The following is a 235,226-nucleotide window of genomic DNA, read 5'->3' as shown; positions in this document are numbered from 1 at the left end:
GACCAGCAAACAAGGACCTTTCTGTTCTGAGCAGCTGCGTTACCACCACCCCAAAAGTAGGCGGATTGGCTGCTTCCTGTAAATGTACATCAACAACACACCTTTGCCAGGCTGGGCCGGAGATTCCTGTGGTCAGACACTCCCAGCTGTGCTTGGGGTCAAGCCCTCTAATTCTTGGACCAAGAATTTTGGTTGTCTCCGCTTGGTGCAGAGATCAAGATCCAGACACATCAGTCTGATCTTGCTACCGCAACAGTAGTAGATAGCAATTGCTGCTCAAACTCTAGACCAACACCATCTGACCCAGTCCAAGTTGTGGGTCAAGACAGCCCATCAGAGGTCATGTTGGAGGTGGCATTTTGGAGGAGGGGGGAGCAGAGTTCACTAAGGTGTGTGTGCCTGGCGTGCCACATTGACCTAGTCGGAGGGAGACTGGAGATACTCTCTGGGGGACATTCCGCTTGAGACTGCTCGGGGTCAAATCGCACACAGTAAGCCAAGGCAGCTCTCAGAGCTGGAATGCTCTGGCAAGCTGCCTGTTGCTGGCCAGCCAGACTTAACAGCCATCTCCGTATCTGGAACAGCAACCGGTTGTGTCTCCATTTGAGCAGGGTGGAGTGCTTGCCTGTGATGTGGGCAGTATTCTGGAATAGGAGCGGATGGGTAGTGACTGCTTTTCCTGGCAGTTCTAATAGTCTAATTTCCTACTCTGCCAAGCAAGTGATACCTGAACCAAGCCCTGTCTATTTGATCCAGGTAAATACTCTCCAATCTGATACACCAGAGTGGCTAAATTGGGTTTCATTCCCATTTATAGTTTCTGGCTGTTTGCAGAGCCTCCCTGCACGAAAGGCCAGCAGCATTTGCACCAGAGTAGACTAGCCATCCAAGTAATTTCATTTCTACTTAGGAACAATTGCATTGAAGCTTATTGAGGAATTGTATTTGATTCTTTAAGGCAAATATGCAGATCATTCTTTAAGTTGGCATACCCCGGGTCCTATGCTTAGCTGGTCCCATGCCTTATTCCAGACAGGATTTGTCTTTTCAATCCGTTATTGGCCTATTTCCTGTACTCTTGTCATTTCTCTTAGGATTGCACTGTTGCAAAACATGCCATAGAATTTGAGAAGTATTTTAATTATCTCCAGAAACAGATTTAAGATTTGTCTCCTCAATGTTGCTTTAAAACCTAAACACCAAAAGCGTGTAGTGTTTCAGATCTGAATTATGCAAAGAGGCTTCATATCTAGCATAGACACCCCAGCTTCCCCATCAGCAATTCCTTAAAAAGAAAGGCCATTTCCTAGCCTTTCATAATAAGCTCTATCCAGGAGTGAAATTCGACTTGTTCTATCCGGTGTGGGTGAACCGGTAGCAGCAGCAGCGGGAGGCTCCGCCCACCCACCCTATGTCATCACGTCCCGTTTTTGACACTCTGTGCATGTGTGTGCTCAGATTTGCAAACCAGTAGTGAAGATAAGTTGATTTCATCCCTGAGTCTGTACTCAAGAAAATACATGCGTAAGTTGAGTTCAGAAGGTATTAAAAGCATCTGTGAATGCTCATGTGCTCCTGGATATGTGCCCTTGTATCAGGGCTTATCAGATTCCCTGCCTCGTCTGGCTTTCAATTTTTTCTAGTTTCTCTTAATTTTAGAAGAAGACAGAGAAAGCATGCAGAACATGCCTGGATTCTTTAATCTCATTAAAATAGTTCTGCTCTGGGACATTTGACCAGAAAGTGAGACTTTAAATGAAGATCACAACACACTCCAAGCTCAATTGCCTCGCCACAGTGGGTTTGGGGGTGGGGGGAGGTGGGTTTCTCTCGATTACTTTTTCTTTTATAGCCCCTGGCTTGATCTGGGCCATTCTTGAACGCAGTTTTTCTTTGCATGTTTTATTTCCAGCACCAAATTATTTTGCTTGCTTTATTTCCCATACCAGATTTGGCCCTCGTCTGTTCAGTTTTCATATAATTATTGTGCTGAGGAGACGCAGTAAAGTCCTGGGTCCCTCTGCATAATTTCTTTCCAATGCTCCCATTGGATTGGAAATAATAAAAAGAAAATGGAGTTGTTTCTTGTCCTTTTTTTTTGTCCTTTGCTACTGATACAATCCTGTGTCCCAAAAACTTTTGCCAACCAGAAAAATTGATCAGCACATTCAAACACATGTCAGTGACCATTATACTGACCAATGGTAGATAAATTAAGACAGGTTCTACCCATTTTTATTAATCAGCAACTTTGTTACATAAGTATGGCACAGATATACAGTATTATGTAGAAGTCATTCAAAGATCTCACTTATTAGAGTAACAGTATGTATGAATACAGCAACAATCCAAACTTATGGGGGAGGAGGGGGTAATTGGCAGCCTACAAAGAAATATGAGACATTTAACCCTCTAAAGCACCAGCCTCCAGCATCATCTTTATTTACAATGATTCCTCTGGGCCTCATAGGCCTCCTTAGAAAATACAAGGGGTGGGTTACTGCAGCCCATTGTTTTGTTAAAAGGCTGCTATCTGGCCAGAGAAAAGGCTAGCTAAAAGCTACTTATTTATTTTGCAATATTTGTAAATCACTCTAATCTCCGACACTCTGGGAATTGTAGGAGTATCATGGGAGCTGGAGGAATTAACAATCAGCAATTTTATAGAGTTGCCTTCTGGTAATGGGCTGTTTGTGCTTGCTATAATAGCCACTTGGGGAAAAGTCAAGTCCACCCACTCTTCTCCCACTCACGGCAACCTGTGGTGTGAGTTCCTGTGATGCCCTCACAAAACTCAAGCCTGGCTCTGACTCAAATAGGTTGGAGATCCCTGATATCAATTATGGGCTGGTCAGTTGGACATTCTGAAGCAGCAGAGGAGCTTGCTGGGCTGTGACTCTCCATCTCTCCTGATGGTTTAATACGACCTCCCTCAAAGGCCTTCCTCTGACTGCAAGCTCATTCTCACAAATTTAAGCCCACATTGATTCTTGAGCATTGCTGGATCCTTTGCAAGATTCAGTGGCACAGACCTAAATCTGTGCCAGCAGCTGATTTATTTTTTCTGGGCATTGAACATTGGTAACCATATTTAGATTTCACATTCTGAATATTCCCTCACTGCAGCCCTCCTGAAGTAGAGAGGGGGAGAGCAGAAATGGGTTAACACAGAGTCAGTCATTTGGTTCAAAGCAAGAATCATTTTTAAAATGGCAGAATGTTTCTAGGTGTTTTCATATCAGAACTGCAGTAATCTAAGGAATAACCTGGTCATTGTTGATTTCATAATACAGTTATTGAGTTTATTTGCTGCACATTTCAAGATAGAAACTTGAAAAATCTGATCCGGCCAATTCTGGCTTGGGCATCATGCCCATTCTCCTCTGCAGTGATCTTATCGTGACTCATGCACCTCTTTACCAGGAAATAATGTTTTAGCTAAATTCAGCCCTTTTGGGATTTTGAAAACATTTAATACTGAAAAGTAGTATTGAAGCCGTATCACAAATGGCTATGAAATAAGTATCCTCCGGAGCGATATGTTTCATTCATTCTTCATTTCTTAAATCCTCAGTTTAATTCAGTTTAGTTGGAATGAGAGTTTGGATGTTTGCCCTCTATTAAAGGAATCATTGTAATCCGTTCCAGTGTATTTCATTTCTCCCTGTTTGTTGCGTGATAAATTTCCATTTCTTGCTCATCTGTTGTATATATAATCCTCACTTGTCTTTTCATGGTTGCATTTCTCTTGGGAAAACATGTACATTTTCCAACAATTTAAAATGTGGTGCTTTCTTTCCGAGAAAAATTAAGTATTCTTCCCTGTCCAAATATACATATAGTGTCGTAGGAATTGCTTTTTGAAGCATGAAAGTTGGATGGAAGTTGCCTCACCATCCCAAGAACAGTCTAGGTCAGTGTTTCTCAACCTTGGCAACTTGAAGATGTGTGGACTTTAACTTCCAGAATTCTGGGAGTTGAAATCCACATATTTTCTATCTGACAAGGTTAAAAACACTGGTGTAAGTGTTCTTTGCAGAAGTACCAGGCACATAGGAACTCTTGAAGAGACTTTTCTGCCTGATCAGCCTGCCACACATTCCAAATTTTATGGGATAATAACATCTTGTCTTCCACTACTTGTGGGCTTTTGTCCTCAGAAAATATATAAAGGCGGAACAACTGTATGATATCTCTTGATTAGTAAGGTTGGGACGTATCTGGAAACAGGCAAAGGTGTGACATAGTGTGAAGTTAATGACACTAAAAGCCTCACAAACTCGTACTTCTATAACAAGAATTTTGATCTTTGAACACCTCAATAAGAATCAGAGCAGCATCAAACACTTTTGGGAAGCCATTGAGACAGCCATTTTGAGTCTGAAATGAGGTGTTTCAACTCAAATTCAGACTAGAAACCGTTTACATACTCTAATGCCTTAAAATGGTGAATCAAAGGAGTAAGGTAAATGTGAGTCTGTATATTACCAAGAAAAAGCAAGAAGTTTGGAAGTGAAGGAGAAATGTCTGAAGAAGAGAGAGAATTTATTGAGATTATGGTGCATATGAAAATGTAGGGAAGGAGCATATTGAGCAAGTGAAGATTTGAGGTGCCTTTTTTTTTACACAGCAACATGAAAAATGGCATTAAATTAATAGATGAGGACTTTATGTCATATAATGAATATGAACTCTATGTTCTTCCATGCCCTTTCTGTTCCATGTAAGCCTCAAATATGGTTGCCTTCTTGCCTCTGCACTCCATTAAACCATGAAGGTTCTTTTCAGCTTCCACTCTGTTAAATCTATCCTGCAGATTGCAATCAATTTCTCTTTTGCTTTTCCTGTTCCCCATGTTTCAGTTATTTCTGCTTCCCTTATGCCTGTCTGGTCCATCTAGCAGAGATATTTAATCTTCAGAGCGAAGATCACATAAATTACTTGATACAAATGATGACAAGGAGAAAAAAAATCAAAGGAGATGAGGAGACTAAGAAAATAGAATCAGTCTCATATTGCAGAGTTAGCATAGCGCTGAGCTGCAAGATGGAGGTCTGTAGTTGTACATACAAGATATTTCATGAAAAATGACTCTCCCCATGAATTGCGAGCTGGTGAGAAAATTTGCTGAAGAAGCTTACTAAGAATGTAATCACTGTTGGTCACACAAATAAATATTGAACTTATATTATATTCACAGCTAAAATAATCTGTACAAAAGTGTTGAAGTTGCTTTCCAGAAACTCCTGGAGTTTCTCCATGAAAAAACCAGGAAAGATATATGTGTTTTCCAGGAAGAGGTCTCATTTTTTAAAGTCTATTTGAGATGAACAGTGTGATGACCCTTTTCTCCATTCCATACACAAAGTATTTCTTCAGTGTGACAGCAACTTCTATACCTTCTGTTCTATAGCATCTTACCACTGCTTCTTATCAAAGTACATGAAATGGATTTCTCCCTCTACCCAACAGAAGATTGGCCTTCATACTGCTTGAGGCTGAACATTTTGGCTCCTTATGTGTGTAATATCATTTATTAGTTAATTGTGAGGATTATGAGATTCAGTTTCTACAGGTACACTACTGGAATAGAATCAGTTCCCCTGTCCATTCAGATAATCCTGAGCTTGATAACCAATTAGAGGTAATTCTTAATTCAGTCATTTAGCAATCATTTGAAGTTATGAGAGAAACTCCATAAACCACTTAACCCGTATTTGAAGTTATGATGTCTGATCAAACAGTAACCTACTTGGGGGTTGAGGGATGGTGGTAAATCAAGAACTACATGTATTCAATCTGGGACAAGGCAATTTCTTCACCATATGTAACTTTGTTCAGACCACCTTCCCACTCTTAATGGTTTTTTTAAAGTCCAAGTTGAGCGACCTGTTATTGAGTGTCAAAATTGTCTATATCAGCTGAGAGAGAGAAAAAGAGGCACTGTTTTTCAAATTTCACTTGTCTCCTATTCATGAAATGGAATTTCACATCCAGAATGTCAATACTTGAACCATTTTGGACAGCACTTCAAAATAGTTCAATTTCCACTCTATTTTGGACTTCCGGTGAGAACACGGTGAGCTAAACTTCCCCAGAGTGAGGATGGTACAGATTGGTGGGCAAAGAGTGAATCATGCTGAAATCTCTCCGGAGAAAGGAGGGATTGTGAGATCACCTACATGTATTCTGGGCAGCTGTTTCTTGCAAGTGAACTGCATGTTTTTGAAGTTGGAGTTGAGGGATTCCAAATAATGTCACAGTTATAATGTAACCTATATGAACAAAAAGCTTGGCCAAGATTAATTTCATATTTTTTTGAGATTACCTTTTTACTGTCTATGAAGAACTCTGAAGAAACTTCTTGGATGAGAAGTGAAACATCTTCAAGGAAAAACAAAGTAAAATTGCCTTTTTAAAAAGTACCTACCCTGTTTCCCTGAAAATAAGACTTCCCCGTATAATAAGCCCAATCAGGCTTTTGAGCGCATGTGCTAAAATAAGCCCTCCCCTGAAAATAAGCCTTCCCCGAAAATATTGCAACACAGCAGCAGCCATGAGGTGACCACACTCACTGCCTCCTGCACCTCAAAAATAATAAGACCTCCCTGAAAATAAGGCCAAGCGCTTATTTCAGGGGTCAAAAGAAAATAAGACCCTGTCTTATTTTCAAGGAAACACTGTACATGTTTATTGCTTTTCAAATATTAAGAAACTTCAGAACAGCAAGAATTATGGCATTCACTGGGTGACTTTCCTTCAACCCTTTATGAAAGAAGTTTAAGGAGGAGATTAAGAATTTAGAAAAATTCTTTTTGGAGGGAATAAATGGCAAAAGGTTGATTAGAGTATTGTCTTTTTTAATGATGTAAATGGACTGAAAGTCTCTATGAAATTGAAATAAGATTTTGGAATTAATTATAAGAAGCTTTCCTATACAAAATCGCTGGTGTTTTGAATTCTGGAAAAAAATGATAGGATGGGACCTTGAATGTTGGACACTAAAGGGAACTTGGGGGAACTAAAGGTTACAATTAAAGGAAATGTCCACTTAAACTTGGCTTACTAGTACAGAATGGAGCAAAACACTTTTAACATTGGACATACTGAAGGATATTTGTGAACAGGATGTCTGCCTAAAATGTCTAGATAAACTGTGTGTAAAATGATTTTTTGGAAGACGAACAGGTTCTACTAGATAAGTCTAATATTGATTTCAACATGGATTTAAAAATGACAGATAACAAGAATAATCTGGAAAAAATATGATATTTTTGGTATACAAATGAAACCAGCTGATGTCTTAATAATGAGAAGGGACATATAAATAACAAACAGAAGAGGGGCTTGGATAACTTTCCTATATTAGATTTACAAAAGAGACCTTGAAGTTTTGAAGGATTTTATGAGATGAGACAAAGGAAAATAAATTCTTGGACATATTTGAAGAGATTAAAGAACAACATTGTGAAACATAAGGAGAATAAATATAAAGTTGGTTTATTTGGTCAAGGTTAAAAATCATTTCTATTTTTTACATCTTTATTTTTTTAGTTTGTATTAGCTTTTATCTTTTGAATTGTAACATTTAATAAATTTATTACAATTTCCCCCTCCATTTTCACACCTAAATTGAAGCCAACCTTAATTTTTTCCCCACTTCTGTTGGTCTTGAATCCCAGAAAGCCCCATGAGCCAATCAGTTCTCTCTCCAGTTGAGACTTGAGATGATGAGAATCATTGCCTGAATTGCCCAGTTCTCAGAGAAATTAAAAATCTCCTGACCCTCCCTACTTCACCCAAAATAGATTACCACCACCCCAGTAACATTTTTAAAGGAATTGTTCCAGAGGAGGAGCCACACCATTGTGAAAACTCTGTTTCAGCTAACATACACTTCTGCTAGTTGTGAATTTAAAAGAATTGTGTATCAGCATATTTGGGACCAGGTTCTTTTCCCAAGGAGTGGAACCTCTGATGGGGCATTAGAGTAAAAAGGGATTGGCCTCTGCTAAGCTGTTCCCATCTCCCACTGCACCCCACATCCACTTCTGAAGGAGAGCATGTTTCTCTGCCTCCCCCCCCTCGGTTTCCTTGGATTCATTATGAAATAAGATGAGCTCCATCACCAAGAAGGCCAGACAGATTAGCATATTTCTGGTTGCTTGTTAATCCACTGCAGGATTACCAATGAAGTGAGCACTCCAACTGAGCTCCGTTGTAAGAGAAAAGGCAAGCTTGCTTTGGGGAGGGGGAGATTCTAGTTATAGTACAACTCCACTGTGGTGCTGGAGATCAATGGGGCCGTTGAGTCTTGGCTTTCCTGGGGGCAGGCATAAATCACTCCCATCCATTCCTCTTCTTTCCTTGACATGAGCCTGAGAGGTGCCCTCCCGCTTCCAACGTGCCTGATGTATTGCAAGCTCCTGCCTATAGCTAGGCTTCATTTGTTTCCTGGATGAACACTGCAGTGGGGCTGCTGAGGGAGGCAGGTGCCACTTTGCTATGATCAACTCTTTCTGCCCGACTTCTCCCTTATAGGCACATTGGCTTGCCTCACTCCTACTGGGAGATCTGTAGGTATTCCCTTTGGATTTGAGGTATTACTCCTTCCACCCATCTCTACCATTCTCTGCTTAGCACTATCCTCTGCTACCCTGAGCCAGTCTAATGTTGCTGCTTCTGAAGCAATATACTTCCCTGCTCCACACAGGTGGGCAGACAAACAGACCAGCTGTGGGCTGCTTCCATGCTTTCTCAGCTGGTCTTTGTCATTTCGAACTCGCATCAAAAAAGTGGATGGCACAAGAATCTCTGCCTATGATTTCTCTCATTCAACCATGAATATCATTATGTGGTTCAAAAAGCCTTTATAGCAATAGCAGTTAGACTTATATACCGCTTCATAGGGCTTTCAGCCCTCTCTAAGCGGTTTACAGAGTCAGCATATTGCCCCCACAGTCTGGGTCCTCATTTCACCCACCTCGGAAGGATGGAAGGCTGAGTCAACCTTGAGCCGGTGAGATTAGAACCGCTGAACTGCAGATAACAGTCAGCTGAAGTGGCCTGCAGTACTGCACCCTAACCACTGCGCCACCTCGGCTCTTTCATTGGCAGGGTCAAAAAAACTATAAAATGTGGTACAAAATGGCACCTTTTGTTTCTCTTGGGAGAGGCTTGTGATTCTTCCCTGAGCAAGTGATCCCCAAATAATATTTTACGCTCCCTATTAGCCATCATGGTTCATTACACATTACTAACTCCATAGTTAATAATATTGTTGCACTTCCCTAATCTCTTAATATTTAAACTAATAGCATGGCCCAACTGGTGCCTTCTTACAGGAGGACTCATAGGTGCTTTTTCTGCATCCTTTGGTCTGACTTGAATTCTTGGATCTGGAGGTACTTGCATCCATGGCAGGATGAAGCTCTTCTGCATCAGAGGTAAGGTGGGTATGCATGCTTGGGCCTACTGGCATGCTGCATGCCATATGCCTTTGGGGCAAAGGGGGCATATGGGGCTGAAAAGAATGATACGTCTTGAGATGGCTGGGAATGTCTTCAGATGAACCAGCTCCTGAGATAAAAGCTTGTCAGCAGATCGTGCTGGCTGAGGTAGTTTTTCTGGGCTGTGTTACTCACACCCCTTTTGCCAGCAAGGCAAGAGCATGGCCCTCTTTGCCTTTGAACTATTCTCTTAGCTGGACACGAGAAAGACTGCAGTGTCCCCCATCAGGTCATTTCAGTCCCACATTTGACCATAGTTGCCAAGCTGAATAAATAGAGAAAGCAGACCAGTCAAGCTGGACTGTGTAATGGAAGGCAAAGTAGTGATAGTCACAGTATGGCCAACCAGTCCGTATGTGGTGCCGCTGTCTGTGAAAATCCTGGACAAATGGCCGGGGGGGGAAGAGGGTCTTGAAAGAATCTTGTCTGCAGAGTCTGGCTGCTTGGATTCTTCCATAGCTCACGTTGGGTTGCTTTGAGCCATGAGAAGATCTAGATCCAGGTTCCTTGGGAATTCCAGCTGCTTCTGGAATATTTGCCTTAGACAAAGTTGCTGCTCAGTCTCCGTTGTGCTTCCTCATCCCACTCTATCTTGGCCCCATACTCATCACCTACAAACAAGGCAGAAGAAGAAAGGAAAGCTATTAGCCCAGCTGGCAATGCCCAGGGGCAGCATATACTATCTCCAGGCCGTGGGACACAGTTTAGCTTCCGACCATAGCTAAGGCTTTCTGTAGTGTTTATACCTGTGTGGCATCCATGCAGCCAAATGCGATGTCCCTCATACTGGCACTGACAGCGAAGGGCATTGTTGGAAAAGTCGGACTCTGCTACCTCGTGCTTAGGGTTCACTATAACCTGGCAAAAAAAAGTGGGTGGGGGAGGGGAAAAGATAGCTAGTAGTTCAGGTTGCTTGCTCTCTTCTCATCTTCTCTGTGCCCCTTCCCAGTTTTAGTTTGTTTTTTTTAAATCCATGACAAAGCAACTGACAACAAGGGCCAAATTTATGCCTTTATGCTAATATGCCTCTGTGCTCAGACCAAGTCAAGATTCCTTCCCAGACTTACCTGGAATATGTAACTTCCAGGGGGCACATCAGTGATATCTATCCACTGGCAGTCAATATCATGTCTGTATGTGTCCCAGCAGCCTACACTGACACCCTGCTCTCCAAAATTAGCACAGGCAAAACGCCGCTGCATTCCTATATGGAAGAGAATAGACTAAGTGGGAGAGTGTAGGCCTTGCCTCACTCACAATAGACGTCTGGTGTACATATGTAGCATTTGGTTCTAACTTTGTTACTGTTCACTTTTGTGTCTCATGAACTTTCTCTTACCTTCTGGGCAGTTGGTGTCCTCCAGACAGAAACTGGCCTTGTGTCCCTCAGCCACTTTGGATCCATTGAGTGTCAGTAAGTCATAGTGTGTGAAAACTTCAATGCTGTGGAAATGTCTGTGGGATGATGAAAATGAGGAATCAGAAGGTCAGGACAAAACTATAGCTTGGAAGAAACGGGCTTGTCTAGGCAATAGCCAAACAGTCCTTCCTGCTACTTGTGGCCACGAAAAGCAAAGATCTGCTGAGCCATGAAACAAAGCAAAGTAGACGAATTAAGTGGGGCTTTTGGCTCAGTTGCTATTATAGCTCTTCATCCGTGCTCAACCATAATGATAGCTTGAGCATAAACATTGCTATTTTCCCAGATGCAACAAACTGAGCTCTCACCATGAAAGAGCTGGCTAGGGTGGATATCTTTCAGTGGGACACGGGAGCTTTAACTTACAGGAAGATGAAAAGGCTAGGTTTAGAAAAGGAAAAGTCTGGACGTGTTTATTTTTAAATGAATAAACAAAAATACCAAACAGGGATTAACAATTTCAGTCTCAGGTTGCACACATGCATTGGATAGCAATAGCACTTTCCTATGACAAAGAAGCACATATTACTGGCCGTGGTGTGTCAAGAACTGCCCATTACCTGTGGCATTCATGCCATATCCATGCATGACGGCCAATTTTGGGAAGGAAGTCAGCCCGGCCCAGGTTGTGGATCTGAGAGGAGAAGCGCAGCAGGCGTCGATACCCCTCTGGCCAGTTCATACGATCAGCAGAGGCAGAAAGGCAGCCTTCCTCATGGGCACAATACAGCATGTTCAATGGGCGGTCCTCAAGATAAGCTGTCTCCTCTACCAGCTGGGCATTCATTACTAGATCTGGAGCATCTAAGAAGACAAGTCGGGCATGAAGCCTTAAATCCATACAGTGAGAATTCTAGGCCCATAATGTTAGGCAGGTGATATCTCAGTCCAGCTACACCACATTCTCCAGATTTGTCCATCATATTATATCCCAAAGATGCTTTTTCAAAAGGTAACTGGACTTTCTGGTTTTTCTTTAAAGACGTTTCATTTCTCATCCAAGAAGCTTCTTCCCTACCATCCAGTCAAGACGTTTCCTTTCTCATCCAAGAAGAAGCTTCTTGGATGAGAAGCGAAATGCCTTCAAAGAAAAAAACAAGGAGGTCCAGTTACCTTTTGAAAAAAGCACCTTTGGGGCAACCTGGATAGCAATAGCAATAGCAGTTAGACTTATATACCGCTTCATAGGGCTTTCAGCCCTCTCTAAGCGGTTTACAGAGTCAGCATATCGCCCCCAACAACAATCCGGGTCCTCATTTTACCCACCTCGGAAGGATGGAAGGCTGAGTCAACCTTGAGCCTGGTGAGATTTGAACAGCCGAACTGCAGAACTGCAGTCAGCTGAAGTAGCCTGCAGTGCTGCATTTAACCACTGTGCCACCTCAGCTCCCTGACAATCTCCATAAACACCATACTATATATTTTGCACTCTCTCAACATTTCTTTCTTCAACCTCAATATAACAATCGATCGATCGATCAGCCTTTGCCCTGGGCAAAAAGGTGCCTGTCATAACTGCTCTGATGCGTAAGAGAGCTGCTCTACTACACCTGATCTTACTGCCTTAGCTTTAAACACTCCCAGGCCTGGTCAGACCATTCCTTTTCCCACTTACTCTGGGCGCAGGTGACTCCTGCAACAAAACGGCCTCCTCCATTTGGGCAATGCACGGGTCCATGGTGCTCACATTGAAGGATAGACAGTTCTGTACCTTTACAGCGCACACCACTCAACACCACCTCAGACGCATCTGTATTCCCCTGCCAGTACCATGTTTCCTGGAATAGGAACAAAGGAGCAGGAACCAAGTAAATAGCTCTGGATTTGAAATCCTTGTCTTGGGGCTTCCTTTAAGCCCTTGCCCAAGTGTGATTAACTTGAAAGCTTGGAACATCGGTTACCATATTTGCACCTGAGTAAGCAAGCCAGCATTGTGCTGGTACACTCAGTACTTAACATTGTGAGTCAATAATGCAGGCAATCACTTACCTGGAGAGCATGGCTTGCAAAGCCCAGCCCCATCTGTCGACAAACAACCATGGCCTCCTTGAGTCCCCAGTGTTCCCCACACACAGCACCCCAGCGGAAGGCACTTCCTTTGGGCACCAGTATTTCTACAATGCCTTCTTCTGAAGTGCGCCCACCAGCCAGACGGATCTGAATGGATGAAAACTGGCTTAATAGAATGGAATAATTGTGATGTAACGAGATGCATGTTACAGGTGAATCCAAAGCATCCTTAAGAGTTTTTGAAAATTTGGATACATGTTTCCTTATGCATAATGCATAATGGATTGTATGAAGGCCATTCATATTTGTCAAGTGGCAGTGGCTCTTGTTTTTCAGCCTGCCAAGTTGTGGTACCAGTGGTGGGTTTCAATTTTTTTTAGAACCTCTTCTGTAGGTGAGGCCTGCTTTGTGGGAGTGGCCTGCCAGCCATGTGACTGGGTGGGCATGGCCAACTTGTGAAATATGGTGAAATTCACGTAACAACGCTCTTGCTTAGCAATCAAAATGTTGGCTCAGAAACTCTGGCATTTGAAGCACGCAAGTCTTAAAAGCTGTCAAGTTGCACCCCTAATCCTTTAGAAAAAAAAACCAGGGATGTTCAAACTTGACAGCTTTAAGACTTGTGGACTTCAACTCCCAGAATTCCTCCTCCAGTCATGTTGGCTCAGGATCTCTGGCATTTGAAGCACGCAAGTCTTAAAGCTGTCAAGTTACAAGACCATTGCACCCCTAACCCTTTAGAAAAAAAAACCCAGGGGTGTTCAAACTTGACAGCTTTAAGACTTGTGGACTTCAACTCCCAGAATTCCTCCCCTCGCTCTTCATCTTGATGATGTGTGGACGGGCGGGGGGAGGGAGCTGGAACCAGTTCTAAATGGCACTGTAGATTTGTGGAACTTCTTCTATAGAAGAGGTTAGAACTGGCAGGAACCCACCCCTGTGTGGTAGCCTATATATACCCCATATCCAAGTAAGACATGGTCTCAAGAGCTCTTTATCCATTCCAAACATAGTTTACTCTTTCTTAGGTCAGCTATACTTTCTCTTTTGAGGTGTTTAGCAAAAGTAGCCCTTCTCCTTGTATTATTCATTTCTCTCCCGGTTTTTTTTTTAGCCAAAGAACAGGATCTTACTTGACGTCGGACATCAGTTTGGGGCACATTACAGCGGACGGCAACATCATTGTCATGCCGGCATCCTGTCTGAGCTGCTTTTTGGGACCTGCAGTCCATCAGGGATCGTTCATGTCCCCTGCACCGCACTCTTGTTAAATGGATGGGACCTAGTCCTGTAACATGAATTATTCTTGATAGGAGTTGTGCGTCATACACACTATGCCCCAAATTCTTCCCCACCTCCACAATTATCAGTCTGATTCATTCTCACTAGAGAGACATGGATCTTCCTAGTCCCCATTCTTTTTCTTTCGCCCCACAACTCAGTCTTCTCCAAATTCATCCTCTTCTTCCCATTCCTGAAATTTATCTCTGGTATTGCAGAACCCTTTCTGGATTTTACTTGCTTCTGAGAAACTCCATGAAATGTTTCTTAGGAGTAACTTATCCAGAATCTTCCTTCTCCTTCCATATTTGTCAAGGATTCAAGTTTCCTACTTTGAGCCTTAGGACACCCACCCACCCCCTCACTTTATGATTCCCCTTCCACTCACCTTGGCCCAACTGTGCTCCTGAAAGAGCTTCTCGTGCAGTGCCGTAACCTAACTGCCGACACACCACACTGGCAGCAGGTAGATTCCAGCCTTCATCACACACAGTGCCCCACTGGTTACCAATTAGCACTTCCACACGCCCTTCGCCTATGTGTGCACCTGCACGGAGACGCACCTGGGGTTCCTGCCGGAATGGAGACAGAGATTAGGGACTAACAAATAGAAGGAGTGGTATTTATGAAAGATGGACTTTTGTTCTCAGTCAACAGCAAAGAGTGAAACCAGTGGGCTTCCATCTAAGGTTTTTAACTTGCAGTTCTCCTCTTTCATTCTTAACATTTTAAGGTTTTTAACTTGCAGTTCTCCTCTTTCATTCTTCACATTTTATGAAAGTTCTAAGGCTACCCAGATATCTTCCTGTAACTCATTGGTCTTTCAACTGCCATTCTAGGATGGAGCAACTATATTGGATCGATTCAATGAAGCACTATAAACCCTTGGAGTGAAATCATCCTATACAATACAATAGCAGAGTTGGAAGGGACCTTGGAGGTCTTCTAGTCCAACCCCCTGCCTAGGCAGGAAACCCTATACCGTTTCAGACAAATAGCTATCGAACATCTTCTTAAAGACTTCCAGTGTTGGGGCATTCACAACTTCTGGAGGCAAGATGTTCCACTGATTAATTGTTCTAATTGTCAGGAAATTTCTCCTCAGTTCTAAGTTGCTTCTCTCCTTGATTAGTTTCCACCCATTGCTTCTTGTTCTACCCTCAGGTGCCTTGGAGAATAGTTGACTCCCTCTTCTTTGTGGCAACCCCTGAGATACTAGAACACTGCTATCATGTCTCCCCTAGTCCCTCTTTCTATTAAACTAGACATACCCAGTTCCTGCAACTGTTCTTCATATGTTTTAGTCTCCAGTCCCCTAGAATTAGACTGGGCCTTGCCCTAGTAGAACCTACGGTTTCACTATGATCAGTGCTCTTCACTGTGAATATTTTGAGCCTACCTGTCAAGATATGATAAGATGAGACTCTTATTAATATTCTTTGGGAAATGGTCTTCTTTTTACCTGCTTAGGCTTGCTATGGCTGGTTAGCTTGGCTTTCTTGGGCTGGAATTCAGGACCAGCTATACAGCTGACCAAGGCATGCATACCACGTGGGCAGGCACTTTGATTCTGAGCTTTTGGAAGCTCGTGTAGTTTGCATTCACCCAAGTGAACCTCAGTGCCCAGGCATTTAATTTGATGGATCCAAAAGGTATTCTTCTTGCTCAGGCTTTTTAGGCTGCAAAATAAGGGAAAGAAAAGATTACTGCCTTTTGTCAGATAATAATCCCTCTGGCCATCCTCCAGAAGGCTTTTTCCATGGCTGAATTGAAGTGTTATCCACCCATCCTTGAGTTCGCAGAAAACTGTACCAGCGTGAAATTTGCTGTCCCCACTTACTATCCTGTTTCTATTGCCTTTGTTTCAAGTCACTGGAGTCACCTGACTTTGCTCCAAGGTGACAAAGTCTAACAAAATTTATACGGCTTGAGTCAGTCCTTCATCAGTGTCAGCATAAGGAAGAAACTAATGTAACTGACACATGACTTCAACCTGTCCCATTCATGGCTGGTAAAGAAAGGATGGCAGCATTATTGAAACACAGCAGAAAAGGGCCAAGTAAGCGCCATTGTTAGGCACAAATGAGGAAAGGCATTGAAATTTAGTGAATTAACTGCTTAAAGGCCCAGGAAGCAATCATGAAAAAAAAAAATACTAGAGGCTCCAGAATCTCCTTTTCCCAAATATTGACTAATGCAAGGTAATAAAAAAAAATGAGCCAACTCCTTACCTTGACCTTGGATCCTTTAGTTTCTGATTCCAGAGTTTCCTGAAAGATTAGATGATCGAATATAAATGCGCTTTGGCAGGAGCATTAAAAATTCCATTGCAGAAGCAGTGGATACATAACTCAGATTCTTCACTGTGCGTTGACAATTTTTTGTTGACTGTTTTTAGGCTGTTTTTTTTTTTAAAGAACTCGCCCTGAACTCTCATTTCCATGAATTACCAAGTAGGCTGAAGTTATAGTCCTTCGTATTCTCATTTGTTCTTTTAGGAAAGGTGACAGCACTATCCGCAGCAACTAAATTACCTAAAGCCCCTGCCACTCCTGAGCCAGTATCTGCACAAATGTTCCCATAAATAAACTGCAGAGCTATGGATATCATCCTAGAAAAAAGAGAGTACTTGAAGATGATGGAGACCAGAGCTTTAAGTACATCTTTACTGATGTGGTCAAGAAAAAAAAATGTGTCCACAGATCCTGTTGGCATTCAGAGAACGCGCTCATCTTCCTCTGCCACTGCCCCATCAAACATGGCTGTGTATGGGATCTAACTTTGGGAGGACACACCAAGTTAGGATGGTCTAGACCAGGGTCCCCAAACTTGGCAACTTTAAGACTTGTGGACTTCAACTCCCAGAAATCTCCAGCCAGCTATGCTATGCTGGCTGGAGAATTCTGGGAGTTGAAGTCCACAAGTCTTAAAGTTGCCAAGTTTGAAGATCCCTGGTCTAGAACAGTGTTTTTCAACCTTGGTGACTTTAAGTCCTGTGGACTTCAACTCCCAGAATTCCCCAGCCAGCTGTGCTGGCTGGGGGATTCTAGGAGTTGAAGTCCACAGGACTTAAAGTCGCCAAGGTTGAGAAACATTGTTCTAGATGTTGACCCTGGGGTGCTAGTCCCCACGGAATTGATGTACAAGCCAGAGCCAGAAAGGGCAGGTTCTGCTCAATCCCTGAGAAGCGCAGCCTTCACTGTATAATTACCCCACTGCGGTTTGGCTGAACCCCATGGTGAAACGGCCCTGGCATCCACAACTGCTTATTGCAGGACTGTATTTAGAAAGAGAATGGTGGGTGGAGTGTAGAAGATGGACAGAAGGAAACAAGCGCCTGGAACAACCGGTGTGTGGGGAGAAAAAGAACCCACAAAATCACAGGGATTGGACAGGCCTCTTCTTGAGAAACAAAAGGAAATTTTTTAGACGAGACAAACAGAAACACCCCCGTTTTCTGTACTAAAGAATCGCCTGATGCTTATACTGCGCCTTATGTTGCCATTAAAAGGAGGACCCTCCGTTTTATGCCTATCTCTTTCTTCATCGCAAATATAACATTGTACATGTCGCCGTTTGTGCTTCTCACTCGTACCTGTAGAATCTTGTGGCCACCTGTCCATCATAGGGGAATCCCAGCATCCCACACAGGACACGAGTATTGTTTCGAGTCCAGCCAGCATCGCACACCTGACGCCAGCGCCCCTGGAGCTTCACTTCTACCGCACCTTCTGTGACCGGGGAACTTAATTTGGCCCGGGCCAGTATCGGCTTGATCCGTACCTCTTCTACCTTTGATCCCTACCCAAGAGAAAGAATGGACATTACTCTGCTTTGGGATTTGCTGTTAATGAAAAGTGAAATAAATCATCGAATGCACATGCTCAGCCACGGCGCAGGGGACAAAACTAGCTGATCTTCATTTCACCGCATGATTACATTTCTATGGCCATTGATCTCAGCAGGACTGCCAAATGTGCGCACATAGGATTTGCTCCAAATTATCATTATAGAAAGGAAACAACCCCAGTCTCTCATCAGGTCCTCACCTGCAGCTGGATATGTGAAGCAGCAGAATTGAGTCGACGGGGCCCTGTGCACACCACGCCACTATCTTCATTGTGGTTACAATCAGTTACTCCCCAACCATTGGAGGCACATTCAACCAGGGAGCTTTCAGTACCTGAGCAGCGCATGTTGTCCAGCCAGATGGGACCTGTAGATACATAAGATCAGAAGTAGAAGCCCTGGTCGCTCTTCTCAATGTTTCATTTTCCCCAGCCTGATCTCACACTGCCTTTCCTCGGAAAAGCCATACTATTCCCTGTTTATACTTATCGGCTTTGCCCGTCTTTCAATTCAAACATCACTTGTAATGGATCATTTCGAGAAATCAAGCAAATATTGTTACATCAGAACCAATCATTTTATTTCTATATCACCCAAAAGAACTTCTTGCTAAATACATATTTGGTGAGGCATAGGAGAAGTGTAGGAAAATGGGAAACATCTGGATAGAGATCAGACTAGAGCAGTCTTCCCCAACTATGGTAAATACCCTCCAGGTGGAATACAATCCCCATCATTCCCCATCAGAACAGCTAATAACATTTGCATTCCAGTATATCTGAAGAGCATACATTGAGGAAGGCTGGATTGGTGGACAAAAAAGCCCAGAGAATGTGGGAAATCTGGTTTCATAAATTCTCATCCTAAATACAAATGTATTTAATTTAATTTACATTAATTTAAGATGAGCACACTATGGCCAACATGTTACTTTTTTATTAGACTTTGTCCCTGTCTTCTTTTGGCAATGTTTGCCACTTACAGATTTTCACCTGAAGTTGAAGTAAGCATAGCCCAAAGTACCCACAGTATTGTAAGAGCCAACTTGTTATACAGAACTGTTTTGCTATTTCTTGCTGAAAGAGAAGAATTATTGTGTAATGTGTGGGATGCAATCTCCCCTGTCTTTCAATTAATGGTGGATTTGAGCCAAGGAAAAGTAAAATCTTGCTGGTTAACATAATCCCAGGACTTAGAACAGGAAAATACGTAGCCCACTTACTTGAAAACTACTTAAAAATTTAGACCAATAATTTGAATTCTTTCATACCAAAATACCATCTTTATTAGTGAGTTTCCAGCTCTTGCACTGAAAATGGGTATCGCAATTCAGGTCCAAGCATTAAAAAGTAGTTGAGATCAACCACACTCTCCATCCTTTCCCGTCCTTACCATCTCCTGAGCCATATTTGGCGCTGTGAGCCCAGTTTATGGCCTGATCATAGCCCAGCTCTCTGCAGGCCACATTTGCCACATGGATGTTGAAGTCATCATCACACACTGTGCCCCACTGTCCTTTGTACAGCACCTCCAGCCGCCCTTCACCTGCTTGACTCCTGGGCCCCATCAAGCGCAGCTTAATTTTGGGATGGTTTGCCCAGCTAGGTACTTGAAGACATAGGAGGAGGAAGGTAAGAAGATACCCCTGCAGAGGGAGCATCTCTGGTCCAGTTCTGATGGAGAGCCCTGGGAGGCAAGGAAAATTGATAAAGGAGCATGGAAAAAGAAAGGGTCAGTGGCACTTCTTATCAGAGGATTCCTCTTTTTTAAAATGGACAAGACAATTTATAGCAACAATATAAAAATAACCAGGAGGAAATGTGTTTTTTTTTAAAAAAAAAAATCAGGAGTAGCAAATAATCATGCATTGTAAATTATTCATTAAGCACTTAGCAATGTGGACTCATTTTAAGATGCCCCCCCTCCTCCCAGAAGGAGAATGACAATGGGGGAAGCAGGCATTGATGAGCCTGCCAAAGGCAGAGCACAGCAGCCCAACCACCCACCAGAGCAGGATGGGGCCTCGCCATCTCCTCCAATATCCTGCCACATCAGTAGAGTGAAATGATTGGTTGCTTTTCTATATTTGTGACCAGGATTTTGAGAGGCTGCAGGGGACGTCCGATTCCTATCTGAACACACGGATGCCTTTCCATGCAAAGCACAGCAGACGCAAGTCCATCCCCATCTCACTGTGCCCATTGATCTCAATCTAACATACTTCACTGAGGGCTTTGAATTATCCATTCCACTTTGCTTTGGACTGGGCTAAAGGACAAATTGGGCTTCTTCCCCTATATTCAGTTCCAGAGGAGCTCCAGGGGAAGTCAGAGGTATAGAGTATTTTATCAGCAATTAGCAGCCTTTTTTAACGGGTTTTTTTTGGGGGGGGGGGTGTATCTATTTCACGATTCTAGCCCATCTTCAACTTTTGATTCAGTCCTTCCAAGTGAAAGAAATTGTGTGAAAGCAGACGCCCCCACTCCCCAACTCCACCTCCCTGCACCCCAGACAGCAGCATCCCGAGTCGGTCTTGTAGGCTCGTCAGCCAGTTACTCACGTGCAGTCTCTGAACGTGGGGAAGAGATGCTCTCAGGAGCCCGACAACTTCTTGTCAGCAGCTGGACCTCCGGGGGAGGGGGAGGCTGGTCGCCCGCTACAAAAACCTCTGGCTGACAAGAGACCCTGGCGAAGAAAGCGGCCGGCGCAAGTTTTGCCAGCGTCCCGTCTCGTCCCACCCTTTTTATCCGCGGCATCCGCCCTTCGGCTCTGGCTCCAGCACGGATCTGGGCAGGGCGGGCGAGCGCCTCACAGTACCCGAAAGGACGCCTCCCCCAGAGAGGTGAAAAAAAGGTGCTTTTGGATCTTCCCGGGCAGGTTCTCCCCCGCCCCCCATCATGTCCCAAAGGACCCACAGAACCTCAACAATAAAGCTATCCTATTATATCTCGTGTGTGTGTGTATGTGTGTGTGTTTCAGGCGTCTTCACCTGTTGGGTTTCTGCAGTACTTAAAAACGTTAGCAGCAGGAAGGGCAAAGTGGCATTTTGCAAGAGGAAAAAAGGGTAGGAGCAACGTGGGTAAGGAGGGACGAGTCACGTTTCAAGGATGGGAGATTTGCAGGATGCAGGTGCCCCCCGATGGGTGTCCCTCAAATCTAGGATCTCATGGACTGATCAGGCCATCAGAAATACAAAATGGATTTTTGTGAAAGACTATTTGCAAGGTTAGAAGATGAAGAGATGGCCCTCCAAGAGGCAGCTACCAGATCTAAACTGCCGAAATCTAGATCATCACCAGAGGACATGAAGCACTAGGGAAGAGGTTTCTGTACCTCTTTGCTGCCACCTAGGGGTCATCTGGATCCTTACATCTCTGATTTGGTACCTCTTTGCTGCCACCTAGGGGTAATCTGGATCCTTACATCTGTGATTTGGTGGACCCAGTGAAGTGGTTCTTTTCAGTGACCCTCCTGCACCCAAAGAATATCTAGCGCTTCGCATTATGGTTTGAAAAAAGCTTCACTTTCATCTCCAACTGCAACTCAATAAGGGAGGGTGAAATTTGTTTTTGAAAAACCTGTGGGAATGTCTTGTTCCTCTATGGTCTTCTCTATGGCTATAGTCCTTAGTTTGCAGTCGTTACCTGTAGTTGTCCGTTCCCACCATCACCATCACCACCACCTGCTTTTCTGGTAACTTACAAGGTTGTGCAATATTCAGCCTGTTTGTTACATTATTGCTCTCTGGATAAATTCATTGTCATCGAATTCATGTAAACACAGCTATACTTTTTCTCCTCAACAAAGAAAGAGTTCTGTCATCTGTCACTGATTTTTCTTTTCAAATTATATCTTGCTCCGTAACTGAGGAAGTCTCGCAACTAACACACAATAGATACATTTGAAATAGGCGTGAAATCTTATCGATTTGTTTTTGGTTGATCCTGAACATCGAATGTGCAGACTCTGTAGCATAGCAATGATAGTTGTATTTCTGGGGAAACTGGAGATTGGTCACTAGGTAGCTAAGAGCCACTAAATAAAGGATCTGAGAACACTGCGACTCTTCGTTTAGTTCTTGCTTGCAACTTTCTTCTTTATGTTGTTGCTCAGCATGAACAAGTCATCTTCAACAATAATAAAAATTAATCACAATCTCCACTGAAAATAATAAATAATATGAATAATTCTTGAAAAGAATGATTATTCCGCAGAAAGGAGTGGCTATCATTTCAACCATGGTTTGCACTTCTCAACCAAAACCAGCCAAGATAATCCATGGTGTCTCTTCTGTATTTGTTCAGGTTGAAGCTTGTTTCCTTTTAAATGCATTGAGAAAAACTTGAAGAAAGAAAAATGTAGACAGCTCTGTCATCTCCAATCCAGGCAGAGCCTGTTTTGCCTTAAATAGAACCTATTTAGGATAAGAAGAGGCCATCATTCAAATATTTTAGCCCCCATATTCATTCAGCCTTACCCAGAAAGGCCAGTTCAAGGAATTACATGAGTTAGGGTTAGGGTTAGGGTTAGGCTTTTAGATTGCCTACCATTTAGTGCAGGGGTGTCAAACTCGCATTGTGATGGTGGTATCTCGTGATGTATTGGGACTTTTTGCCCCTTCATTAAACCGTGAGTGGACATGGCCAGTGCATGACGCATGCAGCCCGCGGGCTGCGAGTTTGACAACCCTGCTTTAGTGTGTGTACTGCTGGTACCATCATTTCCAATGGTACCAACAGGAAAGAGCTCTGAAATAGATGTCAAGGCAAAACAAGCAACCCAACAATTTTTTTTGGCAGGCTTACTGAGATAAAGTCATCAGCAACCATCAGGATATTTTGGTTGTGTTTGGGTTAGTATCATGGCCAATCATTGGATATTTCCATGTTGTTACTGAGATGTCACAAATGCATCCTAGCGTTAAGCAGAGCTTTTTTAATGCTTTGCTAACATAAACTGATTTGCCTATGATGACTGGAATTCTCCTTAATTGGTATATTAAAAAATATCTATCCCACCCACAGCAAATATGCCTCTGGAAAATATGGTTAATTTCCCCCAATCTTCAGTTTCTTGGGGATGGTAGTATTATTGAGTGCAACAAATATTTTTAACGTGCTAAGAATATGTGTGGTTCAGTAGCAACATGGAAACTTTGGATGCAGAATATTCCAAGTTCGGTTTCTATAATAATTTGTAGGCATATTCAAGTCTCTTCTCAAATACTCAGAGAGCTATTCTCAGTTAATGTTAACCCTGGGCAAATGTGTCCTGTAAACATGGATACATTTAAGTTCTTTTTGCATTGAGGGATTTTCTAGTTATCCTGCTGAGTGAAGCCCTAAATGTCAGGTCAGATGTTTTGTTTTAATGGCATTGCTGCCTATTCTCTCAAGGCTCTCTCTCTTTTTAGGATCGGAAATGATCAGCCTGTAGCCACTCTGCAGCCCTCAACCTGCAACCTGCCAGATGAGTCAGTCTTGCTCCACATTCCTTGACCTGGAGTTCATCCCACAGCTGCCTGTAATCCAGTTCCACCTTTGCTGTGATTTGTTGGACTGCTGACTCCTCCAAGTAGCAACACATTCACAGCACCTCCTGGACACCTGCTACTGGCTCACATTCTGTGGCCTCATCCTGGCAGTAGCTGCTCCCTCCCCACTGCCCAGTGGAGCAACGAGCAGTAAACAGGAAGCTTGTTGCCTTGGCTGTAGCCCGCATCCCAGGCAAAAATGTGCTAGTGGCAACTGCCTGTTTGCTTAGAAATTAAAGAGTAGGTTGCTGACATGAAGAGCTGGACAGTGGGAGGGAAGCCTCAAAATAGCCCTGAGCTCATCATTCTGGCAAGTCCTTTTCTCTCTTTTTTCAGGGAAAGACCCATCTGGGACGAATAATTTTTGACCAGTCCCAAACTGTGCCTTCCAATTCGAGCTCCCACAAACAGAGTTAGCCCCACCTATCTGCAGGGCCCAGCTGAGGGAAGATGCCTTACAGGATGAACCCAGGGAATGTCTGGACTTCTTTCCTGGTGAAGTCTCGGGGAGGGGGGGCTTCTCTTGCCAAGCCAGAGCCCGGCCACACAGCGCTCTCTCTCTGCTTCTCTCCCCAGTACATGGCTCATGAATAAATGATGTCAGGGGACTTAGCAATTGCCAAAGTACCAGATTTTTCCAAATATATTGCTAGGACCCAGAGCAGGCAAATTATGAACGAAGGGGCAGACTGAATCATGAGAAGAGCTGTTACCTTCCCAAGAACCCTGGAAGGGCGACTTGTTTTCAGGCCACAATGTCAACTCTGGAGAGATTTGCCGGGGCAAACCAGCGCATGGAGATTTGTAAATATTATGGCTCCCTGTCCTGATCGAACTGAGCCAGCACATTTCTTATAATCAAAGGCCCAACCTCTAGGTGTGATTTGAAGCATGGAAAAAATAGAGCAGATTAATCAAGTTTGAAATGACACTTTAATGTACTGTAACTGCTTTCACTTCATCACTTATTTATCCAAATAAAATTTGTTTAACACAACCTTATCCAAATTGGCATCTTTCAAATGGGACTGCAGTCCCCAGAATGCCTGTGCTGAGTTAACGCAATTAAGTTAGTAACTTAGTTATAGTTAAATCTGGAAAAAAACCGAGGAATGCAAACAGTATCCATTGCTTTGTAATTCAAGGAATTCAAAGCTCAATTCTCTCTCTGTCCCCAAAAACCTATGAGACAAGTTACACTAAGTGAAACTAACTGGTCCAATGTTACATTGAGAGCTTTGACAGTAATTTTAGATTTGATCCATAGTCTTTCAAGTCTTGGCCATATTTTTCCTGATCTTATGTACAAAAAGTTAGATTTTTTTGAATAAATAAGGGGAATAATATAAATAAAGGAAGATGTTTATTTGGGAATATTTAAAAAAATCTAAAATTATAAATACTTTAGTTTACTTGTGCATACAATTAATTTCAGAGACAGGGAAAAAATGCCAAAAGAAGGTTATATTCAATGTTACAAGAAGACATGTTTAAATAGCATTTTTCCCTTAGAATGATTGAGGGGAATTTGGCCACTGCTGAGTTAAATTGCTCTCCATCAATCCTTGAGTTTCTACCATAAATCCATATATATAATGTAATGCAGGCTAGGCAATAGTGATGGCTGACTCCTCCAGCTTTGCCGTCCTCCTTTTCAATATGCCATCACACAGGAAAAACATCTGCCACCCAGGGCCTTGCAGCAGAAATTGGCTGGGTCCAGCACCAGGATTTTGCCAGACGGCATCATCTGTTGCTCCCTCCCAAGCTCCATTCTGTCATCATAAAATCGGAAAAAAACCAAACCAAATATCAGAAATGGAGTCAAGTTGTTGGCAGTGGTTATAAGGGAATATCACATTTATTTGAAATTTATCTCCCACTTTTTTCCTTTTTTTTTTTTTACATAGTAATAGTTCCTTTGTGTTCTGGAAGCAAATGCAGAAAGGAGAAAGATGGAGGGCCACATTTCACTCTTCCTATTTCAGTCTGTTGCACTATTTCATGTTATATTATTTGGGCATTAGCAACATATCAAGCAGGCTTCATGTTTTGTGTCCAGGGAGCCTTGGCCATGAGCCAGCAGAAAAGAGATGCACGTGCATCAATCTGGATAATAAACTGTTTCTTTGGATGTTATTCTACTATTCACCTTCCTTTGTGTCCATGTCGTAACTGGAGAATTGTAAAAAACACATCTTGAGGAGGACTTAAACCTGCCTCACTGGTGGACTGGGGAACAAGATGAAGGCAACATGGTATGGATGAGTGAGAATGGTGATTGTCAAGGAATGACTATCAAGTACAAGTAGGGACAGAAATAATTTCTCGGTTCAGGAGTATTTGCTGTACATAAAAAGACATCCTTTTCTGAAAAAATGGAAGGTTCTTTTTCATGTCCTGGAGTTCCATGCATATCTCATAGTACCTTGTTTTTTAACTAAACATATTTGGTTGGGTGGGGGGAGGCAACTAGAAATAAGAATTATGGTGCAGCAGCAGGAAACTGGGGAGGGGGCTGAGGTTAATCTTTTTCCCCATGTGGATGCCTTATTCCAAATTCCTCTCCCCCGTGCTATTTGTTTGGGGAAACATCAATCCCTGTGATACTTTCACCATGCCCTACTTTTGTCCCTTCTTAGAGCCAAGAGCCCAGAGATAAGGCCTGGATGGGAGTTGTGGGTGGGAGTGGGAATCATCTGTAGCCTGTCCCCAGATCACTTTCACCCAGAGATGGGGTGGGAGTTTGATATCAATTTACTCACATCATGACTTTTTGGACTTTGTTAAGAGCTGGTATCAACATACTGTACATTTTAGTAGTGTACTCTAAAACAATATTGGTTGTGACTAAATGGTCGCCAAGAACAGACCTGCACCAAGTATCATAAAGAAACAGGGTGGGCTTCAAGTATATGGCTCAGATCAGCAACTTGGTTTCAGTATCAGAACTGAATCCCTCATCTTCCCCTACAACAGTGGTTCCCAAACTTGGCAACTTTAAGACTTGTGGACTTCAACTCCCAGAATTCTCTGGGAGCTGGCTGGAGAATTCTGGGAGTTGAAGTCCACAAGTCTTAAAGTTGCCAAGTTTGGGAACCACTGCCCTACAAAAAAGATGACATTCTGCTTTCTCTCAGGTGTCCTGGTTGAGAATATGAGGGAGCCACTTGCAAACTCATTGCTATGCCCAAGCCTTCCCTGGGAGTTATGTTGAGACCCTTCCCACTTCTGCATTCAAGAAAGGCCTCCAGATCTTCCATAATCAACCCCCTCCTTTTCAACCAGTTCCCTTCCCTCTAAGACAGTGGTTCCCAAACTTGGCAACTTTAAGACTTGTGGACTTCAACTCCCAGAATTCTCTGGGAGCTGGCTGGAGAATTCTGGGAGTTGACGTCCACAAGTCTTAAAGTTGCCAAGTTTGGGAACCACTGCTCTAAGATACTCTGAGTCATGATTTTTAACTCTTTTCCTTTGTTTTCCTTTTTGTTGTTAACTGTCTTGAAGTCTCCTAGGGATAAAGGTATTAATCACATAAATAAATAATAAATTCCTATCAACATTCTCTCTTGTTTCTTAGAAGAAGCGCATCAGCATTAATCTAACATTAACAGGTAGGACAGAATGGGAAAAATGTCTCTAATTTGGTCAAGAGGAATATCAAAGCATTACGAAGAAAATAAATTTTGCTTCCTCCCCAACCCTCAAAACAGGCCAGGTTTGCGGTTTTGATTCCATTCATCAAGAGTGGGCATGCCTGTACCAATGCCCATGAAAAAGAAATGCCTTTCTTTCCAAGTAACCTATGGAGGAGTTATGCCACCCCACTGACTTGGTCCACTTAATTTTTCAGGCAGGGATATAAACGAGACTCTTTCCTCCCCACATGGCTTTTGGTCAAATGGGCGACCTGGCTGCAGCATCCCTCACCTCACGGATCGCCAGGGTGGATTCGGCTGCGCTCCCCAGCTAGAACCTCCAAACAAGCTCAGGCGCTCGCATGGAGGACCTATTGGGAGGATCAAGAGATCCTCCTGCTTAACGAGATTTTGCCGTCTGCCTTTCCCTGGCTCAATTATGCCTCGCATAGCGACATCCCTCGGGCATTTCAGGGGAGAAAGGACGGCCCCTGGACGGTCCTCCGATCGGAAACGTCGAGCCAAAGGGTTTTTTTTGTCCTTCTAGGCAGGCGGGAGACGCCGACAGGGGCGAAGCTGCTCTTCCTTCTCTCGAGCACCAGTTTGTAGCCTCTCTCCGTTCTTCTGCGCGGTCCCCGACAGCCCCGCGGCCCTTTCTGCCCGCAGGGGCGGGAGGCTGCCCAGAAGCGATCGCCTGGACCCAGGGCCATTCGCCCGGCCGACGTGGCAGCGCGGAGAGGAGCAGGCGCTCCTCCGCCTTCCGAGCAGCGCCAGGCCCAGGGCGAGCACGTGTCAGCCCCTCGGCTCGGGATGCATCCTGTGGTTAAGCCTGGGGAGCAGCTCAGGCGGCGCTAAAAACAGCTCAGGCGGGAGCTATTCTCAGCCCGTCAATATTTATATAGCTGTCTCAGGTGCAGCACCTCGCTCCAGGGAAGCTTTTATTTAAGGGCTGGTGGGAGTTCCAGCGGCGGGGGCGACGGGCCCAAGCGTCACCCGGCGGAAGTGGCTTCGAGGCCGAGCCCAAGCGTGGGAGCCCCTTGTTCGACCGCCGCAGCAGCGAGGGAAAGTGAGGGGGCAAAAGTGGGCCGCTTGCGCAGGCGACGAAGGGGAAGTCGGCAGAGGCTGAGAGGCGCGATGGGGGCCGAGAGAGCCCCAGGGCCAGAAGCCAAGAAGGGGCTCATAGCCAACCGCTCTTTCTCACCCCGCTCTCTAAAGCGGCCTTTTTAAGGCAGCGTTTCTCAGACGTGCCAACTTTTAAGAAGTGTGGACTTCAACTCCCATAATTCCCCAACCACCCGTTTCAGAAAGGATGTGTTAAAATGTGCTGCCTGGGAGGGGGATGGCCTTTCGGATTAGTAGCCCAGTCCTCTGGGAATGTGTCCAGTTCCCCTTGAACACAATACTATGTTGTATTTGTGCTAATAAATAAATAAAGGGAGACTAGTATAGATCTATTTCAAGCTCTCATCAGCTAGCCATACCCTTACTGGGAATCGAACCTGTGCTGTATTGCATCTTAGGCAGACGTCTTAGCCATTAAGCCACAGAGTTCGACTCCTTATCAGCCAGGCCAGGGTGAAAGGTATCTATTAGAGTTACAACCCCGTATGCCCAAATATGGGAGGAAGAATCATTTATCAGCACAAATACAACAAATGTAACAAAAAGGCAACAGTAAAAATATTGGGTTTCTGTCTGGATGGTCTCTTGTGACCAGCCGAAGGACAGAGAATGGAAGTAGGGATCTTCCTCCCATATTTGGGCATACCGGGGGTTGTAACTCTAATAGATATATATACTATATATTATCTATATTGTGCTACACCAGGGGTCCCCAAACTTGGCAACTTGAAGACTTGTGGGCTTCAACTCCCAGAATTCTCCAGCCATCTGGCTGAAGAATTCTGGGAATTGAAGTCCGCAAGTCTTAAAGTTGCCAAATTTGAAGACCTCTGTTCTACGTAAAGGAGGCCTTTCATTTATTGGTTATGGACTTCCTGCATTTATTTTTAAGGCATGATCCTGCTTTCTAAATTATGATTGAGCATTAAAAAAACCTTATTATATATTAATTCCTGCATATATTCCTCTAATCTGCTAAATCTGTAAACCGCTTAGAGGCTGCTGTAAAGCACTGTGAAGCAGTATATAAATCTAAGTGTTATTGCTAATCTGACTTTTCTTTTGCATCCTTTCTGGCAGCCAGTTGGGCTGCTGTTTGATTGGCAGTGTGAGAGGTAGCTTGGAAAGTGTTCTCTTCCATTAGAAACCACACCCTATCTCAAAGTAATATCGTAATTTTCCAGCACTTTTCATTAGTGTAAAGGCTGCAGTTTCACCCTCCTTTTTGTCAGAGATTATGGCTCCAGTTCCTCCCTCCAGAATAATCATTTTCTTCCTAACAGAAGCTGTGAGTAAGAAAACTTTTAACCCTTTGAGCCCCTGTTTCATATTTCTCCCGGAAATGCTGCATAAGAGTCCATCTGTATTCATAACCATCTACCCATGAAGCATTTCTGGATAATGTTAAAACGTTTATGTGCTAACCCTGTGACTCTCCTCTGCTGCCATCACTGCAATCAGAGGAGGTCAAACACATGAGGAAACCTTAAACCTGAAGCAGAATGCCAGGACAGGCTCTTGAGAATGCAAGAAACCTGGCAGATAACAATATGGATAATCTCTGGTGTGTAGAGTAAACGAACTGGTGCTGCTTTTTATTTTTATTCATTGCCACTGACGAAAGAGACAGCCCCCGCTCCCCCAAATGGCACCTGCAAATAACTCTCAAGAAATACACAAAGGGATGAAAAACCAGGGAAAGCCTGCTGTTTCAACCAGCTGGAATTCTGGCTGCACTCATGAAACTCACTTAAATTGGTGAATTCGTTTTATACGTTGGCACAATATATAAACTACCCAAAGTGGCTGGATTTACACAGGATGTTAAGCCGCAAGGAAGCCTAACCAGTGTTAAAAATTTGCCAGCTTTTACATGATGTGCAAATGCAGTTATTTAAAGCTTTAACAGACCTGGTTAAGCACGTTGAACAAACACAGCAGCGAGTTCCATCACCCAGTCTGATTTGGAAGGGAAGGCTCAGGGACATAATTGCTGCTGTCAGCTACCCTCTTAAGCAGCTTTTTCAGAAAACAGCATGGCCTTTTTGTTTCTAAAGGGAGGGAAAACTCCTGCAGTGTGCTCTTCGCATTGCTGCCTTTTCCAGCCTTTCCAGCAGTCAGCTAAGAAGTGTCTGCAAATGCAGTTTAACAAAAGGATATGCAACAAACCATATGACATCAAAATAGCAACACAGTGAGAGAAATATAACATATATTTGCCTCAGGATGCTTGATGCAAATAGAAAGTTCCATGGTTTATGTCAGTGGTTCCCAAACTTGGCAACTTTAAGACTTGTGGACTTCAACTCCCAGAATTCTCCAGCCAGCTCTGCAGAGCTGGCTGGAGAATTCTGGGAGTTGAAGTCCACAAGTCTTAAAGTTGCCAAGTTTGGGAACCACTGGTTTATGTGATTACAGCATCTCTCCCTCTCCTGGGATGCCAATGGCTGGTAGGGCAAAATGAAACACCTTAATAAGGCACTTAGGTCTGTCTCCATGTCTGGATGAAACTGACTTGCACAGGCCTGTTCTAGTCCTCTCTTATGCCAGCGCTATTTATAGCAAGGGCAGCGAGAGGGATCATAGCTCAAAAACAAAGTTGATTCAGCTCTTGATATCTCTAAGATAAAAGGATCAAGTCAAAGATAATGAAAAAGATGTTCTGTGCCAGAAACCCTAGAGAATTATTTCCAGAAGAAGTGGAAGATGACACTTAAACCTGGTGTATATTTCCTTGGTATATTAAGATTTTCATCTTCATGGGCTGACACTGAAGGCAAAAGGAAAATATATTTAGAGAATGAACTCAGAGATTGCTGTGCTTTATAAATCCTGACTCAGGATTTATCATACTCTGCACTAACCAGTTATGTAATTACTAAGCCATCATTAGTTAACTCATGGCTTAGCAGTGTATGTAAACACATATTTTCTGGGAAACATGGGAAATTATTTCCCCATAATTTTAACCTAAGACTGTCTACTGTCAACCTCACCCCATTCCTAAGAGGTCTGTAAAGGGCATGCATAAGCGCACCAGTGTGCCTACCGTCCCTGTCCCACTGTCTCCATTCATGTTCATATTTGTTTATACTTATACCGGTTATCTTTTACATGTTTGACAAACTAAATAAATAAAAAATATATACTGAAAACTGGATTTTGCACCGACTATTATTATTATAAATGTTTCCATTATTAGCATTTTCTGTTTGTGGAAAGGGGGTGATGAGAGATGTTTTAGCTTCAGGCTAGGCCAAATCCCACATGTCCATCATTACCGTGTTGCAAGCTAGATGCTATGGACATAGCACTGTCAGATACTACCAGTAGTACCAAAATAGCTGTGCAAAATATTAACATGACGCCAACAAATGAAAAATACCGCTGCCTTAGTAAGGCTATGGAACTGCATTAGAATAGGGCTACTTTGCCCTTGGCTCTTTAAAAACCCCTAAATTTAAGCAGCAATGCTTCCCTCTTGTGGCCATCTTTGGTCTAGCCAAGAAAGGAGTTGCACAGACTGTGGTCTATTGGGTTATGATGAAATACAGTAAGTTGTGTGAAGCAGTGACGAGCTTTCAGGCTGAATGACCTTAAAAGATGTGCCATATAAATTGTGTGAATCCATCCACTTTCAGTTTATTCAGTTAACTGTGGTTAAATTAATCATGACTTAGCAGAAAAATGAAGCCCAGTTTTTGATTTTTTCCATTGTGCTGTTTGTTCTGGGTTCAATTCAGTTCTGAGAATTTCCTCTGCTAAAGCACCCACTCTAGGACCAGATACCACACAAGATGATTCCCATGGGATGCAATATAAAATGGGGCCCTTTGCAATCTTCATATAAATGAATATTTACAAACTCACATTACTATGAACCATCAAGAAAAGCTAATTGTTCCTGTACGCAGATTCCTGTAACTGCAGCTACTGCGATGTACAGCAGTGGTTTCCAAACTTAGCAACTTTAAGACTTGTGGACTTCAACTCCCAGAATTCTCCAGCCAGCTCTGCTGGCTGGAGAATTCTGGGAGTTGAAGTCCACAAGTCTTAAAGTTGCTAAGTTTGGAAACCACTGATGTACAGGATGGTGGGGGAAACTTAGATTTAACAAGGCAATATTCCCAATGTGAACCAGCAGTGGCGATAACATAGGGAGTAGTTGCCCTGGGTTGCATTACAATCAAGACCGGATATTTGGGGTTGACAATGTTGTGGAAGTAGAAGGCTCTATTATTTTATGTAACATGCTTCCTGTTTCCTAAGAATAAAGCTGGCGTTTCATCATTTCGTATGATGTCTCAGGAATTATGTGACTTTACATAACAAACAATCTTGTCAGCCTTTGACAGTTTTCTTTTCCTTGGGAAAACCTACCAGCTATTGCCGCATACAATTTCAATTTATGTCAGTCGATGTTTGTGCCACTTCCTAAGGAAGCCACATCGAGATGAATGGCTGTTGCTCATAAATTGCAGTTTATTTATTTATTTTATTTATTTATTAGACTTATATACCGCTTCATAGGGCTTTCAGCCCTCTCTAAGCGGTTTACAAATATTTTAGTAAATTGAGTCAGCAACTTGCCCCCACAGTCCGGGTTTAGGTTTAGGTTTAGGTTTATTAGCATTTGTAGGCCGCCCTTTTCCCTGAGGGGACTCAGGGCGGCTCACACAAAACCGGGAAGGGGGAATACAAACATTAAGATGACAACATATAGTAAAATAATAGACAACATACATTCATCATTCGGGCGGGGTAACTATCCTTATCCCCAGGCCTGACGGGCGAGCCAGTTCTTCAAGGCTGTGCGGAAGGCTTGGACGGTGGAGAGGGTACGAATCTCCACGGGGAGCTCGTTCCAAAGGGTCGGGGCTACTGCTGAGAAGGCCCTCCTCCTTGTAGTTGCCAGCCGACACTGGCTGGCCGATGGAATGCGGAGGAGGCCTAGTCTATGGGATCTTATAGGGTCCTCATTTCATCCACCTCGGAAGGATGGAAGGCTGAGTCGACCATGAGCCGGTGGGATTTGAACCACTGAACTGCAGATCACAGTCAGCTAAAGTGGCCTGCAGTACTGCACCCTAACCACTGCGCCACCTCGGCTCTTATAAGTTGAGAAAGAGTAGCGTGAAACCAATGGGCAACCCCACAACCAGCATTGTCTGTGCTTGCTTTGAATCCAGCAGCCAGTGGCTGACGTGCTCCCATAAAACAAGAGAAACTTTACAGTATTACAAAAGACGATTGGGGAAAGGAAAGTGTTTTTCAAACTCTTTATTAATCTCTGGATATTTTCTAGTAGGCAGTGATTTTATCCTGAGTTCTTCATATGATATTCATTCATCACATACAGGGAGGGGAGCGACTGACATTCCTCATTGGGTCAACACATTTTGCTTGCAATCCATGTGTAAAACTGAGGTTGGGTCTTAAATTTAAACTGATTTATTCCCACCAATTTCAATGGAATGGAAAGTATCCTGGCTCCCATGCTTTGTGACTGAGATTAGTTGGTGCAGAAAATCCAAGCGAGGCCGACTCAGCAAGGGCAGCTGGCTTCTGGCCACTTCCTGACTGGATTTGCAGTCAGATTGCAGAGAGGTGTTTGCAAGCAGCTGCTCTTTGCTAGTGAGAAATATGGCGCTCTGGGACGCTGGCTCGGTCAGGCATATCTGGCTTTGGATGGGGAGCACAAGGTTAGACGACATGAATGGCAGCAGACTCTCCTTAACCCTCTGCTGAGGCGGTTTTGTAACAACCTGGCCTTGGTTTTGATCCTCTGGAAAGCATGACTCATCATCTACGCTATAAACTGGTTCTCAGGAGCAGCATTTCAGAATGGCTGCATTTTCACAGGTCAAGAAGCAAAAAGCAAGATAAATAGCACAGCTGGGAGTTTTGGAAGAAAAGAAATTGCTAAAGAGCAGTCCAAGACAATCTGAACTAAACGAACCTCAGTATAATTGGCTCATTCAGCCGGAGAGAAAAGCTACCCCGTGGGCTCTCCTTCCCGCATGGCTCTAGGCATCTCTCTAAGTATAGGAGAACTATAGCAGTGTGCATCCCTTCAGTCATCCAAAGAAGATGAATAGGTTGTGGAAGAAGATAGAGCAGTGTTTCTCAACGTTGGCAACTTGAAGATGTCCGGACTTCAACTCCCAGAATTCCCCAGCCAGCAAATGCTGGCTGGGGAATTCTGGGAGTTGAAGTCCGGACATCTTCAAGTTGCCAACGTTGAGAAACACTGAGATAGAGGGACAAACTCCTGGTTAAATAATACAACATAGAAAGCATGTTAGTTGATTATAAAGTCGAAACAGATTTGCCAGGAAAGCTCAGCCATTGTGCTTTTTACAGCACGTTTTTGTGTCCCACATGAAACAGCAGTGGCTCTTACTTACTTAGTGACCATGTAACTGCAGGAGAAATGTATCATAGTGGCAGATTGAGTAATTTGTGATGAAAAAAATATGAGAGGACGCTAGTAAAGCAGCCCCCAAACGCTAAAGATAAGAGAGTTCGTTTCAAAGGCTTGGATTGGAGAATGCCCAGATTTCTCTCTTTTTGAGCCAATGCAGTAAATCATCCTATTGGCTCACAGATGCTTGAAATCCTCCAAGGCTACTCTAGCAGCATTGCGTCCCACTGCTCCCATCACACCTCCTCCTAGGAAGAAAAGTCAGGCATTGAAGGTAGAAAGCGGCTTGACTACAACAGAAAGTAAAATGCCAGCACTCTTAGAAATATTTGTGATTGGCAGGCAGGCCTGAACAAATGACCCCCCAACTCTTTCAGCCCAATTAGCAGCCCCTTCCAGGACTATATTGCAGAAATCAAGCTTCTGATAATGACACTATGGACAAACATCTTTTATATCTTTTTTTTTAATTGCAGCCTTGCATATACCACTCACTCTGCCCCTCCCACACATCGTGACCCGTCAAAACCGACTAAACCGCGCCCGATTAAACCGCGTCGCTGACATCATCAACAGGGCGACAACAGCCAGCGCGGAGAAAGAAGGGCGCTTTAAATAGCGCTTTGAAAGCAAGCCGATTCAACTTAAGGTAAGGGTTAGGTTAAGGGTTAGGGTTAGGGTTAGGATTAGGATTAGGGTTAGGTTTAGGGTTAGGTTAAGGGTTAGGGTTAGGTTTAGGTTTAGGTTTAGGGTTAGGTTAAGGGTTAGGGTTAGGTTTAGGATTAGGTTTAGGGGGGTTAGGTTTAGGTTTAGGGGTTAATTTTAGGTTTAGGGTTTACAGCGTGCTTCTGTCTCCGCGCTGTTGTCGCCCTGTTGATGACATCAGCGACACGGTTTAATCGGGCGCGGTTTAGTCGAGCGCGGTTTTGTGGTGGAACCCCCAGACATACCAGGATGAGCACCGCTTCCACAGAGGTATAGGCCTTGGATTGGAGACTGGTAACTGGAGTAAGCTGGCACTGGACGGGCAAAATATAACTGATCCAAAGACATGGCTCCATGGAATATATTCTGAAAGTCAGAGGCAGTATCAGACATTGCTGAAGAGACAGGGGGTCTTATCCTTGTTCATTTCCCAGCGTAGAGATTCTACACATTCAGATTCTAAGAATAGCACATAGAATAGATTTCCAAGACCATTTTATAGTCAAAGGCAGAAAGTATATATATAAAAAAATCCTTATGGTAATTTGTAAGAGGGTGGGTGGGTGGGTTGGACAAAGTTACTGTGTCAGAATCAAGCTATATAGTCTCCTAAATTGATGGGAGGTGATTTTCAAGAAATACATACCCCACCAGGTAGACCAAAGATCTGCTCAAGGTCTGGAGGTGTTAAAACGTCTATGCCAATGATGGATGCCTTGAACCCAGGTGCATAGGCTTCAACACTGTCAAATACTACAGAGAGAGAAGACATCTGGTAGGAGTAAAACAGAACTTCCCAACATTAATCTCTGGAATGTCCAGGTTGTACTGAAGAACTTCTAATCTTTAATCTTGGAATCTCCTCCCAGTTACTGTTGAAGACACTTAAATAGTTGGGTCCATGGTCTGATATAGTATGAGACAGTCTTCTCATTGGCCGAATAGCATAAAATCCTTGTTTCTGGTTCAAGGCAAATCAATCATTATTTATCAAGGTGGCCCCCCAACAGCTACCTTTTAGACGGGTTGGAATGCAAACCTTCAAGAACATAAAGCTAGGGATGCTCTGTGATTAAATCACCCCTCAGTTGCTGCTAGGCTCCTGTTCATCCCAAGAACTTCCCTGTTCATCATCAGGAAATGCACATGGCTGTTCTCAGAGGTTATCTCTGTGTACTGAAACAGCAACTGAGAGCAATAAATCCTTCTAAAAGAGTAAGGGAATTAACATTTTGTCAAGGATATAGTGAGAAGGCATGCATGAGTAGAAAAGGAGAGATACTCTTCCAAATGGAAGATGCTCCTTAGGTAAATGCAAGACTTGCCCTTTATACCAAGATTACTCCCATGCCAGTGTTTAGCCATTGGCTGTACCTCGATTGGCATAGTCCTCACGGTCACGGGGGTCCCACTGTTTTTCTTCGGCAAGCAAATAGGGGGTGTATTGAGTAAAAAGTGAAATCACATGGCAGCCTGGGGGAGCCAGGGTAGGATCCAAGACCGATGGAATGCACATCTCAATCATGGGCCTAAACAAGAAGGAAGAAGGCAACCTGTGACTCTTATTGAGTGTTTTTTTTAAATTGTTGTAGTTGTTTGTCCGTTGTTTTTCCTCCTGTGTGTATCCCCCCCCCCTTACTTTGGTTTGTGAGCCGCCCTGAGTCCCTCTGGGAATAGGGCAGCATAGAAATGCAATAAATCAAATCAAATCAAATCAAATTATCCCCAGAGTCACTGGCTGATAGTTCTCTTTCTGTGGCTGCTCGGATTATGCCTTGGTTTTATACTAACACGCTGGACTTGCCTTAATACAGTCCTGCCAGCAGCTTCTAACAGGAGGGAACTAAATGAGGTACTTGGCCCCAAGCCAAGGAGATAGCCCAAGCCTTGAGACAAATCTTTTGAGAAGACCTAAAGTCTACTGAAGGATAACGTGACAGGACAAAGTCCTACTTGTTTCATAATATATACTGACTCCGCAAAAACTCACGGAAAACAATACACATAAATCCAGAGGTGAACAAGTAGCAGCACTCCAGTTCTTGCAGAATGTCAACTTCCAGCATCATCTTTAATCAAACTGGTTGGGGGTGCTGGGAATTGAAATTCAGCAACATAGGGAGAAAAAAAATCACCCATTCCTAGCAAATACTAGAAGCAATTTCAGCTCTTCTGACCAATAGAAGAGGAAACCAGAAGGAAATTGGACAGATGGCAGATAAAACAGTCAAGAGCTGGTCAAGAGCTCCACCCACCTTTTTTTTGGTTCTGGGTCCCATTTGCTCTTCTCACAAAACCAAGAAAATACAAATTTGAAAAAGGCAGTTTTCATTATCGGTAATAGATATCATCTTATCTGGAGTATATGATTTCCAGCATAAGGCCTAATATTCCAATTTTATTTATTATGGGATTGAAATAGTATACGATAACCGAACAATGCAATTCTACATACAATTTATTTGGGAGTTGGCCTCAGTAATTTCATGAACTTAATTCTAGTGCGTAAACAAGCATATAATTGGGCTGTTAATTTCCTTTCTACACAAAGCACAGATTGAGTGTCAAGGTGAATTATTATTCTGGATTTTAAATGGTATTGTGCACTTAAAACTGTTGAATAAATGATAATACCGAGAGATGGAAAAAACAGGAAACACCAGCAAACTCTTTGTTGTTGCAAAGAGATGGCACTGGAAGATCAAACCAGCAATGCAGAATGTGCATCTAAATTAGAATTTCTGCACTACATTCATAACAGGAACAAAAGCCTGACAGATGTTGCAGTGCCTAAAATAGCTAATGAAACTGTGTAGATGCATATGAAATTCACAGTCATATAACTTACCAGAAAAGAATCTGACAATATTTGTTTTTCTACAAAATGAGCTTCCTCTCATTAGACCTGGATTAGAGCATGATAAGGGTTTTAGATTAGACACTCTGGAGAGGTGAAATCTGTGTTAACAGTTTAAAATCTGTGCTCTCAAGTGTAGGAAAATAGTAAGTTTAACTGCAGGGCACTTCCAGGCTGATTATTAGAAAGGCTACCTAAAAGGATAGCTGGGAGCAGGTCCAACCATAAGTTTTAAATATGTATTAAGTAATAGTAGCATATATTAGCATATATAATTTCATATATTTGAATTGAGTTGACTTCATTCTCTTCTGTAGCCATTATCGTTACTTGACAGGATAGGAAAAGGTAGATTATAAAGTTGTCTCCCTCAAAGCTAAGAGGACCTCAGTTTACATGATTCTCAATCACCATTCTTTGCCATGTTGGCTGGGAATTATAGGAACTGAAATCTAACATAACTGGAAATATCCGGGGGGGGGGGGTTGTTTCTCCATCCCTAACTCTATTGAAACCACTCAGAATTGCTGATCATACCTTCTCGAGGGCCTCCCATTGCAAGCATCTTCAAAGGCCTGTTGCAAGGCATGAGTGTTTTCACAATTGAGATGGATGGAGCATTGATGGTGAGGCAAGGGGTCATTGCTGGTAGTGTTTGAGACTGCCAAAAAATTGGGCAACCGATCCACAGCCACTGAGGATACGGGCAGTAAAAGTTGATGTTATAAACAACACTAGGCAATGCAATAAATTTCAGTTCTCCAGATATTTAATACAACATTCAGGAATTTACTCACAACACAAATTCACAACAGAACATAGATAGATAAGTCATTTATTGCAGATAAAATAGAACACCTACCTACTGCAACAGAAATCAAGTCCTACGTAATTTCCCTTTTAGGATTTAAATTCTAGGCCTTTTGGTCCTACCTTTTCAATTCTACAAAACTTTTGCTGCTTTCTTCTCTCCTTTGAGATTGGGACATTTGATCAGTGTTTACAAACTGTTCTGTCTAGCTTGAAAGCCATTGGTTCCCACTTTGTCAACATTGTTCTTTAAATCACCAGCCCCTAAAGTTGTGGGGTTGGATTAAAAATAGACTTCCAATTATCTGAGAAATTGAGTTGGAAGAACAAAAGATTATCCTTTTTTTTTTGCTTTTTCTATTCTTCATGTGTTTTTTGTACTAGCCAGCCTGAAGAACAGAAATTTGTTATCCGTTCTGTAAGGTTTCAGTTGGCCCTATTAAATGTACCCAGGAGATAGGGAGAAATCTGCCTGTTGATCATGGAAATTATTGTACCACTAAAACTTTTACATGGAAGCTTCTCACCTATTCACTGCCTTACAGTCCTCACCATTGATCTTGGTGACTGGAGAACGTGTGTCAAACTGTGAGATTCTTTGTACAAACTCCAAGGGCAGATGCTCCTAGAAAGAAGAAACAGGTGCTTGGTTTTGAAGCAAATTGGAAAATAGTTTGGAGTTTAACTGCCCAAACTCACTTTTCTCATTTTTCATACAGTATATTTCTATTATATGAAGAATGCATATATGATTGGCACTCACAGCCACTCACCCCCTTTGTGCATGCAGTTGCCAAGAATTCAGATTTAGATAGATACAGTATGACAATTGTCCTAATGGTAGCAGTTGATCAAGGGGCATGATAAAGTGCCATATCACGTACTTTCGTTTCGTTTCGTTTTGTTTCATTTCGTTTATTGGATTTATATGCTGCCCTTCTCCCAAAAGATTCAGGGCGGCATACAACATAAAAAAAAAGTTCCTGTACTTTCTATGTACAGGAAAATTATTTAAGATATACTGTATTTTTTGGAGTATACGACACACCAGAGTATAAGACGCACCAAGGTTTTGAAGAGGCAAATTAAAAAAGTTTTTGCACTCTGCAGAACTCCCCAAAACAGCCCGTTTTTCATGAAAACGCCCCCCCCCTTTTAAAGGGCACGAATAGCCTTTTAGGAGGCTTGTAAAGTGCTCCTGGGAGGGGTGCCTGTCCCAAAATGAGCAAAAAACACCCTGTTTTTTGCAAAAACTGGCCCCTTTCTGTAAAAAAAGGGGGGGGCATGCATAGCCTTTAGGAGGCTTATAGAGTGATCCTGGGGGCTGAGGGGGGGCAAAATTGAGCAAAAAACAGCCTGTTTTTCACTCATTTCTGCCCTCCCCAGCCCCCAGGAGCTCTCTGAGAGCCTCCTAAAGACTATCCACAGCCATTTTGGTGAAGGGGGTAGGGTTTCGGGAGGCAAAAAAATGCTGTATTCAGTGTATAAGATGCACCCAGATTTTCAGCATCTTTTTTGAGGGAAAAAGATGCATCTTTAGTGAATTAAAAACACTAAAGAGGATCTCAGTTAATACTGACACCTCAGATAGGGCAGTTCATTACCGAGAGCCGAGGTGGCGCAGTGGTTAAATGCAGCACTGCAGGCTACTTCAGCTGACTGCAGTTCTGCAGTTCGGCTGTTCAAATCTCACCGGCTCAGGGTTGACTCAGCCTTCTATCCTTCCAAGGTGGGTAAAATGAGGACCCGGATTGTTGTTGGGGGCAATATGCTGACTCTGTAAACCGCTTAGAGAGGGCTGAAAGCCCTATGAAGCGGTATATAAGTCTAACTGCTATTGCTATTGCTATTGCTACTTTATGGCAGAGAAAATGGTGCCTCTAGTCAGTATCCATTTTTGGAATACAATACAATCAGAGGTTCAGGGTTTAATATGAAAGCAATCCACTGCTCTGAAAAAAGTATTAATCAATACACACTAATAGAACTAGAAGAATCTTCCTTAAGATTCTTGTGGCACTCTTTACATTTGCCAGGCATTAGTTGGAATTCTAATGGAAGAAGATGGAGAAAATTATACTGGGAGCACATGGCTCAGACCTCTCTCCCTTTCCTTTTGGAATGCCTTCCTCTTTCCATTATCAGCCTTTCTCTTATATCAATTGAAGGAACTCTCAACAAGCTTATTTGGCTGAGAATCCATAGTCTAGTTCTCTTCTAGGCAAATTGTAGTCACTGCCTTCTTCTGGGTCTTGTTGCAAGAGATGCATATTGCTTATCCAGAACTAGAATGCAAATAAATCCATCAAATATTTGGGTCAAGTTCTAGGCACCTTGGTTTTTAAGAGAAGGGGGGGAAAAATAAAGGTGATGGTGATGGTTTTCTAACAAGTCCTCCCAAGGTCTTCCATGTTTTGTCAGAAAACTAAACATACTTGTGGAGTCAGCTCCAAAAAGGTATGATGTGGAGATGCATTGGACAGCACCAAGTGGCTCTTCACTTCAGTTCCATCCTGGAGACAAACTCCTTGAACCTTCTTATCAGCACTCAGGAGAATCTGGGAAACTGCCTGAGGAGGAAAAAGAAAATAACCAGCAAGTAAGTATAGGTTCTCACAATGGTTAGTAAAAACTGTCCACTTAATCTAGTAGTAGAAGGGATTCCTGACTTCAGGTTGCCCCCTCCATAAAGAAACCCAAGTCTGAATAACTGTGTCTTGCCCTGTGGATCAAACAGAACCCAGTTCCCCACGTAACAGTCAACAATTGCCTCTGCTGCCTCTTTTTTTTGTTTCATTGTTCTTTGTCCTCTTTCCTGGAGGCCTTTTCGGCACTCCTCGGAACAAGATTTGATCAATCTACTCACCTTATCAGTAAAGATCTCAGCCCCAAGTGCAGTTGCAGCACGAGCCAAGGATCCAGAAAGTGCCCCCATGCCACCAGACACATAACCCCAAGCACCCTTGCGCCCCTCTAATCCTCCCATGACATGGTGCAGCAAAACATACCTATGAGAAAGGACAAAAATTAGGGACTGCCAAGTAATATTATGATGGCTGCAGTTTTATTTTTAATGTAGATGCTGGCCAGCAGCTTTGGTTTGTCTTTCTTGTATGCCTTCTGTAGTCTTCTGCCTCAAATACAGCTTAGTCTTTATAACTGTATGCATTGAAGTAATTGTGTGCATTACAATAATAACACTTCACTTCCCAAGGGCTTACCAAAATGTAGAGTATTATAGAAATAAAATGTAATGATGCTTGGTATAACTTACTAGCTATTGTCCTTGTGTCTAGCAATGCTGGTATATAGAGTGCTGCTGATTGTCAACAAGGTATAAAGGCTGGGGATGAATACGAAAGGATATAAGAAATGTTATGTGCGGAGATAGGAAGGAGAAGTTAAGTTGGAAAACAGCAATAAGAATTAAGAACAATATTATTACCCACTGCCTGGTGTGTGTGGACCAGCCATGGCACCGATCACCGCATCTGTGGCCAATGTTGCTTTTAAGGGCTCTGATTCAAACCAGAAATCCAAAATCTGCAAGAAGAGAATGAGAAACAAGCTTGTATGGAACCCCTGAAGGAATCTGTATAAATTCTATTTACTCATTGCCTTCCTCTGACCCACAGGTGCTAGGCTAATCTTAGGCCACTTTTACAGTTCAAATTAAAACCTGAACGAAGGAGATAATACGGTTATAAAATTAAAAAGCGGTGCAAACAGTTCTCCTATTTCAGGTTGACCAGTGCCACTCACCTTGGAAATGGGAGCTGTGAGAACCTCATAATACTGTGGAAGTTGTTTTCCCAAAGCAAATCCTGGCCAGAAGAAAACAAGGTTATTGTTCGTCATCGTCCCCCTCCCCCAGAGTCACTTGTTTGAGATGGACAGCTATAGAAAATAAACAAATAAATAAGGTGATTCATGCCTTTCAAATATAGAACAAAAAGGGAAACTACTTTATTTAGCATCCCGCACAAAGACAGACTTATAGCTGCAAAAGATCTCCAGTAAAAGATCATATCAGGAAAACTCCTCTCCTCCCTCTGTCTCTCTCTCTCTCTCTCTCATCTTCCACTGCTGTTCATATACAGGTGATATGCCATGCCTGCTGCTTAAAATCTTCACAAACTCCTCCAGAGGTTATTATGTTAGTGCCAATTTTCAATTTATGAAAATGTTGTTTTCAACAATCAAATTTAGGGAATATGCAAAGTAATCTTAACTAATACAGCATAGTCTTCTTCTTGTATGTGCATTCTTTGGGCATTAGTGCACACATGTATTAGTACAACTAAGTGTGCAAATGAGTGCAGCCCTCAATTTATCAGCCAATGTAGTTTCCAAGGGCTAGATGGTAGTTTTTTTGTTCCAAGATAGAAACAAGATAGAATCTTTGGTTAAAATGCTTTTGGGCTAGATAAGGTTACACATGTGGGCGAGGCTAGGTTTGATTTGACGGCCAATGCTAGTGTCCACATATTTCCTTCTCGAAATTGTTGGAAACTGGGTGCCAAATTTTAGTAAATGTGATCAGAATTTCTTTAAGGGCTGCAAAAAAGGAATCTAGGGTATATATTTGGCCTTGAGAGCCCATTTATTCCTTCTTACCTTACAGCAAGGTAAGAGGAGAGAGTGTTAATTCAAGTACAAAGTCTATGTGGTTGAGTGAGATTCTAATCATCTACGTAATTCAACACAGCAGCCATTGAAGAGAAATCTGGGTATGTGTCACAAATGTCGGGGCCTGGGCCACCTGTCTCTCACCTGCACGGAACAGGCCTCTCAACCCCACCAAGGCCCTGAATCGCTGACGCAAGGAGCCCCGGGTGAGTGCAGCTACATCCATTGGACAGATATCAAGTAGAGGGTCAATGGCTGTCACCAAGCGGTTCATGAACGCCTCATACTTGGGAAAAGCCTGCAAAAATGAAGGAAGAGAAACTATTCAGCTGATTTCTAGAGCAAGCCTTTTCCTACAGATCAACACCCCAAGCACCACAAATATTTAGGTATCTTCTTGCATTTCTTATATCATGTGGCTGTGATATGTTCTATGCTCCTTTCCCCTCTGCCTCCAAGAACAGTTCTCCTCAAATACCTGGGCATCCTTTAGGGAGAACTGGGCAATCTGTTTCTGTGTCTCAGCCATGCTGTTCCCCAGCAACAGCGAGCGAGGAACTTGCCCACCCTGGCTGTCCTCCAGGATTGGAGTGAAGGCGTATGGGTCACGTAGAAGCACTTTTAAGCCATGTTTCTGCAAGGATAGAATTATCACACACATGCAGTAGGGAGATTTGTGTACAGCGCTCAGACATATAGGTGACTATGCCAAAGCATATGTTATACAATGGTCCCAGAATGACCCTTTCCTGGCATACAATGGAGGAATGATCGCTTTACACCACAACAATTGTACAAATGGCCATCAGCTAATTTAGGCTGCAGTCTTTTAAATACGTTTATATGTGGAGTAAACCTCATCAAACATATTGGGACTTAATTCCTGTTAAACTCCTCAACATGAAGAGGTTCCTTTTTTAAACCTATTATCTGTTGGTTTCGGATTTCAACAATTTGCTTCCTTGATTATTGAAATGTTAATCAAACGTATTTATTTTAAATATATTATATATTATACATATGCCCATTTCACAGAAGTGAAATGGGCATATGTATAACTCTGGGCAGCAAACAACAATCAGATAATACAATAAATAAAAACAAAAATGTCCAATATAAAAACAAATTAACAAATATTAAAAAATACCACAAATAATAAGAGCAGGAAGAGAAAAAATGGCCACTTCAATAATGGAGTCATCTGAGCAAGTTCCAGTTGCCTAGGAGTCCCAGGCCTGATAACATAGTCAAAACTTGAGGGACTTCTAGAATGACCATCTCATCTACTGGGATTGGCCTGCCCACCCGTGCCAACTGAGGAGGCATGCTGCAGACCCTGCCAGACTGAGTATTCAGGCTGGAGGGGTCCAGAAAAAGGGCCTTCTCTGCCATTGCACCTGCCCTCTGGAACAATGGTCTCCAACCTTGGCAACTTTAAGACTTGTGGACTTCAACTCCCAGAGTTGAAGTCCACAGGTCTTAAAGTTGCCAAGGTTGGAGACCACTGCTCTGGAACACTGACACACACACACACACACACAAACACTGAGGTTAACTCCAACCCTCCTGACCTTCCATAAGAGCCTAAAGACCTTAGCTTGGGGCTCCAATGGGGCAGTATCACAATGGAGGTGGTTGATAAGATTAACAGCAAATGCTACCCCCCCCCCCAAAAAAATACTGCTCCTGCTCGCCCCATCTTTTAATTGGGCCACAATGTTTGGCTTTTTGTATTAACTTTTTATGTTTTTAGTTTATATAGTTTTATTTTATGATTGTAAACCTCCCAGTTACCTTGAGGTAGGACGGGCAGCCAATAAATTTTACAAATAGAAAATAAAACCAATGAATGTCAAAAAAAAAAAGGATGGAGCTAATCTAAATTCAGGGGAAAGAAGAATGTGCCAGAAGGCAGGTGCTACAGCAGAGAAGGCACACTTCCTGGGATCCACCAAATGAAGGTCCCCAGTCAATGGGACCCACAACATGCCAGATCTGGGATCAGGATATAACAGATTTCAAGGGGTGGGGGGGAATGACAATTTGGAAAAAAGATACCAAACAATACCAAGCTATCCAAAGCACAATCCATACCTTTAGCTCCAGCTCAGTGTAAATCTGGGGTCTCAGCAGACTGAGTAGGTAAGAGGCTCTGGAGAAGTGAAAGCCTGCAGAATAGTGGAGATCAGGTATACCAAGGAGCAGAAGTTTATATGCTTGGGAAAGGGAAATATTGGATAGGTTTAACTCTTACCTGGGACAATTTCTTCAGTGACTGCAGCACCTCCCACAATGTATCTTCTCTCCAGCACTACTGTTTTCAACCCTCCCTTTTGTAGATAAGCAGCCTGAGGATGCAGTGAGTATTAACTTGGTCCTGAATAGTCCCACCTGCTGCCTTCCAAGAATCCCTGCTGCAGAACCTCATAATTATAAGACCAAATATCCCCAGTGGAAGAACAGATTCTCCCCAAGTACAGATTAAGCACCTGGGGCCGTTCTAGCTGATGCCAGATGTAAAGTGTCACCTCTTCTCATCACCCTCAGTACTTACAGCAACCAGTCCATTGTGTCCTGTGAAGAGATATCCCAGAATGAAAAGCTACTTATCATTACATGCTTCTTCTTATATAGGTGCTCTTTTATTTTATTTATACAAGCATTTTGTCACCTTTCTCAACCCTGAAAGGGTCCTCAAGGAAAAAAAAGATTCATTTGAAAAGTTATTATTTATAGTACAATTAAGAACAGATTATATGAAAACATTTAAAATCAGCACTGAGGACTGCAGGTGCAAGTGAATTGCCACACCTGAGCCACCTGCAGCCAGCAAGGTCAGGAATGAAAATGCTGTAGATTATAATTTGGCAGTATCTAAACCAGTGTTTCTCAATCTTGGCGATTTTAACACAAGTGGATTTTACTCCCAGAAATCTCCAGCCAGCATGCTGGAGAAAAACTGATCTAAATGACCAGAGGTCACCGATCCCTGAATATGTTTGGCACAGAATTAGAGTAAGTCTCCAAACCTTGTTTGATTTTTAAGATTACATTCAGAGTGTTTTCTTAGCAACTGTAATGAGGTGGCTTTTTAACATTCTAGTCTAGTCCTGACCTTTTGAATGACCAAAAGTGACTCTGCTTAATTGAGATCAGCCAAGGTTGCTTAGATGCTATACCTAAAGGACAATACAGAACTCCGGATAAATATGCAATATTGGGAAGCAGCAACACTTGGTTGGGATACTATTAGAAAATACCTGGGAAGTAGAAAAACATCCTAGAAGGCAACACTGGCAAACTAAGTTCATACTGTTGTCAAGATAATTGCAGGAGTCTAAGGTGCTCCCAGGAAGCTTTACTTTTTAAAGGGCTACAGGACTGCATGGCCAATACTTTCTAGTTTAAAACTTCAATGCTTGATCTTTGCATGTCAAGGAAGACTTTTGAAGCCAAGATCGCCACCGCCTCCAAACCAAGGCAATTCTACCTGGGCAGAGGGCCAGCTTCATATCTGGCCGTGGGGAGCCTCCTTCCCTCCCCTATGTGTTAAATGGGCTTCATTCCTCTGACGCTCACCTGCCCCGATCACGACAGCATCGTACTCCCGCTTCAATGAGGCTGCAGGCCGCGAATAGTTTGCCCTACAGCCCGCCAAAATCCGGCGAATGCCAGTCGGGCCCAGGCGGCGACAGTGCCTGCTTGCCATTTTACACTTACTGAACTTTGCATTTCGGAGCGCACTTTCGGGGGAAGAAACCGGGGAGGTCCTACGACGTTTCAGGGAGGCGGGGAAGAGGAGGGAGGGGGAGGTGCCCGGAAACCGTCCCAAAGGCACAAGTCAGTAGTACAGAGAGCGGGGAGAGTTGTTGCTTAAATCTTTCCGTGTTGTTATGCTTCACCAGTGACAACGCGGTGTTCCAGCAAAGCAGGGAGAAAGCTATTTGTGACATAATCCAAAGCAGAGCTGCTTTCCAGCTCGAGACTCAGATCAAGTCCACCAAATCAGCTTGGTACCCGATACAGAGCAGTTCAGAAACACCTTTCGCCCCTCCCAGCGTTACATAGTAATGATCATGGATGGATAATTAACGAGTCTCTTTCCAAGACCTCATATCACCTTTCGCGCTTCGGAAATGTGAACTAACCAGGAAACTCTATTCTCAAAAGCGCTTTAGGTACCCACACAAAGGGGTTTTTCCTTGACCCGGGCGGGACCCTTCTCTTTCGGCCCCATTCAGCTCCAGATTTTCCATCTACCACACACAACCTGAGGGAAGGCTGTTTTCAAGGGACAGAGAAAGCCCTAAGGGTGAACTTAATTAAGTGGCAGAAAAGGTGGTGTACAATGATGCACATACTAACATGAAATCAAAATCTTCAGAGCCTTTGCCTGCAACCAAGCAGGAGACGACCTGATCCAGGCAGAACTGAAGCATCAACTCTCTTACGTTTCTCAGCAATGCAGATCGCTGCCCTCCCCCTCAAAAAAAGCAGGATAATCACAGCCATTGCCAACAATTGCAGGCAGCTGAGATTAAGAGGGCTTCCAGTCAAGCGTTTAAAGAAATAATTAACTTCTGATATCTATTGGTATAATTACATCTTCCACTCCGCTCGCCTCTGGCCATCATTCACATGCTTCTGTGTTATCAGTCCCCACCCTTCCTTCTAAGTGGTTGGAAGAATATTTCTGCTTTCCAGCGTTAATGAAAATCTGCCCACAAAGGGCTTTTTTCCCCAGTGTTTAAAACAGATTGTTTACCGGCGAATGCCAATGCAGAATATATCCCATTGCTTTATTCTTGCAAACCTTTAACTGCAGCACATTGACATTATTTCAAGAGGAAAACCCAAACCAAAATGTTGCATCACATTCAGAATCAGTTATGTCTCCCTCCACATAAGATCCCTTTTTCTCTTCCTTCCATCGCCTTTCAAGAGTGTTCTAGGTTGATGCTGCTGAGCATGCTCAGTCCTTCCTGGGTTCTTTAGCGTGGGAAGGGCAGTTTCTTTTGAGATCTTTCTTGTGGCTAAAGATTGCATTCACCTCCTCAGATTTCCTTTGCTCTACTGCTAGACTTCGCTCCGGACTCATTTGGTTACACAGCCCAGCTGTCTTCATTTGCATCTTAACCATGTACCAACATACACCAATTTATTCTGCACTGCCCCCCTCAAATGGCCTTCATCTCATTGTCAGCTTATGTATGGGACAGTGTTAAGTGGTGCTCAATTTATGGCAGTTTCCAGACTTATGAAATCTGACTTGCTCTGCTGACTATCCTGCCAGTAGGTCAGGTGATTGTAAGGGGTGAAGCAGCAAACACTCATTAGCAACACCATGCTTGTGTAGTGGTCACCGCCTAACCCTTCAGGTTCCAGTCTTCTCCTCTGCCACCATTCCTTTGTTCCATTTCCTGGCAGAAAGTACTGGACATACTCACAGCCCTGCTCAAGGACAGCTGATTGGTGGCTGGCAGAGCTGTGGGGTGCAACTTCTTCCTAGCGGCTTCTCCTGCTTTATCATTATGTTCATGTCTCTTTTTGGATAAATTTTTACAAACATTTGTAAATCAAAGCGGGAGAATATGGTGCTTGTGTACGTGTTCTTGTGACACCTGAAAGATTCCTTGAAATTGTATTTAAAGGAATAAAATAAATACATGGGAAGCTAGCATGCTGCAAAGCAAGATATAGACCAAAAAACCCATAAAAACCCTCTGGATCTATGCCTTCAGGGATAAAGGCCAACTGATGCCCAACATGCATTACAGTCCTTCCATTGCTTAACTTACTTTAAGATTGACACTTTTAACATTAGTCAGTCACCATGCAAAAGGAAATATTTTTAATAATACAATTAAAGTTGAACATGGTAGGTAAAGATAATTGCAAAAACAAAAAAGACTGAACTGAATGTGGCAGTGAAAGAATTAAGGGCGTGATAGCTGGGGGAGGGGGCTCTGTGGTATCCCAGCCCCTTCCATTGGGACCCTGAGCATATACTTAATTTGCTTAAGCATTAATCGAGGGCTGTCTGGGCCCCACAGGCATTCTTTTAAAATGCTTAAAAAACCAGAATGGTTGCAATTTAGGACTCTCATTGGATACGTAGACACTTACAAAAAATATTTTAAAAACTGAATTGGAATGATAAGAGACTGAGAGCTAGGATATAGCCTTGGTGGTGGACAGCACTCTCTGTATTTCATAAGAGGCCTAAAATGTTATCTTTTCTGCTCTAAGACATTCTATATTACATTTCTCAAGTATAAGATAAATATTTAATGATAATGAAGTGCCTAACAAAATGAGGCACTATACTAAACATATAAGTTTACAACCTGTGCCCAATGGGCTTCTGTGTCGAAATTCTGAGGTGCAGTTACAAGAAAGGAAGTCCTGTACTGCAAGTTCTCCAACACAGGTTCACACCAAGGGCCAATGCTACGTCAGCAGCTGTGCTCTGACATGAATCACTTTTGGTATCCAAAACAGAGCTCTTTGATGTTGTGAAGGAAAGCAAATGAACACGTTGATCTCCTAGCTCTGAAAATCCAATGGAGGTCAAGTAAAAACATTGCCCAAGTTAGACCTGTCCCACTGAAGTAAAATCAGCAGAGACCTGAGATGCAACGTAGTCCAGAAAGAAGAAAACAGCCAAATTGCACTGAGTATCAGTTAAGCCCTCTAAAGCAAGGGGATACGTGTTGGCTCCCAGAGTTGCTGGGCCAAGCTGCGTGCCTGCTGGATCATAGCTTCATTCGGCATGATGCCCAGATGGATGGTCAGCAGCTCATAGCACTTCACCACTTCATTGGCATGTTTCCTGCCAAAATAACGGAGCAGTTTCCTGTATGAGAGAGTCAGAAAATGGGTAAATGTAGGTGGTGGTGAAAAAAGTGAAATCAAGTAAGTTCTACAAAGCCTCAATGGTCCTTCCAGCAAAAGACAAAAGCCTTGCACTTCAACCATCAAGAGGCTTAGAAAAAATTAAAATATAGCCATACAATTTTAGGCAACTTAAAGATCTCTCCCAATGTTATGCAAAGTAAAAGATAAAGTTGCAAGAATATTGATGGTTACACCATCTTTCAACTTCATATCACACAAAGATAACCACAGTATAGGTTTAGATCTGACGTTGGGGGCCGCACATTTCAAAGTTGTGAATTATACCATTGCTAGGAGGAAGAGATAGTTAATTAAGCTGTAAACACTGTCCTTTTCAGAGCTTGAATCAAATCCCTTCTGCACCCATCAGTATCTATGGAATCAAAACCCTTGCTTACCTGTAATAATCACCTGCCAGTGTCCCAATGGGAACTGAATCATCAGAAAGCACTGGCACTTCCATAACCTCCAGCTTATATCCCTACATGGAAACAGAAAGAAATTGTCAGGGAAAAGATGTTTTAAACCAAAGCAGATGTTATGTATTTTTAGCTCATGGCTAAAGAAGGCATCCTTATCTTAGTGCTCCCCAGAAAGCCTGGACTAAAGTCATCAGTCTGTACTATCTTCCTGTCGTCAGTACTTAATTGCCATATTAGTTGTTCATCCCCAAAGCTGGGAAAGGCCAATACCTCATCAAAGATGAGTAAATTTGGCTTTATAGGTAGGCATCTGAAACACCTGCAATAAATCAGGAAGGGTTTCTGATTCCAAATTGTTTTAAGCAGCAGCAGGAGAAAAACAAACTCTCCCAGGCCATAAATTATACCAATTAAATAAAGAAACTAGGAGTAGCCAGTTGTGGATTTAATGGGGAAGGATTATGAATTTGATTTGGGTATGCCAAAGCAAATCTCAGTACCACACTCTGAAGAAAGTGTCTTCAGCTTCTGTATCAACCTTTTTTATATAGTAAGTTGTAAAATAGCATCCTTCCCCTCCCTTCTCTTCTGAGCTCGACTCCTCCACAATTACCAGCTCGTTCTCAAACCAGAGGAAGTAGGTACAATAGTAATCTCCATCCCGGACCATCAGTGTAGTGTATCCCTTCTGCAAGAAGCTTCGCGCTAAAGCCACCAGTGACCATACCTGTGAACCAAAGGCAGAAAAAGGAAAGTATAAGTTTCCTTAAGAGTCAGCCCAAACCTCAAATTCAAAATCTCCCATTGAAATTATGTCAATACAGACACTTGTCAATCACCTAACATTACCTTCTTCTTTATAAATTGAAGTAAAGGTCCTTTGCCTAATTCTGAAGAAGATTCCTCTGATATGCCAAGTGATGGAGCCACCATTTGTCCTACTGTACGATCCACATAGATGAAATGCACAAGCCCTGGGAAATTTTCCAAATATGTGGATGAAAGCAAGTTAAGAACTTGGTTAAAGATAGGCATCTTTTCCATTTTGGCCGTGACCAGCTCAAACAGTAGACTTAAACGTTCACTCTCTACAACAATATTTAGGCACTTCATAGAATTTTTGGAGTCAAGAGCCCAATCCCTATTTTTAAAAAACACAGAATTGAATGAATAACAGAGCTATCATTTAATTTCTTTAGACTTTAATGTTTGTCTAGGAGTATGGATATTTTCTTGCTGTATTTCTGTTATCCTTCAAAAACACCAATTTTTTTTTGCTCTGTTCCAAAACCTGAGAAACTTAAGAACTGTGCTCTTCTATTCCTGTACTGCCACATGCCTATAGCAGGGGAAACACTAAATGGGTTTTGTGCATGTGAAAATACAAAAGAAATTCTTGTTCTCAAGGCTGTTTTCCCAAGAAATTCCTTGTCTGCCAATGTTGCTTCCATATTTGTTTCAAAACAGTATTTTGCCCAGTGCTTCCCTCTCTCTTCTCTAGAGCCTCTCTATTTTTCTATAGGTCTTCCAACACCCCCCACCAAAAAGAAAAGATGGGGGCGGGGGTAAACATCAAAGGATATGACACCATGGTGACATTGCGCTTGCTCTTCACCAGTAAGAAGTCTTTCCAGTCTTTGAGCTTGTCCCTGACAATACAAGGTGGAGAAAAATAAATAAACAAAATATTAATGTTGCTTATGCATACAAGTCATGAACAACAGTGTTTGGCACCTACAAATCCTGCAACCCACCAGACTCTCAGCTGCAATTTCATCTTTCTGCTCCTTCTCACTCACTGTGTGAATTGCTGCACCCGCTCCAGCAAGTTCTGAGGCAGGCCTTGGGCCCCTGGAGATCCAAGGAAGAGAAGCCGGTACACAGCACAGAGCTGTCGCCGGACGTTGCAAAATGCCTGCAAAAGCCTGAAACAAAATAAATATCAGTATGTTCTTAGAACAGCTCTCACTCTAAACGTCAGGCCATTTTTTTTCTACAATTACTTTTTATAAGGAGCTGTATATCAGCAACCCAGGAGAACTAATTAGCCATATAGAATTCTTTTTCTTTCCTTTCCTAATATTTGAGTATGTTTTCTGTATATTTTCTCTGCTACACAAAAGTATTAGATGAGGTACTGCACTCTTTAATTGGACAAAAAATATCTTGTTTTGTTTAAATTATAGCATTCCAATTTTAAGCTTTAAACTAGTTTTCATCTGCTTCTCACCTCAGGAAATGGTCTCCTGTCCCTCCAGTTTTTAACAATCTTAATCAGTTGGAGCTCTGAAAGCAACAAATTGCCCCCTCCTGCTTATTCTATCTTTTACATTTTAGTTCTTGCTATATGCTTTATATAATTTTAAACCTCTTTGTTTCTTCTTTGTTAATTCTTTTAAACAAGCCATCTATTCTCAATACTCACAGGTGCAAAATTTAAACGATCCCATAGATGTATAATGCTTGAATGGATGAATTTACTTGTGCATATCAGTCAGCAGGTGTGATAATTATATAATTATAATTTATACTCACTCCAAGGAAGTCCCAGGCTCACTTCGAGAAGAAATTTTGTTCTTTAACTCTTGCCATGTATTCTGTAACTGAGGGACATTGAGAAACAAGTTGCATTCAGAATCCATTGCACAACAGAGTTCAGCTCCTTTCTTACATAGGTCTCATTATCAGTCAAAAAGCAAAGTGGGATCTCAACCACGGTAAAGGTCTACTCAATTCTATCCCATGCTGAAGGGTTTATCAGTAATTAGCCCAGCCCTCCTCATATTGAGCAAAAACATCCACTAACACTACTTGTTTTCTGTGTAGATGAACTTAATTTTTACCTGTGACTCTTGCCCACCCAGCTTCTTGACAAATTTGTCCATTCTATGTCGGAGCTCCAAAAATAAAGGCTGAGAACGCAGAGGTTGCCGGCTCTCCTGTCCCTCTTTCAATTTCTTCTCTATCATCAGGATTCCATCCAGCAATTGGTAGAGAGAAAGGGCCACTTGGGAACTGGGGTTCTAGAAGGCAAAGAGGGTGGACATTTAAAGGGTGGACATTCAGGAACCACCACTCGGAGGGTATCATATGAATGTCTGTGGACTCTGTTCACCTTTGTGAGGAGTACCAGCAAGATGCCTGGCCAGAGTGAGAGGCAGTGCATTGTGTGTGGCATCATGGGGCAATAGCCTTCTTTCAAGTTGACATCCAGAAATATTCTCCGTGGGTTTGTAGCTTCTGAGGCTGGGGATTCTACAATGTGCAGCATATCCTCAGCCAGCTAGGAAGAAAATGTACAGGTGTCATGGAATTAAAATAAAATGAACTGCAGTATACGTATATTGAGATTAATGTCCCAAAACTTCTTGTTTCATTATGATTTAAGGATGTGCCAAGATAATCCGCTATTACTTTGAATTTGCGATGGCAATGTAAAGCAATAGCTCCAACTACTGACAATTTGAAGAAGCAGGCAGGGAATATGTGGAGAGCAAATCACAAGGAGGCACATATTCGTCAGAACTGAGTTCTAGAACAGTGTTTCTCAACCTTGGCGACTTGAAGTCCCGTGGACTTCAACTCCCAGAATCCCCCAGCCAGCATAGCTGGCTGGGGGATTCTGGGAGTTGAAGTCCACAGGACTTCAAGTCGCCAAGGTTGAGAAACACTGTTCTAGGGAACTTCTCCCTCACACCTGAATAGAACACTTGCCCAGAATTTGTTTGTTTTTTAATTAGGATGAGGCAACTGCTTAAATGATTCTTCCAGGACCAAAAAAGAATTGGGTTGGAGGATGCTTATCTGGGTAGGTAGACTATCAATCTATATTACGCAAAATGGAAGTTGTGTATTGTATCACAGAACAAGCCTCCTAAGATTCTCTAGGCAGGAGGATTTTCTATATTGGTTGAAGATTATGGAGATTGTAGCCTAATTTATCTGGGGGATACAAAGCCTGGGAAAACTACTATAAAGAAAACCCCTTGTTCTCTCTTTTGCCTCGAACTCTTTGATTCATTATAGAACAGTCCCTAGCCTCTCTCCATCTTCTACCGATGAGTTTCTTTATGGCTACATTTTATCTTTCATGGAGTTTTATAGAGTTTGAGCGATTTCATTTTATTCTTTTCTTCATATGGGGACAAAAGGTGAATGTAAGCCTATGCTAAAGGCTTGGCTTACAGAAAGGAGAGTGGGTGGGTGGTACCCTAAATCATTTCTGCTTTGGTGATAAAATAAGTGAAGGTTAGAGAAAAGTGTAGGAAAGAGTAAATCCCCAAAAGATGAAAGTACAAAAATGGATTATGACACTACCAATCCTGATCCAAGTACTTACCAAGAAATCAGCAGAATTTACCTCTCCATCGCTCTGTGAATCCACACCCTCAGTCCAGGCACTTCCTTTAGATAGCAGAAAAAGAAGAGAGTCTAAGAGTGCTTCCAAACAGAGCCTTCTTATATTCTTGTCCCTGCCTCAAATACAAATTTTTACTGACATGTTCAGTCACAAACATCTTCCACTTGGAGCCTCTGTGTTTTCACACGTTTTCTTTTTTCCACAAAAGTCCATTAAAAATAAATGTGGAATAGCTGCATAATAACTACTGATTGATGGTCCTTATAAGCACCCAAGATACCCTTACCTCCAAGAATGGGAAAGAAGTAAAAAAGACAGCAACTACCCTGTTTCCCCAAAAATAAGACCTCTCCGAATAATAAGCCCAATTGGGCTTTTGAGCAGATGCGCTAAAATAAGCCCTCCCCAAAAATATTGCAACACAGCAGCAGCCATGAGGTGACCACGTTCACCGCCTCCTCCACCTCAAAAATAATAAGATCTCCCCAAAAATAAAGCAAAGTGCTTATTTCGGGGGTCAAAAGAAAATGAGACCCTGTCTTATTTTCAGGAAAACACGGTAGCACAAGAGATTTTGACCATCACTATCTAATCCAAGCATCTGGAGCTATTTCTATCCCTTTTTCCACAGGTTTTCTCAGCTTTAAGACATTATTTTTCTAATGCCACAATAGTAGTAGAGCTCTGTCCCAAGCAAGCAAGCAAGCAAGCAAGCAAGCAAGCAAGCAAGCAAGCAAGCAAGCAAGCAAGCAAGCAAGCAAGCAAGCAAGCAAGCAAGCAAGCCAAGATAATAGCAGTTGCCATTTTACTACAGCCAGTTAATATGCAACCAATTTCTTCTGAAAGAGTTCTACTCAGAGCCATAACAGAATGCCCCTCATTCTCCATAATCTCATCTCAATGTTCTCCACAATTGATCCCAAACTCACCCGTGCTCTGTTGGCTAGGGGAAGCCTTGGGGGTGAAGAACTCTTCAGGCATAGAGAGATCATCTGCTATCTGAGGGAAGGCGGAAGGGAACTGACTCAGCCAGAGCTCAACATGGCTTCCTCCCCTATGCCCCTGAAGAAATCCTTATCGTGTGCAACAGAGATTAACCAATCTGGGCAAAGAATGGATCTCACACAGCTTGTTCCAAACCTTAGAGAAGCTTTATTGTGTTCTAGCTATTCTAATTTTTGAAACCCAGTCCACATCCAGCATCCAAATCCCAAGCCACATTAAAAAGACTAGCCAGTACTCACCTGCTCTTCAGAAGTGCTGTGGTAAAGGGGACTGTTCACTGGAATACTCTCACTGCTTTGAGGTCTCTGAAGACTTATTTCTCCTTCTATAGGCTGAACAGACAGGTTTGGCATCAGCATCCAGTGCCACTATAAAAAGCTATTTTTCCAGTGTTTAATTTCTCACAATGCCTAATCATAACTTAATTTTGTAGCCCTGTGGGAAATTAAAATAGTAGAAAAACATGGGAAAAGAAGCATTTACAGGAGCTAAGACTAGAAATAGAAATTGTCACACTCATCCCAGTCTTCTTTTAAAGAGCTTAGGATAACATATATTGATTACCGCATTTTTCGGAGTATAAGACGCACCCTCCCCCCCCAAAAAGAGAGTGAAAATCTGGGTGCATCTTATACAATGAATACAGCATTTTTGGCCTACCGAAACCCCATCCCTGTGGCAAAAATGGACGTGCAGAGGGTTTGGGAGGCTTGCAAAGTGCTCCTGAGGGCTGGGGAGGGCAAAGAATGGGCCATTTTTGCCCCCCCCAGCCCCCAGGAGTACTCTACAAGCCTCCCAAAGCCTCTGCATACCCCCCCCAATGGGCCATCTTTGCAAAAAATGGGCTGTTTTTGCTTGTTTTTGCCCCCAGCCCCAGAAGCACTCTAAGAGCCTCCCAAAGTTCTGCATGCCCCCCTCTTTTCTTTTTTCTTTTGCAAAAAACAAGGCATGCAGAGGGTTTGGGAGGCCTGCAGAGTGGATTTTTTAAAAAAAACAATTTACCTTATCATGGTGCTCTTATACTCCCGTGCGTCTTATAGTCCGAAAAATACGCTACATCTTTCAACTTCCTTTTAGATAGGTGGAGTGAATATCAATGACATTTACAGCTGATGAGGATTTGAACTAATCTTCTGAATTCTAGTGCGACAGTCTAATCATTAATTAACAATGTCATTCAAGAAAGACTCAAACATTCGGGCATTTGTGCAAATCCCATAAAGCCAATGCTGTTTAGTAATTAAGATACTAGAACTGAAGAGAAGCTGATTTAAGTTCATTCTCAACCAAAAGAGCTCTCCAGAAGACTTTTGATCAGTCACTATTTTGCAGCCTAATTCATTTTATTGTTAAGAGAAAAAATGGAGAAAGGAGTGCTTATGCATGTTGTCTTAAGCCTCCAAAGGAAAAGTGGCATATATCTCTATATCTGGCACATAAATATTTATATGAATAAAAGTTCTTAATTCAAGATCCCTATCATAGAATTCTGTTTCTACCTATTTCTACTTTGGCATTCCATCCCAAAATAGTTGTCAAAGGGATTCTCAGACTGGGAGGGAAGAAGAAGGTGATAAACCAAGAGATTCTTATTCCTTTTATATGGAATGGTTATTTCTTTACCTGTGCAAACACTTCAGGAACAGGCTGGTCCTTAAAAGAGCTGGGATATAGATCCTGCACAATCAGGAGCAGAGTGAGCAAGTCAGCTGGTCGCAGAGAGCTGGCATTCCGGCTGGAAGCAAAGCGCCCCCGAGAAAAAGAATGTAATTGTTAGGGAAGCCATATACTAACTTCCCAAAGGGACAGAGAAAGCAAATTGGAGGCCCAAACAATGGGAAGTATCAGAGGAGGAAGCCCAGGTAATGGGCTTTTGTTGGGAAAAGTGGCACCTGCATTAGACAGAAGATGACTGACAAGAACTAGGATTTTACCTGGAGTAAAAGGCAAGTAGTTTAGTGTGTATGAGCAGGAAAGCATGCACTACTTCATGTCCAGCACGTTCCGTGTTGCTATTGATGTACTGTACAACTTGCCGCTCCAAGAATTCAATACACTGTTCACACAGTTGTGGGTGGATCAGCCGCTCTACAGCCTGATAAAGATGAGCAGAGGGACATTTATATTTCAAGAGCCTCTCCAATCCTACCTCTGGAGCTTGTGGGCCTTTGAATTCCCCTATAGTACATAAAGTACATTTCTATTCCTCTAAACAAATGTAGGATAAATGCCTTCATCCCATCCCCATTCTTAAAATGATGCATCTTACAAGCATTTCAACAACCCCACTCTACATTACCTCTACAGCAAAACTCTGGTCTTCCTCATGCAGCTGGTTATAAGTCTGCAGCAAGCTCTGAAAAAGCCCCCAGATGTGAGCTCGTTGTTCAGTTTCTACTGGGCGAAGTCTAAAAAAAACAAACCCCAGCCAATCAGCTGAGTATAGCCACCGCTAATTTTCCCTTTCACCACCTTTTCCTCAATACTTTGCCATTGGTCCCCCTTTCTATCTACATCTAGTCATCCTTAACCCAACTATTCAGTCTTCCTTAATATATCAAGCAATACAACACAGTTCTTGATAAGTGCTACCCTGTTTCCCTGAAAATAAGACCTCCCTGGATAATAAGCCCAATCAGGCTTTTAAGTACATGCACTAAAATAAGCCCTCCCCTGAAAATAAGCCCTCCCTGTAAATATTGCAGCACAGCAGCAGACATGAGGGGACCACGCTCATCATCAACTGTACCTCAAATATAATAAGACCTCCCCAAAAATAAGGCCAAGCGCTTATTTCAGGGGTCAAAAGAAAATAAGACCCTGTCTTATTTTCGGGGAAACATGGTATAAGTATACAAATCTTTATGTTGCTGTCTTTGCCTATCAATATAAATAATGCCAACTTTTCTGTCTCAGAACCTTATGACCAACTTCTAACACATAGGTGATATACATTAGAGAATGTATTAGATTGACTTTCAAGAAGATGCTATTCCCAACACGAAGTACCTGAAAATTACAATGCCTAGACCTGCCATTGGCTAGACAGTTGTATTACAGCAATGATTCTCAACTGTGGCAACATCAAGACATATGGACTTCAATTCCTAGAATTCTCTAGCCAGCCTCCTGGTGGGGAATTTTCAGAGCTGAAGTCCAAACATCTTAAAGTTGCTAAAGTTGATACACATTTTATTACAGCAGTATGGCCAGGATTACTAATGTACAACATTTATACAAGTCTAAATTCCAAGAGTGAGAAAAATGAAAAAGATCTTGCCCTCATGTCACTTAGCACAATTACAAAAGAGGAGCTTAATATTAGTAGAGCTGAAGAACAACATATAAAAAGCATGTTGATATTCCATCCAAGAAATGGATGTTCCAGCCAAGAAAAGGCCACAATGAAAAATCCAGCAAAACAAAAATCCCATCTTCACCCAATCACTCACTCCCGATGGAAGAGGTGACTGTCCAGTGTGACTAGGCCAAAGTGAGCCTCGGTTAATCTTCTGAGCACATAGAGCTGACGGCGCAAATCATCCTCACTCTCACGGCCATCTCCATTCATGGCAATGTACAGGCACTCGCCAAACTGAAAAACAAACAAGACACACCTACAGAACTGCAACAGCGACAAGGACAAGAAAATAAAACAAACAACATACTACTGGTAACATTTACCATAAAACTAATATTACTTAAAAGCCCCTTTACTGCTCCAAAACTCCAAGCACATTTTTATTTTAAAATGAACCATGTTTGAAATCAAAGGCAGTTCATTGATGGTTAAAGTCACTGAGCTCACTTTAGAGAACATTGTTTGACACTTATCAAAAAGCGTCCAGTCTACAACATATTGTTTCCAGGGTGCATTTGGCTGGTGGTTGACAAAAAAATGACATTTATACATTATTTTTATAAAAACCAAGTTTAGTTTCAAACATTGAAACCAAAAGATAAGGAAAAGAATGCAGATAGTTCAGTGATCACACATTTAGCAACTGTTCAAAGTTATTACATCATGGATTGAGAGGACTGTTTCTCATAGGTGTAGCCATTGCAATGTCCCATGGTCATATGAAGACCATGAGACCATGATGCCAGCACTTGTTGCCAGCACTGATGCCAGCACTTGGCAACCAGCTCACATTATGATAGTTGCATCCCATGATCATGTGATTGCCATTTCCTATCTTTACTGCTGGCTTCTGGCAAAGCCAGCAGGAGGTTGCAAATGGTGATTATCTGACTACATGTGATCATGTAGGATTTGCCTAACAACAGCAAATATAGCAAATAGCCCTGGACAGCTAACTTTAAGAAAGCATGTATTCAACATCCTCCCACACCAATTAGATCTTCAAGGAGGATGTTAGAATGAAGTTTTTTAAAGTGCTTCCACACAGACCTTTCCCTTGCTCTGCAAACAATTATCAGCCTATCTGGCATAACAGGCAAGAAATCCCTCTTGGAAAGCCCTCTCCTCCCTTCAAGTTTGGATCTAAGAGGAGTTGAACTACATACAAATCCAGCTGAAGGATGATTCTCTTGGGACTTCATATGCACATAAATGGATACATGTGCTTTAGATCTCCATGGCACCTAACTTATCAATTAAAAAGTCAAATTTGGCTTGAGGCCAGTCATTAGGCTATGACATCCTCAGATACAAATCTGCCTCCAACTGAAAGATTCAGAACTGAGAAGATTGAGGGACTCCCCAGCTAAACTGCAGAAAAAAATCTGGTTGGCTCTCCTTTTTGACTGAAATACTCCCCTAATTGTGGCCAAATGATATGTGAACTGATGTTATAAAAACTAAAATGCAATTCACGTAAGAAGGCCCCATGTCAGAGAAACATATTGTGATCTTTACTTATTGCTGTTTTAAGTTATATTGTTTAATACCATTTTATTGTTATTTGTTAATTGATTTGGTTTTTTTTAAAAGTAAAAGTTGTAGAGAAGATTCTATTTTGTATAGAAACAAAACTCTTTTGGGAGAAGAGAGAAAATATTACTTCGAAACTAGACGGTTCATTTCTGTCCTAAAACAAGTGGCACATCCAGAAGATATTTATCCTCTTTTTGTTAGAAGTTCACCAACTACTTGTACTACAAAGCAGTGAATAATTACCATATGCAGCACATATAGATGCTTGCCATTTTCAGCAGAGAAGCAAGTGTATGTGTCTCCTAATTTTTCTAGCATAGTTCCACAGGAGATGATCATGGGGGCAAACAATGTGTTGATGCTGTCTTCCACAGAAGGTATCTGTGAAAAGAAGGAAAACCAGCAAATATTCCTGTCTTCCAATTAGCACACGTATCTTAGACTAGCAGAAACCCAATATCCTTCCAAAAAGTTAAACATGATCTCTTAAACAGGAACATGTAACTATTAATGTACCTAACCACATTAGGCCTTGCACAGACGACCAAGAAGCAATATATCAAAAGTTTACAAGGGCCACTACTCCTTTCTTGAGTGATTTGGCAAGGCTTAAAGGACCCATTGTGCTCTTTAATCCCCTGAACTACAAAACATACACTGTAAAAACAGGCCTGAAAACATTTGACTCCATGTACTTGCATGGGCCTCTGGGGCCTGCAAAAGCTGGCAGACTGCCATTTTGGCCTCCAAAGAAATCTTAGGTACACTTGCTCTAATGCAGTGTTTCTCAACCTTGGCAACTTGAAGGTGTCCGGACTTCAACTCCCAGAATTCCCCAGCCAGCATTCGCTGGCTGGGGAATTCTGGGAGTTGAAGTCCAGACATCTTCAAGTTGCCAAGGTTGAGAAACACTGCTCTAATGCTTCAAGAGTTACAATTTCTAAATGGAGCTGAACCCAAGAGCATCAATCTCCTGCTCCGGCATTTGTACTAATTCTCTCTTCAGATCTTACTTCATCACCATTCTGATCCTGGATTCCAAATCGCTGCTGTAGCATTGCCAAAAAGTCTGGATCTGCCCAGTAGAAAAGGACTTCAGCACCCTCACTGGAAATGAGGACACACTTCATCTGTGAAGAAATACAAACACTCAGCTTTCAAGGTGGTTACCTAAATTTAGTTCCTGTTTAGCGGGTGAAAAACAAAGAAGAAGAAAAACGTCCAGTTTTGGATCTAACGAGAAATATCAATCAACAAAAGGGACAGTTACAATGGTAACCACTGAAGAACTGAGCACAATAAGCAAAGTTAGTTGCTTATGGGGCTGCCCTTGAAGAGCATCCGGCGACTTCAGCTAGTCCAGAATGCGGCCGCGCGAGTGATAGTGGGCGCACCTCGGTACGCCCACATAACACCTATCCTCCGCGAGCTGCGCTGGCTACCTGTTGATCTCCGGGTGCGCTTCAAGGTGCTACTCACCACTCATAAAGCCCTCCATGGTAGTGGATCTGATTACTTGAGAGACCGCCTTCTGCCGATTACCTCCCTTCGTCCCATCAGATCGCACAGAGTGGGCCTCCTCCGAATTCCATCCGCCAGTCAGTGCCGACTGGTGACTACGCGGAGGAGAGCTTTCTCAGTAGCAGCTCTGACCCTTTGGAACGATCTCCCCGTAGAAATTCGCACCCTCACCACAGTCCAGAGCTTCCGCATAGCCCTTAAGACCTGGCTATCCCGTCAGGCCTGGGGATAGGATTTTATACACCCCACCCGAATGTTGAATGAATGTTGTGTTTTATTACTATTTGTATTTGTATCCACATATTGTTTTACGTCTTGTTTTGCACTCCCTTCCCTTGAGTTGTAAGCCGCCCTGAGTCCCCTCAGGGAAAAGGGCGGCCTATAAGTGACAATAAATACTAAATACTAAATACTAGTAGCATCTATAATGTGCCTACGGGCTGACGGTGCTCCAAAGGGAACTGTAGAAAGAAGGAAGAGCCAAGAGCCTCTTCTCCACTGCTTCGTATACGGAAACGAAACTTGTTTCTACAGTTGGCAGAGGAAGAAGGGAAGGGAAGAAGCGACACCCAAACACCCCGCTGGAAACCCACCGGGAATAAGCGCCAGGATGTCACGGCGATTTCCCCGGAAGGAGGAGAACTTTTTTCAGGCCAAGACGGGCCCGTTTGCGCCGAACTGCCCTACCTTTCCCGTCCTGGGGACACGCCTCCAAGCGAGGCAGGGATCTGCTGCGGAGGTGGAACCGCGGGGTCTTTTCAAGTGCGTAAGCTCGGCAGAAGGAAGGGCCCTTCCCCAAAGCGGGTCTCATCCGCTCCAAGCCAACTTGTAGAAGACAAGACAAGCCCGGCGCGCCGCTGGGCGCGTGACTCTGCCTTCTGAAAACGTAGAAGGCGCGGAATCAGCTGCGCCTGAAGGCCGAGAAGGCTCGGCGCTCCCGCCCGCCTGCCGTTGCCGCCCTTTGGGCGTCGCTGTTTAGGGGCTCGGGGTTTTGTTTGGATCAAACCGGCGGCGAGTCTGTTAGGCAGATGGCGGAGCGGAAGGAAAGCGCCATTGCCTGGCCTGTTTCCTCACTACTCCGTTGGCTGCATGGCCGGTTCAATGAATCGCGCCGCTCCGCCTTTGAGAGGAGAAAGGGCGGGGCTGTTCGGCAAGGTGCCGGCGAGATGGAAGTTAGTTATCCGCGGTGAAGAGGGCCAGGCACCCCGAGCGACTCCTCGGTCCAGCAGGGCCGCAAAGGCGTTTGCCCAGCTGCTGCCTTTTCTCGGGGAAGGGAGGGCAGAACTCTTTCTCCACTTGCAGGCGGCTGCTTCCCGATCTCCCCCAGCAAGTCCTTTTTCGGTTGTGAGATGATGTCGCGGACTTCCTCTCCTCCCCAACCAGTATCCGTGGCACGCTTAAATCTGTACTGATGTCAAAGCAGTGTTTCCCCCACCCTTCTTCTCCCACCAAATTTCGCCATGGATGCGCACTCTGATAAGCTTTACTGACCGAAGTGAAAAGCAAAACTTCGCTGGTCAAAATGCTGTCAAGGGGATTCTAGGAGATGTGATGACTTTGGGCTCATGGAGCCACTTTCTCCTCTCTGCGTCCTAGCCAGTAGCCTCCCAGAGTATCTGCTTTAAATAGTGAAAATCCATCAGGAATGATCACATCTGACCAGAAGTAGAGATGGGGTTAGGGAGTGGGCTGCTTATTGAAACTAGAGCAAACTGTCTCTGCTGCTTTATGCCACAACTAAGCCTTAATTAACATCAGCTGGTGTTCAGGATGCTTCCAAAAGTAAGTTTGGCACTTTTCTGGAATAGCACTAAATTTGAAAAAGCTCAGTTTGGACATGAGTTTAATGCTATCCGAAAAGATATATCAGCTGATAGTCATGCTTCCATGCCTGCACACAAAAACCAGTGAATTTTGACACATAGCTAAAATTGCTGGTTTAGTCATTTGTCAACCTCTTCTCCTCCCAAACTCCAGCCCCAGTCCACTGTAGGAAGAATATTGATGCATGTTTTCTCACTGGCAGGTAAAGTTTAGTGGGAAGGGAGGGATAAAAAGTCAGGGGAATCTAATCTCTATCCTTAGTGTGCCCTGTACAGCGCAACAAGGAGAGCACCATAAAAATCACGAGTAGGAAAAGTAAAGTTTATCCTGATGTAGTTTTCTGTTGGCTCAAATACTGGTGTGTAGTATTTAACTTGGCTGTGATTATTCCTTTCATTGAAAAATGTACCAATCAAGGAGAATATTTATAATTCAGGGTTGAAATGGAGGGGGGGGTCCTTTGGTGCTCTCTGAGCTTTTTTTTTCTTGCAGCCATTACCTAGCTTAGATAATGAAATGTCTGCAAGAAAATAAGCAAGAAAGCACCAATGGCCCTCCCATTTCAACTCTGAGCAACCCTCCACTGAAAAATGTCCTACCTGTGACTGTGTGTGCACATATCCTGGCTCTCCAGGTACACATCTCCCATTACCATTTTTTGCCGATCCTAGATAGTGGCAGAACTGAAATGTTGAAATTTTTGTGTGCATGCTCATTTGTAATAGTTTCCATTGACAGGGCCTTGTTAGAAATTCTACTATGGTAGCCGGGATGAGGTAGTAAACTATTTTCCGAAAAATTGCTCTTTCTTACTGCTTCTAACCTAAGGGGTATTCTCTGCTATCTTGTTTACTTTTTTTCTAGACAAGTGGACACATTTTGAATAACAATTTTGTCTGATGATAAGAGTGTTGTGTAAGGGAGAATGGTGTAGTGGCTAAGGCAATAGGCTAGAAATTGGGCGACCTTGGAAACAAAGCCAGTTGGGTGAATTTGGGTCAGTCACTGCCTCTCAGCTGTAGGAAGGAAGCAGTAGCGAATCGCTTCCATAAACATTGCCAAGAAAAGTGCAGGGACTTATCTAGGCAGTTGGCAGGAATCAACACTGACTTGAAGCCCCCATCCCACCCCATGCCCCAAAGAGAGAGAAAGAAAAAAAGATGCTGGCAACTTTTCTTTTTTAATGTTGTTTGAAAGTGTTTTACTCCAAATTTCGGGTTGGGCAGGAATATAGGTGGTGAAAAAATGTGGGACCAGTTTGGGCACCACGTTGTTCTATTTATATCAAAACTGATGTTATTCTCTCTGCCTTCCCTGCCCCTTGCTCCCTTAAACCTACATCTCATGTGTTCTTTGGGCTTCTTTCCCACCTTCTGTATCAATCCTCCCATTTGAGTTCTTTCATGCCCATCTTTTAGATATCTCATTTTACAATTCCCATCACTTCCCATCAGCCTGACTACTCAAGGGTGTAACTGAATATTGTTTTATACTTGTTATTGTTTCACCAAGTGTCATGTCCACTGATTGTGCTATATAAATAATGTTAATTTTAAGCCTTGCCAGCCAGCTTGCTGCAGTCAGCAAATTTGCTAATTGCTCTGTAAGCAGCATGCCATGACACAGAGTGAAGGATGTGCAGACAATTACTTTCAGTGAAGAACTCCAGTGGTAGGCTTCAAGAACACGAATCGAAAATAATTCCCCCTTTCTTTTGGGAGTCCTTCCCTCCCTTGTCCTGGGAAGCCTTGTGATACTTGGCTACATGTTTGACGCTTGACTACAGAGCTGTTGGACATAAGATAAACTTGCCTTCCCCAGGCTGAGTACCCTTCTCCCCAATGGCTAAGCTTCAAGGCAAGACTGCAGCAGCTAGTGAAAAAAATGTGATGGCCACTCTTATGGAGATGACATAAAAGAGATTGAAGACACTATAAACACTTAAGTGCTAGATTATCTCCAGCTGAAAATAGAATCTCTAAATGAGAAGGCTGTGGGAAGTCTAGATGTGTCTGCAACTGATTTATTGAAAGCTGATAAAACCCTTCAGGGTGAAACAGTATTGCTGGAGTTCCACTCTCACTGGGCCAATTTATATGTGACTGAAATTGCAAAAGTGGATTATTATACTGGACCAGGAGCTATCTTATTTTTTATTATCTTATTTTATTGTGATACTGGTTTATTTTATAAATGATTTTGTTTTACCTGTTGCATGATGCAGGGGCCAAACTACTGCATGGTACAGTGGTTGGCTATTGGAGTTGGAGCCCGGAGACTTAGGTTCTAATAATCCTTTTGGCACAGAAACCAGCTGGTTGAACTTGGGTCACTTACTGTCTTTCAGACTGAATCAGTGTCAATTTCTGCCCCGTTCTTGTGGAGGGAAGGGAGATCTTAAATGTTTTCCAGGTTCTGCTAATATTCTTGTATCTATAGGATTGTTTTTCAATCTCATCCTACTTAAAGAATTGTTTAATCATGTCTGCCTACAAGGAAAAGTTAAACTTGAAGTTTTATTTGCAGCTCTCTTCTGTCTTCTACTTTCACTCTTTTCCAATTCTTTAACAACTACCGTATTTTTCAGAGTATAAGAAGCACCTTTTTCCCCAAAAAAAGAGGGAGAAGATCTGGGTGCGTCTTATACATTTTTGGCCTCACCAAACCCCTCCCCCTTCACAAAAATGCACGTGCAGAGGCTTGTTGCGTCTTGTATTCCGGTGCGTCTTATACTCTGAAAAATACGGTATGTATTTCATCTAATAAATAAAACTTCTCTTCTTTCCTACTTATTGGTTCATATAATATTAACAATAATTTACCACAATTATGTTATATCTTGTAAGCAATACCAGAGATACTTTGTACAATAACTTGACAACTGTATTCAGTTAATATAGATTTCATTTTTAATTTCATCATTTTAAGTGTCTCTAGTTTGTTATATCTATAATATTAAGTAATTCACTATTGTAACAAGGATCATTGAAGGGCTGGATCCCCCAATTAAGCACACAGTAGAATAGTGTTTGCCAGGTTAAAACAGATGTGGACTGAACATGCTTTTCTGCAGGAGACTCCTAATAGAAGGCTTGAGAAGAAAAGTCTAGGTCAGCGGTGTCAAACTGGCATCGTTATGGTGGCGTCACATGATGTATCAGGACTTTTCCCCTTTTGTTAAACCAGATGCGGGCAGCGTGTGATGCATCCAGGCCACAAGTTTGATAGCCCTGGTCTAGGTAAATGATAGAGCTTGGGGTATGAACTTAGTAGTATAGGTTGTAGGCTTATCTCTTCAGAGGCTTTACCAGTATATAAGGAACAAAAATGGAAGGGCCAGCGTATAGCAGAGTTTAATGTGTGGCTAAAGGAGTGGTGTAAAAGGGAAGGCTTTGGTTTTATTAGTCATGATGCCTGCAGCTGGTCCAATGAAAAACTGTACAAAAGAGATGGTTTGCACCCATCCGAGAAAGGGACTGAGTTACTTGGCATTATGTTCACAGATTTTCTGGATAAACATTTAAACTGAACAGCGGGGACAGAGAATTAATTGATACAGAACATTCCTGTCCCCAGCAATCTAAAATTTGTAGGATTATCAGTGCATGTAACATAGATGTTTGTGCAGGTAAGATTATCACTCCTGCTGTCAAGCAAAACCAAGCATTTAATAGTGAGTGCCATACCATGTGCACGAATCATACAAGTGGCAAGAAAATAGGGGCAGTCAGGCATAACACAGGTTATGTAGACAGTAAACACAGGGTCAATCAAAATGGGCTCAAATGTCTATACACCAATGCACAGAGTATGAGGAATAAACAGGGTGAATTAGAAATTCAAGTAAATGAGGGCAGATACGATATTGTTGCCATTACAGAAGCTTGGTGGGATGAAACCCACAATTGGAACATACAGCTAGAAGGATTTAAATTATTTAAAAGAAATAGACCAAATAAAAGAGGAGGTGGAGTTGCACTATATATAAGAAATAATTACATCTCTACAGAAATAGAGCACAACAATGATGAGAACTATCTTGAATGCATTTGGGACAATATTAAAGGGGGGGGAAATGACGTTGCCATATGTCTATATTACAGACCACCCAATCAAGCAGAGGAAGTAGATGATCTTTTTGCTAGTCAGCTAACTAAGGTATGTAGGAAGCACACCATAATAGTAATGGGGGATTTTACCTATCCTGACATCAACTGGGAAACAAACTCTGCACCAAGTGGAAGATCCAACAAGTTCCTAACAAACCTAGCAGACAACTTTGTTTCCCAAAAGGTAGAGAAGGGAGCAAGGGGATCAGCCATATTGCACTTGATTCTCACTAACTGAGAGGAAATGATAGAAGGTGTTGAAGCTACAGGAACCTACAACCTACAAGCTACAAGTGACCATGCAATATTGGAATTCAACATTATGCAAACATGATGTCAGCCTCTGTTTTGCTGCTGCTTCGGCTGCCATTGAAACGGGGAGGGGGGCATGGTATTTGGGAGGAGAATCATTATGTGCTGGAGGAAGATTCTAGACGCTGGCTTGACCACCTCATTGCGCATGTGGAGGAAGGGAGTTTCCCGCCAAGGTTAACTGTCCAGCATTCCACCCTGGTGATGTTTTTTGAAGATATCTCCCACCTGACAGTTGGGTGAATTATAATTGGACTATGGACTGGGATGCCAAGGGGAGGGAATTGAACTATACATGATATTCTTTGCTTTCGCGCCTAATTAGCCAGATTCAGCTTAGCATTCTTTGACAAAGTGACAAAATTAGTGGACCAGAGGAATGCCATCGATATAGTTTACTTGGACTTCAGCAAGGCATTTGATAAAGTAGACCATAACCTACTATTAGATAAAGTAGAAAAATGTGGGTTGGACAGCATCCCCACCAGATGGATTTGTAACTGGCTGACCAACTGCACTCAACGTGTAGTCCTCAATGGAACTGCATCTACATGGAGGAAGTATGCAGTGGAATACCCCAAGGCTCTGTTTTAGGCCCAGTACTCTTCAACATCAGATAAATCAAATTTGCAGATGACACCAAGATGGCAGGAATAGCCAACACTCAAGAAGATAGGCTTAAGATACAGAAGGATCTTGACAAAGGTGAACATTGGGCACTCTCTAACAAAATGAAATTCAATGGTGAAAATTGTATATTATTACGTTTAGGCAAGAAAAACAAAATGCACAGGTACAGTATAGGTAGTACCTTGCTCAATAGTAAGGTAGAGGGATCTTGGAATCCTAGTGGACAACCATTTAAATATGAGCCAGCAGCGTGCAGCAGCTGCCAAAAAAGCCAACACAGTTCTAGGCTGCATAAACATAGGGATAGAATCAAGATCACGTGAGGTGTTAATACCACTTTATAATGCCTTGGTAAGGCCACACTTGGAATACTGCATTCAGTTTTGGTCGCCACGATGTAAAAAAGATGTAAAGATGTGGGGACTGGAGACTAAAACATATGAGGAACAGTTGCAGGAACTGGATATGTCTAGTTTAATGAAAAGAAGGACTAGGGGAGACATGATAGCAGTGTTCCAATATATCAGGGGTTGCCACAAAGAAGAGGGAGTTAAACTATTTTGCAAGGCACCTGAGGGTAGAACAAGAAGCAATGGGTAGAAACTAATCAAGGAGAGAAGCAACTTAGAACTGAGGAGAAATTTCCTGACAGAACAATTAATCATTGGAACGGCTTGCCTCCAGAAGTTGTGAATGCCCCAACACTGGAAGTCTTTAAGAAGATGTTGGATAGCCATTTGTCTGAAATGGTATAGGGTTTCCTGCCTAGGCCGGGGGTTGGACTAGAAGACCTCCAAGGTTTCCAACTCTGCTATTGTATTGTATAATACTGTTTTCCAATTGTAATTTTGATTACATTAAAATTTCTTAACCCTTTTAAAATCCCCAATTATATCATTAGTTTTGTAAGATGTTTTTCAGCATTTATGTAAGAATTTTAGTGGATATTTGTAGTTTTGTTAATACTTCTCAACATGAATATGCTTCTGTTTTCTCTGTACCTAGAACTTTTTGTGTTGAGTGTAACCTTAATCCTTAAAGTGCATTGTTGCTATTGTGAAAAAAAGGAAAATATACTTATATAAAGACTGCTGCTCTTCTTCAGCTTATATTTTACTATGCATATCTGAGCAATGGGACCAGTAACGTTGCAGTCGTCACACAACTCAGTGTTGGTAATTTTAAGGCACCAATTGGCAAGACCTTTTCATCCTACTCCTTGCTGGAAGCTACATCTAGGGTTGTTCTACAATGACACTACATAAGGAAGTTGAAGCAGCAGCAGCAGTCAGATCACATTTCCAGGTACTCAATAGATGCACAGTTGAGTCTACAATTGCATCTAAGCACATTCATTTACATACAGTTAACATGTGCTTGACTGCCATTTGAATCTTTTAGCCTAGAACAGTAGCAGCACATTGTTTGTTTGTTTATTAAATTTCTGTTGATTACATTTCCTACAAGGTGAGTGGCTTACAAATTATAAAAACAAGTGAAAAATAGTTAAAGGAGTAAAATGAAGAGTAAAATGAATAGTTAAAAGAGTAAAATGAACTAAAATGAATTAAAATACTATTAAAAATTCTGCTAAAAATCACACCTACAAGAGCCAAGATGTGTGATGTGATAAATAGAAATAAGTATCTTTAAATTTCCCTTTTCCAAGACTAGAAGTCTGTGCCAAAGAAAAATTGCATGTGCTTCAACTGTTTTTTGTGTGCTAGAGATGGCTGTTTGTACCCCTGTTTACTCAAGATCTACCTAAGTGTAGTGAAGCTTCAATTCTGCTTTCCTCTGGGCATTTCTGTGTGCCTTATGAAATATTTATTGGCAGGAAGAGCTAGAAACAGAAGACGACAAGGCAAAGCCCAACATCAAATACCACAGGGCAGGCCCATGATCCCTTGACAAGGAAAAGAAGGATCACAAGAACTCCTGCATGGCTCACACATAAGCCTATACACACAGAGTACAATTGAACAGCCACTCCTGGGCACAATGCTTGGTGGTGCATTTGTACTCTGCAGCTTCCACCACCACCACCTCCCCACCCAATTGGAGACATAAATTATCTGATGAGGCTCTGCTGGGAATATTAACTTTGTGGAGGACCTACATTCCTTTCCCACAAGGGTACTATTCCCCTGATCCACACCATTGTAATATCCGCTTGGCAGGCCTTCTGCTGAAGGAGTTGGGAAAGCATTGATTTCATGCTGGCACACCTTGAACCTTCACTAGCAGGTTGTCCACAGGATAGACACTCCCTTCTGAGGCTCTATCTTCAGCAAATGGCATGTGAGGCCTCTTTGCAACATGATAAGCAGATGATGTTCTTAGCCCTTTTCCTATTTGACATTCCTTGGCATTTAAAGTTAATCCAAGATGTACAATTTCAGATATACATCAGATAAAATCTATGTACAATTTCAGATTATGTTTTTTGTGAAATTTATAACCTTATTTGACAATATATTACATATATCTTTTAGGTGGTCCTTAAGTGTAACTTTGTTAAAGCATTAAGGTTTAATTGAGCAGGTAGAACAGAAGATCCCCCCCCCCCCCAGTAATATAGGTAGGCACTAGATTGCATCACTGTCTCTGATATGGGACATTGCCAAAACGTTTATTTGAACTGAATTACTGCATATTGTTCTTAACAAATTGAGCAACAATTAGTTAAAGTTAAATCCCCTCAGAAAAAAATAAAAGATTTTTTTTTATGGATTTCATTCAACCCTGCGTAATGTAAATCTTTGGTGTCTGCTAAATGGGAGTCTCACAAGCTTTATGCTTCTGAAACAGATTTTTTATTACATTGCACCAGGCAACAATATTGGGAAAGGAGAAAAATCTATAAACTAATGGCCTTTAGACAGAAATTAAGCAATGTAGTATTGTAACATTTATTCACATGGGAATAAATATTCTAGATCAATCAACACTTCTAAAAATTATAAATTGTTTAGGTCCAATTCATCAACAAATGATGAAATAGATTTCTTTTTAAAGGTGCATACAATGTGAGATTACTGCAGTTATTATAGGGCCATGTCATTAATTTTACTTTATCTCTTTTACTTCAAGAAATTGTCACTGCAGTTAAATCTGAAACCAGGAAAGGCTCCTGGCCACTGGCCTTGATTGTTTTCCCATTGACCGATATAAAATATATGAGTTTATATCTTTTATTTTCTTGGAGGTATATAGTAACACTTTTTGAAATAAATTCCTATAGGTTTAATGAGTAAAATAATACAGAAATTTCCAAGTAGGGAAGTATATACCATGTGCTCTCATTATAGACATATTTGCTTGATGAATGTGAATACTAGGTTTTTAAATGCAATTTGTCTTGTACATTGTTTTTCCAATTGTTATGCATGCAGGTTTGATTGGATTTATACCAGACTGTTAAGCCTTTGTCAGTTCTGGTGTTTTTCCTCTAACTCAAAATGGGCAGATTTGGGTTACTGAGAAAAGGAGAGGGGGGAAGGAGGGAGATTTTTTGAGACAGATTTTGATTAATCTGGGGCTTCTCCACAGCTATATAGTTTGGATTCATATGATTTACTAGACCTGTAAATTAACAAACTTTATGAAATGGCACATATCCAGGATGCCTTCTAATTTATGTTCTTTTTAATATGAGTTTTTGTCTCTGATAATAGAATTTCTGGAAATATTTAAAAAAATACATACGAAGATGAGGGGGCAAATGTACAAATGGGATAGTATGTTTTAAACCAGATATTAATACTGAATAAATGATACTGAATAAAAAAGTGGCTTTATTATGCCAACATTTCAGGCTTACAGTATAATTTGACCTTTACTTTAGTTTTCATTATTGTCTAGACAGAATATACATTTTCATCTTCTCTTTGGATTTAAGTTGATACCGTAGTTGATTTTTTACGTAATTAAAATTCTGGCAGATATAATGATAGAGTTTCATCATGCAGGATCAGTTTAGCTGCTGGGTCTATCTATCAAAAACATTGTGTTGCGGATATAATTGTTACCCCTTTTAATGATGAAAAGTTTTATGGCAATATTAAATATTGGAAATAATAGTTTCTTATTGATTTGCATATCAATAAAAATGGGTTATGGGAAGAAAAGATACTTCCATGCATTTTTATAAGAGGTGAAGAATTACTAAGTTTGTACTTGTGATGAAGTTCAGAAATCATTTCTTTAAATGCTTTTTCTCCCTTTTTGCACTTTCTATTCTGTATTTTTCTTTCTTTGTTTTCTTTTTTTCACTATTTCTTTTTTACTATTTTTGTTGTTTTTTTTACATTTTTCAATAAAATATTTTTTAAAAGGGAAGACCTTAGTTCAGTTTCCCAAATTTTAAATTAAAATAATGTAATTTTAATTGTATATTGCATTTTATTTTGCATGGGTTATTATTTGTATAACTTGAAATGTACATTATTATCAGTATGAAATAAAGCTGCTATTATTATGGCATGCTGGAATAACTGTTAACAAACAGTTGATAAATCAATTTTTGTGTAAATGAAGTTTCTTGGAAGGTGTTTTAAAGTTCTATAGAGTTTAAAACAGATTGATTTGATTTATTGATTTGAAGTTTATAAGTTTAAGGACTGACTATATATATATATATATATATATATATATATATATATATATATATATATATATATATATATATATATATATATATATATATATATATATATATGTTGGATTTGCAGTTCAAGGACTAAAATGTTAATGCACATAATATTGTCATCTATATAAATATATACCTTCTGTTGTCACATTTTGGGATGAAAGTCACAAAATCGTTGAGACACATCAATCACTGTGTATGCATGCTTTTCTCCTTCTTGGCTATATTCCCAGGGTATTTGGAATTTGTCAAGACATAAGAAATGTAGACTTTAAACATAGAAAGAGGAAATCTATGCCTGTATATGTAGTATATTCTACTTGTCAACATTTGCAGATGAACACGACCTTCGAACTGTTTATTTATTACATTATTTTCAAACTGTTGCTGCTTTTTCTTTATTTCTATTATTACTGTATCATTATATTGTATTTTTTCTGTTGCTAGTTAAAAATGCACCCATATTAAGACATATGCCCATGTTATAATCTACCTATCCCCCCCGCCCCCCCCAAAAAATCTCCAGCAGATTGGAGCTGCTGTACACTAAAGATTGGAAATCATTGATCCAGAGTCTATTAAATTTCAGCTCTCAGCAGACTAGCTACCACAATCACAGATTAGAAATAATGGGAGTTGATTATCAAGAAGAGTTAGAGGTGCAGAAATTCTCCATCTGTATTTAGGTAATGTCTATGTACAAGTATTAATTACTTCTAGTTCACCGTTGTTCCAATAGGACCTCTTGACTGCAATAATATAATTTGTGTACCCTTCCTTGAGACAGGAACATATAAATGATGCCCACGGGCACTGCTGTATCAACAGATAACTCCCACTGCTCCTAACAGACCATCCCCTTTCTTTTTTACAGTAGTTAGAAGTACTTCAGCCTGAAGAGTCAGCCTATAGCCACCTGCTATTTTTACACTGGAGAATATCTCCAGGCTTCAAAAGACCCCAAAATATTGTCTATGAAGATTCTCAGTCATCCAGGTCATGTTTATCCCGAAGGTGCTTTTTTGAGAGGCAACTGGACTTTCTGGTTTATATAAATCTTTCCATTCCCCACCGGGCAGTCAGAGTTGAAGAAGCTTCTTGGATGAGAATCAAAATGTCTTCAAAGAAAAACCAGAAAGTCCAGTTGCCTCTCAAAAAAGCACCTTTGGGACCCCAAAATATCCTTATGAACTAAATACTGTGGCAGCTGAAAGCCACGTTTTTGTTCTAATATAACTCTCCAGTCACAGTCACTCTGCAGCATCATTGGTCTTGTTAAAGGGAGAAGAACATAGAAGTGTCATTCGATCAGCAGCAAGAGGAAACAGTGCAGAGGGACAAAAGTGAGAGGGAAAAAAGTGAGAGGGAAAAAATGAGCAATGATTGAGCAGAACCTGAATGGGGTTTCGTTATTGTAGGGGTGAGTGGATTATTTATGGGAGTAATAGATTGTGTATTATGAGTACTTAGACTGAGAAGATCTGAGAGATGTTCTTGAAAGAAATGTAGTTCAAGGAATTGTGTGTTTGTGATTCTGTCTCTTCACTGCCAACATATATACATACATACACACACACACACACACACACACACACATATATATATATTACCAGCATCATTTTTCAGACATAAGGATGTGACCATGCTCATCACATTAACTATCAGGGAATGGCATTTATATCTCCATACAACTACTTTGTGATGACACACATGACATATTCCTCAGATATGAAATGTATTTAATTACATTTTAGGCCATGTCATCTAGCAATTCTGGATAACATACACATTTCTAAGATTTCCTAGGAAAATCTTAGGATTGCTAGGACTGTAAGCAGTTGTGCTTTTTGGTACAAGATAATGGAAGCCTCTGAAAGAGAATGCATCCTCCCAGTTACAATCTGGAAAATAGTGAAAATATTTGTGTTCATACATACTGAATTGGGGCCCATGCACGATGGTCAAATAATCAAAATAAGAATTTTCATCTTTTACTTGGATACTTCTAAACTTTTTAGACTCTTCTAGATTGGTTCACACACATGGTTTAACTATAATTCACTGTATACAGCAAAATGGCTAAATTCATATAATATTTTAAATCAAGAACCAACAAACCACATTATAAATTAGTACAGTGTTTAAACTCATTCTTCATTTTATAAAATGCATATCAATATTAAGTGATCTGAAATGGTAAGAACACTTTGTCTTTAGAGAAAGAAGCAAGGGTTTTTCCATATTTTAAGTTTCTGTCATTGAACAATTTAAGGACACAGTTGTGATATTTAACTCACACCTAAACATTTAGATTGCTCAATCCAATTATAACATATTCAATCTTAAATTGAGATAAACGAAGTGGATTTTTTTTTTTTTACAATAATTGAATATCCAAAAGTGATGTGATAACCAAGGAGGCACTACTTTGGATACAAAACCTACATGGAGAAAGTAGTCTTGTTTATCTTCAGGGGACTGTGGATTAACAAGCAGATGCTGCTGGTGGTTCCCACAGAGCCACCTGGAAATGCCTGTAGAAAAACAGTCTCTTGAGAAATGGAGCAGCAAGTGATAGAATTACCTTGATGCACTACTGCCAGTACAGAAAAGGATCTGAGCCACAGGAGGAATCCCATAGAAAATATTGGCCCAACATTCCCAAATTGCTATGACTTTATGTGACCAGGAACAGGCCACAACACAGTGCTGTTTCATTTTGCTGTTCAACAATTCTATTTTTTTTTAAAAAAAAACTAAATTCTCCACAAACTCTTTTTGTACAGTTTAATTAGAGTAGGGATATTGTGTAGTGTCAAAAGATGTGCATATTATGAGGTTAACCAATTCCAACTCTGGAATTTTCTTATAGAGATTGAAAAAATAATTATTCAAGAGATTGTCATATTTGCCCAAGGAACCAATTTAAGACAAGTATAAGCTTTAAAATAAAGTTTTGCAGCTCAGGCTTAAAATACTGATGTGGAAATTCACTCAAGTTAACCTGGAGAGCAAGAGGTCTATGGGTTTCAATTGACTTATTAAAATAGAAGTTGATTCCCCTTCTGCTGAATCCAAGAAAATATGCTCAAATTCTACTGCAACTGCGCTACCACTATATGCTAGCTATTGCATATACCTGTTGTACATGCTACCTGTTGCTACCTGTTGTATGTACAAGAATTCTGATGCTGTTACTTCGTATCACTGACCAACCTAATATCACTTTAGTTAACACTTCTTAACTGACAGAAATCCGAAGAATGAAATGTAATGGACTTTCTATTTCCAAATACTACATACTGTCCATTAGGTTTCCTGAACAGATATAGTGGTTCAAAAACCATTGAAGCACCTACATTTCTTAATAATTTTGGGGGGAGAAAACATATTTTTTTTCTAAACTGGATGTTATCCACATTTTAGGGGAAGAAAATGTAGAGAAAGAAAAGTACTTTATCTCTCATTTTTACTATTTTAGGTTAAATCTTTGCAAGTTATTTTCTTCAACTGTAAGCGACACTAAATTTTGCTTTTCTGTTTTCTATTCCAATCCTTCCTCACTATCATTTTCTATCCTTCACCAAAGATTCTCAGTTTAGAGACAGGAGAAGAAGGAGTTGAGTTTGAGTCCTGGTGGAGAATTTCAAGTTATTTTGTGCGCAGCAATAGAGAAACGTTGTTAACTTGCCTTCTTATGGGATCTGTTTTGTTGTTCCCAGTGTGGCCTTTTTTAGTGGCCTCACATCTAAATACCAGCCAGGTCCAACCTTATTCAGTAATTCTCAGAGAAGATGCAAAAAGAGAGAATATTTGCATTGATGGTTGGAGGTCACATCTATACTTTAAACCATTCACAATTCATGTTTCACATTCTGTACATCTAATTCAGGCTGCAATATATTTTACTGCAGAGCACATGGCAAACAGAATTGGGTGAGAGGACAAGGAGAAACAAAGTGGGGAATACAGCTTCTGTAGTTATTTTCAGAAACTCAAGAGACTGTTTCACAAGCTACAGGCAGCCATGGTATCTCAGGCAATCCCAGTAAAATGTCCTGGAATTCTTGGCAAATCAGTCGTCAGGTTTTTGCAATACATGCTATTCGTTTTATGCTGGGATGAACCGTGTGCTGATTTTGGTATAACATAAGAGCTGGAATCATAGCATTACACTTGGAATATGTTCCAAAGATCATTGAGTTCACCCTGTTAATATGTAAATCATTACTACAGCATTTATAAGCTAATCCGTTAATCAAAACATTCTTTGTTCTTGCCTTTGCTGTGTATTTACTCAGTTTTTCCAAGGCAAGTTACTGCTTCAGAACTTTTATACCCATTCTTCATTTGCAATATAAAACTAAAAATGCTGATCCATCTTCTGCAGTTATTGTAATGATTAATAATAACAGTAACAATAATTATAGCATACCTAAAGTAATTGAAAACTCTATAGCATTACATAACTAATATGATGCGGACTTAGTTTGCTTTATTCCTGGTCTTGCATGCCTAAAGACAACATTGGCACACTTTCTTTCTGTAATTGGTTGCTGTCCTAGGGGAAATTAAATCAATCATGCACATAGCAAATAATTATGAGCTAAAAAGGTCAAGAAAATCAGTTTAGAAATTTTCATTCTGTAATAAAATAAGGGACCTTTAAGTCTATATCAAAACAATTTTTGAACTTGAGAGGCCATTAAATAATTAGGCAAGTTATTTGGTGAGGTCTGTACTTTAAACACTGATAACAAAACAATAAAAGAGTCAACTATTATTATTAGATGGCACTTGTGAAAAGTTCTTTTGCATTCCTTCTAGTTCATCTCTCTTCTTCTTTTTCTTTTGACAAGAAGCATATATTAATATAGTGGAAGTTTCATTTTTTATTTTAAATCTCCTGATCATTTACATTTAATTGTCAACCAAAAAATCCAAGACTTTATATCTTAATTATCCCCCCCCCCACGGGCTAACTTAATTTAATCTTGGAGAATACTGTATACATCTTTGCTCCTTATAGTAACATTTCAGTTAGGTGTAATGAATAGAGATAAATAATGTGGGGTGGATTGTATCTAAAAGGCTATTGTGCATGTGAGTGTAAACAATAGGTTGGATCCTCAGGCTGGAAAAGTATGCAGGGTTATTAGTAACATAACAGATGTCTAGTTGCTCATAATTAGTTGTAACATCTAACTTAATATAAACACCACTTTTAGAAAGTGCAGGGATAAGAGCTACTGGATTTAATTTGCAAAAATCTGAATGACCGCTAAAGGAAAGCAAAGAGACACAGAAGATTATAGCTCTTTGCTGCCATACAGAGTTTTGCAGTCCAGGCTTAGTATGATGCAGAGGCTTCAGAATATTGAAACAGAAATATAATAAATGCTTTTAAATATTTACAAGCCTTTCTGTCATTCTTTCACGCACCACCTGATACACTTTATTGGTGCCCCAAGAAGTAGCAAACTTTTTAAAAGCCTCAATTTCTCAGTTCTTACAAGTATTTTTTTCAGCTTTTCAGAAAATATAACTTAATAGTTAACATTTACAACAAATGCTCCCAGGAGGTAGCATTATTTACAGTGGCCAAGACCAATCCTCTTCTTTTCCATCCAACAATGCCATAGGCTCAAGAAGTTAGAGACACCCTAGAATTTCAGGTCTGGATTGTCTTCTGCAGCACAACTGGGTGCTTGATTCTTTAAGATACAATTCTGGCTCTTCTAGATGCGTTTTCCTTGCTACATTGCTTGTTCTGTTGCCTTTTGCCAGTAGGGGGCACACCATCCACAGGGATAAAGCTGAAATACTAGATTCTTCTAAGCCTCTTCCTGCTGATACTTTTTTGGTAGCCTCTGGTGTGATGGATGCATCTTGATTTTCCACTTGCTGAGCACAGAAAACTCAGAACAATTCTTCATATTACAGCTTCTTCATTGCCCACAAGGTGGCACAAAGTCCCCACTCTATAATAGTCTATAGGAAAATTGCAAAGGGTTTAAAATACTGCTTATTTGGAAATCTCCATTGCAGGTGGGGATGCTAGGATCATAAGAACATGTGAAACAGCTGTGAATAGTCAGTATTTTCCTGGAGGCACTTCTGTCCTCTTTTCCTGGTGAAGTGTGCACACTTCTGCCAAGAAGTGATCCAAGAGGGTCTCAAGGTCTGCCCTTGGCAGTGGAGTTTGGTAGAGCTACCGATACCGGCATGCCAGGGCATTAACATTCTTCACCACATAGAAGCTCATAGTGAGCGGTGGAATAACAAGGGTTCGTCCAGGACGAAGAGGACGAGGCTTCAGATTTGGCAGAGTTCCATCATCCAACATAGTGAGGAGCTGTCCATTAAGCTGCACAGACCTGCACAGACCAGATGCATTTTTCAGTCAAAATGTAGAGGAGAAAGCTGCCCCTCTCCAGGTAATGGGGAAAAGGGTAGAAGTTAGAGATTGCATAGATGTTCTTCATGACAATGATAAAAATAGTACAGGAGACTTCAAGATAGATAAACATTAGCTTTATCTTTACATCTTTACTATGGAACCTAAAGATCCTATGAAAGGACATGGCTAGGACAGTGTCAGATAAATTATACCAATACTAGAATCACATGGATGGTAAGAAGAGAATTCAGGACAAATAAAAAACTTTAGCGAATCTATGGTTAATCTAGGGCAGGATCTCCAACCCCTGGGCCATGGCCCACTACCAGGCCTTGAGGTGTTCAGAACTGAGCCGCAGAATTGACAGGCGGGCGCACAAATTCCCACTTACGTGGGGCGACCTGCCACTTGCATGGAACCATCCCCTCTCTCCTCCACCTGTCTGCGAAGCTGGAAAGTTTGGGGAACTCGGATCTAGGGCATGTATGATGACAAGATGCAGTGATGATCAACAGTCTGGAAGACTTTAAAAGCAGATTGGACAAATTCATAGCATACCATTAACTGATACGTAGTTATGACTCATGATGGTGGAATTACATTCCACAACTCAGACAGTACATGGCTTGATACTACTTGCTGAGAACAAAGGAGAGCGGCCTATTGTGCTTGCATTCCATTTGTGGGTTTTCCACAGGCATTTCATTGGCCATTAGGAAAATGGAATGTAGGCCATATAAGCCTTCTTAGGTTTGGTACAATACCATAATTCTTTTTATCTGATTTTGTGCGGGGCACCATAAATAAATGGAGAATAAAGCAAGAAGGTATATCAGAATAGTTTTCTTTATGGGGCCTGGAAACCTCTGTCAAGCGTAGATGGAATTTTCAGGAAAACAACATTGCTGGATTCTCCATCAGTATTTTAAAGCTGGATGGAATTAGACACAGTGATAAGTTCCAAACAAGTTGTGTTGTGTTTATAACACAAAAATACATGGTTTCTTAAAAGTGAACATTATTCACATGATTTATTATAACATAGGCTTTTGGGACAGCAAAAAGATGGAAATTAAATGGCAGGTAGCACACCATATGTACAGATGAATAAATGGGGTACAGTGCTTAATATCAATGCTTGGTCACTTTAACAGGTTCTCATGATAGTGGCCTTGAACTGGACAATAGCACTCACCTTGACTGAAGTCCTTCTTGACCATAGGGTTGCAGCACATACTGATGGACAAGTTTGTCCCGAAGGGTCCCCACCAACTTGATTTTCTTTCGTGACCGATGCAAGTTGATAATGTAAATTGTGATAGAACCACGGACATAATTATGGCTGTGAGAGAGATAAGAGCTTAAAGGTGAATCATTTGAATACTTTTTAGTAATAACGTATTAGCTCTAGAATTAAAGATTTTCACTATTATTTTCCAATTCCAACATGAAATTCTAGTGAAAGGAACCCCATTTTGGGACTTATTTAGCATATCTGCCTAACTGCAAGAAGCATTTCCTCCAGTTCAATCTAGGATGTTATTCTGTCATATCAATTGTCCAATTTGTCACTTTGCAAAGAAAGATTTAGTTAAAGGAGACTCCCAACATTTTCTGCAATAATTCCTTGGTCTTAATGAAGCCACCATGGACTGGTGTTTTCAGAGCAGCTACGGTCCTATGTTTCCAGTAAGGTAGAAAAAGATAACATTTTTGCTTCAAGATCTAGTCTAGTTTGTAGGAAATATCATAAAATCAAATAGCACAATTTGTTTGGATGTATATGTAGAAGCATCAATATTTTTTCTTGGAAAAAGTTAGTACCCATTAGTGCAGTAAATGTAGCACTTCTTTGTCTAGTTAAATGAATAGGCTTCCAACCCTACCATTATTTAATTACAAGTAGTTATTAAACTGAATAGGAAACTGGCATGTGAGTTACTGCATCTGTGATGAATGGATGATTAGAGTGGGCTTCAGGTTTTTAATGTTTGTTGCAGGCAGAAATAGGATGATTAGACCCTTACAAGTGTAAGTAAAATCATCCTATTTAGCTGTAATTAGCCATCATGTATACTACATGTAGAAGTGCTACCTGCCTAAAAAGCAATATTTTATAGGTCAGAAGAAAGCTATACTGTACGCTAAAGAAAAGTCCTTTGGGGGGAATATTTTAAAGCTAATAGAATCGTTAGATACATGTTGGGAGTCCCTGGCTGAAATCTCAGCTAATCAGATGAATTGTTTTAATGGCCTTTGGTAATCTTTCAGTCTACATCTCTTGCCTGAAGGGTGATGGTGGGGTTAACAGCACTATTTTATTATAGGATGTTTATACAGATGGGATAATACAAGGCATCTAAAGCTTTCTGCATATTATTTCCTTAGGCAGCATTTATAAGCTTTTCAATACTCCTGCTTTTGAAGTAAGCTTAGGCAAGAATATCCCCAAAGAGGAGAGTTAGCTTCAGCTTCTACACAGGTGGCCCCCATTTACAGTATTTGCCCTAGGCATGGAAAGGAGCCAGAGGTCTGCTGGCCTGTGCCTACTCTCCCTTTCCCATCTCTCCCTGTTTCTGTTGCCAGTTACCTGTCAGCCGTTGGCCAAAGCTCCCTCTAGGAGGGGGAGGGGGAGCCTTGCTGAAAGCATCTGGGTGATGTGAAGTAGCAACAATAGGGACCTGTGTCTTTAGGAAAGTCCCAGGTCCTACACTCCTAGGATGCTTTGAAGGCTTATCGTAGAAACTCTAGCTATGCTAGGTGCTCCGAATGGGAAGTGGGGGGAGACAAGGAACTGAAACCAAAGCATGGGGCCTTTGGGGAACTGTACTCCCTTGATGTCATCCACAAAGGCTCCCACCAGAATCCCAGAGATAGGTGAGCTTCCCTATCAACACCAATGTTGTTCCTCCGCTCTCTACGATCTGAGAAAGCCATGTTGCCAAGTTGTACACAGAGAGGGGGGAGGGAAAGAGGGGGCAAAATCTTATGCATGCATTTATATAGGCTTCCCCTCATAGTGTTCTTATGTTTAAATAATGAAGCTCGTTCTTTAACAGGTATAATGACACTTAGCTCTGGTAGCCTGGAAGACAGAGATTCATCTGAATTAGATAACATTTTCTTTTTGTGGGTGTAGCTCACGCTGATTAACCCCATTTGGGTCTGCTGGTCTTCAATCTCCATTTTTTTTACTTCAGTAATTGCACCTTCTCCGAGATAACTCACTTGTAGTAATTGGTGCAGTGAGCATAGATCCGTAACTTATCACGAATCACCTTGCCAGGGCGAGGTTTTCTCTGCAGTCCAGCAACATGGACAGCAAGTACTTTGGGTCCGACAAGTCGCTTATAAAGCAGTGAGAGCCAGTAGTCCTGTCAAAAAAGCCAGATTGATTATTCCTAGGACAGAGTTTATGGAGAGGCAGTATAAAGGATTATGAAGCATATTCTAGTTTGCTGCAATCCAAGAGTAACACTACGCATAAAGAATTATGCTTCTCTAGGTTCAGAAAATATAAGATAGATCTTTTTTCTACTTTTAATAGCTACACATGTGGGAGAATGTGGAATATGTGTTTTTCTTGTGTTGAGAAACAGTACTTCCACAAATTCTTCCTTTTAGAATAACTGTCAAAAATGTTTGATCTCTACCCAATACTAAGCCTACTACTATAGAATTTAAGTATCCTTTTGCATGGAAAGTTTGTGACATGACCCCAGGGGTTTCTTAAATAGGTGTGTTTAGAAAAGAAGGTATTGGAAAAAACATAAATTAGATGACCTTTTATACAATCCTACTAACTAGACACGGCTGTCTCCTAGCAGAGACTTACGGGATACATTCCCAGGGGCCCCATAGACCTCTGCAACCAGATCTGAGCTCTAAAACTGTGCCCTAACCACATGGTGAAGAAATGCTGCTTGTAACCTGACAAATAATTGCAGTATAATAGACCTTCCATTCCCAGTTCTCTGAGTTATTGTTGTAAAACCCAGAACATAAAATGCCACTTGTGGTTCTGTTCTCGTCACTTCATGTTCTTTTCCTTCCAGTGGCAAATGTACACGCGTTTGTTAAATGAGATGCAGCACAACAATAAGGGTGTCATTTACCACAAGTATGAGAACAATATACCCTTAGGATTCATGTGCAAAGCAGACAAGAGTATTTATTCTTAGCTAAGGTGTAAACACAATTTGGTGCTCCTATACCGCAATATTTTACAGTAAACTTAGAGCTGTTAAAGTCTTACAGAAAAGACTATGAAAATCTGGGGATAAGAAATTATTTCTTAGATATTGTTCATGAAGTCTCACATTTAGACTATCCTGTACAGTAACTACTGAAAAATCTGTAAGCATCTCGTAAAATATGCTGTTCTCATGTGGAAGTTTTCTTGCATGTTTTAATGTTTGTAATCTTAGTTGCCTAGGATTTTGAATAAATCTTTAATTTGCTCCAACTGAGAATTACTTCAAATAATAGTAAGGACCAAATTTATCATCTAATAAAGTACACACTAAACTGAATACTCCAAAAATTATAAACAACATAGCTAGATGAAAATATCAGAATATAATATATAATACACACACACACACACACACACACACACACACACACACACACAGAGCGCTCAATTGTCCTTCCTTCAGCAGAGAATCACTGGAGTTAGGACTAGATCAGCCATGGCATGGAAAGGAGAGCAACTGAGCTCTTGCAAGGCACCCAGCCAAAGCTTGTCGCCAGCTGATGGGCAGCCAGGCCAAGGCAGTGATTGATGCCATGGCTTCTCTCAGCATTGGAGCGTTTGCACAAAGGAAAGATATCAAGTCTTTGTCAATGAGTTAGTGGGAGGATTCAATTTCACATCCCAGCAGTCTTGTACAGCCCCAAACAGCGACTTTCATCTCCCTGATAGCTCCCACGGGAAAAGAATGGGCACCGCATCCCAGCCCAGCTTCAGAGACTGCCATTTCTGCCTGTTCACTACCTCTCCACCCAAACATTCACCTGTTCTGGATAGGAAGAAAGATATTAGCACTGAGTGAGTTTTACTCAAAAGAAGATGCATGCATAATATGTCCTTTTTTCTTAGCCCTGTATACTTAATTTAGAATGTTTGAAATCCTAGAGGAAGCTCTGCATAGGGTTTTGATTTCACTTAGACCCCCAAACTGCCTTTTTGGTAGAAATGCTTTGGAGAAAAGTATTTACATGTTGATACTCAGTTAACAGCAGATCTGTTTTAACTCGGACTTGTAACATAAGTCTGTGTCTCTGCCTCTGTCTCTCACTAGCCTGATAATTATCTGTACCACATTTTCATCCATCCCAACATTCAAGAAGCATCATTTTTAAAAATGTTTCTGTGTCATAAGAACTACAGACCATGCATGACCGTGTCTTTTTCTAGTATATCTAAGTTACCTAAGCTGACATCTTGTAAACATTTTTCTGGAGATGTAAGGCATAAGAAGCCCCAATCAACTAATTTTTAGCTAGGAGAAAATTTCAGCAACCGATACTTTCTTAGCATCTAATTGCAGAAAATTTCCTCTTCATTACAAGGTAAGTCTGCTTTTGTGGCTGCTCTTCTGCTTCCCAAATCTGCATGCTGCACTCCAGGGTCTTGTGGGCAACATGTCTCAGATGTTACCAGGCCTGTACATTTCTGGCCATGGAGATTCAGAGCTTTTTGATGCTGCCAAGTTTCACTTACAAGGTGTAAAATTTACTAGACTGAAATGGAAGGAAAAAAACCCTGCTATTTTAAAAGATTAACATATGTTTTTCTTATTAGAACCCTGCACACTTTCAACAGTGAATACTACTGTCCTTTTGAAGAACTGGAAATAAGAGGGTTTGCATTAAACTGCAAGGAACCACCCTGCTGTGTGAAATTGTGAACTTCTTTCACCTTCATTCCTATAAATTTAAACTTTGTTCAGCTCCATTTTCCTGCCACTTTGCTCTTTCCCTAAGGGCCTGACTGCCTTGGGTTTGGTTGTTTTTATTGTATGTTTTCAGGACCTATAACTCCCCTTCTGCCCCTCCTTCCTCCTTGCTATGGCTTAAATGCCTCTCCCATAAGAAATGCCCTGATTCTCTTGGTCTTGTGCAACCCACGAGGGTCCCATTGAGGCTCTCTTAGTGGACAAAGTTATAGCTCCAGAGGTAACCCTGCCCCATCTGCTTTCAACATGTTGTACTTGACATTAACTAATGTCTCCTATTAGCATTGAAAGAAACCAATCTGGAAAAATGTATTTTCAAGCCGAGTTCAAACAGGCCACAAAGAGCAGTAGATTTTCAGCTGTGTGTGCAAAATCTTTTCTTAAACACACACACACACACGCGCACACACACACACACAAACTATATCTGGATATGAGTGCCTGTTTGTCTGTGAAAGCCAAGAATTTCTAGGAACAGGTCAAGGGTACAAAGTCATGCACAAATCCTCTGATTTACTGACTGGCAACATGAAAAGAAGAGAGAAATTCAGACTGATTCAGCAGAGATAATATAGAGCAAACAAGAAAGAAACAAGCAGAAAAGTGAGGTGAGAAATGAACGGAATTACTGTTGAGGTATGTGCCTAGTAAGAGTGAAAAGAAGAGAGAATTCTGGCTGGAAATGACAGAAAGAAGTTGATGAAGATACATCATGTGAATAAGGTTACTACCCTGTTTTCCCCAAAATAAGACCTCCCCAGATAATAAGCCCAATTGGGCTTTTGAGCGCATGTGCTAAAATAAGCCCTCCCTGAAAATATTGCAACATAGCAGCAGCCATGAGGTTGCTCGCTTGCTGCCTCCTGGACCTCAAAAATAATAACACCTCCCCGAAAATAAGGCCAAGCACTTATTTTGGGGATCAAAAGAAAATAACACCCTGTCTTATTTTTTGGGAAACACGGTTCCATGCTATGTACCTTTACTAGTAGATGAAAAATGCTGCCTTGAAGTAACTTCTACAACATAAGCAATGATGGAGAAACTGTTTGGTTGTATATATATATATAAGAATGTAAAATATGAGAAAGGCCATGTGTTACATTACACATCTAGAGCAGTTATGGTATTCTCTTATCTTCACTAGTGGTTCAGTAGCAGGAGCACGCATGTCTGAGCATGTGCACGTCTGGGCATGTGCAGTGATGATGTATGGGTGGGGGAGCGGAGACTTGCGCCGCCGATACTGGTTCACCCGAACCGGTGCGAATTAGCAGAATACCACTTCTGATCTAGAGTATACAGTATAATATGTAGGACAGAGGACCACTAAGAACAAAGGGATATTAATGCAAGTTCAGAAAATACTGTATCATTCACCTACCGGCAGTGGGTTGAAGTTCTGGTCCACAAGATGGTTGTGCCCATGATCAAAGAATGAGTGTCTCATTACCACATCGATGCCCTGGCTCGCTAGCATCCCAAGAGAGTTTAGCCACCTAGCAATTTAGAAGACAATCGATTAGCTTTTAACCAAGAAGAGCAGGATAGATTTCCTCAATCTATGTTGTGGCTTAGTTCCATATATCAAAGCTGTCTTGTTTAACTGATACATCACAGTTCACCATAGTGGTCAGTGATTTGTGATGACTAGGCTTATATTCCAAAATATTTGGAGGCCACTAGTTTGGGGGAAGACATCCATGGTGCATTCTCTTCTTTTGAAAGGTATTAACTTGCCATCCAAGTAAGATATGTTCATGAATTAATTATTCTGCTACTTCGCTGAGAAATAGAGTTATCAGTCACCAGAGAAACCTCTAATTAAGAGGTACTCAAGATCTTTCCCAAAAACAACATATTTCAGACAACTTTTTGGACTTGAAACCCAGCATAGTCAGATAATAAATATTGCTATTGTGCACAATGCAGCATGTTTTCAACAATTTATGATAGAAAAAAAACCTCAACACTAAGAGTCAAAGATATTTCTACAATTATTTTACTGTCTTTCAACAAGGGCAATGGACAAAATGCCCTATATTATCCCTGTACATTAGATAACTTTGAATATTAGCATATGTGGATTTTGAATGAACCAAAACAACAAATTTACTTTTGTTCACACACACACACACACACACACACACACACACACACACAATTCTAGCAGGTCTGCTTTCTCTCTCCCCCACCCAAGACAATCCATTATTTGTCTATTATGAATAAAACTTAAATTCTTTTGAACTTAGACAGCCAGTTGATTGAAAGTGTGTCTTGGCATGGAGGTGGATATAATATTACCAAGATTCTACAGGGAAAAGTTGGAGATTTATGTGAAAATATCCCAGGGGAACTTGCATAAATTGTCCATGGAATAATTATAAGAACTGAGTGAAATATTGGGGGAAAATGAATTTCTATTGTTAAGGTGTAAGGCACCACTAGACAAGAAAGAGAGATGGATCTCCCTTAATTTTAATAAAATATTCAAGATGAATGTGGAGTCATGATAGGTGTGATGAGATGACTCTATCACTACAACAGTGCATTTGATGAGGATTTGATTATGAGCAATTTTAATATCGGCTCAATGAACAGATAGCAGATAGCCACTGTGGCTAGCAAGGCCTCTGTACAACTTTATCTGCTGCACCAATTGGGAGATCCTTCAAACAGTCATGTATATCCTGATCACTTCATGACTTGACTACTGTTACACTTCCTTGAAGACCACCCAGAAGAATCAAACTGATCCAGAACACAGCGGTGTGGGTATGTTCATGAGCCATACTGATTGCCAGTTTGTTTCTGGGTGTGATTCTGCTTATTACCTATATGTCACAGACCTAATTATTGAAGGACACCTTCCCTATAATCTCTTCCCAGATGATTTGATCTGACAGGATTAATACTCTCTGGGTCCTTGAACAATACCTTTTGGAACCATGATTTCTTTTCATTCTCTCTTTATCTTTTTTATCTCTTCTTAGGAATAACTTCATAATACCACTCTTTTAATGTCCAAAATAAGAAAGCTGTCCAAATCACTCTTCTAGTTGAAATCTATACATTCAAGTCACTTTTCTGATTTACTATTTGTGTGTCCATTTTAGAAATTAAAAAATCAGCTGGTTTCACTTGTAAGTCCTGTATAATTTGTTTCAGTATCATTCTTGTATTCTATCAATTTTAAATCAATATCTAAAACAGCTTGATTCTTATAGAGGTAGTCCTCGACTTATGACTATTTGTTAACAACAGTTCAAAGTTACTGTGGTGTTAAAAAAAGTGAGTTACAATGAGTCCTTACACGTACAACCATCACAGTGTTCCTGTGATCATGTGTTTAAAATTCAGGTGCTTGGCAAGTGGCATATATTTATGAGGGTTGCAACATCCTGAATTCATGTGGTCATTGTTTGCTATCACATTGCGCCTCCGACATGCAAAATCAATGGGGGAAGTGGATTTATTTAAGGTTTGTGGCCAAGATGTTATAAATCAGGCACAGCTCATTTAATAACCACTTTGCTTAGTGATAGTAGTTCTGGTCCTAATTGTGGTCATAAGCTGAAGATTAGTTGTAGTAACTGATGCTCTTAAGAGAAAGTTCTGGGAACATTGCTGTCACGTTTCCTTGAGTTGAGTTAAAATAATTTTCTCATTTTTCAACTCTTCATCTCCTCTCTAAAACTCCTTTGCAATTTGAGTACTTTCCTTCAATTTTAATACCATAGCCTATCACTTTCTCTAAAATCATAATAAAAATTAAATGTGTGTACTTTAAATAAATAAATAAATAAACCATGTGATTTGTTTTCACACTTGTGTAAATAGGATGTAAATTCCCATGTAATAATTTAAAACATAATTTGTAATGAAATAGTAATGGTTTAAGGAATCTTATCAGCAGTCTTCAACCATTAAGCTTACTTTATTTCCATCTGCTTTTCCCCCCCAAGAAAAGCTTGAGGCTACCTCATTTTCTTTTGGGCAGAGATTCTTGTCTCCAGTGGGGAGAGGAAGAACAGTGGAAGGGAAGTTGCCTAGCAAAAGTTTTAGCTTGGAATGCTAAGTAAAGACAAAACACGTTGATCTCCTGCTGTCAGTATATATAAGCAAACTCTTTTTTTAAAGAAAGCTGATCCCTATACTAATTTATGTTGATTAACCTGGTTTGACCATGTGGATCTCCATAGAGCACCTTCTATGAACTTAATAACTTGAACTTTCCCATGAGATTTCCTTGTTTTATTTTTATAAAGGAATTGAAAAGTTGCTAGGATTGTTCTTTCTACCACCACCTGGTTGACCTATAACCCATGACAGCACTTTTGCACACAATATGAGGAAAAATACTAATTTTAAAAATGGATTTTAATGACACCTACAACAAAATAGTCAAACAGAGCTTCCTAGGGCCTTGTGCTAAAATATGCATTTTTTAATATTTTCATAACATAAAAATGAAGCAAAAATCATTAACTTAAAGCAAAGACAAATAGAAGAGAAAGGGAGGGGGAAAGGGAACTTAAACTAATTAGCACTGTGTGCAACCTGCTGAAAAAGAAAGATGGGTGCCCTTGTGCTTAAAGTATAAATAAATCTGCTACAATAATGTGTTAAAGAGTTCTGGGAGGCACAGTATTCTCTAGGTTATCTCAATCAGTCACTTTTCTGGCATCTGAACATTCAATAGATAGTACTTATCTAGTGTTACCTGTGGGCTCATGTCCCTGTGGTTATGGCACTAGTTGTTTCACTAACCATTTTTAAGCAAAGTGTCCTCATGATATTTCCTCATTCTTATTTCCATATAAGAAGTAAGAAAATAAAACTGAAACAAAAAGGAATTCTGCTGTGGATACATCTTTCAATCTTTCAAAATCCTTTAGCCAGTTTGGTCTAGTGGTTAAGTCATCAGGCTAATAAGTGGGAGACCCTAGGTTCAAGTCCCACCTTAGCCACGAAAGCCTGTTGGATGATTTTAGGCCAGTTGCTGTCTCTCAACCCGACTCACCTATCAGGGTTGTTGTTGTGGAGAAAATAGGAGGAGGAAGATGTGGTGGATATGTTCACTGCCTTGAGTTATTCGTAAAAACAATAAAGGCACACTATAACTAAATCAAAAATGCCTTTTAATCTCTAAGGAATTTGACAATAACAGGTAAAGCTTAACAAGTGTGGCCAGAACCAAAAAGTCTTTGCTAATACCATTTTTGCTCTTTATCTAATACTTTCCCTATCTTTCCTTCCCGTCTCTTGAACAGCCCTCACAGCAGAGTGAGACAGATAATTCTTGTAAAAGTTCTCTTGTGGTTGTAGGTCCAATGGCTGCAGAGTGGTATGATAAAGCATTAGAGCTAATTAAAAGTTCCCTTTCTAATCTGCTTACAGTATGTCCAATGTATACATAGATAAAAGTGGAGTAGCTACTACTTTAAGGTATCTAACTATTGCTACATTAAAGCAGTAGCTTCTCCACTTTTATTTATGTTATTACTAACTGCCTTAACATATCATCTCCCATTGAAACCGAAAAACGGATGGATAAAGTCTAATAGCCATTAATAATTAATAACAACCAATGATCCAATGATATCCTTTATTTTAGAGTCGGGATTAGTGTGTCTTATAGACAATAACCATTTTATGCACTTACGGGTTTTCTCATAAACATATTACTATTTCCATCCTTAGATTAACTTACAGGAAGCTGGCAGCATAGGAATCTGAGAGATTAGTGACGCCTCCTTCAGAAGCAGCTCCGATGCCCTCTAACCAAATCCTTTTTCCAGGCATGTATGCATTGACCACCTGTTGCCAAAAAAAGAAGAGGAAAGCAAAAGTGGTGGTAAGAACATGAGAATAGCCCTGCTGTTCAACAACTGGCTATAGCTGGTAACTTTAAAACATGTATTATCACAGGCTAGCATAAATAATACTGATTTTTCAGTGTCTAGTAGGGCTGAAATAATGAGGAAAACAAAAGTAAGAAGTGGATGGAAATATATTAATCTGAACAAAACTTTCTTTTATTTTCTTCTATTTTTTATGGGCATTGATCTTGCTTTCCTGGAACATATCACTCTTTGCTGACTTCCTATTTGTTTACCTCAGTGTGGGCTCTCTTAGTTTTGTTGTAGGTGCACTGTCCTTCAGTGATTCCGTTCAGTTTGTTTGTGGTGTTTCACATGAAGTAGCAGACAGCAGGCTAATCAATAAAATACTTCACTCTTATAAAATGAAACTGCCCGTGCCTTCATCAAAGCCTCATTTCTTTATGAAAACAGAAATTACTCACACAATGTAAGATATTTCCATTATCCAGATCAGACTCTTATATAAGGAATTTTTTTTATTTATACTGTAATTTTGCTTCCCAAGACATATATCACAGTAGGCTGCTATACCATATGGCAACACCATTACCTTTTCTTATTCCCACTTACAGTAGAACTTTGTATAAGATCTCATTCTCAGTTTTTAAAATGAGTACAAATTGACCTCATTCTTAGGTTAGTATTTTTACATTTTCCACAATGGTATTTCCCCCCACATATATACACTTTGCAGTTTGACTATTGCTTGGCACTGCCTTGTTTTGAATAGTTTTATATACAAGTAGTCCTCAACTTACAATCACAATTGAGCCCAAAATTTCTGTTGTTAAGCAAGACATTTATTAAGTGAATTTTGCCCCATTTTATGACCTTTCTTGACACAGTTGTTAAGTGAGTCACTGCAGTTGTTAAGCTAGTGACAGTTGTTAAGTGAATCTGGCTTCCCCATTGACTATGCTTGTCAGAAGGTCACAAAAGTTGATCACATGACCTCAGGACATTGCAATAAATATGAGTCATCTGAATTTTGATCACATAACCATCGAGATGTTGCAATGGTGATAAGCCATGTCACATTTTCAGTGGCACTGTAACTTTGAATGGTCACTAAACAGAAGTCAAGGACTATTTGTAATTTAAAATGTACATTTATAAATATATATATGTTCTTTTAGTAAACACTTCTTTTCATATATGGTACAGTTTATGTACCATAAAACTGGGAGCAAAACCAGGTCCTTACTGTGTATATATGTATATAGCCTTGTGAGAAACAACATGCTTATTAGATTAACATGTAGACTGGATGTCTGATTGTTCAGGATATGTTCAGACATTTAATCTACATTAACATATAAACCTAGTTTCTTTAAATCCGAGCAGGATTTCGGCCTCTAAGCTAGTTCTCAATAAAAAGCAGACATTAGTAGCAGCTACAAAGCTATTTCTTACTTTAACTACATTGGTGCCTTTAATGGGAGTAATCAATGTCTTGGAACATAGTGTATGTTACCAAGCCCAGAACCTTGTCAGAAACTCATACTGGCCTTAACTCTTTCCTATGAAACTGCAATGGTGAAAGAGAAGTATGTACATGGCACTAGAGACCCCATTGTGAGAAAGCTGCTGTAATATAAGATAAACCTTGTCAGCACAGACATGTCAAGGACGTGATGGTGCCAAAAAACAAACACATATAAGTGAACACAAGGTCTGATGAAGTCAGTTTACAACTCTTGCTACCTCTGGATAGAAATCTGACAAGTGCCTGAAGGTCTGGTCATTCACTAGACTTACTTGAAGGAACCATCTCAAATTATAAAACAAAGAAGAGGAAAGGAGGTAATAAATTTAATTAGGGCATCTGTAAACTGATATCTTTGGGTTCTCTACTGAAGTAAATCTTCCCCTGTTAGAATCTATCTAGCAGTGCAGCTAAAAATTCTGTTTCTATTAAGAGAAAAATGATCCATAATAAAGCTGTTTTTATAGCTTTCTTGATAAGTCAAAACATTTTGTAAAAATGGACCAAACATTCTAGTCAAGTACCTTACAGGAAATAGAGCTAGGCATAGTGAGTTCATAGAGGTGGCCTCTTTTCCCTTGATATACATTAGCCCAAGGAAAGATTCATCACCTTTGTTCTCCAAAACTAGCATCTCCTCCCCCACTTCCTGTCCTGCATAATGACTTTTGTATTATTCTTAAAAGAGTTCTGAAAATTCAACTGTTTCAGTCAATAACAGCTTTCCCAATATCTTTATTAGGACAGGGTTTAGGACATTTCAGCGGTCCACAGAATCTCTCTCAAATATTCTTATACTTATTTTGTCTATCTTATTTGTCAAATTTGCTGGAAGTTCAGTGGACTTGAGTTTGCTGGAAGTTACAGGGTCTTAAAGTAGCAAAGTAGAAACCTTTGCTAAGCCCGTCTGGTACTGAGCACTTGTCAAATTCAGACTCAGCACCCTGAAGTACTTGAAGCTCCCCACCTTTGCAACACTCACTCACTTTCTGGATTTTCCTGATCTGGTCAGAGAGTGTGTCTAACAGGCGTGTTTTCAGGAAGTCCGTCACCTTGGCCACTCGGCCATCAAGGTAGTAACTGGAATGAAAATGAGAAGGCAACAGTCAGAGGGGCTGCAACTATGTGCTCTCCCTCACCTTGACCAAGGACCGCTGCTGTCCACATTTACATTTCCCCCAAATATTCTCTCTGTTCTGCACAAGGTCAGCTGCTATTGGTGACCTTTGCTTCTTTCTTCTGTTCTTTTTCTATGCTTTTGCCACATGCTTTTTTCCCTGTGCCCCAAATCCCATTATTCTACAAGTTTTTCCATGGTGATATTTTTTTCTTAATTCTTCTTAAATTTAATTCTTCTTAAATGACTCTAACCTTATCTTTCTGTAGTTTTATTTTTACCTGCAGCAATTTGTAAGTCCTGGATAACTTTATTCAATTTAATGAAGAGAGAGACCTCAAGCCAGGAACACATTTCTACATAATGTCTAGAACTATGATAAGTATGAACAATAATGACTATAAAAATAATATTAATAATTTATTACAAAGAATGGAAGTCCCCTCAACTTTCCAGACAGTACATTTACTCAGATTTGTAAATAAATTGACAGACCACATATAAAAGAATTCTAAACACCAAAAGCAATTCATTTGTTCAAAATAAGAGGAGAAAGCTATTTCCTTCATGTTCTATTTGTCTTAGATGTCCTAATTTTGGTCATTGCAAGCAATAAAGATGGTATGATCCAACCAAAGATTTAGAAGTCCTTATTGGTATGTTAATTGCCATCATAACAGTTCCTACTAATTAGTCACTTAGATCTTCTCAAGTAATGATATGCACTCTACTGTAAATGCAAAAAAAATCACATACACGGGATAATAGCTAGGCTAGATTCACTGCAGAACCAACAGTCTCAAGTAAAATAACAATGTCAGCTGAAGATCATAGTTGAAATAACCTTGGGAAGATATTGGTTCTGTTATGTACTTGGAATCATCTTTTTAAATGTTACTATCTGATTCCAACTTCTATTTTTTTTCTTTCATTTATGCTTTGTTCATAATTTACTGGATGGTACATATAAGACAGGTAAGAGAGTTATTCTGCTCTAAGGTTGGATCTCAGAGACCTGTGGTAAGCTAGAAACTGCTTACCTTTAAGTGGAATATATTGATGGATTGTCTGTATCTAATTTAATATGAAAAAGTCAACGGTAAAATGCAATTTTAGTAAATTAAAATGATGAAGTTATATATAGTATATTCAGATGTAAAGCATATGCTACAATATCTGTGTTGCTACTTGGATGGGGAGACACAAGCTTAAAAATCAATCCTAGAAAAATGAAATGGCTATGGATTAGGAAACCATCCAAAATGTTCTATGGAAATTCAGTAAATAGTTTTGCATAGGTTTACTCCATTCCACATTGCTTCATTAATTTCTTTTGATTTTCAGTTCCTCTTAAAGAGGAAATGGAAGTAGTGTTAAGAAGGACCTTTGCACAACTCCATATAGAGCCTTTCTTGGAATGAGAGACCCTGGTCATAGTCATTCCTGGGTTGGTCATTTTTGGTTGGAGTATTGTAACATATTCAACATGGGGGTATTCTTGAAGAGCATTTAAAAATCACAGCTGGTCCAGAATGCAACAACTTGAATAGTTATGGATGCATCTCCATTTGTCCATGTTTTCAGACCTGCACTGGTTACCATTTTGCCGATAGGTATAATTAAAAATCCTGGTTGTCACTTTTAAAACCCTTCACAACTCAGAATCTGGTTATCCTCATTATTGCCTTCTTCCAATTGGTCGATCTGATAATATCAGGTAGAAAGGGTTCCCTCCAGGCTATTAACATCTGTATTTTCCAACAGGGCCTTGGGGATAGATCTCTTATGCATCTTGTTCACTCTTCTAGTTGTTTTTATTAATGCTAGCCATAAATACAAGAAAGGCAGGGAAATACTTATTTTATTATTAATGGGTTAAGGTTCAGGCTTAGTCAAACTTAGTCAGCTTAGAAAAGATCAAATCAAATCAATGCAATAGCTGTGATTTCAAGAAGGGATCCTCTTAGTATAGCTAAGACCAGATCCAAACTAGCAGTCAATGTGTGACTGCTTCAAAGTTGCTATTTTAGTTCTTTCAGTTCTTTTTCCTGAAATATTTTAATTAGAATTTATTTCTTGGTTTAGAAAAATCATAGAACCACCACACTACTAACAGAGTGATTTTCCTGTATTCTCAAAACGTGTTATATTTCGATTTAGCAATACTTAGCAGAAAGCACAAGAGACGCTTAGATCAAATTAATATTGCAAGCTAATTAAAAAACCTTGACCTCAAAAAACTTGGTTTCAAGTAAAATTTGAGTCAGCACTTATAGTTTATAATAGATCCAGCTTTTAATATCTATCATACAGTAGCATGTTAGCTGTCTCACAGCAGCACATTCTAAATATAACTATGCATAAATCCAGCATTGGTTTGTCAACCAGATCTATTCTCTTAAACTACAAGGAGATATGCAGCATTGACAAATGAGAGCTCTGGAACACATTATCAGGCACGCCAATATCTAATTGTCAGATAGTAATGGGTGGAGAACCTAATAGGGAACAAACCGGAGTGGGGAGTGGGAGGATGTCATTCAGGATGTAGATAGACCTAATTATAGTAGCTGCTCCACAGACATGTTGTCTAGCAACCCGGGAGAGGTAAGGACATTTATGCTTGTTTCTTGATCAGTGCATTTCTGGTCTATTCTGTTTATCTCCTCTGAAGATATTAGTTGTTAAGTCTATTGTTCTGTATTTCTAAACTAGGTATTATATTATTATTCTCAGTAGGCTCAGAGACCTACTGCTAAGCCTTATAACATTTCCAGATAAGTCTTGAGAGGAGTTAATGAATTCAGTGCTTTTGTATAGAACTCCCATCCAAGCCAATTGGGCACAAACAAAAGGCATTCCCAGTACAGTAGATCAGATATGATCTACTGCCCCTCTTGACAGATATGTTTGCTGCTGGAGAACTGAAGTGCCATACAACTGAGAGCAAATGTTGTCTCTCTATCCCTCTAGGGATAAAAAGAGGGATCTAGGGAATTATAGACTGGTCAGTCTAACACTTATACTTGGAGAAATTCTAGAACAGATCATAAACATTACCTTGAAAACAATGAGGTAATTACCAAAAATCAGCATGGGTTTGTAAAGAATAATTCTTGCAAGATTAATTTTATGACTGAGTAGATTGCAGAGATACTGTAGACATAAGATATCTAGATTTCAGCAAAGAATTGGGCAGATTATTAATAACCTACTAAATAATTAGTTAATTAAGAGTGATATGGATAGCATGACAATAAAGGGGCTTGACAATCAATCATTCTCAAACTGCGAGTCAGGGTTCCAAGCAATACATCCACTATTGACATTGCGCTCATCAGTGGTCCCTCATCTAAGAGAGATGATGAGGTACCACAAGATTTAGTTCTTAACCCTCTCCTCCTGCAGTATTTTCATTAATGATGTGTATGAAGAGACAGAAAGAACGTTATCAAATTTTCAGACACAACAAAATTATATAGCTAATAGAAGATAGAGATAACATTCAAAACAAGCTTGATAGCTCAGAAAAATAAGCTGAAAGAAACAGAACTACAGTGTATCTGTATAAGAGAGGTACCAGAATAGGCTATGGGAAAGCTGCCTGGTAATTCTATTTGAAAAAAGATCTTTGACATAGCAACCAATTGCAAACTGAATATGAGCTAGTGATACGATTAGCTACTAAAAAAAAAACCACCCACATCAATAGCAATAGCAATAGCAGTTAGACTTATATACCGCTTCATAGGGCTTTCAGCCCTCTCTAAGCGGTTCACAGAGTCAGCATATTGCCCCCAACAACAATCCGGGTCCTCATTTCACCCACCTCGGAAGGATGGAAGGCTGAGTCAACCTTGAGCCGGTGAGATTAGAACCGCTGAACTGCAGATAACAGTCAGCTGAAGCAGCCTGCAGTACTGCACCCTAACCACTGCGCCACCTCGGCACATCAACAAAAGTATAGTTTCCAAATCATGGGAAATAGTACAGGTAGTCCTCGACTTACAACTACAATTGAGCTCAAAATTTCTGTTCTTAAGTGAGATATTTGTTAAATGAGTTTTACTCTACTTTACAACCTTTCTTCCAAAGTTGTTAAGTGAATCACTGCAGTTGATAAATTAGTAACATGGTTAAGTGAATCCGGGTTCCCCATTGATTTTGCTTGTCAAAAGGTTGCAAAAGGTGATACATGACCTTGGGACAAAACAATGGTCATAAGTATGACCCAATTGTCAAGCATCTGAATTTTGATCACAAGATTATGAGGATGCTGCAAAAGTCATAAGTTTGAAAAATGGTCATTTCACTTTTTTCAGTGTCTTTGTAAATTTGAACAGCCATTAAATGAACTGCTGTAAGTCGAGGATTACTTGTAATTCCACATTATTCTACTTTGGTCAGAACCCATCTTGAGTATTTTGTCAATTTCTGGGCACTGTACAACAAAGAGAGGCAATTTGCTATAGTGGTTAAAGGGATCAGATTAGAAATTTGGAGATTCTGAGTTCTAGTTCCTCCTTAGGCAAAAAACAAGCTGGGTGACTTTGGGCCAATTATTTCCTCTCATCCCAGGAAGAAGATAATGGAAAACCATGTCTGGAAATCTTGTGGAGAAAACTGCAGCAATGTGCTCAGACATTTGCTGTGAGTCTGCACAGATTTAAAAGCGCACACACACTCTTTAAGAAGGACTTAGTCTTAGATGAACTGGAACAGGTACAGAGAAGGGCAACAAGGGCAATCAAGGCAGCAGCAATGTTCTATAAAGGCAAATTTAAAGGAGCTGGAGATGTTTAGACTTGGGAAAAGATGAGTGAGGAGAGGGTGTGATAGCACACTACTTGTGCACAGAATGAGATCAAGTCCTCCCTCACTGCAGAGTGACTTCCTTATCATCTGCAACCTTCTTTTCTAGTTCATCATTTTTATGCTTTTGGCACCCTCTGACCTAATTAGCTTAACATGATATGTAATGTTGACAATTTTATCTTTGGTCAGGAGACTGGACCAGATAGACTTTGATCTCACTAATTACACTCTGAAACTCAATCTAAATTGTTTTGCCCACTTGTCACAGATGTGACAGTGCAGTTTTGCTCTTGCTGGTGGAAGGCCTTTTCATTTGCAACAAATGGATTCCTATGCCTCTCGGGAAGTATTGTCACAAAGATCAAATCAATTCTGTGCAATTCAGACAGTTTTTCACTGAGCTTGATTGAAGGGATATTGCCTCCTCTCTGAACACCACATTAAGGCAGGAAAGCAAGTTGCATCACGAACAAAGGGGGATTACTGCCTTCCATCTCAACATATATTATAGTATCATTGTATTTATTTATTTTATTTATATCCCACCTTTATTATCTGAACAACTTAGGATGACAAATATATCTAATACTCCTTCTTCCTTTTTGTATTTTCCTTACAATAACCCTTTGAGATGAGTTGGGCTGAAAAGTGACTGGCCCAAGGTTACCCAGCTGGCTCATATATCTGTCCATATTGTGCTTATTGTCTAAATTCATGCACAATAACCAAGTTTAGATTGTCACATAAGCCAAACTGAAGGTTTTTCTGCGGATTTGTATACTAACCATTTCCTTCACTAAACAGAACTATTACATCTACATTTTTCCAGCAATATACACAATTAGTTGCCCAGACCCATTAGTCTCAGACAGGATATAATGAACAAAGTTGGATGGCTTCAGCACAGCTGTTTTTATTTTACTCCAATTTATTGCAGAGGAAACTTTGCTCCATAATCTGACCCTACCTTTTATTTCAGTTAATGGCATTAAGGCCACTTCCCAACACTCAGGAATTTCTAGGGAGGTCTGCTTGAAATTAGATCTACCACCTTTGCTTTCTCCATTCCAGCTCACCCCAAGCCTGGGACTTGTGTCCACTGTCCTTTTCTCAATATAGATACTGGATCTAATTTATGGGATGTTTATACAAAACTAGGTGCTTCAGGTCTGTTTGTGTGAACAAGTTGCTAAATTCTCAGACATATTAGACATAAGTCTAAATCTAGTATTTTCCACTTTGCTTCATCAAGGTAACATTTTGGTTATCCAGGCAGAGAAGGGAGGAAAGGCTAGCATGTGACTAATAGGAATTTGCACCATAAAGAAGGCTGATCAGTAAAATAATTGCATCAAACAGCATTCTTCTGCATTATCTGCATTATATTCTCCTGCCTTTATTGTACTACAATTAACCATTACTGACATGCTATGTATCCACCAACTCCAATTGCTCAGTTTCAGTTTCTGACTTCTGTTTTTCTTAATAATTTATTATGAAAACATGTGCTGCATTGGATACATGCACACACAATTTTCAAATAAAAGCCTTCACCACACAGCAACACCAAAAACCACGGCAACAGAAGTTCTGATAGGATGTGGATGGGAAGATCATTTTTCAGCAATGGCAGGAGTAGTAATTTCCAGAAAGTAGATGCTCTCCCCCACCCCTGTACCAAATTTCTTTCTAAATCTACATATAAATGTCATACAAATAGGACTTAATTAAGTTTACAACTTGTAGAAAATTGTAGCAATAAATAAGTTCATGTTTATACTTAATCTAGAAGCATCCACTGCATTAGTCGAACTTGGAAAAAGATACTGACTGTAACATCTAGATTATTTTGATCTCAGTGATAGGGTCATGGCTGCAAACCACCTTGACATATAGACCAGAGGTATTCAGCAGGTTCTGACCAGTTCTGGAAATTTTGAGTAGTAATACCACCTCTGACTGGCCCTGCCCCCATCTATACTCTGCCTCCCGAGTCCCAGCTAATTGGGAGGGAATGGGGATTTTGCAGTAACCTTCCCCTGCCATGCCCACTAAGTCACGCCCACCAAGCCATGCCATGCCTACCAAGCCACACCCACAGAACCGGTAGTAAAAAAATTTGAATCCAACACTGACACAGACTCATTATCTGGAATACTACACATTTTGCTTTTTCTTTATTTTGGTCATGGAATGGACTCTTTCAAATAATTTTTCTATACTAGATGATCAAATATTCTCTTACTCCACTGATACAACACCTATAAAATGATACAGTTTTCATGATACATTTTTCAGGAGCAAATATCTCACAAATGCTCTGCCAGTCACCCTAAAATCATAAAACATGTGATACTAGCAATAAGTAACAAGTCAACATGTGGCCAACAGTGACATTTTCATTAAAAGCCAGACTTATTCTCATTATATAGATGTTGGGGTGTTTTTTTTCTGGGAAAGTAATCTGTATTCCCATATTTCTGAAAGTTAGGAAGAAAAGTACCCTAATGAAAAAGGTTCCATGGCCTACAACAGTCTGGTATATGATACTGTGAACAATGAACCTATATTATCCTAAGTTGCCATAGTTTGTTATGAATATAACTATGATATTATTTGGAAAATGCTCCCTTCAGAGAGCAATAACTTTGCATAGAGTCGAAGGCAGTGATGGTGAACCTTTTTTGGCTCGCGTGCCAAAAGCGGGGGAAGCGAAAGGGGGGTTGTGCGTGGGCATGCCACACATGTGCATGCTTCTTCCCTCTGTGCACATATGCACATGACCAGCATTTTACACACACACACACACATTTGGCACTCTTTTTTCGCCCTCCCCAGGCTCCAGAGGCTTTCTAGGAGCCTGGGGAGTCCAAAAACAACCCCCAACCCCGAAGGTCCTCCGGAGGCTTCAGGAGCTTCCCTGAAGCCTGTGGAGAGTGAAAAACTGGCTCTACAGGCAAAACGGAAGTTCAAGAATAACAGAAGTCACTTCCTGTTTGCTCGTGGGGGCATTTTTTGCCCTCTGGAGCTTTCAGGGAAGACTCCTAAAGGCTCTGGAGGGCAAAAAACGACCCTACGGCCAAACTGGAAGTGACTTCTGTTCATTCCTGAATTTCCAGTTTGCCTGTAGGGCTGGTTTTTCGCCTTTTGGAGGCTTCAGGGAAGCCTCTGGAGGGCGAAAAATGGCCTCAAAAAAAGGCTGAAGTCAGCTGGCCAGCGCATGCATGCGTGCTGGAGCTGACAGGGCAACACCCTGCGTGCCCTGACAAATGGCTCTGTGTGCCACCTGTGGCACACATGCCATAGGTTCGTCATCTCGGGTCTAAGGCATTTCTAAATTCCTATAGCCAGGATTTCTACTATATAATCCAATCAAACTTCCTTCAGTAACAATAATCCCTTCAGTCTTGGTAAATGCTGCACGTGAGTTTTTCAGAAAATATCTTGTGTTATCACTGGATAGTGAAACATTATTGCTCAGATAAACAATAGAAAAAGCAGAAATTGCTTCTTTCCATCTACTTTTTTTCTGAAGCCCACTGGCTCAGCACTGAGTCTACATTCAGTCACTTCCCTACAAGCTGTTCCTTACAACAGCAGGTAAATGTGACCCACCTGCTGGCCTATAAAGCAGTGGCCCCCAAACTTTTGGGCACCATGGATTGGTCCTGTTAAGAAAGGTTTTTCCACGGACTGGAGGGAGTGTGGTTTTCTGTGCTGCCTGCATCCCATGGATGGGGGTTTGCTTGTTTGCACCAGTTGCTGGCATGCCACGGACCAGTGTTGGTCAATGGATCAGGGATTGGGAACCCCTGCTATAAACCATTAATTATTCAGGAAACTAAGCTGACTTCCAATGTGAACTTTCTTTAGAATACCATCTTACCTGAATATGAAGTACTCCAGGGGCTTGCTAGGGCTTTGTTGAATAGCCTGTTTTAATCTTCACGTGAAGTCTCTTTGCTCTATAGTCAGAATAAACACTATAAGAGAGGTGATAGCTGAATAACAAAGCTCAGCAGTCCCAGCTAGCAATACTAAAGAAGAAGGATGCTGAAAGTTATTATTCAACTTAATGACTGCTGATTATCTACACCAGTGTTTTCAGCTTTGGCAACTTTAATATATGTAGACTTCAACTCCCAAAATTTCTGGGAATTGGTCCACATGTCTTAAAGATGCCAAGATTGATCTACACCTATGGTTTAGGTTCTGCTAAACCAGTGTTTCTCAACCTTGGCCACTTGAAGATGTCTGGACTTCAACTCCCAGAATTCCCCAGCCAGCAAATGCTTTTGCTGGCTGGGGAATTCTGGGAGTTGAAGTCCAGACATCTTCAAGTGGCCAAGGTTGAGAAACACTGTGCTAAACTACAGGAGTATGTAATCTATTGTCACCTGCTGAATTTCTTTGGCTTTACTTAATTAGAAGGGCAACTCTTCCTTTTTTTTTCATGCAAAAGACTGAACAGAAAGAACAGAATGAGAATACATTTCAGAGTTCTCTGAAGACCCTGTCAACCCAAGCTTCTTATTATGATCATTGTTTTATAAACATTGAAAGAGGAAAAGGGGGGGGGGGAATACCTACTGTTGCCAGGTAACTGCATCCACTATGTGCCCTGCCACCTTCATGAACCTGTGAAATACAGAAAGCAGGTAAGTTTATGGGCATAAGAGAAAGGCATACATGTGTACACATGCACATGCATGTACACACACTTCCTACATATGCACATGTCCCTCTATCTTTGAAAAAATCCAAGAATGAGATAGTTCTTCTATCAAATACCCCAAATGATTACACTTTTGTGAGAGCCATGCTTCAAAATAAATGAGCCAAATTCAGTACGGAATAAATATTCATGCTTACTTCAGTTCTGAATACACTTTTTCGATGAAAGGAAAATCTAATTTAAATAAATTTAAGCCAGCAATCCTGTCTCAATCAGTGCTATAGTACTTAAAATCACAACCTCTTAAAATAGTTTTCTGAACATGGCTTCTTATGAATATTTTGGAATTGCAAGTCTTCAAATTCCCACCAAATATGGTTTAAAACAGGCACTATTTTTAGAGAAAGGCAAGAGAGACAACTCTAGCAGTTGGCTGGGAAATGTGTATCAGATTATGAAGTGGGCAAAAGCAATATGTGTAAATACTTAAGTATACATAAGTGTGTGACGCCATGGCTATCTAAAATATATGGAATGATTTGATTTCACAACTAGAACTGAAAGTGCCTTAGCATTTTCCGATCACAAAACTACAACATCTAATTTTGGAAGGAAAAAGATACAATTTCAGAAGAAAAGATTTCCAATTCTTTCCCCAATGCTGCTGCGTGGATTAAACTGGCAGACTCTCCCAATTGTGTTCCATTTAAAAATTGTTGAGAAATCTGCAGAGATTTCCCAACAAAATCTGCCATTTATTACGCAATCGCAACATGTAGTTCATGGAATTTTATAGCGAGAACCAGATGTTATTGTCTTCTGTTTATAATCCACCAGTGTTTTTTTCACTATAAAGAATCCCTTAAGAAAGAAAAGATGGAGCAATTGCACAATGTGCACTGATGGATAGAATTACAAATAAGTCTGGAAGCACAGCTAATCATGGGGAATTCTTTCAATTAGTTTAGTCATGTAATACAATCTCAGTAACTGTGAATACTGAGAGTGAAAACGTAAGAAACATGCTATAGTGAGTTGCACTCATACTATGAGTCACAATGTTCCAGTTCCAATGGTGATTTTAACATGACTTGCTAACCACACACACATTTATTCATTCCAAATTTGAAATAAAATTGTTTTCCTGAATCAGCAATAGCATCGTATTGATACATTTATTCAGCACAAAAATATGAAGAGTACTAACCCTGCCTTATTTATGGCTTCAGCCTTGCTAACAGATAATTTAGATAGTAAATAATTTACTTTTGTGGCATGCCAGTCATTCACTATTAAATTCTAATTCATACTGATAATACTATGCTGTGTTCCATCAATGGATTTCTTCCTGCAGATTTTAAACGAGTGGGTAGAGTACTAATCCCTGCATAGCAGGGGGGAAAGATTTCATATCTCCCCTCCTCAATCGGAACCATTCCCAAAATGAAGCAATTCAGGCAGAATATTAAGAGGAAATTTCATTTTTCTTTTTTCTCATGGCAATGTATCTAGGAGGGGATTTGTGAAAGGTGGACTGAGGAGATTGCAATGATTTGGAAAGTTTGGTAGTTTCATGTTTTGGGACAAAAAAAGAAGGGGTTTCCCAACTTTCAGTAGATCAACATAGTTTCTGCTGGTCTTATTTTTGAGATCTTTGAGTGAGTGGTCAAATGATAAGAGTTTTGTCCAAATATATCGCAGAGTGGAATGGCTGGAATTGTCTTGTGGTTCTGGTGTTGGACATTGGAGTAGTAGCTGGATCAACGAAAAGAGGTAACAGAAGCAGCAGTGAAGGTAGAGGTGGACACAAAGCAGTAGTAGAATTGGAATTCCCATTCAGCTGTTAGAAAGTGCCATCACTCAGCTGTTTCGCAGCATGTCTGTTATAGTAGAGCTGTAGAAGATCTCTCCCTTCTTTGCTTTTTTCCAATATCTAATTAGAGTTCCAGGAGTTTCCACATATTTTCTTGTGCTCATTGGAACTTATTAGACCATATTATTATCATTGGATCATATTATAGATAGCGCCCCTTTCCAAAGAGTAATATTTTACTCTTTGGACAGTTCCCTAGTAACAATCCATTTACAAAATTCAGAAGACTCTTTAAAAAAATAATAAAAGCAGTATTTGGAAGGGGAAAGCCATATCAAATAGTCAACGTGAACTAATTCTACCAGCACTGAATTATGTGTTCATTCACCTGAGTCTTGGTAATGCAATTTTATAGGAAAAATGAGTATACCAGTCCAAAAAAGAACACAATCTACCTTGCATATTTTGTATCATTTATTTTCTGGCACACATACAGAAACAGTGGTACCTTCTAACCAAATTCTAAAATTGGGATAACCTATAGGCCAGATCCACCTGAAATCCTCCCCGATGAGATATAGGTAGCCCTTGAGTTACAACTATTTGTTCAGAGACTGTTTGAAGTTAAGGTGGTGCTAAACTAAGGAACTTATGACCAGTTCTTGATGTTACAGACATTGCAGTGCTCCTAAAGTCATGTGATCAAAATTCAGGTGCTTGATAACTCACCCACATTTCAGGACCACAGGAACACTTCGACTCCTCCACTCACACATCTACTCCCCATCTATGCCCTCTGTGCACCCTGCATTCTGTATGCCCTAACTGACCTTCACAGTCTTCTTGCTTCTGCTACTGATCAAACAGGCCAGGGCAGCTCCTGGCTACACAAGGATTTCTTTTTTGCAAGACCTGGGAAAGATGGTCTCACTTGGTCAGTAGCTGGGGAGATGAAGGCTGGACTGTGAAGCTTCCTAAGGCAGCTGTGGGTTTTGTGCCATATTGCTAGGGCAGCTGGGGCTTCCAGTAGTAACTGAGGCTTTTGGTTGTGCTGCAGCTCAGGGGTTTCTTCCACATAAAACGATGTAGCCAATTGATTTAGTTTCATTTGATTTATCTACAATTACATTTATAATTTTTGACACCCAAACATAAATACGCAATACTTTGTAAATCTTCATGTGCCGATTTCAGTTTTTAGTTTTAGTCAAGCACAGATAACCTCAAAACTGCAGACAAACTTAAGAAAAGTAGGGAAGTTAAACAGAGTTCTTAAATACTGGTCCTGAGACAAAATTTACCCAATCTCCACCAATAATTGAGATTATTTCAATTCTTAAAAGAGTTTTAAGGATTATTCTCTATGTGCCAACAGCAATTCTGACCCTAGGGGAAAAAAGGCCAGTAACAAGAAGTCAGCCTAAGACTGTTCAAGATATGGTTTAATCATAGAGTATTGAGAAGGTTTTATAACCAATTAGAACCTTCAAAGCCTTGATTATAATTAAGAAGATGTGGTATATATACATCAGTGCTGCATGAGCTGCATTGGTTATCAATTTGTTTCCAACACCAATTTAATCTTGAAAGCTTTTCATGGCACGGAACCAGGTTATTTGAAGAGTGGTGTCTATCTAATTTCATCTGCCTGTTCCCCAAGATCCAAAAGAGTGGTCATTTTATGGATTTTGTTGTCTAAGAAGCTCCATCTGGTGGGCCTTAGGTGGCAGTTCATTTTGCTATGATTCACCTGCATTGTAGAATCTTCTTCCATCTGACGTGAGAATGGCCTCATTGCTTCTAAGCTTCTGAAGATCCCTCAAGACCTGGTTATTCCCCAGGGAATGGATGAATTAATTAAGCAGCTTTATATTATTAACATCCCTTCTTCTATGTATTTCCTTGTTCCAAAATTTATTCCTATTTTTTAAAAATTGTTAATGATAACTTTTTATGTATTTATTGTTTTAGTCTTGTATGCTGCATAGAGTCATTTGCTTTATGGGATGAGTGGCTCATTTAGATAAATAAACAAAAAATAAATAAAATTTATTTAAAATTTAATTTTTAAAAAAAAATTCTTCAAATTTTTATTTTGTTCTTCTTGCTTTTCCATGATCCATGTGTAAAATGATTTTTATAGTTAAGATGTATGATATCTATGATATTGGCCAGATATACTTGAAGAATTCCCTGCCAAAAGTCTGCTACATTGGTTATACCTGTTGTCATTTTCATAAATCTATGCCAGCTACTAGCAATTACCCTGTTTTCCCACAGGTGCTTAAAAAGATTGATTTATTGTTCATTCTAATAACTTCCAGGGTATAAAAGTCAAACTAACTACTCTATAACTCCTCAACTTCTCCTTCTTAAATATAGATGTCACACATTTGTTCTTTTCCAGTCTTTTGAGTTTTTTCCCCTTCTTCTGCAAGAATCAGAAGTAATTGCTTGGGCTACAAGATATTTCCCCAGCATTTGATAGTTATTCTTTGATGTGTGCTTTTCTTTCCTGATCCACATCTGTTTTTCTTCCGTGTTTGTCATATATCAACATTCTACAGCATACAATATATAAAAAATGGGCTCTGAATTAGCGAATGGTCGGAGAACTGTCTCAGAACATATCTGAATGTCTGCGATGTCAGTCAGATCTTGGGAAAGAAATTTATGGCAATCTCTAATATCAATGATAATACTTGCAATATGTAAAAAAAAAACCAGCAATGTTTATATAGTACAATGTTTGTTCATATGAAGGACAGGTAGAGTCAATTTTATGTAACAAGAAGAAAAAAAGAGTGAATCTCACACCTTATAGGAATAATAAACATGCACAAATGACAGCGTTCATCTACTGTTTTCTATTAAATTTAACTGTTCATGAAAAGAACTTTCCTAGAAAAATACTTCATAGTTTTAGAGCATGTATTTTAGGCAGGTTTAACAGTAGCACATTTTTATCTCTAACTCTCTATCAGATTTATATCATGCTGCTCTTTTGGTTGTCCACAATAACACACAAAATATAATAATATTCAAAAGTACACATTGTAATTACAGTAAAATAAAGTTTAAAAAAATCCTTAGCATCAGACCCCATAAGCCCTCTGGGATAGCTCTGTTTTAACCTTTTTCCAAAAGGCAGATGGGAAGTCATTCCAGAGAGCCAGGCCCATCGCATAAAAATATTTCCAGGCTTCAGCCTCTCAAACCTCCCAAAACTGTAGACAACCAGCTGCTTCTGCTTGCTCAACTAAAGTGGTCAGGCTGACTGTGGAGAGATGCAGTCCTGCAAATAATTTGGCACTAAACCATAATGCAGGTTAACTGAGGAATCTCTCTTCATTTTCATATATGGTAAAACAACCTGCAAGTAATAAAAACAGAAGTCTCTAGTAGACTGCCACGGGATTATTTCTATGTGACAGAAGGAAAAGTGTGGGCTATAAAGTGGTCTGTGTCTGAAATTAATTTCTCTTTCACTATAGGTGCTTCTAGCTCAGGGCTGTCAAACTTGCGTTATCATGGCATCATCACATGACGTATTGGGACATTTCCCCCTTCGCTAAACCGGGCGGGGCCATGGCCAGTGCATGATGCACGTGGCCCATGAGTTTGACAGCCCTGTTCTAGCTAACTGTTGTTATTCAGCAACTCCCCTATTGTGTTAATGGAATTTTATAGGGGATTCATATGACATTATTTTTATTTATAACCTCTCATGATTCCAACTGCTTCCTCCATATTTTTTCTTAAAAGATGAAATAGTTGCACTTTATGTTTTAATTGGTAATATTAGTAATCTTCCATCTGACAATACCCAATGAAGATTAAGGGGGACTGGGGCTTTAAAATAAGCTTTATGATTTAAATTATTTCCTGGGTGTATGGGGCAAGGGGCAAATGGTTTCTTCTGCAGATTTTCAAATCGTGTGTATATATATGAAAGAGCATTGAATCTCCAAGAACATGCATAATCTACAATGCTTTTATTGTTGATGACGTTGTGGCTTTTTAGCGGAGAGTCCTGACACAACCACTTTCCCCAGAGTTAAAATCATAAAATCATAACTTTAAGTCAACCACAGCTGTTCCAGATTAAAAATAATGAAGTAAACTATTTTTACTATTTTACTATTTTTACTATTCTTCCAATTCAATTTTTACCATTTAAATGGTTTAGCATACCTTATCAATGATGTAGTTCAGGAGTGTCAAACTTGATTTCATTGAGAACCATATTAGGGTCGTGTTTGACCTTGGGGGCCAGGGTGGGCGTGGCCAGCTTGACATCACTCATGTCAGGGGTGCAGGTGGTGGCCTGAGCCCTCTGCCAGAAAAAACAGGGTCCCAAGTTTCATTTTCACCTGCGACTGCCTCCTGCAACCCTCTACCAGTGAAAACTGAACTTGGGAAGGCTCACATGACCCTCCCGAGCTCCGCTTTCACTGGCAGAGGAACCACAGTCCAGTCTTTCGCTGTTTTCAGGGTGGCCCTGCGAGCCAGATCTAAGCACCTTGCAGGTTGAATCCGAGCCCCGGGCCCTGAGTTTGACACCCCTGATGTAGTTGATGACTCAAACAGAAATTGGGACCTGTCCTACAAGCATGACCCTATTCCTCCAATTGCTAGACACTAGAGGGTAGACTGAATTCTTGTCTTCTGTAGAAGTGCTTGTCTATTATTCCATACTCCTTATGTACGTTTTAAAAATATGTAAGTTTTTAAAACTTTTGAAAGAACATTAGTCCTATGATGAGAAACAGTTGAACTAACCCAAGAAAGGGAACTAGATTTTATCATTGTGTGTTGCTTGTTTTGTCACTAATATGTGCATTACAGGTTTTCATATACTTTTCCTAACATGGGGTTTTATGTGGCCATCTTTTGGAGTGTTTTTGTTATTTTAGACAGGGAGTTCATTTTTGGCTTCTCCATGGCTTTGAGTGCTGATGCCAGCCTTAATGCACAATGGAGGTTTATAATGCAGATAGTAAAATGTATGCTATTTGTACACTTGTAAATGTACACTTTTTCTAGACTGAAATATAGCACTTTGATGGAGCAATCTGTCTGTGCCCTAATTCTTTCCATTATTCCATTCTCAAAATCCACATTTGGCTAGAGAAGGAAAAATCATTTCCCCATAAAGCAGTCTTCCCCAATTTCTCCATCAAACTATGGGACTATAACGTATGTAATATTGCTTGAGAATTCTGGAAGTATTCATCTGGAGGACACAAGGCTGGAAAAATATATCTTAGATATACTTATTAATGCAGATATATTTGTGACAATGTATGATATAATATGAATTATTTGATGAATATTAAAAATGGCAAAATACCACAGAAATGCACACTTGCACAACTGAATTATAAGGAATCTGTTAAATGTTCTAAATATGGTGACTTTTAGAAGAATTCAACTATAAGATATCCAGTTAGTAAGATAATGGCTACAGCTTAACAGAGGTTGGGACTGCAGTTTTAAAGCATGCAAAAAAAGATCATAAACATGAACATTCCCTTCAAAGGAGGCAACTTAAATCAAATAAACTGTCAAGGTAGTCTGCATACCTATCTGACAGCACAAACTATAAAGATGATACACTTATTTCAGGGATGCATAATGTTTTCTCTTATACGAAAACCATTTTTTAAATGTGTTCATCTTTATTATATGGTCAAACATCAATAACACAAGAAAGTTGGCAATGTACTTCACCCTGTTTTCACACTTCTAAAGTTTTTTTTATTACTTTTACTTCCGTTGGTAGGAAAGCCCACTGTTTGATGCAGATACTTCAAAGGAATTTTTTGTTATAAGGTCAGACACGTAAGTTAGGAAGTAGGTAGACAGTGTGACAGCAAGCCGAATACTTTGCTTCACTATGTTACATATTTGAGAAAAAGTATATACACTAAGAATCTGACTGAAAAGCCTTTCTCATTATATATGCGCACACACACACACTGTATGTATGCGTGTATGTATGCACTGAATATACTGTATACATGTGCAAATACACACACACACACACACTGTATGTGAATATATATATGTACGCACCAGGGGTGGGTTCTGGCAGCCGCTACTGCCAATTCGCTTGTGGTCGTGTTTGCTTGATGTGGCTGTGTGCGCATGCGCAGTACTATACAAATGCTTCTGCACATGTGCTGCCGGGAGAACCAATTCGGGGGCGTGGCAGGCCTGGGTCACTGCCAGTTCCAATGACCCAGGCTGCCAAACCACTACCAGTTTGGCTGAAATGGTCCAAACCGGTAGGAACCCAGCACTGGTATGCACTGTATATATTGTATACATATGTGTGTGTATACACATAAATACATACACACACATGTGGGTGTGTATTTGTGTATGTGTATACAGTGTACATACACACTCACATACACATACACAAACTTTTTAACCATTAAGGAAATGGTTACCATCTTACCACAATAACAAAAACAAGCAAAACAAGAACAAGAAAGTAAGGAGAAAAATCTGGAACATATCTCATTTCAAAGAATGTATGACTGTTGTGATGGCGGGAAAGTTTATGGACCCAAAATCTTCCAATGCCTTCTAAAATGTGGGGCCTGTTCATGTTTAAAATTCTCAACCACAAAACATGGTTTATATTTTTATTCAAGTGCAAGTGTTCCAACTGAAACCAAGAATAAAGCAGAATAAGTAAAGAAATTATCTAGATACAATAAAATTTGACCCAGCAAAAAAATACATACAGAAATGCAACTTTAATAGGCCTATTTGTTGTATTTACACCCACATGCACATACATTTGTACTTTCAAGCATACTTTCTAGCATTTGAGTTACAGGAAACCCTTTCTATTTCAACTGATGCAACTGAATCCAAAGTTGTGCTGTACTGATTGGTTGTTATCGTCTAACATTGTATATACTTCACTCTTTGAAGCATCTTAGCAGTTTTTCAAATTTTGAAGGAAAAAAAAAGAACCAAAAAAGGTTATGCAGGAACTATTGGCTATTCAATTGCACAAACTTTACTTTGCAAATCAAAGCGAATAATCTGTTTAAAAGTGAAAATACAGTGTTCAATTCATTGATACTTTTGTCATAAACAAAATACATAGTTGAAGCCAGTGTCATTATAAATAAGGCACAAAGCATAGCCAGTCCTTTTTAGAGAGTATACCTTTACTCACCATCATTTACACACACTTCAGGTTTTTAGCCTAGGCTGCCTGTTGTGTATGTTTAGACAGAAAAAGAAACTTATTCACTAGATTCCCCTTTTAATGAAATATACTGATGTACTTTTTCCTGTAGCATGTAGCCTTCTTTCTTCTCCTTTTTCATAATCTTTGAGGTTAAATAAATGGATTCTTTCCATGGTTTAGAGTCGTATTAATATAATTATACATGGGCAAGAAAACTAACTGCATCAGTTATTCTTAGTATACATTGAAATAGGACTACAATTCTTTAAGAAATCAGCAGAATTATTAGTGATTGGAAACAGTCATTTCTGTTTTACGGGCCACATCTTGGAGCTTATTCTCATAAAATCTGTGGTAAATTTTTCTTCATCTTGATCTCTGGTTACTGTTTCTCTAAAATTCCCTAATAGTAGAAATCGATGTATATTTCAAAGTCTGGACCAAACAAAACAAAAAACAAAACAAAAAACCCAACAACATTCTGTCCATTAAGCAGAAGATATTGAGGAAGAAAAACCTAATTATATGTAGTTCTCTTTTCAACTTTGTGATTATTGAAGTGTTCACTAAGTGAAACTGTAATTATGCTTATGATCTTGGTTATAGCATGTATAAGACCTTTCACCATGGCCCAGAACATTTTTACAGTGACTGAAACATCTTACATGTATGCCAAATCAATCAGAAAGTGAGAGAGGGAATGCTCAATCATCCCATGTCCTTCCTTCAGCTCTGAGACGTAGTGCACAGGATCAGCTTTGACTAAAAAACTAGCAGTTCTCCTTTCCTTTAGATTTAGTTGCTAAAACATATATCACAAAACTAGAATGAACATAATTATTTTTTTTTACTCCTATTGCAAGAAAAGATATCATATTCCTGTTTAGATACTATTAGAAAACCCTGGGTGGTTTAGGTGCTTGCTGTCATCTTAACATGCGGCTTGTAAGCAGATATGGCAAACACAGCAATGCCTAAGGGATCAGAAAATATCAATTTAAAATTTATAATGTTAAAAGAGTAGTTGTAAAAGACTACTTTAGAGTCAACAGGCTGGATAAATTCTCTGTGGTGACAAGGTCATAGAACATATGGTGGTATCACAGTTCCCTGAGTTTCTTAAGGAATGATTAGTGAACTTATTTCTAATCTCAAATTGTTACTTAAATTGATCATCATGGAAGTCAATGGGGGAGTGCATCCCTTTTGGTTCTATAGGACCTTCTTAGCCAATACTACCTTTGAACATGGCATTGTCTATAGTTCCTTGGAGGGCATAGATCAGTAGCGCATTGTCTGTGATAATTGAAATCAGCACAATGTAATACTTTGTGAGGCCTACTCTCTCCTGCTTCACCACACAGTAGCAAAGGAGAGGCTAGTCAGTCACTTGTTAAAATTCAGAATTTCCCCATCCTTGCCCCAAATTACATCATTGTTTTGATTGGTGAATTATTTCCTGTCACCTGTAATGTTCAGAAAGACACAGGGCATCAAAGCCTGAAGATTAAGCAATCACTATGCTTAATATATCCCAACATGAAAGCTTTAACAGAAGTAATGCTGCAGGATAGGAATTGGCAATAAGGTCACCAAATGTTATGTCAATGTAGTTTCTGCTTCAGGATGGGCGGGAAATAGTTGGCCAATGGGGAAAAGCATGACCAGTTGCCAGTCCCCTCACATTTGGCAATAAGATGTCTTGGAATGGTTCTGATCTCTCATATCTGATGGTGATGGAGCTCTTTACTAGACTGTGCATTATTCTTTTAGCCTACAATGAGAAATTCAAAGCTTCCCTATTATTAGAAATAAGAGATTATATAGTAATTCTGAAGATAGGTGTATCTTCCCAGGCTGAATGGAACCAGTGTGTATTATATCTCACAATACAAAGAGGATCATAGTAGATAGTTAATAGTTATTTTCTAGCTTTTTGCATTGTTTGCCATAATCACTTACCCATCCAAGAGTGTGATAACATTTTTTCTAGGTCTCCCAATATTGGGCCCGTACAGACTGGCTCGGGAGTAGGTGCGGATTAACTGTAGCAGTCTCTTCAGCTGCGTATAGTCCTTGCCGAACTGAGTGCCATTCACTGCTCGTCCTGTGAGGGTTCGGTAATTATTTGGTTCTGTAAGAAAACAGAAAAAAACATTAATCAACCTTGACAACATCCTGACAACTCACCTGATAAACCTTCACCAGTTTAGAGGCATTGCATGTAGCCCCTGCTTATGACCATCCATTTAGCGTTGTTTGAAGTTGCAACAGCCTTGGAATAAATAACTTATACTCATTCTCAAAGTTATGTCTGTTGCACCACCCGCATGGTCACATGACCTCAATTTAGTTGCCTGGCAAGCAGTACACATTTACAAATGGTCAAAGCATCTTGCAGTCACATTATCATGGTTTGTGATTTTTCCAGCTGGTTTTGGATAAGCAGCGTCAATTGGGGAAGCTGGATTCACTTATTGACAGGAGTAACTGCAGGAAAAATGGTTCTAAAATCAGGTCTGATCACATGATTATTCACTTTATGATCTCCCTGACTTATGGAAATTCCTGTCCCCAGTGTGATTGTAAGTTGAGGACTATCTTTAAGCATAAGGAGCATATCTCCTTAAAAGGCATATCACTTAGTCATCTAGCTGTATCTTGGAATGAATCTAACTCAATTCTGGATATAGTGATGTAAGATGGCCCTGTAAATATATTTATCCCTAGGTACTTGCAAACCTACTCGTTTATATACTTGATCTCACATTTATTGCACTAACGGGTACCTATCTTTATTCAACTCATTTGTTTTATTTGGATCCCTGTAGGGATGAGTTGCACTAACATTCCATACAACAAAGCTTCATTGAGAAAAGTTCCGAAAGTAATGCTTCTTTGGTCCTTCTATTCCCTTCCCTTCTCCCAATCCCCATCCTTAAAGTTCACTTACCATTGCCCAGCTCCCAGGAGATATTGTATTTCTTGCTGGCACTGTACTTGAGCAGACTGAGGGCATTGGAGCTGTTCCAGGAATTGTTGGGATTCCGGCGTAAAGCATTTAGTGCAAAGATGAGATGCAGGCCAGAGCAGTCAGCAAAATTATAAAGTTTGTCTAGAGACCTGGCTGGGGAAAAAACAAATCCAACCTGAAACTCAAATGCAAAGAGGAACCCTCTTGGCTACACTGAAAAATGCCTAGGGGTAGGACTATATCAAAACGTAGCCCTACAAAAATACAAAATATATTTTTCAAAATCTAGTTGTTACAGAGTTTCATTATTATCTAATCCTTCAATACAATTGTATGATCTGTCATAAAAGGACATACTCAGGAACTCACCTAATGATTGTTTCATTATAGCAGTTGGGGGGAAAACACCAGGATACATAAAGTCTACCTTACTATTGTAAACCTTCCTTGCATCTCTGCTTTTCTAGTGTCATAGCCCTTCATAGCCTTCAGTTTGCCAAAGAGTTGTGGTTAGCTACTAGAGAAGGGGAAACCAACAATGAATGAATGTAATGGTACAATTTTAGAGGGGAGATGAACTTATTGAAAAAAGACCAGTAAATGCTAATATGATTATGATTAGTTGAATAGCCAGATGTTTAGGCTAGATTTGGCATACCTGTCTACTTATTGAATCCTTCCAAGGACCTGGGATAAGCATATGTTGTTTGATAATATTAATGGGATTGTTGTAGAATATAAGCCATTCCAAATAAAGTTATCTTTTGTAATTGACTGATGGTAATTTTGCCACTGCTGGTGGAATTTGAGTTCCACATATTTTGGAATTGCACCCAAGATGCCTATTACTATTGGTACTATCATTATTTGGGGTTTTTTTGGCCATGGTCATTTTACTTCTATATGAAGGTTTTTATATTTTATTATTATTATTTTGATTGGTTGAATAGTCAGCCATGTGTTTATAGAGACTGGATTTGGCATTTTTATCAACCTATTGAGCTCTTCCCAAAGATATGGGGATAGGCAGATATTGTTTAATAATATTAAAGGTACATCACAGGACATAATTGTTGTCTTATCAATGTTGTTGTTCATAAACATTGTTGTTTCATGGTGTTCAAAGTATCAAAGTATTGTTGCAAGATGTAAGCTGCTTCAAGTACAGCCATCTTTTGCAATTGAAAAATGGTGATTTTGTCAATGCTGGTGTTCAAGTGATGCTCCAGTTGTTCTGAGATTACACTCAAGACACTTATAACTATTGGCACCACCTTTGCTTCTATTATTATCAAGATTTTGAAGTAGTGACAGACTATTTCCCTAGAGCCCCCGCCCTTCCCAATTCACAGAACAGTAACAATGAACAGAAAACTATAAGAAATCTAGTTATAGTGCAGAGACATCACACTTTGGTTTTCTGAACTGTAACACATGATTGTGAAATCTGAATTATCAGAAGCATTGATGCCTTTAATTTATGGTGCTGACAAAAGCAATTGAAAATATTTTGGATTGCAAGAACATAAAATTCAATACTAGATGAAATAAAGCCAAGCTATCCACAGGAAGCTCAAATGATGAAGTTAAAGCTTAGTGATTTTAGACATATAACATGAAGGCAGAAATAATAAGATTGGAAGGAACATGTAACATGAAGGCCCTTGTGCCTAGACAAAGAGAAGGTAATCAAACCTGAGGCCAACAGTGGGGTGGCTGGATGCTATCAGTTTAACACAAGTTTATGATACATGTATAAACTTATAAGATGTCAAAGAAAAAACTATTGACAAGTGATCCTGGTAAAATGCTGTCCAGTGGGTTGTAAACAATTGGAAATGACAATGAAGTAAGATTCATGATTATTTATTAGTTAGTGGTTGTGAATTCTTTCATGCTGATTGGTATATCTTGTGCTAAACATACATGTATTATTATGCAAGTTTCCATTTTCAGTTCAGATGCATTTATACATAAATGTGTATGTACAGGGCGGGGCATAACCTTTTCCTAGGGGGTCACAGCAACACTTGTAATAACAACACAAATAATTCATACACCATTCGAAAGCCCATCAAAAACTGAGTTTATTGACACGATTTAATAGTCAGTATGACCACCATTAGCCCTTCGAACAGCATTCAAACGAGGTGGATAAGAACACAACAAATCTTCAAACAGTTCCGTTCGATTTTCCAGATTTTTCAACACAGTTTCCAAATTCATTCTCAAAGTTTCAACCGAATATCGATTTTGACCTTGCTCCTGAATCATCAGAGCTTCCACTTCATCCTTAATTATGGCCCCAATGTTCTCTGCCGGATTGAGATCTGGCGAATTTCCCGGCCAGACGTCATTGCCCAAAAATTCGACATTGTTTTCCTTTAACAATTGCTGAGTCGCATTTGCACGCATGCAAGGAGCTTTGTCATGAAGAAAGACAGCCTCACCAACCACCAAGACATTGTCTGGATCACTGAGAAATGGAATGACATTCTCCAATAAAATTTTCTCACGGAAAGAACTGCCATCCCAGGATTCCCCTTTATCCTTCAAAACCCAATGCAGTTTCTTGGCTGTGAAAATGACGAAAATCCCGATGCAAGTCGGATTGCGAACGATTTGTCGATATCGTTCATGTTTGGCGATGTCGTCGACGTCTTTAGCCCAAATTCGATCGTTCTGGAAATTCGGTTTTCGAATGGCATAAACGAAGAATTCGTCAGATGGCGCCAAATGAAGAAAATCTTCCTCGGTCCATTCAGACAACCAATCGCACAACCAAAGCCGATCTTGAATGTGTGTTTGAGTTTTCAATGGTTTGCAAATGACGTGGAATGGCTTCAAACCTTCTCGTTCTCGATATCGGCCGATTGTCCTTTGATCAACTCGTTTTCCACGAATTTGAAGGATTTCTTGGGCCACTTTTCGGTTTCCTTTTCGTTGTTTGCGACTGCCAGTTGCAATGATGGCTTTGCTTTCTTGGGACAGTTGCAGAGGACGCCCTTCTCCAAATTTTGTGAAACATTCTTGGGCTGTTTTGTTCCAATTATCAGTAACCCAATCCGGATGACGTTTCAATTTGTTTGCAATCCATTTTCGATTGATAAACGTCGCTCCAGCATCGCGAGCCTCTCGAAAGGCAATGCATTTTATTCTGTCAATGATCCTTTGTTCTTCCGAATCGAATTTTCCAGCCATTCTTAAAGCAAATTTAACATTTAATAGCTCATTCAATTCAGTTTTTTATGGGCTTTAAAATGAGGTGTCGCGGAAGTTGTAAACTGCTGTCGATCTTGCTGTGACCCCCTAGGAAAAGGTTATGCCCCGCCCTGTATAAATGTGAAAGCCTCTTTATCGTACTTTGAATATGCCCTCCTCCTCACTTTTTAAAGGAGTTATTATTTTTATTACAATTAAATAATGTTATTATTAATTTGCTTGGCATAAAACCATATTGGAAAAAATATATACTGCTTACTGCAAAGATATATGTTTTAAATTAAATAGCAGTAAGGAAATCCCTTCCTATAAATGTATCCTATTTATTATGCTTCTGATGTTAGATTGGGTATTTACACTATTATAAAATGTGAGAGACCTAAATGTATGTGAAGATCTTTCATAGTTGAGTGCTTCCTAAAGAAAAGCCATGACACTGAATTACATAATGACATAGTCTATTTCTTTTCAGTAGAGCTTTCTTTCTTTGTAGGCTCTGATCCAAGTACCAAATACCAATAGAAGAGAATATGCATAGCTCAGAGTTGAACTGTAGATGCATAGATGATGTTACCTAGTCAGATAATCAAACATCTATAAGCAAACAACCAAACACAGACAACACCAAGGACTCCACAAATTAGCAAGTGTCATTGTGACCCCAGAGGGTCATATTTTTGAAAAAGGAGTAGGTTTTCCTTTTTCAAAAACAAATGTTAAAGAATGGAAATTATTTTTTAAACAGTACTTACTTGAATAATTTATTTTTTCAACAGTTATTACGCTAAAAACAATAGGGAAAATCTTAGAACCAGTGTGGTTTGTTCTGTAAGTCTTCTAGAAGTGACTTCAACAAACAGGAAGTAAATCAATGTCATTCTGTCTTAGAGACTAACACTGTAATTTTATTTGCAAAGCTTATTGCAATTTTTCTCCTGTTTTTAAATAGTGACTTACCCACAAATATATGGATAAGTCACTATTCTATTGTAGGAAGTTAGCACCCACTCCTTTCCTAGAAGAATGAAATATTCTAGGAAATATAAAAAAGGCAGAATATTATACCTCCCTGTGTGAGAAAAGGAGAAACATGCTCTTGGAAAGCAGCCCCCACCTTTGCTAATAGCCCCAGAAAGGCTGGGCCAACTTATCTACAACACGAAAGACCTTCATCCTCAGGACATAATAGGTTTAGCCCTCTACCCATCTTACCACATGACACCTGAGAAGATTGCATCACCCAGCAGGATTCAACCAGGCCTGGGACTCAAGATAACCTACAAAGTTACCCCTATGTGGCTTCATGGGAGTCTGACAACCAATCAGGATACATTTCTTGCCAAAGGAACAGGAAGCAAGTTCAAAGCCCAAAAGAGGGTATAAATCTCTCTCCTTCTCTCACCCATGTTCTCTTTTTGCCCAGGACCTCAAACCATGTGGTCCTGTTCACAATTAAACCATCTTTCCAAGCAGTCTCCATGTTTCCAGTGTCTTTCTTCCCATTTGGAACTGAACCCAGATGGACATTTATTCCAACACCATGTTGCACATAAGGATCTGAGCCTAAAACATTATAGGAAAAATACAATAATTCTTGCCTTACAAACTTTCTACTTTTTTCTATTTAGTCAATCTATGAAGGATGAAAGTAAGGATAAGCACAGTCATCTGTATCCCTCACCATTAGTATCACTCAGTTTGGAGGTGCAAAAAAGAAGAAATCTCTATCTAAGCACTTTAAGGCAGTTCTAAAACTTGAATTTTAAGAATTAATTGCAAAAACAATTCTTTGTTTTAGAAGTTATTCTTCCAGTTTGAAGATTATGATTGGCATAGAACCAGTATGCTGCTTCACCTACTGTGTTGATTAAACCAATAAAATAAAATAAAACACCTAGGCGGAATTTAGATCTAACCAGTGAATATTGTGGAACTTCTTCTTTTTTTAAATAATGGTAAAACTTACTGATGACTTAGTGAATACTGAAGAGATTGCACTACAATATGTATTAGAAATCCTCCTCCCACTCCCCACAAAATAATTCCTGCAGAGAGAAATATGTCCATATAGTCATTCTTTGATGAACTTGCAGATATTGATGGAACTAAACTGATATCAGAAGCAGCCATAAGAGTCTTTCTGTGCTGAAAAGCAAGTTTGCACACAGCAGGCAGTCATGGGGGAGAGGGGGGGAGATATCTCTAAGGTGGAAGGTCATGGATGCTAAATAGGCCCAGACGGCTCGTGGTTTGTTTTTTATGGGGCCAAATATTGGGTCTTCTCCCCTGGGGAAAATCTGTTGTCTCTCAGGTCTCAGTCACTCCTTGTTACATTAGCCCCCATTCTGTTTAGGTCATGCAATTTCTGAAGAAACCTTGACTTTTGTAAGCATCTTGGGGCCTCCTGTTTGCATATGCTTGGGTTTTAGCACAGTCAGAGCCAGCTCCAGCTTTTGATAGAAAATCCTAAAAAGATTTTTCCCAGCCCAAAAACATTATTTTTCTCAGAGAGTTCTATATTTTCTGGGGTGAGGTGTGGGAGTAAGGAAAGATGCTGCAAGCTTTAAGTGGAATCAGGTGCTGTTTTCCTGCAGGGACATCTGGAAAATGTCAAGGTCCTTGGTGTAACAGGTACTGGCAGATGAGCCCACTGCTTCCCACACAAAGCAACCTCTTTCCTTCTGGAATCATACATCCTGTCCTTTGTCCCTGGAACAGAGATCCTTGAGCTGGGTTAAATTACCAGCCACATGCTGAAAAATCAGCATCCATTGGCAATGCTAATAGGAACAAAAGATGGCATTTCCAAGAAAAATGCAGGCTCAGAATGAGTCACCCCAAATACTTCTGTCTAAGAACAACTGTATCACTTTATGACCAGGCTCCACCTGCTGGGGCCAAGAATCATTTCCGAAGCTCAGAGGATTCCACCTGCGAACATCTAAGTGCTGGGGGAATATGCATTGCCATAGTGATCTCTATTATACAGTATTTCTTAAGAAAGGAATAGTGAAAGAAAAAAGCAGTGTTGCAAGGAGAAGCATGGAGCTTCTTTACCTGCTCCATTCTTACACCGATTATGTATATAGTTTAGAGAAATATAGTTTAATGCGGCTTAGAAGGTTCTTTTTCCCTTGGATGATATGTTTGCTGCTTTCTGGAGATAGCATTAGTAAAGGAATGACATATAAAAAGTGACCAGTCTTTTCTAGAATAGGATTATCTCTGTCACGTCTAATCATACTCCATCCTGGTTTTCTTGCTTCTCAGGGCTTGCATCAGAATAGTCTTGGTGACTCAAGTAAGTTAAAAGATGTAGATATAGGCTTAGGACAACTCACCGTGGCTGACTCGCCACAGGAGTCTCACTGCAGCCAATTCACCGCAGGACAATTCAATGTGGGATAACTCAAGAAAGGGACAAGTGAAGTGTAGCAGGCCTTGTCTTGCTTTAGGTTTGAATCTTCAAAGTCCTAGGGTGAGGCTGGGGCGAACCAGAGCATGGAGCAGCCCAACGGCCAACCCATGCAGCAAGCCACTGAGCAAATGCGGCACCTCCAGATAGTCCCTGCATACAGTATATAAACAGTATTTTATATACTTTTTTTACTTTGTTATTCTTGTTCAGAGTTGTTAGAAATAGGGATGTCTATAAATATTGTAAAATGTTTTTTAAAATAAATATTTATGTTGAATGCCATAAGTGTACTGTGTTTGATTAGTTTTTTCTTCTAAAAGTCTTATGTCTTCAATACTGACTGAGAGAAAATGCTTTTCCAGCATTATGTTCGTATTGGGAAAATCTGCCTCTGCTGTTTTTCTGCCTGTTATGCATCTCCTGAAGGCAATGAACCCTTATATTGTCCTTTTCTTAGTGCCCATATTTTCATGAAGTAAGGGGACTGATGGCCATTTGCACTATTTTGAAGTTGAATATTCTACTTCTTTCATGTATCTCTTGATTGTTAGGATGTATATCTAATAATGCTCTTGATAACAAGATGCTGCAAGTAGAGGAAATAGGATGGACTATAAAATATGACAGACATTTCTGAATACGTATATCTTTGTGTGTTATCTGAGAAGTTATTGAGAAAGCCATAGATTCCACATCTAAGACTATTATGGTCTTATTACAAAAGCATTATTACTATTATTGGGCCGTAGCCTATTCGGAATTGGGCTGTGCGAATGGCTGGCTGGAGTGTGTGAATGGCTGACTGGAGTGCGCACACAACTCAACTTGCATGAGTGGCAGGCTGACAGGCACACACACAAATGTGCACACCTGCCTGCCTGGTTCCAACCTCCCCCCCCCACCCCAGCCTGGCCACTAAACTACATTGGTTGGAGACCACGGCTTTAGGGAATTCTTGTTTTGCTTTCTTTAAAGACAGTACCTCTTAGTAGGAAGATCTATCCATTGCTATCCAGGCCAGTGCATTGTTTTTAAAATGTTAAGCTTTATTGTAAAAGCCATTGCCATCCATATATCCAGGGATGCTTCGTACAGTATTTTTTGCTTAATTAAAAAATAATGGCTTGCAATGATATGTCAAAATATAGAATCTATCTGTTGTATTTTATCTGATGACTGCTTCACACAGGAAAGTTATTACTTTGATGTTTCCTTTTTATTTCTGAGTGAAAAATATGAATATGTGAATTAATTCAGCCCTAGGGTCCTATAGGAAACAGAAAAAATAGCTTAAAAGCAGAAGAAGCCAATTCTCCTTTTATATCTGGATGCAAAGAGCTAAATGGTATGCTTTCAACCCACTTCTTAGTAGGAGTTCCTTAATTCAGAATGGATTCTAACCTGAAAGGGCAATAAGAAATAAGTTATATTTCTCTCACTTTCTTAAGGACCTGATATGCAGATGAATAGGATATGAATGTATCATTTTTTTCACCATTAAGAAGCTGAACTGGCAAATGTAATAGTGGACAATTTCACTCACATTTTTTATATTGATTCAGAAGTAGCTCTGGATGCCAGCTTTCTTAGAACACAGTTGTATTTGAAATCAAAACTTTTGTTTTCTGGTTCCACATTATCTGAAATTGAGCAAAAACTGCCCTATCCTTTATAGCAATATAGACTGCTTTTCTATTAATGGGAAATTCTCACTCACCAGCATCCTGGCTCTGAACTTCAGCATCTGTTCCTGCTCCTGTCTGCAAGCACAGGATTACACATTTGGAAATGCTTCAGAAACAAACATGAGCACAACACCTCTCTGCTATTTATTAAAGCATGCATGTCTTTTTTCAAACTATGTGTAAGCCTGAAAAAAGATGGATCTGTTTTTAAAATCACATTAAAGATGCATTGATTCAATTATTAGCTTAAATTAGTTCTTTCATTAAATTTGCTTTCATGATGGCTGAAGCATTCCTGTGGAATCATTTGGGAAGACTGTATGTTTTGATTCAATTCCTTTAGTGGTTGTTATACATGTACAGAGATGATTTAAACCCCTTTGGATTAGCCCTGCTTTGACACTTCATGAGGAGGAATGAATCATTTTGTCACTCAACATGAAGACTAAGGCAGATTGCACTGCTTTGCACAGACCTAATAGGAACCCAGATAAACAGTGGCAATGGAAATGACTGTGGCAAAGGAGAAGTATCACACAGAAACTTTAAAAATGGAAATTAAAAAGATACATAAACATGTAATTAATTTTGCTTACATTAATTACTTCATCTATAATTCCAGTAGCTTGATCTCACTACTCACTATTATTCATCACTACAAAAAATAGGCTCACCAATGAAATTACCATAAATGTGCTAGTTCCAGTATATAAGATTATTATCCTACTAGATATAGAATTATAACAAAACTCTAATTTTAGCATTAAGAATCTACTATTTTCAACCAGACCCAATCACCATTCATTAAAGAAAGATATGAAACATTTGATTAAGGGGTTCTATACACAATGCTTGCAAAACCACCTCCCTATGTTTTTCCTCTATACTGAGGCCAGACTAAGAAATGTGTTGCAAAGCTACCGCTCTCTGCCTCTACATTCACAACGGTTCTAGATATGCAGTTACCAAACAATACTTCTAAGCTGTCAGGGTTTGCTCTCTTACAGAATGACTGGTTTATGTGGCTGTAAGATCCGCTGTCTGAAAAGCAGCAAAATCTATTATGTGTTTCTAAGCAATGACAGCTGGCACTGCAGTGCTATAGTTTATGCTCGCTCTCATTGAGCTTAGATCAGCCGCTCTTCTCTGAGCACCTTGGTCTTGCAAAACCACCTCCCTATGTTTTTTCTCTATCCTGAGACCAGACTAAGAAATAATGTGTTGCAAAGCTACCGCTCTCTGCTTCTACATTCACAACGGTTCTAGATATGCAGTTACCAAACAATACTTCTAAGCTGTCAGGGTTTGCTCTCTTACAGCAAAATCTATTATGTGCTTCTAAGCAATGACAGCTGGCACTGCAGTGCTATAGTTTATGCTCGCTCTCACAGAGCTTAGATCAGCCGCTCTTCTCTGAGCACCTTGGTCTTTCAGAAAACATGGTTTTTGGAATGGTTTAAAAGCATCCCCAAATACACAAGAAGTATTGTATCTGCTCTTAAACTTATAAAGGCATTTGGAAATAAGGAATAAAAGCACAATTTGAAGATAATAGCCTTCTCTTGACCAAGACTTCCCTTGATCAAGATCTATACCCAGCTCAGAGCCCCTCTAATAAATAAATAAAGATTAGTCCTGGATCAAAAATCAAACTAAACAATGCATTACGATGCTGAACCAGGAACAGGTGAGTGTACAGATGTAGTTAATGGGTTTCCCCTAGCCAATAGTTTTCGTTCAGAATTGTTTCCAAGTTCAGAATTACAATAAGTAAAATTACAATATAGCTTCCACGTCATACAAATGTCACCAATAACCAAAATTGTGCAGTCATACTTTTAATGACATGCTAACCAGCGGAGTATGCTCTAGTAAATTAACCACATTTTACAAAATGACATGATAAATTTTTAAATGATTGTTGATATAATTTAAATAATTAACTTATCTATTCAAGATGCAACTCAGGACAGCATACACTATGATAATCAACAAATAACACCTGTAAAATATAATATACTAAATCATATTGTTCTGCAAGTGATTTAAAGAACCAGAACAATTAAAACAGGCTTACAAACTACCTGACCTAGTGTCCCGAAGAAAAGCTGACTTCACCCCAGTGGGATAAATAAATAAAACATACCAAACTACTTCATAATTTGCAAAGAATTCTTATCAATATCAATTCTTCAAAATCATTATTGCATTCAGGATTTGCCAAATGCTCTGATATATGGAAATACTTTTTATTGTAATTTTGATGTTAGCAATGACAGTGAAATACATGCTACCTTCTGAATATCAGGTCAATATAACATTCAAAAAGTGATAAGGTTTATGCAAATGGATCACTTAATTTTTACTGGGTTCTCCTTTTACTGACTTAGGAAGAATGGAAGACTAAGTCAACCTTGATCCCCTACAGGATCGAAGTCCAGACTATGGGAAGAATTAGCCTGCAATAGTACAGTCCAACCACTGCACGACCATGGTCATCTCACATCTGGACTACTGCAATACTCATGGGGCTACCCTTGAAGACCATTCAAAAGTTTCAACTAGTGCAGAGCGTGGCAGTGCAGGCAATTCTTGGGGTCTCTAGGATGACCCATGTTACATCACTGCTCTGCGAGCTGCATTGGCTGCTGTTCTGCTTCTGAGTGCAATTCAAGGTGTTGGTTATTACCTTTAAAGCCCTACACGGCTTGGGTCCAAACTACTTGAGGAACCCCACTGGGATTGGACTATACTTTCCACTTCTCTGCTGTGGTACCCCCCACCCCCATTTGTAACCTCTCCCTACTTTATCTATCATTAAAATAGATTAACATTAAAGATATAGATGGTTGAGCCCCTGTTTGATGTGTTTCTTGTCTATATTGTTTGTTTGGAGAAGTCCAGCTGATATATTGGCCAGGCAGAGAGGGAACACAGTTCTGTTGCAAGCTGGCATGCACAATCCAGGGTCATACATCCAAAACCAAATTGCTATCAAAACTAATTCCCAATACTGAGACTATTCTATGACAACTTTTGCACTCACAATCATGACTCCTGCCATAGTCTCACTGACATTCCTGCCTCCTATTTTCCCCACAACTCTGTAATGTGGGTTGTGCTGAGAAAAATGACTGGTCCAAAGTCACACCTTTAAATTTTCCTGCCCAAGTGTGGACTAAAATTTCTGGTTTTCTAATTTCTAATCCAACCCCTTAAACTCAACACTAAATTGACTCACAATCTACAACTAGCTATTTTAAAATTTTGAAATTCAGGAAATAAATTGAAAATATACCTTGCTTGCTCCAAATAATTTTTAAAATTCTCCTCTGCAACTGGAAACATAATAAACTAACTAAACTCTGGCCAATATGAACCAGCTATTGTTCCCATTTAAGTCATTTTCTTTTCATCAGATTCTGACAATATTATACACGTGATTTTACCCAAGAATCAACACAGAATGTTGCTGGGGTTTTCTTACATTTCTTTTGCAATCTTTGAAAATGGGGCATCTGGTATTTTTCAAAACTCTAAAACATTTTAACTGGAAACTGTCCTTAGGAAAAATACTACACATACATAAAACCGGAAATGTTTCGATCCGAAATCCTTAATTAAAAACATGTTCTAAATACTAACTTAGTATTTGAAGAAAAAAAAGTTAAAGAAGAAATGTCTTTTTGCACATCCTAGGCAGTGTTTGAAGAGCCATGCCAAGAAAATGCCATCCTAGAGTTACAGTGATGGCCTCTGACACATAAATGTGTGGCTTCTGTGCTGACCTGCCCCAGCTGTCTTATAACTTAGGAAATGGTGCATACCCAAACCACCTCATTTTGATAATCATTCCATCAACTTTTCTTATATTTTGATCATGCATAGAGAACTAAAATGAATTATTTTAGATTCTTCTGGCTTTTTAAATGTATTGCAAATACAAGAGATATGCATTCATACCATAGACGCACATGATGATATTTACTGTTGGGCAAACAATCTTATACAGAGAACAGAAAAACAATAAGTAGTAGTATAAGTAAAATAAATTAATGGCATAAGTGGAGGGGGGGGGGAGAAAGAAATCAAAATCTAGTTTACATAAACATCATCAAGCATACCACTCATACCTGTTTATTCTCGTTTCCACTATGTCCAGACACTGATTCACAGATTGTCTTTTGTTCTTCTGATCTCTCTTTCTGAGGTTTTCATCAGCTCAACAGAACCTTCACCCCCTTAGGTTTCGCCTTCCCATTCATTAATTTCATGTATTTTGCACTTCAGTCTTCATTCTCTCTCTATCACCAAATTACATCAACACACTTCCTTCACACTACTCACTTAACTTATGTGAGCAATCAAAAACCTACATCCATTCTTTCCGGAACTCATCTTTTCTTTTGTAATACAAACTTCTTAAGTAATTCATTGCCACTGTATTCAATTTATTTTTATGTTTCCCCTGACATACTCTCATTTCTATATAAGTAGGTAGCAGAGGCATGCATTTATAGATAGCCATTTTCTCTTCTTTCAACATCCATTCATTCTGTGCCATATATTACTTGCTTAATTCATTTTCAAATCTCTCATCATACGGTATTTGAAAATCAAGTTTCTCAGCTAAAACTATTCCATTGTCCACATACAGAAGTACAGACATGTTCTTATCCCCAACCAATTCATCTTTAATGTTGAAAGCAGGTATGATGTTGGATTACTTTAAGGAGATCCAGATTTTAGTCCAGTTTCAGTTACAAAAGATTCCTGATCACTTTTGACCAGTCATTGTCTCTCAGCTCAATCTATCTCACAATGCTGGAGAAAAATGGGAAGAGAGAGTACAATGGATGCTGTCTTGCTGTCCTATATTAAAGGTGGAACTGTTCTATAGGGACTTATGGCAAGACTAATGTTTTTTTCTGATGAAATTGGTGTTTAATGGGAGTTTGGAATGGAGTGTTTTCTTTGATTTGATGGAAAATTTAGGGCCTTTGTAGAGATACTAACAAAAACTTATTTTGATCAGAGTCCTATGAGCTAAAAAATGAGGGTTTTTTAAATGGAGACTAATTGAAATTTTGCTACAGAAAAATGCAATTAAAATAATTCTTTGAAAATAATTTAGATAAAGGTACAGATTTAAAAATGGTTTGAGATGGAAGTAAAGTTTTATCATGTTATTTTATACAACACAAGAGTGAACTTAAAAAGAATAGGTAAGAGAAAACATAGGCTATTTTGGATGAGACAAAAAAAAATTAAAGAAATTACCAGAGAAGGTACATCTCAATCAATTAAGCTTTCCTAATGACAGTTAATATAATGTAAAAATAAAAACTTTACATTTGTAAACAAACCAGGGAACTGGTTGACATATACATTATGAAAAAAAACAGAAAATAATAATACAATGAGAGATGCTATATTAACAGATAATGTGGCTATGCAAAAAGTATTTCATTAATAAAATTTCAAGTAGTATAAAAGACAAGGCATTTCTATGCAGAAAATAAATTAATACCTAAAGAAACAAAATTTACCAAACACTGCAGAGGAACAAAAGCAAATTATGATGGATCTATAATAATAACAAAAGTTTGTAAAGCTACAAAAAAATTAAATCATGAAAAAATCCTGAACCATACAAATAACCAGGTTCTTATTATAAATTTTGAGGATGAACTTTTACAACTATTATAAAACATGATGAATTCTATTTTATAGGGAAGAAAGATGTCAGAGAGTTAGAAAAAGGTCACTATAGCATTAATACCTAAATGGGTTGGACATTTTGGAATATATGAAGCAATGTAATGAAAAACAAGCCACACTGATTTTCCTAGATGCAGAAAAGGCCTTTGACATTTGAATTGGGACTTCTTGTTCAAAGTTTTAGAAGACATAAGCTTTGGAAAGAACTTTGGAAAGAAATGGATAGTATCTGTTTATATGTCACAAAAGCACAAATAATAGTTAATGGAGATCTAGCAAAGCCCTGAGAGATACAAAAGGAACAAGACGGGGATGTTGACTGTCTCCTCTTTTATTTATTTTAGTTCTTGAAATACTGAATAGATATAGAAGGCAAGATGAGAAGATTATGAAGTAAAGATTTAAAAGGAAACTTTTTAAAGTTAAGAATTTTGCAGATAATCTGGTATTAGTTTTGGAAGATCCTTTAAGGGAATTGAAATATTAATCGGAAAACTAAAAGAATGTGGTACATTAGCATGTTTTATGATCAACAAACAAGATATTAACAAAAACATGAAAACAGATGCTCAAAGAGAATTGATGAAGTAACACAAGTGTTAAGATTGAGAAGAAAATAAAATATCTGTGTATCACCATGACAAATATGAATTACATCTCCCATGTCAGCTGTAGATTCCACCACAGATAAAATGATATCATCTAAGGATATAAGACTGAGGATTTGAAGGTACCATAGTTCTCTACAGAAATCAATTATATTAAATTTGAGCCAGATGAGTATCCAATAGAATGGTGGAAAATATAAAGATAGCTTGGCCCCTATATTATTAGAGATATGGAGTTCTTCCCTTATCATTTTACAAAGCCTATATAATGGAATTTTGAAACTGGGCAAACACTATAGATTGTGTGAGATATCATTCAGTATCTTTTTTACATGTAACAAACATTCTAATTACAAATTTAGCACATAGGTTGAAAAACCTGCTACCAAAAATAATACAGTCTGCACAATCTGATTTCATTAAAGAATTTCAAACTAGTATTATATTGCTAGTGAATATTTTAGAACTTCAGTCTGAAAATCTTGAAATTGCTGTAGTGGCTCTGCTTAAGCGATGACAACTCTGATTATTTCCTCATGAATTATGATGCAATGTGGAATGCATCAAGAAATTGTATATAGGGATGAATAAAGGTAAAAACAAGTACAAACTAATGAGTAAAACATATTTTAAAAGAATGCATATGTTAGTTCCATTTAGATGCTTTAGACAAATATATACAGTAACAATTATATTTTCTGTAGAATGGGCAAAGTCCTAGTTTTTGTCTCCCATGTGTAAATTGACACTTTAATTTTCCTGACTTTTTGTAACATTGGGCTTATCTAATAATATACAGTATATTATTTTTTTAAACAAAAATAAGATTGCAAATGTAACTAGCATCAACAGAGGGAAGTATGGGAAATTAGAACGTTGAAAGCAGCATTATAGCAATATGTGCATAGCCCATCTCTTTTCTACATGTGTCATGATATTGTACACACATGCCTCAAAGAGACAGTGTTTGTGGCAGGACATCACAATTGTGTTGTGGATGCCACTAAATTATGGTCAATACTGGTTGGCTTGCTGTTGGGAATATTTAAAATCCTAGCATTTATTTCATTCTAATTTATTTAGAATTAAAATTTATTTCTAGCATTAAAAGCAGCTAGACGTTTTTGGATGCTACTGGTGAAAAAAATATAAGGTTGATTTTTGTTCTAATAAACAATAGACTCTCTAAACTAAAATATAAGGAGGAGGAGTGCTAACAGAGAAGAATAACTGTGGCAAAAGAAAGCAATGGTAGTACCAATATTAATAGGCCCCTTGGGTGCAATTCCAAAACATCTGGACCACTTGAACACCATTAGCATTAACAAAATCACTATCAGGCAGCTTTACTTGGAACAACTTACATCCTGTGACAATTACCTTTAACATCATCAGACATCTGCCTACCCCAAGTCTTTGGAAAGGACTTGATAGGTGGATAAATATGCCAAATGCATTCTAATCATCTGCTTGACTGTAACTAACTAACTAACTTACTACTACTACTACTACTACTACTACTACTACTACTACTACTACAACTTCAACAACAACAACAACAACAATAATAATACACCCATACTTTTTATACTCTCAATGCTACCACTGACAATCATTTTGAAGAAGATGAACTATGGATACAAACTTGTAAAGAAAGGACTGAAAATTTCGCACCTGGTGTACATGGATGATTTGAAGCTGATTGGTAAAACAAAAGCTGAACTGAATTTATTAATTGAAAGCACAAATGAATTTAGCCAAGACATTGGTATGCAATTTGGAATTGACAAATGTGCAACAATGGCAACCAAAGCAGGCAAGGTCATAGAAGATGATGGAATAGAATTTGAGAATGAAGAAATGATAAAGGCAGTAAAACCAGAAGAAGGCTACAAGTACTTGGGGATTTTAGAGGCCTCTGACTTAATGCATAATAAAGTCAAGGAATTAACTTCAGCCAAGTACATTCAACAAATTCGCAAGATATTAAAGTCCAAATTGAGTGGAGGAAACATCATAAAAGCCATAAATACCTGGGCTATACCTGTGATTCGATACTCTGCTGGAATAACTAACTGGACCCAGATGGAGTTGGACAATTTGAACAGAAAAACAAGGAAGCTTATGACAATGAGTCATGCTTTGCACCCTAAAAGTGATGTTGACCGATTATATCTACCAAGAGCAGAGGGTGGTCGAGGATTTCTACAAGTAAAACAGACTGTGGAAGAAGAAAAACGCAGCTTGAATGATTACATCCAGAAAAGTGAAGAACCAATGATTAAGGAAGTAAATAAAGGAGGACTTTTAAAGACGACTAAGTCAAAAGCTGACTACAGGAAAAAAGTAATTGAGAAGCGAGCTGAAAATTGGAAAAACAAAGCTATGCATAGCCAATACTTGAAAAGTATTGAAGGCAAAGCTGACCAAAAGCTAACTTGGAACTGGTCCCCAATGGAACTGCATCTACATGGAGGGAAGTATGCAGTGGAGTACCCCAAGGCTCTGTTTTGGGCCTAGTACTCTTCAACATCTTCATCAATGATTTGGATGAGGGAATAAATGGGGAACTCATCAAATTTGCAGATGACACCAAGCTGGCAGGAATAGCCAACAGAAGGTAGGCTAAAGATACAGAAGGATCTTGACAAACTTGAACATTGGGCCTTATCTAATAAAATGAAATTCAATGGTGAAAAGAGTAAGGTTCTACATTTAGGCAACAAAAATGAAATGCACAGGTACAGTACAGGTGGTACCTTGCTCAACAGTAGTAACTGTGAAAGGGATCTTGGAGTCCTAGTGGACAACCATTTAAATATGAGCTAGAAGTGTGCAGCAGCTGCCAAAAAAGCCAACACAGTTCTAGGCTGCATAAATAGAGGGATAGAATCAAGATCACGTGAAGTGTTAATACCACTTTATAATGCCTTGGTAAGGCCACACTTGGAATACTGCATTCAGTTTTGGTCACCACGATGTAGAAAAGATGTGGAGACTCTAGAAAGAGTGCAGAGAAGAGCAACAAAGATGATTAGGGGACTGGAGACTAAAACATATGAAGAACGGTTGCAGGAACTGGGTATGTCTAGTTTAATGAAAAGAAAAACTAAGGGAGACATGATAGCAGTGTTCCAATATCTCAGGGGTTGCCACAAAGAAGAGAGAATCAAACTATTTTCCAAGGCACCTGAGGGTAGAACAAGAAGCAATGGGTGGAAATTAATCAAGGAGAGAAGCAACTTAGAACTGAGGAGAAATTTCCTGACAATTAGAACAATTAATCAGTGGAACAACTTGCCTCCAGAAGTTGTGAATGCCCCAACACTGGAAGTCATTTGTCTGAAATGGTATAGGGTTTCCTGCCTAGGCAGGGGATTGGACTAGAAGACCTCCAAGGTCCCTTCCAACTCTGCTATTGTATTGTATAAGATCAGGAGCATTGAAAAAAGAAACAGAAGGCTTTATTTTGGCAGTTCAAGAACAAGCCTTAGCCACAAACTGCATGAAGGCAAAAATTCAACATGCTACCACCAATAGCAAATGTCGCCTCTGTAATGAGAAAGACAAGACAGTCGACCACTTGATCAGTGGGTGCAGCAAAATTTCACAAACTGACTATCTACAATGCCATGACTGTGTTGCTAAGATCATTCACTGGAAATTGTGCCAAAGGTTTGGATTTGAGTACAGCAAAAACCACTGGGAACATCAGGCTCAGAAGGTTTTAGAGAATGAGAAAGTCAAGATCTTGTGGGACTTCAGAATTCAGACTGATAGGCACTTGGCCCGCAGCACACCTGACATAACAATAGTTGAAAAGAAAAAAGTATAGTTCATTGACATTGCAATACCTGGAGATGCATGAATTGAAGATAAACAGCAAGAAAAAATCACAAAGTACAGGGACTTGCAAATTGAAGTTGAGCGTGTGTTGTCCCAATTGTAATTGGAGCCCTTGAAGCAATACCCCAAAGGCTACCTTGCTATTTGGAAATTTTAAATTTATCAGACTTGAACATTCTGATTCTACAAAAAAACCACCCTACTTGGAACAGCTTATATCCTCCAACGTTACCTTAACTGTTCCTAGGTCCTTGGTTAGGACTCGAGCTGTTGAGCTACCAACCAGCCCCAAAGGCTGTGAATCTCACCAAAGATTAACCACATTATTATTATTATACAATTGTATCACAGCGGCCAGTTGTTTCGCCGGATTTGGCATTGGTTACTAGTCGGGCCCCACCCAGGGGCCTAGGATGTCGTAACATATTTACATAATATGCGTGCAGATCCAAGAAGTGTGGCTTTTTGCATTTGACTGATGGTGATTTTGTCAATTTTAACTGGTTTAAATGTAATTCCAGTGCTTTTGGAATAGCACCCAGTGTGCCAATTACCACTGGAATTACCACTGCTGGTTTGTGCCATAGTCGTTGAATTTCGATTTTTAAATCCTGGTATTTTGCTATTTTTTCATGTTCCTTCTCGACGACCCTGCTATCACCTGGTATTGCGATGTCTATGATTGTGACCTTATTTTTCTTAACCAGTGTGATGTCTGGTGTATTATGCGCCAGTATTTTGTCCGTTTGTATACGGAAATCCCACAAGATCTTGGCCATCTCATTTTCGGTGACTTTTTCAGGCTGATGTTCCCACCAGTTTGTTGCTGTTTTAATATTATAATTTTTGCACAAATTCCAATGGATCATTTGTGCTACTGAATTGTGCCGCAATTTATAATCACGCTGTGCGATTTTTTTACAGCAGCTGAGTATGTGATCAACAGTTTCATCAGCTTCTTTGCGAAGTCTGCATTTGGCATCATCAGAGGATTTTTCGATTTTGGCCTTAATGGCATTTGTGTGGATAGCTTGTTCTTGCGCAGCCAGGATTAGTGACTCTGTTTCTTTCTTTAATGTACCTGTTGTTAACCATAACCAAGTTTGTTCACTGTCCACTTTATCTTTTATTTTTTCCAGAAATTGGCCATGCAGTGCTTTGTTCTGCCAACTCTCCATTCTTGATTTTATCACATCTTTTCTGTATTCTTGTTTCGTCTGTTGGGCCTTCAGTAGATTTTTGTTCTTTACTTCGATTAATAGATATTCTTGACTTTCTTTTAAATAATCAGCCAGTGCATGTTTTTCTTATTCTTATTATTATTATTATTATTATTATTATACAATTGTATCACAGCGGCCCGTTGTTTCGCCGGATTTGGCATTGGTTACTAGTCGGGGCCCACCCAGGGGCCTAGGATGTCGTAACATATTTACATAATATGCGTGCAGATCCAAGAAGTGTGGCTTTTTGCATTTGACTGATGGTGATTTTGTCAATTTTAACTGGTTTAAATGTAATTCCAGTGCTTTTGGAATAGCACCCAGTGTGCCAATTACCACTGGAATTACCACTGCTGGTTTGTGCCATAGTCGTTGAATTTCGATTTTTAAATCCTGGTATTTTGCTATTTTTTCATGTTCCTTCTCGACGACCCTGCTATCACCTGGTATTGCGATGTCTATGATTGTGACCTTATTTTTCTTAACCAGTGTGATGTCTGGTGTATTATGCGCCAGTATTTTGTCCGTTTGTATACGGAAATCCCACAAGATCTTGGCCATCTCATTTTCGGTGACTTTTTCAGGCTGATGTTCCCACCAGTTTGTTGCTGTTTTAATATTATAATTTTTGCACAAATTCCAATGGATCATTTGTGCTACTGAATTGTGCCGCAATTTATAATCACGCTGTGCGATTTTTTTACAGCAGCTGAGTATGTGATCAACAGTTTCATCAGCTTCTTTGCGAAGTCTGCATTTGGCATCATCAGAGGATTTTTCGATTTTGGCCTTAATGGCATTTGTGTGGATAGCTTGTTCTTGCGCAGCCAGGATTAGTGACTCTGTTTCTTTCTTTAATGTACCTGTTGTTAATCATAACCAAGTTTGTTCACTGTCCACTTTATCTTTTATTTTTTCCAGAAATTGGCCATGCAGTGCTTTGTTCTGCCAACTCTCCATTCTTGATTTTATCACATCTTTTCTGTATTCTTGTTTCGTCTGTTGGGCCTTCAGTAGATTTTTGTTCTTTACTTCGATTAATAGATGTTCTTGACTTTCTTTTAAATAATTAGTCAGTGCATGTTTTTCTTCTTCAACTGTTTGCTTCACTTGTAATAATCCTCTGCCACCTGATTTTCGGGGCAGGTACAGTCTATCAGTATCACCACGTGAATGTAAACTGTAGTGCATTGTTATTAGTTTCCTGGTCTTTCGATCCAAAATGTCCAAATCAACTTGTGTCCAGTTAACTATACCAGCTGTGTATCTTATAACTGGTATTGCCCAGGTATTTATGGCCTTGATTGTATTTCCACCATTCAATTTAGATTTCAAAATTTTCCTAACTCTGTTGGTGTACTCTCGCCTGACAATAGTTTTTACTTCTCCATGCTTGATGTTATCCAACTGCAGAATGCCTAAGTATTTGTAGGCTTCATTTTCATTGCATTTAATTAGTTGGCCATTGGGCATTTCAATTCCCTCACATGCAGTGATTTTGCCCCTTTTTATGGATACAGTGGCGCATTTTTCCATGCCAAACTGCATTGAAATATCGGTGCTGAATACGCGGACTGTGTTTGTCAATGATTGGATTTCTATTTCTGACTTTCCATAGAGTTTCAAATCATCCATATATAGTAAATGCGAAATTTTTTCAGCTTCTTTGGCTGTTTGGTAGCCTAATTTCATTTTTTTTAAAGATTACTGAAAGTGGGATCATTGCGATGATGAAGAGAAGAGGTGAAAATGAATCACCCTGGAAAATTCCTCGCTTGATATTAACCATTCCGTAGATCTCATTCCCTACTGCCAACTCAGTTCTCCATTGTTTCATCGCCTTTTCAGTAAAGGATGTAATATTTTTGCTAAGGCCAGTTGTTTCTAAGCATTTTATGATCCAACTATATGGCAGTGAGTCAAATGCCTTTTTTGTAATCAATCCAGACTTTATTCAAGTTCATTTTTCTGTTCTTACAATTTTCTAATATCATTTTATCAATTAGGAGCTGGTCTTTTGTACCCCTGCTCCTTCTTTTGTTGCCTTTTTGCTCTACTGGCAAGATGTTGTTTGTTTCCAAATAATCCATCATGTTATCTGCAATAATGCCTGTGAGTAATTTGAAGGTTGTTGGCAAGCATGTTATTGGTCTGTAGTTTTCAGGTGTTGTTCCTTTAGTTGCATCTTTCTGAATCAAGTATGTTTTTCCAGTTGTCAACCATTCATCAATTTGGCCCTTTTGTAAAATTTCATTCAGTTGCCTGGCCAATATTGCATGTAAACTGGTCAGATATTTGAGCCAGAAACCATGTAATTGGTCCTTTCCAGGTGATGTCCAATTCTTTACCTTTTTTACTCGATTTTTGACCATCTCAGTTGTTATTTCTAATACTTGCATTTGTTTGTTGCCAATGCTTTTCTCAAAGTCATGTATCCACTTTGCTTCCTTATTGTAGTCCTTTGCATTTTCCCACAATTCTTTCCAGAATTCAACTGCGGCCTGCTTTTCTGGTTTTTCACTTTTGGTATCACCATTCACATTAAGACTTTGATAAAAAACGCCATTGGTCTGATCAAAATTGCTGATTTTGTTTATATTGGATGATTCGTGCCTCATATCTTTCAATTTTTCTAGCTGTTGCTGTTATCTGCTGTTTTACAATCTCTACAGCTTCATTGATGTTTCTTATATCCAATCTATATCTTCTGATTAGCCAATCTATGATTTTGCTGTTTTTAAGCCGTTGCTCATGCATGTTCTTTAAGTTACTAGCATCTGCCCTTAATTTTTTGACTTTTTGTTCTAATCGGATTTTCCAATTTGGCTTTGATGCTTTTTCTGTTGTGTGACTAGGTACTTTGATTTTAATGCCTAGTTCATTAGTGACTATTACAGCTGTGCTGTACATTAACTGGTTTGTTTCCAAGATGGATCCCGATTCAATTGTTGAAAACACTGCATTAACCATTTTCATGATAGGGGCCAAAATTTTCTTAGGCACAGTTTTTAGTGATGGTAAACATTGCCTTTCCTCATTAAGCAGAAAATGCTCCATGATCTTATCCTTCAATTCTTTTTGTTTTTGAGTTAGTTCATCAGTTGGTTCAGTCATAACTGGTACTAGTGGTGGTGGTGTTATTTCCTCCCCGAGAGCTTCTTCTGGGAGTTCTACTATAATGTCTTTAGTTGTGTCTTGAATATCAGTTATTTCAGCTTGTGATATTGTTTTTTTGGTTTTGCAATTTGCCTGAATTTCTTCAAGTTCAACTTCACTAAACACTTTATTCCATATAATAAATCGCCTTTGATCTGCTAGTCATTGTTCACTAACATTTGAATCTGGATATTGTTGTTTCCATAATTCATACATTCGCTTTAAGTAACCTCTTTTTTTTGGCTCTGACTTGTAGTAACAGGCCATTATGGTGCGGTTTTCATCTGCACTATATTTTTGTCGTTTTGTTGGCTGGTCCACTTGTAGCCCACTTGTCGACGGATGTCCATTATTATTATTATTGTTATACAATTGTACCACGGCGGCCAGTTGTTTCGCCGGATTTGGCATTGGTTACTAGTCGGGCCCCACCCAGGGGCCTAGGACGTCGTAACATATTTTCGTAATATGCGTGCAGATCCAAGCAGTGCGGCTTTTTGCATTTGACTGATGGTGATTTTGTCAATTTTTAACTATTTTAAATGTAATTCCAATGCTTTTGGAATAGCACCCAGTGTGCCAATTACCACTGGAATTACCACTGCTGGTTTGTGCCATAGTCGTTGAATTTCGATTTTTAAGTCCTGGTATTTTGCGATTTTTTCATGTTCCTTCTCGGCGACCCTGCTATCACCTGGTATTGCAATATCTATGATTGTAACCTTGTTTTTCTCAACCAGTGTGATGTCTGGTGTATTATGCGCCAGTATTTTGTCTGTTTGTATACGGAAATCCCACAAGATCTTGACCATCTCATTTTCGGTGACTTTTTCAGGCTGATGTTCCCACCAGTTTGTTGCTGTTTTAATATTAAAATTTTTGCACAAATTCCAATGGATCATTTGCGCTACTGAATTGTGCCGCAATTTATAATCACGCTGTGTGATTTTTTTACAGCAGCTGAGTATGTGATCAACAGTTTCATCAGCTTCTTTGCAAAGTCTGCATTTGGCATCATCAGAGGATTTTTCGATTTTGGCCTTAATGGCATTTGTGCGGATAGCTTGTTCTTGCGCAGCCAGGATTAGTGACTCTGTTTCTTTCTTTAATGTACCTGTTGTTAACCATAACCAAGTTTGTTCACTGTCCACTTTATCTTTTATTTTTTCCAGAAATTGGCCATGCAGTGCTTTGTTCTGCCAACTCTCCATTCTTGATTTTATCACATCTTTTCTGTATTCTTGTTTCGTCTGTTGGGCCTTCAGTAGATTTTTGTTCTTTACTTCGATTAATAGATATTCTTGACTTTCTTTTAAATAATCAGCCAGTGCATGTTTTTCTTATTATTATTATTATTATTATTATACAATTGTATCACAGCGGCCCGTTGTTTCGCCGGATTTGGCATTGGTTACTAGTCGGGGCCCACCCAGGGGCCTAGGATGTCGTAACGTATTTTCGTAATATGCGTGCAGATCCAAGCAGTGCGGCTTTTTGCATTTGACTGATGGTGATTTTGTCAATTTTAACTGTTTTAAATGTAATTCCAGTGCTTTTGGTATAGCACCCAGTGTGCCAATTACCATTGGAATTATCACTGCTGGTTTGTGCCATAGTCGTTGAATTATTATTATTATTATTATTATTATTATTATTATTATTATTATTATTATTATCTGTATGTCATCCACAACAACTCTGTGTGGCTTACACAATAAAAAATATAATAAAATCAATAAAATATTGCATGAACAACAAAGCAGGACTAGCTTATTAATTGTATGTTCATGGTTTGATCCATTAAAAATGAGTGCAATCTGCAAAAAAATTGCTTAATGTTAATAAAGAAGATAATTGCTAGAGCACATCATCTAGCGATATGGCAGTGTTGGCTGAGTGCCTGGAGGCTGTAATGATCTGGATGGAGAGGAACTGGCTTTGACTCAACCTGTTAAGCCAGAATGGCTATGAGTTTTTTGCCCCAGAGGCTGAGATAATACTTCATTCTGGACCAGGTGACATTTTCTCAGATTGAGCTGGTGCCAAGTTTGGGGGTTCTCCTGGACTCATGGCTCCTGCTTGAGTGACAGATGGCAGCAATGGTTGTGGGGGGGCTTTGCAAAGGTTCATCTAGTACATTATTTGCACTTTTTCTTGGACTAGGAGGCCTTGCTCACAGTCTACTCATGCCTTGGTCACTTCCTGTTTGGATTAGTGCAATGCACTCTACAAGGGGCTTTCCTTGAAAACCACTCTGAAATTTCAACTATCCAGAATGCAGCAGCACACATAGAAGGTTTGCCTGTTGCATGAGATGCAAGGGCATCCAGTTTCTTTCTGGGAGCAATTCAAGGTGCTGGTCATCACCTTTAAAGCACTGTATGGCACAGGGGCAGGTTATCTGCAGAACCGCCTTTCTCTAAGGACATCTGCCCATACTACCAGGTCAGATAGAATGGACATGCTACTAGTCTCTTATCATAAATATTGCCAACAGATGGAACATGTTTTTTTTCTGTGGGAGCCCCTGCCCAATTGAACACACAGCCCCCTGAAGTTAGGCACTTCTTTACCATCCTAGCCTTCTGTAAAGCTTTGAAGACCCAAAGGCTGGGATAAGATTAGATGGCTGCACATCAGAATTTTGACTTTGTGCCAGATTTTTGTTGTTTTTAATGTTTTAATATGTTTAGTTTTATTATTTTAATATGGTTTTATATGTTATTTTAACTTTTGATTGGGAGCTGCCTAAGTTGGTTAGAAGATGGATATAGAACATATAAATGTTATAAATAGATAAAAACCATATTACTATACTGTCAGCTGTGGAAACGTCTACAAGTTTGGAAATATGAAACAGTCTCTTTACAGGCAAAACTAATGATTTGGTTTTATTAAAAACTGAAGCTAACAAAAATGAATATAAGCATAAGAAATACATATAACACTAAGTTCCAAAATATCTTCACATATAGACCTCTGCCTCACCATCTACCTCCAATTTGATGAACAAATATACAAACAAGACAGGAGGACAACCATGGGATTCATAGCAAAGACAATAATGCAATGTTTGAAAATAATAGTACTCCCACTGATATAAGCTAAAATAGGGATCTATTATGTGAATGTTGCCTTTGTCATTATCTAAAAAAGATTAAGTAGAGAATATATATAAAACTAGCAACAACATTTTCCATGGAATCAGGTTCACAAGCGAAGAAGAGAACAACAACAGACTGCTCTTCCTGGACATACTCATCAGCAGAGAAAACAATGGCAAATTAAAATTGTTTATTTATCCTGCCTTGTTTTTTTACAAATAACTCAAGACAGCAAACATATCCAACACACTTCTTCCTGCTATTGTCTTCACAACAACAACTTTGTGAGGTGAATTGGGCTGAGAGAGAGTGACTGGCCCAATGTCACCCATCTGGCTTTCATGCCTAAGGTGGGACTGGAACACTCACAATCTTCCACTTTCTATTCTAGTGTCTTAACCACTGGACCATTGAGATTGTTGGCTTTCAATCAATATCTATGCAATCTCCACAACCCATGAAAAAGCTTCTACAACTATTACCATATATCAAAAACATTCTTGAATTTACCTACTGGTAACTACAAGCCCTAGGCATTATGGTAATCAAGACAACAAATCTATTGAAGGTATCCTAAGCAAAATCAAAACCCAACAGCAAAAAACAAAACAAAATACATGTATACTATAAGAATTGTGAAAACTACCATAAATAACAAACAACAAAAATTGGAGAACACATTAATGAATATCAACTGATAACAGGAATACAGAATGAAAACCTCATAATCTTACAACAGACTAAATTCAATCATAATTTCACTTGGAAAAACTGTAAATACTTTGACCAAGCCAGATCAAACATAAAAGAAATTGGATGACTCTATGAATACAGATGCAGGAATGGATACAAGTAGCACACAAGTCACCAGTTCTTCAAGAACAAGGATTCCAAAACTGTACATCAAGGGGAAGTGCAATTCAATGCAGAACCAGAGTTGGAAAATCCCTGGAAGCAAGTCATTCAGATGCTCAAAGCCCCCAGGCATTGCAACACATCTTGATAGCATTGGTTGGTTGGTCTTAAGTCAAGATATTGACAATATTGGCATGTTGATGGTACTAGATCCCATGTTATCAGATGCCTTCATTTAGCAGATTCGGATAATTATTTAAATGAGATATCAAAGTGTCCAGTCCTGAGGAACCTACAGTAACATCCCCATCACCAATACTGATTGAGACATCTTCTAAAAAAGCAAGAGACACCATAACACCATGCCTCCCATGCCCATTCCTTGCAGTTGGAATATCATGATTAATAGTATTGAAATCTCCTGAGAGATTGAGAAGGATGAGATTAGTTGCATCATCCTTGTGCCAATCCCACTAAAAGTCATATACAAGCACCATATGCTATTTCAGCACTATTAATATGAGGCTAAATTATATTTTCCAAATTTGCACTGGGAATTGAGAGGTATATAAGTTAAAATAATAATAACCTGAAGAAACAGGTTATTCTTATTAAGAATATTATTAAACTAGTTATCCCTAATTAGCTAGAAGATTGTACAGTCTGCCTACAGTACAAAAAATGGCAATGGCATGACAAAGAAGCAATAATGGTGCATTGGGATATCTACAAGAAATATCCGCGCCTTTGCCGATGATTTGGTCATAATATTGGAACAACCGCAGGAATCCAGCACGGTTTTAATGAATACGATTAATCAATATGGCCAAGTCTCTGGCTTTAAAATAAATTTAGGAAAAACCAAAATATTAGCCGTAAATATGAATACTAAACAAAAGGAAGAATTAAGAGTGATGCTAGGATGTGAGGTAGTTAAAAAAGTCAAATATCTTGGAGTTAATATTTTAACTTCAAATGGGAAATTATATAAGCATAATTATGAACCACTTTGGCATAGTATACAGACGGAGATGAATAAGTGGGAGAAACTGCATTTATCTTTGTTGGGTAGGATAGCGGCAGTGAAAATGAACATCTTACCAAAATTTTTATTTCTTTTTCAAATGTTACCAATACTTAAAAGAGATGCGAACCTTCTAGAATGGCAGAAGGGTATCAACAAATTTGTATGGGCAGGAAAGAAGCCGAGGGTAAAGATGAAAATAATGCAGGATGTACGTGAAAGAGGAGGATTGAAGTTACCTAACTTAAAATTATATTATGATGCAGTGGCATTATCTGCAATTAGTGATTGGATCCACTTAACCAATGATAGAATATTGAATATTGAGGGACATGATTTGTTATATGGTTGGCATGCTTACCTGTTATTTAACAAAAAATTGGATAAGAATTTTAAAAACCATATTTTAAGAAATGCTTTATTGCGGGTCTGGAAAAAATATCAACACAAACTAAACGATAAGTTGCCCATGTGGGCAATTCCTAGACATGCAATTCAAAATATGAATATAGAACAAAAACATGATAGAACCACTTACAGACAACTTCTCACTTCAGAAAGGGGGGTGTTACAATTAAAATCTTTAGAGGTACTTAAAGAGGAGAAGGTAGTTCAAACATGGTTTCAGTATGGCCAATTACAGGCTAGGTGGAAAATAGATAAAAAAACTGGCTTTGTTAAAGTTGAGGACAATCTGTTTAAACAAATAAGAGATCAAAGCTTAATGCATATAAAGAGGATATATAATGTTCTAATACAGATGGATTCCAAAACGGAACTGATTAAAGACTGTATGATAAAATGGGCTCAGAATATTGAGGAACCAATAATGCTGGACACATGGGAAAGAATATGGGTAAGAAATGTGAAATTTACACAAGCACAAAATTTGAGAGAAAATTTTTATAAGATGTTTTATAGATGGCATTTAGATCCCAAAAAGCTCGCTTCTATGTATGTACAACCGAATGTTGGAGATGTGGTTCTCTTGACGCTACATATTTTCATATATGGTGGACATGTCGTAAGGTTAAGGCATTTTGGATAAAAATATGGTGGATCATGCAAAATATCTTCAAAAGAAGGATAAAATTCACCCCTCAGTTGTTTTTATTAGGTATATGTACTGACTTTACAGCGGTGGAGATTAACTTGGTTCTGTATTTAATAACGGCAGCAAGACTGTTGGTGGCGCAATATTGGAAGAAGGAAGACGTGCCTACAACTCAAGAATGGACTTTGAAAGTTATAAACTTAGCCGAGATGGCAAAAATTTCAGCATATCTTAAAGAACATTCAAACGAGAGATATAAACGAGACTGGAAAAAATGGATTGATTATGGGACTAAGAGACTCCAGATAGCCTATGCTTAAGATTAGCAATAAGTTAAACTGTTTAAAGTTTGGGTAACAGTAAGAAGCTGAGTTGTTTTAAGATACTTTAGACTGTGTTTGTTAAAAAGTTATACCGTGTACGGGCTCTGGGAAGTCGGGAGGAGGGAAGAGAGGTGGGGTTTTAGGGGGAGGGGGGGAGGGGGGAAATATAATAGATCTTAAAGTACATGATTGCACTTGTATACTGTGGCTTCTTAATGTTAGGGTAAGAACAGGACAAGCTGAACATATTGATAGATAATACAAATACACCGAAGAGAGGAGTAGAGCGAAAGAAGAAAGAGGGGTAGAGAGGGTGGGAGAGAGGATTGGAGGCAGGAGGAGAAGGAAGGGAGGGAAGGTATTGGGAGAAAGGAGTGTTAGAGGGGGAGGGGAAGTAGGTAGAGGGGAATGTCGGAAGGAAGAACGAAAGTTGGAGGGGGGTGAAAGAGGGTGTATGGTGGGTCAAGGTGGTATATTGGGTTTGTATTTTGGGGGGTATTGTTTATAAAAGCGAGGGCTGTGTTTATTATTCAATGTTATATGCCCCGGTTATGCACAGTATACATGTGATGGTATGGAATGAAATGGAAATAAATGCATCGTTAACGAAAAAAAGAAAAAAAAAGAAATATCATTTACCTGCAAGCAAGAACTGTGGTACCACAAAATAGGCAAAGCAATAGAAAATAAAGAACTTTAAACTTTAGAATTCAACCAGACAAGCAGCTACCATACCTTTGCGACCAATATTTTGTAGTCTTATTTTTTTCAATTAAGGCAATAAGACAATAAAAATTATAATAATAACATTTAAATAATTGGGTCCAAAGCAGAATTGGGGATGGGAGTGTATGCAGGAGAAAGAAGGTGAAGTTATTGTAATTATGATAGGCAGAGATAATATGGCAGAAATCTGAGGGTGGGCCATATTAGAAGATACTGAAAGCATTGTTTGAAAGCATTTGCCCTCTGTAGTCTGTAAATGGATCCTTAGTGGCTCTGGGTGTTTTGGAATGTCAGGTCAGTGCTAAATAAGGCTGCCCTTCCCATGATTTGATTGTGGATGAAGGTGCCTGTATAATTTTCAACAGGAAACTACTGATGTCCTCTTGAACCTAACAGAGCATTCATTCACACTCCTTGATTGCCATGGCAGAAAGACACCCAATACCCATTGCCAAGGAAATGTCCTGCCAACTGAGTTTCTATCTCAGGATAGCCTGCTGTTGAAAGGAACTGAATTACAGGATGAAATTTGTGTTTTCCATCCCAAACTGGCAGAATACATCCCATGCTGACATTCCAGTTCACATTAAAGCAATTTTCCAATTTGCATACTGCAGACTTGCCTCTTCCCATCTGACTGCTGGGCTCTGTGCCTTCATGGTAATTTTTGCTATAGCTGCCAGAGAGACTAAACACTGATATTATCTATTTTTGTTATTATTGTTATTGTTGTTGTTTGAAGGATGAATGTCAAAATGGATTAACAAAAATAAAGAAACAGAAGAAATCAAACTGAATGTCAGAACAAATTGGATTTTGTTAAGAAATGAAAAAAGGAAAAGCAAAGAAAGACAAAAAAAATTCTGGAAGGAACACAACAAAAATTTTAGAGTTGTGAGGAAAGTCAAGAAGCAGGGTTATAACAATTTTTATAAAGACACATAAGATGGAAATGATGTGGAAAAACAAAGAATGTTTTCCAAAAGATCTCTAAAGGAAGTTCCAACCTCAAATTGATATTCTAAAAGATAGAAAATAACTGATTCAATGAAGATTAAAGAAAAGCAGGCATATACTGAACTACTGTATAACAGAGGGGTTACCTCCAAGATCTCTTAGACAATAATTACTATTTAAAAGAACCTCTACTATGAGAAGATGGAATTAGATCAACACTCTAGTTCTTTGGAAGGTTAGAGGAACTGAGGAAAGACTCATAAATATGGCAAACAAGAAGGAAAATCAATAAAGGTTCTAACTAAACTGTACTAGTAAATCTGGAGAATGACACAGAAGCAAAGAGATTGGAAGACACTGATCCACATTTCAATACCCCAAAAAGGAGACCCATGTAAACTATGGTACAATATCATTAATTTCACATGGTAAAAAATAATATCAACTAATGCAGATGAAAAGGTAAAGGTAAATGTTTCCCTTGCACATATGTGCTAGTCGTTCCTGATTCTAGGGGGCGGTGCTCATCTCCGTTTCAAAGCCAAAGAGCCAGTGCTGTCTGAAGGGATCTCCCTGGTCATGTGGCCAGCATGACTAAACACCAAAGGCGCACAGAACGCTGTTACCTTCCCACAAAAGTGGTCCCTATTTTTCTACTTGCATTTTTACGTGCTTTCGAACTGTTAGGTTGGCAGAAGCTGGGACAAGTAATGGGAGCTCACTCTGTTACGTGGTGCTAGGGATTCGAACTGCCGACCTTTCTAATCGACATGCTCAGTGTCTTAGCCACTGAGCCACCGTGTCCCTAATGCAGATTAGAACCCTCATAAAAGAAGAGATACCAGATATTCAAAAAGTCTTTAGGAACACAAGACAATATTGCTGGTGCATGCTGAATAATTGGGAAAGCCAAAGAATAACAAAATGAAGTCACTATGAACTTCATTAATTATTTTAAAAAGCCCTCAATTGTATTGATCACATTTAGCCATGGAATATACTTAGAAACATAGAATATCTCATTGTCCTCACACGAAAATCATATCGAGATCAGGAAGTCTCAGTATGGGCAGAACATGTGAAACACTGACTCCAGGTTGGCAATGTAATTGGGCAGTTCTTCACCTTTTAATCTTTTGAAAAGCAGTTAAGACCTGGCTTAAGTGCTGGAATAGGGTGAGATTGAGGAGATGAAAATCTGAACTGCATGTGAAAGTTTAGCTATGGTACCAGGTTTTGTTATGGTTTTGGCTTTATACTTGTGGTTTTAATATTTATCTGTTGGTTGCAAGCCACCCAGAGTTATAAATAAATAAACGAATAATAAACAAATAAATAAATAAATAAACAAATAAATAAATGAATATGCATTGACAAAGCAAAAAGTTAGATAGCTTTAGTATTTTCCAAAAAGGAAGATTAGTACTTCATGTTTAGGATTTATAAAGGTAGTCCACAATTTACAGCAGTTCTTTTAGTGACTGTTCAAAGTTAGGACGACACTGAAAAAAGTAATTTATGATCATTTTTCACACTTACAACCACTGCAACATCCCCCTGGTCACATGATGAACATTTGGATGCTTGGCAACTCGTTCATATTTAGGACGGTTGCAATATCCTGGGATCATGTGATCCCCTTTTGGGACTTTCTGTCAATGGGGAAGCCAGGTTCACTCAACAACTGTGGCAAGAAAGGTCGCAAAATGGAGCAAAACTCACTTAACAAATGTTTCACAGCAACATAAATCTTGGGCTCAATTATGGTCATAACTCAAGGGCTACCTATATTGCATCAGTTAATTCCAAATTTTCAGAACAATGGGCAGATTTTTTTAGTCATAGTTTATAATTGCAACATTTCGTTCTGATTTCCAAATGCAAAAGAAAATTTTAAAAAGTCTTCTTTTTCCCCGGTTGCTGACAGAGAAAACATTTAGCCACTCAAAGAAAAACAAAACTGGACAAACTTCATGGAATAAGAAGGAATGGGGAAGAGAAGCCTAGCAAGGATATCTGACAAACGCAGCAATGCCCTCTTTGAGGAATACATGAATGAATACATGAAGCTCCCAAAACATCGTCAATCAAGACCCAGGACAAAGTTGCAAGATAATTGTGTTTTGGTTTTTGAGTTGATGAAAAGTGTCAGCTCCACACTTTTGCCTACTTCTCAGCCATATTATTCAACATAAAAAAGTTGAGGCCCAATCAGTTGACATCTGCCATTTATTCTCAATCAGCTTGAAAGAAAAGTCTCACAATTGTTAAACAATGGTTGGAAATATGGGATTGCAGAAAAACCAGATGAACATTGAATGAAAGGAAAGAAGAAAAGTTCTCCAATAGAACTCTTATTGACCAATAATGGGTAAAAGCAAACTGCAGGCAATAAGATGAGGAGCAAAGGCATGTGGGAGTGTTCTTTTTTTCACACAGAATTCACAACATTCTTTTGAAAATTCAATTTAACCATCCTGTTCTCATTTGCTAACCAGAACCAATTTAATTTTAAATCTACACGCAGAGACTAAAAAACGGGATGGGGTGGAGTGGGGGAAGGATAGACAGAATATGTTGCAATCACTCTTAGCTCCCAGTTCAAAGGCAAAATGCAACTGCTTTGGATCCTGCTGTAGTTGTTTTCCCATCTTTCTCAAACCCAGGGCAGATATTCTTTAGTCTGGATCATTGCAAAATAATTCTACATGGTTTACGCAAATTAAACCAAGAAAGGATCTATTTTTTCAAGAACCACAAGAAAATCCCATCTAACCTGTCTGCAAATTATATGAAATATAAATCTAAAGAAGCCATTTTCTATGGTCACTGCTGATTCCCATTATATCCACACCTATAGCTACCCCACAGTATGAAGCCACATTCAATAGCTTCAGAGAAATGTGACTGATTATTTCATGTACTCCAGGGCAGGAAGCCAACTAAGCCATGTTTCCATCACTGCCCACTTTCAGGAACATGTTGCCAATATGAGCATGTACAAGGGTTCCTTGGTTTCATGCCTTGTTGTGACAGTTTAGTAAACAATTTGATAAAATCAAGCACTTTTCAAAGGAAAAGTCATTGCATTCATACTCACTGACTCGTCTGGTTCTGCTTACCATCTGCATGGGCTTATTTCGAACAACAAAACAAATTTCATTTCCTGGTCTCCTTCAATGTAAATAGGTCCATTAAGCTATAAGGGTGTTTACATTCTGGAAGATAGTTTCAGCTTTTCTTCTGATTACCCACAGCCCATAGCTAGTATTTCAGCTGCTCCTCTGCAGTCAACTTTCTCTCTTACCTCATCCTGGAAAAGATGGAGCCTTGTGGATCTACAGGCGTATACATAATAGAACCAAAAGGTAGGCTATACATATTTAAAGAAATTAGTACACACAAACGCACATATATAAACACACTCTCCATCACATGATGCATCAGCAGCAAACTATTTCAGCCAGTCAGAATTCATTTTGATAAAAATATACTATAAAACAACTTTCCTAATAATTGTATAATCAAAAATAATATTTTTGAAAATGTCACACCTCTAAGAAGTAAACTACAGAATAGAATTAGCTAGGAAAAGTTGAAATGGCCAGGATTTATACATAGAATAATAATCAATAATTAAGGTGACATGGAAATTTAGGGGAAAAGGGAACAAAGTAACATACTACAGTTCATAATTATGCAGGGTGAAACTCAATTGAAAAGTTGTTTTAGAAATGCCACAAGGATCAATTTATTTGCCACTTCCCCATATCCAAAAGAAAGGGATAGAACCAAAACCAAGTGGATTTTTTTTGTGGCAAGCCAAGTTGGATTTAGCCTACAGATGGCAAAAGAATTTAGAAGTTATCTGTGCTACAAACATCTTTTAATATATGCCAGGTCTATCCATAACAATGTTATTTTCCTTGTGCAGCTCTGTTGTTTAAATGCTGAAGTTTTCCTACAATTAACATTCATTTTGAATTTATTTTTGTGTAGAAAGAAAGAATTTGTGAGTTTTCCATTTGGAAACAATAATAAATGCATAGGGCTGGACAACTAATTGTTCAAGCCAGGTCACACTCATTTCCATTTTACAGGATACACAGCATTTTCTCAGAATTAAGTTTATCTTGGTTAGAGAGCAAATATTTTGAAAAGACATTCTGTCTCACAAAATGGAAGAACATATTAGCAGAAAACTGACATAATGTCCAACTTATTCACCCCAGGCTTTTGTGTTCACTTTATATAATTAGGTTGGCTTGGAAATCTTTCCTTGAGCCTTCCACCTCCTCAACTTAACAAAGTAACAAGGATTCTATCATGTAAATGTTTCTGCTTCATGGACACCATTTTATTGCCAATTTTAGTAGAAGAAACAAATATTACGACGTTTCTGGTTATGTCTACTCTCTCTTCTGCTTTTGTTTAACTTAGGAAAGATTTTTAAATGCTTTCACACAGAATGCAGAATTACTCTGTGACATACTAGATTTCAGTCCCATGAATCCCGAAATCCTCTGCATTCTGCAGACAGCAAGTGTTCAAAAGAGAATTTCATACATATATTATTATTCACCTAGACTAGAAGATAAAACATAGCCCAATGGATTCTAAAACAAACTAAAAATAATAGGACCCCAAAACCAATTACAGTTATCTCCCTACCATAATTTGAATTTCAATGTAAATTATTCTTCAAAAAAAGGAATTTAGTTCACTTCACGTCTTCCAGCCTGTTACTGAACAGCTAAATATTAATACATTTAGTGGAAACTAATTTAACAAATGAATTAGATCGATTATTGTGAAGACCTACAAAGGAGAAGGAAGTAATAATTGAAAGTCCCCCCCCAAAAAATAAAATTGTCTCTTTTCTGAGCCCAAGAGGTTAAAAAGTTTGAAATAATAAAGGAAGTCTATAGCAGAATTCAGAATATTTCATCAAGGATATCTTAAGCATGAAACAATTTCCCAAAGGCAAGAATGTTTATGTAATTGCTGAGATGGGTGGAGGTGGGGGAGGGACAGACAACTATAAGGCTAGAAATATTTTATTAAGGGACTAATACAGAAAAGAAGTATACATACTAGGACCCAGAACCCCATACAGTCCCACACAAAAGAAAAGGGTGTAGTCTCAAGAGGTTCTGCAAAAGTTTCCTCAAATTAATGTTACAAAATATATAAAAACAAGAGAAATAACCAGGAATAACTAATAAAAGGAATATTAACTATATTTAATTAATTTAAATTAATTTTATCCCTGGTCCCACTGACAATTGTAAGTGCATAACCTGGCCTCCCAAAAGGTGTGCTTACTCTTAAAATATACCACAGACAGGTTTGGATGGGAATAAGGAGAGAGAATCTGGGACTAGTCTAGAAAAAATATTGCTAGTATATTAAAGTAACAGCAGCTTCATTTTCTAATGGGTAAAACTCTACTGTAAACTACATGAATCACATCAATCTGCCCTGGTGTGTTAGACCTCAAAAAAGAACCCTACAAATCTGATTGTAATAAGAATGCAATTACCATCAGCCTAGAAATAGTTGCAGGTATTTTGGTAGTATACATCGTCCCTCACTGCTTTTTTTTTTATAGAAAGCAGCTTGGGACATTTTTTGACTGTTTTGTTGAGATAGATAAATAGAAAAGCTTCCTTTAGTCTTCTATGTGGTATGTAATTTTATCAATCATAGAATATCCAAGAATGTATGCCTAAGATGTCCTCTCCCAAAAAGCTTTTTCGTGTTTTCTTAATATTTTTTCCAGTTTTTTGTTCACTTGTTTGTTGAAATGAGCTAGAAAGTAATTAAAAATGTGACTGTTTTCTATTTATTGATATATTATACAAGAACATGTAATTACTGGCACATCTTTTCCACTGCAAATCCACAATTTTGTTCTTACCCTCTTTGTCACTGAAACCTCTCTTCTATAACCTTAGGGAAATTGCACAACATTCCATTGTTGTTGTTCTTTCATTGGACAGAGCATTTACACCAGTCTTTCCCAATCTGGCAGTCCCCCATGTACTATAGGTGTACTTAGCATGAGGCTACCTTCCTACTACAGTAGCTGTTCACAGCATCTTCTAGCATTATCCAATCATTGCTGAGGTGATATACAGTAAAGCTTGTCTGCATTGCTGGAATATATACTGACACATCAATGGCTAGATGACCCCAATTATGCTACAATTGACAGATGGAAATAGCCTAAACCTCTAGATCAATATGCCTGCAAAAGCTACAATGCTCAATGTAATGAATCTCTCCCCCTTTTTCCTCATCAAGATAATGAGCTATTTATTTTCTGTCCCCTCCCCCATTATAATAGAGAATATTTTCATTTCCTTATTGTCTTTTACCTCCATTGCTACTGAAATATATTTTCTGTGTATTCCCAATCTTCAAGTATTTTTGGCACAGTTATTATATCTACTTGCTGAGGCTGAATAAAATTCCTTATCAAGACATGTATTAATATGGGTATATATGTTTAAATATAATTTATCAAGGTAGGTCACACAATTTTAATTTGAAAGAACATAATAAAATAAGCTTAAAATGCAGTATGTGAAACAGAAGTAAAAGTAGCATAAAACAAAATCAATGTTTATTTGATTTAATGGCTTTCTCAAAACCCTTGGTACTAAAATAATAATATTAATAATAATGACAAGGCACTAGACAGTGAGGAGAAATTTAAAAATCACTGAGAAAATTATCTTTCTGGTTACTTCCTCCCACATACATATCATTTGAAGTTTTGTTCAGAAAGAAACAAACTGGAAATAATTTAGAAGTATAATGTAGCATGTTTAGAAGAAGTTGCAAGTGTGGGTTTAGGACACATTTACAATTTAAATATCAACATATGTTGAATTGTGCTCAGAAACAGGTTCAGCAAAAAAACGATAATTTAATGATTCAGGTAATAAAACACACTTGCAACACCCAATTCCAATTAGCTTCTCAGAATTATGATTTGAACAAATAATCATTTTCATTCCATCTAGAAATACCATAGCATTCTAATGTAATACAGAGGGACCAGATCATAAGCATGGCTAGGCTATTTATGCTTTTTTTCAGAGCAGCTTTAGTTATAATGGGATTTATAGGTTGCTTATAAACTCCATCTGGGTTCTTTTAGAAAAGGTGAAAATCGTTTAAATTTCTTGTTGATATAATTGTTCACAATTTTGGCCAGATCAAATTTCCTTCTGTCAAAAATTGCTTTTACATTTTCTTATCAAATACTCTACAAGCCAATTACATGGATCTCCAGATCATCAATCTATTTTTTCATTTGTCTTTTTATGCTAGCTACAACTTTTTTCTTTTCTTTTCTTTTCTTTTCTGTGTCCTTCTCCAGGATTACCAAACTTTTGTGTTCTGGATTCTTCAATAGATTCAAGAAGTGAATATGTTTTACTCCATTCTGTTTGTTCAGGTTTGTTCTAATTTTAAATTAAAATAGTGATTTATATTGTCAACATACTCCTGCTAATCATTTTCTGGATCCAATTTCCATAGGTTGTCTTTGCTTTTTTTTCCATCAGCATTTTACGTGGAAAATCTTTTTATATATACAACCAGACAATACTCCTATTCACTTTATTTGAAGGCAAAGAAAACAAGCAGCTCATTCCAGGACAAACATGGAACAGAACTAAAAAAAAAATCTTTCTCCAAGATTTAATGTCATATTTAACTATACTATGGTCAGAGTAGTATAGTTTTTGTATGAACTGTTAGAATGGAAATAGTAGCCCTAGAATGGAAATAGTAGCAGTATAGGAATACTCTTACAGTAAGGTCCAGTTTCTGCAGCCCTAATGGGTATCGATTTGGTTTAATATTTATCATTCTCTATACCAAATCTTAGCTGCTTTTGAAATATAGTTAAAGGCTTTGGGAAAATGCCTTGCTTAAGAATTTATAATATGATGGCATCTTTAGAACTTCCACTTGAAGATGGCACTCATTAAATTACTTTTGCATTTTCCTATTGGTAGCTAGAGAGAACTGTTTCCTTTAGCATATTTGCAGTATCTCAGCTGGAGTAAAGATAATCAGTAATCTCCTTCAAATTGCTTTGGAGGAACTAGGGAATGGAAATAGAGCCATCTGGAAGTGTCTTAAATTGGCTTCAGGTAATTAAACTCATTCTGTGAAATGCATTGACCCGACAGCACAGCAAAACACATTTTAGTATCATATTTTCATAGCATGTGATAAATGTTATTAATACTAATAACATTTGCAGCTGAGTAGACAACTCATGAATTGAAATAAGCAAAACAGATATAGAGCACAAGATTACAACACATAGTAAAACACAAGCAACACCACAAAGTAAACAAGTTCTGTCCCCAAAACTTCATTTTCCTTGCAACACGAAATTGCCACCAAGTGTTATCAATAGATTAAGGTTGTAGCCTTTTTCAGATGATCTGGAGAGGAAATTTAAGCTAAGTAGAATTTCAACTGTATAAGATACATATGCATATTGCTCTCTTTGAAATTATTTTGGGCAGAGGTGTCCATATTATTATATGCAAATACCTGAAGCAGCACTTCTTTTGTATGTGCATTATGACATCTCACACATACATACAAAAGGAGCACAGCTTAACAAAAATAGTGGATCCTGCAGATGCCTCTGTTGTTTACATAATACCTTGACATAAAATTTTTGGAAATGCCTCTTTAGAGTAAAAAAAGATATCAGAAATATTTAGGCAGAATATTGATAGTAGTATTCTGGTGCTAGAATACATTTACAACACACTCCTTCACTGGACAATAAGGATTGCACTGTTCCCATTAACTTGTGTGGTTCACTTCCCCTTTTGTCCCATCATTAATAATAGGGTAATTATTTCCAACAATTTTCTGAAGTAGATTCTGACAAAAAGCAATGTTATGTAAAATCCCTCAGCCTGCCTAGTAGTTTTGATTCAACAGTCTCATGTTGATCCTAATGAGATTTGAGGCAGCATTTTGGGATTCTTATTTTGCATGCTGATATTCATTTAAGCTCATTGAGGAACATCCTGATATCCCCTAACTGTGGCACAAATCAAGCAAACTGTTATGCTCATAATGTTGCCCTTATTCATAGCTGAAGCAGCTTAAAGTTGATTTTTGATGTTTCAAAGTACTGTTTTTCATCTTCTCCTAATATAAGATTTACTGTGAATCTGACTTAGCCTTGTTTTATTAATGTTTTTGTGGTCAGGGGTTGGAACTTGCCGAGATCTTACTGATTACTTCAGGTTGTTATGGTTACACCTCTTCTCCTATAAATTGTTTGGCACTCCCTCCATGGACATTTAGGGTTAGAGTGCAGGAGAGACGAGACACCTAGTTTACAAAAAGCTTTTCCTTGTGTAATGCTTCACTGGCATTTTTCATAGTTAGATCTGTCACAAATGCTATGCAGACTGTGTATAAATGGAATAATGCTCTTTTGAAAGAGCATTAGATCAAATTTTTAAATAGAAAATACAAGTCACATGCTGTGTACAAGGTCAATTAAAATAAGGAAAGAGATGAGTTTTGCCGCATGTGTGTTGTTGATTCTGCTACCATTGGTTATACTGTACGCAATTACATTCAAATAAACCTAAGCAAAAGGAAAAGTGGTAACCTAAGGTAAACAAATGGATAGCTAGGGAGCATTTCACTATGAAGAATACATTTAGATCTCTAGGAACAGATCAATTACATCTTGACCAAGAAGTCATCTTTCAAAATGGGGAAAAAAGGAATCTTGAGTAACTACAGACTGATCAGTTTGATGATGATATTGGATTAAACTAGAGATTAAGTAGCTATTGGGGATGCTGTAGTAATGGGTCACCATGAATAAAATACATTTAAAAGGTGTAATAAAAATCTAATTATTATTACGGTTGTTTGCACAATCAGCTGGATGATTAGAATGGAATTGGCATTATTGTTTACCTATCAAGTCCTTCCCAAGGATATGGGATAGGCAGATATTGTTTCATGGTGTTAAAGGTATCATTGTAGAATATAAACTGTTTGAAGTAGAAATGGCAATTGACTGATGGTATCCAAATGTCCAAGTGGTACTCCAGATGTTTTGCACCCAAGGTGCCTCTTACTATTGGTACTATCTTTGATTTCTTTTGCCACAGTTGTATTATTTTTTCTTGCAAGTCTTTGTACTTTGTGATTTTCTCCAGTTCTTTCTCTTCTACATTGCTGTTCGCAATATAGAATACCGGATGTTGCAAAAGTCTGCAACAAGTATCCAGACTTTTTTGCCTTTATTAACAATGGTTAAATCTGATGTATTATACGGCAAGCCAATGCACCATTGTTGCTATTTCACCATATTATTATATGCACAATTTGAAATCACAGCTACCAGTTCTTTAGTTGGTCTTAGCCTTCATATCCATGTTCTTCCCAAGTACTTAGGACAGTGATGGCGAACCTTTTTTGGATTGCGTGCCAAAAGCAGGGGGAGCGCCGGGGGGGGGTCGTGTGCAGGTGTGCCACACATGCACGTGCTTCCCCCCTCTGTGCGCTTGCACATGCGACCAGCACTCCCCGTGCTTTTGGCACACTTTTTTCGCTCTCCCTGGGCTCCAGAGACTTCCTCTGAAGCCTCAATAGCATGAAAAACTGGCCCTACAGGCAAACCGGAAGTTCAAGAACAGACTTCTGGTTTGCTCGTAGGGCTGTATTTTGCCCTCTGGAGCTGACAGGGCAACGTCTTGCATGCCGTAACAAATGGCTCTGCATGCCACCTGTGGTACACATGCCATATGTTCGCCATCACGGACCTAGGATGTCATAGTGTATCTGTGCAATATGCTTGCAAATCCAAACAATGTGGCTTTCATAATTGACAGATGGAAATTTTGGCAAAGTTCAGATTTTCTAAGTGCTATCCAAGATTCTCTGGTATATGGCAATAGAACATTATGCACATAATATATAGATATGAGTAGAAAAGTTAAAGAATTGGTTAATAATACTTATGGATTTCTTCTACATGAAATACAATACAATACAATAGCAGAGTTAGAAGGGACCTTGGAGGTCTTCTAGTCCAACCCCCTGCCAAGGCAGGAAACCCTATACCGTTTCAGACAAATGGCTATCCAACATCTTCTTAAAGACTTCCAGTGTTGGGGCGTTCACAACTTCTGGAGGCAAGCTGTTCCACTGATTAATTGTTCTAACTGTCAGGAAATTTCTCCTCAGTTCTAAGTTGCTTCTCTCCTTGATTAGTTTCCACCCATTGCTTCTTGTTCTACCCTCAGGTGCCTTGGAAAACTCCCTCTTCTTTGAGGCAACCCCTGAGATATTGGAACACTGCTATCATGTCTCCCTTAGTCTTTCTTTTCATTAAAATAGACATACCCAGTTCCTGCAACCGTTCTTCATATGTTTTAGTCTCCAACCCCCTAATCATCTTTGTTCCTCTTCTCTGCACTCTTTCTAGAGTCTCCACATCTTTTAGTACATGCCTTAGTACTCGGATTTTGCCTACAACTATGAAAATAGGCAACATGGTTCCAGCTGTGCAATTGTTGAATCCACATAAGAGTACTCTATACAAGTATGCACACACTTAAATTTTATAGAAACTCCTTTAGATTTAAATTTTGCACTCTGATTTTTTTTTGAAATTCCAGCATCTCAGCTGAATTTGAGAATTAAAATAAAATAAAGACCATTTATCTCTGCTAACAGGCATAAGAAATGTTAAACACATTTACTTCACAAATTTTATGCTACCTCTGACTTGTTAGAACATAAACACAGAGTCAGTTATCTCAAAATTAACATGTAAGTACTATTATAAAGTATATGTATTAGCTGACATGAAATTTTGGTGCTGGAAAGAAGCAGGTTATGTTCCCCAGTGAATAACAGAGTGTTTGGTATTCTGCACACAGGTAACTGTTCTATTCAGTACCATCAATTATTTATCTTTCCCTGTTATATCTCTAAATTATATTCTTAAAATGGTGAGAACTGGTGCTTTCATTTTTGGCTAATTTTTGGATAAGGTTACATTGTGATTTTTAATCTGAGATCAATTTATCCAGACTTCCCAAACAGTAAGTGGGGTTATCAAATATACTTTAATTCTCCTGTTTATCTTTCGCTAGCTGTATGATAAATCATGAAAATCTTGTATTTTATCCAAAAAAATCTACACCAGCCTACAGAAATAGCCTGGGAAAAGAAAAGGGGGAGTCCTAATGACTTTGAAACCACAAGGAAAAACAATCCTATCTCATCATACTTTATTTGCTCAACAAAACTTTTCCTGAACCACCTTGCAAGAATACTTTTGGATAGAGAAGTAAACCTTCATAAACGATGCCATCTTATCTCTATCACCTTGTCCTTATTGCAGTGCCAAACATTCTACCAAGAACTGTTGAAAGGAAAACTAGTTGCCAAGTTTTCTGTAATTTTTCTTGTTTATATGGATTTGTCTGAAATCACATTTCAGCAAAATAATAAAAAACAATCCTTTTAATTCCTCAATAAAATCTGTGCCACAGTGTAAGCCATTGTTTTTTGTTTTTTTTTAACATTGCCTGGGAAAAACCTTCTGGTTTTAATAACTAATACTGCTGAGTTAAATAAAAAACACTTAATTCAATTTAAACTAAACTTTGATTAATGCCAGCTTCCTCAGGAATTTTATCTTTGCTTTAATTTGAGTAACCATGAAAAGAAGACAAAGGGGAGGGGGGAGGAGACAGCAAAGGACAGGAGTCAATTAATTTCTGTGCTCATTTCTTGGCAAGAGACTGAAAAGTGGAAGATTGACAGGTAAATGGCAAGAGTCAATTCCTTGTTCTTCTGAGCAGTTCATTCACAGAGTATCTAATGTTTTCCTTAGTTTGGAAGAAGAAGAAAAATAACACTGAATAGTTCATAGTTCAATTTAGAAAATAAAATACTCCAAGACCAATTAATATCATATTTCATTCATGAAAATATATTGCGTTTAACGTGTTAATATTTCAGAGAAAACTACTGTATAATTGAATACAGAGAACTCTTTAACAATTGATTATTTAAGCAGATAGACTTGTTTATAGTCCTGAAAATAGTTAGTGAAGTTAAGACAAAAACATCTTAAGGCCCTTTCCCCACTACCTATCACTAGCGCCATCCACCCATGCTTAAATCAGCAAACAAAATCAGACTGGTTGAGATTTGCTAACCTCATTGCTACTTCCTTGTCTGCCTCTATTGCCAATCACTGCCTGTTTCCTGATTTCTGACCAAGCTTATAGATGCATGGACCTCTGACCAAGGTTTTTTCATTTGTATTTAATCATCATCTAAGCATGGCTAGCAACATGCTCCTTATCCTCAGCCTATTTGGAGTTGTATCAGTGTTAAATCATCAGTTTCACATTGCAGCAGTAGACCCCTTAGGGGTCCTTTCCCTTAAGGAGATACATCTGGTGAGACCCAGAAGAAGGGCCTTCTCCATGGTGGCTCCCTCTCTCTGGAGCATCATTCCCCCAGAGATTAGACTGGTCCTCACTCTAATACTTTTTCAAAAGGACCGTAAGACATGATTCTGGCAGCAGGCCTGGGGAACCCAGAGTGGGGTGGAGCCCATTAAATGATTAATATGAATATGTGTTGTCACCAGGGTGGGGAGTGCTGGACTATTATTTTATTATTTTTCTTTTTATTATTGTGTATTTCTTTTATATGATGTTTTTATATCTTTGTAAGCTGAATCGCCATGTTGCGAGTAGGCGGCAATATAAATTTTCTAAATAAATAAAGCATATATTCTTATAAATAAGAATAAATATAAATAAATATAAATAAGAGCAATTTCAAGGTGGATAAAATTTGTTAGCCCTGATAGCACACGCGCGCGCGTGCACACACACACACACAAACATACGCATACACGAGAGAGAAAATATGAAGGCGAGAAAGAGAGCGTTTTGCAACTTACCCTGCACAGGGATCAGACAAGAGAGTCTATTTCTCATTTATTTATCTTTGATTAACGAAAACAAAAGAATGAATAATAGAATAGCAATAGCATTTAAACTTAGATATGCTCCATAGTGCTCTGCTATGGCCAATTTACAATGTCAACATATTGCCTACAACAATCTGGGTCCTTATTTTACCGACCTTGGAAAAATGGAAGGCTGCGTCAACCTTGAGCCCTGTCAGGATCTAAATCCAGGTTTTGGGGAGAGTTTGCTTGTAATAATGCATTTTAACCACTGTGCCACCAGGGATCCTAACCCTTCCTATCATGCCTCAAAACATTTCTTCATTTAGATATTTTTCTTTCCAATATGACTCACATGTAACATCAAATACAATACTTTCAAAAGCACTGATTTCCTGTTTTAAAAGCTATATCTTAATATAAACAACAAAATGATTTCTTATATCTATTTTGGGCCTCACTAGTTTTATATTTGCATGGAGTTGTTTAAAAGGGGAATATTTTTAAAAACAATAACTGTATCTGTCTGCCCTTTAAAACAGTATATATCATCAATTTATTCTCCCACATGTGGGAAACAGACCAAGTAATAGATGAAAAAAAATAGGAAATTACCTATGATACTATCAAAACTTTGAAATTTTCCTTCTAGCATATCTCCTTAGAATGAGAGTGGACACAGCATTGCACTATATGCCACAGCACTCTTTGGTGATCCCCATTCCAAGCACCTCTGGAAGAAGCAAGTTACAAAATATATGTATGCTAAGAGAAATTTTTGAGATTTAAGAGACAAAATGTGTGAGTCATTTAAGCCACATTGCAGAGGTTACAAACTCATTTCAGTCTTACACCTCCCCCCCCCCTTGCATAATCCCACCACTGTTATTTTTCTCATGATAGAGCTAAAAAGTTTAAGGACTGTTTTTCCTTTTAAACATCACCATCCCACCAAAAATAGTCTTACTTATTTAATGTGAATAATAATACTGTGACTTCAGTATCCATACTTCCCCAGCTCTTACATACAAAAGCTGTTTTTTAAAAAAGGAAAATGCAAAAAATGTTGCCCTGTTTTATGGATTGATTAAAAGACACAAGTGTGTTATGAAGATGTCATACTTCATTTTCCTTCTATGTATTTACTTATCTTTCATACAAATTGAAAGTTTTAGAAATCATAAATGCCAATTCATTTTCTAATTGGTAAATTCTGACTTTTTCTATTTTGTCTACTCATAATAGTATATTCTACTTTAACACTAGAGCTGTGTTTATTCAAATATACAGGGAACAGGGAAGTAGTCCAAAATGATTCCAAAATTTTTGTTATACAAAGTTGTATCTTCTTTTGGAGACCAAACTATTTGCTTTCCTTCTTTCATAAAGACAGCTGGTTCTTGCTTAAATGAGTGTTTGTAGCCTACTATCATCTGAAGTCAAAGAATATGTCTGAGTCATATGTCTTCACCACAAACGTTTTATCCAAGTTAGAGTTTGCAAGCATTTGAACCTAGAGCGGTATTTGTCTAATGGCTCCAAATCCCATCTGGCATTTTTCAGCCCAGAAAAATCTATCACACAAATCCTTTTTTCATACATTAGTGATAGGGGATATCAAAACATTAAAGTCTTTGATAAAGCATCCCCAGTACTTTGCCAGCTCAATAAAGGATTGAACTTATTTCTTGTCTTTGTCTTCCTTCCAACCTAGTGTCATTTGTAGGGGGCCCAAACCATTCCCATTTGGACACTTTGGCAGACTGCCATTTTTTTTAGAATAGTATCATGTGTATACTCTAATAAATTGCTAAATATAGCATTCTATCTCAAATGTTCATGCATGACTCTAATAAAGCCACTTTTTTAGGAGCAATATTATTACCAATATTCTTTGGGAATACAGCTGTGTGCTATTTCTGTATTTTGAATTCTAGGGAGGTTTGAGAAAAGATTCAGATGAACAAAGGATGGATCTGAATATATTTTCCACCGTTATGTATTAACAATTGCACAAATCTTTAACGTGAGGATAAGCTATATTTGGAGCTCCTTTATTTTTCCTCATAGAAGTTTAGTTTCTTCAAACCTTTCACCATCAACAAGTATGATTTTTGTTATATTATTGACACTGCATGACAATTTAAGCAAGTGCATTTTCATAACAATAATGAACATTCAGTCCACACATAGAAATGGGCAGAGAATAGCCTAGGTATAGAGAAATAAGTAGTATTATATTAAAAATAGTGGTAGTTGGAAAATAATTAAATGATAAATATATGAAAATATGGAAGCGGAGTGGCCTACTATCCTTACCACAAACAGTGTTCTTTAGAAATCTATGATGTTTTAAAAACCAGAGTAATAATTTGTGAAATAATTAGTTGGAAAAATAATTATTTCAAAAAATTACTATATGTCAAAGCACATTTGGTGCTATTTTACATTACACTGAATAGTTAAAAATGCTACTTTCTGCAACAGAAGCACATTTCGTGTAAGGGAAAACAACAAATGAGAAACAAATGTACATTTATTTCACAACATACTGATTGTGTAAAAAGCCCTTAGAAGCCAGTACTGCCATGGGCTATCTGACTATCTTATTACTTTAAGCCTGATCATATAGCATAGGGATTGTTGTTGTAATTGCTGTTTTCATGTGTGTGGTTCTTGAAATGTTGTATTTCATGGTACTATTCCTTCTGCCAAACATCTCATTTATATAGCATTCTTTTTACATTAAGCCATATTGGAATGGGCCTAAACAATCCTAAAAGATGTTATTTCTGTGCCAATTATACCAGCTATCTAACTGACTTTTAGTTAATAGATAATAATACAGGACCGTTTATATTTGCTAGATTGTATATTTCTGCATATACATAAATATACTCCAAAAGAGAACCCTGTCCAGAAATATGTACTGCTAATTTCTTAAGGCTCTTTTAAAAAGTATATTTAACTTCCCATTTTAATTTTTATATTGGCATCTAGAGTTTTGTTTGTTTATCAGAGCATTTAAAATTGTATCATAGAACCATAATGAATTATATTAGTTGATTGTTTATTTGTATCAGAAGTATAACAATTAAAATAAGGTTTACTATATGACATAAAATAGTAAGTCTTATTTTAATTGTGATACTTCTGACACAAATAGACAAACAACTAATATAATTTACTATGGTTCTATGACACATTTTAAAAATATTTTTAAAAACTAATATTTAAAATATTAGTTGAAATACATCAAACATGTCCTAAAATTTGAACATGAATATGGCAGTTTTATATTTGTTGAGTTTAGATTTTACGTTTTGAGCCTCATGTACAGTAATATATGAATCACCCATTATAGCTTGAAGATGTGCAGTCAAACCATTATAATTTGTATATCAAGACATGGTTTAAAATGTTATTTAGCTCATATGTGTAAAAGTGAATATGAATGCCAATGAAACTAACATAAGATGATTTCCCTTCCTGGTTAAATTTAGAAACCACATAGATTATTTTTTTTAAACTTCACTACTTTTAATCAGACATATAAAATTAAAACCAATATCTTGGTGTGAGGGTTGTGGTAGAACGAACTATATACTTCTTTTCAGACCATGCATCACTTTTGGAGTGTGAATGACATGACATGAGCCACTCCAACAAGTCAAGATGAATAAGTGAACACAGTAGGTTAAAAGTCTATGTCTGGCTTTATTTACTGCAGTGAATATGGTTACACTCCTTCTGTCACATTGAACACACATTCAGAGGTAACTTTTGGAAGGCTCATGAAGCTTGCAACCCCACACAGAAGAAAGTATCCATATGGCCAGTTGATGACTTGGGCATACCCATACGTATTCATTAACATTGGAGGTCCATCTCTGTGTCCCTTCATTGTCATAATTACTATTAGATGGGATGAGAAACAGAAGTTTGATAACTCTGCCATTTAATTATGTTGAAAATTGAAGCTAATTTGACAGAATATTTGCCTATACTTTAGGAATAAATATAAGGAATGGTATTTCAATTAGCGAAAATGTTTACTATGGAAACACTCTACATATACCTTGCAGAAGCTCACAGGTTTAGCTATACACTTTTCCAGAAAAAAAAATAGTAAGCACCTGTTAATCTTTCCATGCTCCTGAATTCAATTAAATGTTTTTCTAAGGATATCCACAGGTTTGGTCAGTTGCTTCTCAGATTCCTAATCAGAACATGGGATTTTCATACATTTGCACTATATTAAATCAGAAATTATTTCCATAAGCAGCTGTATATTACAATAATTTTCAGCTTTTTCAGATACAACAACACTTTTCTTTAAGTTCATTATATATCATGGGACTCCTTTATACTTTTTTGTCATGTTGATTTTTACCCTTTCCTTTTTCTTTCCTCTTCTCTCTCATATTATCTCTGTAACTATAAACAGTGAATTGTAGTGGAAGCAAAAAATATTGAAAATAGTGACATTATACCACCTTATTCTTTTATCAAACATTATCAATAAAATATGAAAGTTATTTAAATCAGCACCAAACAAATATACAGTTTGATCTGAGTGAAGCCTAAATTCTCAACAAATTTCTGTGATTGCATAGTGCTCCATACACTCCCAGGTTATGAGTAGACTAGATCTACTTACAATCTGGTACACTATCTAATCCAAATATTCTTACTCCTGCTGGAAAAAGCATGGAAATATTTCCAATATATGTTTTAAGGCTACAGAGAAAATATATCACCTAAAGCTATAGGAGAATTTTGTCCATGACACATTAAGCAAATAATGTAATAAATCATTTCATTTTGACAAGAAGCCAATTAGATGTTAACAGTGCTCTATAGATCCTAGAAGCATATTTAGTTACATCCTTATAAAATTTCCAAATGCATCATGCTGTTTTCAATAGGTCAGAGATGCCAAAATTAAGGGCCAAATTACCAATCTGGTTGAAATAAAGTTTTGGAAAAGTTAAACACATCAGGGAAATTAAATAACAAATAATTTCATTCAAATGCGAAGGATATACTATTAAAATTAGAGAGATAATATCAGCTGACAGACTGTTTAATAATATTGGATAACAAAGATTTTGCTTCCTGAATGCTTTTGGGTGTATCTTATAGATTTGATTGCTAATCATGAAAATAACCTGAAATTTAACCTATGTACCATTTTATAGAAATCTCCTATTTTTACACAATAACAATGCAGACCCTTCAGTACCTATTGGCAATGGTGCACACATGAAAGAAATATATGAAAACATGGAACTGTTGTTGAAGCACATCCAGTATACCAAATGCAACTGGAATATCTGCGGAGATTTAAAAGTAGTGGCTCTGCTGCTTAAAATGCAGCTTAGATATACCAAGTACTCTTATTACATATGTGAATGGAACAGCCATGACCAAGAATTGCACTGCAATTCTTGCAAAAAGAAATGGCCATCTGAATCAATTTGGTTCCAGAGCAGAAAAGCATGGCACACTTGTTGACCCAAAATATTTTTGCTCCCACTTCACATAAAACTCGAACTGATGCAAAGTTTTGTGAAAGCAATGAACAGGAAGGTGAAAGTTTTCATTATTTGAGACAGATGTTTCCAAGAATAACTGATGCCAAGATTAAGGAAGGAATTATTGTTGGTCCACAGATTAGATGCATCATCAATGACAAAAGTGTTTCGAAGATCTTTTAGTGGGGCCAGAGAAAATTGCCTGGAACGCATTCAAGGATGTCACTAAAAATTTTCTTGGCAACTACAGAACACCAAATTACATTCAGCTAGTTGACAAACTTCTTACAGCATACAAGATCATGAAGTTCAACATATCACTAAAAATTCATTTCCTGCATTTATAATTGGACTTCTTTCCTGAAATCTAAATGCTGTCCGTGACAAACATGGGGAAAGGTTTCACCAGGACATTGCCAAAACAGAAAAATATATCAGGGCAACTGAAACTCATCAGTGCTGAATGTCTATTTTTGGCCACTGCAGCAAGGTGCATCAGAGGCAGGGTACAAATGAAAATCACTTTTAAACCTGTTGAACTCATATAGCGTGTCAGAAACATTATGCAATGAAATATATTATAGTCATTAAAAGTGAATTTCATATTTCTCAAGTTTCCTACATGTTACCTTCATTCTGAAATTATATTTGTGTTCAGTCTGAAGGTGTCTATCATAATCACCAAAAGTTTTTCAGGAAGCAAAATTTGTTGTCCAGTGATCATAAAATTTTAAGCAGGAATCAACTGAGGACCGCTTCAAGAGGGTGGACTCAATTACTACAGCAGCAGGAGTAGCTGGTAAATAAATTGGCTTTCCAAACTCCTCTTTGGATTAAGGAAATGACCTGGGATACCATGGTGCTACATTTAGGTACTGCCAGTGATGACATTATTAAACATAGCCTCTGTTGGATTTTAGAATTCTGGGAATCCGAAAAGTTAGCTTTGCTCAACATGCGGTTCTGAACCTTCAATCATTTCTTTATATGATTGTTCATATGTATGTATGTATGTATGTATGTATGTATGTATGTATGTATGTATTTATGTATGTATACGTTTTCTCCCTCCCCTCCTCTTTTTTCTCTGAACTTTTTACTTTTACTTTTTTTGTTTTTTTCTTAGTATTTTTTATCTTTATATTTTAAACTTCAATAAAATGTTATATATAAAAAATAAAAAATTTCCTGACATTGAGAAGTTAATAAAACTGAATTTTTAGACAGACAGCATTTATACCAATATTAAATTAATTGGAATGGAAAAGCTGTTCTTTAGATAAAATTTAAAAATATTGGTGGGATGGGGCTTTTTAAAAAGCATTATATAATGGAATATTTACAAAGATATTCCTTCTAAACTAGATGCCATTAGGATATAAGTATGTACTGAGGAATGGTGACTTGGCACAATTACAACATAAGGAGACTTCCTGTTATCTGTCTTCTTGACCTCAAGGTTACAGGAAATGGATTAAAACAATCTTAATGTAATCGGTCAGTTTGCTGCTCAGAAATGCTAAGTTTGAAGGCAATGTGTTAAACGCTTGCTGAGCCCTGTGCTTCAGTATAATGACAGATGAAAGAGGAGGTCAGATTTACTAAGTGCTGAGGAGGTGTCATCAAGCCATACATATTACTTCAAGATGTGCTTCTACCAGCAGTGGGGCTATATTAGATCTTATAGAATAAGGTTGCTCAAATTGTAGGCTGCTCTATCTACTAGGAATTTCAATTTTTTAGAACTGTTGGAAGAACACCTCCAGCTGATACCTAACTGGCATCAGAGCCTATCTACAGGTTACACTACGAGTAAAAAGCAAATATGTTTTGTGTGTTTCTATGGATATATTTGTTGCCTTGAGAGACGAACAGAAAAAGTGGCAAATAAAAGGAACAGGGATGGTTCCAAAAGAAATTAATATGAACCATCTGTTTTCCCCCATTCGCCCCCCTCTACCTGACTGGGACTTCACAGACAATATCGTCATAATGTGTTTAACCTTTTTTCTGTCCTTTGAACTCCCATGAGTCATGGCACCAAAGCTTGGCAGCAAAACATTGAAGAGAGGTGAATTTTCAGTTTCCAAATAATAAAACAATTTTAAAGACTTAATTTAGACATAATATTCTTCTTTTTCAAAAAAGAAAAACCCTGGAAACAAACTTTCAAAATTCCCAGCAAAAGCCATATTAATAAGAAACTCCAGGCCCACCTAACTCTTTGATATATTATTACATCAGTTTTAATTTTTAAAATTAATAATTGTTGTACATATTTTAAAATATATCATTCCTTTCTTCCTCCTGTTCCAATGAGCACAAGGATGAGATTTTTCCAGCTTCCCAGAAGTTAAGTCAAACTCAAGAGTAAGGCAGTGTTAGATCATGTATAGAGAACTGCAAATCCTATGCATATTTCAACTGTTCTGGTACTCATCTTATTTCCCACTCTGATCTTTTGTACCAGATTGGAACAAACATCTTTGACAGGAAGGAAACAGTAACCTGGAAAGCAGACTGAAAGGCCTGAACTAATCTGAACCTTTATAGCAGGGGTGGGTTTCAACTGGTTCGCAGCGGTCCCTGCGAACCGGTTGGTCGCCGAACCCGGAAGTAAGTAACTTCCGGGAACGGCGAAGGGCCCACCCGCGCCCATGCACGCCTGCGCGCTCATGCCTTACCCGGTTTTCACAAATTCTGCGCTTCCACGCATGCGCAGGACACATACAGCGCCTGCACGATCCTCCAGGAGCAGCTGGAGCATCGCACAGACGCTAGTACGCATGCGTGCGCCGCACATGTGCGCGAGGACGCCACCGGCCTCGTTCCAAACGAACCGGTTGGAACGGGGCGAGAAGCCCACCCCTGCTTTATAGATAGTAAAACCTCAATTTACAGGAATGTAAGTAGTGTGTTAAATAAAGGTTTTATTGTATTTTCTAAGAAAAAAATTGGTCCGCTTGAGAAAGATCACAAAATATCAAGCCAATAATAATTGACAATTACAAATAAACAAATAAGAGATCAAAGCTCAATGCATATAAAGAGGATATATAATGTATTAGTACAGATGGATTCTGAAACGGAACTGATTAAGGATTGTATGATAAAATGGGCTCAGAATATCGAGGAACCAATAATGCTTGAAACATGGGAAAGAATCTGGGTAAGAAATGTGAAATTTACGCAAGCACAAAACTTGAGAGAAAATTTTTATAAGATGTTTTATAGATGGCACCTAGATCCTAAAAAGCTTGCCTCTATGTATCCAAATGTTCAACCTAAATGTTGGAGATGTGGTTCTTGTGATGCTACATATTTTCATATATGGTGGACATGTCGTAATGTCAAGGCATTTTGGATAAAAATATGGTGGATCCTGCAAAACATCTTTAAAAGAAGGATAAAATTTACCCCCCAGTTGTTTTTACTGGGTATATGTATTGATTTTACAGCAGCAGAGACTAATTTGGTTCTGTATTTAATAACGGTAGCAAGACTCTTGGTGGCGCAGTATTGGAAGAAGAAAGATTTACCTACAATTCAAGAATGGACTTTGAAAGTTATGAACTTAGCCGAAATGGCCAAAATCTCAGCATATCTCAAAGAACATTCAAACGAGAGATATAAACGAGACTGGAAAAATGGATTGATTACATAAAAAGTAAATATGGGACTAAGAAACTCCAGATAGCTTATGCTTAGTATCAGTAATAATTTAAATTGTTTAAAATTTGGGTAACAGTAAGAAGCTGAGTTCAATGTAGAGATATTTTAGACTGTGATTGTTCAAAAGTTATACCACGTATGGTCTTTGGGAAGTCGGGGGGAGGGAAGGGAGGTGGGGATTTAGGGGGAGGGGGGAGGGGGGAAATACAATATGTGTTAAATTCCATGATTGTATTTGTATACTGTGGCTTTTCAATGTTAGTGCGAAAATAGAACAAACCGAATATACTGGAAGGTAATAGATACCGAAGGAAAGAGTCGAGTGAAAGAAGAAGGAGGGTGGAGAGGGTGAGAGAGAGGAGGAGGAGAAGGGAGGGAGGGAATGGAGAGGGAGTGATAGGGTTAAGGTTAGAAAGAAGGGGAGGAGAAGTAGGCGTAGAGGGGTGTGTGAGAAGGAAGAATGAAAGTTGGAGGGGGTTGAAAGAGGGTGTATGGCGGGCCAAGGTGGTATACTGGGTTTGTATTGTAGAGGGCATTTTCTATATAAGTGAGGGCCGTGTTTATTATTCAATGTCATATGCCCTGATTAAGCACAGTGAATATGTGATTGTATAGAATGAAAACATAATAAAATATATAAAAATAAAAATAAAAAAAAATTGACAATTACATAGCATTTATAAATAAAAATACCTTAAAGATATGAAGATACTCTTCAAGATTTGCACCTCAAATTAAAATCAAACATCAGAACCCTCAATGGAGAATGCTCACTAGAATTGTAGGAAGAATTACTGATTAAGAAACTTGAGTATAAAAATTCTGCTATACTAATCATAATATTTGGTCTAATGGTTAAGAAACCATGAGTTTAAATCCCACCTTAGTCATAAAAGCGAGCTGAGTGATCATGGGCCACTCATTGCCTCTCAGCCCAACCTACCTCATAGGGTTGCTGTTGTGGGGAAAATAGAAGGAGGAAGGTAGTTTGCTGCCTTGAGTTATTTGTGAAAATAATCCAGGCGGGATATAAATAAATGAATAAAAGTAAAAATGTATATTATAATTAACATAACTTTATGTAGTCATGCTACAATCCCACTGCTCTGTCAGTTTCTTGCAAACTTAAAAATACAATACATTATCTAGTGCCACAATCTCTACTATGTGCTTATTTCTAGTTTAAACTATTGAGCAGATTTTTAAGAGAGATTTGTTCTATAGATGCAAATAGAAATAGGCAAAAGGTCATTAAATTAAATTATATTCAATTAAAAGAATAGGCAAATATATAAAAAGAATTAATCAAGATGTTTTTGCCTCTTCCTTCAATATTAAATATTTATTTTCATGAAGATGAATGTACAAAAAGATCTGATCAGTGGAGAAGTAACTCATATAGACAAGATTTAATAATTAACAAAGGGAGGGAGGGAAAGGGCGAGGGAGAGAGAGAGGGGGGAAGAGCGAGAGAGAGAAAAACCTTTCAAGAATCTCTCTTCAGAATTAGTCAGAAACAGCTCTGTTTCATATATAGTGTAGTTCTAAAAGAATTATAAAAATAAGCTGGAAAAGTCATGACTGAATTTAAAAAACTTACAATACAAAATTCAGAACTTTTGTTGGAACCTGAGGTGAAATATGTTTCATAAACTACAGAAGTTAATGATTTTATGACTAAATAAACCTGAATTTTAAATTGGACATTTGACATACAACAATGGGAGTAGCAATGATAAATATTGAATTCCATGTCAATGTTACACTTAGAGGAAACTGTTACAAGATATTTGATCAATTATATTGTATTACAGTTGATTGCTAATACAGAAAGCCCATTTTCTAAAAATTGTTGTAAATTCAATTTTCAAACAGAAACAGCCTTTTATAAATGATGGCAATGTTGTAAAACCCAATGTTTTTGGAATATTATTTATTGTATCATTTTATAGAAAGATCATTCTGTATCGTTCTACATGATTATTCATTTCAGAATGAAAAAAACTCTAAAGCCTGAGTTCCTTATGTAATTAAGGAATACTTTTGTTAACTGAGACCAAACATTATATTCCCACAAAGTACACCAACTTGATTTTGTATATGAACATTTTCTGCTTGTTATTGGACATTACATGTAATTTCCTCCATAGAAGAATGGTAAATTAAGTTTTAGGTACATACATTCATGTCAAAAATAATAACATATTTGAAAAAAATCTGATACCAAGAGGATAACCTTGACAAAAACAGAAGACCTTTTAGCAAGGCAACAAGTAGGTAAATATTGTTTAATGCCAGATGCAGAGGAAAGGGTATTAAAATCAATCAATCAATCTCTCTCTCTCACACACACACACACACAAACACTTCTCGAAAAAAGAAAGAAGAATCATATTCAGACTTGTAAGATTCCATTACTTTAGATAATGTTAATAAAGGCAATTTTAGTACATGTGGCATCTGTTTCTTGGTCTGATTTACTTTGTAAGGCTGACATACACAGAATACAATTCAACCTGGAAATTTTTCAAGGTTTATAATTTTACATATGGACTGAATGCCACATTCGATGTTTGGGTTTTTCACATATAAAATTTTGGTTAGTTTGCGAAATAAAAATGTAATTCTTAAATTTGGCATAATTTCTGTAATTATTTGACTTATCATGGATATAATAGTATTTAATTATTGGCTATTGTTTTTAATAATGTTCTTAAGTTCTTAACAGATACTTTAATATATAACACTATTGTTACTTTGGTATTTTTATTTAATCTTATAATGCTTACTAATCTCTTTCCTACTGTTTTTTTCTTTTTGATTATGAATTTTAAAAAAAATATTAAGCAATGCCAAAAAATTTAAGGATTTGAGCTACCATTATAGACAAATATTTTGCTATGAAAAATAAAAATTTGAAGAAAGGTGGAAAATAAAGTACTGAATTGGATCCAGATATGTAAAATGTGCACAAGCTGGTGCTACTTTAACACAATGGAGAAGACAGTAACAATCTACAATAACTATAAAGAAAGATAATGTTTCATATGTACATGTATGTGTGTATGCAAGTTTATACACATATATACATGCATGTCCCCTCTGCAATTGACTTGAAAGCATTTTTCTTCAAATGGAGAAAGCTGGCAAGGTATCTGGAAGAAAAGAAATAAATAAAAAGATGATGCAGGCTGATAACTGTTCATTTCAAATCTAAGAATATTCATGGACTTTCTCCTCAATAGGGCTCAGAGACTTTATAACATTTAGCAGATCCATGATTGCCAAAACAGAATCTGCTTGTCTAGCATGAACATGGGGGGAGGGGGTTAAGTGAGCTTCTTCCTTGTAAAATTCATGTGATATGGACCCCATGATGACCATTCTCACTGGTGGCCTCCCTCTATGAAAATTCCCTAGAGTCAGCCTTAAGCAAACAAATGGTGTTAAAGGCATACATTTGGCCTTTAACCAAATTCTGGGGGTACATCATGGAGTGGAGGAATGGTCTAATTTGCTATTTATTTATGCATCCATGCATACAAAGACAAAACAGAGTACAGTAATTAGGGCCAGAAACTGCAGAAATTTGGAAAGCTCAAAACAATTAACTTATTATAGCTAAGGTTAGGTTTGAAATGAACATTTAATGTCTCTTTTCAACATTTTATGTTGCCCTTTCGTTGGGTAGTGGAAAATTTTAAAGGGACAATTTTCTAGTTTAGAACATAGTATTCATTCTCTTAATTAATTCTATCCAAACGTATGCTTGAATCACTTTGGGGAAAGAGAGTTGGTGCTCCAAAAATAATTTAGAGTTCAGCATTCCCATGCTTGAAGGCTTTTATTCAATAATCTCTAGATAAAAAATATATGGGTCTTAATGTTCATGGTTCTACAGCACCAATTAAATTTACAACTTACTTAATTTATCTTCATTATGAATGATTAAGCATCTCTCACATCATACAAAAGTCTGGAGTTCAGCTCAGCTTCTTTTGTTAATGAAGCCATGGAATGCATACTGCAGAATTTTCTTAACAGAAGGGGGGAAAGATCCCATGCTAGAGAACTCAGAATTACAGTTATTACAATTCCAGATTTGCAAGTCTACAGAAGGATAGGAAATTGAAACACAGTAGCGGAAACACAAAGTCCATAGGTACCTGCATACCCAGTTAGAAGAATGCTAGGAGCTTTTTAACTATTTCTTTCTTTCTGTGTTTGCACATCTTTGAATTGCTTATAGTCTAACAAAAAAGCAGCTCTTTTTGTTGGTTCTGCTTCTATATAAATCATTGCTAATAATTGGAATGAGAATTAATATCCTTCTTTGGCCACACTTTTATGGCAGTAAATGGCCAAGTTTTGTCTTTCAAATTATTAATGAGGGTTTTTAAATAAAAAGTTAAATGATACCCAATACTCAGCAAACATTAAAAGAAGCCATATTGCCCAATTCTGTGTAAATTCCAAGATAAAGATTCTCCCAAAAAAATGTTATTTGCCAAACAATGTATGACAACATTCCTTTTAAAAAGGATTTGTAAGAGGATGAGCAAAATTGGAATTGAAAAAAGGCTTTTTATTGGCTCACCCCAGTGATTTAAAAAAAAGATAGGAAAGAAAAATAATAAATATTCTCCTTTTAGTGCAAATCTTCGCAATTCACACAAAATAAAAATGTAATGTGTGTGTAATGCATTTCTCAAATGATTTTTAAAAACTTTTTTGTCAGAGAAAATATACAAAAATGGGGTATTCATGAAGCATATTTTGTCTAATAAAGCTGTGAAGCCAAGATGTCAATTTCTCCCACACTATCAGTCCCCTTGGAATATAAGGAATTGCAGCAAGTAAAGCCAAATCCTTAGCAACCTACTGAATAATGACATCTATATCTGACTAAAGGGGAAAAAAATTCCCTGCATTTTTTATGAAATGTTTTTAATCACACATGTATTTATTAGCTGGGCATCTTTAAAGCTATTCACCCATTCGTCTTTACTGAGTACCTTTGTAGCTTTGATCCTTGCTATGAATACAATAATCCCATCCCAGAAAAAGTTGAAAAGCCACAATGCCTATGAGGAAAAAAAAACTTTTGGCAATGATACAATATGATAGTGCTTCTGCATACATTTAATGTGACCTCCTTTATCATCATAATTTGCAGCTACTTGCTAGATGTATTTTACCATACACATTTTTTACCTTTACACATTAGTCTTCCCAATTTACAGCAAAGCAAAGAAGGGGTCAAGGAGTCCCCTAATGTAGATCAAGAAACCAATGAGATTTGTTTTAAATTGGGACTGGTGCTAACACAAATGCTTACTAACAAATGTCTCCTAACAGATTTGGCTTCTGGGTTTGGGATTATTGGGATTGTTTGTTTGTTTTACAAATAATGCTAAAGTGGTTTTAGCCTGTAATATGTCAGTGCTGAAAGTTGGGATGATATATCTGGATGCACTACTCTTTGGATTGGCTTCTGGTTGATGCCAACATTAATCAAGCCTGTCCAGATCTCTACAACATATAAACAGCATATAAACATACTGTAGCAATTTTTGGGCAAATTACTATGACCATAAAGAGGCCATTGGTCACTCGTACATATGAATCATGCTATAAATTCACAGGGAACCCACACAGGAATGAGCTTAATAAGAACAGCAGGCAGCTGTTTCATTTTTATTTCTCATAGAAAAAAAGTATTTCCATGAAATGTAATGTTTGGAAATCTAAGATTCTGGATTACACAGAAATGCTTAAAACAGTGAAAAGCAGTATTTCTCCAACTTTCCTATAGCAATTTCATAAGCAATATTCCTGCATGAACACCTCATTTTAAAAACTTCCTTATAATTGATGGTCATGTTACCTAGTTTGGTAATGAAACATTCGCAAGAAAACAGCCAACCTCCAAGAGCACCAACGACCCACAGTTTCTTATTATTCTCATGGACTAGGGCAAGGGTGAATTTCAGCAGGTTGTGACAGGTTCTGGAGAATTTGTAGCAGAAATTTTGAGTAGTTCAGAGAACTGGAAAATACCACCTCTGGCTGGCCCCAGAGTGGGATGGGAATGGGGATTTTGCAATATCCTTTCTTTGGAGTGGGGAAGGAATGGAGATTTTGCCATGCCCACCAATCCACGCCCACAGAACCAGTAGTAAAAAAATTTGAATTTCAGCACTGGACTAGGGATATTCTCAGTGTAACAGTATTGAAGCGTAACAATGTATTATATTCCATATACCCAGGGATCCTTTAAATATGATACTGTCTTACTTGCATGCATGAAATTTCCATGTATGAAAAACATGTACGTTGTATGCAATAGTAGCATTTTTTGTTATGTATACAGATGCAATACATAGTACAGTAAATAGATGGAGCTGGCTAATAATAGAATAAAAAACAATATACTCATTTGTCTGGGTTTTAAATACTACTAAAACACAAAAATGTATTTTGTTTGTTTTGGGGCTAATGCAGTATGTGAATAACCCATTATGTTCCAGGGCTATGAGCAAGACAATATGACCAAACCAAGTCCCACGCCACATGACTTGCATTATCTGTGATTAAATATTTTAAGATGCATTTTCTACATAGAGATTATTTGAAGTAAACACCACAGGAAGTCTATGGAAAACTGAGACTAATTTTATGTATTCTCATTTTTGTGTCATCATAAAAGTAATGGGAAGTCTGAGCAGAAGAATGCTGAAGAATATATAAATAAAGCTGGATTCCTGTAAGGAACAGGTTGTTAATGGAACAAGTTTTGAAATCTTTGGTTTTAATGCATTTGAAAAAATGATAAAATGAACCTAGCATGATTTTAGCTCAAGGGTGAAGTTGAAGTCACTTGATACAATAAGAACCTCAATGCTATTGTTCATGGGATCAGCCACAAAAGGTAATCCTTCAGTTTTTAAAAAAGTGAAGAGAATGGAAGAAAACCAGAAAATCTTTTTTTTAAAATTAGCTACCAAAGAATTGCACAACTCTGATCAAAGCTATGCAGGTATTTCACCACTAGTTTCTTCACAAACAGATATCTAGAAAAGGTATATATTAAGTTTTTTACAGCAAGAGTCAGATCACAATAATGTGAGTCACAGTGACACAATATAATAGTACCAGTCTAAGCGTTTGCTGTACATTATGTATTTAATGGCCTTATTCTTTCCTTCAGGATAGAATTCCTAATGAAATGATTTGTGAAAATCCTTGCCTGGAACACTAAAGGTCATTCAAAAGGCTGAACACTTGAACAGATTGTCCATATTTCCTATATTGCAGGCCGATTCCAGACTTTAGAGCACGTTCTTTGTTGGTAAAAGTAATTTATGAAGCAGAACTGACTACCAGAATCTTTTTTGGCAGGGTATTTAATATAGACTTTATAGACTCCCCAGATAAGCAGCAGACAGAAATAAACAAGAGGTCAAAGAAAAGGAAAATTGGAGAATTGCCTAAGACCAAGGAATAAACAAAACACATGTCTATTATGAATGACAGTAATTCTAGATATAAATCCATTTTGAACTGCCTTCAATTTAGATTTGAATTTACAGATTCTCTCTCAATTTCACCACAAGTGCGATCACGTAAAATTCCCAAGAAACTTTATTTATCAGGAATGAATGCTATGCTAACAGGAAAAAAAGGGGAGCCTGCCAACATATGCAAAAGTCTAGCTGACAACCCTGGCTTAAAGGAGGAAGTAATACCATATAAACATTAGAGAAGATCCATAGCCAAATTCAACTCACTCCCATATTAGGTAGCATGGGTGAAACAGATTGGTCCCAAGCCAAGTTATGGCCTTATATCATACCAGTTCCTATCTGGCCATGTTGTACATAAAAAGCATATCAGAAATAGGATCTGGAGAATGAAACATTCTGAAACTAGCACTGTCAGTTTCTTCTTCTTAAACAGGAATAATCTTATAGTAAAACATTTATTTTAGTGAATTGACTTATACATTCATTTGAATATTACCTTCATATTAGATATATAAAGTTAATTGCTTTCTTGAAAAAAATAACCTCACAATTTCCTTGATCTTTAATTTCCAGATATGTATGGAAGGAAACCTCCAAGGAAATCAGTATAACTTACTACTGTAATTATCACCATATCCAAAATACTGCACTGAAAGCATGATAAAAAACAACCTCCTGTTTACAGCTAAGTTTGCGAAATCACAGGATACATGCAATGACACTTGAGAGTTATAGAGGAAAAATGAACAAGCATTTATGACTGTCAATGAAGTAGAAACATGATAAATTTTCAAATAGGTGCTGCTAATTTTCCCAGGCTATTATGCCTGAAAGAAAGGAGGAAAAACATGTTCTTCTACAAAATGTAAGAAGGTAAGTGTCAGCCACAGCTGACAGTAAGAGCATTTTCTTCTACAAATGTATATGCTTCCAGATAGTAGGAAATCCTCAAAGCTTTCAAAAAACTTTTCTCATACAGTGTACCTGGTGTGTGACAACTGCTTCTTTCTAACTTTAGGGAACTGTGGTTTTCCATTTGTGAAAATTCATGTAAATCTATCATTGTTTGGAAAGCTACTATGTCCTGGGGTTCTCAAATATCTTTATAGGTTAAACACTTGGAAAGAATTCAAGGCTCCAATCAATGGTAGAATATGGGGAAGTGTTTAACAGTGTATAAAATAAGCTATGTCTGTGCTTGATGATTATTTCAGGATTGACTAATGACTTGTCCTGCTGCCAGACACCTCCAATATGGCTCAGGAGGCTTATTTTTAAAGCTTGTGTCCATGGCATTCCATCAAATGGAGGCTTTTTTTTCTGCAAAAGCCCTGCACTTGGGAATTCAGAGCCAGAAGAGGCATAAATGAACTGCTGGATACTAAGACTAAACACTCCTAGATGTGATCATGCAATTAAATCATCTAGCATTTCCATATACAACAGCCAACAGTGGGAGAAACTTTTTAAAAGGAAGTAAAATGTGACTATGATGTCAGCTGCAGCTTTCCTTAGTGATTCTTGAATACATGCCAAATTGTAGTTAGCTTTTTCATTCCACAAGCCATTCTTTGCTAAGAAAAAAATCAGACTCCTTAAAAGTTTAATATTACCTGCTTACAATTGCTGGGGGGCAGGCTGCATACATATATATATATATATGTATATATGTATGTATGTATGTATGTATGTATGTATGTATGTATGTATGTATATGTGTATATGTGTATATGTGTATATGTGTATATGTGTATATGTGTATATGTGTATATGTGTATATGTGTATATGTGTATATGTGTATATGTGTATATGTGTATATGTGTATATGTGTATATGTGTATATGTGTATATGTGTATATATGTATATATGTATATATGTATATTCATTTATTTATTATTTATGCATATATAGTATGTACTTACTGCTATTATTACTGTATTATTACAGCCAAAGGTTGTATCTTTTCCCAAAACAACAAGCATATTTACATGCATTGAAAAGAATGAACGTAAGTATGCGTATATTTAAAAATACTAGATAATCTATAATTACTTTATAATTATTTTAATTTCTATTTAGAGCTTATAAGTGTATCGATAGATGACAGATGGAATTATGCTTCATGTGGCAGTGGAATATAGCTTAATTCAGAACAGCTATTATTTAGAAGGAGAAAGTGAACCTTTCAGGAAAAAAAACAGATCACTCTCATCAGCTAATGTATGAAAAGAAGATGGGGGAAATAGACAATTATAGCAGTGAAAAAAAATCAATTGGGGGAGAAGATGTTAAAAAGGGGAACAGTTTCTACAGTATCTTGAGGGTCATGTTCAAAGTATAAAAATTAATACAGATTGTGAAGAAATATTTCACATAAGTTTCTCACAAAATATGTTAATAATAGAGATACCGAGGATTGAAATATTATATTTCATATACTATTCTACTTTCACTTAGGATATACAAGCTAAAGTGAATCCATGTGTTTTTGTTTCACTACTGTTATAATATTAAATACTCTGAGACCAATAATTTTTAAATCCCAGTTTCAAGAAAGGAGACATATTGTTCTGAATGATAGATAGCTACTTTCTACACGTGCCCAATGGAAAAATAAAATTAAGCAATCTGTAAATCATAACAGGAAAATAACTAAATGAACAAATAAGCTGGGCATTTCACAGGCACAGAAAGAGATGTCCATAGCTATTAAATATATGGAGAATAAATGAATGAATGAATAGGTTGGTGTTGTCAAAAATGTTTCCAATAGTGAAAAACATTGGTACAATGTCAATATTATTGACATCACAAGGTTCAGACCACAGGTGTTCACAGTAGGTAAATGATTAAATGTGTTAAAATGTCATGATACAAACTCCATTGTTTTGTTATAATATACTCATGTTGTGATTGTCAGAATTCCAAAAAATGCAAGTACATATATGGTAGAGCTTGCATTCTGACAGCATGTTACATGTTTTGTCATTCTAGTAAAACTTTCTATTACTGTAAATGCCCAAGTTCAAAAGTCAAAAGCCCTTTTGTCATAGATGTGTGTATATGCAGGTTGGTAGAGGAGAGTTTTTTTTCATATTTGAGTCTAGTGCTGAGAGATAGTAATTGACCCAAAGTCATCTAGTGAGCTTTTGTGCCCAAGGGAATACTAGAATTCACTGTTTATAATTATCTATATATATAAAAGCCAAATACATTCACTTATCACAAAATCTCCAGAACTGTAAAGCCTACAAACTTAAAATTTGGCACTAGGATTTTTCGAAATGACCATCAGATCATTAGTATTTCATATACAGTATTTTTATATGTATGTATGTATGTATGTATGTATGTATGTATGTATGTATATATAGATTAACACGCTCTGATGCTAAGGAGTTAGACATTCTATTCCCCTTCCGCACCTGAAAAGAACTGTGTTCCAACTGCCAATTGCCTCACATTCTATTACCTCAGTTCAAACTGACAGATGCTCCACTCCTTCACTCAGGAGCGTTCTGGGGCTCCTTATAGTATAAATGTCAGTAGCTCACCAAAATGTCTATGCCTTCCACCTATGGAACTGTTTCTGAACTCAAGGCGGCGGGAGAGATAACCCCTTATGAGTTTCAATCACCAACCACCACTGAGCCAACAGATTGTGAACCGAAATTCTCCTGCATAGTGCTCCAGCCCCAACTCACTTCTTACACTGACTTCCTCAGTTCAGATGAATCTGTTTCTTCTACTGTAACACCAGTTAAAAGGAAAAGAGAGGAAAATGCCACCAGCACTCTTGGCTTTTTGGTCTACATAGCCAGGCTAATAATTTGCACAGCATAGACTTTCAATTCCTCCCTCAGATGAATTGCTCAGGACCTCCTTGTAAACAACATTCCTGGTTTTGCTCTCTGGCTGGAGGTTGACCAAGGCTGTCAGGTGGACTGACTCTAGAGCATGCCACGGGAGAAACAGTCACTCCTCAGATGGCAAACAGCCCCTTTCAAAGTCTGTCCCTGTGCCTTATTGACGGTAATGGCATAGCACACCTTAACGGGAAATTGTAGACGTTTGAACTCGAAGTGGTAGTCTGATGGTATCAGAGGAATTTGGGGGATGAAAACCGTTTCTCCCTGATTGACTCCTGTGAAAACTGTGGCTTCAATTGTATGTTTGTACAGAGTCTTCACTTGAAGCCTGATGCCATTGCACAGTTTCGGAGGGCTTAGATTGCATAACAGCATGATTGGAGCACCAACCTTGAGATAGAGGACATGAGGTGGTAATCCTGGTGGGTTGAGAGTGTGCAAGAACCCCACAGAGTGATGTACAGCATCCTCAACCTTAACTGCTCATTAATTTTCAAGTTTTAAGTGTCAATTCATCAAGCCCGATCATAACTACTCATTAATTTCCAAGCTTTAAATGTAAATTGATCAAGCCCGATCACATAGTTTCATAGCGAAGCACGGGTATCCAGCTAGCTATTTACAATTGCTCCACCAAGCTAACTGGCAGGTTGACTGGCCAGCTAGCTAACTGGCTAGTTATGATGTATGGAAGAAAGAAAAAGTCAGTTACCTGCCTTCCTATACAAGTAGTCCTCACTTACAACCATTTGTTTAGTTACAACAGCACTGAGAAATGTGACATGACCATTTTCCACACTTACTACTGTTTCCGCATCCCCATGGTCACATGATCAAAATTCAGATGCTTGGCAACTGGCATGTATTTATGGTGGTTGCAGTGTCCCTGTGTCATGTGATCAATTTTTTGGAACCTTCTGACAAGCAAAGTCAATGGGGAAGCCAGACTCAGTTAACGATCATGTTACTAACAATAACTGCAGTGATTCACTTACTAACTGTGACAAGAAAGGTTGTAAAATTGGGTATAACTCACTTAGCAATGGAAATTTTGGGCTCAATTATGGTCATATTGTTTTCGTGATATTATCATTTATCATTATGGAATTGCTCTCCGGAAGAGGAGCGGTCTCCAAATTTAATATATAAATGAATAAATAAAAAATTTAAATCAAAAAGAAGTGAATCATAATAAAAATTATTTCAGATTTGACAAATCCAAAAAATATAAAACCATTTCATTTTTTTAAAAAATTAACCAAATCTCATATCTACATCTCATGAGATCCTTATTCTCAGCTGAGATAACATGAGTTTTTCTCTTTTGTAATCTTTTAAAAATGTTTTCAATTTTTATTTTTTTTAAAACTGGCATCCATAATTTTGTTGAAACCATATAACAATGCCCACAACCTAAAAATACTATTGATCCTACTCTATATTTCTGAGTTCTGTCTCTCACCAAGCTCACTAAGATAATGCCTCTGTTCTAAAAACAAATATTGTAATATACTGCAACACTCAAAATTTTGCAACTGATTCCCCATTCTTGAATATTGCCAGAGAACACAGATTGGGAGATATATTTGTTTTCGTAGATTTTCACGGGTGTAGGTATGCTGGTCTTGTTGTATTCGGGTCTTTTCCCGTGTAAGATTGAGATTATCTTGGCAACGTTTTGGTGAGGTCTCACTTGCCATCTTCAGGCTGGTGTTTTTGGCTTAAAGTGTGGTCGGAGCTGCCGTATTTCTATAAATCTTAGTGGGGTGTTTGTGGAGTGCTGGCTTTGTTTCAGTAAGTGGATTGATTGGCTGTGTGGTTGAATCATGATTGGTAGATTGGTGCTGATTGGTGCTGGCTGTACGTCTGTTGTTGTTTTGTGTTGTAACGGCCTGGGTGGTGGGTGGGGCTTGTTTGTTGACTAGGGCTGGTTTCCAGATGTCTGGTAGGCGGGAGGTATGTCACGTTTATTCATGTTGTGGGGGTGTTTCTAACATTTTAAGAAACCCCAAAGACAAAATCCAGCTAGAAAACCAAAGAGTCTACGAAATACCATGCAAAATCTGCCCTGCAACATACATAGGACAAACAAACAGGAGGATAAATGCACGCATCGCAGAACACAAGAACGCAGTAAGAAAAAAAAAGAAAAAAAATTCCTCCCTTTTCCAGCACCTTAAAGCTAGAGGACATAAAATTAATTTTGAAGGAACCAAATTAATCTAAAAAAATGAACACTTCAACAAGAGAATAATTATGGAAGCTATCAAAATAGAGAAACACCCCCACAACATGAATAAAAGTGATGATACCTCTCACCTACCAGATGTCTGGAAACCAGCCCTAGTCAACAAAGGAGCCCCACCCACCATCCAGGCCGTTACAACACAAAACAACAACGGACACACAGCCAGCACCAATCAGCACCAATCTACCAATCATGATACAACCACACAGCCAATCAATCTTCTTACTGAAACAAAGCCAATACTCCACACACCCCCACCAAGATTTATAGAAAGACGACCGCTCCGACCACGCTTTAAGCGGAAAAGACAGCCTGAAGATGGCAACTGAGACCTCACCGAAACGTTGCCAAGACAATCTCAATCTTACACTGGAAAAGACCTGAATACAACAAGACCAGCATATCTACACCCGTGAAAATCTACAAAAATATACATACATACATATCATGTGCATGTGCACGTGCATATATATATATATACATACATACATACATACACACACACACACACACACACATACATACATACATATTTAAAGTCACAACCCCTGGTATGCCCAAATATGGGAGGAAGTTCACTGCTTCCATTCTCTGTCCATCGGCTCGTCACAAGAGACCATCCAGACAGAAACCCAATATTTTTACTGTTGCTTTTGTTACATTTGTGTACTTTATTTATTTATCAGCACAAGTACAACACACAAACACACACACACAAACACACACACACACACATATGTGTGTGTGTGTGTGTGTGTGTGTGTGTGTGTGTTTTTATTTGTAACAAAGGCAACAGTAAAAATATTGGGTTTCTGTCGTGATGGACTCTTGTGACGAGCCGATTGACAGATGATGGAAGCAGTTAGTTTCCTCCCATAATTGGGGCTTACCTTAGATATGTCCCATTAACTATTTCCTCACCCAATATATGGAGGAAAGGTAGCTTAGACCACCTAATATCTTGGGCTGGTTAACTTGTACAATTTCTTTGTTAGAAAGTGTTCAGCATTCCAAAATAACCTTTCTACATCCACATGAAAACTTTTTATTCTCTTTCCATCTCCTTTCTGCTTGCCAGTTGCTTCTTCCAAATTATCCAGTTGGGCTGGCTCAGAGGTATCAACTTTTTTTTTTAACACGTGCACAAATAGTGACATTGTCATACAAGACAAGTGAAGATTGAATTTGAGGGCTAAAAACCAGATGTTTCCAAATATTCCTCTGTAAGTCATATTTTATCTATAGCTTTTCTCTAATTTATAGCCAATGAAAAGATGTTACTACATTAGCTCATGGAGGGGGTGGATGATAAAACAAGGGAGAAAGAGACAGACAAAACCAAAAGAAGCTATCCAGAGCACTGCAATTGGAGAAGCGTGACGAATGGGCAGTGTGGCTGCTGCAGGCCTCAACAGAAAGGCAGATTGCCTAGCTAGGAGTGATTGGCCACAGCTGGAGGTAGCATTGCAGGCACCATCTGGAGTCCCTTAAAGAAACTTCCCCAGGTAATCCAGTTTAAGGAGTGTCCAGCAGAATGAAGAAAAGGAGCAAGTGAGGTAAATCCAGCTCCAGTGCCATCTATTTATTTAATGGAATATGTTTTCTCAAATCTGCTGTTCTTGCTTCCTTGCCAGCAAGTTCACATTTCATTTCTAAAAAGTTTTTTTTCCCATTTTTGTCTGAAAAATTCTGAACGTGCAAGTCATGACATCAGAACCCACCAAATGCTGGGAGGAATAAAACTGATCTATTTATCAAATCCATTTCATTCAGTTTGATTTAAATATACTTCTAGCAAATATGAATATCTGTTAAAGCTTGTACAGTTCATTAGTAGAAGTACATTCCATGCAGTTCTAGAATACCGCTAGTCCTCTACTTACAACAGTTCCTTTAGTGACCATTTGAAATTATGCCACTGAAAAAGTGACTTATGACTGTTTTTCATACTTACAACAATTGCAGCATCCCCATGATCACATGATCAAAACTTGGGATGTTTGGCAACTGGTTCATATTTATGACAGCTGCAGTGTCCCGGAGTCATGTAATTCTTTTGCGGCCTTTTGACAAGCAAAGTCAATGGGAAAGCTGGATTCACTTAACAATGTGTTATTAATAACTGTGGTGATTCACTTATAAACTCTAGCAAGAAAGGTCATAAAATGGGGCAGAAATCACTTTATCTCACTTAACAATACAAATTTTGAGCTCAATTGTGATCATAACTTGAGGGTTACCTATATATGACAGTTGTGATCGTATAATTTAGAATCCAAGTCCAAAATGTATATGAAATACCACAAACATATAAACATACACTAATTTAAACATCAGTCCACATTTATCCAAAAATAGTATGCAAAGTACGTTACTCTGTCCCAATTCATATGCCATAATAATAACAGAAGGGGAGCTACGTTATCCTTTTGTAACAAAAACAGCCAAGAGTATTTATACTGTAACTATGAGTTTATGCCATAGCTTATGCCTTATGCCATAATAGAGAGCTTCTTTATCTTAATACCCTCTAGAAGTGCTGGGAACGTCTGGGAATTGCAGTCTCAACACATTTGAAGATTCAACAAGGCTAGTCTGCCACAAGATTCTTTGTTATTTACACTGAAGCCTGCCTTACAGTTTAGTCTTATGACCAAACCTCTGTACTGTCCACTTCTCAAAAACTTCAGAATAATACAAACTATAGATAATCATACTTTCAACATTACAAGCAAAATACCAGAACTCAAAGTATGTCCTCACTATGTGCTGGATTTCTAAGACATGTCTAATCTATACTGATGTACCACTGTTTCTTTCTTTGAAATCTTAGGGCAGAGAGAATCACAGCTGCCTAGAAATTCTATTTATTATCCTGACCAAATTAAGCATTAAAAGCGGAATATTAATAAAATAAGCTCTGCCCCTTAACAATCACTAAATCAGGATCTTGTTTTCAATTGACTATGGTAAGAGTGTAGGAGGAATTGCAGGCAAGCAATCAGCAGGGGAAATGGTTTTGTTTTGTTTGTTTATTGTTTGCTTGTTTATTGGATTTATATGCCGCCCTTCTCCCAAAGGACTCAGGGCGGCATACAACATTTAAAAAAAACACATATTACAAAAGTTAAAAAGGAAATTAAAGTATCCAAAAACAAATCCAATTAATATTAACAATAAAAATTTTAAAAATAGATTAAAATTAACAATTAAATTAATCATTTATTTTATTCTCTTCAGGCCGGGCTGTTAAACTAACTGTTTAACTATATAACTATAGTTAAACTAAGCTCTAGCATCAGATTGTATTCCTAACAGTAGGCCGTGCCCCTACTGATCAGAGCAACCCTTGTGGCCACTTAAATAATAATCCAGATGTACACTCACCCACTGTTCTGTCTTCCTTTGCTGCTGCTTCTAAATTGCAGAGGAATCTTATTCCAGCAATAAAAAAATGATCTGTCATCAGGAACATGTCCCTTAAGGTACAGATGAAAGAATGAGCAATGACCCTATCAGCAACTTGACCACAACATTCCTTATAACTTTCTTCCCATGATATTTAGCATCACATATATGTATAGCTTCCACAGCAGCTCACTATCCCTTTCTTTTAACAAAACCCTATCTTCAAATAATTCAAGATTGCCTGCAGAGTGATATCCTCAGTGTCAACTTCCTCTAATGCAGTGCTCTCCACATGTGTTAGAATTCTCATCATCTTCAGCCAGCATACCCCTCTAGCATATCTGGATGGCACTAAATTGAGCAGAGACACAATGTGTTAAATTTCAAAGCTGAAAACTTTATTTTAAAAAAACCCTAGGTATATCAAGGCTGTATTATTCACTGATGTCTGAATTCAGTATCAAAACTGTATCATAGGCAATAGAAAACAAAATTCATTTTATTTATATAAAACTAAACAGAAATGCCTTTTTCTAGTATACTGTAGTCAAAGCAGCTTACATTTCCTTTGTGATTCTCAGACTAGTGTAGTTTATAAAATAGTCAGATAAGTTGTGGTTTTGTTTGCTTGTTTGTTTTTAGATTTTTATTCCACCCAACTTGGAAAACATACCAATACTCCTTCCTCCTCCTATTTTCCCCACAACAACAACCCTATGAGGTGAATTGCGTTGAGAAGGAATAACTGATCCAAAGTCACCCGGCCAGTTTTTCATGCTTAAAGTGACACTAGAACTCACAGCCTCCTGGTTTCTACGCCAACTAACCATTAGACAAAACTTGTTCCAAATTATCATTTTCTTCCAACTTAAAATGAAGAATAACTTAATAAGACAATGAAATACATTTTGAAACATATTCTGAATGTTAAGGATATAAAAGTTAATTTAAAAAATAGCCACAAGATTTAGATTGTGGTACAATCTAAATTCTCTCTTATATTTTTACACCAGGGAAATGGCTATCAACATGCTAAGTATCACTTTCCACACTCGATGAAGGAATGAAACATGTGCCCAGAGCTTTGAACCATATTTCAGTACAAATATCACCATAAAATGGGAGCGTGGTATTTTTGATACAAATATTTCAGTATACATATTAAACAACTTCATCTGCAATCTATGCTGTTCTTTAAATCAATTTTACCAGATTTTTTTAGGATTGATGCCTTAGAAAATTTGATGAGTTTTACTAAAAAGGGTAAAATATTGTAGCTGGGAACCTAGAAAGAATGATTTATGTAACATAACATGATTTATCTGTTTACAGAAATAACTCATTTTCTGCCTTGAAATCATAAAGTACTAATATTCTCTAATATTAGTACTTCCAATACTGAATGATACGGTGATGTATATGCAAATATGAATTATGATAACATAATGACTATATTAACAGACTGGAAGATGTATCTTTATCAAAGACTAAAAGAATCAAAGTATTAGAAGAATACTATAGAATTATACCCTACTGACTAGCGGCTCCTTCAATATTTCTGTTAGTCTGCTATTTTACAAAAACTGACATTTAACTTTGGGGCTGGTCCCCGGCACATAGGAAATATGAATCATTATATTTCCTTGCATTTCAAACAACTTTTAAACAAGATAATTTAATGTGCTTGTAGAACAATGAAACATATACCTTACTGAAAGTCAGTACTATGATGTGTCACAAAGCTTAACTATACAATTTGTCTCACTTCATAACAATGTGCTGGTTGATTTAAATAAAGTCAAACAGCATACTAAAGGAGATTAGAATGCATTGGAATCTTCTTAGACATATTCTGTGCTGTTCCTTGGTCAGCTCCAGACATCACCATTACTGCAGTTCCAGCTGAACTGATATTTTTCTGACTCTGAATCAGTTTATCAAAGCAAAGCTTCATCCCCCACCCACCTACCCACTCCGACACTAGATTTGGTGACCAGTCTTTGGTTTGGTGGCTCAGTGCAAACAAGATCTTGGTCAGCGTCTACTGTAGATAACTGTGCCAAGGGCAATTTTATCAGCAAATTCCCTTCACTCCTTATAGTCAGGTTCTCTTCACTTTCAGAAGTTGCTTAAGCTTCTCTGTCTGTTTGCATAAACTTAACTAAACACCATGCAGCAAACTCAATGTCCCCTCCTCTCAAGTTCTAGATGGCAACCTATAACTACATTTAGCATGATCATGAAAAGTGTCTGCCTAATTGAAAAAATACCACCATACAATCTTTTAGTAGGCAACTCACAGCTAGCAAGAGTAATGTCTTCACTGGCAAACGGCTTTCTTCTTAACAATTTACCCATGCACAAATGGCCAGACAAATGCCACACATGCATTACAAACATAAAAGGCAGGAGCTAGGAATTCATTTTCTTTTCCATTTAAATAGTCTATGGTTGAGGAGGATTTTGTTACTACAAGAATTGTGGAAGCTCAGCAAATGAAACACTGTTTAAATCTCTTTTTAAAAAACCTTTTAGGTGAAAAACTGAAGGTTTTTCACAGGGTTTTGTCTTCTTCATACGGTGGAACAACAAATATAGGTAAAAATCATGAAAAATAAATTATATTTCAATGATAAAAAATATCAATATTAATTAAAATAATGGTCTTCCCAGTAGTTATGTATACTGTACCTGTGACAGCTGTGCACTGAGAGAATTAAAAAAAGAGTTCAAATTACAGTTTTAGAGACACTAAGAATATCACAGACTGCAAGAACTAATCAATCAGTCCTAGTCCAAATAACTGCTCTTATGAGGCACTGAACAACAACTCGTATGCTTTGGGCATATGTTCTGATCAGATGATGGACTAGAAGAAAATATTATGCTTGGCAAGTTTGAGGGAGCAAGACAGGAAAACATAACCAATAACGTAGATGGATGGGGAAAAGAGATCATTGGAATGTTCTTGGGAAACTTAAAGTTATTACTACAGCAGAGACAAATCAAGATGAAGTGTTCATGCAGTTGCCAAGAGGCAAACCTAAATCAATACCAATTACTAACTAATTATAAAATGGAGGGATGACTGACTGACTCATGATGTTCCTTGCCTATTTTTAGCAGTTTGTGAATATTAATCTGTTTTGTGACAGATTAGAGAGAGAAACAAATGGGAAATTTATAGGAAAATGCCTCTAATTAAAACTGGCTTCTTTTGAATAGAAACTTTGGCAAGGCTTTAAGGATTTTCCTATTGCTGAGTTAAGGTATTATCCACTTTCAGTCAGCAGAAAACAATGTCACTGTCAATCCCAGTTTTATCTCTACTGTATCTGTTTGAGTCATTGCCAAATAACACCTGGTCCCTAAGTGTGCCACTCAATATAAGAAAAAACATTTACTTCTCTGGCTGTCTCCTTTCAGAAATTTATCAGCCAGCAGGATGGCTGATATGAGAGCATTGCAGAAGGAATTGGGGAAGGGCAGACTTGGATGTAAGACTCTGCCTTCTTTATCTTGGTTTGTCTACCCCACCCTCTGCTATCTCTCAAATTAAAACAATGTGAAATACAGAAACAAAATGGAAATATGATAATGGGCCAGGGAATCCTTATTCTAGGCTGCTCACATGCCTTGATTCAAGGAGCGTGGCAATCAATTCTGCTACAATAAATAATAACAGAATATAAATAAAAGTCAATAGTATAACTCTATCCCAGGGCTGTCAAACTCCTGGCCCACAGGCCGGATGCGTCACGCAGTGGCCATGGCCACACCCGGTTTAGCAAATGGCAAAAAAGTCCCGATGCATCATGTGACACTATGATGATATGAGTTTGACACCCCTACTCTATCCTCTCCCCATTCATTCTCTACTCATATGGAATGGTAACACTTGAAGTTGAGTCAAGCAAGGGACACAACACCCTTTTATGTCACGGATAAACAACCAGTTTCTGTATACCCGTTTCTAAATTCTCAAGTTTAACTTTCCAAATAAATTATAGCCTGATTTCTCACTGGTGTATCTAGTCCCTATTGTCAGAAGTGTAACAGCTTCTTATCATTCCTTATCTATGTACCCTCTTGCATCTTTATAGTGGTGAAACACTAAATTCCATCTAAAATGGTGTTATTTCATTTTTCTATAGTTATAATATAATTACTTTCCATTACTCCTTGCTCTGGGCCTTTAAAGAAACTTCTTTTGAAGGCTCATCTTTCCTTTATGTTTGTCATGTTTTCTGCTTAATTTCATAAATCTCCATGTGTGTAAGCACAGTCAATTTAGCACCACAAGGTTTGAAAATTTTAGAAAGCTAGAACACACCATAGCTAAATATCTAGACATCAAAAACAACAGCATCCAAACTTACAAATTATTAATAAAAAATGATACACACTAGGGTTTTTAACCAACCAAAATTTGGAAGCCACAAAGTGACACTTTTCCATTATTAGGAAAAGTGCCAGCTGATATAAATCTTGGCTGCATTTTTCCAACAGTCCTATATAATGTGGTAATTTCAAAGGACTTCAAGCTAGTTCTAATTCAAGTTTTGCTTTTGCAAAAACTGGTACTCTTCAGATGTACTATTAGAATTCAGTTGTCATAATTCCACCTTCCTACTTTACGAAAAGGAAAAGAAGGAATGATTTTTCATGTGTTAAAATGAAAAAGTGAAAGGATAGACTTTTTTTTGCTGGAAATCCCATACAATATGGGTTTGTGATCATTTCGTAGCTGTTTGGGGTAGTGTGTTAATGTATATTTAAATTTTTATGGGACAATCTTTAAATACTAAATATGTTAATGTAATGTTTGAATTATATTTGGATTAGATATAGAATTTGACTTTATCAGGAACTGTAGTTGTATCAACCATAGGTAATGGCATAAAGAATTTTGCCATTATATTAATAAATTGGAAAAGTGCAATTATTTGAAATGTCAAGGAATAGTTTGCCTGAAATATGTGCTCTGTTTGTTACTAGAAAGCCAATACTTTCTATTAATCAAAGGATGCAGCAATGTGTTAGTACATTTTACAATAATATCTTGCATTATTCATATTATAGTACAAAACATATTAGTAAATCGGTGACTATTGATAAATATAAAATATATATTTCTATTTTCCTTCAGTTTGTACTTTTAGTTTGTATTTTTATTTGTCTTAAAATGTTCAAACCATATGTAGGAACAATTAGGTAAAAACATTGCTAGTTTTAATACTCCTGAAGTACCCTGAGAATTAATTTTTGCTCAGGAATTGCTCTTTAACATAAGTAAACATCATAAACAATTTAGAGCCCACTTATCTCCTTCTTCTCCCTCCCCTTATTTTCTTGTCTGTTTATTTATTTGGCAAAGAAAAAGCCTGGACTGCTCCACTGTCCACCTCTTCTTTAAGAAAAAAAAATCTATCACTCTTAACTTGCCCTCTTTGTTTTGTTTTGTTGTCCTTTGTTTTTGTTCGGGTGTAATTGTCAGTGCATAGTTCTCTCAAATTCATCACACAACCAATACATAGAATCCATCACCAGAAAGAGAAATATTTACATGGCTCTGACTAGTTAGAAATAAATATTATGCTTTACTTTCTGAGAAACTCAGAAAGGCTCAGATACCTTTGTGAAATCAGAGATTAAACTTTCTAATCATTATCGGACTATATATGTAAGCCCCTTTCAAGGAGATGGGATATAATTTCTCAACTTTGGGTAAGTTATATTTTACTGAAAACTTCCCATTTTGTCAATTCACATAGTGTACGTAACAGGCCAAGACACTCCAATAACCAGGTGCCTTTAGGTGCAACAAATCCAAGGAAAAATGTGAACAATGTTCTAGGCCTCTTTGAAACTGCTTAGGAGAACAGTGTAGGAGGGAACAACTCTCCCTTTGAGGGTCAATTTATTTACTGAGAAATAAGCAAATTGTCAGGGGAGATTCCAAGGGCTCAAGTACAGTTAAACAGTCAAGAGGACTTTGCTATTGAGAATGAGAAATGGCTCAAAGAGATCCTGCCCTAATATCTGCCAGGTGCAAGTCTAGGCTTCTACCACAGTTATATCTTTTCCTCCTAAAACTGAGTCAAGACTTTAGCCTCAGGTGGTTTCTGTTTTCTCTCCACATAGTAGGATGCCATGTTTATCAGAATAAAGTGCATGCCACCACAATTCAACATCCATGCAACATTCCTTCCACTATATGGCAACAACCCTGGATACGGCTTGGTAGGCTTTTCAGTATCCCTCACTTGCCAGAGATAGGAAAACTGGATCCTTCCCTTCTCTTCTGTCACTGACAGGGCAGAACATATCCAGTTTACAAGCACCTTGCATCTTTCTTTCACAGCCTGTCAGTCATTCCATGGATTTAATGGATAATTCAAACAACACCCATAATAGAAACAGCCACTCTGCTCCATCTGGGCCATTATCTCTTTTATATTTGCTCGTTAATATTTACTGGGTTCACACAAAGTGCACATGCTTCTTTAGCTTCAAGGACACCAAATTTAGTAATTTCTGCATCTCTTTCCTTGCAGCAAAGGAGAGCAGGGAGAGAGGACAAAGCTTTTATTTAAAAACCAAAAATTAAAAAAGCTTGTGCACTGCTATTTTCAGTACTGCCAAAACTCTACAAACTGCCATGTAAATTTCATTGTACCAATCATCCTCTGTCTCTGCAATTAGGCCCTTAAAAAAGAAATAATAATTAACTCTTTAGGGAAGCAATTTCAGTGCTATATCTCTCATGAAAACTATACTGAAATATAGCTATAATTATTATTTTTAAAAATAATAACTTAGAGATTTTTAACTGAAAATTAAAATCACTACCCCTCACGCACATATCCCAAACATTTTTACCATTCTTACAAGTGATGGTAAAAATGTTCTATTTATTAATAAAATAAAATGTTTTAAGTTTAATGCTGCATCTAGATTTAGATAAGATCAATAAGTATGGTAGGACCGGGGATGCGGCCTGGAGTCCCCTCCGCTGAATGCAGAGGCAAGAGTGGAAGGGGACCCAGACTCACCTCCCGGCCTGATGTGAATGGAATATATGATCTGCCGGGAAGAAGGGGGGCCGTGGGAGAGGGGGAGGGATCTACAGGGATAGGGGGAAGTCAGAGCATCCCGGTCATGACTGGGAGGGGCAGATATGGCGGGAGCTGTAGGGCTAGCCATTATCGGGGAATAAGGACTCGCTACATTACAGTGATTGCTTGTTCCAGCCCCTCAGGCTCAACTCAAGGATCTGGTGTCAGAGGAGTACAGGGCCCCGGTCTCAGGTTGTTGTTGCTAAATGCCAGGTCGGTTGTGAACAAAGCTCCCCTCGTCCGAGATTTAATATTGGACGAGGAGGCAGACCTGGCATGTATAACCGAAACCTGGCTGGGCCAAGAGTTCCCCTCAGAAATGTGCCCAGATGGGTTTCAGGTGCTCCACCAACCACAACACCAGAAAAAGGGGTGGGGGAGTAGCAGTTATCGTCCAAATGTCATTAGTTCCTCGCAGGATCCGTGCCCCAGAGATTGTGGGGTGTGAGTCTCTCCTCTTGAAGTTGGTCCTAAGGGTTCAATTGGGCTTGCTGTTGACGTACCTGCCTCCCAGCTGCGTCACGACAGCCCTGCCTGTGCTAGGAGAGGCAGTAGCTGGGTTGGTGGTGGAGTTCCCCAGACTTATGGTATTGGGGGACTTTAATCTGCCATCTCTCGGTGAACGCTCAGATGGGGCACAGGAGTTCATGGCTTCCATGACAACCATGGACCTGACCCAGGTAGTTCAGGGTCCGACTCATAGGGCAGGACACACGCTTGACCTTGTATTTATCTCGGGGCAGTGGAGACGTGATCTTGATTTAAGGGGAATAGAGACCTTGCCCTTGTCATGGTCAGATCAGTCCTTGCTGAAGCTTGACTTCAGGACACTACCCCCACACTGCAGTGAGGTGGAGCCAATTAAGTGGTTCTGGCCCAGGCGCCTGATGGACCCTGAGCGGTTTCAGAGGGAGCTTGGAGAGATACCTGACTCCCTTGTCCACAATCCGGCCAAGCCTTTGGTCGCTGCCTGGAATAGCGCGGCGGCTGGAGCATTGGATCGGATTGCGCCTTTGAGGCCTCTCCACGGCAGAGGCTCCAGGAGGGCACCTTGGTTTACCGAGGAACTCCGGGAGATGAAGCACCAAAAGAGACACCTAGAGCGACGTTGGAGGGCTAGTAACTCTGAGTCTGATCGATCACTACTAAGAGCCTTTATTATGATTTATCTAGTGGCGATATGGGCGGCAAAATGTGTGCATTTTTCTGCTCTTATTGCATCCGCGGACTCTTGCCCAGCCGCCCTGTTTAGAGTGACCCGCTCCCTCCTGAAAGGTGAGGAGGTGGGGGAACCCTTGCAGGGAAGAGCTGAGGAGTTTGTTCAGTTTCTGTCGGATAAAATCACTCAGATTCGGACAGACCTGGACTATGTTTGGGCAATGCCAGCCGAGATGCCGAGGGCTAGTCTTAATCAGATTTTTTGGGATGAGTTTGAATTTGTCACCCCCAGAGGAAGTGGACAAGGCCATGGGAGCGATGAGTGCCTCCACCTGTTTATTAGACCCGTGCCCCTCCTGGTTGGTTTCGACCAGCAGAAAGGTGACACGAGGCTGGCTCCAGATGATTATCAACGCATCTTTGCAGGAGGGGTTTTTCCTGCAACCATTAAAGGAAGCAGTGGTGAGACCCTTCCTCAAGAAGCCTTCCATGGACCCAGCTGTTTTGAAAAACTATCATCCCGTCTCCAACCTTCCTTTTTTAGGGAAGGTTGTTGAGAAGGTGATGGCGCTTCAACTCCAACGGACCTTGAAAGAAACGGATTATCTAGACTCCTGTCAGTCTGGTTTCAGGCCCAGATACAGCATGAAAACTGCTTTGGTCGCCCTGACCGATGATCTCTGGCGGGCTAGGGATAGAGGACATTCCTCTAGAGGAATGTCCTTTATCCTGGTGCTTCTTGACCTCTCAGCGGCTTTTGATACCATCGACCATGGTATCCTTCTGCGACGCCTGGGGGAGGTGGGAGTGAGAGGCACCGTGTTAGGGTGGTTCTCCTCTTACCTCTCTGACAAGTCGCATTCGGTGTTGGTCGGGGGGCAGAGGTCGACCCCTAGGCCCCTCGAGTGTGGCATGCCGCAGGGTTTGGTCCTGTCCCCCCTCCTATTTAACATCTACATGAAGCCGCTGGGTGAGATCATGCGACAGCATGGGGTAAAGTATCATCAATATGCTGATGATACTCAATTATATCTCTCTGCCCCTTGCCAGCTCAGTGAAGCGGTGGACATGATGTGCCGATGTCTGGAGGCTGTTAGGGTCTGGATGGGGGCGAACAAACTTGTGCTCAATTCTGATAAGACTGAGTGACTTTGGATGTTGCCCCCGAAGGACTGCTTGGACAGTCCATCCTTAACCCTGGGGGGAGAAAATTTACACCCCTCAGAAAGGGCTCGCAATTTGGGAGTCCTCCTGGATTCACAGCTGAAATTGGAACATCATCTGTCAGCTGTGACCAGGGGGGCTTTTGCCCAGGTTCACCTAGTGCACCAATTGCGGCCCTATTTGGATTGGAATGCGCTTCTAACGGTCACTCATGCCCTTGTCACCTCGAGGCTGGATTATTGTAACACGCTCTACATGGGGCTATCCTTGAAAAGCGTTCGGAGACTGCAGTTAGTTCAGAATGAGGCCGCACGAGTGACAGTGGGTGTGCCAAGGTACACCAATGTTACACCTATCCTCCGTGAACTGCACTGGCTGCCTATTGGTCTCCGGACTCAATTCAAGGTGTTGGTTATCACCTTTAAAGCCCTACATGGCTTAGGGCCAGGATACCTTCGAGACCGCCTGCTGACGCATACCTTCCAGCGACCAGTAAGATCCCATAGATTGGGCCTCCTTCGGGTGCCGTTGACCATACAATGTCGGCTAGCGGGCCCTCAGAGGAGACCCTTCTCAGTGGCTGTTCCGACTCTTTGGAACCAGCTCCCCCCGGAAATCCGGACCATACCCACTCTAATGGCCTTCAGGAAAGCCGTAAAAACTTGGCTATTCCGGCAGTCCTGGGGCTGTTGACCTCACTATTGAGGTCCGGCCCCGACTAGAATGAATTGATGGATGATTGTTGTTTTAAATTGTATTGTTTTTATGTTTTTTATATTTTGTTTGTAAGCCGCCTTTGGGATTGGGCGGCATATAAAAGTTTTAAATAAATAAATAAATAAATAAATAAATAAATAAATAAATAAATAAATAAATAAATAAATAAATAAATAAATAAATAAATAAATAAATATTAATCTACTTATCCCAAGATCATTTTCTGAAAATAAGCCATCATTGAAAATAAATAAGGTATGTATTTTTATGTTACATCTAAGGTATGTGAAATAAGGGCTGATTCTTCAAAATGCAGAACATTGTTTAAAGTGTTTTTAAAATAGAAATCCAAAATGTGTTTAGAATATATCACTTGAGCCAAATGATACAGGTCTAGGACAACTCGCCATGGACAATTCACTGCAGGACAATTCAAGGCTGTATTAATTGTATTATTTAGTTACCTTTATTATTGGTGGCCACATTTTTGTTGAAATTATTATAACTCTTGTATTTCTGAATTGACTTTATTTTATTATTATCTAACATGATTCTCTTGAAATTAATTTATCTTTTTTTATCTGTTGAATTGTCCTGTAGTTGGCCGTGATGAGTTGTCCTGCAGCAAGTTGGCCATGGTGATTTGACTGTGGTGAGTTGGCTGTGGTGAGTTGTCCCATTCCGATATGATGCTGTCACTGCCCTCTCATAGTGCTTAGAAGCTGTGGAGGACTGGATGTGGGATATCAGACTTGGGCTAAACCATGGTAAGATCGAGTGGCTTTGGGTGCATTCCAGGTTCCAGGGCTTTAACATCTTTAATTCTGGATGGTATTGCACTACCCAGGCAGATCCATTGCACAACTTGGGGGTTCTCCTGGATTCATGAATCCTGATCAATGAGCAAATAACAGTCATTGCTAGGAGACTCTTTGCGCAACTTTATGTGGTGCACGAATTGCCCCATTTCCTGGATTGGGAGTCCCTCTGCTCAGCCACTCCAAGCCCGGATCATCTTTCAGTTGGACTATTCAATGTGCTCTACATTGGCTATCCTTGAAAAATATTCAGAAGCTTTAACTGATACAGAATGCAGCTGCACCAACAGTTTTGGGGGCCTTTAGGGTGGCTCACATTACACTGTTGTTCTGCGAGGTGCACTGGCTACCAGTTTTCTTCCAGGTCAAATTCAATGTGTTGGTTATCACCTTGATAGCCCTTCGTGGCATGGGTCCAGGTTGTCTGAGGAGCTGCCTCATTGCAAGAGGATTAGTCTGTCCTATCCAGGCTGGCAGAAGAGGCATGCTGAGGTTCCAGTCAGTAAAAGAATTTCAGCTGGCGGGAGAAGAGCCTTTTCTGCCAGGGCGCCCACTCTCTGGAACATCCTGCTCCCCTGAGATGAGGTCCATATGCCCTTTCAGGCCTTCTGAAAAGGTTAGCTCTGCTAATCGGCTTGGGGCCCCAATGAGGAATTGGTGTCCTGGAGTTGATTAAAGTTGGATTAGACAGACTCTACCTTCTTGCCAGGCTCACTTTGCTTCCTTCCTCTCCAGGTTGGTCAATTGAATTTTAACTGAATTTTAAATGTATAGTCTTTATATATTGTTTTAATGTTTTAAATGATATTTTTATTGAATGACTATAAGCTGACTAGAGTCACCTTGGTGAGACAGGCACCATATAAACTTAATAAAATAAATACATAATAGTTCCAAAAATATGTAAGTTTAATGTATTTAATATGAACATAAAACTGAAGTTTCTGATGCAATTATACTTTGCTTTCATATTTAAATAATGATTAACAAGTCTTACTATCATGGCTCCACTAAGGGACCCCAAGAGATAGCCAAAATTCAAGTCTTCCTGATACAATGCCAGGAGAAATTGTTAGGCATCCAAGCCTACTATGACTAATGTATGAGTTTCTCCAGATAGAAGAATTTGCCCTTTGTGTCCTTTTCTAATATGAATTTTCTATAATATTGGATATATTCTATTATAAGTATTCAAGTTGCCAGCAAAGTAAGGAGGCAAACTCAAGACCATATTTTAATGTGTACAACGTTCCAGTTGGCTTTGTGCTATCTTTATACAGAATCTTCCCATGGTCCCAAAGCTATAAATTCTCTTTTAAGTCAAGCTTAACTACTGCTAACTTTATGGATGGATCCATTCAGTTTTCTTGGCAGCAGAACAGAAATGGTTTGTCACTGCCTTCTTCTGGGGAATTTTTCAGCTTTCCAATCTAGCTTAGTTCTCTGATGTTACATGTTAATCTGTCATCAGTAGGCTTTCATTAACAATTTTATTTCTCTTTTTGTCATGAAACTTGAATAGTTATATTATACTACAATTTCTATGGAATAATTATCCTTAGCTTGTAGCCTTACCTGTAAGTGTTAGATTTGTGTAGGTGTTAGAGAATTGCTCCTTGAGAAGAACCAGGTGCATCTGAGCTGCCTTTTCTCTTTGTAATTCCAACATGATGTCAGGATGCTGGGCAATCTTACAGCCTTTTTGTTTATCCAATGCAATATCACTGCGAATAATATCTGCAGCACAAGTGAAAAGAAAATATATGTCACACAGTCAACTTCCAAACTTACCAAAGTGGTCAAGATTTACTCTGAAACCAGATAATATTATTACTGTGGATAATTTATTCTTATAGCACCTTGCATATCTGAGTTTCTTTCCAAGTAATCCTGTCTATTAAGTCTATTTAGACTTATTTCCATGAAAGACAACCTGGCCACTTGCCATTCCTGCCTTTTTTCTTATGAAAAGTTTGCCTAAAACAACTTTTAAAATGATTTGTTCCACATCTGTACTCTGTCCTTTCAAATTTTCCAGTGACCTATTGTTGCAAAGCAAGAAACATATGCCACAAAATAGGTTTTAAAAATATTCAAGTTATGAACTTCTAGATTACGATTTTATGTAAAAACTTAAAAGTGAAAGAATATTTTACATTGCTGTACTGTAATACTGACACTGCAGAGGTGGGTTGCTACTGGTTCGCACTGGTTCAGGTGAACCGGTAGTGGAAATTGGGAGTGGGTCGCTGAACCAATAGGGATGGCAGGCTGGCCATGCCCCCGAACCGGTTCCTCGGTTGCCACTGCTTGTTTTTTAATTATTTTTTCATGTTCTGGGCATGCACAGAACAATTTATAGTCAACTGTGTGCGTCTGGGGCACGCACAAAGCGAACCGGAAGCAACGGCAGCAGCAACCCACCCCTGTGCCACTGATCCATGGAATCAAAAAGTTTGGGGTCCCCGGCTTTAAACAGATCTGGCAAAATCTATTAAATGGATTCCAACATTTGGAGGTTTTTCCAGTATTCTGAAAACTAGTCTCAAAGAGTGCCTAATTCAGGTTTGAAAAACAAAGGTGACCATAGCATTTCACAAGCAGAGCCTCCTTATTTTCTGGTCTTGTTTTATCAAATCAGTAGACTAGAAGCAAATATGATCAGAGTTAAGAATTTATGTTCAAGCCCCATCATGGCCATAATGGCCCTTTAAAAAAATCTTTCTTCTTCAGTCTTATTGATGCTACTTTTACAAACAGAGCAGCATCTTTGTTTAGGATCATCTTTTTTCAATGGGGTGAGAAATGGAACGTTTTGCCAGCATTTGAGCCCAAAATTTATCTTGTTAAGCAAGACATTTGTTAAATTAATTTTGCCACATTTTATAACCTTTCTTGCCACAGTTGCTAAGTGAATCACTGCAGTTGTTACATTAATAACATGGTTGTTAAGTGAATTTGGCTTCCTCATTGACTTTGCTTATCAGAGGGTGGCAAAAGAAGATTGCATGACACTGGGATATTGCAAATGTCATAAATACTTGCCTGTTGCCAAACATCCGAATTTTGATCACATAACCATGGAGAGGCTGCAACGGTCATTCATGTGAAAAACGGTTATGTCACTATTTTAAGTGCTTTTGTAATTTTGAATGGTCACTAAACAAACTGTTGTAAATCAAGGACAACCTGTATAACAATTGTGACTAGCATTTCATCAGTAAAATTAGACACATTCACTCAAATATTGACTCTATAAGGCCAGAATAAATTAAGACTTAAAATGTATTTGGGATTAAATCTCTCCTCTAAATTTCAAGGAAGTGGGTAGGATTTTGAATAATATGAAACTGCTGCTTGTAAACTCTGGATCCCTGCCCTGTTACTCTGAGAGCCCAGAGATTGGGATTATCAACTGGAATGTGGAGGTTTTTGTCAACCCTTCCTAGTAGTCCAGCCCAAAAAACCAAAATCATGAAGATTAATACTACTTTATTGTTAGGTTATAGTAATAGAATCTTGCAAGTTTAAAAATGCTTCCCCCCCCCCCGCCTTTACATTCCAGAAAACTAAAGAGGGTCAATTCTGAAATGCTTTCTCAAATTACATTTCTGGTTTGGCTCAGATTTCAATTATCAGAGTATTATCTGGGCTTCAGGTTTCTTTCTCCTGTCTCTCAAGATGATTTTCACTGATGATATTGGACTAAGAGTTTTAAATATCAGAAGACCCTTGAGTTCTTCCTTTACTAGTTGCAGAATTGATAGGCTTCTTATACAGTTTTTGAAGCTTTTTTTCAAGTTTGAAAGATGCTGATTTGGCTGCCACTTATATCACTTTTTCTATGTATTGTATATTATATCACTACAGGTAGTCCTCAAGTTACAACCACAATTGAGCCCAAAATTTATGTTGCTAAGTAAAATATTTGTTAAGTGAATTTTGCCCATTTTATAAGTTTTCTTGCCACAGTTGTTAAGTGAATCATTGCATTTGTTAAGTTAGTTACATGGTTGTTAAGTGAATCTGGCTTCCCCATTGACTTTGCTTGTCAGAAGGACACAAAAGCTGATTGCATGACCTGAGGACACTGCAGCCATCATAAACATGAACCAGTTGCCAACCATCTGAATTTTAATTATGTGACCATGGGGATGCTGCAACGGTCATAAATGTGGAAAACGGTCATAAGTCACTTTTTTCAGTGCCTTTGTAACTTTGAACGATCACTAAATGAACTGTTGTAAGTCAAGGACTACTGTAGTTTTTGAAGAGCCTTTAACAGAAACTGAGGCCCTTCATCTAAAACTCATAACTGCATCCATTCATGCTCATGTTGTCATTTGGAACTGGAATATATTGTAATTAAATGTTTCCATCTCTTTCCTCAGACAATCCTTCCAAGCAACTTCATAATCTTGATCTGACAGGGAACTTCAGGAGCTGCCTTTTTTTGGAGCACTGGACCAAGGCCTTTTATTCATATAGTAAAAATGTATAATTTATAGTAAGTTCCTTAGTTTGGACAATAGATTGATGTTTTTTAACAAGTGATGATTTCTGAACATGCCCTAAAGTCACATGGGGAGTTGTGCTGCCATAAGAAAAATCAGAAAGAGCTATGCAAATAGTTATGCTTGATCTCATCCTATGTTCAAAGACATCATATTTCCCAATAGTTGTGATATATATCATTTCTACTTTTCCCTTCCCTTCAAAACCTCCCCACGTGTGCATTATTCTACTTCCACATAAAGCTAAGAGGAGAAGAAAAAACATGTGATTTAGAAATGGAAAGCAAATTCATATGTGTGCTTTCTCATATCCAATTCTATGTTGCCTATCCATATTTTAAATGTTGTGCAAATGGACAAAAATACGTACAAGAGAAATGTACATGTTTTAATATAACTGCAAATCATGCACAAATGGCAAGGGTTTTCCATATGCCACTCTTCACAGTATAACCTTAGAGTTATTTTTGACCCAATCAAAATGTTTGAGAAAGGTAATTATCCATCCAATGTGAGTAATATCTAAGACATGTTTGGCAAACCTGTTATCCTCCAGATATATTAGATACCTATTATCATGGATGATGGGAGTTAAAGTCCAGCAGATCTGATGGATAATAGGTCAGAAAAAGCTAGTATAGCTAAATTAATTTAGCTTATCCTTTTTTCTAAAAACAATATTTTAAATACTCATGACACAATGTCCATGGTGAAGCAGTAGTATGATATAATAATCAGGTAGTCAAATTTCACTTTATCAATTACAGAGTTTCATGTAATCCTCAAAATAAACATCAATGTACATTTTGTTTAGCATGTTGTGTAAATCCATCCAACATGGGTGCAGCAGTTTATGATTTAGTAAGGTATTTGCATATTCAGTAAATCATAGTTAATAGTTAATATGTCATGGATTAATATGTTGTGGAATTACAGTATGAAGAAACTACAGCTTTCTTATGCTATGTATCTACAAATCTCAGCATCTTTCATTATGCCTCTGCTGACTGGAGCAATTCAACATTTGAAAGGTTAATTCTGGTGCTTCATGAATAAGATTAAGAATAAGATTCATGAATAAGATGAAGCAAATATATGTGTCCCCAGGATAATGCTGCAAGGTCCAATCTGGGTCAGTCATCGGGACCAGAAGTTTAGTCTTCTGAGCTTTTGGACTCATGCTGGAGCTTATCATCAGGGAGCTTCTATCTACTAGAATATGTGCTTTGGGTTATTCTATGCATCATATTTATCTGGTGCATAAATATTTTTTCTTCCTTTTTCTTCAGTTTTTATGATTCTGAAATTTGAGGACATCGTTCTTTTAAGCAGTGGTTTCAGAAACACAACTTGGTTCTTGTTTGTTCTCAATAATTAAAGCAAACATTTCTTTTCCAGGTTTGGATGTGTCAGATAATAGTTTTGTGTTTAAAACCAAAAATGGATACTTTCATTCTCCTCTAGAATGCATATACGATACCCTGAACTCATTATCTTCTTACGCAACAATTTGAAAAAAAATAATATGGATTTACTTCTATAGACCAGACTGTAGAAGATTGCTGTTGGACTTTGTTACTATATACTTTTGAATAGTCGGGAAGACTATGCACAGTCATTCTTCTGAAGTTATTTGTACTGCAGATTCATAGATGCATATGAAGGGAGCACACCCATGTGGCAGGTAGATGAGCTGCGGCTAATTGAAGGATGCAAACCCAGCCTTCGTAAACTGGAAAAGTGAAAGGCTACCTAGTACAACTCTAAGGCCAGAATAAGAAAAAACAGTAAGACTTTTTGAAGGTAGCATGTTCAAAGGTTCTTATACTACTTCAGCATTAAATACCTTTGGGACATTTACAGTGAAACTCTGTTTGGAAATTGTGTCCATTTTCAGCAGTGATATAAACAATCTTCTGCACTTTTGCTAGGATGGGTTCTATATTTTCCTTAAAATGTTTTATTTGAGGATCTCCTTTTCAACTGAGAGACTTCATTCTAGTACATCCCACATCAATGTATCTACATTTTAAAACTGGTATTGGAACAGAATAAAATTTAGTTTGAGATAAATACATTATTCTGTTAAAACAACTGCTCTCTGGAGGCAGAGCTGTCCATTCTTTTGGAATGTCTTCAATTTTTTTCCAGGAATTACGTATATTAACTGCTACAAAAATCAGTTTGAACATTTCATTGAATCTTTTAGGAAAAATATCAAATGACCAAAAGAAATTTAAATTACTTTTCTTGTTAATCAGAAACCTTTCTACTTATAAAAATACTGGAAGTATTTTACTGCAACCCCAGAACTGGGATATCCAGCTGAGGTCAAACTCACTCTTTTAGTCATCAGACAAGATGGTCAGTAAATGGAAAGTTATAAAACTTTGAAATAGCTAGTTTAAAATGTTATAGCCATTAAATATGTTTCTACGATTGTGCCCATGGTCCTGGCCAATTTTGTTAGACTTTAGTGATTCAAATTTTGGACTTTGGCAAACAATCAGATAATGCTTTAAGAAATGCTATGGTAATTATTTTAATGTAAGGGTATATATTTGTTTTGGTAAATGTTCCCATCTTAGAACATGTAAAAGGCTTTGAAACCAGAATTAACGCAAGTTAATATTTTCCTGAATAAAGTAAGTTAGTTTTATCTTGCTCATAAAAAGACCATTCCTTCTATTTTTATAACTGTCCACAAGTACATGGACAATTTGCAAAGATTAAAGCAATATAACAATTAAAACATAAATAAAAACTTCTTTCAATAAAATATTGAAAGAAGAAACCATCCTAACAGATTATTTTGTATCTGGAAAAAGACTGGGGTGTCTTGGTGGATCACAAGTTGAACATGTGTCAGTTTTTTTCGTTGGAGCTTCAGGGCTGCCACATTTAGTGCCTGGGAAAACAGGAGGGGGGATTGGAAGATGTGAGTGGAGGATTAGCCATAACAACATTCTTTTCTATGGGAGTCAAGGACACTCAGCCTGCACCTGGATGGGAGTGACTGGGGGTTGTCTCCAAGTTGGGATGTTGAAATGATTGGACCATGTGATGGACATTTGGGTGCATGGGATGGAACTTTGATTTTCTTTTGGGTGGGAACTCTCAGATTCGGGTTTTCCCAGTTGTGCCAATATGACATCTCTAATAAAATGTATCTTTGAGGAATCTTCTTTAGTTGGGGGTGTTACTTGGAACCCTGACAACATGAGCCAGCAACCTGATATAGTGGGCAAAACAAATCAATTAACAAGCAGCCCATATGCAATCCTAAGATTTATCAACAGTAGTGACAAGATTAAGAGAAAGAAGGCCAATTCATAATTTGCAGAATAGTGTGTAAGTTTTTAATTTCGAAGACTACTTCATCTAGCAGGATAATTTGTAAAAAAAGGCAGGTATGAAAATTGTAATTAGAATTTAACTCATGACATCTGGCCTGAATTCTCATTAGACTATTTTTCCCAATTCAGATGCAGCTGAATTCATGTGCAAAATAAATGACAATTTTGTCCCCCATCATTTTTATTTCTTTGAAAATCCCTAGAAATTAAAAAGCTTACATCTTCAATATATTTTGAAAACCTGTTTAAATAAACAGCTATGGCCAAAGAAAGCTAACAAGCAAAACATTACTAAATCCAGATTATTATTTTATTATTCAATTTTAATATTATACCTTATTTAGTAAATTTATTTGTTTGCTTGGTTATACACAATTAAATATTCCAAGGTGGCTAAAAATTACAATGTAAAATACAGAACAAAGCATTTCAATACGATAGTGAAAATAAATATTAAAAGTAATTACTTTTGGAAATTAAATGGGTCAGTGTGTATGGATTGTTGGAAGCCATTACTCCATGGAATCCTGAGGACTTTCAACAGCAACAACATTCTTGGATCAACATGACCCTTGCATAAGAGGTTAGATTTAAAGAAAATGCTATACCATAAACCACAATGTACTACAACTTGTATATTACAGCACCCTGAAAGCTTATCTGAGCCACCCAGTTGCCCCATTGCAGAATAGCAATAGCAATAGCAGTTAGACTTATATACCGCTTCATAGGGCTTTCAGCCCTCTCTAAGCGGTTTACAGAGTCAGCATATCGCCCCCAACAACAATCCGGGTCCTCATTTTACCCACCTCGGAAGGATGGAAGGCTGAGTCAACCCTGAGCTGGTGAGATGTGAACAGCCGAACTGCAGAACTGCAGTCAGCTGAAGTAGCCTGCAGTGCTGAACATAACCACTGCGCCACCTCGGCACCTCGGAATGGGCAGGGAACTGTTGTTGGAGGGAAGAAATTGATGTCATTGCCTCTGTTAATCCCCAACTCACTGTCAAAGTGACTGAAGTTCATCTTTCTCTTCCATTTCCAGAGTATTCTTTCACGTTATGGTGCCTACGGGTGTTCTTGCTTGTTTCAGTTTGTTGCGGGCTTAACCTCAGCAGTTCACTGGCTAGTTTGCAAAGGGATGAAAGCCTCTTCAACTGAGTTAACGTTTACTATATTCTCTAATATGTTTTAAACTATCTTTTACAATTAATTCTAAAATAGTAAAATGATTATTTCCTTATAAACAGTTTTTTTTAACCTTGCCAAAAATATTGTTTTAATTACTCATTTTTCTTTCTCTGAGCTGTCTATTTGTCCTGTGCTTTTAAAAATCTCCTAATAATGTATTGTTTAATCATTATTCCAGTGACTTTAGGACACTAATAGGCCATGGTAATTCTAAAAGACATTAGAAAAAAACAGGCGGGTAAATTAAGATGACCAGACGTCCCAATTTAGGCGGGACAGTCACAATTTTTAATCATTTGTCCCGTGTCCCACGGCGTGTTCAAAAAATCCCGATTTTCCAAAAGAAAGAAAATCAATTTTAAAAAGGACGCCGTAAAAAAGTTTTTATTTCTCTGAAGTGTCATTCCCAATGTGGCCTTTAGAGGGCAGTGGTTTCTCTCCCTCCCCTCCTGTGCGTGCGCGCGCCAACATGGGCCGTTTTTCTGCAGGGACAGCGGCGGCAGCACAGCGAGGAGGCAGGTGGGGATCCGGTTGGGAGAGGCTGGCAATGGGGGTGGCTTTTGAAAGGGTTGGGGGGCGTTGTGGGAAGGCAATCAGGGGAAGGCTGCTTTGCAACTGCCAGTGAAGTCCCATCCCCCCCACTCTTGCCTTTCCTTCTGCTTGCAGAGGCTGAGCCCGCCTCTTATTTGGACCTCCTGCATCCCCCTCCCAAACGGAGCACCCAATTTCAAGCAACGAAAGCCATTTTAAAGCCATTTTTTAAAAATCCCACTTTTAAGGCGGTGAGCAGATCTAATGCTCCTTCCGACTCCCCACAACAGAGAAAGGGAGGGGGGAGAAAGTTAGGGAAGGAAGGAAAGGAAAGAAAGAGGGAAGGAAAGAAGGAAGGAAGGAAAAGAAGGAAGGAAAGGAGGAAGGAAGGAAAGAAGGGGGAAAAAGAGTGACTGGCCTCATTTCATCCAACCAGGTTTTCATGCCTAAAATGGGACTAGAAACTCCTGATTTCTTGTCTGGTGCCTGAACCACTACTAGGCAAACTGGCTCTCTTATTCATATTTAATCTACTGTGACCAAATATCTTCCAAATCGTGCCAGGAAAGCAGCCCAGCACAGCTGCATTGAGCAACAGGAATTATTTTTACGGCTGTGTAGTTTCTCCTTTTGCAAAACTAGCAGATTAAACAGCAAACTCGCCACAAGATTGCAAGTAACTTCTAAAACTTCTCCTCAAATAGCAGTTATCTGAAACTACCCAGTGAGCAGAGTTGGGTGTTGATATTACTGTATCTCTGTATAAAGCCATGAATTTGTTATAGAAGGTCATAGACAAATAGCTGTCCTTTGGGATCATTACAGGTGTCTGGAATAGAAGAACATGGGTGTTTTCTGATACGGAAGCATTTGTATAAAATAGAGTGCAACATTGGCTAATAAACAATAGCTCCAAACTTAGTTTTAAAGTCATACATTCAAATTCATTGCTATTTTCACATACGATGTGAATGAGACAGTTTTTATATTCCAACACTTCAGGATACAGTGTTAAGCTTATTGCATTGGGAGATTTTGTACAACATTTGCTTAAAATATTTAAGAAAAAAATGGTTGGATATTTTGTTGTTTAGAATGCAAGGCAAGCACACTTCAATTTTAAGGGACTGGGATTATTTCCATATACTATACAGCTAGACCTCGATTTACAACCACAATTGACCCTAAAATTTCCATTGCGAACCAAGATGGTTCCTCATTTCATGACCTTTCTTTCCACAGTTGTTAAGTGAGTCACTGCAGTTGTTAAGTGAACCATGCAGTCATTAAGCAAGTTTGGCTTTTCCCGGTCACTTTGCTTGTTGGAAACCAGCTGGGAAAGTGACAAATGGTGATCACATAATCCTGGATACTGCAACTATCATGAACATATGCCAGGTGCCAAGCAAATTTTGATCATGTGGTCATGAGGATGGTGCAGTGGTCATAAAGGAGAAAAACAGTCACAAGTCAGAAGAGCAACAAAGATGATTAGGGGACTGGAGGCCAAAACATATGAGGAACTGTTTCTGGAACTAGGTATGTCGAGTTTAATGAAAAGAAGGACTATTCCCATTCGCAAGCTCTAGAATTTCTGAATTCCTTAGAAAGAGATCCTGTTCTCACATGAATGCTTTAATACAATTTATTAGTTTAAAATATAATTGTTGAACAGTTGCATCTTTAAAAATATTATTCTCTAGTTCTATTTCTCATTCACAATAACTGAGGGATATTAAACCTAACATCCATTTACAAAATGTTAGCTTGATAGTAGAGTCAGCATAATTTTACAGGTCAAATCTCCACAATATATCTTCACTTAGGAAATTGGATGGCATCACCATCTTGTCTTTTGCTTTTGCATATGCAAAGAACAGTTTTAATGCACTGCGTATGCATGCATAGCGTGCATGCGACGCACCCACAAGCGAACCGGCAGTAGTGACTGCTGGAACTCACCCCTGAAGCAAACCCATTGGTTGCTATGGAGCAGATTTTGCCAGTATCAAATACCAGTTTCTGGCAAAAATATCATAAACCATGGCCACATAACCATTGGCTGCAGCAAATGGCCATAAATGTAGGCCAATTGCTGTGCATCCTAAATATGGTCACATGACTGCATGGGAAACCAGCCCTCAGAACTTTGAATCTGAATCATAAGTCCTTTATTCAGAATCTGTTGTAACTTTGAATAGTCGCTAAGTGGACTCGTCATTAGTCAAGGACCATGGAAACTTTGCAACAAGGAATGACTGATAATTCAGTTTCATATAAACAAAAAAGCAACATTCCTATAGATATATTAAAAACAAAAGGAAAGGGAGAGAAACTTTGCTGTGCGGATAATGAGAAAGCAAGGCTAGAACACTTCATCCAGCCTGAGGAGAAATCAAAAAGATGCCCAATGGAAAATGAGAGGTTTGAATGAAGCATGAGCTTCAAAAAATGATAGTTTACTGACTTAAGAGGCCATAATTAGATAAACCATAAGATTATTTTTTAAAATGTAGAAAACGTTGCAGTAAAGGCAGTGACCAGCTGTTAGCTTGATAGTAGAGTATAATTTTACAAGTCAAATCTCCACAATATATCTTCACTTAGGAAATTAGCAGCTAACAACTGTGAACAAAAGAAATTTCTGACTCAGATTCTTGACTGCTATTTGCAAGTACGCCAAGCAGGAGGTGGAATATAGATTGGTATTAGCTAACAGATCTCTGGATCATTCCACAGTCAGTTATAAGAATTTCTGACTCTATTTTTTTAACAAAAGCACAAAAAAAAAAGCGATTTTTTTTCTAGCTAATTAGATTGTTAAAATCAAGAAAGCAGAGTAACCAGGGGTAGATTTTTATGTGGAATGGATTACGAGCTCAGTTCAGTTCTGTTATTGGAAACACATTTTTGGTTCAAAATGTATTCTTTTTTTAAAAAAAATCCTACTTTTTCATGCTAAGTGTATATATCCTAACTTTGGATGGATATTCTGGAGTACTAATAAAAACTTTAGTGATTTTTAAAACTGATACCAGTATCATTCAGTCTTTGGAGTAAATAATTCCACTAGATAGTTTCATGTTTTTAAATTTATCTGACTAAAATCTGCAAGGTAAATATTACTTTAAAATACTTTCAATCAGACATCTGATGTGTTAGAAAATATGTTTTAGAATTAATGGAACATTTTATCGGTCATAAAGCTAAATCCTGCCATTATATTCCTTTTATTGTATATTGTTCCCTACATTGCTCTGAAAGAGGAAAAATAATAACACATTCACCTTTATCACATAATATATCAATATCAATGCAGTGCAGATTATGGATAAAGTTATTTTTCAGGAATTAATATTTCTATGACATTTTTCACATTTCTGGGGAAGAAACAGAACAAGAGTGACTTCAGGTAATTCCACACTTTTGTCTCCCTGTTTACTCTGATGCTACAATAATCAAAGCAACAGGGGAAAATGCTGTTCTTTGGTTCTTATCTTTTCCTGTGTAGATAGTCTTCAACTGACGACCATAATTAAGCCCATAATTTTAGTTGTAAGTTGTGACAAAGCCCAATTTTACAATATTTTTTTCAGTGGACATTAAGTGAATGCCACAACCATTAAGCAAACCAGTTCAGACTGGTTCAGCTGAACTGGTAGTGGTTTGGCAGCCTGGGTTGCTGGAACCAGCAGCAACCCAGGCCTGCCATGCCCCCAAACCGGTTCTCCTGGCAGCTCTGTAGGCATCACCATCTTGTCTTTTGCTTTTGTATATGCAAAGAACAATTTTAATGCACTGCATATGCATGCACAGCGTGCATGGGACGCACCCACAAGCGAACTGCTGGAACTCACCCCTGAAGCAAACCCATTGGTTGCTATGGAGCAGATTTTGCCAGTATCAAATACCAGTTTCTGGCAAAAATATCATAAATATGGCCACATAACCATTGGCTGCAGCAAATGGCCATAAATGTAGACCAATTGTTGTGCATCCTAAATATGGTCACATGACTGCATGGGAAACTAGCCCTCAGAACTTTGAATCTGAATCATAAGTCCTTTATTCAGAATCTGTTGTAACTTTGAATAGTTGCTAAGTGGACTCGTCATTAGTCAAGGACCATGGAAACTTTGCAACAAGGAATGACTGATAATTCAGTTTCATATAAACAAAAAAGCAACATTCCTATAGATATATTAAAAACAAAAGGAAAGGGAGAGAAACTTTGCTGTGCAGATAATGAGAAAGCAAGGCTAGAACACTTCATCCAGCCTGAGGAGAAATCAAAAAGATGCCCAATGGAAAATGAGAGGTTTGAATGAAGCATGAGCTTCAAAAAATGATAGTTTACTGACTTAAGACACGATAATTAGATAAACCATAAGATTATTTTTAAAAATGTAGAAAACATTGCAGTAAAGGCAGTGACCAGCTGCTGGATGGGAGAAGATAAGAAGAACTTCATCTAATTGGAGGTGGGCCTGCTATTAGAATGGAACAGAGTCCTGGATGTCATTTATTCTGAATGGCAGAATAAGGATGGCTCAGGTCAGAAATTTGCCGTTTTAAATCAAAATAGGAAAACAGAAAATGGGGATACATTTTCAACCAGTTGTGACTTGGAAGAAGATCGCATCATTTATTCCTGCACTCAGGAATCAGTGAGTAGCCTGAACTGGTGATGAGATAAGCAGAAAGCATGGATCTGCTTATAGTTGATATTTGCATTCATGGAACTTGAGACCTTTTACAAAAGACACTGGTTTTGGATAAAAATGGCCACTTTGTTTGCACATTTTTCAGCCAAAATGAATAGACAAGATAGCTATGCTCTCAGAAAAAATGTTTTAAATAAATGACATCACAACACAGAGTAGCTTGTGAATCAGACCTACTATAGGCAATCTACTGGTTTAAAAAATAAAGTTTAGCCTTGCTTACCTCATGAGTTCAAACAGCTTATATTTTCTATCTATGAGAATGTTCAAAGTTCAAAAAAAAAAATTTCACTACTTTTCAGAAAAAAAATATGGAGCAAAAAGACAGAATGCTGAGTAACAACTACTTAATTTCAGTGTATAATCTTTGGATTTAAAAGAATCAAATATGTTCAAACCCGTGGATATCAATGGGAACCTATGGCTCTTTTCCAATCAACAGAACTTGTAGCTAGTTTTTCAAATGAGGTTTAACAATTCTGTCAGAATCGTTCTAAAGAATAAAATATATACATGCTCCTTTGTATAAGATGAATTCTCACCTCCGAATGAGTGAATGGAAAAGAAATTGTTAGACTGTGCTTACTGCATTCATGCATATGTTGAGTCATTGTAAGGATTTTAAACAATCTTCTGCTCAGTTAATTGGGTGCTTTTTGTAAACAATGAAAAAGATTTTAAAATATTTAAATATTTTTGACATAGATTTAGATAAATCATACCTTTCTTTAAGTTGACCAAAAAAGTCACACTATAATATGCCATTAAACAAATCAAGGTGTTAATACAGATAAAAATATTGTATTGTATTGTGTTGATCATTTGTATGAAAATTTGGCAAAAGCATCAATAAGAGATAGAGAGTAAAACACTTTTCCTAACAGATACCAACATATTTGATTTTTCATTACTGGAAAATCCCAAAAGTTAACATAGTACTCTTTAAGAAAGGGCGGGGGGGAGGGGGGAATCAACTTCCAAATATTTAGCCTTTTGAAAGGGAACTTATAATATTTCCACTGCCACAGTTTCAATTATCTTTTCACAAATTAAAGCCCCTACATAAGATATCACATTGAATATGAACTGAGGAGATTGTGATAGGAATGCTGGCCTATTTTTTAAAGCAACTATATTATAATGGATTACAAGTAGTCAGCAACTTATGATTGAGCCCAAAATTCCATTGCTAAGCAGGATCGTTGTTAAGTGAGTTTTGCCCCATTTTCCTTCTTGCAACAATTATTAAGTAAATTGCTACAATTGTTTCTGGTCAAATATTTTATTAGTTTATCAAAATATAAAATATAATACAAAAAAATTGAAGATAATGGGGAAAGAAAAAACATAGGAAAAGGGGGGAAAGAAAAAAGAAAAGCATTGACTTCCAATTCCTTTTGGTGCAACAGAATGAGGTAATAACATAAAATCTTGACTTTTTACATTTATATAATAATATACTGTACATTTATTTCTATAACAAATTTCTATAACAACAAACCTATCTAATCAGCACAACCCAATCAAAGTTTCATTTTTTTCCACCTCAAACTCAAAGTGTAAAACGGTTTCCAATTAGAAACAAATTTAATTGTATTCTTTTCTTTAATCAAAGCAGTCAATTTAGCTATCTCTGCTAACTCTATCAACTTTAGCAGCCATTCGTCCATTGTTGAAATCAAAGTATCCTTCCATTTTTGTGCATAGAGCATTCTTGCCGCTGTCAGCATGTATAACATCAAAGTTCCATTTTTTATCAAGTTCTTTATCCATTAACATAAATATGTAATAGCTAATTTTGTATATCAAATAATTTACTATCTTATAGGTAGGCAGACTGCTGCCCACTCTCCTTGAGATGCAACCAAATCTCTTTTACATTGCACTTCCTTAAAAGTTCATCTTTGTTTTCTGCAGCTTACCTGTTTCTTTTCCTAAATACAAGCACAAATGGAATAATAATTCAAAATATAATTTATCAACTGGTATGCCAGCTATAGCCCTATGAAGAAAATATTATCTTGTTTCAATTCTCTATGCCCTGTTTGTCTCCTATTTGGAATTCTGCAATGTATTGTATGTGGAACTGCCTTTACAAATGGTATTAACTATCAGACAGAATCAGTTGCAAAACTTTTAATAAGGATTGAGTAACAGTAACCCATTATACTACTACTTTAATATATCCACTGGATTCCAATTCAAATTAAAATCTTTGCAGACTTATTTCTGAAAGGTGCTTTTTAATTTTATTGTCCCAGATCTTTTAGTTGACATTACAATTTTGCTTTAGTGTGGTGGATCTATTGCTCTGTTCTTCAGAGAAATACTCTGTACAGTATATTTTAATCAACTTTTCTCAATACCTGTGATACATTTTGACCAATGTGTTTTTAATTTTTTTAATCTTATGATGCTTACTCATTTTTGAATGTATTACTACATTAATAAATCTGGACAACATATTATCAAGTGACTAAAAATTAAACTAACTTATATGGCAATACATCTTAAAAATCCAGATTCTTTTACATAGAACTTACAACAATATATATACTCTGTATACTTTTTACTATAAAGAAAGGAATATTTTTATAAAGGAATCATAAAATGTTCATAAAATAGGAAACAGCAGAAGATTGCATTTCCAGTACTCTAGGAAGAATCTCTAGATCTTGTACAGTCTAAGAATTCAGACTAATGTCTTACTTTAGGAGTAACAAGACATCCAGACTTACATAAACAAGTAAAAACGAAGCAAAGTGATACCTATACAGAACTTCAAATGCTTAGGTCAGGAAAAGTAGCAGTAGCATAACAAAATAATTCAGGTACATTTTCATTGGATGTTATGCTTAAAATTTGGTGAACTCACAGTTCACAATCCGAGATCTTCTGGCTTCCAGAAAAATGTTATAATTTATTTATTTTTCACTTGGCTCTTGAAATTTAAGAAGCTGAGCTTACTAGTGCCATTTCCAGGAGAAGGCTGATCAATAAATTCATACCTAGCATAATATGCACACTTCACACTTTAACAATGGTTTGAAGAATAGAAAGTAGAATTTGCAATAGCCAGATGACAAAATGGTAGAATATTGGACATGTTATCCTTCCAGCACTTTGACTATTCATTTATGGGAAGAGAAAACAGCCATAAATAGATCCATGCTTGCAGAATGCAACCTATATATTAGACTAAGTCCAGCTATTGATCTACATTGTATTATTACATGATTCTGATATGTTCATGTCTATAAGTTATTCTGTTATAAGACTCCCAGTATTTTCCAAAATTATCTAATTTTGTGCCTGTGGAAAATCCTGCTTGTAACTTTTGGTTCTTGTACAGAACATCCAGTAAGAAAGCTTGGCCTGTGGGCAGGAAATCCCCCTACCACACCTTTCTGATTTACACTGATTCCTGATACACACCACATGTGTCCCCTCCCTCCTCCCCCCCACCATTTGCTAAGGTTCTGTTCCACATTTAAGTGATGAAAAGTTAAGACCTATGGTTACAACTTCTATGAGAAACTTCATTTTGAAGGGCTGCTACATTTCAAGTTTATTGCCATGAGGAAAAATGAAGAAACAAAAGGCCACAGTCACTCAACAGCAAAGAAATCTGGGTGAAGACATTTAGTAAGTGTAAGTTCTCTACCAAAACTTGTTGAAATATTGACCTCTGGGCTGAATGAATATTTATTTCTGCGAATCTTTAATATGAATAAACTTCAGTTTCTTGTCCAAGAAGTTTTATGCTACAGAGAAAGTTTTCCCTTTAACTTTTAAACCATAGCAGCTTCAACAAAACAAGTTGGGGGGGGAAGGGGGAGGAATAAAACAGACAGAAATCTGTGTGGAGAACGTGGCACATTCTTTTATCAGGTGAAATTGAGAGGGTACATGCAATAGGAATCTCAGCCTGTACTGCCCTTCCCGAACAAGATATCAATATTAAAAATAACTTCTACAATTAAAAAAAGAAATAGAATCGGGGTGTGCATAGGGAATTTGGAATTGTTTGACAAACAGATAAAATCTCTATAAACCACTTAAAATCAGTCAGACTGAAATGGCATAGAAATTATACTTAGTAAACAACTAAATAATAAAATAAGATACTTTCTCTCTTGTCAACTTACTCAGCAGAGTTTGTCTGGGATTAATTGGTTTCCCTGGTAATGGTTTAAAAAAAAAACCAAACAGCCTCCTAGATCAGGTAGCCAAAGAAAGACTGGAAGATGGGTATGTTTGTATGTCTACTACTTTTCTTTTGAAATTGAACTCATGCTTGCTTGTCTCTAATCATACATCACTTTGTTTATCCCAAAGATGACATTCATAAAACCACCCATGTTGGCACACAGCAACTCTTTAAAAGATGGTCTATTTAAAATACATGGTATAATTGTATTAATTTGGACATGCATGTTAGGTTTCTAAGAATAAACGTTTGTATTTATTGATAACATTGGATGTGGATTAAATTATTATGTAATGTATTGAAGATTCCAACTTGTATCCTGCACCTATTCAACAGTAATTCAGTAATGTGCTCAAAGGAGTTTACTCTCATGAAAAGATACGGAGAATCTGTACAAAGAATATAGCTTTCAGATTAACATTTAAAACTTAGAGATCATCTCTTACAGCTTTATCTGGAAGAATACTGTATATCATCTGCAATAACATAGCAAAGTAAATAAACTATATCATACATTGAAAATTAATGTCCCACAGCCTTCCAAAGTACAAGAATGTAATTTCAAAACATTTAGGTTTATCAGTAAAATCTCAGTCATAGGTTTACATCTCCCAGTCCTGTCCTTCATCCAGCTATAATGTATGAATAATAATACAATTTTGGATTATAACAATTGCTGTTATTATGAAGACTTTTTTAACATTTAGGAAAAAATACTACATCCTTTATGGAAAAAAATATTGACGTTTCATAATCTAGACATTAACTGATGTGAATTTGAGAATATATCAAAAGACACATCAATATTTATCATGTAGGAGAAGTGCTAGACTAATTAAATAGAGCCCTATTATTCTAGGATATGAGACTGCCAAAAGACTTTCAAGGATAAGATTGGTAACTTGATTGCTTTCTCTAAATATGATAATTACTGAAAAAGCAATAAATGCAAGTAAATATTACAGTATTACAGTCAGAATTCATTTGAATATATTTTACTGGAATTAAGCCAATCTTCAATCCTCAGGAATCAACTAGCATATACCGACTCACATTTAACAGCTTAATTCTATAAAAATAATACACTATTTAATAAAATCCACATCCTAAATATAGTACATTGCTTTAATTACCAATTGATATTGGTATTAGGAGATGCATAAACATACATTTAGAGAAAAAAAGTTGAATCAGTCATTTGAATTTTGTAATCTAATCATATAAGTGCACTTTTAATCAATGATTAAATGTGCCTAAATATGCCTGCAACATTGAGAAAAATTTATGTATTATTCTGTCAAAATCCATTATTTTTGTGTTGAGGGAGTAATTCACCTTCATGTGGAAGGGAATTTCAGTTCATCCAAATATAGTTGTGGATAGAAAATAAATAAATATAAATAAATAAATGGTATAAAAAGTAGCAAATATAGTTTGCTCCTAAAGTTGCGTCTAATGAAGGGAAACATAACTGGGATATTAGGAATTCATGGAAAAAGAATTACTTTTTTAGCAGAGTTTATTTCCGTTTTAAAAGCTGTAATGCCTTGACTCCAAACAGATGCTAATGGATGGCGGTTAGATAGGTAGGTAGAAAACAGATTAGTTCATTATGGTAAATCACATGGCTCAACCCATATATCTGGAACAGAGAAAAGATTTTAGAAAATTATTTTCTTCAATCATTAGAAAGAAAAGATAACTTCCTCAATATATGGTAGGGAAAAATTTAAAAATTAAGGTCTGGATGAAGAAGTGACAAAACTTTATTGCTGATTTAAGTACAAAACTATTCCAGTTCAAAATGACAATTAGAACAGGAATACATGGCTGTTTTCAGTTTTAGATGAAATGCCCTCAGGTTCTGTTCTATTTATAGGCTTTTCATGAAGATAAGCTATATAATATGAAGCATTTAGAAAAATAAGAAATGTTTGTTTGATGGTAATTTAGGTAGCATTTTTCACTCCTCAAGAACAGTATAAAAAGGGATAATATAGAAAGTGATGCTTATCAATTCTGTTATCAGAAAAAGAAAAGCTCCTGATATTAATAGCAGCTTTCAAGTAGCATAGGTGGCAGCAGATGGAAATAAGAGCAGACTTAAGTGCCTTCCAAAATAAGCAATTCAATTCCACTACAGTTCCACTGGTAAAGTATATTCTAGGTACAACAAAATAGGAATTAAACTACCACTTGATTCTGAAACATTTTCCTTTCAGATAAATTATTATAATGGTATATTAATACTACTACCTCACTTTCAAAAAATAGCAACACACGAAACAGTCTTTCTATTACAGCCAAATGTAGATTTTCACTAATAATTTTTCTTCTGGTGCCATCATTGTCAGGTACAGTGGGACTTCCAGGTTTCTTTCCCATAACACTCCCTTATTCGTGTTCAGGGGGGAATGGATAAAAAACTAAGAGATGACAGCACATTATGATTCAAACAGGAGAATAAATGTGTAGGAATTTTAATACACAATCCATAGCACTAATGATGCCTTAAGAGAACCTCCATCTAGTCTCATCATTGTTCATACTGAGAGACTGTGTCATTGAACACTATTTCATTCTTCTTTGCACCTTTTCAACATACCACAGACTATTTCCTGAAAAGTATGTATTTCACTTCTTTCTTTGATAACTAATTGTCCCACCATACATAGCCATTGTGTTATTGCATTTTGGGGTAATCAATGTTATGTAAAGCACAGAAAAGGAATATGAAATTGTAAGTGAAGGAAATTGATGTTAAAAAAGAGGAAAAATACAAGCTACAATGCCATTCACTATTCCTCTCCATATCTTTTCACCCTTGCAAACCACCCTTGTTTTCCTTTTATCTATGGCTTGATTTTCACACTGCCTTTAAACTTTTATCCCTTTTGAAGAGTCTTGCTAACACCAACTATAACTCTGTCATATTCCCCATCCTCTCTGCCCATTCATTCTTTTGGTATATGTTTGTTCAATCTTCATTCATTCTTTCTAAACGACAGTTGGTCACTCATCTTTGTATTCAACCTCATTTTAATTATTACCATTCATTCTTGATCACATATATTTGTGTTTTATTGTACACTTTCTTATGCAACCTATACCTAGTGCATTCAACTTAGTTCTCTGTGTCTTCAGACATGCCCTACTTATTAATCACAGGGCTCTTGGTGGCTCACAAAGTAAACAATAATAATATAAAAACAATATAAAGGAAAAGGCAATTAAACCCCAGACACAACATCTGGCATCAGATCCAAGAAAGTTCTGTCTTCAGCTATTTCCAGGGGGCAGACAATATTGGAGACTGCCACTAACAAATGGAGAGAAGCAAATGCTTATATAACAACTATTTTCACCTCTTTCAATTAACAGTCATTCCTCACAACAGACCACATACTATCCACTGCCTTAGTATCAACATTTGCATCTCTTTAATATTTCTTTATGAATTTTATCCTCTTTAGAAAACATTCTACAAAGTGCTTCTTCATCATTTATGTAGGCAATTGTTCATTCCATTTTCTCTGTCAGCCACAACTACATTGGATTTTAATACCTCAATTTTGACATATGTTCTGGTAGATTAGAAATGCTAAATATGCAGTTACGTTATCTAACATAATATGAAACGTACTGAGGGAAAGTTCTAATGAGAAGTTAACATATATTGGACTATTGGTAATGAGCCTAAAATGCCTAGCTTTGTAATTCTCATTTGTTACTCTTTCTTTCAAGTTACACTTTAATTGCATACTTATAAAAGGCATAAATTATCATTTGCCTTTACTAACTGACCTGAATTAATTATTAATAATAGATCCAGAAATAAACAATCATCTTATTGTCAATAATTCATAATAGCAATTTTAAAGAATAATAGGTCATATACTAAATCATAGTGAATTTAAATTTAAATTTATACACCATCTAGAAATGCTTTTTTCTTTGAGAAATGGAATATAAATATTAAAATAAATACATTAGTAAAGTGTTTATAACATTCACAGTTCTTGTTTGAACCAGTATGTCTATACATACTAGAAGAACAAGGAAAGATCTAGGTTCTCAACCTCGTCCCCCATGTCGCTGGAATGCCTTGGAGGAGGGACATAAGAGAGGGACCTTGATTCTACAAAATAGATATTGTGAGGACAGCACTCTCTTCTTACTTGCCTGATGTAGTTAACCCCAGAAATACAAATATCTTTTGTCAATACAACCTTTTCATGCACGTGGTTACTGTTTATCTAGCCTAGATATTTCCAATATGTTGGAAGCACAGTATTGTGCTTCTTCCACAAAAGAAGGCAGCACATTTCTTTATATTTCCACTTGTACTGAAGCTTTTTATTAATTGACAAGCTCCTTGAGACTTAGGAAGTATATAGTTGGCAATTTTCTGTCACTCACATGAGGTAAGAGAGAAGTAAAACAGGAGTGCCAAATTTCTCAGGGGGGGGGGTAATTTGGTGACAACAGCAGCAAAAGCTCCCTCCCCTCCACACTTTTGTGTGAACAGGTATGAACTCAGTCATAGCACCCACACTTCCCACAAACTAGTTTTTATCCCTGCACTTCCCAATGCCAGAGTTCCCCCACCCACCCACCCAAAAAGAGGTGCTACTAAAGGCCTCCTTCAGAATGCCTGGCTTTGGCCTCCAGTGACCCAGGCGCCTTTCACTTGCTCCTCTCAGACACTCTCTGAGATTTCCTCCCCAGGGCCTTCCTTCCCGTGGCTCCCCACTCTGCCCCCGAGGCCTGATTCTCACCGTCCTCGTAGTTTTTGAGGTAGTAATCCGGCCCCGGTCCACCGCGGCTCTTGGCTGGGTTCTTCACGTTCTGGAACTGCAAAAAGTCGGTCCTTTTGCCCGCGAAGCGGAGGAAGGCGGGCGCCAGGCCACGCGCCAAGGTCACCAAGCGCCGGGAGCTGCACAGAGAAGGGCTGTGAATGAGCGAGGGCCAAAAAGGAGGGAGCGAGGCGAAGCACGACTGCGACGGGCCGGGCGCGGCGCCATCGCGGCTCCGGTGCCCGTCAAGAAACGGCTCTCCAAGCCGGAAGCTATCAGCGCAGCTCCGGGAGAGGCCCCAAAAGCCGAGTACACTGGCTTGAATTCCTGCACCAGCTGCTGGCGGAAAGCGCCGGAGAGCCGAGCATCCGTTCTCCAAAGGTCGCCACAGGAACGGCGGCGGTTCTCCGCCACATGCGGGCAGGGGGAGAGGCACAAGGGCCGGCACTTGCGTTTTCCCGACGGAGCTGGCGTTGCCCTTGCTACCACCTCCCCGGACTCCGCGGAGGTCCCTTTCTCTACCTCCACACACACCCCTCCCCACGTGCTTGGGACAACAGGCGGCGCAGCGATTGGCTGTCGGCGGGGAAGCCCGTGTGTTGTCCTGACCAGCGTAGCAGAAGGACCCGCGTTTCTTTTGCCTCCGGAGGTGGGGAGATTTTTCCAGCGACCCTTCGCCATAGCTACTTGTGGCATCGCCCGAAGCGCCTCTCCTCTTTTCTCTGTTTTCCCGGATCCCAAACGCCAGAGGAGACGGGAAGGCTGGGGCCTGGGTACGGTCCTGGGGGCGCCTCGCAGGAGGCAATTTGAGACCCCCTGCAGACCCCTAGGGATGACATCCGTCCCAGCAAACCTCCGGAGAGGGGCGAGGGGGGGGGAGACAAGCAGCCAGAATGTTTCAGAAGAGCGATACGTTTCCGAGATGCTTTCTCCATTACAAACATGTGCATCTTAATAGGAACCATGGCCCGGCCTCTTCGCCGCGGCTCTGCGGGCCGTGGGAGCCCGGAGGGCGCATGGGTCTCTAACCGCAGTGGGAGCCACGAGGGATGGAAGGGCGAAAGAAAACGCGGCGCGTGGAGAGAAACCCTCTTACCTGAGGAAGTCCAGCCAGCCGTCGTGAAGGATTGAAGGATCCAGTTGAAGCGAGAGGAAGTTCTCGCTGGTGACACGGAGGGAGCTCCTGGTACTCACGTCCAGGAGGATGAGCGTCCTGCCCGGGGTGCCCTGCGGGCTTGTCCTGGCGGGAAGGCGCTTCACCCCGGCCTGAGAGGGGAGAGAGAGGTGAGCCAACAACGCCAGTCCAGGGGCCAAAAAGGCCAAGAAGCCAGAAGGGCCAGAGCCGGGGCAGAGCATGCTGGGCCGAGGGGGGCTCCCCAATTAAGTCCCGCACCGGGCACAGCCAGTCACGGGCAGCTAATTGTCCGGAGTGCAAAGCGTGGGGGCGCGCTGCCTTTTTCCCTCCCCCTCCCCCCCAATGTTTTGGTGCTGGGGGAAGAGGGGAGCTCACGCCCCTGACCAGCCTTCCCCGGGGCCGGTGCCAAGACGCCTTGTTCACCAGCGCCGCCCCTAGAAGAGTCGCCGCCTGCGGACATTTTCGCGTTTCTAAAGGTAAAGGAGAATCGTTCCTAGCTTAACAACTCTCGGCCCGGGATCCCCAATGGCCCAGGCTGATTTCCTAAAGGATGACGGCTGCAGGCAGCGAATGGTTTTTTTTGTTTTTGTTTTTTTGCCAAAGGCCTTCCCCCTCTTTGATTGCTTAAAAGAAATCTATCCAGAAACTGCAAACAATCCTTTTGTTAAGGGTAGTTTTGCCACCGGAGTCTCACCTGGGCGGGTCAAGCAGAGCCCCGACATAGATTGCATTGTTCAGTCGCAATAGCTCACTCGCAGAGACAGTGCTGGAGGTTCTATAGGGATCTGGAGCCAGTGTAGAGAGGAAGACGGGGAGGGGTAGGTCGCTGATTGGGGGGGGGGGGAGAGAAAAGCATTAACTTTGGTCTTTGCTTGTTTCCTGATTCTTCTACGTTCTTACCGAGCAGTCTCAAAACCAAGAGTGCAGGGATAACTAGCAGCAGTTTAAACAGCTGCCTAAGACCGAGAGAGGAGTCCGGAGTCGGAGGCCGCCGAGAAAGAAATGCTGGGGATTAAAGAGAAATGCTGCCTTGAAAACTAGAGCTCTCGTTACGGGGAGGAAAACCGGAACGAGATGGAGTGGTGAGTCAAGCCATCTTATAGGCCAGGAGGGTAATTTTTCCCATATTGGAAAAGCAGCCTTTCCCGAACAACCGAGAAAAGTTCTACGAAAATGCCCATCTTTTTACCCCCATACCTCTGCTTTCGGCGCAATCGCCTTCCGCCTTTTCTTGGGAAACCCTTCTCTTCGGCTGCAAAGGCAGTGCAGAGGTATTTTTCCAGTCGGAGGTGTCGGGAACTGAGCTGCCATATCGGGCAGGCTGGGGATAAGCGAGGCGGTCAAAAGAATTGGTCCAGTTTTGTCTCGTATACAACTAAAAGAGGCGCCTTAACGCAAATAATCGCCACTCCCCCCTTCTTTGGGAGAGATCCACTATGGGGCTTGGGAGAACTCTAGTTCAAAACAAGCCTCCAACGGCGCTCTTAGCGGATGTTGGTATCCCCTTCCTTTTGAGGTGCTGATCTGTCTTTTCTGGGTATAATATCCACATGGAGCAAAGGAAAATTGCTTCGGAGTAAATCTGCGCGACTGTAATCTCCCATGGAGTACTAAACACGAAATCAACTCCAGAGAAATGCAGACCACTCCTTTTCCAAAAAGAAATATATTCGTTGGAATTGGATTGCTAAACAGTTGCAAGGGCTGGTCTCTCCGAGTCTTGTTTACATGCAGCCCGCTGGAGCCGCGGCTGAAACAGCTAAGCAGCCCCTGAGAGTGGCGAGCAGCATTTTTTTTTAACCTCTGCGGCGGAACAGCCGGCACTTCAGATCATCCTTGTACATTCACCTCCAGTCCACAGTCCTTATGGCCTAAAAAGAAGAACTTCAATCCACCTCCCTTTGTCAGTATAAACCGATTATTCAGCACACACGCGTGTACGCGCTCGCGCACACATACACAAAAAAAAACATACCTCAAAACGTTAGGGACTGTAGATGAACGGTCAGAATTCTGCAGCTTTTCCAATATCGGATATTGTCTTCAGAAAGTGGTTTTCTGCCGGGTCTGTGTGGGTCCCTGTCATGCCTACCCTAAAGTAAAAACGACTGGGTTTAGTCGACTGCAGCTCTGATTTATGGCTCGAGAGACTAGGATTAACCTCCCTTCCTCTCACTGGATACTGTGCTATAGGAAGCGCCTCACTGAAATGTGAGAGGTGAATCGATTGCACTATATGGATATTAAGTCTAAAAACATTCCTACTCACGAGTAGGTTTCAGATACCAGAATTTTCCTGAAAGAGTAATTGGTACACAAGAAGATCGCTGATTATTTAAATCCTTGTGGACATCAGATCATCCTCCTGTCCTGTGTATTTTTAATTAGAAAATAAATCCTACCAACCCTATTGGAGTTTACTCCTGACTAAATAAGTACTATATAACAAGAATGCGGCTACGGTAATAATTATTTGATCAGCAAGCCCTCATCGATTTGCAGTAGGATTTATCCCATCGCAAACTACAAACAAAATGATTACTTAACAGAGAATTTTTCACGGCTTTTGACCGGAGGAAGACGCTCCTTATTCTAGGCTCCTAATATTTCCAAATGATGAAATATGCGCTTTTGCAATACATTGTCCTGTTATAGCCATTCATAAACACCTTGCTGTTAAGGTTCACTAGGATGGTGGTGGTGCCACGGCATTAAAACATTTCGGGCAGGAAAGGTGCTGTATTTGATGTCTTCTTGGAATCAGGGAGAAACAGCAAGGGCGGAGGAATAGGTTACAGTACTGCTAAACTTACCCGGCCCAGAGAAATATATTAAATCGTAGCCGTGTGGCCTCTCTCAGAATCTGGCTGTGTAATTGGACTGAGCCCTGAATTTGGAAGTTCACACTGAAAGTTGGGGATAATATTGCTCTTCCTTTATGAATGTAAATCGCTCTTCATTCCCGGTAGCCCAACAGAGTCCTTGAGCCCAGTAGCCTCTTTTCTTCTACCCTCTTCCCCTCCCCTTTCTTTTGACAGTATCCAGATCCAGTGCTAGGAAACTTTAAAACTCTTGAGTTGTGTGTGTAACTGCTACATTCTTTACTGCTACCATGTGGAACATTTATTAAAGCAAATGACCTCTGTCTTCAGATTATTGATCATTCTTTTTCCAGTACATTTTCCAATTATATTAAAAGTCATCAAGTTTCCAAAATTTCCAATATTGGTTGCCATGAAGCGTAGTTTGCCCAATTATTTAAATATAATTAAACTCTGGTTTTATGCATCTTTCACCTCTGCAAATTAAGATATCCTAAAATAAACTTGGGAAAGCTAATAGGAAGCATCTCTTCTATTTTCTTTAAGCTGGATATCTTTTAAGTACAAGGTAAGCTATGATAAGATTGGTGAAAAGGCATAGTAAGAAACCCTTTTCCATATATTTTAAACCATTGGTGGTTTTATGAAATCATTCCTCTTTTTTGATACATATAGAATTTAAGTATGTTAAAATCCTTGTCATCACTAGGGATTTCTGATAAATCTTTTATTTCTCTCCAAATTAATATTCTAAATATCCATCTGAAAAATCTGGATGGTTCTTCACTGTACCATTGATATCTGAAAAGCTTTGAGGGTGATATCTGTTCTAAAAAAACCTTCTTAATATTACTATTAATAATATATTAAATCTATATGCCACCTGCACCTACCCCAATGATCTTATGCTTATTAATAGATACACTGAGAGCATGTGCACCAAAGACAAATTCTTTGTGTGTCCAATCATATTTGGCCAATAAAGAATTCTAAAGATTATAAATTATTCTAAATTTGCTCATCTTTAAAGTATCACAAGGCCTCTGTCATTTTCACCTCCTCCAAAGGTCCAAAGTTACTTCTATTGTTTTGATAGCTGCTGGAATCTATTGAACAGCATTTCTGAAGATCCCTTTGAAATATCTAGCAAGAGCTGGTTTGGAAGCAGCAATTATTGCAACCAACTCTCTGTAGGACTTCTTTCTGCAACCCGAGGAAGAGTTTGTTTTCCTTCCATTTTAATAAAAGATGAAATGTGTGTTGGTGACCATTTATCTCTAGTTCCAGTATAATTCTACCAGCTAGTGCACTGCAGTCCCAACCTGTTCACTACGAGGAAGTTCCACTGAAAACCTTTTAGGAGTAGGCTAAAATATTTTCTATACTTATATGCTTAAATAGTGCACATGCTCTAATCATAGCATTGCCTTACATTCATGTGAAATAATGATATGGAAATAAATTTCCCTGGTAATTATTTACTAGCATTTGGACATATCTGTTCTAGAAGACTTCGTGTTGTTCTGTGCCTTTACTCCAAATGAATTAGAATTCGGTCTTTCAGCTGCTGTTTTCTAGTTTGCCTGCCTTTAGAGGAAGGGCATCCATCCTCCCTCAATTTTATACAGGTTTCAGAAGTGAGAGGCATTTTTTCACTGTTGAAGAATGTTGAAAAGCATACTACTCCCCACTGCATTTTTGGGGTGCTGGTTTGTCATTTTTTATTTGGTTTAATGAGAAAGTGAGCTAATGAGCTGGTTTAAATACCCAGAAAATCCATCTTATCCATGTTTCTTGATACATCCATTAGGTGTGTATAAGGAAAAAAAATAGAATTACATTTAATGTTCTTCTGTTTCACACCCTTGGATTCCTTTCTGGAAGCAGTTTGCTCAATTTGTACTATAGAGTTTGTGATTCAATGCTCCAGAATGTAAAATTTATCAATTATTATATTGTTTCAATATCTGGCCATGGCCATTCCAAGGCCAAAATTTCTAGATAAATACAAAAGCTGCAAACTCAACTTTAATTCCCCCAATAATGCCATTTTAATGCATTCACCTGGTGATATTTATCAACAGTATACTCTGTTTACCATACTATAGTGTAGAAATAGTATACACTTAATGGAAAATGTTAGGAGTTTATTGGGTTTTCATAATTTTGCATAGACAAATGCTTCTCAGATAAAATGAAATGCCAAATGTTCTAACAAATGAGATTGGTGTCTATGGAAAATCCAAAAGCAAAGCTAAGTTCACCCTACAAATGAGTATGTTCTAATTCAATTCTGCATCTCTACCCAGCCTGGTGTTTCCATTCAGTTTGATCCTGGAAACCTGAGCAAGGTCTGTTTTGCTGAGTTCTTGGATGGGAGACCACCATAAAATTCAAGAACTGTGGACCCGCCAGAACAAACAAGGTGGTAATGATAAATCATTTTTAGTGAAGAAAACTACAGGGACTTATTTAGGGGGTCAACAGGGTATGAGCTGAAAGAATATCTTTACCTTTTTTATATATCTGTGTCTACAGTAGACTTAAAAGGTTATAGATGAAAAGCAGGAACTTTCAGTGGTTAGACTGAATCTTTCTTGTGTTTGCATTCTATATTGAGATGTCATGGGCATTAATAGGGATAGGAAAAGAAGTTATTTAAAAAGGGGGGGAAAGCGAAGAAACGACAGCTTCTCAGTTTCTCTCAAAGTTTCGTAGCCGCTGAACCTGCCTGGAGAAAGCAGGGGGTGGGGGCTGTCTGATTTTGTCAACTGTAGAATGCGGCAGAGGGCGCACTACAAAGAGCTTCTGAGGCTTTGATTTGCCTTCCAGTAACTACACTATCTGACCTTGCTTTAGGATCGGCCGTTCCCTGAGTGCCTCCTGGCGGTCAAAATTCAGGCCAGTACCTAAGAACTAAAGAGGAGATTCCTAAAATGCAGAGGGATATTAGATAGGGAGAAGGGGAGGTAAAGAACCTACAGCATCTTCGTAGACCCTTCCTCGTATCTTGGAACTCTGTGAAGCTGTAACGAGAAGGCAAGCTGAGTAGACTTTGCTCCTTGTCTCTACCAGTCAAATGAGAGGACCGTAAGAACAAAAAAGCTCTCCGCTGTTTCAGGCGGTGGGCCCGTTTTGCCCAGCATTCTCTACCGGTGGATCACACAGGCATTTCTCGATGGTCCTCTTTTGGAGTTAATATTTAAAACATGCTGCCAGTGGTTCAGGAACTAAGGCATGAGAGTGTGAATTCTTCTGGCCCAACCCACTGGTGCGTGTAGAAACAAATGTTTTAATGTAATGTTTTATGCATATTCAACTCGGATATTCAACCCGGATGATTACCAAGAACTAATAGTGTGAACTGAAGTTTCGTGTCTGCATTAATTGAATGAGAATGAACACAGGCGTGTCTAATTGTGCACCCTCTCACGCTTGCCTGCCTGCTCTTGTGATTACATGACCCGTGGCGTTCCCGAGAAACACGATTATTGAGCTCCCTGGTTAATGGTTTCGTTCAGGGTCCCTTTGCCAAAGAAATCTCTTTACCATAAATTAATGGATTTTTGAACTGTGAAAGGTTTCTGAGCATGCAGTGCCACGCTTCCGCTGCTCCAGGCGAGCTGTTATTGTCCAGAAGGACGGTAGAATCTCAGGGTCCATTTGGGCTCCCTAATTTAAACTGTGGCCCATACATACTCTCTGGGAGACGTCTACCACTCAGGCTCCAGCGTGCATTAGATGCATTCCCCTGCCTAGGACCTCTTCCTTTTGTTCACGTCTGTAAACAGACATTTTCTCCACCCAGCTGTAGATTAGCAACTTGACACGTATATTTGCCTTCTTTCTTGACAGGCTTCTCATTCTTCTGATCTATAAAATCTAGATTGAGCGATGCCAAGTGTATCAATGATCTGTCCAGGGAGGGGAGAGGTTCCTTTTACAACTCTCATGAAACTTCTTCCAGCGGACAGAATAAGAAATGCATGTGTGTTAAAATAAACGGGAGTAATATGATAAACCGCGATCTGTGGTACGTTTTAAGCCATCGGGGCCAGGAGCCAGAGACTACACCTGGCACCTGTAGTATCTTTAAGGGCGATCTTGATTTCTCTTCTGATCCTTGAGCTTAACCTGCGCGACTGCGCTTGGGCTCCTTCCGGCTGACAACCCGACCCAGCGGAACGCGCAGAAGATGTAAGGAAAGAGTCCCCAAGGCGTTTACTCCTTCGCTGGCGAGGAGCGCCCCCACCCCACCCCACGCTTCCCACCTGCTCGTTCGGTGCTTTACAGCAGGTTCTACGGCAAAAGTAAGCAGATGATTTTTAAAAACCACCATTTTGTAGCCTAGCCTGCCATTACTTTTTAGAGAAATTTTGTGATCATCTTCAACTTTGCCAGGTGAACCATAGCGCCGTCATGACTACAGTAGTAGTTTGCATATAAGGGTTCGTTCTTTACGCGAGAACACTCTTCACGCCATTTTGTTGTAACGTAACACGACACGTGTACGTCGATAAAAACGTACTAGCCAAGGTATGTGACCGGTCAGCAACGGTGTCCTCTCGCCCTGGGCTATGTTTGCAAAATTAAAACGCAAGGGTTGTAATCTGGACTGAATCGAGGCGATCATTCCGGGCGGGGTAGAGGCAGGGCCCGATCGCCTGTGCTAATAACGGGCAGAGAAACGTCCCTGCGGAACAGGCTTTATAGCAGCAGCAACGTCGCATATACAAGATCCAAAAGAGATGAGCTTGGAGTCACGTAGTCGCCCCTGGAAACGGCGAGGAGGTTTCGGCAAAAGTGAACCTGTGGGTTTCCCATCCAGTCCGTTTGGCTGCCCGAATAAACTGGCCGAGAGGGAGAACAAAGGAAGCTTTTCCTTGATTTCAACTTAAAAAGAGCTCCGCAGGCAGCGGCCAGGAAGATTTTCTGACCTATGAATCACACAGGCCTATATATAAATATGTACAAAAACCGGTTTTGAACGAATATCTGTCGCTGCAGTTCTCCCCGCTAAGGTTCAGGACCAGTTTCTCAAAGGAATGATATTTTGGTTTACTTGGTTCGGATCTCCCCCTGTTTCAAAGCTTTGGACTGGTTTAATTTATGCAGATTACATTTGTACTTGGGCTTGAAAATCCTATGATCTAGTCTAGTGGCTGTAAATTGATCAAGTAGCAGTTGGTATTTTTTTTAAGCTAGATTGTTTTCCAGTTATTTATGGGAAACATACTGTATGTTGAGATTAAATGCCTGAAACAGAGATGGTGTGTCTTTCTTAAAAAGTAAAATCAGGTAGAAGGTGAAGTGTTTATTCCTATCTTCACTGCAGTGCATAAATTAGTCCTTGAGAGCAAAGAATCCCTGGACAAGCATTTCTGAACTTGGTGCCCTCCAATTGTCTATCTAGAGAGAAGAGAGGAAAGTTATCAAGTATCTGGCAGGCAACAAGTCCCAAATATGAAAAACATGTCCTTGTTTGATGATGCTGGTGATGTGCATCTGACTTGCCTTGCCAGGATCCACTTTCAACATAACAGCCATCATTTTTTAAAAATTAAGATAAAATTAAACATTCTCCACATCTGTTGTATTTGCTGTTATATGTTCAATTGGATGGGCTCAAAGACTGAGACATAATCCAATCAGTTGAACACTTTTGGCTCCTTTCTCCATAAATAGGAAAATGTGAGCTGGGGCCTAGATAGAAGTCTTCCATCCTAATAGATGCAAGTAAGTAGTTACATGCTTCAGGTGAGCATTAATAATTGGCCATTGAATGAGGCTTAATGTTTCTACATTCTTTATATCACTACCTCACTTCATGATACAAATAAAAATAATATGACAATCCTTCCTTTTGGTATGCATGCATGCATGCATGCATGCATGCATGTATGTATGTATGTGTTGTATTTGTGCTGATAAATAAATAAAGGGAGACTAGTATAGATCTATTTCAAGCTATTTAGCTCTCATCAGTTAGCCATACCCTTACTGGGATTAAAACCTGATGAGAGCTAAATAGCTTGAAATAGATCTATACTAGTCTCCCTTTATTTATTTATCAGCACAAATACAACACAAATGTAACAAAGGCAACAGTAAAAATATTGGGTTTCTTTCTGGATGGTCTCTTATGCCAAGCCATGGACAAAGAATGGAAGCAGTGAACTTCCTCCCATACTTGGGCATACCAGGGGTTGTGAGATATGTGTGTGTGTGTGTGTGTGTGTGTCTAGTTATTCGGGTTTTCTCCCGTGTAAAATTGGAGATGTCTTGGCGATGTTTTGACGAAGTCTCGGGAGAAAACCTGAATACGCGGGAGAAAACCTGAATAACTAGAGACCTACATACTAACACCCGCGAAAACCTCAGAAAACACACACACACACACACACACACACACACACATATATATATATATATATATATATACAATTTTCCCACTGAGATCAAAGAAATGTGTTTTAGCTTGGTCCTAAAAAGATTCCCTCTTAACTTTTTCTGTGAGCATTTTTTAGACTGGAAAGGAAACATATATCCCAATTAGATGTATGTTTCCAATAGAAGAGAATATATTTAGCTCATGACAGTTTCATGAAACACTTGCAAGAGACCCCCTCCCAAGACTTCACAGATGCATGTTTATTGTAAATTACTATAGTCTGAGCAAGCAATTTCAACTGAGAGTAAGATTAAATTAATTCATTGAGATGGCTATCTGAGTCATATTCTACCAACCACACTTTCAAAATATTATCTTACTTTGTTAAGTATAGCAATATGGTAACATCCATTCTTCCACCCACTCACCCACCCATCCATCTATCTGTTGAAATATCACCTAAGTGCATAATAAATTGTTTTTAAGCAATGTTTTTTCTATGTATATGTATATCAATCTTCCCTTGCTTCTTCCATGCTGACTTCAAAATTTCAGCCTAACAGAGAAACAATATCTCAGATATATAAATAAATTCTTTAATGGTAATTAAAAAATAAACTACAACAAAAGCAAAGTAATGTCACTGTAGACCCTATAAATATAGTGCTGGAGATGCCTTTCCAAAAAGTAATCTGAGAATTGGAGAAACTGCCAGATGTTTAGTAGAAAGAATGTAAGAAAAGAAAACATACCCAAAACAGGAAGAAAAAAAACCAGAACAATCCTTATCACATTCCGCTGTCTGACTTTTAAGTTTGTATTTTATACACTCTTTTAGATGTAGGTCTGAACCCAAGAAATCCATGTTGTAACAGAACTATTTTACATAGTAGTCAAAATAAAGCAGTCTATATTTCTCTTCTGTTAATTTTCTCTGACAGCGTTTCCAATAAGTATCCTGACTATTGCATTTGGAGCTATCCACCGAAGTTATGAGCCTTAAAAGTGCTTAATTGTGGCTAAATCATGCCCAGAGTGTTTGTATGATCTCTCCCTGAAATGGAAAATTTGACTAATAATTTCTCCTTTCCAGAGATTATACACACATCTATATCTTGAGTTAGAAGTGAGCTCTGAAACAGCAGGCTTAGGTGCTCAGCCATAGTTGGCTCAGTCTGGGAAGTAAAGTGTTGCTTTGCAGAAGAAAGAGATTTAGCAAAAGCAGATGATGTAAGGGAATCCTGCACATTATAAAGTAACCGTCCAGTCTGTAGGCTTCTGCCCCAGTGGAGACTGCTGCACAGCCTTTGATGAAGTGACATTCCCTCACAGCCCAGTTCTGCTTCAGATAATGTTTCAAATAGGCCGATGAAGATCTTTTTGCCTCTTTTAAGATAAATAAGAGAATGCTGAAAAAAGTGTCTTTCCTTATTTCTTTCCTCTGCTCTATGAAAGCCAGGCCAGGTGAAGGGGAGGAGGGCAAGGCCAGAGTGGGATGTGGAGTCAAATCATGCGGAATTAAACGGAATCCAGCTTTGAGTTAACCTCTACAGTAAAGTTACATTAACTGCAACAAAGTATGTGCTGGAGATAACCTTTGCAGAGAACCTGGTTCCCAAGGCCCTGATGGAATGAGAAGAGCCCCTGTGCCAGCAAGCCTCCCAATGAAACTTTGCCATTGCTTTGCCTGGTACTGTCTTGCTTAAAGGTAAAGGTATAGGTTCCCCTTGCACATATATGTTAGTCATTCCTGACTCTAGGGGGCAGATTTCCTTTTCAAAGCCGAAGAGCCAGCGCTGTCCAAAGACATCTCTGTGGTCATGTGGCCGGCATGACTAAACGCCAAAGGTGCACAGAACGCTGTTACCTTGCCACCAAAGGTGGTTCCTATTTTTCTACTTGCATTTTTACATGCTTTCAAACTGCTAGGTTGGCAGAAGCTGGGACAAGTAATGGGAGTTCACTCTGTTACACGTTGCTAGAGATTTGAACCGCCAAACTGCCAACCTTTCTGATCTACAAGCTCAGTGTCTTAGTCACTGAGTCACCGCATCCCATCTTGTTTAGATTGCCACAAATGAGAACAGGACATGGCATAGGAACAGACTTTTGAGAGTCATTCACGTAGGCAGGGAAAGGGCACTGCTTTATCAACAACCTCAGCTCTGACACTTCTTGACTGCAGCTGCACGACAAAGAAAAATCTGTTCTAGTAAAGAGTAAGGTCTCCACATAGAAATGTGCTACAATGTTAGTTATAGCACAACTAAGAGTTTCAGTATAATATATGGCTCAGTACACCTTAAAGTGTTGTCCTTTTCAGAGAAAGCCAAAGCTTGAGCAAATAAAATAATTATGGATAAAAAGCTGGAAGGTTATAAAGATTATATTCAGAGGAAGCAGCCATCCCTGCCTTTCACCAATTCTCCCACAGCAACAAATGCAGAAGTTTACTGTGGGCAGTGAGAAATAAATCTATTGTTTGAAGCAGATTCCAGCTGCGTTGGAAGGTACAGTGAAAAAGGGGACATTTTCACCTTCAAGGCAGAAAAATATCTATGCCAGCATTTAAAGTCAAAATGTGCGTGACCCGTGACTAATTAATTTCTTCCTGAATTGTATTTG

General features: G+C 38.8%; 4 protein-coding genes across 5 annotated transcripts; all 4 read right to left on the bottom strand.

The window, feature by feature from the left end:
• Window positions 1–7,479: 7,479 nt before the first annotated feature.
• LOXL4 (lysyl oxidase like 4) lies at window positions 7,480–19,729 on the bottom strand. Its single transcript, XM_087725706.1, has 14 exons — window positions 19,462–19,729; window positions 18,270–18,436; window positions 17,816–18,021; window positions 16,452–16,490; window positions 15,683–15,899; window positions 14,609–14,792; window positions 14,073–14,227; window positions 12,919–13,086; window positions 12,545–12,707; window positions 11,490–11,733; window positions 10,849–10,964; window positions 10,577–10,713; window positions 10,256–10,367; window positions 7,480–10,120 (listed from the first exon to the last, which is right to left on the bottom strand). Exons 1-14 carry the CDS (start codon window positions 19,727–19,729, stop codon window positions 10,050–10,052), a joined length of 2,247 nt encoding a protein of 748 aa, XP_087581832.1. The 3' UTR covers window positions 7,480–10,049.
• A 14,876-nt stretch (window positions 19,730–34,605) lies between these two features.
• PYROXD2 (pyridine nucleotide-disulphide oxidoreductase domain 2) lies at window positions 34,606–47,527 on the bottom strand. Its single transcript, XM_087725705.1, has 16 exons — window positions 47,367–47,527; window positions 46,342–46,361; window positions 46,042–46,135; window positions 45,882–45,955; window positions 44,266–44,421; window positions 43,932–44,085; window positions 42,921–42,982; window positions 42,604–42,701; window positions 42,025–42,166; window positions 41,594–41,728; window positions 39,711–39,783; window positions 38,886–39,042; window positions 36,866–37,020; window positions 36,138–36,244; window positions 35,737–35,857; window positions 34,606–35,034 (listed from the first exon to the last, which is right to left on the bottom strand). Exons 1-16 carry the CDS (start codon window positions 47,494–47,496, stop codon window positions 34,964–34,966), a joined length of 1,749 nt encoding a protein of 582 aa, XP_087581831.1. The 5' UTR covers window positions 47,497–47,527; the 3' UTR covers window positions 34,606–34,963.
• A 2,090-nt stretch (window positions 47,528–49,617) lies between these two features.
• On the bottom strand, window positions 49,618–64,004 carry HPS1 (HPS1 biogenesis of lysosomal organelles complex 3 subunit 1). Of its 2 annotated transcripts, none has more exons than XM_087725703.1 (19): window positions 63,577–64,004; window positions 62,382–62,498; window positions 61,612–61,749; window positions 59,924–60,066; window positions 58,771–58,879; window positions 58,406–58,566; window positions 58,095–58,206; window positions 56,711–56,803; window positions 56,396–56,465; window positions 55,446–55,510; window positions 54,222–54,389; window positions 53,950–54,129; window positions 53,642–53,709; window positions 52,906–53,031; window positions 52,691–52,755; window positions 51,956–52,101; window positions 51,720–51,833; window positions 51,083–51,165; window positions 49,618–50,643 (listed from the first exon to the last, which is right to left on the bottom strand). In XM_087725703.1, the coding sequence occupies exons 2-19, from the start codon at window positions 62,496–62,498 to the stop codon at window positions 50,481–50,483; spliced, it is 2,121 nt and encodes a 706-aa protein (XP_087581829.1). In that variant the 5' UTR covers window positions 63,577–64,004; the 3' UTR covers window positions 49,618–50,480. The 2 variants fall into 2 exon arrangements, with proteins under 2 accessions (XP_087581829.1, XP_087581830.1); XM_087725704.1 differs by lacking the exon at window positions 63,577–64,004 and adding an exon at window positions 63,483–63,556.
• A 15,285-nt stretch (window positions 64,005–79,289) lies between these two features.
• On the bottom strand, window positions 79,290–223,715 carry HPSE2 (heparanase 2 (inactive)). The gene is made up of 12 exons (XM_087725702.1): window positions 223,350–223,715; window positions 222,236–222,393; window positions 200,508–200,669; window positions 116,736–116,909; window positions 115,745–115,916; window positions 104,669–104,716; window positions 95,133–95,226; window positions 92,489–92,595; window positions 88,160–88,274; window positions 84,044–84,189; window positions 82,011–82,157; window positions 79,290–80,792 (listed from the first exon to the last, which is right to left on the bottom strand). The coding sequence occupies exons 1-12, from the start codon at window positions 223,607–223,609 to the stop codon at window positions 80,627–80,629; spliced, it is 1,749 nt and encodes a 582-aa protein (XP_087581828.1). The 5' UTR covers window positions 223,610–223,715; the 3' UTR covers window positions 79,290–80,626.
• Between the last annotated feature and the right edge of the window lie 11,511 nt (window positions 223,716–235,226).

The sequence above is a fragment of the Thamnophis sirtalis genome, unplaced genomic scaffold (genome assembly GCF_051295495.1).
Source record: "Thamnophis sirtalis isolate CommonGarterSnake01/CBP01778 unplaced genomic scaffold, rThaSir2_p1.2 scaffold_11, whole genome shotgun sequence".
NCBI classification, from domain to species: domain Eukaryota; kingdom Metazoa; phylum Chordata; class Lepidosauria; order Squamata; family Natricidae; genus Thamnophis; species Thamnophis sirtalis.
This window is presented reverse-complemented; position numbering and strand designations above follow the sequence as displayed.

Bases quoted from the DNA above. Each gene is read 5' to 3' on its own strand.
- HPS1 (XM_087725703.1), bottom strand. From the start codon at position 62,498: ATGAAGTGTGTCCTCATTTCCAGTGAGGGTGCTGAAGTCCTTTTCTAC. The intron at 54,390-55,445 runs GTAAGTACTTGG...TTTTCTTCCTAG, and splicing joins TAAATTCTGCTGATTTCTTG to CTGGCTGAGGATATGCTGCA. The intron at 53,032-53,641 runs GTGAGTATAAAT...ATTTTGTTTCAG, and splicing joins GAGCCTGGGACTTCCTTGGA to GCTTTTGCAGGCATTTTGCA.
- LOXL4 (XM_087725706.1), bottom strand. From the start codon at position 19,729: ATGCTCCCTCTGCAGGGGTATCTTCTTACCTTCCTCCTCCTATGTCTT. The intron at 14,228-14,608 runs GTGAGTGGAAGG...TTCATGTTACAG, and splicing joins AGGAGCACAGTTGGGCCAAG to GACTAGGTCCCATCCATTTA. The intron at 10,714-10,848 runs GTAAGAGAAAGT...TCTTCCATATAG, and splicing joins GGACACCAACTGCCCAGAAG to GAATGCAGCGGCGTTTTGCC.
- HPSE2 (XM_087725702.1), bottom strand. From the start codon at position 223,609: ATGCTCTGCCCCGGCTCTGGCCCTTCTGGCTTCTTGGCCTTTTTGGCC. The intron at 88,275-92,488 runs GTAAGTTAATCT...CTAAATTGCTAG, and splicing joins TCCTATGCTGCCAGCTTCCT to GTGGCTAAACTCTCTTGGGA. The intron at 82,158-84,043 runs GTGAGTTATCTC...TCTCTCTCACAG, and splicing joins CACTGCACCAATTACTACAA to CCATAATTATGTCCGTGGTT.
- PYROXD2 (XM_087725705.1), bottom strand. From the start codon at position 47,496: ATGGCAAGCAGGCACTGTCGCCGCCTGGGCCCGACTGGCATTCGCCGG. The intron at 42,167-42,603 runs GTAATAATATTG...CCTTTCTCATAG, and splicing joins CCACACACACCAGGCAGTGG to GTATGTTTTGCTGCACCATG. The intron at 35,035-35,736 runs GTATGTCTGGGG...TTTTCTTCCTAG, and splicing joins TGGAAGCGGTGCTCATCCTG to GAGGAGGTGTGATGGGAGCA.